Source organism: Danio rerio, chromosome 24 (genome assembly GCF_049306965.1).
Source record: "Danio rerio strain Tuebingen ecotype United States chromosome 24, GRCz12tu, whole genome shotgun sequence".
In the NCBI taxonomy this organism is placed as follows: Eukaryota; Metazoa; Chordata; class Actinopteri; order Cypriniformes; family Danionidae; genus Danio; species Danio rerio.
The window spans coordinates 10,091,603-10,379,960 of record NC_133199.1 but is presented as its reverse complement, the minus strand read 5'-3'; the positions used below and the strand labels follow the sequence as shown (position 1 = coordinate 10,379,960).

The following is a 288,358-nucleotide window of genomic DNA, read 5'->3' as shown; positions in this document are numbered from 1 at the left end:
TAATTTAAGAAAAGAGTTTTTACGGTAAAGACTTTTTTTCCGGTCTCTCTCTATCCTCAACAGTAAAAATCCAGTGTTCTAACACTAAAGTATATGAGTAATGTAAGTACAAATTGTAAAATGAACATCTATCACCTATCATATGCTTAATCAAGAATGTATTAACTAAATCAGCATTCCAAATCTACTTGTGTGCCAGACTATATTTTATTATCATCCAACATAAAGCAGATAAATATCTAACTTTTAATCATGTGATTCTTTCGTTTTATTATTTCAACTCTGAACAGAACATTAATAAAAGTGACCAAAGGCATGTGATATAGGATTAACTGTTATACTTGGATTAGCTAAATTGTCTGATTGTGTGTGTGTGTGTGTGTGTGTGTGTGTGTGTGTGTGTGTATGCGTGCGTGCGTGCGAGAGTGCGAGCGTGCGTGCGTGCGTGTGTGTTTGTGTGTGTGTGTGTGTGTGTGTGTGTAAGAGAGTGTGGGTGGTGGCATGCAGATTAGGTGTTTACTAGTGTACTGCTAAATTGTGGTTGTAAGGGCATCTGCTGTGTAAAATATATGCCAAAGTAGTTGGTGGTTCATTCCCCGGAGACTAGCCAAATGAAAAAAAAGAATATTACTCTTGTTTTTGAAGACTGACTGCAATAAAATGATTTTATGTGAAAAGTCTGATCAGCAAAACATCAATATGAAACACTCCACCACATTGTCATGGTAAGTATTTACTTTTTGATATAGTGGCAAATTCATATCATTTGTATTTTCACTTTTAGTATGATTTGCTCATCTTCATGTGAGGGTTAGAGGACCTGCTTCCTTTTAAAAAGCATACACTTTTCTGGCAATACATAAAATAAGGCTCATTTGAGGTGTGCCTCGCCTTGATGCATTGGAAACGAGAGCAGGCGACTGCAGTAAGAGTAGGGCTCAAAAATTACATCAGAAGTTGGACACTTTCTGAATCTCGCTGTTTTGCCGCCTGGAAAAGTCACTAGTGGTGGAGATCGTGTTCGCGTTTTTTATCGCGGACAAATGACCTCATGAAGAAAATACTATGGTAATTTAAAGTAAACATTACAATGTTTTATTCAGTATTGGGTTATGTTTATAGTTGTGATACCAGAGCAACTACAGAATTTAAATAAGCTATTTGTTATAATATGGATAAAAAACATTAAAGCATTTCTAAAAATTACTGTAGTATTTAATGTGGGAGTGGATGCAATTGAAATATCACTGTTTTACCAGAAAAAAATTACCACAATCACTGAAGATGAAAAGATCATTACTTAAAAGGGTGTATTAAAAATAAAAATCTGTATATTCAACAGTGTTAAATGTTAAAAGAATGACAAAGTAAACAGCTTATACAACAAGAAAGGTTTCAAGACATCTAATTTGGCTAGATTATAATATAAGTAGCTATAGCAAGATACTTTTGAGTGGCAAGTCATGGCAATGTTTGTTTGTTTGTTTGTTTGTTTGTTTGTTTGTTTGTTTGTTTGTTTGTTTTGCTAGGAATGTCCATTTCTATAGTAATTTCATTTCATTCATTTTCTTGTCGGCTTAGTCCTTTTATTAATCCGAGGTCGCCACAGCGGAATGAACCGCCAACTAATCCAGCAAGTTTTTACGCAGCGGATGCTCTTCCAGTCGCAACCCATCTCTGACAAATATCCAAACACACATTCACACACACACACACACACACACACACACACACACACACACACACACACTCATACACTATGGACAATTTAGCCTACCCAATTCCCCTGTACCGCATGATTTTGAGGAAACCCACGCGAGCGCAGGGAGAACACGCAAACTCCACACAGACACGCCAACTGAGCCGAGGCCCAAACCAGCGACCCAGCGACCTTCTTGCTGTGAGGCGACAGTACTACCTACTGCGCCACTGCTTCGCCTGACAATATTATATTATTTAATTTACATAATATTTTACCAGTTTTTTGCAAGATACTAGTATTCAGCCTAAAGTGCAATTTAAAGAGTTAACTATAGATTAATTATGTTAAAAGAAAAATTAGGAAAGCCATTCGACAACATTGGTTTGTTCTGCAGACATAAAGAAATTCTTAAGGGGCTAATTATATTGACATGCTTACTAGGCCTATATAAACTACTTTTATTCCAGCCAGACTAAAATAAACAGCCTAAGGCTTTCTCCTGAATAAAAACTATTAGGCTGTAGGAAATACTGTGAAAATGTTCTTGTCATGATTACCAGCGATCTAAAAAACCAGAGATCGCTTGTAAATATTCATTCTCACAAACTACAAATCTGCCATGTTATGGACTACAACACCCAGTCATGTCACGCACACACAACCAGTTCCAGATCCAGACTGATTACACACAGCTGAAGCTGCTTACACACTGATTATTTGGACTATTTAAACCTCTATGTTTCACACACATTTGCAGAGTATTGTTTAGCTGTTGCTGGCTGTATGTTAGTGGTTCTCTTTGAGTGTCTGTGGGTTTTGACCTTGGACTGTTAATCGTGTTTTCACCCTTTGCTTCCTGCCCTGAACCTTTTACCTGTTTTTGGATTACACTTCTGTATCTATACTACATTGTTAATGCTGGTTTTTGATAAAGCTGCATTTGGAACTGTCCTGGTTTGCATAGCATCCCTACGCAACAGTTCTTGGTCTGTCAACATGACTTTTGACAATGTATGTGTGTGCAAGTATGTTCAAAGTCAGAATTATTAGCCCCCTTGAATTATTCACCCCCTTGTTTATTTTTTCCGCAATTTCTGTTTAACAGATTTTTTTATTTCTGATATTAAGTGTGTGTGTATGTACACTACACCTCTTTCACTTCTTATATGAAAACACAAAGATGAGGCATAATTGCTAAACAGTCTGATTACCTTTGTATGTGTGCATATATGCATGTTTTGGATTGAATTTGATGAAATAACATTGCATAAAAATTACAATACAAAATTCACATAAACATAGTAAAAAGTGAAAATGACAATAAACAGGACTTTAAACTAAGAGAGAAATAAAATACAGCACATGCTCATCCTAATTATTTATTTGTAACATTAAGTTATATTACATAGGCTACATTGGTTTTACAAAGATGTGTTTTGTTTTTGTTTGCGTGTAAATCTAAATAAATAAACATGTAATGCTCTTTATAAATTTTTTTAAATTATCGACGAAAACACAAAAAAGGGTATACAACAAAACCAGATATAAAGCTTAGTTAAAATAGGATAGAGAATAAAGAGTAATTTGTCAATCTCTGTTAGAGTTTATTTCAGTCAGTGTCTGATGTTTGTCAAATCAAGCATTAACTGAATAAAATGATTGTTCAATGAGAATACACTAATGCATTAAATCCCATATACTGTAATACATGAAACGTTTCATACTTAACAAAACCAAATTTAAAATAAGAACTGCATGCCTCAAAGCACATCTTATTTGTTCCCTCTCCCTCTCTCTCACTCATAACTAGAATAACTAATATCCTGTTTCAAATAATGTCTTACACTATCTGTATGACCAAAGATAAAATATTAGCCTATTTTCAACTATTTTTGCTGCTAATGACAAAATCATTTATTCTGCTGGTATGTTTCAGCTTCACTTTGACTCTTTTAAACCCAGACTTTTAAGTCATTTGACCACAATGAGCCAGTTTGCACATCAGATGGCCATTTTAGGCATTGAGAACTTTGTTTAGAAAAATGCTTAAAGAGAGATGCATTGTAAACATTTTTAAATGTGAAATGGCCTCATTTAAAACATAACTACACAGTGAACTGGCCAATTATTATATTATCTGAAATACTTTGTTTTTCTTTGTACTTTTTTCTTTATTTAATAAAGAAAGTATATGTTTTCAGTTAAGAATATGTTTATCTCTTTTCCAAGACATAAAGAGCTAATTTGTTTGGATAAATGTTTGTTGAAATAGCATACCATGAAAATAACGTGCAACAGTTGACACCTGAAACTAATGATGATACATTAAACATTTCTGTGACAACTGATTGGTCTGAGGCAATGAGCTAGCAAACCGGCTGGTATTGCACACACTATAAAAGGCCAGATCAGAAGTGGTACTGCATTGTTTGGAGAAGCTTCTCTTTTTATTTTGTAGCTATTGTGCTGAGGATATTGGATGGTTTTGACTTGGTTTGCAATGCGTGCTACAACAATGTGGATTTTAAGGTAGGCCTATGTTGTTTTGCTTTGGTTCTTAATTGTGCTCTACCATTTATTTTGTATTATAAATTGCTTTTTCTCTTGCAGGTATTCTTTAGCAGTACTTTTAGCCCTTGGTGCATGTGTTCACGATATTGCAAATGGTAAGCCTCCACCCCGAAGTGTTAACTAACTGAATATGTTGTTTTTGTTAATTGCGTTTTTTGTTTTATAGTTTATGCATACAGCCCTGGCAGTGGAGGCCATGTTGGATCTAGTAATCCTAGTCTGTCCATGCAGAAGGTGAAACAAAGTCTCTATGACTTTTATGGTGGAACTGCTGTAGTTGGGCCAGTCAGCAAAGATGAAGTTAAATTAAGCTTTGAGACTGGAAACTACAGAGCTCAGGCTGGCACTTCAGGCACTACCATGACAAATGAGAAACCAGGCTCTGAATCTCCTACAACAAGCCAACAAGGATTTCATGTTGATTCTGTTGGAAGTGGTAGTCTTGTTTATGGTTCTGTGGTAAATGCAGCGAGTATGGGCATGTCTGAATATGATTCAAGTCAGTCAACTTCTGTCCAAGGCTCTGAAGTCATCAGTTCTTCTGTCCTGAGCCCATTGCAGCAAAGCAGTTATTCTGTTTCTAAGCCAGTGCAGGTAGTTTCCTCAATTCCACTTCAAATTAGCAGTGTGTCTGCAGTGAAGCCCAGCAGCCAACAGTTGGTGCAGACCATTTCCCAGTCCAGCAGTGAGCAACCAACAAGTTCTGGAACCGTGGCCCAGTCTAACCCTCTGCAGTTATTCCTGTCTAGTGGCCAACCAGTTTCTCAGACTAGCATCCAGTCTGCCGTGACTTCTGGTAGATGGCCCCTTAAGCCTCTGAAAGGTAAACACCACCATCAAACTGGTTCCAGGCCAGGTCACAAGGCACCAATCAGCTCAAAACCTTCCAAGGCCTCACAACCCAGCTCATCAATACTACAGTATGGTAGTGTGCCAAGTAGCCTAGCTATGGCTAGCTATGAACTTGTTAGCCAGTCAGGCAGCCAGCAATCAGCCCAGCCCAGTGGCCAAACTGTGAATAGACCAAGCATCATACAGACTCCCAGTGTCTTTGACATCTCTGTGGTCCAGCCCAGTGGCCAGCTAATTCAACAGGCTGCTGATACCCCTGTGGCCCAGGTCTCCAGCCAGCAGCTTTTGCAGGGAGGCCAATTAATTTCCCAGTCAAGTAATGTACAACCAGTAGATGGACGTTATGTTTTTGTGGCTCAACCAGGTGGACCAACTCCTCTCAAGCATCACAAAGGTAAACCCCACTTTGGATCCAAGCCTTCCAGAAATGGTCATGTCCAGACATTAAGATTGACTTCTGTAGATGAGTCCAGTAGCGAAAAGCCAGTACAAACCAGCTTTCAGTCTGGGCCCGAATTTGTTCAACAACCAGCACACATGGTCTACCAGTCTGCTAGCAAGCCTGCTGTGCCTCAACTAGTAGAAGCCGTCTACAAGGCAGAGGCCCAGTCTGCTTCCCAACAACCAGCACAAGCTAGCTACCAGTTGGTGGCACAGCTAGGTGTCCAACAGCCAGCACAGGTCAGCTCATCTGTAGGCCATCCAAGCCATCTGCAAGCAGGACAGTCCAGTTATGAGTATGTTGTCAACCAGAATGGGCAAACCTTTTTCAAGCCAGTGCAGTCTCATGAGATTCATCAGATTGGCTCCAAACTGTATTCATGCCATGAGTTACCACAGCACAGTTACAAGCGGAGACATCACTCTCCATCTTCACACAGTCTTCCAAACCTTGCTCTGGATATCAAGCCTGTTCTGCCTAGTGACCTGATTCCTGTGGATCTTGATGTTCACAGCCCCCTCACATCTTTCAGACCAGCTCCTGTTTCTGGACATCCTAGCTTGCAATCTGTAGTGCTTCAAAGTGAGCAGCCAGGTGTGCTAGAGGTCCAACCCAGTGGTTTGTCTGATGCCAAGCCTGGGCCAGTGAATGATGCTTTAGCATCTCAGCCCACTGGTCATCCTTCAGGGCCATTGCAGCAGCCTAACTACCAGCCTCCAGCCAAGCTATGGCAAGATCTGTATTTGCCTGTAGTAAAGCCCAACAAACTGGAGTATTCCAGCTTTGAGGCACAAGTTCTTCCTGGCCAGGTGTCTTCCGTTCCTGTAAAGTTTGTTTCCCAGCCTCAAATGCTCCCTGCTAGTCTGTCTATCACTCAGTCCAGCTCTTCGCCGGCTGTGCCAGTGCAGACCAGCTATCAACCTCAGGTAGTGTCAAGTTATGAGACAGTCTTCCAGCCTGTTTTGAAGACCTCTTCTGTGGTTGTGCCATCAAGTTCTCAAACCTGGAGCACCCCAATAGTTACAAACTACAAGCCTGTGTTGCAGTCAGTGAAACCTGAACTTCCAATTCCAGTACAGGTGAATTATCAGACTGTCACAGATCAAAATGCTCCTGGACCTGCTGGAAGCAATACGCATTCATCACGGAAGTTGCTTAAGCTGTTGCAACAAGTCAAGTCCTAGGTGTTTGTTTGCGGTTTCCTCCTTTATGCTTGCTTTCTGATGTTAATAAATTATTGTTAATGTATTTGACTGTACTTTTTTCAATTTTTTTTTTTTTTTTATAAATACTAACTGCATCTGCAAAAAAATATGCTTTAAGAAATTAAAAGAAAATAGACTTTACAGTAAAGACTTAATTCCTCTTTCTATCCTCAAACAAAAATCTAATTTACTAACACTGAAATACATGAGTAATGAAATAACCAATTGTTACATGAAGTGCAACAAATCAGATGCTTAAATATAACTCAATATATTGTTAATTACTTTTGTAAAAAAAAAAAAAAAAATCTACTTTTATCTAAGACTAAATTCAATGACTATCTATCATAAAGCAAAATATAACTAACATGTAAATGGTTTAGTTTTTATCTAACTCTGAAAAGATCATTATTATAACAAATGTCAAACCTTGTGGTATACGGTTTACTAAATTGACCATTCGCTAATCCCCACCCTCCTTAGTTACTGTTGCTATGCCTGTCAAGCCTCTGTGCCTGGCAAGGCTTTTACAATGTGTATGCACCAGTGTCCGACATTGCCAGGGATATAATAGTCATTTTTAGCGAACAGGTGAGATATCCAAGAAAGCCAGACAAAAAAGGAATGCAGTATGCATTACAGAGGTATATTCATGACATAATAGGCAACCGATTAGAGAATAATTCAATCAAAATTAAAGCCATACCTAGCCGCCTCATACACTAAACATTCAAAAGCTTAGCTCATGGTCAGCAGGAGAGGTGACATTTTAAAATGATCTAATAATAACAAATTAAACCATGATTTCCATAAAACCTGATAGATTAATTGTTTTGTAATGAAATACAGCATCACTAACTGACCAGGAAACACGCATGGACAGTGCTTTTACATAACGTTAGGTAATTCATAGAAAGAACAGCCAGAGGGAAAAACTGATGGATTTGTGCCGAAAATTAGCATCATTGACCTATAACAACCTACAGTAAGTTACCTATTACTGTCAGTATGTTTGTGTGCTCTTTATAAATGAATGAAAAACAGCTGCTGGTAAAGTATATTGTGCTCAGTTTGTGATCATATCTTGGTTTTGTTCTGTTTATTTAAAATTTCAACTATTCGTAGTTTTAAAATAGATGGAAATGTGAAGTTCAGTAAAGTTAGCAACAGATTTGCATCTTTGTATTTTTCCGGATCAATAACTCTTGTAATTATGACCTATTTGCTAATTGTATGACTAAGTTACTATGGCTAAGGCTTAAATGGAGCTGTACTCATAATATCGAGCGGAAAAAAAAAAGACAGTTGTAAAACATAACCTGCTTTGTATTTTTGTAGGAAACACAGTTTAGATCTGTTTAGGGTAAGGTGTTTGAGTTATTGCTTTTGGTCAATCACTGAATGTGTCAGGAATATCAAAACAAAACAAACTTAGCTCCACTCATTTAACCCCCATTTAAGCTTTGATCCACGCTGGCATATCTCCTCTTGGGTTTTTGGTTTTGTAAAGGAAAAAAATTCCACCATCTCGTCCAAACTTTAAGGATACCCGATATCAAATTAGCACAATCCATATACACTCGCTCGAAAGTTTGACAGAGCTAAGCCACGATTCGTGGGTGGCGGTTTTTGGGTGTGGCTTAGCGAAGGATCAATTGTCTGAACTTTGTGTGTGTAAGAGAGTGTGGGTGGTGGCATGCAGATTGAGTGTTTCCTAGCGTAGTGCTGGATTGTGGGTGGAAGGGCATCTGCTATGTACAATATATGCCAAACTAGATGGTGGTTCATTCCCCTGTGGGTAACCCCTGATAAGTCAAGGACCACCCATAGTACAATTAATGTAAATTATTCTTGTTTTTGAAAGCTGACAGCAATAAAATCATTTTTGTGTGAAAAGTCTGATTAGCAAAACATCAATATAAGACAGTCTCACCACAATCTCACAGTAAGTATTGACTCTTTGGATTTAGTGGCTAATTCATATCATTCATTACCAGCCCTGTGATCCCCAAAATGAGTTAATATACTCGGAAATCATGGTGACTAGAGGAAATGAGCAAGACAACAGATTGCAAGAGGCACAATAATGGTCTAAGGATTACATTTCTTAGGTTAAATAAATAGAGTAGTAAAGTTATTGTGAATGCAAATCCCTCTATCCCCGAGGGATCTGCTTTCAATGGTTGAAAACCAGAACGGTCTTGCATGTATTTAGGCCTTTTTACATATAAAACAACTGGAATTATTAAATAATTAAACTTAATTTTTTAACATAAATATGTAATAATATAAATTCTTGTAATACACTCATTGCTATTAACAGTAGTTTGTAGACCTATTTCCTTTTAGTAAAGAAGTATTAGATTTATAGATGTGAAATTAAAATTTTTATGCATCAAACATACGCTCCAAACTTGTTCTTGACTGAGTCATGTTGAATTCTTCTTTCGTCATTTTCATTGTTGCCAAATTGCATTGTAATTTTCCATAACAATGTTTATATCTGTGTTATATTGTTTTCTGTGGCGGTTCATTCCACTGTGGTAACCACTGATAAATTAGGGACTTAGCCAGAGTAAAATTAATGAATGAATCATTTTCTGAAAAGCTGCTTCTGGCCATGACATGTTCACACCTAAAGAGACATGTTTAAGGTTTTATGCAGCATCCTTGATTTAGTCTTTAAAGTAAGGAAAGATCTTCTCTTAAGGTTCAAACTTAGAGGGAAATGTGCTCAATGCATTATAAAGCTTAAAGCATTAGAATTGGCGCTCATTTTCAGCGGGTCACCATGACAAGGAATCAGTACTCTATATCAGCTGCAAAAATCCTGACCAGAGTATCTCTAGCTTTGACCAAACTTGGCTGTCAGAGCGGCAATACTCCCCCTGTCTGTCCTCGACTGATCTTGATAAGTCAGTAAATACACCCTTAGGAAAAAGAAGTATTCTTAAGTAAAGGTCACGTATAAAAGTATACTTTATTTAGTAAGTAATTAGGTCCAAAATACACTGCTGTGACAAAACCTGCACACTTTGAGGCTAAAAAAAGATATAAAAATAAATGTTAATTTTTAGCTTGTACAGTTTAAATAATTGTTCAGTTTTTTCAGGTTGTCATTAAGAAAATAACAAATTAAAACATGACTCTTTGTGTTAGTGTCAGTCTGAACAGCCACGGCACGCCACGCAGATAACATTATGATTTCAACCAGTGTAAGTTGTAACATCATCAGTGGCATAGCAGAATGTAGGACATGCATAATGCAAATGTTAGTGTTCATTTCAGTCGATCTCTGATGTTTGTTAAATCAATCATTAACTGAATAAAATGATTGTTCAATTTGAATTATTGACCAATGAGAATACACTAATGCATTAAACCCCATATAGTACATGTTTCACTTAAATACATAACAAAACCAAATTTAAAATAAAAACTGCATGCTTCAAAAACACATCTTATTTGTTCCCTCTCCCTCTCTCTCACTCATAACTAGGATAACCGGAATAAGCACAGTTTCAAAAAATGTCTTACACTATCTGTATGACTAAAGATAAAATATTAGACTGTTTTTTAACTATTTTTGCTGCAAATGACAAAATCATTTATTTTGCTGGTAAGTTTCTGTTTTACTTTGACTATTTTAATCAAGTCGTTTGATCAGTGAGCCAGGACAGGCTTTTCAAAGCTATTCCCAGCACTAAAAGCCCGTTTGCACATCAGATGGCCAATTTCGGCAATGAGTACTTTGTTCAGAAAAATGCTTGAAAAAAGATGCATTGTGGACATTTTTAAATGTGAAATATTGGATTCTTACATTTGCTTTCATTTGATCCACAAAACAGCATACCTGCATTTAGGTATTTATACGTCAAGCTTAAACTTTTGCTGACATTAAGTTAACCAGAAATATATTTATTTATTATGTGAATTACTTTGTTTTTTTTACTCTTTCCTTTATTTAATCAAGAAACTATACATTTTTATTTAAGAATATGTTTATCTCTTTTCCAAAACATAAAAAGCTTATTAGTTTGAAAAAATGTATTAATGAAATGGCATACCATGAAAATAACGTGCAACAACTGACACCTGAAACTAATGATGATCCATTAGACATTCCTGTGACAATTGATTGGACTGAGGCAATAATCTAGCCAACTGACTGGTAGCTGCACAGACTATAAGAAGGCCAGTTTAAGACTAATACTGCATAGTTTGGTGAAATCTTTCTTTGTATTTTGAAGCTGATGTGCTGAGGGTAGTGGATGGTTGTGTTGACTTGGGTTGCGATGCGTGCTACAACAATGTGGATTTTAAGGTATGTTGTTTTGCCTTGGTTCTTAATTTTGTTTTACTATTTACCTGGTTTGGTTTTGAAAATGGCAGTTTCTCTTTTGCAGTTATTCTTTAGCAGTACTTTTAGCCCTTGGTGCATGTGATGACGATGATGGTATTGCAACTGGTAAGGTTTTTGTTTTTTTCCCAGCATTATTTTAACTTGATTTGTTTGCTTTAATTGCTTGTTTTCCTCTTGTAGTCTATGCCTACAGCCCTGGCAGCGGTGGAGTCAATCCTGTATCTAATGATCCTGGTCAGTCCAAGCAGGAAGTGAAACCAAGTCTCACTAACTTTTATGGCTTGACTGATGTAACTGGACCAGTCAGCAAGGATACAGTTAAATGGGGCTTTGACACATCCTATAGCTCTCAGGCTGGCTCTTCAGGCACTCCCATGATAAGTGAAAAACAAGGCTCTGAATCGCATACAAGCCAACAAGGATTTCATGTTGATTCAGTTGGAACTGGTAGTCTTGTTTATGGTTCTGTGGGAAATGCAGTGAGTACGGACCTTTCTGTATCTGATTCAAGTCAGTCAACTACTGTCCAAGGCTCTGAAGTCATCAGTTCTTCTGTCCTGAGCCCATTGCAACAAAGCAGTTATTCTGTTTCTAAGCCAGTGCAGGTAGTTTCCTCAATTCCTCTTCAAATTAGCAGTACATCTGTGGTGAAGCCCAGCAGCCAACAGTTCGTGCAGACTATTTCCCAGTCCAGCAATGAGCAACCAGCAACTTCTGGAACCATAGCCCAGTCTAACCCTCTGCAGTTATCCTTGCCCAGTGGCCAACCGATTTTTCAGACTAGCTTCCAATCTGCTGTGCCATCTGGTAGATGGCCCCTTAAGCCTCTGAAAGGTAAACCCCACCATCAAACTGGTTCCAGGCCAGTTCACAATGCAGCAATCAGCTCCTCCAAACCTTCCAAAGCCTCACAACCTAGCTTATCAATACTACAGTATGGTAGTGTGCCAAGTAACCTAGCTTTGGCTAGCTATGAGCTTGTGAGCCAGTCAGGTAGCCAGCAATCAGCCCAGTCCAGTGGCCAAACTGTGAATCAACCAGGAATCATACAAACTCCCAGTGTCATTGACATCTCTGTGGTCCAGCCCAGTAGCCAGCTGATTCAACAGGCAGTTGATGCCTCTGTGGCCCAGGTCTCCAGCCAGCAGCTAATAGAAGGCAGTCAATCGGTTTCCCAGTCAAATAATGTGGAAACTGTAGATGGAAGTTATGTTTTCGTGGCACAGCCCAATGGACTGACTCCTCTCAAGCATCACAAAGGTAAACATCACTCTGGGTCAAAGCCTTCCAGTAATAGTCCTCTTCAGACACTAACATTTACTTCTGTAGATCAGTCCAGTAGCCAAATACCAGTACAAACCATCTACCAATCTGGGCCCCAAGCAGTTCTTCAACTGCCAGTACAAGCCAACTACCAATCTTCATCTCCATCCAAATGGCAGACACTTGTACAGGGCAGTTCTCAGTCAGAGGCTCAGCCTACTTCACAGCAGCAAGGACAAACCAGCAACCAGTCTGGGCCCTGGTTTGTTGTTCAACAACCAGCACAAATAGTCTACCAGTCTGCTAGCCAGCCCACTGTGCCACACCTAGTAGAAACCATCTACCAGTCTGCTTCCCAACAACCAGCACAAGCTAGCTACCATTTGGTGGAACAGCCAGCACAGGTCAGCTCATCTGTAGGCCATCTTCAAGCTGGACAGTCCAGCTATGAGTATGTTGTCAACCAGAATGGGCAAACCCTTTTCAATCCAATGCAGTCCCATGGGATTCATCAGATTGGCTCCAAACTGTATTCATGCCATGAGCTACCACAGCACGGTTACAAGCGGAGACATCACTCTCCATCTTCACACCGTCTTCCAAACGCAGCTCAGGTTATCAAGCCTGTTATTTTGCCCAGTGACCCGATTCCTGTGGATGTCAACTTCCCTAGCCCCCTCACATCTACTTTCAGACCAGCAGATCTGCCTAGACATCCTAGCTTGCAGTCTGTAGTGCTTCAAAGTGAACAGCCAGGTGTGCTTGAGGTCCAACCCAGTGGTTTGTCTCTTGCCAAGCCTGGACCAGTGAGTTATACTTTAGTATCTCAGCCCACTGGTCATCCTTCAAGACCATTGCAGCAGCCTAACTACAAGCCTCCAGCCAAGCTTTGGCAAGGTCTGTTTGGGCCCCTAGTCAAGCCCAACCAACTGGAGTATTCCATCTTTGAGGCACAAGTTCTTCCTAACCAGGTGTCTTCTGTTCCTGTACAGTTTGTTTCCCAGCCTCAAATGCTCCCAGCTAGTCTGTCTATCACTCAGTCCAGCTCTTCCTCGGCTGTGCCAGTGCAGTCCAGCAATCAACCTAAAGTAGTGTCAAGTTATGAGACTGTCTTCCAGCCTGTATTGCAGACTTCTTCAGGGGTTGTGCCATCAAGGTCCCAAACCTGGAGCACCCCAATAATTTCAAACTTTAAGCCTGTGCTGCAGTTGGTGCAACCTGAACCTCTAGTTCCATCACAGTTGAATTATCAGACTGTCACAGATCAAAATGCTCCTGGACCTGCTGGAAGCAATACGCATTCATCACGGAAGTTGCTTAAGCTGTTGCAACAAGTCAAGTCCTAGGTGTTTGTTTGAGGTTTTCTGATTTATGCTTGTGTTCTAAATTAATAAATTATTGTTACTGTATTTGTTTTGACTTCAGTTTTTTTTGTTTTTAAATGTAAAACAAAAATGACTGCATCTGCAAAGATTTAAGCTTTGGGATTTTAATAGAAAATTGCTTTTACAGTAAAGGGAATTCTCCTCGGTCTATTCTCAAAAATAATAATAATCCAATGTACTGACCAAAAGTACACAAGTAAAGAAGTCACAAATTGTTTAATGAACTGCTATTACATATCAGATGCTTGATTGTGTCAGTTGTTAATTATGTTCAAAATCTGCTTGTTTTTAAGCTTGTATTTTGTTTACCAAAAAGCAGATAAAAAAATTTACTATTTAATCAAGTGGTTCTTTAGTGTTGTGTGTTTGTGTTTTTTTTTTTTTTTTCCCCCCCCAAAGCATTTTAACTCTGAACAGAACATTTTTAACTGAAGTGTCCAAAGCCTTGTGGTTTAGGATTTACTAAATTGTGTGGGTAGTGGCATGCAGATTAAGTGTTTTCTAACATAGTGTTGAAAGGGTATCTGCTATGTAAAATGTATGCCAAAGTAGTTGGTGGTTCATTCCCCTGTGGTTAATATACTTTAAATAATGAATTAATATATTTTCTTGTTTTTGAAGACTGACTGCAATAAAATAATTTTTGTGTGAAAAGTCTGATCAGCAAAACTTCATTATGAGACATTCCCACCACAATTTCAAAGTAAGTAGTATCGAGTGGAGGGACTGTGAGGTCAGTTTGTATGCTAAAACCTGGAAGTGAGTTAGCAGTTCCGGTTCCCTCATCCCTAAGTCAATGGGTTTTTTCAATGGGATTTTAGCTAATTTGCTTAAATAAGGTTCGTGGCTAACAAACTCAAGATACATTCATGTTTTATTCTACGACAAAAAACACATCAGTTACATCATACTTAATTTTTTTTTTTTTTTTAAATGGTTATGCTTCTTTAAAAAGACGGTTGCAATCAAGTTGCTAAATGGGACTACAAGCGGTGTTGGAGACATTATATGTCATCGAGCTGAACTGGTCTGGAGCACAGCTCGCTTGTGTTGGGCATTTGGATTTGTCTATGATTTAAGTATTTTCATGAATAGTGTTTTATAGTTTAGTATTTTTCTAATCATATCATATTGAAACATATTGAGACAGATTAACTTGTTGATTCTTTATTTTAATTAATATTATGAAGATACTATACCACAGAAGATGCTTACCAGTGCAGTCTGTCTCTTCCTGCTCTCAGCTGTGCAAACGTGAATAAATGTGTGAAAAGAATCTGAAAATTTAACTGTCAAAACTGCAACATTTACACTCCTCTATAAAATGTATAGCATATGTGACCGTATAATCTTTCGGACACGAAAAAGAATATTGAATGTTGTTCTCGATCCATGATGGAACTTGCAGGCATTTGATAGACTTGTTCCTCACGCCTCATTTCTGTTGTCTGTTAAGGTAAGCTGGCTGTGTGCATGCGAGCAATAACATTACACTCATTTGAATATGTCTGATGCTATGTTGGCACATTTATACATACAGTTTTAGGGCCTACTCACACTATGCCATCCGTACCATGCCCTGGCCCGTTTCCCGGATCGTTTGAGAAGTGTGAGTGCGCTGAATCGGGCTCAAGCACAGTTCACTTGGCCGGCCCTGGCCCAGTTGGAAGAGGTGTGCCTGAGCGCGGTTCACTTGAGCTTTGGCACGGTACACTTGTGTGTGAGTGCAAAACGCGCCAAAGCCCGAAACTGAAAGCAAGACGTGACTTTTACGGGACTGTTTCATATGGATTATTCATTCTTACTGTTCAGTGAACGCAAACTGCCGTAGTTTATTAAAGACGAGAATTCCTCACAGCAAGACAGCTGTGCGGCTTCAGCAGACCTCCTCATTCCTGCAGCACGAGAGCTTTATGATTGTTTTTGAGCACCAAAATTGGCGGATCTGTTCGCCGAAATATCTGACTGCATGTCCCTGCATCCCTAAGGACTGTTTGGCGAAATATTTGACTGCATGTCACTGCATAACAAACGACTGAAACGATATAACTAGAGAAATCTCCACTGTGCTGCTGAGTGTGAGAGCGCTTCTCACTGAACAGCGCAGCAGCGATGACGTAAGTGTGCCGAGGCCCGTTTGTGGTGTGAGCGCGGGCCGTCGGGGGAGATGGGAGGGGGGACAAGCGTGCTTTGGCCCGGTTCGAGGTAACTGTACCTAGTGTGAGTACGGCCTTAAAACTTTTACAACAATCGTAAAGCAAAACAGATGTATTTCCCACATAAAAACGATCCAAAAGGCACACAGGTCTATGTGTTTTTGCATATTTATTTGTTTCTAATATACAGCGTGGATTATAATATAAAAAACAAAGAGATTAACTCTTTGTCATGGAGCATATTTCTAAAAATAAGCTTGAAAAGTTGTCTATAGAAGGGTGGTGCTGACATCACAGGCAAGCGCCCCGAAGGCAGTGTAGTGTAGTGTAGTAATTAACAGTGTTTGAACACAGAGCTTATTATTCACAATCTTCGAAAAGCACATAGGAAAATCCTATAGGGATTTTATCGAGGGACCCAGTTTTATGGTAGCAGCCTATTAGCCTACAAAGTGACGTCATAGTTCCTCCACTCTATTGACCTTTTGATTTAGTGGCTAATTCATATCATTTGTGTGATCTCTTTTAGTATGATTTGCTCATCTTCCAGTGAGGGTTAGGGGTGGGGTTTGGGGACCTGCTTCCTTTTAAAAAGCATACACTTTTCTGACAACACAAAATTGTTACTGTATGTTTCCTCATGAGGGGCCTGTTTCAGTAAGGAGGTTCAACCAATTTGGAGTTTAAGCTTGAACTATAAGTTGATTTACTGAAAGATTAAACTCTGAGTTTTCAGTTTCAGAATAGCTGATCTGAGTTAGGTCAGTCAACTTTGAGTAGACCAACTCAGAGTTAAGCGTTCACACAGCAACTATAAAAAGCCATTATCAATGGAGCGCAGATATTATGAGTCACCATGGCAACATCTGAAAAAAAGAGATCAGTATTTCTTTCTCCAGCTGAACTTGATATGCTCATGCAAAGTTATAGCAAATATGAGCATATATTTAAACAAGCAATGGCACTGCATCAGTGAAACAGAGACAGATAGCGTAGGGAAACAGCTGCTTAAGTTAATGCGGGATTTTACACTTAAAGTACTTAAATATTTAGGAGTGGTAAAATAAGTAATGTTATGTGTGAAGTTTATAAATTTTATATAAAAGCAAAACTGGAAGAGCCATAAAAGATGTGCGAATAAAGCAGCGTTTCCATCCAATGAATCAAAGAGAACAACATCGTCACTTATTAAATAACTGTTGCCAAATATCAACAGTAAAAGCAGAATTTACTGCGGTAGAAGAAGCTGCGTCAATCTTTTCTTTATTTAATAAATGTACTTGCGTCTCAGAAGACAATGCTGACACACAATGAACACGTGGGGTTGTTTGAAGCCATGAGACACGAAGATCGGACACTCTTGACACGCTCCAGGTGCTCTGGAGGTAATTAATAATATTGTATAATAATACTGAAACGGTTAAGGTGTTTTAGAATGACCAAAACAACATTTCAGATGTGTTGCAGTGTGCTCAGCCTGCTGGTTAATCCATTCACAGACATTTTCATCATCATATGATCTCTTATAACCAACCTTTTTTTAAGCACATACTGGAAATTGTTCAGTAAAAGTGTTTCCCTCACAGTTTATGCACATCTTTTCTTATCGAATGAATGTTTATCCTACTCAGTTATGCATGCTTTTATTCATAATTTTAAAGGTTATGTGCATCATGACATTTCCATCAATCATTTGTATGCACATCTCCAAAATGAACATTAAAATAGGTGCGTGCACTTAAGTCTAAGGCAAGAAATACCACTTCATACCTTTTAAAAAGGGGAGGAGACCGACAGAAACTCAGAGTTTAGACAAAAAAAACTGCTCCTGACCAGGTTAGGTTCACAGGGTAAGTTAACAGAGTAACTGAGTCTTGAGTAAAAGTTAAATCTCTTTCAGAAACAGGCTTGACTTACCCTGCTTTCTTGAGTTTGACAAACCTGCCAGTTTGAAACGGAAAACCCAGAGTTCTCTCATTTCACGGTTAAAATACTCTAAGTTTTCACTTAAGCTCTTTTCTAAAACAGGCCCGAGATCTAGCTGGACATTCCACAACAGATCCAACTCCACAGCCCAACCCCAGATAAGAACACAGTTTTTGCAGTATGAAATGAAAAATCAGCATTAAAAGCAACCATGTTCTTTAAAAATGTCCTTTGTTAGTTCACCCTAAAGTATGTGTTAGTTGTAACATATCATGGGGTCAGATAACATTATCATTTCAACCAGGGTAAGTTGTAACCATCATCGGTGGCATAGCAGAATGTAGGACATGCATAATGCAAATGTTAGTGTTCATTTCAATAGATGTCTGATGTTTTTTAAATCAATCATTAACTGAATAAAATGATTGTTTAATTTGAAGTAATGACCAATGCGAATACACTAATGCAATAAACCCCATATAGTACATGTTTCACTTAAATACATAACAAAACCAAATTTAAAATAAGAACTGCATGCCTCAAAACACATCTTATTTGTTCCCTCTCCCTCTCTCTCACTCATAACTAGGATAACCAGAATATCCACGGTTCATATCTGTATGACCAAAGATAAAATATTAGCCTATTTTCAACTATTTATGCTGCTGATAACAAAATCATGTATTGTGCTGGTAAGTTTCTGTTTCACTTTGACTCTTTTAATCAAGTCGTTTGACCACAATGATCCAAGGCAGCCTTTTCAAAGCTATTCTCAGCACTGAAAGCCAGTTTGCACAATAGATGGCCATTTTCAGCATTGAGAACTTTGTTCAGAAAAATGCTTGAAAAAAAGATGCATTGTGGACATTTTTAAATGTGAAATGCTTATTGGATTTTTTTTCATTAGATCCACAAAACAGCATAGCTGCATTTAGCAAACACCAATTTAGCAGAATTTACAAAAAGCTGAAGAGGGTCTCATTTTAAATATAGCTACACACATTTAAAGTAAACTGGCCAACTGCAAACTTTTGCTGACATTCAGTTAACCAGAAATATATATATTTATTTACTTATTATGTGACATACTTATGTAAAATAATGTTTTTCTTTTTACTTTTTTCTTTATTTAATCAAGAAAGTATACATTTTCATTTAAGAATATGTTTTTCTCTTTTCCAAAACATAAAAAGCTGATTTGTTTGGATCAATGTATCAATGAAATACCATGAAAATAACGTGCAACAACTGACACCTGAAACTAATGATGATCCATTAGACATTCCTGTGACAGACGATTGGTCGAAGGCAATAATCTAGCCAACTGACTGGTAGCTGCACAAACTATAAGAAGGCCAGTTTAAGACTATTATTGCATGGCTTGGTGAAATTTTTCTTTCGATTTTGTAGGTTTTGTGTTGAGGGTAGTGGATAGTTGTTTTGACTTGGGTTGCTATGCGTGCTACAACAATGTGGATTTTAAGGTTTGTTGTTTTGCTTTGGTTCTTAATTGTGTTCTACCATTTGTTTTTGTTTTCTAAATGACTTTCTTTTTTGCAGTTATTCTTTAGCAGTACTTTTAGCCCATGGTGCATGTGATGACTATGATGGTATTGCAACTGGTAATTTATTATTATTATTTTCCCCTGTCAGCATTATTTTGACTAAACTTGTTTACATTGTTAATTAATTGTTTTCCTCTTGCAGTTTATGCCTACAACCCTGGTAGCAGTGGAGTCAGTCCTATGTCTAATCCCAGTCAGTCCATGCAGGAAGTGAAACAAAGTCTCTCTAACATTTATGGCTTGACTGATGTAACTGGACCAATCAGCAAGGATGCAGTTAAATGGGGCTTTGACACTACTTATCGCTCTCAGGCTGGCTCTTCAGGCACTCCCATGACAAATGAAAAACCAGGCTCTGAATCGCATACAAGCCAAGAAGGATTTCGTGTTGATTCAGTTGGAACTGGTAGTCTTATTTATGGTTCTGTGGGAAATGCAGTGAGTATGGGCATGTCTGGATATGATTCAAGTCCGTCAACTACTGTCCAAGGCGCTGAAGTCATCAGTTCTTCTGTCCTGAGCCCATTGCAGCAGAGCAGCTATTCTGTTTCTAAGCCAGTGCAGGTAGTTTCCTCAATTCCACTTCAAATTGGCAGTACATCTGTGGTGAAGCCCAGCAGCCAACAGTTCGTGCAGACTATTTACCAGTCCAGCAATGAGCAACCAGCAAGTTCTGGAACCATAGCCCAGTCTAACCCTCTGCAGTTATCCCTGCCCAGTGGCCAACAAATATCTCAGACTAGCTTGCAGTTTGCAGTGCCCTCTGGTAGATGGCCCCTTAAGCCTCTGAAAGGTAAACACCACCATCAAACTGGTTCCAGGCCAGTTCACAATGCAGCAATCAGCTCCTCCAAACCTTCCAAAGCCTCACAACCTAGCTTATCAATACTACAGTATGGTAGTGTGCCAAGTGACCTAGCTGTGGCTAGCTATGAACTTGTGAGCCAGTCAGGCAGCCAGCAATCAGCCCAGCCCAGTGGCCAAACTGTGAATCAACCAGGCATCATACAGACTCCCAGTGTCATTGACATCTCTGTGGTCCAGCCCAGTAGCCAGCTGATTCAACAGGCAGTTGATGCCTCTGTGGCCCAGGTCTCCAGCCAGCAGCTATTACAGGGCAGTCAATCGGTTTCCCAGTCAAATAATGTGGAAACTGTAGATGGAAGTTTTGTTTTTGTGGCACAGCCAAATGGACTGACTCCTCTCAAGCATCATAAAGGTAAACATCACTTTGGGTCAAAACCTTCCAGTAATAGTCCTCTTCAGGCACTAACATTTACTTCTGTAGATCAGTCCAGCAGCCAAATACCAGTACAAACCATCTACCAAACTGGGCCCCAAGCAGTTCTTCAACTGCCAGTACAAGCCAACTACCAATCTTCACCTCCATCCAAATGGCAAACACTGGTACAGGGTAGTCACCAGTCAGAGGTTCGGCCTACTTCCCAGCAGCAAGGAAAAACCAACTACCAATCTGGGCCCCGGTTTGTCGTTCAACAACCAGCACAAACAGTCCACCAGTCTGCTAGCCAGCCCACTGTGCCACAACTAGTAGAATCCATCTACCAGTCTGCTTCCCAACAGCCAGCCCAAGCTAGCTACCAGTTGGTGGAACAGCTAGGTGTCCAACAGCCAGCACAGGTCAGCTCATCTGTAGGCCATCTGCAAGCAGGACAGTCCAGCTATGAGTATGTTGTCAACCAGAATGGGCAAACCCTTTTCAAGCCAGTGCAGTCCCATGGGATTCATCAGATTGGCTCCAAACTGTATTCATGCCATGAACTACCACAGCACAGTTACAAGCGGAGACATCACTCTCCATCTACACACAGTCTTCCAAACGCAGCTCAGGTTATCAAGCCTGTTATTTTGCCCAGTGACCCGATTCCTGTGGATGTCAACTTCCCTAGCCCCCTCACATCTACTTTCAGACCTGCACATCTGCCTAGACATCCTAGCTTGCAGTCTGTAGTGCTTCAAAGTGAGCAGCCAGGTGTGCTAGAGATCCAACCCAGTGGTTTGTCTCATGCCAAGCCTGGACCAGTGAGTTATACTTTTGTATCTCAGCCCACTGGTCATCCTTCAAGACCATTGCAGCTGCTTAGCTACCAGCCTCCAGCAAAGCTATGGCAAGGTCTGTTTGGGCCCATAGTCAAGCCTAACCAACTGGGGTATTCCAGTCTTGAGGCACAAGTTCTCCCTAGCCATGTGTCTTCTGTTCCTGTACAGTTCGTTTCCCAGCCTCAAATGCTCCCAGCTAGTCTGTCTATCAGTCAGTCCAGCTCTTCCTCAGCTGTGCCAGTGCAGACCAGCTATCAGCCTCAGGTAGTGTCAAGTTCTGAGACTGTCTTCCAGCCTGTATCACAGACTACTTCAGTGGTTGTGCCATCAAGTTCCCTAACCTGGAGCACTCCAATGGCATCAAACTACGGGTCCGTGTTGCAGTCAGTGCAACCTGAACTTCCAATTCCAGTACAGGTGAATTATCAGACTGTCTCAGATCAAAATGCTCCTGGACCTGCTGGAAGCAATAGGCATTCATCATGGAAGTTGCTTAAGCTGTTGCAACAAGTCAAGTCCTAGGTGTTTGTTTGCGGTTTCCTTATGCTCGAGTTGTGATTGTCAATAAATTATTGTTACTGTATTTGTGAGTGGACTGTAGTGGTTTTTTTTTTTTTTTTTTTTTTTTTTTTTTATTATTATTATTATTATTATTATTATTATTATTATTATTTTATATATATATATATATATTTATTTATTTATTTTGTTGTTGAAGTTGGTGGTTCATTCTCCTGTGGGTAACACCTCATAAATCAAGGACTACTCAAAGGAAAATAATTAACATATTTTGTATTTGAAGACTGAATGCAATAAAAAAAATTTTGTGAAAAGTCTGATCAGTAAAACATCAATATAGGACGGTCTCACCACAATCTCAGGGTAAGTATAAAGTAGAGGAACTATGACGTCAATTTGTAAGCTAAAACCTGGAAGAGAGTTCCAGTTCCCTCGTCCCAAAGTCAATAGGTTTTTTTTTTTAAATGGGATTTTAGGTAAATCGCTTAAATAAGCTTCGTAGCTAACAAACTCAAGATACTTTCACATTTTATTCTACAGCATAAAACACATCAGTTATATTACACTTGATTTTTTATTAATCGGTTATGCTTCTTTAAAAAGACTTTAATCAAGTTGCTAAATGGGACTACAGGCTGTGTCGGAGGCATTATACGTTATCGAGCTGAACTGGTCTGGAGCGCAGCTCGCTTGTGTTGGTAATTTGGATTTGTGATTTAAGTATTTTCATGAATAGTGTTTTATAATTTGTAGTATTTTTCTAATTGGGAATTCATATTGTGTGTAGATAGTGCCTTCACATGTAAAGGTTGTCGAGACAGATTCTCTTTTTATTTACAGATTCTCTCTCTTTTATTCTCTTTCCTGCTCTCAGCAATGCAAACGTGAATAAATGTGTAAAAAAAAAACACATATTAACGTAATTTCACTATGATCAATAGATTTTTCATTGAGTTTTTCTTCATCTGAACATATTTAACTGTCAAAACTGCAATATTTACACTCCTTCATAAAACATATAGCATATGTGACTGTATAGGCTGCTTTTCCCTGCACTTCAGGACAAAAAAAAGAATATTGAATGTTGTTCTTGATCCATGATGGAACTTGCAGGCATTTGATAGACTTGTTCCTCACGCCTCATTTCTGTTGTCTGTTAAGGTAAGCTGGCTGTGTGCATGCGAGCAATAACATTACACTCATTTGAATATGTCTGATGCTATGTTGGCACATTTATACATACAGTTTTAAAACTTTTACAACAACCGTAAAGCAAAACAGATGTATTTCCCACATGAAAACTATCCAAAAGGCACGCAGGTCTATGTGTTTTTGCATATTTATTTGTGTATAATATACAATGTGGATTATAATATAATAAACAAAGAGATTAACTCTTTGTAATGGAGCATATTTCTAAAAATAAGCTTGAAAAGTTGTCTATAGCAGGGTGGTGCTGACGTCACAGACGAGCACCCCGAGGGCAGTGTAGTCCCTTTATAGCCTAATGATAGCATTTAGTTCTCGCGTTTGCAGTTAACCAAAAGTGCTCAAAATTGTATTTCCGTGTGAGGATTATCCGGCTTGACAAAACGTGTAAGTGTAATGAACAGTGTTTGAACACAGAGCTTATTATTCACAATCTTCGAAAAGCCTATAGGAAAATCCTATAGGGAATTTATTGAGGGAACCAGTTTTATGCTAGCAGCCGATGTGCCTAAAAAAATGACGTCATAGTTCCTCCACTCTATTGACCTTTTGATTTAGTGGCTAATTCATATCATTTGTGTGATCTCTTTTAGTATGATTTGCTCATCTTCCAGTGTGGGTTAGGGGTGGGGTTTGAGGTTATATTTTAACAAGCAACACCACTGCATCAGTGAAACAGAGAAAGATAGCGTAGGGAAACAGCTGCTTAAGTTAATGCGGAATTTTACACTTGAAGTATTTAAATATTTAAGCATGGTAAAATAAGTAATGTTATGTGTGAAGTTTATAACATTTTTACACACATTCCTACTTTTATACCTGTTGATCAGTTTTATTAGATTTAAAAGTGCACTTGTGTGTCTGCCTCTATTGTTGATCAAGTGATAGAGGTTGATATGACATTTAGAATGTAAGCAGAACTAAACAATAGTTTTTAGAACGAGTAAAAATCCCATTAATCAACTTACAGTACATGTCAAGGTTCAGTCAATTTTGGCTAATTATTTATTAAAAAAGGACAAGCCATTCTTGTATGTGAATTTGTTCTTTGTGTGACTGAAATGTAGGCAATAGCTATGTGTCCATCCAACAATATGAATTAAATTTATGTGCAAAACTGGAATAGCCTAACGCATAAAAGATGTGCGAATAAAGCAGCGTTTCCATCCAATGAATCAAAAAGAACAACATCGTCACTTCCTGAATAACTGGCACCAAATATCAACAGTAAAAACAGAATTTACTGCGGTAGAAGAAGCTGCATCAATCTTTTCTTTGTTTAATAAATGTACTTGCGTCTCAGAAGACAATGCTGACACTCAATGAACACGTGGGGTTGTTTGAAGCCATGAGATGCGATGATCAGACACTCTTGACACGCTCAAGGGGCCTCATGTATCAACGCTGCGTACGCACAAAAACTTTGCGCATGCTAGATTTCACCCTGAGAATCGCTCACGTTTGGATTTACTAACGATGAACTGAACGTGGGAATTTGCGCAGCTCCCTACCAGCTTTATGGCTGGCGTACGCACATTTTTTTTGCGTGTCTGTTTTATTTCCATTGGCGACTCCTAGAGGCAGTTGTGTTAAATTGCACTCTACAAAGTGTGAGACGGGTTCATCCGCATGTCTAGTATATAAGGTTTCCGTACCATACAGTTGACCATGCAAACATTAAAGCGCAATTTGCAGCGGTCGCCGGTTTTCCCAATGTAATCAGAGCGATCTACTGCACACATATTTCTATAAAGGCACCATCTGAGGATGAACTGGCATACGTGAATCAGAAACATTTACATTCAATAAACGTGCAAATTAAATTTGATGCACAGACTTATTAATGATTCCTACTTGTCTTTCTCATGATAAAGAGTATATAGGCAAAATCTGATATGTAGCGGGGGGAAAAAAAAGAGTAAGTTCTTTAGCCGCTGGATTCGAACTGAGTTTATGCTTGAATGTGTCAAAAAATGTTGCCATGGGTTTAATGAGCTGCGCTACTTAGGCTGTTGAAGGTACTATACAATTTTACACCTATAGATCTCACTATTTCTTTTTAATCCACTCAGTGCATTGTTCAGACCCAACTGTGTTAACCGCATCAGCTAAACTCTCCCAACTATAAAAAAAAACTCTCCCCACTATAAAAAAACTCTCCCCACTATAAAAAAAAAAAAACTATTTTTTTCTTTCTCTTTTTGCTTGATTTTGCCATTGCCTTTTCGTTGGGTTTTGCCAAAGTAGAGTCATTAGCATATTTATACGGGGGCGGAGGCAGGGAGAGGTTTTGTGCTCGTGCATGTTGCGCTCAGTTTCACGTTCATTTAGATGTACAAACAGAATATGCGTGAGATTCAGTGTACGCAGTGTTTCATACATCTGAATTTTTTTCTGCATACACACTTTTACAGCTTAGTGCATACGCAATGTTTTAGTATGATTTCCATGCAAGTCTTCGTACATGAGGCCCCAGGTGCTCTGGAGGTAATTAATAATATTGTACAATAATACTGAAACGGTTAAGGTGTTTTATAAACAACAAAACAACATTTCAGATGTGTTGCAGTGTGCTCAGCCTACTGGTTAATCCATTCACAGACATTTTCATCATCATATGATCTCTTATAATAAACCTTTTTTTTTAAGCACATATTGGAATTTGTTCAGTAAAAGTGTTTCCCTCGCAGTTTATGCACATATTTTCTTATCGAATAAATGTTTATCCTACTCAGTTATGCACATTTTTTATGCATATTTTTAAAAGTTATGAGCATCATGAAGTTTTCATCAATCATTTTTATGCACATCTCCAAAATGAGCATCAAATAGGTGGGTAGAAATTTAAGTCTAAGGCGAGAAATACAGCTTCGTCTTTAAAGAAATAGAAACTGAGAGATTAGAGAATAAAACCTGCTCCTGACCAGGTTAGGTTCACAGGGTAAGTTACCAGAGTAACTGAGTCTGAGTTAAAGTTACCTCTCTTTCAAAAACAGGCTTGACTCACCCTGCTTTCTTGAGTTTGACAAACCTGCCATTTTGAAACTGAAAACCCAGAGATCTCTCATTCCACGGTTAAAATACTCTGAGTTTTCACTTAAGCTCTTTTCTAAAACAGGCCCGAGATCTAGCTGGACATTCCACAACAGATCCAACTCCACAGCCCAACCCCAGATAAGAAAACATTTTTTGCAATATAAATTGTAACTGAAAAATCAGCATGAAATGCAACCATTTTCTTTAAAGATGTTCTTTTTTTTAGTTCACCCCATGGCATGTGTCAGTTGTAACATATCATGGGGTCAGATAACATTATGATTTCAACCAGGGTAAGTTGTAACCATCATCGGTGGCATAGCAGAATGTAGGACATGCATAATGCAAATGTTAGGGTTCATTTCAGTCGATCTCTGATGTTTGTTAAATCAATCATTAACTGAATAAAATGATTGTTAAATTTGAATTAATGACCAATGCGAATACACTAATGCATTAAATCCCATATAGTACATGTTTCACTTAAATACATAACCAAACCAAATTTAAAATAAGTATTGTAAGCCTCAAAACATGTCTTATTTGTTCCCTCTCCCTCTCTCTCACTCATAACTAGAATAACCAGAATAACCACAGTTCCAAATAATGTCTTACACTATTTGTATGACCAAAGATAAAATATTAGCCTATTTTCAACTATTTTTGCTGCTAATGACAAAATCATTTACTGTGCTGGTAAGTTTCTGTTTCACTTTGACTCTTTTAATCAAGTTGTTTGATCACAGTGATCCAGGACAGGCTTTTCAAAGCTATTCTCAGCACTGAAAGCCAGTTCGCACATCAGATGGCAAATTTAGGCATTGAGAACTTTGTTCAGAAAAATGCTTGAAAAAAAGATGCATTGTGGACATTTTTAAATGTGAAATTGGATTCTTTCATTAGATCCACGAAACAGCATAGCTATTTAGCAAACACCAATTCCGCTGAATATTTGTTAGCAAAAGCTAAAGAGGGTCTCATTTTGAATATAGCTACACACATTTGAAGTAAACGGGCCAATTGCAGACTTTTGCTGACATTCAGTTAACCAGAACTTTTTACTCTTTTCTTTATTTAATGAAGAAAGTATGCATTTTCATTTAAGAATGTGTTTATCTCTCTTCCAAGACATAAAAAGCTTTAAATGTATAAATTAAATTACATACCATGTAAATAACGTGCAACAGTTGCCACCTGAAACTAATGATGATCCATTAGACATTCCTGTGACAATTGATTGGACTGAGGCAATAATCTAGCCAACTGACTGGTAGCGCACAAACTATAAGAAGGCCAGTTTAAGACTAATACTGCATGGTTTGGTGAAATTTTTCTTTGTATTTTGCAGCTGATGTGCTGAGGGTAGTGGATGGTTGTTTTGGCTTTGGTTGCTATGCGTGCTACAACAATGTGGATTTTAAGGTATGTTGTTTTGCTTTGGTTCTTAATTACGTTTTACTATTTAACTTGTTTTAAAAATGACTTTCTCTTTTGCAGTTATTCCTTAGCAGTACTTTTAGCCCTTGGTGCATGTGATGACGATGATGGTATTGCAACTGGTAAGGTTTATTTGTTTTTTTTTTTTTCCCAGCATTATTTTAACTTGATTTGTTTGCTTTAATTGCTTGTTTTCCTCTTGTAGTCTATGCCTACAGCCCTGGTAGCAGTGGAGTCAATCCTGTATCTAATGATCCTGGTCAGTCCAAGCAGGAAGTGAAACCAAGTCTCTCTAATTTTTATGGCTTGACTGATGTATCTGGACCAGTCAGCAAGGATACAGTTAAATGGGGCTTTGACACTACCTATAACTCTCAGGCTGGCTCTTCAGGCACTCCCATGATAAGTGAAAAACCAGGCTCCGAATCGCATACAAGCCAACAAGGATTTCAAGTTGATTCGGTTGGAAGTGGTAGTCTTGTTCCTGGCTCTGTGGGAAATGCAGTGAGTATGGGCATGTCTGGATATGATACAAGTCAGTCAACCACTGTCCAAGGCGCTGAAGTCATCAGTTCTTCTGTCCTGAGCCCATTGCAGCAAAGCAGTTCTGTTTCTAAGCCAGTGCAGGTAGTTTCCTCAAATCCACTTCAAATTAGCAGTACATCTGTGGTTAAGCCCAGCAGCCAACAATTAGTGCAGACCATTTTCCAGTCCAGCAATGAGCAACCGGCGAGTTCTGGAACCATGGCCCAGTCTAACACTTTGCAGTTATCCCTGCCCAGTGGCCAACAAATATCTCAGACTAGCTTCCAGTCTGCAGTGCCATCGGGTAAAAGGCCCCGTAAGCCTCTGAAAGGCAAACCCCACCATCAAACTGGTTCCAGGCCAGGTCACAATGTGCCCATCAGCTCGAAACCTTCCAAAGCCTCACAACCTAGCTTATCGATACTACAGTATGGTAGTGTGCCAAGTAGCCAAGCAATGGCTGGCTATGAACTTGTGAGCCAGTCAGGCAGCCAGCAATCAGCCCAGTCCAGTGGCCAAACTGTGAATCAACCAGGAATCATACAAACTCCCAGTGTCATTGACATCTCTGTGGTCCAGCCCAGTAGCCAGCTGATTCAACAGGCAGTTGATGCCTCTGTGGCCCAGGTCTCCAGCCAGCAGCTTTTACAGGGCAGTCAATCTGTTTCCCAGTCAAATAATGTAGATGTGGTTGATGGAAGTTATGTTTTTGTGGCACAGCCCAATGGAGTGACTCCTCTCAAGCATCACAAAGGTAAACCTCACTCTGGGTCAAAGCCTTCCAGTAATAGTCCTCTTCAGGCACTTACATTTACTTCTGTAGATCAGTCCAGTAGCCAAATACCAGTACAAACCATCTACCAATCTGGGCCCCAAGCAGTTCTTCAACTGCCAGTACAAGCCAACTACCAATCTTCACCTCCATCCAAATGGCAGACACTGGTACAGGGTAGTTACCAGTCAGAGGCTCAGCCTACTTCCCAGCAGCAAGGACAAGCCAATTACCAGTTTGGGCCCTGGTCTGTTGTTCAACAACCAGCACGAATGGTCTACCAGTCTGCTAGCCAGCCCACTGTGCCACACCTAGTAGAAGCCATCTACCAGTCTGCTTCCCAACAACCAGCACAAGCTAGCTACCAGTTGGTGGAACGGCTAGGTGTCCAACAGCCAGCACAGGTCGGCTCATCTTTAGGCCATCTGCAACCAGGACCATTTAACTATGAGTATGTTGTCAACCAGAATGGGCAAACCCTTTTCAAGCCAGTGCAGTCCCATAAGATTCATCAGACTGGCTCCAAACTGTATTCATGCCAAGAGCTACCAAAGCACGGTTACAAGCGGAGACATCACTCTCCATCTTCACACAGTATTCCAAACCTTGCTCAGGTTATCAAGCCTGTTATTTTGCCTAGTGACCCGATTCCTGTGGATGTCAACTTCCCTAGCCCCCTCACATCTACTTTCAGACCAGCAGATCTGCCTAGACATCCTAGCTTGCAGTCTGTAGTGCTTCAAAGTGAACAGCCAGGTGTGCTTGAGGTCCAACCCAGTGGTTTGTCTCTTGCCAAGCCTGGACCAGTGAGTTATACTTTAGTATCTCTGCCCACTGGTCATCCTTCAAGGCCATTGCAGCTGCCTAACTCCCAGCCTCCAACCAAGCTATGGCAATATCTGTTTTTGCCCATAGTAAAGCCAAACAAACTGGAGTATTCCATCTTTGAGGCGCAAGTTCTCCCTAGCCATGTGTCTTCTGTTCCTGTACAGTTTGTTTCCCAGCCTCAAATGCTCCCCGCTAGTCTGTCTATCACTCAATCCAGCTCTTCCCCGGCTGTGCCAGTGCAGTCCAGCAATCAACCTCAAGTAGTGTCAAGTTCTGAGACTGTATTCCAGCCTGTATTGCAGACCTCTTCAGCGGTGGTGCCATCAATTTCCCAAACCTGGAGTATCCCAGTAGTGTCAAACTTTGAGTCTGTGTTACAGTCAGTGAAACCTGAACTTCCAATTCCAGTCCAGTTGAATTATCAGACTGTCACAGATCAAAATGCTCCTGGACCTGCTGGAAGCAATAGGCATTCATCATGGAAGTTGCTTAAGCTGTTGCAACAAGTGAAGTCCTAGGTGTTTGTTTGCTGTTTCCTGATGTATGCTTGCTTTGTTGTTAATAAATTATTGTGGACTTATTTGTGTATGGATATTTTTTTTTTTTTTAAATTTATTATAAAGTTTCAAACTTAACTGCTTCTGAGAAAAATTGAACATTCAAAATTTAAGAAAAATCAATTTTACAGAAACTTTATTTCCCTTCTTAGGACAAAAAAAAATCCAATGTACTGACAAAATACATGAGTAATGTAACCATAAATTGTTAAATGCACTGCTATTTATATGCTACATATACGATGCTTGATTTAATGTGTTTATTGATGATTAATTCAGCTTTAAAATCTACTTGTGTAAAACTTTTTTTTTTTTTTTTTTTTTTTTCATGTGGTTCTTAAGTTTTATTTTAAATCTAAACAGAACATGTATTGACAAGTGTCCAAAGACATGTGGTAAAGGATTAACTAAAGAGTGTGTGGAAAAAGTGTGAGTGGTGGCATGCAGATTGGTGATCTCTAACGTAGTGCTGGTTTGTGGCTGGAAGGGTATCTGCTGTGTAAAATATATGCCAAAGTAGTTGGTGGTTCATTCCCTGTGGGTTATCCCTATTAAATTAAGGACTAGCCAAAGGAAAATAAATGAATATTATTCTTGTTTTTGAAGTGCTTTTGAGTGCTATAAAATTAATTTTGAGTGATAAGTCTGATCAGCAAAACATCAACATGAGACTGTCCCACCAAAATCTCATGATAAGTATTAACCTTTTGATTTAGTGGCTAATTCATATCATTTGTGTGATCTCTTTTAGTATGATTTGCTCATCTTCCGGTTAGGGGTGGGGTTTAGGGACCTGCTTCCATTTAAAAAGCATACACTTTTCTAACAGTACATAAAATAGTTATGTTTTCCTCATGAGATCTACAGTAGCTGGATATTCCACAACAGACCAGGCTCCACAGCCCAACCACAGATAAGGACACATTTTTTGCAATATGACGTGTAACCTAAAAATTAGCTCTAAATGCAACCATGTTTTTTTTTTAAATTCTTTTTTTAGTTCACCCCAAAGTATGCGTTAGTTACCAAATCATGGGGTCAGATAACATTATGATTTCAACCAGGGTACATTGTAACATTATCAGTGGCATAGCAGAATGTAGGACATGCATAATGCAATCAGCTGTTAGTGTTCATTTCAGTCGATCTCTGATGTTTGTTAAATCAATCATTAACTGAATAAAATGATTGTTCAGTTTGAATTAATGACCAATGAGAATACACTAATGCATTAAATCCCATATAGTACATGAAATTCTTCACTTAAATACTTAAAAACCAAATTTAAAATAAATCTGCATGCTTCAAAGAACATCTTATTTGGGTCGGTACGGGTCACCTTTATCAGGCTTGCGTTTCCACTACCGAGGGTACCCTTTTGGTGGGCGTGGTGTATGACAAAGTTTCAGTTGCATCATTCCCGCTCAAGGAAATTTCTACAATACAGCCATACGGGTTGCTCACATATCATATGAAAAGCACTTCTCACTTCTCACTTCTGAACATGTATGAACACATACAGACCCTTACAGTCACCGATGTTACCAACTACAGAAAAACTACACAAAGCATTTTGTCCTTAATTAGGTTCAAAACAACACACAAAAAAGCCTACAGTCAGTGAAAACCTCTCCTCTGTGTCTGTAATTTTCAGCAGCACGTGTAGCCTCTGTTAGAGAGTCATTTCATCATTCGAAGTTTTTATTAGTCCAAAAGGTGATGATAAAAATTAAAACAAGGCAGTTTGTTCATGTTTGCTGAAGAAATAATGTGCTCCTTTTTTCCGGCTTCTCCTTTTTTTTTCGGGTAACTCTCGCGTTTGTCAGTATCTGACAGCATCGGGTTTCAAAACCACATCAATAATCAAGCACATGTTATTATCATCAGCTCAAGAAGTTTGTTATTTCAGATATAGACGCGTGGCGAGCGCTCGAAAGAAAGCGAAACCACTTGCGCTTCAGACTGGCTCGTAAAAAACTATGAGGCACAGGGTAGATTCTGATCTACTCCATGGCTTTGTGGCTGTTCATCAAAACAACGACAAGGTTTGTTTGAGCCCGGCTCAACCATGGCTCTTTATTATATATGTAAGTCCGCTGTAATCTCTCGCTGTGTATTTCAAACATGGCGGGTTTTTTGTTTTCATTCTGGCTTGTTGCTTAAGCGAATGACGTATCTCTGTAAACCAATAGCATTCAGCTGCGCGTCTAGCTCTGCCTTTAGGTACCCTTTCTCATGTTTGGTACCCTTTCGAAAGGGTGTTGAAAAAGTGGTAAGGTACGGTTCGGTTTGGTACGCCTTTTGACAGTAGAAACGGCCATAAAAGCATACCAAACTGAACCGGACCATACCACTCAGTGGAAACGGACTATAAGATAACCAGAATATCCAGTTTCAAATAATGTCTTACACTATCTGTATGATCAAAGATAAAATATTAGCCAATTTTCAGCTATTTTTCCTGTTAATGACAAAATCATTTAATGTGCTGGTAAGTTTCAGCTTCACTTTAATGCTTTAAAACAAGTCGTTTGACCACAATGAGCCAGGACAGGCTTTTCAAAGCTCACGCATCAGATGGTAATTGTAGACTTGATGCTAGAAAATTCTTGCAGAAAGGGGCATTATGGACATGTGAAATGCTGATTGAATTATTTCATTAACTTTTTATAAGTCATAAATTAAAAAGCTTTTAAAATGTTTTTAAAAAGCACGATTTTATTGCATTCTCATAGTAAAAAAACATTAATAAGTATAATAATGGCACTTGTATGCACTGTTGTGACTGTTGAAGTAAGAAGCCCTGCATTCACTCTTTCTGGGACCCATGCAGCTTTCAATACACCACTGAACATCATGAAATAGCCTTAATGACAAAAATAAGATGTGAAAGCATTCTACTTAACACTGACTTTTACATAAAACTTTGTGTATCTGTGTTTTTGTTACAATGTTGAATAAAATGTTCAAATGTGCATCAGCTTCAACAACTGGACACTAGAGATGCAACGGTGTAAAAAACATTTTGTAATATGATTATAGTGACCAAAATGATCACAGTTATCAATATTATCATGGTCTTGTTAAACTTTTCTACATAAGACATGTCACATTATTGCATGCCTACATTAAGTTGCAGTGATTTTACTTAAAGGGCTGTGATGCATTTTACATGCAATAAGCAAATATGGCAATTGTAAACTACAGTATTAGACAGGGATAGTTATTTAAAGTAAAACTTTATGGAATGGTATAATATGGAGTATCTTGACTGCAACAATATTTGCAAGAGGAAGAAGCAAGTGTTTCTGCAGTAGAACACACTACAGATTTGAGTATTGGCAATCTCTTCTCTTTGCAGACATACAGTATTAATGTTTTTTGCTTTTCTCCACCCACTGAACGCTCTTCTTTCTAAGTTAACAGAAAATAATGTTCCATGTTTAATGTTTATCTGCCTCGTTATTGTGATTATGTTGCAAACAGGATTAGAGATCCACAAAACAGCATACCTGCATTTAGCAAACACCAATTCAGCAGAATATAAGTTAGCATGAATTGAAGAGGATCTCGTTTTGAATATAACTACACACATTTTAAGTAAATTAGCCTGTTGCAGACTTTTGCTGATATTCAGTTAACCAGAAATATATATATTTATTATGTGAAATACTTTGTTTTTCTTTTACTTTTTTTAAATCAAGAAAGTATATGTTTTCATTTCAGAATATGTTTATCTCTTTCCAAGACATAAAAAGCTTATTAGTTTGTATAAATGTATTAATGAAATTACATACCATGAAAATAACGTGCAACAACTGACACCTGAAACTAATAATGATCCATTAGACATTTCTGTGACAACCGATTGGTCTGAGGCAATTTTCTAGCCAACTAGTTGCACACTATAAAAAGGCCAGATCAAAAGTAGCACTGTATTGTTTGGTGAAGCTTTTCTTTTAGTTTGTAGCTTCTGTGCTGAGGGAATTGGATGGTTGTTTTGACTGGGTTTACTATGTGTGCTTCAACAATGTGGATTTTAAGGTATGTTGCTTTTCTTGTGGTTTTTAATTGTGTGTTTTACCATTTACCTTGTAATTAAAATGAATGTTCATCTCTTGCAGTTACTCTTTAGCAGTACTTTTAGCCCTTGGTGCTTGTGACTACGATGATATTGCAACTGGTAGGTTATTTATTATTATTATTATTATTATTATTATTATTATTATTATTAAGCCAGTTTATTCAAACTAATTTCGAGAGAAGCACGTGATTATGATTGAGCACGGCTGGTTCTGCATTAGCATGCATGATCGACCAATCAGGCCATTCCTGACCCACTATAAAGAGCCAGGGTTTTTTCCACTACAGTCACTTTCGATTTGAAGAATCCCTCCTTCCACCCCTACCTTCTCACCTTTCCCTCCATAGTGCTAGTCACTGGGCCACCGTGCTGCCCTGTCGCCTCACAGCAAGAATGTAACCGGTTCTAGTCCTTTAACAGGCTGGTGGTTGTTTCTGTGTGTAGTTTGCATGTTCTTCCCATGCTTGCGTAGGTTTTCCCCGGGTCCTCCGGTTTCCTCCCACATTCCAAAAACATGCACAAGTAAATTGATAAATCTAAATTTGCAAAACAGGTAATCTCATAATGCAGCATATCTTTTAATAGCATTCAATTTTTAGTCATCAGCTCTTATCAAGGGGGAGTTGTCGAGATCTACCTGAGCTCAAGCCTCCCCTCTCTTCCTCCAAACGGGAGAGAGCCCAGGGCTCAAGAACCTTCGAGCTCAGGGCTCTCTCCCGGGACAGCATGCCAAACTTGCTTATCAATCATCAGCTAAGTGTGAACTCTTGAAATCAGTTTTTGTTAATTGGTTTTTCTTTTTGTAGTTTATGCATACAGCCCTGGCAGCAGTGGAGGCCATCTTGGATCTAATAATCCTAGCCAGTCCATGCAGGAGGTGAAACAAAGTGTCCTTGACTTTTATGGTGGAAATGTTGTAGCTGGGCCAGTCAGCAAAGATAAATGGGGCTTTGAGATGGGAAGCTACAGCTCTCAGGCTGGATCTTCAGGCGCTCCGATGACAAGTGGAAAACCAGGGTCCGGTTCTCATATTGCAAGCAAACAAGGATTTCATGTTGATTCAGTTGGAACTGGTAGTCTTGTTTATGGTTCTGTGGGAAATGCGGTGAATATGGGCATGTCTGGATATGATTCAAGTCAGTCAACTTCTGTCCAAGGCTCTGAAGTCACCAGTTCTTCTGTCCTGAGCCCATTGCAGCAAAGCAGTTATTCGGTTTCTAACCCAGTGCAGGTAGTTTCCTCAATTCCACTTCAAATTAGCAGTACGTCTGTGGTGAAGCCCAGCAGCCAACAGCTGGTGCAAACTATTTCCCAGTCCAGCAATGAGCAACCAGCAACTTCTGGAACCATAGCCCAGTCTAGCCCTCTGCTGTTGTCCCTGCCCAGTGGCCAACAGATATTTCAGACTAGCTTCCAGTCTGCAGTGCCATCTGGTAGATGGCCCCTTAAACCTCTGAAAGGTAAACACCACCATAAAACTGGTTCAAGGCCAGTTCACAATGCACCAATCAGCTCAAAACCTTCTAAAGCCTCACAACCCAGCTTATCAATATTACAATATGGTGGTGTGCCAGATAGCCTTGCTATGGCTAGCTATGAACTTGTGAGCCAGTCAGACAGCCAGCAATCAGCCCAGCCCAGTGGCCAAAATGTGAATCAACCAGGCATCATACAAACTCCCAGTGTCATTGACATCTCTGTGGTCCAGCCCAGTAGCCAGCTGATTCAACAGGCAGTTGATACCTCTGTGGCCCAGGTCTCCAGCCAGCAGCTTTTACAAGGAGGTCAATTGGTTTCCCAGTCAAATAATGTTCAGCCAGTAGATGGAAGTTATGTTTTTGTGGCTCAGCCAGGTGGACCGACTCCTCTCAAGCATCACAAAGGTAAACCCCACTTTGGGTCTAAACTTTCCAGTACTAGTCCTCTCCAGACACTAACATTTACTTCTGTAGATCAGTCCAGTAGCCTAAAACCAGTACAAACCATCAATCAGTCTGGACCTCAATTTGTTCAACAACCAGCACAAATAATCTACCAGTCTGCTAGCCAGCCCACTGTGCCACAATTAGTAGAAGCCATCTATGAATCAGAGACCCAGCCTGCTTCCCAACAACCAGCACCAGCTAGCTACCAGTTGGTGACTCAGTTGGGTGTCCAACAGCCAGCACAGGTCAGCTCATCTGTATCCCAACCAAGCCATCTGCAAGCAGGACAGTCCAACTATGAGTATGTTGTCAACCAAAATGGGCAAACCCTTTTCAAGCCAGTGCAGTCCCATGGGATTCATCAGATTGGCTCCAAACTTTATTCATGCCATGAACTACCACAGCATGGTTACAAGCGGAGGCATCACTCTCCATCTTCACACAGTCTTCCAAACGCAGCTCAGGTTATCAAGCCCGTTTTGCCTAGTGACCCGATTCCTGCTGATTTAAACGTCCCTAGCCCCCTCACATCTACTTTCAGACCAGCACATCTTTCTGGACATCCTAGCTTGCAGTCTGTTGTGCTTCAAAGTGAGCGGCCAGTTGTGCTAGAGATCCAACCCAGTGGTTTGTCTCATGCCAAGCCTGGACCAGTGAGTTATACTTTAGTATCTCAGCCCACTGGTCATCCTTCAAGGCCATTGCAGCAGCCTAGCTACCAGCCTCCAGCCAAGCTATGGCAAAATTTGTTTTTGCCCATAGTAAAGCCAAACAAACTGGAGCTTTCCAGCTTTGAGGCACAAGTTCTCCCTAGCCATGTGTCTTCTGTTCCTGTACAGTTTGTTTCCCAGCCTCAAATGCTCCCAGCTAGTCTGTCTGTCACTCATTCCAGCTTATCCCCTGCTTTGCCAGTGCAGTCCAGCTATCAGCCTCAGGTAGTGTCAAGTTCTGAGACTGTATTCCAGCCTGTATTGCAGACCTCTTCAGCGGTGGTGCCATCAAGTTCCCAAACCTGGAGTACCCCAGTAGTTTCAAACTTTAAGTCGTTGTTACAATCAGTGAAACCTGAACTTCCAATTCCAGTCCTGTTGAATTATCAGACTGTCACAGATCAAAATGCTCCTGGACCTGCTGGAAGCAATAGGCATTCATCATGGAAGTTGCTTAAGCTGTTGCAACAAGTCAAGTCCTAGGTGTTTGTTTGCTGTTTCCTGATTTATGCTTGCTTTCTGATGTCAATAAATTATTGTTAATGTATTTGTGTGTGGACCTAGTTTTTTTTTTTTTTTTTTTTTGTTTTATTCTTATTTATAAAAAAACAAGCTTTGAGTATAAGAAATAGATTTTACAGTAAAGACTTTATTCCCCTTGTCTGTCCATCCTCAGGGGAAAAAAATCTGGATTATTGACACTGAAGTACATGAGTAATGAAACCACAAATTGTAAAATGAACTGCTATTGCACAAGATAATTGAATCAATGTGTTAAATGATAATTAAATCTGCATTAAAAATCTACATTCATTATGATTATATTGTCTGATTCTCCATCATAAAGCAGATGAATATCTAGTATTTAATCATGTGGTTTAGTTTTCTCATTTAACTCTGAACAGAACCTAATTTTAACAAAAGTGTCCAAAGACATATGGTAAAGGATTAATTAAAGTTTGTGTGTAGATTTGGTGTTTCTTAGTGTAGAGCTGGATTGTGGCTGGAAGGGTATCTGCTATGTAAAAATAAATGCCAAAATAGTTGGTGGTTCATTCCCCTGTGGGTAATCAGGATAAATCAGGGACTAGCTAAAGGAAAATGAATTTTATTCTTGTTTTTGAAGACTGATTGCAATAAAATTATTTGTGTGAAACATCTGATCAGCAAAACATCTATATGAGACCGTCCACCCACAATCTCACGGGAAGCATTGACTTTTTAATTTAGTGGCTAATTCATATCATTTGTATGATCTCTTTTAGTATTATTTGCTTATTTTCCAGGGTTAGGCTCCCGCTTCCTTTTAAAAAGCATAAACTTTTCTGAAAATACATAAAATAGTTATGTTCCCTCAAGAGATCAAGTTGGATATTCCCTCAACAGACCCAACTTCACAGCCCAACCCCAGATAAGAAAAAATTTTTTACAATATGAATTGTAACTGAAAAATCAGCATAAAAAGCATCCATGATCTTTAAAAATGTTCATTTTTTTGTTCACTTGATGGTATGTGTTAGTTACCAAATCCTGGGGTCAGATAACATGATTTCAACCAGGTAAAGTTGTAACATCATCAGTGGCATAGCAGAATGTAGGACATGCATAATGCAAATGTAAGGGTTCATTTCAGTCCATGTCTGATGTTTGTTAAATCAATGATTAACTGAATAAAATGATTGTTCAATTTGAATTAATGACCAAGGAGAGTACACTAATGCATTAAATCCCACATAGTACATGAAATTCTTCACTTAAATACCTAAAACCAAATTTAAAATAAGAACTGCATGCCTCAAAGCACATCTTATTTGTTCCCTCTCCCTCTCTTTCTCACTCATAATATCTAGAATTTTCACAGTATCAAAAATGTCTTACACTATCTGTATGACCAAAGATTAAATATTAGCCTATTTTCAACTATTTTTGCTGCTAATAACAAAATCATTTAATGTGCTGGTACGTTTCAGCTTCACTTTGATGCTTTTAAACAAGTCGTTTGACCACAATGAGCCAGGACAGGCTTTTCAAAGCTATTCTCAGCACTGAACGCCAGTTCAAGCATCAGATGGTAATTGTAGACTTGATGCTAGAAAATTCTTGCAGAAAGGGGCATTATGGACATGAGAAATGTTGATTGAATTATTTCATTAACTTTTTATAAGTTATAAATTGAAAAGCTTTTAAAATGTTTTTAAAAAGCACGATTTTATTGCATTCTCATAGTAAAAAAACATTAATAAGTATAATAATGGCACTTGTATGCACTGTTGTGACTGTTGAAGTAAGAAGCCCTGCATTCACTCTTTCTGGGACCCATGCAGCTTTCAATACACCACTGAACATCATGAAATAGCCTTAATGACAAAAATAAGATGTGAAAGCATTCTACTTAACACTGACTTTTCAATAAAACTTTGTGTATCTGTGTTTTTGTTACAATGTTGAATAAAATGTTCAAATGTGCATCAGCTTTAATAACTGGACACTAGAGATGCAACGGTGTAAAAAACATTTTGTAATATGATTATAGTGACCAAAATGATCACAGTTATCAATATTATCATGGTCTTGTTAAACTTTTCTACATAAGACATGTCACATTATTGCATGCCTACATTAATTTGCAGTGATTTTACTTAAAGGGCTTTGATGCGTTTTACATGCAATAAGCAAATATGGCAATTGTAAACTACAGTATAAGACAGGGATAGTTATTTAAAGTAAAACTTTATGGAATGGTATAATATGGAGTATCTTGACTGCAACAATATTTGCAAGAGGAAGAAGCAAGTGTTTCTGCAGTAGAACACACTACAGATTTGAGTATTGGATATCTCTTCTCTTTGCAGACATACAGTATTAATGTATTTTGCTTTTCTCCACCCACTGAACGCTCTTCTTTCTAAGTTAACAGAAAATAATGTTCCATGTTTAATGTTTATCTGCCTCGTTATTGTGATTATTTTGCGAACAGGATTAGAGATCCACAAAACAGCATACCTGCATTTAGCAAACACCAATTCAGCAGAATATAAGTTAGCATGAATTGAAGAGGATCTCGTTTTGAATATAACTACACACATTTTAAGTAAATTGGCCAATTGCAGACTTTTGCTGATATTCAGTTAACCAGAAATATATATATTTATTATGTGAAATACTTTGTTTTTCTTTTACTTTTTTTAAATCAAGAAAGTATACGTTTTCATTTAAGAATATGTTTATCTCTTTTCCAAGACATAAAAAGCTTATTAGTTTGTATAAATGTATTAATGAAATTACATACCATGAAAATAACGTGCAACAACTGACACCTGAAACTAATGATGATCCATTAGACATTTCTGTGACAACCGATTGGTCTGAGGCAATTTTCTAGCCAACTGACTGGTAGTTGCACACTATAAAAAGGCCAGATCAAAAGTAGCACTGTATTGTTTGGTGAAGCTTTTCTTTAAGTTAGTAGCTTCTGTGCTGAGGGAATTGGATGGTTGTTTTGACTTGGTTTACTATGTGTGTTTCAAGAATGTGGATTTTAAGGTATGTTGTTTTTCTTGTGTTTTTAATTGTGTGTTTTACCATTTACCTTGTAATTAAAATGACTGCTCATCTCTTGCAGTTACTCTTTAGCAGTACTTTTAGCCCTTGGTGCATGTGACTACAATGATATTGCAACTGGTAGGTTATTGGTTTATTATTATTATTATTATTATTATTATTATTATTATTATTATTATTATTCAAGTGTTCTTTTACTAAATTAGGTTTTGTTAATTGGTTTTTTTTTTGTAGTTTATGCATACAGCCCTGGCAGCAGTGGAGGCCATTTTGGATCTAATAATCCTAGCCAGTCCATGCAGGAGGTGAAACAAAGTGTCCTTGACTTTTATGGTGGAAATGTTGTAGCTGGACCAGTCAGCAAAGATAAATGGGGATTTGAGACCGGAAGCTACAGCTCTCAGGCTGGCTCTTCAGGCACACCCATGACAAGTGAAAAACCAGGCTCCGATTCTTATACTGGAAGCAAACAAGGATTTCATGTTAATTCAGTTGGAACTGGTAGTCTTGTTTATGGTTCTGTGGGAAATGCAGTGAATATGGGCATGTCTGGATATGATTCAAGTCTGTCAACTACTGTCCAAGGCTCTGAAGTAACCAGTTCTTCTGTCCTGAGCCCATTGCAGCAAAGCAGTTATTCGGTTTCTAACCCAGTGCAGGTAGTTTCCTCAATTCCACTTCACATTAGCAGTACGTCTGTGGTGAAACCCAGCAGCCAACAGTTGGTGCAGACCATTTCCCAGTCCAGCAGTGAGCAACCAACAAGTTCTGGAGCCATAGCCCAGTCTAACCCTCTGCAGTTATCCCTGCCCAGTGGCAAACAGATTTTTCAGACTAGCTTCCAGTCTGCAGTGCCATCTGGTAGATGGCCCCTTAAACCTCTGAAAGGTAAACACCACCATAAAACTGGTTCAAGGCCAGCTCACAATGCACCAATCAGCTCAAAACCTTCTAAAGCCTCACATCCCAGCCTCTCAATATTACAATATGGTGGTGTGCCAGATAGCCTAGCTATGGCTAGCTATGAACTTGTGAGCCAGTCAGGCAGCCAGCAATCAGCCCAGTCCAGTGGCCAAACTGTGAATCAACCAGGCATCATACAAACTCCCAGTGTCATTGACGTCTCTGTGGTCCAGCCCAGTAGCCAGCTAATTCAACAGGCAGTTGATTACTCTGTGGCCCAGGTCTCCAGCCAGCAGCTTTTACAAGAAGGTCGATTGGTTTCCCAGTCAAATAATGTTCAGCCCGTAGATGGAAGTTATGTTTTTGTGGCTCAGCCAGGTGGACCGACTCCTCTCAAGCATCACAAAGGTAAACCCCACTTTGGGTCTAAACTTTCCAGTACTAGTCCTCTCCAGACACTAACATTTACTTCTGTAGATCAGTCCAGTAGCCTAAAACCAGTACAAACCATCTACCAGTCTGGACCTCAATTTGTTCAACAACCAGCACAAATAATCTACCAGTCTGCTAGCCAGCCCACTGTGCCACAATTAGTAGGAGCCATCTATCAGTCAGAGACCCAGCCTGCTTCCCAACAACCAGCACCAGCTAGCTACCAGTTGGTGGCTCAGTTGGGTGTCCAACAGCCAGCACAGGTCAGCTCATCTGTAGGCCAACCAAGCCATCTGCAAGCAGGACAGTCCAACTATGAGTATGTTGTCAACCAAAATGGGCAAACCCTTTTCAAGCCAGTGCAGTCCCATGGGATTCATCAGATTGGCTCCAAACTTTATTCATGCCATGAACTACCACAGCATGGTTACAAGCGGAGGCATCACTCTCCATCTACACACAGTCTTCCAAACGCAGCTCAGGTTATCAAGCCTGTTTTGCCTAGTGACCCGATTCCTGCAGATTTAAACTTCCCTAGCCCCCTCACAACTACTTTCAGACCAGCACATCTTTCTGGACATCCTAGCTTGCAGTCTGTTGTGCTTCAAAGTGAGCGGCCAGGTGTGCTAGAGATCCAACCCAGTGGTTTGTCTCATGCCAAGCCTGGACCAGTGAGTTATACTTTAGTATCTCAGCCCACTGGTCATCCTTCAAGGCCATTGCAGCAGCCTAGCTACCAGCTTCCAGCCAAGCTATGGCAAAATTTGTTTTTGCCCATAGTAAAGCCAAACAAACTGGAGCTTTCCAGCTTTGAGGCCCAAGTTCTCCCTAGCCATGTGTCTTCTGTTCCTGTACAGTTTGTTTCCCAGCCTCAAATGCTCCCAGCTAGTCTGTCTGTCACTCAGTCCAGCTTATCCCCTGCTTTGCCAGTGCAGTCCAGCTATCAGCCTCAGGTAGTGTCAAGTTCTGAGACCGTATTGCAGACCTCTTCAGCGGTTGTGCCATCAAGTTCCCAAACCTGGAGTACCCCAGTAGTTTCAAACTTTAAGTCTGTGTTACAATCAGTGAAACCTGAACTTCCAATTCCAGTCCTGTTGAATTATCAGACTGTCACCGATCAAAATGCTCCTGGACCTGCTGGAAGCAATAGGCATTCATCATGGAAGTTGCTTAAGCTGTTGCAACAAGTCAAGTCCTAGGTGTTTGTTTGCTGTTTCCTGATTTATGCTTGCTTTCTGATGTCAATAAATTATTGTTAATGTATTTGTGTGTGGACCTAGTTTTTTTGTTTTCTTGTTTAAAAAAAAAAAAAAAAAAAAGCTTTGAGAGTAAGAAATAGATTTTACAGTAAAGAGTTTATTCCCCTTGTCTGTCCATCCTCACGGGAAAAAAATCAGGATTATTGACACTGAAGTACATGAGTAATGAAACCACAAATTGTAAAATGAACTGCTGTTACACACACGATAATTGAATCAATGTATTAAATGATAATTAAATCTACATTCATTATGATTATATTGTCTGATTCTCCATCATAAAGCAGATGAATATCTAGCAATTATTCATGTGGTTAAGTTTTCTCATTTAACTCTGAACAGAACCTAATTTTAACAAAAGTGTCCAAAGACATATGGTAAAGGATTAATTACGTTTGTGTGTAGATTTGGTGTTTCTTAGTGTAGAGCTAGATTGTAGCTGGAAGGGTATCTGCTATGTAAAAATAAATGCCAAAATAGTTGGTGGTTCATTCCCCTGTGGGTAATCACGAATAAATCAGGGACTAGCTAAAGGAAAATGAATATTATTCTTGTTTTTGAAGACTGATTGCAATAAAATTAATTGTGTGAAATGTCTGATTAGCAAAACATCTATATGAGACCGTCCACCCACAATCTCACGGGAAGCATTGACTTTTTAATTTAGTGGCTAATTCATATCATTTGTATGATCTCTTTTAGTATTATTTGCTTATTTTTCAGAGTTAGAGTGGGGTTTAGGGACCCGCTTCCTTTTAAAAAGCATAAACTTTTCTGAAAATACATAAAATAGTTATGTTCCCTCAAGAGATCTAGTTGGATATTCCACAACAGACCCAACTTCACAGCCCAACCCCAGATAAGAAAATTTTTTACAATATGAATTGTAACTGAAAAATCTGCATGAAACGCAACCATGATCTTTAAAAATGTTCATTTTTTTGTTCATTCGATGGTATGTGTTAGTTACCAAATCCTGGGATTCAGATAACATGATTTCAACCAGGTAAAGTTGTAACATCATCAGTGGCATAGCAGAATGTAGGACATGCATAATGCAAATGTTAGGGTTCATTTTAGTCCATGTCTGATGTTTGTTAAATCTATCATTAACTGAATAAAATGATTGTTCAACTTGAATTAATGACCAAGGAGAGTACACTAATGCATTAAATCCCACATAGTACATGAAATTCTTCACTTAAATACCTAAAACCAAATTTAAAATAAGAACTGCATGCCTCAAAGCACATCTTATTTGTTCCCTCTCCCTCTCTTTCTCACTCATAATATCTAGAATTTTCACAGTATCAAAAATGTCTTACACTATCTGTATGACCAAAGATTAAATATTAGCCTATTTTCAACTATTTTTGCTGCTAATAACAAAATCATTTAATGTGCTGGTACGTTTCAGCTTCACTTTGATGCTTTTAAACAAGTCGTTTGACCACAATGAGCCAGGACAGGCTTTTCAAAGCTATTCTCAGCACTGAACGCCAGTTCAAGCATCAGATGGTAATTGTAGACTTGATGCTAGAAAATTCTTGCAGAAAGGGGCATTATGGACATGAGAAATGCTGATTGAATTATTTCATTAACTTTTTATAAGTTATAAATTGAAAAGCTTTTAAAATGTTTTTAAAAAGCACGATTTTATTGCATTCTCATAGTAAAAAAACATTAATAAGTATAATAATGGCACTTGTATGCACTGTTGTGACTGTTGAAGTAAGAAGCCCTGCATTCACTCTTTCTGGGACCCATGCAGCTTTCAATACACCACTGAACATCATGAAATAGCCTTAATGACAAAAATAAGATGTGAAAGCATTCTACTTAACACTGACTTTTACATAAAACTTTGTGTATCTGTGTTTTTGTTACAATGTTGAATAAAATGTTCAAATGTGCATCAGCTTTAATAACTGGACACTAGAGATGCAACGGTGTAAAAAACATTTTGTAATATGATTATAGTGACCAAAATGATCACAGTTATCAATATTATCATGGTCTTGTTCAACTTTTCTACATAAGACATGTCACATTATTGCATGCCTACATTAATTTGCAGTGATTTTACTTAAAGGGCTATGATGCATTTTACATGCAATAAGCAAATATGGCAATTGTAAACTACAGTATAAGACAGGGATAGTTATTTAAAGTAAAACTTTATGGAATGGTATAATATAGAGTATGTTGACTGCAACAATATTTGCAAGAGGAAGAAGCAAGTGTTTCTGCAGTAGAACACACTACAGATTTGAGTATTGGACATCTCTTCTCTTTGCAGACATACAGTATTAATGTATTTTGCTTTTCTCCACCCACTGAACGCTCTTCTTTCTTAGTTAACAGAAAATAATGTTCCATGTTTAATGTTTATCTGCCTCTATTGTGATTATGTTGCGAACAGGATTAGAGATCCACAAAACAGCATACCTGCATTTAGCAAACACCAATTCAGCAGAATATAAGTTAGCATGAATTGAAGAGGATCTCGTTTTGAATATAACTACACACATTTTAAGTAAATTGGCCAATTGCAGACTTTTGCTGATATTCAGTTAACCAGAAATGTATATATTTATTATGTGAAATACTTTGTTTTTCTTTTACTTTTTTTAAATCAAGAAAGTATACGTTTTCATTTAAGAATATGTTTATCTCTTTTCCAAGACATAAAAAGCTAATTAGTTTGTATAAATTTATTTATGAAATTACATACCAGGAAAATAACATGCAACAACTGACACCTGAAACTAATAATGATCCATTAGACATTTCTGTGACAACCGATTGGTCTGAGGCAATTTTCTAGCCAACTGACTGGTAGTTGCACACTATAAAAAGGCCAGATCCAAAGTAGCACTGTATTGTTTGGTGAAGCTTTTCTTTTAATTTGTAGCTTCTGTGCTGAGGGAATTGGATGGTTGTTTTGACTTGGTTTACTATGTGTGTTTCAACAATGTGGATTTTAAGGTATGTTGTTTTTCTTGTGGTTTTAATTGTGTGTTTTACCTTTTACCTTGTAATTAAAATGACTGTTTATCTCTTGCAGTTACTCTTTAGCAGTACTTTTAGCCCTTGGTGCATGTGACTACGATGATATTGCAACTGGTAGGTTATTTATTATTATTATTATTATTATTATTATCATTAATATTAAAGCAAGTGTTCTTTAAACCAGTTTTTGTTAATTGGTTTTCTTTTTGTAGTTTATTCGTACAGCCCTGGCAGCAGTGGAGGCCATCTTGGATCTAATAATCCTAGCCAGTCCATGCAGGAGGTGAAACAAAGTGTCCTTGACTTTTATGGTGGAAATGTTGTAGCTGGACCAGTCAGCAAAGATAAATGGGGCTTTGAGATGGGAAGCTACAGCTCTCAGGCTGGCTCTTCAGGCGCTCTCATGACAAGTGGAAAACCAGGGTCGGGTTCTAACAAACAAGGATTTTATGTTGATTCGGTTGGAACTGGTAGTCTTGTTTATGGTTCTGTGGGAAATGCAGTGAATATGGGCATGTCTGGATATGATTCAAGTCCGTCAACTACTGTCCAAGGCTCTGAAGTAACCAGTTCTTCTGTCCTGAGCCCATTGCAGCAAAGCAGTTATTCTGTTTCTAAGCCAGTGCAGGTAGTTTCCTCAATTCCACTTCAAATTAGCAGTACGTCTGTGGTGAAACCCAGCAGCCAGCAGTTAGTGCAGGCTATTTCCCAGTCCAGCAGTGAGCAACCAACAAGTTCTGGAACCATAGCCCAGTCTAATCCTTTGCAGTTATCCCTGCCCAGTGGCCAACAGATTTTTCAGACTAGCTTCCAGTCTGCAGTGCCATCTGGTAGATGGCCTCTTAAACCTCTGAAAGGTAAACCCCACCATCAAACTGGTTCAAGGCCAGTTCACAATGCACCAATTAGCTCCTCGAAACCTTCCAAAGCCTCACAACCCAGCTTATCACTATTACAGTATGGTAGTGAGCCAAGTAGCCTAGCTATGGCTAGCTATGAACTTCTAAGCCAGTCAGGCAGCCAGCAATCAGCCCAGCCCAGTGGCCAAACTGTGAATCAACCAAGCATCATACACACTCCCAGTGTCATTGACATCTCTGTGGTCCAGCCCAGTGGCCAGCTAATTCAACAGGTAGTTGATGCCTCTGTGGCCCAGGTCTCCAGCCAGCAGCTATTACCGGGAGGCCAATTGGTTTCCCAGTCAAATAATGTACAGCCAGTAGATGGAAGTTATGTTTTTGTGGCTCAGCCAGGTGGACCGACTCCTCTCAAGCACCACAAAGGTAAACCCCACTTTGGGTCCAAGCCTTCCAGTACTAGTCCTCTCCAGACACTAACATTTACTTCTGTAGATCAGTCCAGTAGCCAAATACCAGTGCAAACCCACTACCAGTCTGGGCCCCAGTTTGTTCAACAACCAGCACAAATCTACCAGTCTGCTAGCCAGCCCACGGTGCCACAACTAGCAGAAGCAATCTACAAGGCAGAGGCCCAGTCTGCTTCCCAACAACCAGCACAAGCTAGCTACCAGTTGGTGGCACAGTTGGGTGTCCAACAGCCAGCACAGGTCAGCTCATCTGTAGCTCGACCAAGCCATCTGCAAGCAGGACAGTCCAACTATGAGTATGTTGTCAACCAGAATGGGCAAACCCTTTTCAAGCCAGTGCAGTCCCATGGGATTCATCAGATTGGCTCCAAACTTTTTTCATGCCATGAGCTACCACAGCACGGTTACAAGCGGAGACCTCACTCTCCATCTTCACACCGTCTTCCAAACCCAGCTCAGGTTATCAAGCCTGTTTTGCCCAGTGACCCGATTCCTGTGGATCTCAACTTCCCTAGCCCCCTCACATCTACCTTCAGACCAGCACATCTTTCTGGACATCCTAGCTTGCAGTCTGTTGTGCTTCAAAGTGAACAGCCAGGTGTGCTAGAGATCCAACCCAGTGATTTGTCTCATCCCAAGCCTGGACCAGTGAGTTATACTTTAGTATCTCAGCCCACTGGTCATCCTTCAAGACCATTGCAGCAGCCTAGCTACCAGCCTCCAGCCAAGCTATGGCAAGATCTGTTTTGGCCCATAGTGAAGCCAAACAAACTGGAGTATTCCATCTTTGAGGCACAAGTTCTTCCTAACCAGGTGTCTTCTGTTCCTGTACAGTTTGTTTCCCAGCCTCAAATGCTCCCTGCTAGTCTGTCTATCACGCAGTCCAGCTCTTCCTCAGCTGTGCCAGTGCAGACCAGCAATCAGCCGCAGGTAGTTTCAAGTTATGAGACAGTCTTCCTGCCTGTGTCCCAGACCTCTTCAGTGGTGGTGCCATCAAGTTCCCAAACCTCGAGCACCCCAGTAGTTTCAAACTTTAAGTCGTTGTTACAATCAGTGCAACCTGAACTTCCAATTCCAGTCCAGTTGAATTATCAGACTGTCACAGATCAAAATGCTCCTGGACCTGCTGGAAGCAATAGGCATTCATCGTGGAAGTTGCTTAAGCTGTTGCAACAAGTCAAGTCCTAGTTTGTGTTTGCTGTTTCCTGATTTTGTTTATTTTCTGATGTCAATAAATTTTATTGTCTATGGATTTGTGTTAATTGCTTTTATTTATTCTCTCCTTTCCCTTTGTTTCATAGTTGAGCAAAGCGAATTATTATTATTATTATTATTATTATTATTTTTTATTTTTTTTTTTAAAAAGTATCCTCCATTTGATTTATCATTTTGAAACCTTAAGTGAGCTAACTAGTGAGCAACTAGAACTTTAATTGACCAAGTTACTTTGGTGCTTAGATTATTAGGTGGCATGGTTGAACTGTTGTTAGGGCACTGTCACCTTCCAGCAAGGTTGCCGGTATGAGTTCTTGCTAGGCCCAAATCAATATTATTATTATTATTTTTTTTTTTTTTTTTTTTTTTTTTTTAAACATCCAGTCTGTGCTGTAAAAACTGATTTGCATAAAAGAAAATATAACTAAAAATGCCACATGGTGGCTCTGGTTGGCACTGCAGCCTCACAGCAAAAAAAAGTTAATGGTTCGAGTCCCAGCTGGGTCAGTTACTATTACTGTGTGGCATTTACACATTCTCCCTGTGTTTGTGTGGGTTTCCTCTGAGTGCTCCTGTTTACTCCACAGTCCAAAGACATGCACTATAGCTTAATAGAATAAGATATACTAGCCATAGTTTGTGTATTATTGCTTTGCAGTGTTCTGTTGTGGCTGCATCTGCTGATACATATGCGGGATAAGTTTGTAGTTCATTCCACTGTGGCGAACTCTGATAAATAAAGGGATTCAGCTGAAGGAGAATGAATGAATGACATTGTTCATAGTGTGTGTGTATGGATGTTTCCCAGTACCAGAGGTGAGTAGAGTATCCAAAATCTATACTCAAGTAAAAGTACAATTATTTGCAGAAATGTCTACTTAAGTAAAAGTAACAATCTTGAAAGTTACTCGAGTAAGAGTAAAGTATCTGATGAAAAAAAGTTACTACTGTAGATACTTTTCATGTGTGTGTATATATATATATATATATATATATATATATATATATAAAACACCAACTGACCCAGCCGATGCTTGAACCAGCAAACTTCTTATGAGGCGAACGTGCTACCCACTACGCCACTGTGCAGCCCTCAAATGTCACTTTAAGCAATACTGTATCTTGAAAAATATTGTGTAATATGTTCTGTCATCATGGCAAAGACAAAAGAAATCAGTTATAAGATATTAGTTAATGAATCTATTGACCTTATTCTAAAATGCGGAAGTGCATCTGTTTTCGCGATTGTCTTAGAACTTCCGATTCAGTCGTCTATGGGAGAAATGACTAGAAATAATAAACAGCAGAAATCGGTCAAACTACTTGCTCTACAAACAAATGTTTGCATGACTATACAGACCAAGTAGAATAATATAATAAGAAAATATCAAATTGCAACATCAAGCAACGTAACGAGCAGTTTTTAACATCAAAAAATGAATAGAAGTTAATGAGACCGGAAGTCTCAAGCCAAAAAGATTCAAATGGCAGCGCCCACTAGAAATGTGTTAAAATCTTTATGTTAAACAGAAGGAAAATATACAGGAGGGCTAATAATTCTGACCATACACACATAAATGTTATATTTTCAATGGGTAACATTGTGAATGACTTGTATGTGAGGGATATCAGGTATTCCAATAAACAGCAGTTTCCCATAGTTATCATTAATAAGTTTCAAATCGGCATATTGTTGACACTTATCGCTGTTTTTTTGTTTGTTTTGTTTTTGTTTTTTTTCAGGTTGGAGCTGTAACTCAAGTATCTGTTGCGATGTGCAGCGTGCATCATTATCAAACTATCCTTGGGGTGAACTTGAGGCCGCGTGTGACCTGATTTGATAAACTCACTAGACATCTTTAAATGTAACGTTTCTCAAAAACCAACAGTTTTACTCAAGTAAATGTATTGACGTTAATGTAATTCGTTACTACCCACCTCTGTCCAGTACTGGGTTGTAGCTGGAAGAGTATACGCTGTGTAAAATATCTGAATAAGTTAGCAGTTCATTCTGCTGTGGCGACCACTGATGAATAAAGGGACGAAGCTGAAAGAAAATTATAGAATGAATACTAAATAAAATGTAAAATGTTGGTAAATGAGGCAGAATTGGCCAAAGGCACCCAGTTTGTTTTTCCAAATCATAGTCAACCCCCATCCAGGATCACACACATTTGAGAGGTGAGAAAATGTGATTTTCTGAAGGGCTGCTAATTTAGTCTGAAGGAAGAAGCTACGATCAATAAATCATTGCTGAGTAGATTGTAAAGAAAAAAAAAATCCTAAGCTTGGTGACAGTGCATTAGTGAATCGTAGATAAAGAAGGGTTCATTTTTAATAAATGAATCCCCCTTTAACACCTTCTTTGATAAAAGATATAGACATTTTAAGCTTAAATGCAAATCAATCAGTTAAAAATACAGTAAAAGAGAGAGGAGCAGTAAGAAAAACCAAGTGAGATTGTTCAAATATCCCATTTGATCAAATGTGTTATTGTGCATTCATGAGATGGTTAATTTAGTTGCAACACAGGTAGAACACTTTGGCAAACAGCTACTCCCCGACATTTAGCAGCAAGCCACTGAGTACCGCTGACTGCTCTAAATTTACCACTTCACTGAGTTTTACATGTCATGGTCATTAACTGTGTAATAAATACTAATTGCCACTGAGGGCATCGGGCCAGCACTGATGCTGGGGTGCATCCTAATTATAGGGAATAGCTCTGTAAGTGAAATAAGACATTGTCTTTCTCCGCTGGGAGATAATTGTCTGGTTCAGGCCCAATTCCCACATTAAACGAGAATTATGTACCATATTAGTCCTCTTTTCTGAGAAAATTAGTATCCCTTCGGTGCCACGGACATAACAAAGAGGTTTGTTTGTGATTTATGCATTGGTCATGAATATAAAATAGCTCGCTTAATCAAAAAGTAAGCATGCAGTTTAACATGAGGCATAAAATAAAGGGTATTCATTACTTTGTGGCAAGCATTTGCTGAACTTGATTAAGGAATAAATATAGCATGTTCACTTAATAGGAAAATATGAGTTGGAACTGAATAGACCAAATGATGTAGACTATTGAAATTAAGTGGACTATAGGATAACAATTTGTTTACACTTGAAGTATGATTCTGGGTAGAGAATACTAAATGATAGCAAAATTCTTATTCCACAAATGTACTGTATCTTAAATTACAAATATGAGCATCCAGCAAAATCTTCAGCTGGATTTATAGTTTTGAAATGTCTCTATTTAGTTCATTTTTTTAATGATTTAATGCAATTATTAATTGCAGATATTAAGCAATTAAGTAACTTTATTATATATTTTTGTACCTTAAATAAAGTGGTGGAAAAAGTACTGAAAATTATACTCAAGTAAAAGTATCAATACTTAAATATACCTAAAAATGTAGTGCAAGTCGAGTAAAAATATCTGTTTACTCAAAGTATGAGTAAAAATAAGATCTTTTAAAAGTACTTAAGAGTAGTGAGCAGTGAGTATTGCTCTTTAAAAAGCTGATGCATCTACATGCAATGTGTGGATGTGTGTTAACGTAACACTCTGTAGTGCATTTAGTTATTGCTCAGGAGGCACACAATGTCATAAGGCGTTAATATTAGGTTAGATTTAAGGACGTTATTTTGATATCCAATAACCAGTGGTGGAAAGAGTACTGATAAATCATACTCAAATAGTAATACTGCTTGCCTAAAAATGTAGTGCAATTGAAGTAAAAGTATCTGCTAAAAATATAACTCAAAGTAAAAAGTAGACATTTCAAAAGTACTCAAGAGTAATGAGTAGTGAGTATTACGCTGTAAAAGCTGATGCGTTTACATGTCATTTGTGCATGTGTGTGTAAACGTAGCATTCAGGAGTGCATCAAGTTTTTGCCCAGCAGGCAGACAATGTCATAAAACTTTAATATTAGGTTAGATTTAGGTTGTGATGTCAGGTGACCAAAATTCCTAGTCCAGCCAGCGTCTAAGGACAACATTATTTTTATGTCCAATAATGACGTTAAATGTAGTTGATATTTGGTTGATTTTAGGTTGTTAGAAAGTGACCAAAATCCAACGTCAAGCCAACATCTTAAACCAACATCATATTGACATTAAATACTGACAATTATTCATCAGGTATGGCAACTAAACCCAACGTCTAACCCCCACACAAAGTCAAGGTGCCACATCATTAGACGTTGATATTTGGTTGGTTTTAGGTTGGACATTGACGTCGGTCTGACGTTCTGACGTCAGCCCGATCTTCATTTCCAAACAAAATGCAACGTCCCCATGACGTTAGGGTACAACGTCAATCTGACATTATGTTGACGTTTTGTGCCTGCTGGGTGTTTAGGGCCATTTTGGTCATCATACAGTAAACATCTGTCATCTTCTCATCAGTGATATGCATCTAAACAGTCTCTGGGTCAATGCGTGTAAAGATTTTGAACATCTTGGACACATTTAATGCTTCCAAACAGTTTGCTGCGATTATAAATCGCCCATGTCTTGAGGTAGTTCATTATGATGCGATTTACCTTCTATGTGTGATTTGATTGGCCAGGAATCACAGAACTGATTTTTTTAATCCCCATAGACTAGAAAAAATAAAATAGTGACTGCAAGTTGAAGAAATGTAGTAGAGTGAAAGTACCAATACTGCACTAAAACTGTACTCAAGGTAGAGTAAAAGTGCACATTTTTAATACTAATAGTAAATAACAATGCCTGAAAAAGTACTCAATTACAGTAATTTGAGTAATTGTAATTAGTTACTTTAAAACACTGCTAACAACGTCGAATGACATTGGTCTTTGGTTTATTTTAGGTTGTGTTAGCAAGTGACCAAATCAACGTCGAGCCAACATCTTAAACCAACGTCATATTTACGTCAAATACTGACATTTATTCGTCAGGTATGGCAACCAAAATCCAACGTCTGATAGATGTCATAGTGGTAACATCCACAAAATGTCAAGCTGTAACATCATTAGACGTTGATATTTGGTTGATTTTAGCTGGACGTTGTACATTGACATAGGCCTGACATTGGGTTCTGACGTCAACCTGATTTTCATTTCCAAACAAAATGCCATGTCCCCACAACATTGGGGTACAACGTCAATCTGACGTCATGTGATGCCTGCTGGGTGTTTGAGGCTATTTTGGTCATCATACAGTAAACATTTATCATCTTCTCATCAGTGACATGCAGTTAAAACAGTTTTGGACATGGTCTTGGACACTTTTAATGCTTCCAAACAGTTTTCTGACATTATAAATCACCCATGTCTTGAGGTAGTTAATTATGATGCAATTTACCGGAATCACAGGAATGATTTTTCTAATCCTCATAGACAAGAAAAAATAAATTAGTGACTGCAGGTTGAATGAAAGTAGTGGAGTAAAAGTACCAATACTGCCCTAAAAATGTACTCAAGGGAAGGTCAAAGTACACACTTTTATATGTATTAGTAATTTGTTACTTTACACCACTGCTTAAATGTGTAAGCATACACATTATCTTCACTAATTATAAAAAATGTGTATAATTCCTTTACATATATTATAAACATTATTCATTAAAAAGTTAAGTTAAAGAGAGGGGTCTGGATGCAGACTTGTAACACCGCCCGTAACCCTACCCCTCACAGTGATGTCATTAGCTCCAGTGAGTGCATTCTGTCTGACATTGCATCACTGAGATATGTAGTCTCAGCTTACATCACCAAGGCTGCATCCAGATACTATTGAAGTTAAATGCTTGTATAAATGTTAGCACTTTTAGGTAAAACATATTACTTTTAATTAGCTTTTTAAACATTAATATGTTTAAATATTCTAATAAACTGAGAAACAATATTATGCTAAATTATATTATGTAATAAAATGTGTTATTATTAGAAACTTTCCCTTATAAACATCAAACTAAATTTAATTTATATATTAAAAGCATACATATACCTGGTGATGTGTTTTAAAGTCATTATAAATTGAATTACAACTATGTAGCGCTGTCGCCTCACAGCAAGAAGGACACTGATTCAAGCCACAGCTGGGCCTTTTGGTATTTCTGTGTGGAGTGCTCCATTTTCCCCCACAAGTCCAAAGACATGCGATGTAAGTGAATTGGGTAAGCTAAAATGTCTGTGGTGTATGTGTGTATGTACTGGTCCTCCAGGTTGGGGGTTGAGCATTGAGCTAGCGACCCAGTTCATAAAAATTAGATGTTACAAAACACCAACATGGTGCTTCTAAATATCAACTTCGATATAAACGACTTATGGAGTAAGCAAGAAAGTAAATGCTGCCTTGTAGGGTTGTGTATACTGTACTATTTGCATTTGCTTCTGCATAAGGACTGCAGTAAATATCTGGATTCTCCAACAACAGCAACAAAAATGCTAGATTATGAAGTCTGTTGAATTGGCTAAGATCTGAGGTAGAACTTGTTGATTGTATCCCCAGCAGGGCTTTCTTCTCAGGCCTCGGTGGGGGATTGTGAGGGTGATGAGGTTTAGAGGAAGGGCCAGCACTCCCTCTCGCCCCCCTGCCCACGTCAGGCTGCGCCAGCATGCCAAGATCGATCTGGGGGGAGAGGAGATGGGGATGCAGGTTAGAAATTCTGTTGAAACAGAGACTTTAAAAAAGAGAGAGAGTAGGGAAGTGGTTTACAGAGGGCAAGACAAGACAGAGTGAGAGAGACAGGTCTACGCTTGTCCTGTTGTGATCTCTTTCTCACCTTGTGTCCCCTTGCTGACCGTGGCAAAGGTCTGGAGAAACTGAATCACCATCTCACAGTCCATGAAAGACGTGGCAGAATCAAAGCCGGAAGAAGACCTTTAGCCATTGTTCTTTCTGCAGTAGAATCACTTAAAACAAAAGCCCTATAATGACTTTGTGCTGGTCATGTAATGAAATTCATCTGTCGCCCAGCAGAGAGGTCTATTGTAACGTCACATGGACAAACAATATGACTTTTCTCTAGGTCTGTTAGACGTAGACCCTGTTCAGACTACACGACTTTTATTGCTGGTTATGACAGTCGCTGCACTGTAAGAAATTTCTGTATATTAGCAATCTTTCATATTTTAGGATTCACGTTTTTATTAAATGCCATAAATTTGGAGCCTGTGGAGCTCCCAACAGATGGAGGAAGGAGTAGAGTTGAGATGCACATTTATTTCTTCTGTGAGTTGGGCAGCTGTGGTTTTATGATTTCTGGATACAATTGGTTTTAGCACCAAGACATCCCTTTCAGACAGCCTCCTCTTGCATCCACAGTTACTCCTGTAGGGCGTGATTCATCTTTCTTTGTGGTATGCTGACGTTACCACGAATACCGTGGCTCTTGATACATCACAAAGACTTGTTATCTTGGTCGCAGATGTCCTAGTGAGATGCACACCAACAAGTTGTTCTTTTTATAACTTGATGTCATCCATAATGTTTTGTGCATTGCAATATTTTAAGCAGAACTGTGCTATTACCCTGCTAATTAAACCTTCACACACTACTCTTACTGGTAGAATGTTCAATGTAGTTTGGCCACCAGGCTGGTCAAATTTAGCCATAAAACCTCCAAAACTAAATTGACTAGTGTTTTATTGTCATTGTCCAATCTCCGTATAGCTGTTTGATGCAGCCTTTCTACAGCAACCTCCAACTCAAGAAAGGGCAAAGGTTCTACAGATCATATCTAATGAACTCTGCAGGCGCAGGACGTCAACATGATGTCATGATGTTGTACCACAACATCGTGGGGATGTTGGATTTTGTTTGGAAATGAAAATCGGGTTGACAACAGAAGCCAATGTCAGGCCAAAGTCAATGTCCAACGTCCAACCTAATATCAACCGAATATCAACGTCTAATCATGTTACACCATGACGCGTGTACATTACCACTGACATCTATAAGACGTTGAATTTTGGTCACTTTACAACACAACCTAAAATCAACCAAATATCAACGTAATTTGGCGTTGTTATTGGACGTCAAAATAACTTTGTCATTAGACGCTTGCTAAACATTGAATTTGGTCACCTGACCACACACCGGGATGCTTTTCGTTTGCGTTTATCGTCAGCGTTTTACGAGAAGTTTTTCCGCATTTAAAATCAAGCGATTTTCACTGGCATCAAGCAGAAGAGTATGCAAAATCACTCCTTGACGTTAGATGGCACTACACAACTTTCGACATCTGCTTGTAACACAGAAGAAGAGGAAGAGAGAAAGTTCACACGCTTGTTGTTAAAGTTACTGGTGACTCGAACAAGCATAGATGGTTCAAGCAGCAGCTCCAGATATAGCGATGAAGTAATTATTATTGTTCAGCAGAGCAATAAGCAGCTCCACGTTCATGAAATAAAGTGTCAATCTGATTGGAGGACAAGGTTTTAACGTGTCAAATAAAAAAAATCGAGCATGAGAAGTTTTTTTTTTAAATGACGCTTTTGCGCATGATGTTTTGCGTGTTGGTGTGCACAATCACATTGACGCCCTTTATATAGTCACGAGGCGTTAAACGTCAACAGAAAACGTGAGCAAAAAAACGTCTCGGTGTGCACAAGCCTTAAGATTAACATCTTATGATCTTGTGTGCCAGCTGGGAATGACCATCTAGAGCTTTTGATTATTGTAAGATGGCTAAATCCAAAATATCAGACCCTGAGAATTGTTATGGAATTTCATGAGACAAGATGCAATGCTTCAATGCACTTTCTAATCTGAAAAGTGATAAAGAAACCAGTTGTTCAACTGTTCTATTCAAATCACTGTTGACAATCCAAACAGGCTGAAGAAACAGAGCTACACTACAGCAGGGGGTAATGCGAGAAAGTCACCCTTCTCCTTCCACCTCAAGCCCCCCTTATTGACCCTTATGTTACCTTCTAACTAGAACACATTTCACATAAAATGTTCAAGGTTTTAATATGGTGTATCTTTCAGCACTATATTCATGTTTGGTATCATTTTAAATGTCTCAGTGTGATTGGTAAAGTGGTCTTAATTTTTCAGTAATATTTCACTGGTATATGTTGATTTGGTTTTTAACTTTGATAAGATCTTGATAAGATGCTCTCCCTCCTGAGAGATGGTTAAGTCCTCAAATTCACCAGGCCAGGGTTTCTGTGATACCTCTATTGTCTTGAATTTATGGCTGTTTGTTTTGACTTGAGTATATAAGGTAAGATTTGCTATAGGACAATGTGAGATCTTGTAAAAAGACATCCCATTGCAGCATCTCTGAAACTTATGCTGCAATGTATTTCTCTGGTCAGGTATGCATCTCTAACTCTTTGATTTATCTTTGATTAATGAATGTTATATTGTTAGTCTCATCTGTGAATTGGCTTCCTGATGATTTATTATGTAATTGGCAGAATACAATTTTACCCGACAAATAAAATGTTAAGTTTTGATTAATTCTGGAGTTTTGCGAATTCATTGTATCCAGTAGATTATGAGGAGTCTCCGTTACCTTTATAGTATGACATAAATTACATTGATTAATAGGCACATTTGATTATTCGTAGCCATAGCGTGCCGATAACATGTAGACCTTTTAATCATTTGATCACTGGAAGCAGCAAGTTGTATGGACTTGGCTAAAAATCTGTTTATTTATGGATTAGGTGAGCGTTATGCAACCAACCTATTAAATATTAGTTAATCCTGCATCCTCTGACTATTTTCAGAGTGCTGACATATTGTCCGCTAGAAGAAGCACAAACGCGGGGCATAGAACTCTGAGCAACATAGGTCCCTAATAAACGTACAATTTAGAATATCGGACCCCAGAAAATATCAAAACTCTAAATTAAATCATAAATGATGAATGTGATCCGTTCTTACAATTAGAAATACAATCTAAATTTTAGGATCATTTAAATTGGAGAATTCGGAGCTAAAAAACGAATATAAATAAATTCTAATAAATAATAAAATTCTTTTCAGAAGCACTAGAAATGGCTTACATGCATTAAACCTTCGACCATGCTGTTAGTTTCGCCATTGGGCTAATAGATGGACTCCTACATTATCATAGTTCCTAGAACTATTGGAAGAAAAATGCCCATTTTGGACCTGCAGTAACTGAGAACTATTTAAGGTACAGAAACTTTTGGTAGAACTAAATTTGTTCGGAATAGTCTAATTTGCCACAACAGGATTGGCCTGTGACCTACAGTAAGTATGCAGTGTGTCAATGCATGACTGGGCAAATCCATGCAACTCTGGGACCAGTCTGGTGGCTAGTTCCTATAACTAAGTTCTTATTCAGCTTTACAAATTACCTGATGCAGAAAGCTCTGAATCTTACCTATCTAACTGATAAAATATGGAGTGCTATTTTTGTATAAACAGCATATATTTGTATTTATTAGAGCCAGTATGGTAATTGTCTGGTAATTGTACCAGGCATAATGTGTGAACAAAGCTATTGTAACATAATGACTGTGCTGTGAAGCATTAGTAGAAACCAAAGCCTCTCAAAAGACAGGTCAAAATCAGCCGTACAACAACAGATATTAATAAATAATGTGCTGTGATGGCAAAGTGTCGAAAGCAGGTTCAGGAGGCTGAAAGACTCAAACTGGGGTGAGGGGCTGACATAGGTGTGTGTGTGAGTGAGTGAGTGCGTGCTGATCTGAGTGTGTCAGATGAGACACCACCATGACCTCTGCACCAAATGGAACTTAAAGGTCACTTCCTAGGAGAACAGCTCTCACTCTCAACTTGAGGAAGAGACTTTTTTCCTCTGGAGAGATGAGTGCAGTAATGTCGGAGGAGACTGGCTGCAAAATATGTTATTAGGGCATGTACTGAAGATGTGTGATGTACAGCACACCCTGGTTAACTAGATTATGTCACTGATTGATTCATTTTGTTCCAATTTGAGGTTAGTTCAGGTTTGAAATTCCAGTTAATTACAATTCCCGTTACTCAACAATCGCTTGTTTCAAAAAAACTTGTTTCCTTTTGTTTTATTCCTCCTAAATAATCATTTGGGATGCGCTATTAATTGCATTTATTTATTTACATTTTTATGTGGTATTTTATTTTTATCTATCTGTCTATCTGTCTATCTATCTATCTATCTATCTATCTATCTATCTATCTATCTATCTATCTATCTATCTATCTATCTATCTATCTATCTATCTATCTATCTATCTATCTATCTATCTATCTATCTATCTATTTATCTATCTATCTATCTGTTTGTCTGTCTGTCTGTCTGTCTCTCTGTCTGTCTGTCTGTCTGCCTGCCTGTCTGTCTGTCTGTTTGTCTGTCTGTCGGTCGGTCCGTCCGTCCGTCCGTCCGTCCGTCTGCCTGTCTATATATCTGCCTGTCTGTCTATCTTTCTTTCTCTCTGTCTGTCCATAAATCTATCTGTCTGTCTATCTGTATGTCTGTCTGTCTGTCTCTCTGTCTGCCTGCCTGTCTGTCTGTCTGTCCGTTGGTCAATCTGCCTGTCTATATATCAGCCTGTCTGTCTGTCCATCTATCTTTCTATATGTCTGTCTGTCTGTCCGTCTATACATCTATCTGTCTGTCTGTCTATCTATCTATCTTTCTGTCTGTATGTCTGTCTGTCTGTCTGTCCGTCTATACATCTATCTATCTTTCTGTCTGTCTGTCTATCTTTCTGTCTGTCTGTCTGTCTGTCTGTCCGTCCATCCGTCCGTCCGTCTATCTATCTATCTATCTATCTATCTATCTATCTATCTATCTATCTATCTATCTATCTATCTATCTATCTATCTATCTATCTATCTATCTATCTATCTATCTATCTATCTATCTATCTATCTATCTATCTATCTTTCTGTCTGTCTGTCCGTTCGTCCGTCTGTCTGTCTGTCTGTCTATCCATCTATCTATCTGTCTGTCTGCCTGTCTGTCTGTCCGTCTGCCTGTCTATATATCTGCCTGTCTGTCTATCTATCTTTCTGTCTGTCTGTCCATGAATCTATCTGTCTGTCTATCTGTATATCTGTCTGTCTGTCTCTCTGTCTGCCTGCCTGTCTGTCTGTCTGTCCGTCGGTCAATCTGCCTGTCTATATATCTGCCTGTGTGTCTGTCTATCTATATTTTTATATGTCTGTCTGTCTGTCTGTCTATCCGTCTATACATCTATCTGTCTGTCTGTCTATCTATCTATCTTTCTGTCTGTCTGTCTATCTGTCTGTCTGTCCGTCCGTCCGTCTGTCTGTCTGTCTGTATGTCCGTCTGTCTGTCTGCCTGTCTATATATCTGCCTGTCTGCCTGTCTATATATCTGTCTGTCTATCTATCTATCTATCTATCTATCTATCTATCTATCTATCTATCTATCTATCTATCTATCTATCTATCTATCTATCTATCTATCTATCTATCTATCTATCTATCTATCTGTCTGTCTGTCTGTCTGTCTGTCTGTCTGTCTGTCTGTCTGTCTGTCTGTCTGCCTGCCTGCCTGTCTGTCTGTCCATAAATCTATCTGTCTGTCTATCTGTATATCTGTCTGTCTGTCTGTCTCTCTGTCTGCCTGCCTATCTGTCTGTCTGTCCGTCGGTCAATCTGCCTGTCTATATATCTGTCTGTCTGTCTGTCTGTCTTTCTATCTTTCTATATGTCTGTCTTTCTGTCTGTCTGTCTGTCTGCCGTCTGTCTGTCTGTCTGTCTGCCCATCTATATATCTGCCTGTCTGTCTATCTATCTTTCTGTCTGTCTGTCTGTCTGTCTGTCTGTCTGCCTGTCTGTCTATAAATCTATATGTCTGTCTGTATATCTGTCTGCCTGTCTGTCTATCTTTCTGTCTGTCTGCCTGCCCGTCTATCTTTCTATCTATCCATCTATCTATCTATCTATCTATCTATCTATCTATCTATCTATCTATCTATCTATCTATCTATCTATCTATCTATCTATCTATCTATCTATCTATCTATCTATCTATCTATCTATCTATCTATCTATCTATCTATCTCTGTCTGTCTGTCTGTCTGTCTCTCTGCCTGCCTGCCTGCCTGCCTTCCTGTCTGTCTGTCTGTTCGTCGGTCAACCTGCCTGTCTATATATCTGCCTGTCTGTCTATCTATCTTTCTGTCTGTCTGTCCATGAATCTATCTGTCTGTCTATCTGTATATCTGTCTGTCTGTCTGTCTCTCTGTCTGCCTGCCTGTCTGTCCGTCGGTCAATCTGCCTGTCTATATATCTGCCTGTCTGTCTGTCTTTCTATCTTTCTTTATGTCTGTCTTTCTGTCTGTCTGTCTGTCTGCCTGCCTGTCTGTCTATCTTTCTGTCTGCCTGCCCGTCTATCTATCTATCTATCTATCTATCTATCTATCTATCTATCTATCTATCTATCTATCTATCTATCTATCTATCTATCTATCTATCTATCTATCTATCTATCTATCTATCTATCTATCTATCTATCTATCTATCTATCTATCTATCTATTTATCTATCTATCTATCTATCTCTGTCTGTCTGTCTGTCTGTCTCTCTGCCTGCCTGCCTGCCTCATGTCTGTCTGTCTGTTCGTCGGTCAACCTGCCTGTCTGTCTGTCTATCTATCATTCTGTATGTCTGCCTGTCTGTCTGCCTGCCTGTCTGTCTGTCTATAAATCTGTCTGTCTGTCTGTCTGTCTGTCTATAAATCTGTCTGTCTGTCTGTCTGTCATATATATATATATATATATATATATATATATATATATATATATATATATATATATATATATATATATATATATATATATATATATATATATATATATATATATATATATATATATATGTATATATATATATATATTTATGTAAATAATATAGTATATAATGTTTATTCTATTTACAGACGTGCAATTGCTGTTAAAAAACATGGAAATAGAGAACAATTAAGAAAAAATATGAACAATTAAGACCATGCAACTGTTTTGTTCGAATAGAAATTGTGCTTTGACCTGTTACTATAGACAGCATAATCCTTGAGGGATGAGAGATGTGTAAAAACCGTGTAGTTAAAAAGAAAGAAAAAAATGGATAGGACATTATCAGTGAATAATTTAAAACAGCCTGAAGCATTATAAGGCTTGAGCCAATAAGGCAATAAGCAGAGGCGCAGTGGGTCATTTCTCATAAATTATTAGAACATGAACCTATACATGTGGCAGAGATGCAATGACCCCAGCTGTTCAACTATTTAAAGAGCTTTTAACCACTGCAGAAGGCATTACAGATAAATTGCACAATAAAAGTAGATCATATTTTGCTTATGCATTGCTATAGGTCAACATATGCTCAAAATCTGTCACTTTTTAACTGATTTCAGTCTTTATTAATGCATTGTTAGTTATGATCCCATTTTATTTGATCAACATTTATTATTCAAACATGGATTTTTGAAGTTCGGAAGCTAATTTGCATACTTTTTTTGCAAAGTGGATTTCAATAAATGCTGAGTAAGTCCAAACAGAGCTGATATTCCAGCTCATTACCTGTATAAATATGGCAAAGCTAGCTCTGCCAGCCACTATCAGCATAAACATATGAGACACATTGACAGCCTGTCTCAAATGATCCTGTCCTATGGCGGTCTATCTGTTACAAATGTAACAATGTCAGATTATATCCCATCACATGTCTCCTTCTTGACTGATATATTAGAATAAGCAAAAGGTAGATGACAGAGATTCTTTAAAGTCACCTGATTTATATAGACAGGACGTTTGAACGTGACATTCAAATCCGATGCTCACATGCAGATCTTGAATTACGATTTGATTTAATAGAATGTGAAGGTCGACGAAAATGTATTCTAAAATGAAAATTCTTTAAAACATGCGCATGCACACACATATAACTCACAGAAAAGGAGAGAGAGAGAGTGGGAGCGAGCCCTGATTATTATTATACTTATTATTATTGTTTTATGACTAAAATGACTAAAATGTTGATAAAATGTTGATTGGTAAATATTAGATATTGAGTGATTCTCAATGACATTTGAAATTGTGATATTAAATAAACATATTAAGGGATGACCATGAAAGACTGCACATATTTCTAAGTTTACTGTTTAACTTCCATGTGCAAGCGTAATAAAATACAAACTATGCATCTCATTTTACAGACACCTACAGTACAAATGCCTAATTTGCAAGAAACATGTTTTGTGAACACTTGTTGGCTCTAGATTTGCCGGTTTAAAACCGATGAATTAATATTTTTGGCACAAACATGTGTTCACAATGGTAAGGACTGTTACAGGGGTGGTCAAATGTATATTTAAGTTATCTATTTATTTTAAGAATTAATATTATTTAAGATACAAATCAGAGCAAAATATTTCTTAACTATTAAAGGGCAGATCCCCAATACATCTTGATTTGATGTCCTTCAGGGAGGATAAAGTGTTAATTAGGGGGGTCTGACCCCCCCAACCCCCCCTGTAATTTGCACCCTTGTAAGGGGGTGGGGTTGAATATAGTAAACTAGCAGTATTTCAATACATTGCATAGACAGGCATAGCCATTTGAGTTCTGAATGAGCTAAATAGGCGCAACACACTTGTTTACTGTACAAATCACTCTACTTAAGTACATTTTTTTCATGTATTAAATAAATAAAGCTGCCACTTTTCTGATTAAAAATGGCTTAACTTATACAAATAACAGGCTATTTAATATATTTCACAATCATAATATAAGTCACAATAGAAAATGATTTTTAATACAATACAATACAATACATGATTAACTCTTATATACAGTTATACATTCACTGAGTGGTCCTTTCACTGTTGTATGTCAACATAATTATAAAATAATATGAAACAGCTGTAATATAAAGAGATCGCAGAGGGAAAACAGATTGTTCCTCCATGACTTTGGGGTACAAATGAGGCAAGTGTTTTATTGCAAATAACTGCAGATATTATAACAATCTTTTGATAAACACACACCTCATTCTCTTACTCTGCACAGCTGCTGTTAGCTAATTACATGAGTTAAAACGAAGGAAGTCTCCTGCCGTTTTCATATATAATGGGGACTGAGGCAATAGTTACAGTTAATGTGCAAAAGTTTTAGGGGGACTGAATAAATATATAGGGGGTCTAAAAAACCCCTAAAAATGCTCTAGCGACGCCCATGTTGTAGACTAATAAAACTACCTGGTGAAATAGGTAAAACGTAATTTAATTACAGTAGCTGGTTATTTTGTGATTAATTACAGTAGCTAGTTGCTTTGTAACTAATTACACCCATCATTTGATCGATCGCATGTGTAAAAAAAAAAAAAACATTCGTTTTTGTTTTTTTTTGCACTTAAACTACAAATCCCATCATGCTGTAGTGGCACTTCCTGTTTTTATCATGTGACCCAGTGGCCGTGATAATGAACAGCGCATGACTAGCCTGGATGGTTTATTGTGCTAAATAACCGATTTTGGTGTAAATAAAAAATATTAAACTTGTCGGTAGACTGTAAGTTGTTAGACTAAGACGAAATCTGCCTTAAAATCTCACGTCTGGAGCTTGTATCATGGCGGAAGTGGAGGAGCAGGTAGGGAAGTTTGTTGGAGGAAAACATTATCAGCTGTCAAGATGACAAAAGCCCTTGATTTGCAAGTCGTTTTACTATGAACTTGATTCGAAACGATATTCGAGATTCCGTTTGTACATATTGTACATCTATATTTTATTAGGATTGTTTGAAAGACGTGTTATTGTTGAAATAGTCACACTAGCATGCCAGTTTGACTTGTTATTGATATCACTGCCATTATTGTCAAAGTTATTATGCCTAAAAAATACAATTCTATTTTTAATTGCTCTCGTATTTGCTGGCTTTTTTAATGTTTATGTATGTCTTAAATATTGGAAGTAGAAATTCCCAATGCATTTATTTCTGGGGCAAGTTTAGGGAATAGTTAATGTTATGGTAACACTTTACTATAAGGTTTCATTTTCTAGTTTGCATGAACTAACAAACAATAATTTTGTGCCTTGATTTTACCTTCAGTTAATGCTATTTTCAATGTATTATAATATATTTAAGATCAAGTGTTAACATAACATGTGAATTGTGTACTGGCATGATTATGATTATTTATGTTTACCAACATTAGTATTAATAAATGCTATAAAATATTTATTTTACTTTATATATTACTGCTTTTTATGAAATGCAAAAAATGAGACTTGTTTTAAAGTGTAAGCATTATTTTTGTTGTTGTCAACATTAAGACAACTTTTTCTTTTTCTTCTTTTCAGGGAAGAAAACTAAGTGAAGAGTCCACAGACGAGTCTGAGGTAAATCAGTGACTGTATTGTGCTGATCTGATTGCAATAATTACACCAAATTTCACATCAGTTATAGTTCTGAACAGCATTAGATAACAACATTTTAAAGAAAAGTGGCATTTGTTTGGGTGCTTTTCCTAGACAAACATTAGTGAAATACGTAGAAAAGTAAAGTTTACCTGGAGAATCTTGCGGATGCCATTTTGTTTTTAATTTTAATTTATCTGTTTTATAATATTGTCCCTTTATAAACATAACTCACAGTAAGTGCCTAAGTGCTTTAATGTTTTAGAGTACGCTGCCAAAAAAAAAAATGCACAGTAAAGCATTTAAAATTGGAGATGTAGTTCAAATTCAGATGAATCCAGTTTTACTGTATTTATTTTAAGCTTAATAATGTACATGCCTCTTGAGTATGTCAGTATCTAATATGCTGGCTGCACAGCAAAAGGTAAGCATACTAATATTTGACTGTAACAGCAGCTAATTACCTGGAACATAAGCAATTCAATTATCAATCATTGATTAAATTGGCGTTGTTAAAATGCATTAATATCATCATAATTACTCACTATGTGTGACTGATGATGGTGTTTTAATTAAAATAAAGCCAGCCACTTTTGATTTTTGTTTTGTTTGTTTGTTTTTTTTAAATAAAGAAAATGAATATTTAATATATATATATGTTAGGTTAGGTTGTGCATGCTGTGATGTTCTACCATTGGGTATGTGCCGAAGTATGCTAGTAGGCTTTTAATTTGCAAGTAACCTGGGTTGTGCGCCTCTGGTAAACTGTAAGCCATTGCAAAATCGGCGCGTTTAAGGTCTGTTTTCTTTAATAAACAGCTATCTCCACTGGCTGAGTGATATCTAATTTAAAGTGGGTTTCAGATTGTACAAGAAGCACTGCATTAAATGACATTTTCCCCCACCATGTCATTATAATATGAGCATTTATTTTACTCCATTATATTTAATGAAGCTTCTGCGCTAGCCTGCCGATTCTGACAGGCGCGTGCAAGTAGATGGCTTTTGTCTCGTTTTACGCTTGATCAACTAACTGAATGCCGAAGTCTGTTTAGCTGATTGTACTTTAATTACATTACAACATTGATGCTTTTAAAGGAATCGTATAAAATGGAAAAAAATCTCACAATAACAGGTGACCAGAAGTTTATCAGTATGGGACCAACACTAGCTTGGCATATACCCTATATTGCTAATACTCCCAGAAATTTTGTGGATTATTACGGATTGAAATATAGGTGTCAGCTTAACATTCTTAATAAACATTGTTGCCAAGTGCATGCTTTTGAGCTACTTAGTACTAGTTTAGTGAACAAGCATGACACATGACTTTGTATTTAGGTTGTATTGTATTTAGTTGCATTTAATCCACAGCAGTATCTTGAATAACTGCCTAATGGAGAAATTCTATAGGTCAGGGGTGTCCAAACTCGGTCCTAGAGGGCCGGTGTCCTACAAATTTTAGGTCCAACTTGCTTCCACACGCCTGCATGGATGTTTCTGAAAACCTAGTAAGAGCTTGATTATCTAGCCAGGTGTATCTGATTGGGGTTAAAACTAAACTTTGCAGGACAACGGCCTTCAAGGACTGAGTTTGGGCATCCCTGCTATAAATATTCTTCTGCTCATAAGTTTATTTGCAGAATATAAACAATTTGAACAAAAAAGGGATAATAAAAATTACATGAAAGGGATAGTTCACCCAAAAATAAAAAGTAGCTCACTATTTACTCACCCTCAAGTGGTTATAAAGTTGTATGAGTTTCTTTCTTCTGCCAAACACAAACGAAGATATTTTGAAGTAGGGATGCACCGATACCAATTTTTTGAACAGATCCAATCTTTATACCCAAAATTCTAGGTATCGACTGATACAGATCCGATCCTGATACTGAGTCATTTTTTTAAAAGCCTAATACAGTTTCTATAGTTCTGGTGATAAACTCAAATAATATGTGTTCTTTTGTAAAAATTAAAAATAACAGACTTGTTGGCCTACTGTAAATGACAGAAGACACAATCTAACTAAAAACATGATGCTTGCTGTGAACTAGACTACTTTATTTGAGCATTCTTTACGACATTGATATGTTGTGGTCCAGCTTGTTTCCTTTTTTCTTATTTTAATTAGGATTTTTCTTTGAAATCTGTAATAGGCTACCACTATTGACCCTAATCGTTGGTAAAATAACCAGCCTTTTAGCAAAGCCTGATACTTTCCTGCAGGCTTGAAGCAGATTAAACTAAACTGTCTGATGCCACTAAATAACTTTCTAGTGCCTTATAATAGGCAACAAAAACTAAGGTCAAGAATCTTGGTGTGACTCTGGAGTCAGATCTGAGTTTCAATAGTCATCTCAAAGCAGTTAGTAAATCAGCATACTATCATCTCAAAAACATAGCAAGAATCAGATGCTTTGTTTCCAGTAAAGACTTAGAGAAACTTGTTCATGCTTTTATCAGCAGCAGGGTGGATTACTGTAATGGACTCCTCACTGGCCTTTCTAAAAAGACAGTCAGACACTTGCAGCTCATCCAGAATGCTGCAGCCAGAATTCTGACCAGAACCAGAAAATCTGAGCACATCACACCTGTCCTCAGGTCTCTGCACTGGCTCCCAGTTACATAATAGAATAGATTTTAAAGTATTATTACTGGTCTATAAATCACTAAATAGCCTAGGACCTAAATACATTACAGATATGCTCACTGAATACAAACCCAACAGATCACTCAGATCATCAGGATCATATAAACTAGAAGTTCCAAGAGTTCAGTCAAAACCGGGTGAATCAGCTTTCAGCCACTATGCCCCTCGCTGCTGGAATCAGCTTTCAGAAATGATCAGATGTGCTCCAACATTAGGCACATTCAAATCAAAACTGAAAACACATCTGTTTAGCTGTGCCTTTACTGAATGAGCACTGTGCTGCGTCCGACAGATTGAACTATTATGTTTTTCTCTTCTTTTCCATTCTTTTATATCACATTTTACCTGTTTTTATGTTTTTTAATCAGTTTTATTATTTTGTTTTTATTTATTTTATTTACTTTTTTACTTGTTTCTTTTATTCTTGTTTATGTTAAGCGCTTTGAATTGCCACTGTGTATGAAATGTGCTATATAAATAAACTTGCCTTGCCTTGCCAAGCCTTACATTCAAGGTATTTCTTGGCCTATAAATTACACCGAATATAGTGCATGCGGAAGATCGAATTTGAATTGGTACCAGCTGGCCGATACCCAATCCAGCAAAAATATGCGGTATCAAACCCATATCCGATCCAAGTATTGGGATCGGTGCATCACTATTTTGAAGACTGCTGAAAAACTGCAACCGCTGACTTCTATGGTAGATAAACAAATACTATGGAGGTCAATGGTTAAAGGTTTGCAGCTTTCTTCAAAACTATGCGTTTCAGCAAATAAATGCCTTCATCAGGGTAACAGTTTCCTCTGATAAAGACAGTTGTTTGCTGAAATGCATAGGTTTTTTTAAGGATTAGCCATGTGAATAAAGGCTTTTTAATAATTTTTCCGCATTTTTCAAATGTCTTGGACTGATTTTTGCTGTATATTCTGATCAACCCCTTACCCAAAGAGCACTAACACATTATTTTAGCTACCCCCGAGCACTTTTTGTTTGATTTTGGTCATCATCTTTTGTGTTTGACAGAAGAAAGAAACTTCACAAGTGACTTATAAGGATTTTCATTTTTGAGGTGAACTATATCCCTGAAAGGATTTTTCCTAACATTTAGTTTAACAGGCTTAGAAGGCTAAGGGAATTAACAAACTTAGATACTTCATTCTGGTTCCACACAATAGATTTAGGACAACATGAAGGAATTAAGTTAACTAAATAGTTTTTACAAATATAAGTGGACTGAACGTGAAACAATTAAGTTGCCAGATCCCACTCTGAATTGTTATTTCAGCTTATTTACATATATATATTTTAAAATGTGTTCAATAAATTCTTAAAACTTTACCATGCAAGTTACAACACACTCTAAAATTAAGGACATGAATTATAATATAATAAATAGCAAAAATAAAGCAAAACAAGACTTGTTTGAATGCCAAATGTTTGACCAGCAGTCAAATCCACATGATCCATTTATCAGCTTCACCCAAAAATTTAAAAAACTTTCAAACAGATCTGTATTGTAATTGTTTTCATTAGTATACGGATGCAGACAGATAGAACAATGGAATACAATTACAGTGTTGTAGTTATTAAACCATATCTTTTCATGCTAATCAGTTAGTCTATTAAGTTGAGTTTTAAATAAGTTATGAAAATGAGAAAGATTTCCCATGATTGTAGAACTTGCCGGCACCAGTTGCTTTCAAATGTTAGACTGCATTTTTGTAGGGTTATGTATACTTCTATATCAGCAGAACTATATAACTCACCTGCAACATATTCTGTGTAGAATGAGAGCCACTGTAAAAGGGTTTATTGCATTGTGTCCATTTTCTTGAGTGCGGCTTCAAGAAAAGAATTTTGAAAATGGTATGGAGTTTGCCTTTAAGTGATACAGTGAATGAAATGTCAAGTAGACATTCTAGTCCTCAATTCAAAATGAAAACAGAAAGAAGGAAACAGCAGCCTTGCCCTCGTCGTAAATGAAATCTCAGCCCGTGGAGCAATCTCCTCTATCTCCTGTCCACAAACTGTCTTCTGCATGCACCCGGACACCTCGCAGAGCATGATTGTATTTTCCTTTGGAATCACTGTAAGCCACAGTTTTGTTTTGTTCATAATTGTAGAGCTCTATCTCTATCTGCTGGATTATATATTTTCCTAACACTTTCTGATGTGTTGAAGACAGTGGCAAATTTTTACTGTCTGGGAAAACGTTCATCATGTAAAAACCCACTATCTATACTGTAATTCTTTTACTCCTGTGAGAAATTCTCTGGACACCTTTGAAAAGATTTTAATCAAGCGAATTCTAAATTAATTTCAAAGTAAAAGAAAAAGAATACTTAACGTCTTATTTAGATTTAATCTTGGAATAACTAAAAATTATACTAACACTGCAATTTAATTTTTAAATAGTTCTTTAAGTAGTTATGATATAGATTGTCAGACTGTACATGATCCACATTTTACGCTGTACACTGAAAAAATAAATAGTTTTTAGTCCAAATATCTAAAAATCCTTAAATCGAGAAGCCTTTTCTATACGAGCAAAAAATATTGTCTTGTTTTCAGAAATCATATGCCAAAATTAAATAGCTTTTCCTTAAAGCAAAGCAAAAATATTTAGAAAATTGGGTAAGCAAAATAATCTTGCTTGTGCTTTGAAATAAGATTACTCAATTTGCAGATAATTTTGCAAAACAAGACTTTTTTTCTTGTCTAGAAAATGCTTCTTAATTTAAAGGGCACCTATGATGAAAATCATCTTTTAAAATCATAATTTTTTGAGTTTTACATCATCAAGCAGCTTCTTTTCTAAATTTTAATTGATAAAAGACTGAAATTGTGTTTTATTTTGAAGGGAAAAAAAATTACAAAAGCATATTGTTTAATCTAAAATTGTGTCAGGGTCAGGTTTTATCCTGCGTGAAATGTCATGGTGCTAATTTAGGATTAAACCTGTACTTTGAGTTTAAATTCAATCATCAAATAATCAGTATAAAAATATATTTGTATTGTCAGTTGGAGGATTACAAAAAGGGATTCAGCTTTATAGGAGAATGATCTTGAAAAAATTATACGTTCTTTTGTTATTACAATTGCACTATTGTAATGCATTGCAGGTCCAAATGCTTACACATTGCTTAATACACACAGGATGTACAGCAATACATAATTATCTTTACATATAAAAAAAAGGATTAATATAAGACAGATATTATTATTTTCTGCATAAATCTAAAAACCACTGCCTCCATGCCTTCTTCATGTCGGGGGGCTTTTTTCAGTTTATTCATACCAATTTGCATTTGTATTATGTTATTATTATTATTATTAGTAGTAGTAGTAGTTTTTTTTTCATGCATATTTATCTGTGTTTTAATAAAAACAAGTTTAGATTTGTCCATATTAGATTCAGGACGTAGAATAGGACATGTGTTTGGATGTAAATCAATTTTTTTGACCACACTTCATTATTATTGCTCATTTATTTGTTTGCTGGAAAATACATCTGAATATAGAAATAGTTTGGAAATGAAATTAATTAATTCATTTTCTTTCCTGCTTAGTCCCTTTATCTGGGGTCACCACAGCGGAATGAACCTCCAACTTATCCAGCATTCATTTTACGCAGTGCATGCCCTTCCTCCTGCAACCCATCACTGGGGAATACCCATACACTCCATCATAAACACAGATAAACTACAGACAATTTAGCTTAGCCATATCAACTATAGTGCATGTCTTTGAACTGTTCGGGAAACCAAAACACCCGGAGAAAACCTATGCAAACACGAAGAGAACATACAAAAAATAAATATGTTGGTTAATGATGTCTTCAGTGCAGTGGGTACAACACCATTTCCTTATCCATGAAAGTAAAGGAGTAAAGAGAAAAAGTAAAGTAAAGAAAAAAAGTATTGAATCCAAATGGAGGAGGCTCATTCTTTATCCTCAGATGCAGATGCTCTGTTTAACTGTTCTCGCCAGTGAAGTGTTCAGTTTTTCCACTTACAAATTCTGCTAGATAAATAGCAAATGCGCCATGGCATGACGTAGATGACACTTATAAGCAATGGGAAATGGGACTCTGATTGGTAATGCACGTTATGCTCAAAACACACCCATAACTCATTAAGAGAATAAGCACAACCCTGTTAGACCATGCACCCATATTTTTCCATACTTAAAAGACTTTAAACTTTTCCCCTAGATCATTAAAATAGAGCCCTTAAATTTTCTTTGTGCTACCTTTATGGTGTTCAATTGTAGTGTAAACGACACTGAGCACCTTCTATATAAAAGAGTTCTCTGCTTGTGAGAAAAGTTATTTTTTGATGAGCTTCAATTCATAAAATGCCGTTGTCATTCACACATGCTTATGGCTGTGTTTTTGTCTCTGTAACAAAGTGATGTGGCATAGATTTTATGATGACTATTAATTAAGGAAATATGGTAATTTCCATATATTTTTTTTTACATTAATTTTACATTCCTGCAATATTTTTAATGGCAATTCTGGCAAGCACATCTGCCTTTTTTTACTGTAAAATTTATAATTTTTTTAAGTGTAGTTTTCCAGTAAACATGCATTTTGATCCAATACAGAAGACATTGGCAGTCAAAGTTGATTTTACAGTTTTCTTGCCACACAAAAGCTTCGTTTGTTTACAGTTAAAGTCACATGGAATGTTTTGACAACGTTTTTGGTTCTTTTTCTGGACCTTTCCTTAACAAGCACTATCTATGGAGGATGAGAGAGCTCTCGGAGTTGATCTCAAACAACTTAATTTGTGTTCTGCAGATGAACAAAGCTCTTGGGGGTTTTCAACAACTTTTTGCATGAACTAACCCTTTAAACCTTTAAGTCTCGTTATGAAAATATTTATATAAACCATCATAAAGGAAGTGAGATGACTATATTTGGAAATGTGCTCTAAGATAGATCCACATCTTCATAACTTTATGGCATTTTTATAACCTGACAGAATTCATGATGATGAAAACAATAGCCACAGCCTCCAAATGTGATGTCACACAGCGGAAATGAGGAAAGATGCTGGTTGGGCTTTGACATTAGAGGCCTGATGCTTCAGTATAGCATTCCACCAAAGTTTGTAACTAGAAAGACAGAGACAGAATGAGGGATGAGCGAAAGAGGAGAGTGTGGATGGTCACACCACTCCAGAAAAGGGGCAATTAAAGACAGACTTCCCTTCATCCTCTGCTCCCCAGGGCACCAATTAGGAGCGGCAGGGAATGAGGCACAACACTCATCCACCACATCGGCGTGGCGATGGCAAACACTAACAAGAGGAAGAAATTATGGGATATGAAACAGGAGAGATATTATCCACCCCTCCCCACTGTAGAAAGTTTGTCAGTGTTTTTTTTTTCCCCTCCCTCACTCAGACTATTCGTCCCTGTCTGTAATGGCTTTGTAGACCATGACAAATGCGCAGGCATTAGAAATTTCACATCTGGACACAACAGGAAATGGACAATGGAGGTATTGGTGACGAGGAGAGAAAATGTTTGATAAAATAAAACACATATCATCTGACTGTGGTCTTATCTTGTTCATAGTTCTTTTTGGTACCTATTCATTTTTTGAATAACTATATATGTTGCTGAATGTAAAAAAAAAAAATACACCAAACAATACTATTAAACTATTAAACATATAAAACTATTAATTATAATATAATACCATTAAATTCAAGCAAAAATAACTTACAACCTACAAAATTTAAACTAAATTGTACATTTTTTTTATTCTCTTAATTCTTTTTCCATATCATTTCAAACAGATTACAAAACCAGAAAACTTATTTTCAAATGCACTTGGTTAATTTAAAAGAACAGATTTTAAGCTCTATTTGTATATATTTTGTATGTCTGTGAAGCAAGTATTCGCTGAGATTCCAGTGTGATTGTTGACCATAAACTTTTGTAAAAGCACACGTCAATCTGAGCTTCTCCCCCAGACAATTGTCAGTCTATAGCACTGTACCTTGTTCATTTTAAAGAGATTACAAAACTAGAAAACTTTTAATTTCAAATGCACTTGATTAATTTAAAAGTACAGATTTCAAGCTTTATTTGTATGTTTTTTTTGTCTGTGAATCAAGTATTTGCTGAGATTGTCGACCATAAACTGTCGTAAAAAGCACACGTCTGGTTAGAGCTTCTCCCCTGGACAAACGTCAGACAATAGCAATCGATGATTGACTACTGTACTATACTAGTAGGTGGGGCTTTATTTACCATATTGACCTTTACGCTTTTCCCCATTCAAAACTATGTGAGTGACACATATTGTGTATTCGATAATCTTTGGTTTCAATAACTTTTATTACGTTTGGCTAGCTAAAGCGATCTACTCCCGGGAGGGGGTAGAAATCAGGGGCCGTGCGATTTACTTCCATATGGAAGTTGAAATTAGGGGGCACCTATTTACGGCTGTCAAGCTTACCTTTTTGATCTCAGGTGAAAAATCTAATTTGTTGGAGATGTCCAATAGATTAATAGTTACCAAAAAGTCCACAGTGTGGGATGGGGTGGGGTCGGGTGTAAGTGAGTAAAGTGAGAAAATATGATACACCCCGCTGTTTTGGAATATGAAAAAAAAAAATGCTTTTTGTTGTTTTCATCTGTTCTTATTTTATTTGTTTTTATTTTTATTATACTTGTCTCTTTCATTCCTGTTTATGTAAATCACTTTGAATTGCCAATGTGTATGTAATGTGCTATAAAATGGCCTTGGTTTAACTAGATAGTTTTTGTTTAATTAGGTTAATTAGGCAAGTTAGGGTAATTAGGCAAATCATTATGTAATAATGTTTTTTTGTAGACAAATATATGTATATGTATATATATATATATATATATATATATATATATATATATATATATATATATATATATATATATATATATATAYACACACACACACACACACACACACACACACACACACACACACACACACACACACACACATTGCTTAAGGGGCTAATAATATTTACCTTAAAATGATTTTTTTTTTAAACTAATAATAAGGGCTAATAATTTTGACTTCAGCTGTATCTAACAGCTGTAGCTGTCTCATTCATGCTTTATTATCACATGTTTTCCTATTCTTTAAGATTATATAAATACACAATATTAAATCTGAATATGTATGTGAATTAATAAAACACTAAATGGATAATATTTTAAACAAAAGTGCTAATTATAAATGAGCGAATCAATCTTTAATACTCTGTTGCCTCTGAATCTGAAATTTAAAACAAATATATGATTATCGATGTGTTTTTTGTGTGTGTTCAGGAAGAGGACACAGAGGAGGAGCCTAAACTGAAGTACGAGAGACTGACCAATGGTGTGACCGAGATCTTACAGAAGGATGCGGCCAGCTGCATGACAGTGCATGACAAGGTGCTCACAACTGCAAAAGCCTGAATGAAAGTATTACAAATGACACAGTAATAAAAGCAACCGTTTACTTTTAAATCACCACTTTTAAATTTAACATAGTGTATTATTATTATTATTATTATTTCAACACAGACTACAGCATTTTAAACTTGTCTTCTCCACACAAATGCTCACAGGCCACCAGTCATTCGCTTATTTCCTCTTTATTACCTCTGCTTTAGATTTCTGTCTTTTTTTAGGCTGGCTTCTTTTAGTTTTTTTCTTCCCAGGCTTGATATTTTTGTTGGTGGAACATTCTACGTGGGCTGGTTAATCGTGATGGCAGCCGGTTCACTCATGCACGGACGCCGTGGAGGAATAGTCATACCTAGTTATGTCTCCTCACCTGATGTTTTATTAACCGCTATTGATTTTTTATTCTTTCCCCCCTCTTTTCCTGCTTTTCCCCAGGGACCTCCCTCCTCCCCTTTCTCTTCTTCCATCTCTCCAAAAAAAATAGCAAAGCTTGCAAGAAGAAGAGACGTTGAAAAGCTGAATTTCCAATGAGAGTCCCTCCTTTATTCACTCTTTCACTTTGTCTGTCTCTGTCGTTTTTACCTTTAGTTTTTTATTTGTGTTCGTCCGCCACCTAGAACACGCCGGCGACTCCTCCCGCCTAATGTTGCCTCATATTTTAAGTGGCAGGAATCCGAATTTCATTTCAGCAATTCCATTTTGATAAATCCCTTTAAGAGGCACTGAGGCTGGTGAGGCCACCCCTTTTATTTATTTATTTTTGGCTGATTTTATTTGGGGAGATTGCGGGGGGTTTTGCTGGACATGCTCGACTGTGCCTGTAAATATAAGCATTTCATTATAGACTGCAGTGAAGCATGGGGAGACTCGCTGTGCTGCCACGGGGAAAGGTCTGTGCACGTGTAAGCAGGTGTGTGTGTGTGTGTGTTTGGACACTGGGTAACCTCAGTTTCAGAGATGGACTCATTCTGAGTGTGTGTGTGTTTTTATAGAGTGTCTTGGTGCCTTTGTGAAGCTTCAGTGTGCAGCTGGCAGACCCAAATATGCAAGGGGTGTCAAATTAATTTTAGATTACCGGTGGAATAGGGCTGAACGTCACCTTATGTGGCCTGATTTCATTCTATTTGCTTTACCTTATAGTGACGCTATGCTGAAAGCATCCACAGCATGGATATCCCAAGCTAATAAAATCTAACATGAACTTCATGCTGCTCTAATAAACAAAACTCCTGAAACTAACGGGAGCACAAGAAATTTGGAGCTTTCATTCCCCAAGAGCCTTTAGGCAGTCATTTGATTTATGAAACTGTTAATTATGAATTACGATTCAGTGTTTTTGGTTGGAAATATTTAACTGTAATAAGACAAATGCAAGTGAAAAGTAATAATTAAAAAAAATCAAATCTTTTTTTGAAGTCAATCTCAAATTACTCACTTTCCTTCCACTTATTCCCTGCTTGCCACATTGGAATGAGCTGGCATAATTTTTTTTTTTACTGAGCAGATGCCTTTACTACCCACAGTGCTAGGAAACACCCATACTCTCCCATTCACACTCAGTCTTTGGACTGTGAGAGAAACTGGAGCATTCGGAGGAAACCCATTCAGACATGGGTAGAACATACAAACTCCACACAGAAAGACCTCCTGGTCCAGCCAGGACTCGAATCACCCACCTATAATACATTAACTGCAATTATTATTAATTTGTTTAATCAGTCAATTAAGACAATTAGGAAATTAAAATGTATTATAATGTTGAATATTATAATAAATATGTTTAATGATTATATGTTTCTTCTATTAATATTGTTAATGTTAATTAAATGATTTAGGTGATTTAGCCAGCTGAATATGTTTTAGGGTTTCTAATATATACCCCTAATAAATCAGGGGCAATCCTGAAGGATAGTGAGTGAGGGACATACATCTAGCTTTAAAAATATTATTAAGCTCTTATATAATAAACTCTACTGAACTTATTAATCAATTAATCATCTAGATGTGTTAACTTTTACTTTGAAAGGACTTTCAGACTTACCTTCAACTAACTGTCATGTTTTTTTTAGATGTCCTGTTAATTTCTGATTCATAATTATTAAAAAAAATATATATACACTGTTAATAATTGTGCTTTTAAAAAAACAGTAAGTAACTGGTAGCATGGTTGCTGGCAAATTACTGTTAAATTAACAGCATCCAGCTGTTTTTTTTTTATTTAAAGTTAAAGTTTGTTACTGTTTTTGGAATTACAGCATAAAGCTGTTATTTTCTGCATTAACAGTAATTTACTGTCAAAAGTAACAGTTAATTCACGTGAATTTTTTTACTGTAAACTACAAATTTGTTATTATGCAAAATGAACTGCTAAGATAACAGATATATACACAGTTAAAGTCAGAATTATTAGGCCCCGTAAATTTTTTTCCTTAGTTTCTGTTTAACGGAGAGAAAATTATTTTCAACACATTTCTACATTTTAATAACTCATTTCTAATAACTGATTTATTTTATCTTTACCATGATGACGGTAAATAATATTTGACTAGATATTTTTTAAGACACTTCTATACAGCTTAAAGTGACATTTAAAGGCTTAACTAGGTTAATTAGGCTAACTAGGCAGGTTAGGGTAAATAGGCAATATGTTGTTAGCGATGGTTTGTTCTGTAGACTATCGAAAAAATATAGCTTAAAGGGGCTAATAATTTTTACAGTAAAATGTTTTTTTTTTTTAATTAATAGCTACTATTTTTTTTCTATAGTCAAAATAAAACAAACAAGACTTTCTCCAGAAACAAAAATATTATCAGACATACTGTGAAAATTTCCTTGCTCTGTTAAACATCATTCATGCCACTTTAATCCCACAATATTTCAAAATTTGTGACTTAGTGGAATTACTACAACCTGTGTTTAACTGAATAAACAACACATTTATGTAACATTAATTTAAAAAAAAAAGAGTTGAAAACATATCACATTATAAAAGTAAAATGGGCTCATATTTCATAATGTAAATAAATGGAATGTCAAATTTACGCTAAACTATTTCATAACTGTAACATGAGGCAATTTAATCATATCTTAATGTTAAAACGGCTGCCATAACATCATTTATCAATATGTGGACTTTTGGATTCTTGGAAGCTTTGTAAATTAAAAATGTAATACAGCAAATACATTAGGAGCATTGTTATTGTTTACGTCCTAGGCATGTTTATAATGTAAATAATTCTTATTTAGACTCTGCAGGCTGTTAACTAGTAAAGTTTAATTTATTCAATGTATCAAAATGCACCCTTTAATGCACACTATAAAAAGAATACAGTTAAAAACTCCATGACAAATTAATAAATGATTGTAAAATATTTGATATTTAATTTGATATCTGATAATTAATAGTATTGCTGAGTTTTATAATTAATGGGCATGTTTTTATCAGAATTTATATATATTTTTCATACACCCTGCAGATTGTTAACTGGAAAAGTAAATGTTAATTCATCTGATTAATTAATATTTTTAATGACACTATTGTTGAGTTTGTTGGTGGTGATTGGCAGTTCATAATGCCGAACGTTTTCATAAGTAAAACTCTGAAATGTAATTGCATTAGTCTGACAGGCAGAGTGTTGGTGCGGAGGGCAGAGATGTGTGACCTGTGGCGCATATATTATGTTGAAGCGTTTTGATATGTCGGGTAAAAAAATGCTATTTCACACTGGGCCGCTCTGATAAATAGGCTTTCCTGTCCTCCAGCAATTTCACACTTTTTGCCCTCGAAGGGTCCAGCAGAAACCACACACACAAACACACACACTCTCTCATACACGCACAAACACTAAGGCCTCGCAGCCATGCCTGGTAAAACTCATTTTTAATACCTCCTCCACAGCTTTTAGCTCTGTATAAGTGCAGGATGTCCTGCGGTTTTTGACTTGTGTGTCTGCCATGTTTGTGTCTCCTGTTGCTTTCAGTTCCTGGCTCTCGGGACGCACTTTGGGAAGGTTTTCCTTTTGGATATTCAAGGAAATGTTACGCAGAAGTTTGAAATTGTAAGTCTGAAATCATCTAAATATGATTAGTGTGGAATGTTTTGTCAGATTGTAACTTAATAATTCATCTTTCTTCTCATAGAGTTCTGTGAAAATTAATCAGATCAGTTTGGATGAGAGTGGGGATCATGTTGGCATCTGCTCTGAGGATGGAAAGGTGAGATATGTTCGTCAATAGTCATTTACAATCATGCGATCATCACTCTTCAGGAATTTGAAAGTTGCTTTGATTTTGGATAAAGTGCTAGAAATTGTTGAAAATGCTTTTGTAATAAATTATCTAAATATGGAATAATATATCTAAATATACGTAATAATATATCTAAATATGTATTCATTTTTAACTATTTAAACAAAATAAAATATACTTAATTGTTGTGTTTTGCATAAAATGAAAACTCTGTAGACTGCTCATTAATATGTGTCATTTAAAATTAAAATGAATATATATTTAAGATGAAAGATGACACAATTAAAGATGCAAATACATGAAGTTTAAAAGAGAAAATGACAAAAATTCAATATTAGGCTTTGAGCAAGCATCCCATCAAAATTGTTCCATTACTGCAATTAAAAAGTAAGTAAAAGGAATAGAGGCTGAATAGAGGAGGCTCATACTTTATCCTTGTGGGGCAGATGGTCTGTTTCACTGTTTTCTCGCTAGTTTTTCCACTTACAAAGTCCTCCATGTAAATAGCAAATGGTCCATGGTGCAACGCAACTGACTCTTAAAGGCAATGAGAAATGAGACTCTAATTGGTTTCATTGAGCACATTATGCTCAAAACACACCCATAACTCATGAAGAGAATTAGCACAACCCTGTTTGACCATGCGCCGTGGCATAAACCATACACTGCAAAAAATGCTTTTCTTACTTAGATTTTTTGTCTTGTTTCTAGTCCAAATATCTCACAATTCTTAAATCAAGAAGAATTTTCTAGACAAGCAAAACATATTGCCTTGTTTTCAGCAATAATGTGCCAAAATTAAGTAAGTTTTTACCTAAAACAAGCTAAATAATCTGCCAATGGGTTAAGCAAAATAATCTTATGTCAAAAGGAAAAACAAGATTGTTTTGCTTACCTCATTGGCAGATTATTTAGCTTGTTTTAAGAAAAACTCACTTAATTTTGGCATATTATTGCTGAAAACAAGGCAATATGTTTTGCTTGTCTAGAAAATTCTTCTTGATTTAAGAACTGTAAGATATTTGGACTCAAAACTAGACAACAACTCTAAGTAAGAAGAAATCACTTTCGCGAACGCTCACGCTCAATCTGCCCAGTTGGTGGAATGAACTCCCTAACTGCATCAGAACAGCAGTCACTCGCTACTTTCAAGAAACGACTAAAAACTCAACTATTTAGTCTCCACTACACTTCCTAATCTGTAATTGCCTCTCTGAATATCACATAACTGTACAAAAAAAAAAAAAAAAAAAAAACTACTAATACTTCCCTTCTTAGACTTTACAGACCTGAAACTTGCTTATAGCACTTATTCATTGTTGCTCTTGGTTGTGTAAATTGCTTCCTTGTCCTCATTTGTAAGTTGCTTTGGATAAAAGCGTCTGCTAAATGACTAAATGTAAATGTAAATGTAAGTAAGAGAAGCATTTTTTGCAGTGTTTTTTTTTTTCTTTCAAAAAATTGTAATTTAAAAGTGGAATCAGACACGTCCTTAATGCTTTTGTGCCATGTGCTTTAGACTTTGCACCTATACTATTAAATTAGAACTCCTAGAAATAAACCCCTATTTTTCAATTCATTCAGCTAATCTCCTTTTGCTTTTTTGTTGTTGATAAAACTTGCTACTATGGTGCTATGAACTAAAACCCATTGTTGTGTATTGTGAACAGTGCATTGAGTTTGTTTAAAACTGCTTATTTGACATGAGCTGAAGCAACACAATTCTTTATTTTTTGGTGGGCGAAAGCTTAATTGTTTCAGGTTCAATCCACTCAAATTTGTAATCTAATAAGTTATCTTAATTCGTTCATTTTGACCCAACACAAATAGACTATGTGGAACCCAGCATTTCTCACAGTGTATGAGTATAGATTTGTATTATCATATTTATTGGTTTTCTTTATTATGTTAGTGATACTTTTTCAGTTAGTTTGTTGCACTTATATATATATATCGTCACTACTGGTTTATTGGATTTTTTAGACCGGTAAATAAACACCGCCATACTCTGAAGAGTATATACAGGTTTCTTTTGTTTTGGGGTCTTAACACGCCTCAAAGTAGACTCAAGGAGACCCAGCATACATAAAATGACTAGTGCACTATTGGCATTTTCAAGAACCTGTTCATGTGAAGTGATTTCATACTCTTCCAGTGAAGTATGCTTGTAGTTTGCTGCATCCTTCACAACTCCACATTCATAATTGGCCTGCAAAACAGGGATATGCATCTTGACAACCACATTCAGAACATTCTTTGAGTGTGCTTGTGCCATTACCTGAATTTCAGGTTTATTTAGTAAATCGGGTGCTAAATCGACATCTTGGGCAGATAAACAACATGTTCAGCATTGCCCATTTCTTAGTGAATTTCCCCATGAGAGTCCAAGGAGTTGTTTACTTCAGTTTTCATATCTTTTCTGTTTGCGAGATATGATGCAGTGCCTGTCTTCCCACTCAATACCAGCTCCGTCAACTCTGACACCTGCAGAAACAGCGTGTGCGCGTTTGGTCCATTTTAAAATGGGTGGTTAAAAAAAAGAGCTCCTTTTCTCCTCGATTCTTCTGCGATTTCTATCGCTGCTCTCCGTCTATCTGCCTATTGATCATGAGCTGGTTGTTATCAGTCCACAGAGGCTAATCATCAGCACCTTGTGTGGCTTTCTCAGGCTGATCTGTGGCATGATATACCATGCTTATTCCTGCTACTGTGGCAAAGGCGAGATCTTGTCACGTCTACGCCAATTAAAATCGATATGGAGGCCATTGTTCGCTCCTCTGCACTGTTAATCCCAACTTACCAACTGCTTTTCAACCGCTGTAACGCAAAATATGACACATTTCTTAGGAGGAGAAGTCTTTGATGCTTGATTTATTTATTATTACTGGTATGATTTTCGGATTAAGGTCACACTTGGAAGGTTTGATTTGATTTACATGAACTCTGATGCAGCTACTCTGTCTATTTGTGGTTTAATGTGTAAATGGCAACGTTGGAAACTTGCTGCGCAGCAAACAAACCAAAATCACTGTAAAGGTTGCACTTAGTCCACTTGTAAATCAACTTTGGTGCAGTTTGACTGAAATATAAATACCAAACACGCATGAAAGATGTGTAAAAGCACCCAAAAACTGAACATGTTATCACAAAATGGAGCTCATAATTGAACAAATACTCAACCATACTTGTCTCAGTCATTATATCAGCAATTCACCAGAAAAATATTTTTGTAAGACTAAAGGGATTTATTTCTATGTGTTTTGACACATTTTCACATTTTATAAACTCTTCAATAAATATGCAAACTGCTAAAAATAGCATTACATACATTAGCCAAACACGTCCGAGTCTTGTTTTGACAATTTAAGCTATTTTATTGTATTTTTAAAATTTCTATTTATCAGTTTACCCTTTGTGAATACTAGGCAACCCAAAAATAAATGTATAATTAGATTTTTTGCTTCAGAAATGAACTATGTGAACCAAACTGTAAGTGTAAACCAGATCAGAAACAAAAGATATGGACAATTCAATGTATTTTTTTTAAAGTAATTTTTTGCAACAAAATTTCATAATGTTTCAGTAAAAAAATAAAAGTATGCGTAATATTTAGTAGTAAAAGCTGACTTATACTTCTGCATCAAGCAAACGCGTATGCTCCGGCGCAGCCTTTGCGCGGTCACATAGCCCTCGCCGTGGCCATCGCTGACGCACACCTCTCAAAAAATGTAAGCACACATCACAACGTGTGTGATTGGTTTGCAAGCTCTGTGATTGGTCAGCTTGTTAGCCCTGACAAGCTTGGCTGAGCGAGAGCAAGTGTTTACAAATGTCGAGTCTCGTGAAGGAGCTCCTGATGGAGTTTTTTTTGTGTGTTTACCTTATGATTACAGTTGTTGCATGTCCGCAGGTTAACACAACTGAATGAGCGAGTACAGACTACCCACAAAGAATCTCGACACAGAGGAACATAATAACCTATAACAGCTAGCGTTTTGGAAGTGTTACGACAGAGCAACAAAAACAGTACGCGGAAGTATAAATGCACGATTACATGAGCCATGGGTCATGCTGATCACTCAACGCAGAAGTGAATTGATGAATTTAATCATTTTCATATGCAGTATATGAACCATGTTCTGTTGTCAATTCAAAATGCCTAACACTTTTCTATGTAACACTTGAAATTAAAATGGACACCAATAATCCTATTTTAATACGATTAAGACAATACAATGATTAAGAGTCTACCATGTTAACAACAATTTTTGATTACCTTAATCCGACTAGGCATTGGCCGTTATAAGACTCTAACGGTATGATATGGTTTCACGGTATCATGGTAATGTGATCACTACTCTAAAGTCTGTTTTTCAAATATCTGGGTAAAAACAACTTTTTGTTGGATATTTATTCAAAACCTTAATAAAGCTTATTTATTAACCTATTAAAAACGTTATTTATAAAAAGTAAAAGCAAGTTTTTTTTTTCAGATGTTTGCTGAATTGTGGGCTGACATGTAGCTTTTGATGTGGATGGTCCTTTGCTGCTGGAAATACTATTGTTCTAGATGAATCAAATTAAATTAACTTTGACAACACGAAAAAAGCCTTACATATACCGCAGGAACAATATAACAGAAAATGTTTGCAGTTTTACAACCTTCACTTTTCCAAACCACGGTAAACTTTGAAGCCAGTTATCATCCAAGGCCTAAATTCGACTAAAGTCATAATATAACTAAATAGAAATTGAACAAAGACGTGTGGAGTATGCTGATTTTAGTGGTGTTATTAAAGTGCAGTACAGACATGTAAACCTTAATCAAACTATCACCGTTGTGTAGGATTTTTGCCACATTTTGCGACCGGATAGCCCATACACATGGCTGTTTGACACAAATTTTTGCACCTACCGATTCAGTGAAGGACCACAGACACCTGCATTGTAAAATGCAAAGATTTTTTACCATATGGCGTGCGGTATCAAATTCCATTAAAACAACGCTCTTTCAACAGATAATTCTCGCAACCAATATCTTGATTGTCACAGTGGTCATGGATGAAATGTTCCTAAATAAAAGTAAAAGTGCCAAACTGCAAATTGCAAGTTGACAAATTATAAATTAAACACCTAAAATTGCATGAAACTCCAGAGGAAATGTGGAGACGCAATGAGGTTAATCGAATTATGTGCTATAACATGTAAAACAGGATCATGAAAGAAACATTCAAAAAGCAGCTCATTTAAACACCTTAATCATATTATTGTCTTATTCAGATTAAGGCAAATAACTCAATTACTGATGTCCATGTAAACTTAGTCAATGCTAATCCCACTTGCACTGAGCACATTGTTATACAACACATGCCACCGTTTTTAAAAGGAGAAACTCTGAAGCATAATTGACCAGAAAAGGAAGCATGAACAATTCAAAGTCTGTAGTTTTTTTCTCCCACCATCATCTTGAATGCGAGAGGATGCTTTACTTTTCGATAGAGTTCTACTTATTTTGAGACACCGTACTCATTTTTTAGTTTTCTCCTATTTCATACAGACAGGTATAGGTGAAATGTTGTGTTATGGCTTGTTTGTAGCCGTCGGGGACTTCAGCACTGCTAGCGATTAAGTCGGTAGCATAAAGGCGTGCGAGGGCAGAAAGAGTTGACCTTTCCACTAATTGGGAGTCTGGTAGATGGTTAACTAGCCCGCTGGATGGTCTGATGCTTTGCCCAAGTCAACTGTTTCCTCTAGACCACAGTGATTTAGCCTCAGATAGACATCTCTGTCTGCCTTTCTTCATTTGTCTCTCTCTCTCTCTCTTGGCTTTTTTTTCAGGTGCAAGTATTTGGCCTGTACACCAGGGAGGGCTTCCACGAAAACTTTGACTGTCCCATCAAGGTAACTTATTGCTGTTAATGCAAGTCGTTGGTCCCCCGGCAATGATTTTGCTGCCTGATGGGAAATAGCCCTTTGATTTCGATTTCCCGTCACAGCAAGCATTGATAATTCTCGAAAACAATGTAATTCCACCCTGCTACTAGTCTTAATTGATTTCTCTAGGGCATTTCATATCATGCATGAGCCTCCTGTTTGTTGACCATGAGTGATGTCACCTATGGCACGCATTAAGTAGAGCTGGCGCTGTCATATCCTTATATTGATATTTTTGTGTATCGGACTGTGCGATCAATCCGTCAACTTTTCCTGGGCTAAAAAGGACTTTATTGAGCATGTTTTGAGAGTGGATGCAGTCTAACCCCTTTTGAGCCACTTTATGGCTTTAGAAATACTGAGTGCCCATTGATATTAACTCAGATATTGCTGCAAACTGAACTGAAATCTCTTGTTCAATTCCAGGTTGTGGCGCTGCACCCTCAGTTCAGCAAGTCCAACAATAAACAGTTTGTGACTGGAGGAAATAAGGTGAGTCCAGTTTTAGAATCATCTGAGTCAAAACGTGAGTGTGTGGGTGTGTGAGGCACAGTTTAGAATCCTCCACAAATGGAATGCTGCAGCTGTGACGTCAAACCTGGAAGACGAAGGGCTGATTTATACTTCTGTGTCAAACGCACGCGTAAGCTCCGGTGCAGCCTTCGCGCAGTCGCATAGCCCTCAGCGACCCCGACGCGCATCTTTTAAAAAATGCAACTGCTCTGTGATTGCTCGGCTTGGTAATGATGATGAGCGTGGGTGGTGCTGAGAGCTGTGAACCCGATGGAGCGAGTGTTTGCAAGTGTCGAGTCCTGTGAAGTAGCTCTAGATGGAAACTTTTGTTTTGAATTTACCTTATGATTAAAGTTGTTGCACATATGCCGGTTCCCACCTCTGATTGAGCAAGTTTTAGCTACTTGTTGCGTTCAGAAACAGCAAAATACCAGATAAGAATTCGACACAGGAACATAAAAACCTATTGCCAGCTAGCGTTTCGGAAGGGTTATTGTAGAGCAACACAAACTGCACGCAGAAGTATAAATGCATGGCTACGCGCAAGGCACGCCGATCAATCGACTTAGAAGTATAAATCAGCCTTAAGGGGTCGATCACACTGAATCCATTCATTTTTAAAACGTGAGACACACCACACTGCCTTTTTTTTGATAAGAAAAAAAGTGCGGTGTAATTTTTATGTCACTAGGAAACCACTGAATCAGCTGTGTATTGTGTGCGACCGTTGTTGATATTGGTTTAATTGAAACCACTAGTCTCTCCTCCATCTTTAAAGTCTCCGTATTCATCTTGACAACACAAAATACTGCTGTCACCTTAATGGAAACCCCACCTCTGCTTTCATCTGATTGGCCAATTTAAAGACACAAGTAATGTAGCACGCTTTTTCCGCTCAGAGTTGACTTTTTTCAACTGCGAGCACACAGAATGCAATAGCAAAAAATGCGAGCTGCAAGAGGAGGTTAAAATGCAAGGTGCATGGGGCGCACAAGCAGTGCGCAAAACGCTTGTGTCCGTTAGTAAACCATTCAAAAGATGCGCCTCCCAACGCTAAAATTGCGTTCATTGTGATTGGCCCTTTTTACGCTTTTACTAGGGGTGTCAAAATTAATTGTTTCTTCGGTACACCGCAATGCAGACGCGGACAATTCGGTATCGTTCAGTAATAGGTCCTAACCGGATATTACGTACTGACGTGACGTCATTTATCTCAAATGCGATGTCATGGCAGAATACTATTTTTTTAGGCGAGCGCGAGTAATTAAAACATTGAAACTTTGCACAATTCACTGCGTGTGTTTGCTGGACTGTATTTCTCTGACACTGGAGTTACAGCAGAAGCCCCTGTTTCACTCCCATGGACAAAATTAAAGTAAACTCCATTTCAAGCAAGCAGGATAATATTTACGCTTGTTTATTTGCCATAAATGCCCATGTTGTTCTGTTTGATACAGAGTGTTTTCTTTGAATGAACTCTAGTGCAATTCAACTAAACTAAATAAAGCAGGTGTGAAAGCAATGAACATCTTTAATGAACATCTATAATTTACTTTGGTTAAGTTTCTCAATAGTAGTGTAAATGAACACCATTTATACCCTGTCAAAAGTACTTCAGTTCACAGTAAACCATTTTTACTTTATATCTCTTTAAATGCTAATTAGCTGCCGTTCACCTCACCCCTCTCTGAGGCGGAATCATGAATGGCTATAGTAGCCTACTGATCCATTTCAGAGGTGTAGCTATACCTTTGCACAACATACACATCACTTAACCAAGCCTTGAGCTTCTGCTGACTTTTGTTTGTATGACTGATATGGATTATGCATTTAATGTAGCATTACTTGACATTGCAGCCCTTGACTTGACTCATTCATTCGTTCATTCATTCTTTCATTCATTTATTCATTTATTCTTTCATTCATTTTCCTTCAGCTTAGTCCCTTAATTTATCAGGGATTGCCACAAAGGTATGAACCACCAACTTATCCAACATATGTTTTATGCAGCGGATAGCTTTCCAGCTTCAACCCAGTACTGGGAAACACCCATACATTCTCACATTCACACACATGCACTACAACCAATTTAGTTTATCCAATTCACCTATAGTGCATGTCTTTGGACTCTGGGGAAAACTGGAGCCCCCGGAAGAAAACCCAGGTGAACACGAGGAGAACATGCAAACTCCACACCGAAATGCCATCTGACCCAACCGAGACTTGAACCAGTGACCTTCTTGCTGTGAAGCAATCATGCTACCCACTGCGCCACCGTGACGCCCTAGTTAAAATTTTGTTGTATTTTTAGCCATATTACAATCTGCTAAATTACACTGGGAAAAAGAATATTTTTGTAGACATGTCCTGTGGTATGATGGAACTAAGATTATACTGTCTGGCCATAATGACCAGTGTTACATTTGGAGGACAAAGGGAAAAGCTTACAAGCCTCGGAACACCATCCCAACTGTGAAGTATTGGGGCGGCAGCATGATGTTGTGGGGCTGTTTTGCTGCAAGAGGGGCTGGTCCACTTTACAGCATAGATGGCATCATGAAGAAAGAACATTATGTAGAAATACTGAACAACATCTCAAGACATCAGCCAGGAAATTAAAACTTGACCACAAATTGGTCTTCCAAACAGACCATGACCCTAAGCATACTGCCAAATTAGTTAAAATGTGCTTTAAGGACAACAGAGCAAATGTTTTAGAGTGGCCATCATAAAGCCCTGATCTCAGTCCTATAAAAAAATTTGTGGGCAGAGTTGAAAAAGCTTGTGCCAGCAAGACAAATCTGATTCAACAAATCCAACAAATCTGATTCAGTTACACCAATTTTTTCAGAAGGAATGGGCCTAAATTCCTTGAAACTATTGTGAGAAGTCTGTGGGAGGATACCCAAAACATTTGGTTATACAGTATATATACAGTTTAAAAGCTAATTTAAAAAAATACCAAGGAAATGTATGTAAATTTTTGACTGTCTAGAAATTAATAAAAAATTCTCAAAAATAAATAAATAAACAAATAAAATAAAACAATTCTCTCATTATTCTGGCTTTTAGCAAATGTAAATGATTTAGGTAATCCTAACGGACCTTAAACGTTTAGCATGATTTACCATCACACATTCTAAAAAAAAATGGTTATGTTCCTTTTTTAGAGTGTCTGTAAACTTTTTTTGGTTTCAACTATATATATATATATATATATATATATATATATATATATATATATATATATATATATATATATATATTTAATAATATATATATATATATATATATATATATATATATATATATATATATATATATATATATATATATATATATATATATATATATATATATATATATATATATATATAAACCCCAACATTTTAATACATCTTACTACCCCAAAGCTTTGAAAGACTGGATGCAGGCTTCTTGCAAAAATAAAATTTGTTTATTTTAAAACAAACATTAATTGACCACTTTATAGTTGTTCAAATGACTTAAAAATTAGAAGGCAAACTTTAAGTCTGAACATACATTTGGAGGTTTCCACAATTTGATGCTCTTAAGGTTTCAACACTGAAGGTTAAGCTAAATTATTAGAATGCAGTCATTTTTTTGTCATGTTGAGTGCGTTGTATAGCGGTTACTCAAACTGAAGCTGTTTGGCATGAAACGCTCTTACCGTCTTGCCCTTACACCGGGGTCAACATCAGGGAGAGAGAGAGAGTGGTCCATTTTCTCCAAAGTGTTGTTCACTAGAGAGATGTTGTCTCTTCTTGCGCAATAAATAACTGTCATTACATAGAGTGCCATAGTGTTCGCAACATGTAGAACACTCTTTGGCTTATGGGCTAAACAAATACGCTCATTTTTCAAAGGACACAATGCTACCAAGCCAAGATGCCATAGTCTGATACGTCCCACTACATCTATAGAAATAAAAGCAGGGTTTGTGGCTGTCATAAAAGCACTCTGTTTGTATGCGCTGATCAGACAACTTGTGGCTGAAAAAAACAACAACAGCATCATCAAAAAAAAAACTTCAATTGTGCAGTGAATTTGAATAAATGCCACTGGTTCTTTGTAAAGTGGACTGTTAGATTTTGTTGAGAAGTATGAATTTTGAACCACTCAAACAGAGACTTCTCCGTTTCTGTAAATCGTAGATTTTTATTCTCCGTGGCACAGTTGATTCTCGTAAAATAGCTTCGCAGCATTACCGCATTGTGCTTATCAGAAGCAATTAATGGTATCCATTGTGCAGCACAGTGGCCGAGTCCTCTGCATTTTCCTCCCACTTCTGCTTGTTTCCTTCTTTCTCCCTGGCTTAAGGTCCCCATAATGCAGCCCTGCCATGAAAATCAATACGGCTTCCACTGAAGACGCGTCTTGTCAAAGGCAATTCAATTCCGTCTGCTCGGCTCTTGGAGTGTCATCTCCTATTGCTGCGCTGTGATCTGTTAACATAGCCAAAAGTGTAGAACTGAAGCGACATTGAACCGTCTTTCCTTTCAGTCACTTTCTCCGCAGTCAGGTCAGGTCGGCTGCGCGTGATTGTGTGTGGCGTTTTTGACACTTTCGATCCAAGGTTATCCGCCAAGTGCGTTGCTGCTTTCTCCACGTGATTATTATCACACAGGCCTTCAAGAAATAACATTTTTTTTTCACCAATAATGTCAGACAACTGCAGACTTACCAAAGGAAAACATTAAACGCATTGTTCAAGACTATTATCTTGTCAGATTATGAGTTGTCTACAACGTGTGGTTCTATTCTTTCTGAGGTTTCGTTGGGTTGTACTACTGTATGTGCTTAAGTGACTTTATGAATGTCCCATTGTGTAAAGGTTGAACCAGATGTTGGCTTTTTCTAAAATGGATTTTGATACTGCTTGTGTTATGATTTTTATTGAATCTTCTGCCTGGTTATGACCTGAGTAACATGAAAGGGCAATGAATCTGCGTATTACGCTGATCTGATTTAATACTTGTATTGTATTATCGTGAAATACATTGTACAATATTTGAAAAAATAAAGTACCACAATGTCTTCATGTCCAGTAAACTCTATAAACCAGTGGTCCTCAAACTTTTTTAATCAAGTACCACCTCAGAAAAAAAATTGTCTCTCCAAGTACCACCATAATGAGCAGTTTTGAAATACAGCGTAGTAAGCCCAGTAAAGCAGCTACAGCTCTGCACAGTTCAAAAAAGTGGCAGATTAATTCCTGTTATTAAGAATATTTATTATTTGCAGCCCCTTTAAACATAAATAGTCTAAACATTAACACTGTACTGTGCTTATATGTATAAATAAATAAATAAATAAAAATAAAAAGTCAACATTTAAATTAAAATGTGTAAAAGGTAAAAACAAAAGTGCTGTACTTAAATGTAAAATATTAACACATATTAGCCAATTCGTCAACACCTGAAAATGTTCCCTGGACCTCAGAAATATAGGCTATATGTCATATAATGAACATTATCATATGTCATGTTCATATGTAAATCATTTTTGATAAATTTTGAAATATTTGTATATATATTACATGTTTGATTCCTCCGCATACCACTAGAAGGAAGCCCGTGTAACACAGTTTGAGAACCACTGCTATAAACGATGGTGCTTATTAGACGTAGTGGGAGAAATGAATGTTTTAATGAATGTTTAATACACAAGGAATTTACTAATATTTACTAAGTTATTGCTAAAAATGACTACTAAAATTTGTCTTACACTGATGACTTATAGGCCCACACGGAATCTGCGCGCACAGAATTCCGCAGATTTTCCGCAGAATTCCGCAGATTTCTGCAGTTTTTTTAGCCCATTATAAATTCTGTTTATTTACTTGAGTGAATGTGTGAATCGGAATTAATTCAGTTTTTAATCAGTAATTTATTACTTTTTATTTAATATATTAAAGTGTAAGTTATGATACTCCGCTGGATACTCCCAAAATAATTCCGCAGAAATCCGCAGATTTTTACCAAAATTCTCTGCAGAAATAGCAGAAAACTCCGCAGATTCCGTCTGGCCCTACTAATGGGGTATATGCACACACAATTAATTTCAGCCTGCCAGCCAGCCTCAGCGCTTCCGGTGAACTGTCTTTCCATTATAAAATTTCCACATTTAATGTCTGATTTCTTTAAAATGCAGCGATCTTCACTGCCTGTTAGATGTACGATATAAAGTGGGTCTCAGGACGGGCAAGAAGCACTGCATTAAATTCCATTTCACCCAACTTATCTTTAAAATATGACAGTTTATTTTAGTATTTTCAATGGAGTTTTCAGTCTTGACGGTGCTAGCGTTTCATAATAAAAGCGCAAAGAAGTAATAATATTAAATATTCCATATAGCCTAACATAGAATGACCATATTCCGTACACAACGATGTTCCGTACAGATTACCTTTAAACACCAATCTCTGAATAAATACTTACATGTTGTAGACAAGCTATATATCTGTGGAATCTTTATTTCTCACTCTGTCAACTCCAAGCACAACAGAAACCCTCCTACCATATGTTTCTAAGTAAATTCAGTAAGTTTGCTACGTCCACCTAATGTGCTTGAAAATAGACTGTGGGCAAACTAAAGGGGCGAGCGTCGCTTGAGAGGGGAGACATTAAGAGCAACGAAATATGCATTTACATTTAATTTAAGCATCACACAGTATTATTTCAGTAAGTGAATATTATGTTATCAAATTGTTAAATAGATTATCTTTTGTTGAATAAATGCATTGAAATGGGAATATTTAAGCGTTTGTTGTGAGTTATGATGACCGCATGGTGCAACTCACTGCCAGAGAGAGCCTGAGAGACAGGATATTCATAAAAGATTAGTGTTAATTTGCATGAATTTAATGTTTTAATATTTTAAGTTGTCATGCTGTTATAAAATAAACAGGACATAAAAATTAATTGATTGTGAAGTTATATCATTTCAAACGTTCATAAAAGAGTTATTAAATATAACATTAACAGTAACTGTTAAACACAATAATAGTATATTGTGACATTGGTTTTTAATAAGACTTAAAGCCATGTCCATTATTGCAGTTGAATTGAAGTTGTGCGCCCTGTACGGAACACTATTTTAATCGTGTACGGAACACTGTTTATACCTATCATCTTCCATACACATGCACACTTTTCTCATCTTTTTTTAAAACTACTGGTCCACAAGATGTCAGTGACATTTTGGATTGTGCAATAGGCATTCACCCAGAGAATGAACACACAAACATGCTTATCTGGCTTTCAATGATGGAGGAGTGGTTGTTTGAATTGTGAAAACTGTATGGAACATGGTTAGTCTACAATATATACAGAAATCTACAGTAAACACAAAGTGTGTGTTAAAAAATATTAAAAATAAAAACAGTCACATAGGAAAAAATCTGGTTGAAAGGCTTTTTCCAAGCATACTACATATAAATATAAATATATAGGGGCTTCCTGATAATTTAATAGTAGGATTTATAGTTTATAGATTTATTGTTTGAAAAAAAAAAACATTTATTTTTATTCTGTGAACTTCTGATTCAGATTGAAATAATGAAAAGGTGTCCTGTTTTTGGTTTTCTCTCAAAAATAGACATGTCCGCATTCAATCATGAATACACAGGTCAACTTTTACAGCAGATTTAGTTCACGAACAACTGACAGTCGAGATATAAATATGATTATTATAGGACACAACAATTCTTAGAGCGGTTGATTTTTTTCTGTTCAAAATAACAAGGGATGACACTGTGAAAATGCAGGGATCCACACAATCGATTTGAAAAAGGTACTTTTATTGTAACTTTTAAGGTAACTTTTTATTTTAATACAAATTTGTTTTTATCATGTAATATTTTTTGTGTATATCTATTTTGCCATGAAATAGCCAGAAGTTGCTGATGTGGCAATAAATAAGAACACTGCTAAAAATATTTACATTGCTTTCTAATTTTAGGCCAACAGGTAAATCTTTCCACAATTTGGTTCCCTTAACAGAAAAAAAAAACAGATTGAGCAAAAGAGGTCTTACACTTGACAGTCACCATTAGCAGTTGCTCGTGTGACTTTGTGAAAGGTTTGATGCATGATTAGATCAGAAAACAGCATTGGGACATGATTATTTAAACATTTAAAACCCAAATTATGATAATTAAATTTAATACAACTATCAAAACCAAAAGAGTTATGTTTACGTAAAACCTTACAATGATTGTTTATATATCAAATCAATAGGCTTCAATGTGATTAAAGAGGCTTGTGACCATGATGTAATACAAAATGACAAGTGAGAGAATATCATTGTGTGCATGTATAACTTTGCAGTTTGATATGTTAACAATGTTTCAATAAAACGAAAACAGTTTAAACTTGGTTTGACCTACTTAAACACATTTTTAACATGACTATCACTTTTGTAAAACAAATATTACATGTATTATGAACATTATGTTTTGTTTTTTAGTAAATATTTCTGCCTTTTTAGAGGGTACCTCAGCAGTGATAACAATTTATTGTGTTTCTCCCAGAGAATAAACCATAGGGTTCCATATTTAGTGTTAATGTATGTACTTACATGACCAATCAATGCACAACACATTTATTTCATGCATGTATTCATCTTAGTTAATGTTATTCATTTGTTAACAAAAGTCATTTCATTCTCATTAACTCATAAGCAATGTTAACAAGTACAGCTTTGTATTTTAATAAAACATTAGTAAACTTTGATATTAACATTTAACTATGGTTAATAAATGCTGTTCAAGTATTGTTTATTTTATGTCAATGTTAGCAAGTATACATTAACAAATGGAACCTTATTGTGAAGTGTATCCGCATAAACATTACCAAGTAAGTCACACTGACTTCAGTAGTTTGGTACGTATTTGTGCTCTATGTTCTACTGCCCTCTGCTGGTTAACCCCAAGGAATACAATTTTTTTTTTCATACCGGTGAATGTCTTTCATCACTGATATTATTGGAATATTCTTCATAGCTTTTGCTGTATGAGAGGAACTGGCTGAACCGCTGGAAGACTTCAGTTCTGCACGAAGGAGAAGGAAACATCACCAGTGTGAAATGGAGAGGAAATCTTATCGCCTGGGCAAACAATGTGGTACGGACAGATTAAAATATGATAATCATGATGCGTTTCTCACAGGACATGATTTGATCTAAAATGTTGTTGTCTGACAGGGTGTGAAAATCTATGACATAGGCAGTAAACAGCGCATCACTAATGTTTTGCGGGACAACACCAGTCTTAGGCCGGATATGTATCCCTGCAGTCTTTGCTGGAAAGACAACACCACGCTGATCATCGGCTGGGGCTGTTCTGTTAAGGTTTGTGTACTGGTTTTGATGGTTTATGAGGACAAATTGGTATAAATTTGTTTAATGACAGGAGTATGACCTTGGTAGTACAACGTTGTGTTCTGTTAAGGTGTGTGTGTACTGATTTTGATGGTTTATGAGGACAAAATGGTATCAATTTGTGTAATGACAAGGGTATGACCTAGGTAATACAATGTTGAGGTGGTTTATGAGGACATGCCTTGTATCCTTGTAGTTCAAAATACTTAAACATTTAAAATGTGACTCAAATTTTCTAAGGATTGGGTTTAGTGTTAGGGGTCGGGTAAGGCTACAAAGCTACAGTAAGCCATAAGTAGTTTGTATAAAATACATTATGCCTATGGAGAGTCCTTATAAATCCCAAATACCGTTGTATGTGTGTATACAGGTTTAGATAGTCAGTTGAAATCACAATTATTACCCCCCCCCCCCCCTTGAATTATTAGCCGCCCTGTTTATTTTTTTCCCCAAATGTCTGTTTAACATAGAGATTTTTTTCAACGCATTTATAAACATAATAGATTTAATAACCCATTTCTAATAACTGATTTATTTTATCTTTGCCATGATGACAGAAAATTATATTTTACTAGATATTTTTCAAGACACTTCGATACAGCTTAAAGTGACATTTAAAGGCTCAACTAGGTTAACTAGGCAGGTTAGGGTAATTAGGCTAGTTATTGTATAACAATGATTTGTTCTGTAGACTATTGAAAAAATATATTAGGGGCTAATAATTTTGACCTTAAAATGGATTTTTAAAAAATAAAAACTGCTTCTATTTTAGCCGAAATAAAACAAATAAGACTTTGTCCAGAAGAAAAAATATTATCAGAAATACTGTGAAAATTTAATTTGGGAAATATTTAAAAACGAAAAAAAAAAAACGAAAGGGGGGCTAATAATGCTGGCTTCAACTGTACATGTGAGGCCTGAATTGTCCTGAGAGACAGGATATTCATAAACTATAAAAACAACTCAGTATTGAGGGCATTTGACTGGTCCTCGCTAATAAAAAATGGCTTATAAATCGACCACAAAACGTTTTTGTTATTATCTAATGATTTTCACTTGAGGGTTGGATTTAGGGGTAGAGTTAAGCCACAGATAGTATCATTAATCAGATATAAAAACATTGAATGTCTGCGCATTATCCTTACTAAGATAGGAAAACAAACAAGTGTGATTTTATGTTATACATTTTTTATATCCCAGTGGGAACTTAAAATTAAATTCCCACAGACTCATGGGGCGTTTGTTATGTGGGCACAAATGCTATAAATCATACAAAACAAGTTATTTTAAAAAGGTAAAAATGTAGATTGTTTGATTTAGGGTTGGGTTAAGGAAGGGTCACCAATCTCAGCCTTGGAGGACTGGTGCCCCTGCAGGGTTTAGCTCCAACTTGCCTCAACACACTTGCCTGGATGTTTTAAGTATACCTAGTAAGACCTTGATTAGCTTGTTTAGGTGTGTTTGATTAGAGTTGGAGCTAAAGTCTGCAGGACACCGGCTCTCCGGGAACAAGTTTGGTGACCCCTGGATTAAGAAGTAGGTTTGAGTAACCCACATCAGGATAGTAAAATGTGTGTGTGTGTCTGTGCATGTTTAATTGTATCAAACTGCTGTTTGTACTACCTGTGAATCAGTTGTATTTGGGTTGAATATTATTCAGCAGCTAATTTTATTATATATTTGTTTTTTGTTTTTTTAGATCTGTGCTGTTAAAGAGCGTGACCCAACAGAGATGAGGGATCTACCCAGTCGCTATGTTGAGATCGGTATTGCTATGTTCACTACTGAATCTCTTATAAAAGTACACACAATGAGAATATGTAACCTTAATAAAGGGATAGTTCAAGCTAAAATGAAAAATTTTCTCTCTGTATTTACTCTCCCTAATGTGCCTCCAAATATTTATGAGTGTCTTGTTTTCTTTTGAACACAAAAGCAGGTATTTGGAGGAATGTTAGAAACTGGTAACCATTGACTTCCATAGTTAGAAAAACAAATACTATTGAGATCAATGGTTGCAGGTTTCAGCTTTCTTTAAAATGTTTTATTTTGTGTTCAGCAGTAGATAGAAATCCAAACTGGTGTGACAAGTGATGGGGGAATAAATGATTACAAAATTGTCAGTTTTGTGTGAACAGAATATGGAAGTTCTTTAATTATTTACTCTCTTAATTCTTGTTTTTTGTTTTTGTCTGAATGTAGTGTCAGCATTTGAGACAGAGTTCTTCATCAGTGGACTGGCACCTTTGGCAGATCAGCTGGTCACTCTGTACTATGTCAAAGAGAATTCTGATCACATGGTAATATTATCTACTCTCACTCAGACAAACTCTTAGATCGGTGGTTCTCAATCACAGGGCAGAGGGACACTTTATAAGGCATGAGATGTTTGAAATAAGGCAGAAAACAAGCTAAAAATCAAGGTGTAAACTAAAACATTTATTTTCTTTTGTTTCGTACTTTTGATGTCATTTTTATCATGAAGATATGTTTATAATGAATATAAGTGTCAATATATATGGATCAAAGTAATTGTTGTGTCCACATAAATCTAAACTAGCAAAAGTGAGTTTATATTATCGAAAGCTTGGTAAATAAAAGCAAACTTGTCTAGTTTTTCAAACATCTTCTGTGAAAGTAATATTCTGTTGGTTTTGAGCATAATATGTAGACCATTTAGAGGGATGTAAACAAAAACAATGGTCCCAACGTCATTCCTGTTTTACATTTTTAATTTCTATAGCATCTAATAATCCAAATAGAGCCACATATTGATAAATAAAGTTATAATAGCTATTTTCACATTAAGTTGTGATTGAATTGTCTCTTTTTACAGTTATGAAATAGTGTAATAACAAGCTTGAAATGTTCTTGGCCCAATGACATGACCACATTGAAATTGTCTATACTGCTTTGTACTCCTTAAAATAAATCAAAGTGTGAGTGATCATACCAAATTTTCTTAAATTTAAATGTATTAATATGTCAGATGACAGATGGGAAAATACAAGTGTAGATATTAAGATATAAAGATTTTAAAAAACAATTAATTTGTATATTGGTGTTGCACTAATATAACTGGTTGGTATATACACTGCTGTTGCACTGATTGAGATTTTAGTGGTCAGTCTTCTGTAAGTCATATCAGAAATATGTGATTAAAATATATTGTTTGTTCAGGTGTATATATATATATAGTTAAACGGCTCACATTTGTATGCATGAGAAAATCACAAAATTAAACATCCATTGTATTAATGCTACATAAATATGACAAATTGATAAATGTAGTCTAAACTAAAAAATTAATTTGAGATTTTCGTATACAGTACAAATTGCATATTTGTGAATATGTTTTGTAAATATGTTGGTTGAGAACCACTGCTTTGCGTCTGTTTGCGGCCAAAAATGGAAAATGTTTTATATATATTTCCTGGTAATTTTTTTCACCCAAAAAACAAAAGTGACAGCACCAAATACTGGCCTAGCATATGTTATTCAGCTGTTATAGGACCAGATATAGGACCAGTTTTACTAATAAATCTTCTTTTTTAATCATTTTAATACTCGTCTCGCTTAAATTTTGTGTCTGAAAATAAAAAACGCTACAAATAAAAATGACACAAAAAAAGCACACTTGATGTTTCAATGCTTGTCCTCGCAAAACAGACGAGGCTTTTATACTTGACGCGTTCGCCATTGTGAAATTCTTTAAAACGACTGGGGGCGGACAAAAGAAACTCACCGAAAAATCAGACGGATAAACAGAGAAGTAGGACGTTTTCGGGACTACGTCATATCATTAATATCATTCAATATTTTTTAACTAATTATTTTGATAATTTTTATAAATGATTTGAATGATTGAGTTGATTGAATGATGAAGGTTTTTTTAACCATTAAAAAAAGTTAATTAAACTTTGATGCATCACTTGCTTTTGTTCATAACTTGGACAGTTTTACATATTTAAGTTTAATAAAATATTAATGACAACAGAACGTAGGTTGCTCTACAAATATATTTTTATTACGGGAAGAATAAAACCAAAATAAAGTTCACTTATTAAAAATACAGATGTTTTTTATAGATTTAGCCTGCTCCACAATTCACACATTACTGTCTGGCTAGTTTCTGTTCTATTCTTATGCTAAAAAGGCAATAATGGTCCAACATTCCTGACCATTATCAGCAATAAAGCCTAGAAAAACAGGATATTGTAAACTGATAGGTTCAAATATTCCTTTACAGTTATCAAATAAATAATTCTGTGACCTTATGTTAGTTTTATAACTATTATATAGTTTTTAAGTAAAATTGTTAAATATAGATCAGTGTATAACCTATGACTGGTGGAAAAACATATTTCTGTAATTGTGTACCTGGGTTTCCACTTTTGCCATGGCCTCTTTTGCTTTTAACAAACTCATCTCTCAGGTTTTTTCAAACCTCTTAACAAAAAATTCCCTCCTTTCTTACGGCTGTTTCAATTTCTAGCCAAGAATTATTTATAATCTGGTTATGTCTATGATCACAGATCACTCGTACAGTTTCTGACAAAATCTCTTCAAAGTGGTTCATATTCAACTCAAATCAAATACTGCGCCGCGCACACTTTGCTCAAGTCTCAAAAAATAATCTTGTGCTACGCTGGCCGAAATCATGTCGTCCGCACCCAAAACGAACCTCTGCAAACTCCGCGTTGACGTCACATTTGCGGCGCGCGCTTAAGCGAACTAGCGGACGTGTTGAATATAAACCAGGCTTAAGATGTTAGTAAGCCTACATTTGAATTGCTATGAAAGTAAAATTTATTTATAACTATTTGTGTTTGTGACAGGAAGAGGAGTTCAGAACACGGCCTCGTTTAGACATCATCCAGCCATTACCAGAGGGATGTGAAGAGATCTCATCAGACGCCCTCACTGTACGCAACTTCCAGGAGAACCAGTGCAGGGACTATAGGCTCGGTATGAAGACACAATAATAACTGTAATACAGGGATAAATATTCAAGCACTCAAGCAAATAAATTCCTTTATTTATAAGTGTCTATCACAATCCTTAACCTACTCGTTACAGTAAACTAATCTGTTTCATTAATGTCTATGCCTGCCCTAACTCTAAACCTAGCCCTTACAGTAACCCAATGTGTTTTATTAATATCTACACCTATCCCAACCCTACACCTACACCTTAATGTAATGCTAACACAGTGATTGTTGTACATTGTCACAAAGTAAGCTTTATTGATGTGTGCATGTCTAGTAGCCACAGCTGTATACAATCTAGTTTTAACTCAATCTACCTACAGTGTAAATCCCTCAAACATAAACCCTTTTAATGGTGCAGCAATACTATTTGAAATAAAAATAAATAAATAAAAAACTGGCTAGGGCTATTTCTGAAGGGGGTATTTCTGTTTCTTATATAAAAAACAAACTAGAGAAGCACCTAGCACAGTCCTTAGCTTAGCTAACAGTATTGAACATATAGATAATTATTTAAAATCATAACTTACCCTCTGATTGCTCGAGGCCTCCAACAACGTGAGCTGCCCTTTGTCCTGACAAACAAAAACGCCCCATCTCATTGGCTGGCTCTAGCCAATAAACTGTCTTTGCTGCTCTTTTACTGGTATGTACATTTCCACAGAATTAATCTTTTTTAACAAGAATCTCTTCAGAAAAGAGTTGAAATAAACATTAAATAATAAAATAATCGTGGGAAATGATTCTTTTTACACCTCAGTCCTGTTGGCTGCTGGCATTGTTCATTGGTCAGGCATCAGCCAATCAAACAGCTTTACACCTGCCCCGCCCCTCCCCGCGCTGCTCACGCCTCTGCATTTGCAAGTGCACAGATGAGTTCTGCTGCAGAGATCGCGGGAGATGTGTTGCAAAAATCAGAGCGCGGGAGATTTGTAGTTGTACTGACGAATCTGAGAGGTTGTGAGTGCCGACCTGTGGTTGTAGAGCAAAGATGCAATCAAATTTGCCGTGCACACGTGTGTCTGTCATTTTGTATTTGTAAATGACATTTTACAAATACACAACTATTAATCTGCAACTTCCAATTCAAAACACAAGTGTGTGGATTGTTGTGTGTGTGTGCAAATCGAGGGATTCAGCTGTTCACATCAGAGCTGTAAGTGTACATTTCAACCTACACATACAAATATTATTATCACAAGTGCTCACATTTACATTTGCAAGCTCTCGAGTTTCACAACTGATTTACCTTCATAGGGATTTGACCCACCCACCGCCACTTTTGCAATTATATGTCAGCACCCGGGTTGCCTTGTTGTAAAACAGCATATTTCATTCATTCAGTAATAAAGGCTCCCAAAGCATGCGTCTGTGACCGAAATGCAACCTCCGGTGGACAGTAGCAGATTCCGAAATGAGACTCAGATTCACATGAGGGGGGTTTTATATAGCAAATAATATAAAATTTACGAATGTAAACATTAGGTGAGCAGGTTACATTGTAAGCCTGTGTCCTAACAACATGCAACGTGACAAGATTTGCAGTGATAATCAACTTGGCTGTTTGCACCAGACAAAACAAAACAGAAATTTAAATGCAGCTATTCAGAAGCACAGAATAGTGCACTTACTGCACTCACTCACAAAATGGTAAGGTTTAAAATCTAATTAATACATATGAAACCTCTTTAACATTATTAAATGTACATGCTGAAACACTGATATGTGTTTGTTTGCATTATTTCACAGTTCTAAAGTTTAATTTCAAGTTATTATTATTTTTTTAAGATCTGCTGCTGCGTCCAGTAGCATGACAATAAATATTATGTACAATGGCATTCAAACTCACACTGTTAGCTTTTAACACTGACTAAAGCACATGAGGTGTACCTGAGGTAATCATAATTCATCTTGTTGTTCAGCTGCTAAAAATAGAAGCCATTTCTAAAATATAAATTCAAAGTGTGGGTTGGAACAAAAACTCCTTTTAATATGGAAAATATTCTTCTATAGCCGTTGCTTTCAGTTATACATAATTTAAATCAACTTTAAATCAGCCTTTAGGCCTTTAAGCTCGATAGTCACTCGCTTCTGTTGGTCCTCAATCTGGCAACCTGCGCTTGCTTGTGTTTTGATCCAGGAATGCAATGCCTAGTTCAACCACTGGGTGTCAAACTTACATACTGCACCTTTAATGATCATTATTTTAAAGTTCATCTGTTTGTGCTTATAGAACACTCTGAGGGAGAGTCTTTATTCTACATCATCAGTCCTAAAGACATCGTAGTGGCTAAAGAAAGAGACCAGGATGACCACATTGACTGGCTTTTGGAGAAGAAGAAATATGAGGTACATGTCTAAGCAGTATGTATTGTTCAGGTATGTGCCAAAAAGCTAAAATATTGAGGGAAAGTCCATTTATTTCTATAAGTTCTTTCAAAAAGTGAATGTTATGTTAGTTAACTACACACAAAGTGAAATATTTCAAGCTTTTATTTGTTTCAATTTTACTGGTTATGGATTACATAAGTTAGATCACAAAATTTGATTATTTCATGCATGTGACTTAATAAAAGAAAGCATCCTAAACATATGTTGAGCTTCTGAAAATTGTGTTGATGCACTTTATTGTGTCCTTAGTACTTTGTTGGGGCTGCAAGCATCAAGGTGGTGTTGCATGGAGCCTTTGACAATGTTGAGATGTTATTGTAGCCTAATTTGCTATAATATTACTGGCCTTCAGCTCTGCATTTTGGGGTCTCTGTTCTCTCATCTTCCTCTAGACCAGGGGTCACCAAACTCCTGGAGGTCCGGTGTCCTGCAGATTTTAGCTCCAACCCTAATCAAACACCCCTTAACAAGCTAATCAAGGTATTACTAGGTATACTTGAAACACCCAGGCATATGTGTTGAGGCAAGTTGGAGCTAAACCCTGCAGGATACCAGACTTCCAGGTACGAGATTGGTGACCCCTGCTCTTGACAAAAGCCCATAGATTTTCAATGGGGTTAAAGTCAGGCTAATTTGCAGGTTAATCAAGTACAGTTATTCCATGGTTATTAAACCAGGTGCTTGTAGTTTTGGCTTTGTGGACAGGTGCTTAATCCTGCTGGAAAATAAAATCATCATCTCCAAAAAGCTTTTTGGAAGCAGAAAGCATGAAGTACTCTAAAATATGCTGGTAGACATTTGTGTTGACTGTTTTTATGTTGATGGATAGATGATGGCATGGGCATTGCCGACAAAGAGCGTGTATTTGTGTGCATGGAAATGTATTATCCTCCCTCCCTGTTAAATTTCATCTAATCCATGTCCAGAAACACTACCCTTCTCCCGTGTTCACTTCTATTTTTAATGGACAGAGTGATTCGTTTGTGAATAAATCTCGTTATAAATGATTCATTTGGACCATCGATATCTCAATGTGCATATTATCCACCTTTCTGATATAAGTGGTATAACATTTGTAATATTCAATAATTTAGGATGGACAGTATGCACATTGAGGCTTAGTCAGTGTTATGTTATCAGGCACTCTTTTAAGTTACATCTAAAACTGACTGTTATTTCAATTAGCCAACAATAATAGAAGTTTCTGGCACCGCAGCGTCTTGTTGTCATATTTCATTTATATTGTTTGCTGATTTTATTCAACAAAACTAGCATAAGCCTAGAATTTAGATTAAGTTGATGCTCCTTTGCCTTATAGTGGATGCAGTAAGTGACTGTATTATCATCAATAACGTGACTTTAGCACAAAAGTTCGTAACGTACAATAACGTAAAAAAATAATAAAATCTTACCTATGTTATGTTTTTATGCTTTGTTTTCTTTGTTTTCACCCGTGCGGTGCAAAAGTCCAGCATTGGCCTTAGTCTTGACTAGTGCGGTTGAATGGTCAGGGTCACATGGTCAGGGCCCGTATGCGATATCTAGTGTATGTATCTATGGTGAGCTAATATAACATACAAGTTTTCACTTTTTGAAACAAATTGTTGAAATAAACAGACTTTCACTCGATATTCAATGTTTTGGCACATACCTGTACATGGCGAGAAGCACTCAACTAGCTTTTTCCAATGAGGTGAGCTATTTGCACTTAGCCAAAATAGACACTCCAAATCGGCATTTTAAACAGTTAAACTATATAGTATAAGATAACACACATACAGCTGCCTAAAGAATGCTGTTTTCACACTACTTACAGGTAGCTCACGTGATCAGTATACTGTATCAGTTCAGAATGCTCACCATGTTACATAACTGCCCCCTGCTGGCCATGTTTTTCTTGTGTTAAACCATGTTGTGTTGTGACGCAGTTTACTGCGGAAATCACTCGCGTGTTCTCAGTAGCCATATCTGTATATAACATTTAAAAATCTGAGTTGTGCTTTAATGATTTCTGACTTGATTTGGATCTTTTTTACAGGAAGCACTAATGGCAGCAGAGATCAGCTTTAAAAATATTAAAAGGCATGATGTACAGGTAAAATCAAATGGCAAATGTGGATTAATGAAGTGCGGAAGAATTATTACCTCCTACATGATCTGTAATCATAATGTGGGTAATTGCTGAATGTGTTCTGTGTATAGAAAATTGGAATGGCGTACATCAATCATTTGGTGGAGAAAGGAGATTATGACACAGCTGCCAGGTACGGGTCATCAAGAGTGTGATTTATATACTTGTAAACCATTTATGCCTGAAATTTATACTCGTTTTATTCATTTTCTCCATATTTCCCATTGACAGAAAGTGTCAGAAAGTGCTAGGAAAGAATATGGATCTTTGGGAGAATGAAGTGTACAGGTTCAAAACAATTGGCCAGTTGAAAGTGAGTGTGTCGAAATTGTGCTTTATATGTTTATTATTTTTGATGCCCTATAGAACCGTAATTAGAATAGTACACTCTAAAAAATATTGTTTAGACTAAACAAAAAAAAATTAACGGAACAGTTTGCATCAGTATATTCAAGCTACAACAAGATCTAACAAAATGAAGTTCAGAGAGCAAACTTTATTATGTTAGCCAAATGGCCTTTTCCTCTTCAATCAGCAGCACTTTTATGTAGCATAAACTTCATTTTTTAAGTTGAGTACTCAAAAAATTCAGTTGTTTTAGCTTGTTTTTAAAATTAAAAATAAAAATAAATCCAGTGTTATGTACTTAATTTTCATAATTATACATGCAAGTTTTCAAGTTTAGAATCTCAAATAAATTAAATAGCTGAAATTGTTAATTGTTTGTTTTCAAATTTACTGTTCATTTAGTTACTTGTAACAAACACATTCAACAACAGCATTTTTGTTTTCCAGTAATTTTTTATTTGTTTTAAACCAGTCTTTCAATATTTTACAAAACAAAAATGTGTTCTGCCTTTTATAAACAGTATAAAAAATAACAAAAAAACATCAGCATGTGGACTTAAAAATACAAAACAACATACAGTGCAACATAAAGAGCAAAATGTACTCTGAAATAGTTAGAGACTTAAGAAATTATGTTCTTTAAACACATTACTTTTGCACTGTGCTTCAGTCCATTAAGTTTGAGAAACTTCACAGGTATATTTAAGTTCCTTGAGGTGCTTCAGAGTCAGATTATATATTTTGTCCATCAGCAGACCACAGCACCTTGAGATATCCATTCCATTTAGGATTCTTATGCCCTCAACTATGATGGTTTCTGTCTTGTAGTTTAATTCCAAAGTAGACCGATCACCAATAATGAATAATTGCCATTACTTGCCTCCTCATTAAGGTCCTCCTCTCTAAGGTCCTTAATGCATCCTCATTAGGTCCTCCTCAAATTCTTGTGTATTCTTGTAAAGCAAGAAAAAAAAACTTTGAGTCAAAAACACTGCTAACATCAACTTCACCAGGAGTAGCCAACACTCTAGTGGAATGGGGAAAATTGATTTGGAAATTAAATAAATTTATCTCTGAGATATCTCAGATATCTCGCCTTAAAATGTCCTATGTGCCAAACAGTCTGCCTAAAACTTGTCCAGACTTGCTTCTTACTTGTTTAGAGGGGAAGGACCTTTGAAATCCAGAACTCCATTTTTGTAGAAAGATTGAATTATCAACCCCATTTCTTTGGGTTGCTTCTAGTTAGATATTGTTTCAAACTAACTGACAGACATATTTACCATTAAATTAGCCGCATTATTTGTTGACGTAATTAGCAATATTTGCCTGTTGTGAAAACTTATTAGTATTACTCTGACAACTTAAAAGTTTTAATCTAATCAGCAATTAAGTTACAACAATGTATTAAACTATGTAGTGGTAACAGACCTCTCGAGTTATTTTTAGAGTGCATAGTAATTTAGTGTCAATTTAAAAATATATTGAATTAATGATGTGAATAATAATATTAATGTGGAAAATATGAATAATAGTCATACTTTGATGTCATTATTATTATTATTAATAGTATTATTATCGTTGTATTGTTATTTAGTATAGATTTTTACTATTATTATTATAATTGTGTAAATGTAGTGCTATTATACTTTTTAAAAGTGTCTATCAACAACTGCTATTTTGTCAACTAACCACTTGCTCCATTATTCCTCTCAGGCCATCAGTCAGTACTTACCGAGAGGAGACTTGCGCCTTCGACCTGCTATTTATGAGATGATCCTTCATGACTTCCTCAAGACTGACTATGAGGTTTGGTTTTCTTCAAAGCATATTTTCGTCAACACTTGAAAATATTGGTTCGTTAGGTAATGTTAGTTAATTTATTTACTAACATAAACAAACTTTTAGTAATGCATGTTGTATGTGGTATAGTATTTATTCATGTTTGTTAATGTTATTTAAGGTAAATAATGCAAGTTCATGTTAGTTTGTTAACAGTGCATTAACTTAGATTTTAATAAGGCATTAGTTAATATTTTATTAAGTGCTTTACAAGATTATTCATGCTTAGTTAATGTTAATAAATACATTAACTATCATTAATTAATGGTCCAATATTCTCAAGTGTTACCATATTTTCTATTATATGAACATCATGGTAATCGATTACCTAAGGCCTAAAAATATGATTGGATGACATCAATATCAGAGTCAAGACAATTCCCTCTTTCTTAGACGTAAAGAAATTAATTGATCTCTCCCCCAGGGTTTTGCCACACTCATTCGTGAGTGGCCTGGAGAGCTGTATAACAACATGGCTATAGTTCAGGCAGTGAATGAACACCTGAAGAAGGACCCCACCAACAGCATTCTCCTCACCACACTCGCAGAGCTGTGAGTGAATGTTGTTAATTCCACATTATAAAGGCTTGTAACATCATTTTTTAGGTTAAAGCTCATGGTAATACTTGCAGGCTCATCACCAATGGGTACTGGGACAGTGCTCCACTAGATAGAACTACACTACTTGATAAAAGTCTTGTCATCGATTCCAGTTGTAAGAGCGACAAATAATAACTCGACTTCTCAGTATGATCAGAAGTTAACAAAAGACTCAATCATTAAGCATTTGGATGGCATATTTTTTAACTGGAATGTGTCTTTCTTGTTTACCTTTAAAATGTGTCTTATTACCAAATAGGACAGCACCAGTCATGTTAAATTTGTCGTCTCCCTCTGTCTTACCTGCGTAGTCATCCTTACCTTTCTAATATTAATCTTTATAAACTAGCCAAAAGGCACGTAATAGCCTTGGTTGAGAAAGCAGCGCACTACAGCATGCAGGCGTGCAATGATAAAACTAGATTGACTGCATTGATTGATTGACTTTGTTGCTTCCCATCTCTGGATTTATTTGATAATAGGCTTCTGAACTAAATTTTTTATAAAAGTTTGAAGTTTGAGAGTGTTTAAACAAGAGAGAAGAGTGTTAAAATGTTAATGCCTGTCTGAGAAAAGAGTATAAAGTATGTAGTGAGGGGTTTCCATCTATAATAATTGTAAAAAAATATAAAGCTGACTACTTCGCAGATATCGGCTATCGTGGGTTATTTTTAGAATGTAACTCGCGTGATAATCAAGGGGCCACTGTATATTGTTATTGTATTGTTGGTGGAACTGTTTAGTATAGTTTAGTATAGGCAGAATTCAGATGAGTTTTTGAGTTTATTTAATTATTTAATTACTTGTCAATAATATAGAACTTTTTGTATAGAACAATGTGTCTCTCTTTACCTACTAAAATGCGTCTTATTACCAAATAGGACAGCACCAATCACGTTAAATTTGTCGTTTCTCTCTGTCTTATCTGCGTAGTCATCATTGCCTTTCTTATAGGAATCTTCATAAACTAGCCATAAGGCGCGTAATAGCCTTGGTTGAGAAAGCAGCGCACTACAGCATGCAAGCGCGCAATGATGAAAATAGATTGACTGCATCAAACGTACATTCAAATTGACAAGAAATAATATAGATTGCACCATCAAACACATAAAAACGAAAGTAACAAGCCCGATTTAAAAATGTTAGAAGTAGAAAGTACAGATATTTGTGTAAAAATTTAAGAAGTAAAAGTAAAAAGTTGTCAAAAAATAAATAGTGGAGTAAAGAACTGATACCAGTAAAATGTACTTTAGTACAGTAACAAAGTATTTGTGCTTTGTTGCTTCCCATCTCTGGATTTATTTAATAATAGGCTACTGGACTTATTTTTCTATGAGAGTTTGAACGTTCAGAGTGTTTAAACAAGAGAGAAAAGTGTGAAAATGTTAATGCCTGTCTGAGAAAAGAGTATAAAGTATGTAGTGAGGGGTTTCCATCTATAATAATTGTAAAAAAAAATAAAGCTGACTACTTCGCAGATTTCGGCTATCGTGGGTTATTTTTAGAACATAACTCCCGCGATAATCAAGGGGCCACTGTATATTGTTATTGTATTGTTGGTGGAACTGTTTAGTATAGTTTAGTATAGGCAGAATTCAGATGAGTTTCTGAGCTTATTTAATTATTTAATTACTTGTCAATAATATAGAACTTTTTGTATAGAACAATGTGTCTCTCTTTACCTACTAAAATGCGTCTTATTACCAAATAGGACAGCACCAATCATGTTAAATTTGTCGTTTCTCTCTGTCTTATCTGCGTAGTCATCATTGCCTTTCTTATAGGAATCTTCATAAACTAGCCATAAGGCGTGTAATAGCCTTGGTTGAGAAAGCAGCGCACTACAGCATGCAAGCGCGCAATGATGAAAATAGATTGACTGCATCAAACGTACATTCAAATTGACAAGAAATAATATAGATCGCACCATCAAACACATAAAAACGAAAGTAACAAGCACAATTTAAAAATGTAAGGAGTAGAAAGTACAGATATTTGTGTAAACATTTAAGAAGTAAAAGTAAAAAGTTGTCAAAAAATAAATAGTGGAGTAAAGAACTGATACCAGTAAAATGTACTTCAGTACAGTAACAAAGTATTTGTGCTTTGTTGCTTCCCATCTCTGGATTTATTTAATAATAGGCTACTGGACTTATTTTTTTTTTATAAAAGTTTGAAGTTTGAGAGTGTTTAAACAAGAGAGAACAGTGTGAAAATGTTAATGCCTGTCTGAGAAAAGAGTATAAAGTATGTAGTGAGGGGTTTCCATCTATAATAATTGTAAAAAAAAAAATAAAGCTGACTACTTCGCAGATTTCGGCTATCGTGGGTTATTTTTAGAACATAACTCCCGCGATAATCAAGGGGCCACTGTATATTGTTATTGTATTGTTGGTGGAACTGTTTAGTATAGTTTAGTATAGGCAGAATTCAGATGAGTTTTTGAGTTTATTCAATTATTTAATTACTTGTCAATAATATAGAACTTTTTGTATAGAACAATGTGTCTCTCTTTACCTTTAAAATGCGTCTTATTACCAAATAGGACAGCACTAGTCATGTTACATTTGTCATCTCCCTCTGTCTTATCTGCGTACTCATCATTGCTTTTTTTTATAGGAATCTTCATAAACTAGCCATAAGTCGCGTAATAGCCTTGGTTGAGAAAGCAGCGCACTACAGCATGCAGGCGCGCAATGATGAAAATAGATTGACTGCATCAAAAGTGCATTCAAATTGACAAGAAATAATATAGATCGCGCCATCAAACACATAAAAACGAAAGTAACAAGCCCGATTTAAAAATGTAAGGAGTAGAAAATACAGATATTTGTGTAAATATGTAAGAAGTAAAAAGGTGTCAAAAAATAAATAGTGAAGTAAAGTACTGATACCAGTAAAATCTACTTAAGTACAGTAACAAAGTATTTGTACTTTGTTACTTCCCATCTCTGGATTTATTTGATAATAGGCTACTGGACTTATTTTTCTATGAGAGTTTGAACTTTCAGAGTGTTTAAATAAGAAAGAAAAGTATGAAAATGTTAATGCCTGTCTGAGAAAAGGGTATAAAGTATGTAGTGAGGGGTTTCCTTCTATAATAATTGTAAGAAATAAAGCTGATTACTTTGCGGATTTCGGCTATCGTGGGTTATTTTTACAACATAACTCCCACGATAAACAAGGACCACTGTATACTATTATTGTATTGTTGGTGGAACTGTTTAGTATCGGCAGAATTCAGAAGTGTTTTTGAGTTTATTCAATTATTTATTTACTTGTCAATAATATAGAACTTTTTGTATAGAACAATATAGAATAATAATATAGACCCCCCACCCACTTGCTAATATGTATGTGTTTGTTATGTATAGATACACATATGATCAACGTTATGATCGAGCTCTGGAAATCTACCTGAGACTGAGACACAAAGATGTTTACCAGCTCATTCATAAACACAACCTGTTCTCCTCCATCAAGGACAAGATTGTCTTGCTCATGGATTTTGACAAAGAGGTACAACATCTTTTTTTAATTCCTATGACCTCACCGAGGACCTTTATTTTAGAATTTAATACTGAAAACTTGAAAGGAAATGTCAAGTGCATAAGTTCAGGAAGTTATGGATTGTTTGGCCGATGATATATATTATAGATGACATTGGAAGAATGTGATTTATAGTCACAGAGATGTGTCTAAAGGATATGTCCGGCTCTTTGTTCTGTTTTTTTCCTCAGAAAGCTGTTGACATGCTGCTGGATAATGAAGATAAAATATCGGTGAGTTCAGTGCAGTGGCCTTAGTCTTCTGATTAAACGCTCCACTTTTTTTGGAAATAGACTCATTTTACAAGTTACTTATAGATAAACGGATAAGTTTCACAATTTTTAAATACATTCAGCATATGTCCGGGTCTGGCTGGATCACTTTTAGCTTAGCTTAGCTTAGCATAAAGGATCGAATCAGATTAGATTCTGAATCAGATTATTTTCTTTTTTTCTCATTTAGTTTTTATTCATTTTGTGTATGGTATATAAGGTTTTCCACAATGGGTATACAAAACAACCAAACATCGGAATCCAGAAATAGTAGAAATAAAAGAAATTATAATATTCAAAACATTTCCATAAATAAAAAAATACAGAAGTTACGTTATTGATTCAAGGACATTATAGGAGCAATAAATAGGTATTGTTCTTCTCACTTTCTTTCTTTTATGTTTTCTCTCATTCCCAAAAATAATACACGAAATAAACAAAATAAGATTCACATGTTTCTGACTATCTATTCTATATTAAATCTGGTCTTAATGGAAGAATACATTCTACCCATTATCTCCATGTCTCATTAAATTCCTCTGACTGTAAACGACGATTCATTGTTAGCCTCTCCATCATTTAGATTTCATTAATTAAGTCAACCCAGTCACTAATTTAAGATATATCGAGCTGTAACCATTTTTTGGTTATGGCTTTTGTTACATGCTATCAGCAAAATTGTCAGAATTTTTTATTTTATTTTTTTATTAATTATTAATAAATATTTATTATTTTAATAATAATAATTGTTATTCTTTTTTAGGCTAAGTATAACATTGAGTAAGAAAAATTGATGGGAATACGGATTATATTCTGTAAACATTTATGAATTTCTTGCCAGAATGCCTGAATTTGTAAACCTTCCAGTAAATATGTGTATGATTCGCTTTATTTGAGCCACTTAGCGCCCTATCATAAATCCGGCGCAATAAGGTGCACGACGTGTTTGCTTCGACATGTTGATATTTTCAGACCAGCGCCACCTTTATTTTCACAATTTGCGCCACGTTGTTTAAACGGAAAAACCATTTGCGCTACTTTGTGAACTCAGGGGTGTTCCAGTCTAGAAAAGAGGTGTGTTAAGGCACATTGCTGGTGCGTTGCTTTTTTGAGGAACTAAAATAGACTGCACAATTGACCAGCTGAAAGCAGGTCTAAAATCAATCGCAGCGTGCGTTAGTTGTGTGCCTCGCTTACACTTTGCTTAATACACAGAGGATGTACAGCAAGATGCAAATATCTTTACAAATGAAAAAAAAAATTAAAGGATTAAAATATTACAAACAATATTATTTTTAACATAAATATGAAAAACACTGCCTGCATGCCTTTTTCATCTAAGGGGGGGCTTTTTTCAGTTTATTCACAACATCTTGCTTTTTTATAATGTTATTATTATTAGTATTATTATTTATTATATGCATGTTTATATTTGTTTTATTAAAAACAAGATTAGATTTGTCCGCCTGTCAGGTCTTGGACCATATGGGGCATATGGGGTAATGGGATATAACTGGGGTTTTTAAATGTTTTTTTTTTACCACACTTCATTATTATTGTTCATTTATTAATTTGCTGAAAAATTAGAACTGAATTTAGAAATAGTTTTGAAACAAATATTTGCTCTTAACAAACAAAATTAAATATGTAGGCTAATGAATGTCTTCACCGGAATATGTACAACACAGTTTCCTTATCCACGAAGGAAAGAAAGAAAGTGAAAGTAAAGGCCAATTGGAGGAGGCTTATTCTTTATCCTTGTGCTGCAGATGCTTTGTTTAACTGTTTTCTCGCTAGTAAAGCAATTAGTTTTTCCACTTACAAAGTCTGCTATGTAAATATCAAATGTGCCATGGCGCAAGGGTCGCAGGGACTCTTAAAGGGAATGGGGAATAAGACTCTGATTGGTTTATTCTCAAACCTATAACTCATTAAGAGAATAAGCACAACCCTGTTTCAACCCTAAAAAATTAAAAATTGCTATTTTCTAGGTCGATATGGCTAAGAACTATACTTTCATTCTGGCATAATAATCAAGGAACTTTGCTGCCATACCATGGCTGCAGTAGGAGCAATGGTATTGCGCAGTACCTGACGTAGTCCGCATTAACTAGGTAACAGTGCTGTAATATCATTGCACCTGCTGCATTCGGTCTTAGGACATTATTATTGAAATTACTAAATTATTGAAACACTTATTTGAAATGTTTGAGTGAAATGCTAATGGTCTACTCCGATTTAACGATTTATGCTAAGCTAAAAGTGCTCCTACCAGACCCAGAGTTAGACTGAATAATTTTTGTCTTTCTTTCTTGCAGATGGACAAAGTGGTGGAGGAATTAAAAGACAGGCCTGAGCTCTTACATGTGGTATGCTGAATATGAGTTGTTAAAATCATGCAGATGAATCTGAAGGATCCATTATAGATAGAGTGTCTGTTTCTCTTGCAGTATTTGCACAAGCTGTTTAAGCGAGACCACCATAAGGGACAGAAGTATCATGAGAGGCAGATCAGTTTATATGCTGAGTTTGACCGACCAAACCTGCTGCCCTTCCTCAGAGAGAGCATGCACTGCCCATTAGAGAAGGTCTGTATTGAATTTATGCTGAACAGGAAATAATGCATTATGGGGCAAGTCATTCATGTTTACTTATGCTGGGTTCATATTTTTATATGATATATTTATATATTTATATATTTATTATTTATATATATATTTATATATAGTTTCTGCTGAAAGTATCATTTTTTTTCTTTTCTTTTTTGAATATTTCACAAATGATGTTTAAAATAGCTAGGAAATTTTCTTATTTGTTTTATTTTGGCTAGAATAAAAGCAGTTTAATATTTTTTAAGCCATCTTAAGGACAAAATTATTAGCCCCTCTAAGCAATTTTTTTTGATAGTCTACAGAAAAACACATAATTATACAATAACTTCCCTTAGCGACCCCGGATTAATAAAGGGACTAAGCCGACAAGAAAATAAATAAATAAATGAATATATATATATATATATATATATATATATATATATATATATATATATATATATATATATATATATAATTAAAATAAATGTTATAAATAACTTTTATCTGTTAAATTTAAATATTAATATTAACATTACGTTTTAATATTATTAAGGTTTTTTTACATAACGGTACATTGATATGTTTGATGGGTCTATTAATACAGTTTTAATTAGTTTATTATTATTATTGGTATTATTAGTATTATTAATATTATTATTTCAATTTTTCCCTTTTTATTATACATTTACAAAATCTTGAAATATCTTTCAACATTTTAAGAGATGTCTCATGAAAATTTTATCATCAAAACTTTACCATCAAAGCAATAAACTGCATATTATTCACCTGTATTAATATTTTACAATGCTAGTGTTTTTTTTAAGTTTAATGCATTTGTAAAGATGTTATACAAAATTCAGCAAACATTTCATTTCCAACATTTAAGTGTTGCATTTAGGTGAATAGCCAAATACAATAAATCATGATTTTCTTGTAATATAACTATTTTTTAACCCTAATACCATTATACCAAATAACACCAAGAAATTAATGACATTTACATATAAAAACATTTAATTATATCCTTTGATAAGATTAATATCCTTTGATAAGATTAAGAATATATGTTTACAATTTTAAGCAATAATGGACAGCTAAAGACGTGGCAATGATGCTCATTCTTATCTAGATATATTTGTGTGTGTGTATATATATATATATATATATATATATATATATATATATATATATATATATATATATATATATATATATATATAAAATAATACATCTGGAGTAGAATGAGCATCATAGTCATGTCTATTGTTGTCTATTATTCCATTAATATTTATTATATTATTTATTTATTCATTCATTTTCTTTCGGCTTAGTCCCTTTATTAATCAGGGATTACCATAGCAGAATGAACCGCCAACTTATCCAGCAAATGTTTTACTCAACCGATGCCCTTCCAGCTGCAACCCATCCCTGGAAAACACCCATTCACTTTCATTCACACACATACACTATACGGCCAATTTAACTTACCCAATTCACCTATAGCGCATGTCTTTGGACTGTGGGGGAAACCGGAGCATCCGGAGGAAACCTACACAAACACAGGGAGGACATGCAAACTCCACACAGAAATGCCAACTGAAACAGTACTACCCACTGCTCCACCGTGACACCCTATTATTAATAATTTTTTATTATTATTTTCATTTCTTTCAGGCTTTGGAAATCTGTCAGCAGAGGCACTTTGTAGAAGAGACAGTCTTCCTGCTCAGTGAGTTCTGAATTCATCTGTGTGATTTTGCCATACTGTATAAACTGAACATGTTATAGTTATTTACATTGTTCATGTGATTCAGTGCATCAGAAGAGAAGTTATTATGTGTTGAATGTTCGTATGTTTGACTAAAAGCTTTCCTCTGGCTGTAGTGCTTGTGATGAATGAAGTTTACTCCTGTCAGGTCGTATGGGGAACTGCAGACGGGCTCTACAGATGATCATGGAGGAGCTGGCGAATGTGGACAAGGCCATTGAGTTTGCCAAAGAGCAGGATGACCGAGAACTCTGGGAGGATCTCATCTCTTACTCTATTGACAAACCACGTATGAGATATTTATTTTAATTGATTTGTTCTTTAATAATGCTAGTGCTAAATAAAGTGGTCATATGACACATTTTCACGTTTTGCTTTGTCTTTGGAGTGTTACGTGCAATTGACAAGATCTGTCAAGACTCAAAGACTGAAGTCTCACACTCAAAGAGATAATCTTCAAAAAAGAATTCCTAGTCCTAAAATGTCCTAAAATGCCTCATTCAAACATGACCCCCAAAATCCATGTTAATCTGAGGGAAGATTGTCTACAAACAATCTAAATGAATATGCAAAGTAGGCATAACATTTATCTTAAGAGTCCAATTGTTCTTGAGATAAAGACTTTTCAGCAGAACACTATAATCAAGGCGAATAATGTCATATGTTTTGAGAAAAGACATCACAAAATCTATCATTTTAGGCCACAGTAATAAAATGTTTCTGCAAAATCTTGATTATTCTCATGTAAATCCCACAAGTGTAAAACCTCGGTGGACAAAAGGCCAATCTGAACACAAAGCAGACTGTTGCGTGTCTCACAGGGCACCCCCTGAGCATTTGCAAGTACTTTAGGTCATTCATCCAGACCTGACAAGCAGCCGTGTCATCAGGAGGATGCATCTTTACTTTGTCTATGGAGTCTTATGTGCATATATAAGATCTTTAATGACTCAAAGACTTAAGTCTTAAACCTAAAATGATATTCTTTAAAAAAATTATTTTCCTAAACACCTCGTTCAAACATGACCCCACAAATTTACATCTGTTGATGGGAAAACTGTCTACAAACCACTTAATGTATATGCAAAGACAGTAAGCTTAACATTCCTCCAGGATTTTCCTGATTATTCTGGAGATAAAAAAAAAAAATACTTCTTTTATTTAGCAAAACACAAGAATTGAGGCAAATAATGCCATATGTTTTGAGAAAAGCCATCACAAGAAAAGTCATTTTAGGCCACAGATAAAATAAAATGTTTCTGCAAATTCCTGATTGTTCTCATGTAAATCCCACAAGTGTAAAACCCTGGTGGATAAAAGGCCAATCAGAACACAAAGCAGACTGTTGCCTGACTTATAGAGCACACTCTCAGCATTTGCAAGTACTATAGGTCATTCATTCGGACCTGACAAGCAGCCGTATCATCAGGAGGATGCATTTTCATGTTTTACCTTGTCTTTGGAGTCTTCAAGTCAAGGTCAAAATCAGCTTTATAGTCAATGCAACCACATGTACAGGACATACAGACAATCGAAATTGCATTACTCTCAGACTGGAGGTCCCCAACATATGATATCAATACAAAAAGTAGAACTTAAAAAATAAATGACAATAAATACAATTACACATATAATATAATCAAAAATATAAGAATTAAAATTTGTGAACAAATGCATATATAAGATCTGTAAAGTCTCAAAGAATGAGTCGCAAATCTAAAATGATATTCTTTTCAAAAGAATTCCTAAAACATCTCGTTTAAACATGACCACACAAACCGATTTTTGCTGGTGGGAAGACAAAACCATCCAAATTTATTCGCCAAAACAGTAAGCTTAACTTTTCTCCAGGATTTTGCGAGTACAATTATTCTGGAGATAAAAAAAAAAAAAAACTTTTTTGACAGCAGAACACAAGAATTGAAGCAAATAAGGCCATACATTTTGAGAAAAGCCATCACAAAGTCGGTAGTTTTAGACCACACCACCACAGATATTTAAAAAAAATTCCTATTATTCCTATAATGTTGTTTGCTGTTACCACCTTGTTGTGGAGGCATTGTGTGTTTATTGTATGTATAACATACTACTTTGCAAACATAAAACCGTACAAATCTATTACGTTATGCTAAATTCATGACAAATATATCATAATGTAACAACAAAATTGTCACCTGTTAGTATTGCTTTGGAAGCTGATATTGCACATTTTACCAGGAAGGTAACCTCCATAACTTGCTTGAGGTATTTAGCCAATCACAACAGTAGATAGCTGGCCAATCAGAGAACATTGCACCAGTCATAACAGTGAGATTTATAAAAAACAACTCGTTTTAAAAAGCAGAGCAGGGATGTTAATATAGATATTATTATACGGTATGTGCAAAACAATTTGTTTTTGAAATCTTTAAAAAATGTAAGCACATTACACCAAATACACAAAGTAATGTTCATTTTAGCAATGTCATATGACCCCTTCAACAGTTTGATTGATTTGACTGTCACAAGTGTCTAAGTCTGGTTTATGATACATGTTTGAGAGAAAGTGATGTAAATAAAACATTATTTATATTTCTCTTTTTATTTTCTGTACTGTAGCTTTTATCACAGGCCTCTTGAATAACATTGGAACCCATGTGGACCCAATCCTGCTCATTCATCGCATTAAAGAAGGGATGGAGATTCCTAACCTCAGAGACTCACTGGTCAAAATCCTACATGACTACAATCTACAGGTCTGATCAATACTGGTTAAAACAGCATGATTTTTTGGCCGCATTTAATGTCAATGTCAATGGCACTATTATGGCCCATTTCTACTGAGTGGTACGGTATGCTTTGGTTCAGTACCAAATACGAGAAAGGGTAACAAAAGGCAGAGCTAGATGCGCAGCTGAACGCTATTGGTTTACAGAGATACGTCATTCGCTTTCGCAACAAGCCAGAATGAAAACAAAGGATCCGCCATGTTTAAAAAACACAGCCGAGAGATTACAGCGTACAAAACAAACCGTGTCCTCGTCTTGATGAACAGCCACAAAGCCAAAAAGAAGAGTAGATTTACCCTGTGCCCCTTAGTTTTTTACGAGCCAGTCTGAAGCGCGAGCGGTTGGCTTTCTTGCTTACGCTCGCCGCGCGTCTATATCCGAAATAACAAACTTCTTGAACTCATGATAATAACGTGTGCTTGATTATTGACGTGTATTTGAAACCCAATCCTGTCAGAAACTGACAAACGCGAGAGTGAAGCGCAAAACGTGAACAAACTGCCATGTTTAACTATTATCATCACCTTTTGGACTATTATATACTTAGAATGATGGAATTACTCTCTAACAGAGGCTACACTTGCTGCTAAAAATTAAATACACAGATGAGAGGTTTTCATCTGTGAAAAGCTGTGGTAGGCTATATTTTGTGTTGCTTTTGAACCCAATTAAGGACTAAATATCTGCTGTGTGTAGTCCTTCTGTAGTTGGTAGCATATCAGAGATTGTAGGGGCTGAATGTGTTTATTTATGTTGCATTTATTTATTTATTTTATATAATTGCAGGCGTTAGAGTAGGCTATTTCGCACTGTCATTGATCTGCAGTTATAATCAAATCATGTTGATAGAAAAGTTAGTAATGAACATTTATACAGATGTGTATGAAGCATCTGTGTTGTGAGTAGTGCTTCTCATGTGATGTGTGAATGACCCATACAGCTTTACTGTAGACATTTCTGTCATACACCACGGCCACCAAAAGGGTACCCTTGGTAGTGGAAACACAAGTCTGATAAAGGTGACCCGTATCGACCCGAACCGTACCTACTCTACCAACTCAGTGGAAACGAGCCATTAAACACAACCTAAGGTTGACCAATGTGCTGCACAATGCAAATCACTGAGAGAAAGATATAAAGTTATAGCTAAAACAAACAATTCTCACTGATAAAATGCCAAATCAAGAAGGTAAGTTTTCAACCTAGATTTAAAAACAGACAGAGATGATTTAGATCTAATGCAGAGTGGCACAGCATTTTACAATGTAGGACCAGCTATTGTGAAAGCACCATCACCCCTGCATTTCAGCCTCGACTTAGTGATGCTTAATAATAATCCGGTTTGATGACGGAAGAGACCGACCAGGCTGATGATCAGTCAACAGGTCTGACAGATAAGAAAGTGCCAAGCCATTTAGTGATTTAAAAACCAAGGGAAGATTTTTTTAAAGTGGGACGATAGGCAACCAGTGCAAAGAGCGTAAGACTGATGTGATGTGGTCATGTTTTTTGATACCAGTTAAAAGCATTTACCAGATGCATTTAGGTAGATACAATCACAAACTGATGATGGTAAATTCCGTTTTTGAGTTTACTTTTGAGTGCACTTTTGAACTCAGAGGTAGCTGAAAATGCATTTAAACGAATTGCTTTTATAGTGTAGACACTCATGTGGTCAAATCCACAAAAGACCACCTAGTTACTGCCTACTGACCTCATTCATGAATAGAAATTTTCTGTTCTACTATATATATATATATATATATACCTGTATATATATATAACTTCTATATTTTTGCATTCTCAAAAAGCAATTCTGATCCTGTGAAAAATCATTAATCTTGTTTAATTCTATTTAACACCATATTTTAGTCCTTGCTTAAAATTATGTTTTATTCATAAGGAAATAAGATATTTCTTAAATTTACATATAGACTACAAAATGCATATATAGGAAAATTGTATAAGGCTTCATTTGAAACACATTAGGCTGGTGTTCTTAGTGTCCCACCAGTGACAATATACAACCATATCACACTGCTACAAGTGTGATATTGCGTTTATACAACAGTTAAACAGCATAATTGTGTATATAAAAAAGAAAATCAAACACAGAGTCTAAAACCCCTTTTGTAAGAGGAACTACTTTCTTACACCATTCATTCACATCTGCAGCTGATGTCAGAACAGCAGAAACCTGTGCTACTTCACACACGTCACTTTAGAGCTAGTATTTGAATTATTTTTTCTGATCAACTGTAGTTTACTGTAGGGTTTTCTCCTCTATGGGCTTATTTTGCGGTCTCTATCGCCATCTTGTGGTGGAACATTAACCGTCTTTGCTCTGCTCAGTATGACAGGCTGATGGATGTCGCTGCGCTGTATCTCCGAAATTATAAATATTTAAAATAGACTCTGTCCTTATAAATGAACTGAATAGTTGCAGTCTAAACAACTACATTCTTGCCTAAAAACGCCTCAAAAGTACATTATGTTGTCCAACAGCTGCAATATTTGTCTGCTGGCAATTTGTGTGTGTGTGTGTGTGTGTGTGTGTGTGTGTGTGTGTGTGTGTGTGTGTGTGTGTGTGTGTGTGTGTGTGTGTGTGTGTGTGTGTGTGTGTGTGTGTGTGTGTGTGTATATAGTTTCATTACTCAGTTCATTAATTTTTTATCTACATCTTAGTTTATACAAATTATTTATCTTAGTTTATAAAAAAAAAATTCCATTAAGCATTTTTTATGCGATATTCCAAAATACACATAGGTCAATAAAAACATAGCTAGTTTGTTATTATTGTGACTGCATGTCTGCGAATATACTAGCAGTAGTAAGTCTTGTTACTTGCTCTATACCAGTAATTCAAGCAGTAGCAGCGTAGCAGATCTATGCCATCTGGACCAAGCACTACTACTGTACTGTATATATTATGTATACACCCTACACACCATAAGAAATGGTTAATGTAAATGCATGTATCTTATTTAAATAATTTAAACTTTTTATTATTAATATTATTATATTTATCAAATGTATTGTTTTTTTTTTTGTGTGTGTCATTATATCTTATCTGTATTACCATTAATTTTTCAATGGTTTTATTATATTTCATATTTGAAGTGCTTTGGCAATACTGTACTTAATGTCATGCCAATAAAGCAACTTGAACTTGAACTATATACATAGTTGTTACCATAATAAATCTCTCCATGAGCTGTCATAATGAAAAGACTGCATTTATCGAATGAGCAACATTCGACAGATCGTCTTTTCTTTTTTATATATATTCCTTTTAAACCCATTTTTTATATAATTTTAATTGTCTGTTGTTTATATTTCTTATTGTATGATTTTTTTATGATTCTTTTAATCTGCTTGATTATGTAAAGCACTTTGAATTACCATTGTTTATATATAAACTTTGCCTTACATATACACAGCTCTGAACCGGTTCAAGAAAGGAAACAAAAGCAGAAACGAATGACATTTTGCAGGAACAGAAGCAAAAAACGAAAAACAAGGTCAACTTTAATCACTCTGAACAGAAATGTTTATTTGTAATTACAGTTAACCAGTTAATAACGTTATTTTATTTTATATGAATTTGGGAGACAAAAAGCATTAATTTAAATTGTGTGTAAAAATGTGACAACGTGAAATGCCCGCGAAGCAGACGTCATAAGCGAGAGTCGTTTCTGATTCGACAATCTTGTCTTAAAGGTTTCATGTACAAAGGTATGTTTCGGTTTAAGTTATTGCTATTAAAACTTTTATTTATACAAATTGAATTATTGATTGTCGATTGTTTTAGATGGGTCTCCATTAAGAGAATCCTTTTGTTAACCGTTCTCTTATGACAAATCATCTGATAAATCCATCCACAGTATATGGATGAGGGGCAGATCATAAACATGATAAAGTTTTGAATGATATGATATATTATCAAACCACTCAAGCATTTTCCATTCGGAGAATTACAGTAATTAATAGCTTAGTGCTTATAAACAATCCATTAATAACATACATTATTTACAAGGCTACTGAAGAATTAACCGAATATGCAATGTGATCCGCATAATTAGGTTAGGTTAGGTTACTTTATTTATACCCGAAGGTAGATTTGGTTTGCAGTCAAGAATCCTCATCTCATAACAGCGCCACACAAAGAAACTCGCACAGTAACAACAACAAATGAACATTAAGACATAAAACTTAAACTTATAAAGAATAAATAAATAATAATTTCAAGTGTCCACCCCCATATCTCCCGCGTATTAACGGCAGCACCAGCGGACATCAGGGTTTCTGCAGGTGTCATTGAGTTAAATTTAGGACTTTTTAAGACGTTTTTAAGACAGTTATGAACATAATTTTAGACCCATAAAGGGCTAAAGGCTAAGAATTTTTTAGATGGAAAAGATTTTTATTTGCGCTATCATTTTTTTTAAAGAATTTAATACATTTAATAATACAATAATACATTCTTATTAGAAAAAAATTAAATATTCTCTAGTTGTATTCATACACATTTTTTACAAAATAAACTTTCTTTAAAATAAAAGAAAAATGAACAAATGTTTTGAAAGTTTTAAAAACTATAATAAACTACATTTTTGCACAACAACTTTTGTTTGAACTTTTAAACAAATGTTATTGTAAGGAAAATAATTAAACCATAAATAAAATAAAAAAAAAAAAGAATACATATTAGATGAAAAAGTTGAAAGTTATATTGAGATGATTGTTGATGATTGTATGGGTTTTGGCCAGATTTTGTAGCAATACATGAACAAAAGGAATATTAAGTCCTGTTTAAAAAAAAAGTTTTAAGACCTTCAGCACAATATTTCAGTAGGTTTAAGACTTTTTAAGGCATAAAATTTGGATTTTAAGATTTAAGACATTTTAAGAGCCAGCAGAAAACCTGGGACATAAACGAGATCTATGCATAACAGGGTTTTATGTTTTTCTCACTGCTGGTGAGTGAGAGCGCGCGTAAAGCTGGGATCCATATATCCAAAAGCAAATCATATTATAAATATTATAAATATTTATTTAAATGTGTTCTGGTTGATTACATTTACACAAGGAAGACTCATTCACATCATCTTCACTCATCAGCATCTATTCTGTTCCAATTGTCCACACCCAAACGCATTTTAGTTTCATGTGTAAACAGGGTCTTAGTCCGCAATGCTAATATACTCGGATACATTTAATTGATCAAGTTGTATTCATGGAAAGCATCTTTTTTAATGTTTGTCCTGTAGATTTTACTGCGGGAAGGCTGTAAGAAGATCTTGGTGGCCGATTCTCTGTCTCTTCTCCAGCGGATGCACAGGACACAGAAGAAAGGAGTGCGGGTGGATGGTAAACAAACATTTTATCTTCTAGTCTTCGAAGACTAAATCACTCTGTTAAAATCAAGTCAAATCAGCGGCTCTTTTTTCTGTTTGTTTGATGGAGAATGAACAGTAATTCTCTTATGTTAATCTCGTAGAGGAAAACATCTGTGAGTCGTGTCACACTCCTATTCTACCATCAGGTACACTTTAATTTAATTTTTATGTTAGTGTGTGTGTGTGTGTGTGTGTGTGCGGGTGTGTTCATGTAATTGGGTCTGTGGAATAAAGGTCAGTTTTATTCCACATTTTATGTCTGCATCAAATTACTATTAACAAAAATGACTTCATATAAATCAAATTATATTAAATTGACAGTTCTGTTTGAATTTAAGAAATAAATTGAATATCCTTTAAATATTATTTTCATGTTTCATATACTTTTGGTGAAAATAAATAGTTAAAATATGGGTAGAATAATGTTTCATCATTTAGTGTGACAGATGAACATGAAACACTTATTCTGATACGTATTAATACATGTTTCAAGAATAAATGACTGTATATATGTAAATGATCATTCACTATTTGTTAACACACAGGTTTCAATGATAGTGGCATTATACAATGATTTGTTCACATTTTGGGGCTTCTCTGTATTCCAAAAATACCAATACAGTTTGCTATTTTGCCTTTATTAAGATAGGACATTATAAATACTGACAAGAAGTGAAGTGGGAGAGAAAGCAGGGGCAATGGAATCAGGAAAGACCTGTGACTCGGGATATGAACCTGCAATGCCCACAGTCAAGTTTTGCTTTATATTGTTGCACAGACCACTAGGCCATCGGATTTGTAATGTCATCAAACGATTGTTTTAAAATGCATTTCGATAAACTATTGTTACACTAGATTGCATTTAAGTAAATGTTTTTTGATCATCAATCATGATAAAATTTACGAAAAATTTATTTTATTTTTTGTATGAATGCCTGAAACAGTATATGAATACTTACCGGCCACTTTATTAGGTACACCTGTCCAACTGCTTGTTACTGCACATTTCTAATCAGCCAATCGTATGACAGCAACTTAATGCATTTAGGGATGTAGACATGGTCCAGATGATCTGCTGCTGTTCAAACCAAGCATCAGAATGGGGTAGAAAGGTGATTAAATCGACTTTGAACATGGCATGGTTGTTGGAGCCAGACGGGCTGGTCTGAGTATTTCAGAAACTGCTGATCTACCATCTCTAGGTTCACAGAGAATGGTCCGGAAAAGAGAAAATATCCAGTGAGCGGCAGTTCTGTGGGTGCAAATGCCTTGCTGATGTCAGAGGAGATTGGCCAGACTGGTTCCAGCTGATAGAAAGGCAACAGCAACTCAAATAACCACTTATTACAACCGTGGTATGCAGAAGAGCATCTTTGAACATCGAACCTTGTGGCAGATGGGCTACAGCAGCAGAAGACCACACAGGGTGCCACTCCTGTCAGCTAAGAACAGGAAACTGAGGCTACAACTCATACAGCCTCACTAAAATTAAACAATTGAAGATTGAAAAAACGTTGCCTGGTCTGATGAGTCTAGATTTCTGCTGTGGCATTTGGATGGTCAGAATGTGATGTCAACAACATAAAAACATGGATCCATCCTGGCTTGTATCAACAGTTCAGGCTGAAAGTGGTGTTGGTGTAATGGTGTGGGGGATATTTTCTTGGCACACTTTAAACTCATTAGTACCAAACTACCAACTGAGCATTGTGTCAACGCCACAGCCTACCTGAGTGTTGTTGCTGACCATGTCCATCCCTTTATGACCACAGTGTACCCATCTTCCGATGGCTACTTCCACCAGGATAGTATGATAGTGTGAATCATCTCAGACTGTTTTTTTTAAACATAACAATGAGTTCACTGTACTCAAATAGCCTCCACAGTCACCAGAGTTTAATCCAATAGAGCAGCCTTGGGATGTGGGATGCTATCATGTCAATATGGAGCAAAATCTCTGAGAAATATTTCCAGTACCTTGTTGAGTCTATGCCACAAAGAATTAAGGCAGTTCTGAAGGCAAAAGGAGGTCCAACCCAACCTGATACTAGTAAGGTGTACCTAATAAAGTGGGCAGTGAGTGTAATTATACAGTAAATTACAATATAAATAATACATATTGGTAATATTCTTTGAAAAAAAAAAAAAACTTAATGAACGACCACAGTTGCCTGATGGAACACATTTTCATTTCAGTTAGATTTTTCCTATTTACTTGGGTATCAACCTAAATCATCATCAAAGGCCATCAGTGTCCATTACATGCACATCTCAGAATTTTGCTGGAAGTAGTCATTCTGATGATGTTTAGCTCAGCTATACTAAATGTTTTTTTTTTTTTATTCTGTCAAGCTTCTGTTTTGTTTATTTTTTCTTCTACTGTACAGTACAGAAATATCAGATGAAGCCTCAGTCATTGTCTGTCACTGCATTGGAGTTAGTTTGACTCTTGTTTGTTTCAGACACGGCTCAAGCATTCGGTGTGGTGGTGTTTCACTGCAGACACATGTTCCACAAGGAGTGTCTGCCGTCCCCTGGATCTGTAAGTCTTCTTTAGTCCCGTAAGCTTTTAATGGTCAAGTTATTGTCATCATATGCAGAAACAATAACGAAACAATTGTGGGTTTATCAATTTCCAAGACAAGCAGCTCTATGATAATTTAGTTTAAAAGTCCTGACCAGTAGCACTGTCGCCTCACAGCAAGAAGGTGGCTGCTTCGAGTCCTGGCTTGGCCAGTTAGCATTTCTGTGTGGAGTTTGCATGTTCTCCTCTTCGTGTGGTGCTCCGGTTTCTCCCGCAGTCCAAAGACAAGCGATATAGGTGAATTGAATGAACTAAATTGGCCGTAGTGTATGGTTGTAAATGAGTGTGTACTGGGTTGCAGCTGGAAGGTCATCCGCTGTGTAAAACATATGCTGGATAAATTGGTGGTTCATTCTGCTGTGGCAACCCCTAATGAATAAATGGTCTAAGCCGAAAGAAAATGAATGAATATCTATGATGCTAAATCAGTAGTAGCCAATATGGGGGATGTTTGGACAATGAGGGAGGAAGCGGGTAGGGTAGATTGGGGGTAGATGGCTCACTTGGTGATTTCCAAATATCAAATAAATTTGAATCAACTAATAAAATGACCATATTTTATCCATAACCTACAGAAGATAAAAAAATAGTTGCATTAAAAATACATGCAAATAAGGAGCCATCAGCCTTTTGATTTTCTTTTTCCATTGGAATGCGACCCCTGGGGTATTTTCGTGAGATTAACTTGACATTAATACCTATAAAGTACAAACGTGTACCTCACAGTAACTTAAAAGTACTAATGTCTACCAGTATGGTACAAAAGCGTACCTTTTGTAAAGGTACCACCCAAGTGACAGTTTTTTGTACCTTTATTTCTGAGTGTATGATGTCCACAACTGATCGTTTTAAGAAATGCAATAACTGTTGTGCAAGTTTATATAGTGTTGTGAGAAGTGCCCCAAAGTGACTGAGAAGAACTGTAGCGTGGTGCGAAAAGGACCCAAAAACGACAGAAAAATGCTACCATTTGTTGCCTTTGGTTCGGACCAAATGAACGGAACCACAGATCAGCACCCTTTATGGCACCAGTGTAAACTTTCAGACACCTTTACAGAACTCACATACATTAAACATAAATACGGGCCACGATTGAACATGGAGGAAAATCTCCAAGTGGCGGTCACAAATATTAAACCTAGAAAAGGCTTGTGTTGTAAACATTGAGCCCACCAATCTCTGGTTGTTACTAAACTGTTGCACTGTATTTGTGTTGTCATTATGCTCATGTTTATATCAGCCAATTAGTGTGTATGTATTTACCGCTGAGTGCAATGTTTTTCTGTTTATAACTACTTCCGAAAATAGTGGGGGTCATTGACATTGTTACTTTGGGGGTTGTGGGCTGAAATGTTTGGGAACACCAGTACTAAATGTGCAGAAATAACAACCTGATCTCACAAAGACTCGTAACTATTTGACCTATTGTCTGACAAGTGGCTAATTCGTACAGATTCATACGATTTCATCCCTATGAAAATATAGAATTTTTTTTAAAAGGAGGTTCCCAAATCCCACCCCTTAATCCTAATTGGGGGACGCGCAAATAGTACTAAAATGTATGAATGACATTTTACAAGTTGGCCGCTTAATCAAAAAGTTACGAAGTAAGTTATGAGGTGCTGTGAGAGCTGCCTTTCACCATTTATCTTAAAAAAATAAATAAATGCTGTTGATCAGTTTTGTATATTGTGTGCTCTCCAACAGATCCCAGGGATACAGTATTGTAACATCTGCAGTGCGAAGCGCAGAGGACCAGGCAGCGGCATCCTGGAGATGAAGAAATAATCATTCTTGCTCACTAGAACAACAGTTAGTCAATTAACACTCACTCAGAGCCTGTACGAAATGCAATTATAAGATCTTCATATTTATTAATGCAAGCTCGTGATCTTCATGTTTGAATGTTTAACATAAGCGGCGCCAATAAAGCACTTCCATAATCCCCCTCAGGAGTCTGTTGCCGCAATATTACAGATCATTCCCTTATCCTCTACTCATTCCAAACCATTTTGAGTTTTTTGTTGTTGGATATAAATGGAGAAATACTGGAGAAAGTTGAAAAAATAAACAGCCATCGGCTTCCATGGTATTTTTTTCATGACATTCTTCAGAATATATCATTTTGTGTTAAACAGAAGAAAGAACTTCATAAAAGTTTAGAACCACTTGAGTGTCAATGGTGAGTAAAGTTTTTGCTGTACTATTCTTTTAAAGGGTCATACTTTTTTTCTCTTTACTGCTTGTATACCATTTTGAAAGATGTAAACCAAAACAATAGCTGTGTCCCAAATCACATACGTATGCACTATTCTACGCCATTTTGTAGTATAAATAGTGTAAGTAGTGTGTTTAAACTGAAAACTCTAAAAAAAAAAATAATAAGTGCACTTTAATTACCCGGATGATGCACTCATTCAGCTTGTTAAAAAGAAGTGTGGAATGATGGACACTTCACGCACTCAACGACCGCAGGTTTGCTCATGTAGCGGAAGGGGCGGAGCAATCGGGCGCACATGTTGGATAATTATTTATTTTGGATGGTGAAAGCAAAATTCTCCTACAAGAGTGATTGTAGCACCTCCCAATGGTGAATGCGGTTATACTCATGGCAGGTATTATTTGATAGTCTGGTCATTTATTTCACTAATTTGGCAAACGTCATCAGGGAAACGGTTTAAATTTCCACTTAGTAAAAAAAAAAACATTAGTACTCCATTTGGGACAACACTACATACATACTCTGTACATTCATACATAGTGTGCCATTTGAGACGCAGCTACTTATCCTAACATATTTCCTGTTTTACATTTTTAATTTCTATAGCTTCTGAGAATCCAAAAAGAGCCACATATTGATAATGTTATGATGGCTTTTTTAAAATTAAGTTATGATTGAATTGCCTCTTGTTAATAGTTTAATAACAAGCAGGACATGTTCATGGGCCAATGACATGACCACATTGAAATAGTCTATAACGTAGACCTCAAACTCAATTCCTGGAGGACCACAGCTCTACACAGTTTTGCTCAAACCTTATTCAAATCCAACTAATCATGGTGTTCATGCTGTGTATTTAGACTGTAAAAGATATGGATGTAGTATATTTGACGTCATCCATAGCTTGCTGAAGAGCGCAAATGAAGCACACGTAGGCGTGGCCAACTTGCCGTTTTGTTCGCACGTCATCCCACCAGGGGTGACCAAATAAGGGCAAAGAGGCGGAGCGTCAGTGGAGCTACAAACGCCAGGCAATCGAAATCGGATTTTCGATTAATTGCACAGCCCTATCCACAATCACTCAGTACCAAAAACTTAAAATCTCAGTACCAACTGGTATCCAATTCCAGTATCGAGACAAGTTTATAATCTACACTGAAACGTAACACCAGAAAACTAAATCACTCTGCTTTTTTTGTGGGTAAAGATTCTAGAGTAGTGTGGACGCCGGACATAACTAATGCCTAGTTCACACTACAGGATTTTAAAACCCGATTTGCAAGTTAGCAAGCTCGCCAACAGATCATGTGATGCATGGGTCACCAATCCTGGTCCCGGAGGGCCGGTGTCCCTGCAGGGTTTAGCTCCATCTTGCCTCATCACACCTGCTTGGATGTTTCAAGTATACCTAGTAAGTCCTTGATTAGCTTGTTCAGGTGTGTTTGATTAGGGTTGGAACTAAAATCTGCAGGACACCGGACCTCCAGGAACAAGTTTGGTGACCACTGATCTGATGGAATGAAAACCTGCGGGTCCTTGCCAATCAGCAGTCTGTAAGTGTGAACTACTAAACAAAGCATCAAAGAGGCTCGCCGACCCCTCACAGACAAAAGTCCAATATCTCGTACGCTCAATATTCCAGACAACAATATTCGTCTTGATCTCATGTGAGGTTAGATGTAGTGATGAGCTGAAGCCAATGAGAGAGCAAGTCATCAAGAGCTGAATAGACATTGTGTTCAGGAGTTAAACAGAAACGTCAGTCTGAAATGTCAGGAGCTCAACTCAGAACCCCACAGCACCTCAAATCGTTGGTAGCAGTTCGCTTGGTGTTTATAAATGAACAAGAACCACAATTTCAGCTTAAAATCTGCTTAAATGTTAAGCTGAAGTGCAAAAAAAGTCACCTAGATCTTGAAAGTAGGTTTTTCTTAGATGAATATCCCTATATCCAATGACTGCTGCACCTCTACAGGCCACACCAAAGCAGAAACATGATCTGAGATTAGAAAGTTTAAGCTTTAATAATGGTTTGTCAATCATCATGGAATCAAATAAAATGAGGAGAGATGAACAGATGAAAGGGTTAAAGGGACATTGTTAGAGATCATCCATTATTCGCAGTATGTCGACAAGCTAGCACAGAACTACATTCTCACAGAGGGATACGAAGATGGTTTTTTGAACTCCTCAGAGTGGTAGGATTTCATCAAGCAGGCATTCACCTGCAACACGACCAGGAATTGCCTTTGAGAACAATATCTTTTTTACGCATCTCTAAATATAAATATATTTCTCTCCCATTGCTTTCATATCTTTTTTTCCCCCACAGTAAGGCCACTTTAACAGGTAACTTTGAAGACTTTATCGCCTCTGTCGACAGATCTTGCATTAAGAGGAGTAGAGGAAGGAAAAAAAAAACAGGCGAATATTCAAGTTTAAGGTTGAACGTTGAGTTGCTCCTCTTTGGCTGGACTGGTGTTAATTTCTGCAGCCAATCAGAGCCCAGAACCTGGTCGACATGGTAACCACAGATATGTAACTGAGGTAGTCTCCCCTCTCTAGTGCCCAAAACCGAAAACTCCCAGCTTTCTGTCATCACAACGCAAGAATAAAAAAAATCCAATGGTTTGGGAACGATACTGATGTAGCAAAGAAAAAAAACTTTAGCAGTTTTTTTTTTTTTTTTCTAATTCTCACCCAATGTCTTGAACTCCATTCTCAAAGTGGCTTTTCTCATTTTCTCAAGATTGGCTGATGTCCAGTGGCTCTGCCGGCCAACCAACCTCATGAGGAAATCCACCGTAATAAACATTTGGTGCCTTGTTCGTTTGATGCAGTGTCATTCGTCTTGGTGAACGGTGTTGTATATAAAGCAGATTTGGAAATTTCAGTCAGTTCCTGTTGCTGCAGCTTGTTTGAATGCAGTTGATAAGGGAGGGCCTTTATCCGCCGTGTCCGTGTGTGTGTGTGTTTGTGTTTGTATATGAGTGGACGACAATGGCTAAATGTGTGTGTGTAAAAAATATGTTCATGTGTAGATGCTTAACAGGGTGTGTTTGTGTGTGTGTGTATGTATGGGCACAGACGTCTCCAGCTCAGTCAGGACTGCATCAGGCAGCTGCAGGTCATTTTTTTTGCCCCCTGCGAGTCTTACTGTACCGTCGGCGGTAGGCTTGGGGGGGACGGGGGAGATGGCTATTACTTGTCCCCCAGGATGGCGTACTGATTATCTAACTGTAACTGCTGCATGGAGCCTGGACCTTCGCCTTCTCGGACCCGGCTCTTGTGCTTGACCACTTCGAAGGTTTTCTCCATCTCTCTGTCCCTACAGCAAAAAGCAATATTTGCATGATTGGATATGTAGGGATATATACATATATACAGTCAGGTCCATAAATATTGGGACATTGACACAATTCCAACATTTTTGGCTCTATACAACCAATAGAAACATGATGGATTTAAAATAAAACGAACAAGATGTGCTTTAACTGCAGACGGCCAGCTTTAATTTGAGAGTATTTACATCCAAATCATGTGAACGGTGTACGAATTACAACAGTGTACATATGCGCCTCCCACTTGTTAAGGGACCAAAAGTAATTAGACAGAATAATCATAAATCAAGAAGATAATATTGCCGAAACACTGCAAACTGTTGTAATTCCTACACAGTCCATCTGATTTGGATGCCAATATCCTCATATTAAAGCTGACAGTCTGCAGTAGAAGGTGCAGTAGGTGATCTTCCACAATGCTAACAGCTTAGCATAAATCTCTGAATCACACTCCCTCCCCTGCCGTCCAGAGGCACGACTCCTGAAACTTGAGCATGCGCACATTAAAGATGACAGCAGAACCCTCTCTCATGTGTTGAAAGTGACTAGGGCTTGTCCGGCGACGTGCAGGAATGACACTCATAACTAAGCCCAACTGACATGCTATTTCAGAGCGAATATTAGCATGGTAAACAATATAAGGAGAGCGTCACAGGTCGTAATATATAACCATCTTCACTTCGGTAAAGCTGGCTAGGCGAAATAGCGCTATTTACTTGTGATTTGTTGTTAAACTAAATAAATCTACATTATAGATGCTGTAAAAGGACCTTATGAAACTGAAAAGTCACAATCTTTTATCAGAAGATTTTAGTGGCTAAACAACACTTCTGTGCAGATATAACCCATTTGTAACAACATCTAACGTTACATCAGCTTTGCGTGAAGCTAAAATTGTTTTAAAACAGATCATTACCCGTCTAAAAGAAATCCTTCAGCCATGGTGTCATCCTTTCTCCAGTGTGCAAAGATAACTCGAATATTGACAACGTTTACAGGGCCATCAGTAATCAAATGATTTGCTTTAATCTAATTAGTCATTGCGTCAACGCGTTATCCGCATTTTCTCCGGACTTTCATGCAATTTTGGGCGTACTATTTTTGTAATTTGTCGACATTAACTGCAGTTTGGCACTTTCACTTTCATTCACGAATATTTTAAGCACACCCTCCGTTACAAACGAAATATTGGATGCATATTTCAACTAAATATACTTAATTCTTTTATCTTTTTTTTAACATTTTCACACAGACCTGCATTAAAAACTAAATCATGATAAAATGGCACATCCAAAGAAATTCATTTTACAATTTACTGATCTATTTTCTAATCGTCTTTTTGTCTGAGGCTGAGTATCAATTCAAATGTCAGTTAGAGTTTAATTCACAAGTTTCTAGATCTCTTTGATTCATACCTGCCAACACACGCTTCATCTTCATCAACTATCCCCCCTCCCTCCCCCGCTCTTCACTTCGCAGATTTTATGATCCTAATGGTGGCAGGTATGCTTTGATTCTAGACTAAGTGAATATAGATTCAAATTACAAGTATTATTGCTTATTCTAAAAGTGACCTGTGAACACTTTATTTTTGTTTAGTGGATACATTAATGTTTACTTCGGATGCAGGAAATAACCAACATTTTAAATTCAGCATGTTAATACAGGATGCCCGTGGAGTTTTAAAAAGTATTAAAGTTGATAAATCAATTATGAGAAAATGAAGGCCCTTATTAAAAAGTCTTAAGTCGTGCTTTTGTGAGGTCTTAAATTTTGTTCTAGCAATGTCCAAAGTGTTTGACTCCAAAAAAAGCATAAATATATTTATTTTCCTCGATACAAGCGATTGGTTCAGGCAAGATCCTCTGTGATGTCATGTAATTTACGACATAAGTGGGAAGGGCATGTGATGCAGCGAAACCATAGAGCGAAACAGACAGCTAAATGGGAAAATGTAAGTTTGCGTACTCCTGGTTGGAGAAAGATGAGTTCAAACAGTTTCTGAAGTGTCGGCGAAAACAACGGTGTTATTTATTCTTTCAAGCTTTGTTTTTTCTGAGCTTATCTGAGTTCTGTTGTGTGGTTGTGTTCCATTGATTTATTAAACTACAAGTGTTTATTAACTGTTCATTAAAAAATTAGAACTTAAAGTGGTGATGAGGTCTTAAAATATTCTGAGAAGCTCTTAAAAAGGTTTTGAATTACATTTAGGATTCCTGCATATACCCTGTAATAAAGCTATGATAGATTTTCATTTGTACTTTTATAAATGTACATTTTAGTTCATGCGATTAACACAAATTGAGGAAATGGCTTTTCTACTTTTTAATCTGATATGCATTATTAAATATTAAAACATATTTTTATCATTTAAGTCAACAATAACAACATTTTTGGCATCTCACACGCAAATATGTATGCTGTGCAGAGTACAAACTTTGCAGAAAATGAAAGCAAAGCCATTCCTAACATATTCTTTTGGATGAAAAAGGAAGCACATTTCAGATATATACAAGCAATAAAGATTAAACAGCCCATTGACGTCTTACTTGCGAGTCTCCACATGTCTGGCAGTGGACAGGAGAGAAGGAAACTGGGCGTCACTGAAGATCTCTGGAGGCCCTTGAGCTGGGGCTTTCTTAGTAGTGGTTAGCCGGGCCCCAGGGGGACGATATACACCAGGTGCTTTGGGCTCAGGAACTTCAACTTCCTCAACTAATAGGAAATGAGAAAGAAAAGTGTTCAATGTGTTGAAGAGTTCAACTAACACAAACACTTCTAGCTTTTGAAAACACTTTTAAAGACTCACCCGGAGCTGAAGCAGCTGAAGGAGGAGCCCCCCCTGATTTATTCCAGGGTCCAGACATTTTATCACTGGTGACCAAGATGATCTCGCCATCCTCACCCACTTCCTCCTTCTCGTACTCTTCCTCCTCCTTCTCATCACTGTCAGACACAAAGATAAACACAACAATGAGTCTCATTCACTAATAATTGCCATACCCATCTACCATCCAGTATTTTCCATGGATTCTCACATATTTTACCATTCTATGCCGCCATCATCCCGTTAAAGTATTTTCCATTATTTATCCCATACTTTTAATATTTCAATGAAGGGTGGATATAAACATTCAATTCAATTCAGTTCAATTCAGCTTTATTTGTATAGCGCTTTTACAATGTAGATTGTGTCAAAACAGCTTCACATAAATGGTCATAGTAACTGGATCAGTGTAGTTCAGTTTTTAGTGTATAATAGTTCAGTTCAGTTTAGCTCAGTTCAGTGTGGTTTAAAATCATTACTGAGAGTCCAAACACTGAAGAGCAAATTCATAGATGCATAGCTTTACAGATCCTGAACCATGCAAGCCAGTGGCTACTGCGGAGAGGGAAAAAACCTTCACCAATAGGAGAGTGAAGAAAAAAAAAAAAACCTTGAGAGAACCAGACTCAGTTCGACACGACTATTTTCATCAAAGAACTGATACGCATAGTACCGCCCAACCACCAGGGGACACCACTTGCTAATAAATGTGAAACTATGCTTTCATTTTACTTATGCTGCGTCCGAAATCATATACTTACATGCTATATAGTACACTAAAACAGTATTTTTATATGATTTATACTTCTGCGTCAAGCGCAAGCTCCGGCACAGCCTGCGAGTTGACGTATAGCTGTATGGTTGACACAAATCTCTCAAAAAAATGTAACTACACATTGCAACAATGTTTATCGCAAGCTCTTTGATTGGTAGCGCTGACAAGTGTGGGGAGGACCAAGAGCCACGTGAACCTGTTGGAGTGAGAGTTTACAAGTGTGGGATCCCATGAAGGAATTCCAGATGGAAAGTTTTGTTCTTTGTTTACCTCATGGTTAAAGTTGTTGCGCGCCCGCCGTTTAAACTACTTCTACAATAAGATAGCATTCAGAAAAAACAAAACACCAGCAAAGAAACTCGACATAGAGGAACATAAACCCCTCACTGCCAGCTAGCATTTCGGAAGTGTTATTGCAGAGCAACACAAACAGTGCGCAGAAGTATAAATGCACGACAACACGCAAGGTATGCGCCATGGGTTGTGCTGATGACTTCACTGCAGAAGTATAAACCAGGCTTTTATGAGTAAAAATGAGGCAAAAAAAGAAAAGTTGACTCTAAATGACGTGTTTAAGGAAGAATGGACAACCAAATACTTCACCAATATCGGAAAAAAAGCAGTACTAATATGAAGTATTGTGGTTTTGAAAGATAACAACCTCAAGCATCATTTTTGGAAATTAAATTCTCACTATATGTGACACTATTAACTATTAAGTTATTAATGAAAGATTTGGCATGTGGCCCTTCACTTGGTTTGCAGAACTTGACGTTACCCCCCTGGTCTAAAAAGTTTGCCCACCTCTATTACAGAACTTATTTTTTCTAATGATCGAGTAGTAAATTCAAATGCAGTACTCGAGTAGTAGGCTATTTTGAACGCAGCCTTAGACTTGAAAACACTAAATATAAAAACGGAGGAATTCACTTCCTTTACATTACATGTGCCTTAATTTTCAAATTTCAATGTTGACAGGTATGATAACCGTTTATGTTTGTGCTTATAAGCACTTTTAATTTCTCACAAAACACTTTACGGCTAACTCACAAATCATGCGTTCTTGCATGAGCTTGTTCTTAAACTTGTTTTTTGTTAGTGAATATGGAGTCTTCCGAATGAGCGCTAGCTCGCACGAGGTCAGCAATTTACATAATACATCCCCAAACAAGCTTCATATACAAATGCATTTTGCAAAAAGCGACTTAAAAGACAATTATGGCACAGAAAAAAAGGTACTTCAACAATAATTATGAACATACATGATTATTGCGAACATACTTGTGGTACAAGATGTCTTTGAATTTCTACATTTGTATACAATAAATTCTAGGTAGGTCGAAAATGTTTTTTATCAATCATGATTTCCACGTAAAACCTCTGTACACACATTTTGCACAAAGATTTGTGCGTGCGCATGTTACTGCATGAGGGCCATTGTGTTCTTTAACAGGAATGAGCTGTAATGTGGCAAAGCTCAAATCAGTTCAGAGTGACTGAAATACTGATGTATGAGCAAGCTGAAAATCAAGGTCAAAATGTAGCTGCTGAAAACAGGCTTTTCCATCAGTACAATGGATTTACTATGCCATTAGCATTTTATACATCTACAGATGTACGAAAAATCTAAATAAAGTCAGTATTATTACAATATAAGTTGGCATGCTTTGTTTGTTATCGAATTAAACACTTGTACAAGAGTGACACTTGTAAACACTTGCTCCATCGGGCTCACAGCTGTCAGCACCGCCCACACTCGTCGCTGCTACCAAACGGATCAATCACAGAGCTTGTGCTACACATCGTTACGACATGTAGCTAAATTTTTTGAGAGTTGCGACCGCGCGAAAGCGCAGAAGTATAAATCAGCTAGAACACGGATGAACTCATGAGTTGCATGCGTGCAAATAGTGGTTTCCATCCAAAGATGTAAACGTTAGGCCTGCGATATCTATTTTTGTTGTACGATGTATTGCACCAAAATATATTGCAATAAACGATACTATTGTCATTTTAACACTAGTTTATGCTACTCATTATATAATGCCAGGATGACAATACAATATCACGATGCAAGTAAGCTCTTCCAAAGAACACATTATATTTTATTCTTAAGATTATTTCATTTAATTATAGTGATTTTAACAATTTAATAATCAGGCATTGGATCAGAATGTAAAACCGCATATCCTAAACAAATAATTAATAATACATGTTTATTTTAAAAAAGTGCAAGGAAAAAAAGTTACTGAGGCTGCGATATCTGCTACGATATCGGTTTTCAGTTGTCAGACACCCATATGAAAATATACTATAGTAGTTTATAGTAAATACTAGTGTTTTTTTTAACCATACGGATACTGACACCTTCAATAGAGATAGAGAGGCTGCACAAACAGCTATAATATTGCTAGAAATTGGCTTTTATGTATGGGCGATATATATTGCATCACCAAAAATGATTTGAGGTCATGCCCACGTGTTGTGTGACAAGTCGATATATTGATTATTGTGACAAGCCTACTAAATGTGCACACAAAAATTGGAATATCACATAAAAATGATAATAAAGCATTGTTTCCATCAAATAAGTTAAAGAAAACAAAATTGTCTCTTACTTAAAACTGGCACAAAATATTAAATGTGTCGTGATAGAAGCAGTCACTATGGGCCTTTTTTGTTATATAATTAATTTGTTGTCCTTTAGAAGATGAAACGCAATGAAAGCCTGGTGGACTTTAGAGGTGTGAGCGTGCTCTTTGGGAATGCTGCTGACGTTCAAGACAATTCTGGCAGGTAAGAAATACCTAATTATTTTGATGACAGACTTTAGAATGACCAAAACGACATTTCAAATGATGTTCAATGTAGTCGGTACACTAGTTTGTCCAGTAATGCCATCTCATCATGCCCATTTTTATCACATGATCTGTTAAAACTAAATCACACGACTTGTGCTAATTTGTTAAATTTGTTAAATTCATGCAATTTTTTTGCTACAGTTGTGCACATACATTTATCAATAAAACATGCAGGGTTCCATACAATTCCTTCATGTCATCCCAACCCAAATCGATAAAGAAAACTTAATGGTTTAAACAAATTTAAGTGGATTGAAGAAAAATCAGTTGCCTTTTTTCAAACAATTTGAATGTTATTTTAATTTATATGAAATTACTTGAACTTAAGAAAATCTAAACTTAGTTCCTGCATTGTTCAAAGCAAAACCAAATGATCATGGGTTTTTCAATTGTAAAAAAAATAAGTGCATTTTAAATGTTTAAATGAACTTCATGATGTGCTTCACACCTCATTTGCATGGCCTGGAGTCTGAGTCCGGTGTAGTCCACTTCCTTCTGCTCAAATTCCTTCCATTCCTCATCCTCCTGGAAAGAGAGTTTGACAAAAAAAGAACACAGAAACTAATGAAACTACACAAAAACTTATGAAACTAAGTTATTAAACTCTTCATAATATAACAAACCGTGTGCTTGGGTTGCTGGCGCAAAAACAATACATCTGAATAAAACTATTTTTAAATGACTTGTATTTGAATGACTGTTTTTCAATGACTTGTGGTTAATACCAATAATCCATTGATGAAGATAGGGGGAGTAGCAGCATGTGACAAAATGGCACATTCAAATCACAGTCCTTGTTACAAAAAAAGAAGTTTACATATGATGGACACTTCTCCCATAACAGTCTATGAAGGATGAGAGAGCTCTTGGATTTATTCTAAAAATGTCTTTATTTGTGTTCTGAAGATGAAAGATGGTCACAGGGGATTGGATCATTTTTGGGTGAGCCAACCATTTAATTGAACCTTAACTTCTCTATTGTGATCTTACTGATTCTAAATTAGGCCACATACATAGTATATCAGAGTGTTTATAAAGCCCTTCGAAGGAAGATTCTGTTTACTTTAAAGGGGTTCATTCTCATTCTGTTGCAGCCATATTTTAACTCAAAAGCCAATCAACTAGAACATGAGCCATCTTTACACTAAACCACACACAAGCAAGCAAAAATGTACACTAATATTTTTTTCTAATAATAATTATTCTTATAATTTAGTTTGTAAGACACATCTTTTGAAAACGTAAATGTTCAAGTCAGCCCATTCCATCAAGCATGTTTACAAACCCTTTTAAAAGTATTTAAAAGTATGACATGAAGGAATAAGTGAGATGTACTTAAAAAAAACAATCACAGTATGTTCTGTTATTTATGAACATACTAAAGCAGCTAATTAAGCTTTTTTGGGGGGATAATATTAAATACAGAACAAGATGTGCTAAAGCAGGCTGAAAATAAACTTTGCAGGACAGTGGGTCTAAAAGCGCAGAGAGTCCAAGACCTTTGAAATAGTAAATGCGATGACACATTATAATGGTATTTCTGTTTAATTCATACTGGATGCTAAAGGGTGCCCTTGTGCATAAACTCATCAAAAGGACTGCAGCACTATTTTGCCATCCGCTTGTTAAGTGTGCAGTCACAAGAATTGGCATCTGGGTCCAAGCGCCTTATAAAACTGTACGAGGAGACTCAACAAATTGTAATAATGAACATTTACAAAGCGCTGTAATACTTTCGAAAATCTCGACCGCAATATATGTATATACCCTTGCCTAATATCCGATGGCCAGAAAGTGATTAATTTTGTTTAAATTGTAAAATATTGGTGTTTTTGATGCAGAATGTCCAAAGACTGTTGGGTGCACAATGATATTCAATTACATTCAATTTAATGTGAGATATGACTAAAAAGTGGTCATAAACGAGTATCTTCTCAAATCGAATGAGTAGCGGCTCGGACCTGGAAGCAGTATTCCATACGTCACGACTTAACAAGCGGAGAGGCACATTTTGGCAAGCAAATTATGGAATGGCACACACAAGTGTTCTAAAAATTTTTTTAAAAATTTATACAAAGATGTTAAAGATGATTGTTGGACCTGGGGCTAGTACCATAAAGCCCGATTAGCTGACTAGCTAGTCAGGTTTCAGTTTAGTTTGCACCAACTTTGGGTTTTACGTACCATGAAGGTAACTCAGCTCAGTTGCCCCATAATACCATAACAACAAGGAGTGAATAAAGTCGAGCTGCTGTTACCTAAAAACCCAATGTTGGTGCAAACTAAACAAACCAAAAATCCTTTAAGGCAAGTCATCAAAGTTTTCAAAACTGTTTGCCAAGCTTACGATTACATTACATACTTGAAATCACCAATAAAACTAAACATCTGTCTCTTAAGTTTCAATTCTAAACGTTTAAATCAAACAAAATCATCATTATTTCAGGTTGTCGAAGCTAATTCACGGTTGCAAGGAACAAGATCACGACACCAACCTCATTTATGGCATGTTACATATTATCATCCTCTAAGTAATGCTCCATCAGATCGCACTGGTCTTCAAATGTAATTCACAACTTGGGGCAACTCTTTGTTTACTAGTTTGTGGGGCGTTTGAGTAGCTGCTGTCATGTCCCGTTTGACAGGACAGACTGTACCCGCGTTCATTTCATACAAATTACAAAACAATTGGTTCATGTAAAATTACAGATTTCATGCTTTATTTGTATATCTTTATGTCTGTGAAGCAAGTATTCGCCACCATTCAAGAGCGTTTGTTCTCCACATAAACTGGTGTTTAAACACACGTCTGGTTCCAGCTTCTCCCCTGGAGAAATGTCAGTCTATAGCAGCTGATGATTAGTTCCTGTACTGGTAGGCGGGGCTTCATTTGTCAGGAGTTAGGGGCCTGTCAGTTCATCATATTTCAGTCGCAACAGATATAATCTCAGTATTGGTAGTACATTTGTTAAATGAAATGCATTTTTTTTATTTACAATAGAAGTGAATGTATAAGAGCAGATTTTGCCATGCAATTGATAAAGAGAAGGCAAATAAATGTGGGAAGGGTTTTAATAGATTAAATGATTTGGCAGGTTTTGTATGCATCACTATGATCACTCTGACTTATGAACACTAAAAAAAAAGATATAGTGAAATTTCCATTGTATGCTAACTTTAAAGATGGCATTGTGATATTGTAGCAGGTCACAATATTGAGGTAAAGTTGGTTTTATATTTGTATATTCTTACTTTTACCTTTTCTTTATATAATATCTAGGGATGCACGATATATTGGTGGCCATATCGATATCGGCGCATTCCCAATAATATCAGAAAAATAATATTTACGAATTCTATTAAGGTAAATCATATCAGCAGTCAATGACTATCAAAATACAACACTGTTCACGGTCAAATGAATAGTGGTACTGTTGTATTGAAGACATATTTACATGGGATTTAAGACTGAATATTCAAAGTATTTAGTATTTATGTGTGAATTTAAAACCAACTTTACCTTAATTGTCACAACACACACCAACTGTTCTGCAACACAAAAGTACTTTTTCCTTTACAACAATGGTTTTAAGGCATATTATACATCTGTAAGTTGGGGTACAGCACAATTTATTTAAATAGTTTCACCATAGCATTAAATACAAAGTTCAAAGCTGAATAGGGACGTCGGTGTGAAATCGGAATTAACAAGTAGCTTTTCTGTGCTCTCTGTCATAAGAAACTAGCAAACGGTGCCGTTGAAGGACACAGTTACAGCAGCAGTTATAAAAGCCCCGCAGACTGACAGAAGATTAATGCCCCATGAAATAAATGTCAGTATGATGTCATATCACCCAATATACGTCACTACAGGCACGACCGAACGCGAGTTCTCTTTAGGGGACAGTTCACCCATAAATGTCTATTTTCTCATCATTTAAACATTTACGTTGTTCCAGCAAAATCCACTGATAGAGTAAAAGCATTTTATTAGAAAAAAAAGCATGAAGGTGCGTAAATAACGATGACAGAACACGCTTTTATGAACAGAACTGTCTATTTTAGCGACGTAGCAGCTGTCAGAAACAAAAGGATGATAGCTAGACACTAATTTTCTCTTTATTCAACACGTTAACATTTTGTTAGTGTTGTTTTTTGGCCTTTACATAACCGAGTGAACTGTTTATAACTGCTGTACGTTGTATAACGTCCACGAGCCCTTAGTACCAACAAATGCTGCCTACTTAGGGAGCTCGTTAGTTTTCGTAACACAGCCCGTGTGTGTTGTTTGACTGTGCCTTAACATTACCTTCTCCATCTGCGCGTCTTGATTCTCACTCTTCGTCGACTTCTCCTTCTCCTTTTTCATCTTTTTCACCGGCATTGCTGCTGCTGCTGCTGCTCCGGTCACCTGCTCCTTTCCCTTTCCCTTCTCCTTCTTTTTCTTCTTGTCGCGTTTGGCGAAGAAGTCATCCAGACTCTTCTCCACGCCGGCCGGAGCCACATCCGCCATCTTCTCCCCAAATATCCTCAACTATACACTAAAAAAAGCTTAGAAATGATCAGATCAGCGTCTGAAACGACAACAAATGAGCCCTTGGGTGAGTGTCTGCCAGGTAATCCGCGTGTTTCATGTGTGTATCCGCAGGTTAAAGGTGTTCTGAGAGCAGCATGACACACTCAGCAGCTGAAAGTGTGACACACACTCGCCCAATGCACCGGATAGTGTTGCTTTCGAGCTGACCCGGATGGGAAAGCAGCTTTTGGGACTGACAGCTCTACCGCCCAATCGCTGAACGACAAAGTTACTTTTCGACCAATCACATCGAAGGGTGTAAATTTTCTGCACAGTGATTTTACCATATTGTGCAACAATTTTGTTGTTGATTTCGGTGTTTATAATACGACACTTGTTGAGTAACAAATTAAACGTATTTCAGCTGATATTTTTAGAAAAGCATTGCCATTACAAAAGCTAACTCATATTAATTATAAGGTTGTATAAGATATAGTTGATTAAATATTTTGGAAATAATAACTTCCTGTTCTACTGTGTAACTAACTGGAAAAGCTTTTAATGTAATTAAATCATTTTGTAACATAATCCGAATTTTAAATAGCATTTTTTTTTTAAGTTTTAGCATTGTATTGATTTTTTGTTGTCAAAACATCATTGACTTTCACTTTTATTACCCAGTTATTAAAATGTAATTACAATGTAAGTTGCTTTTGTTACAATTGTGAGTTCACGTGTGATTATTATTAATATTATTACTGTGATGAATAATTATAATGAAGTGTGCAAGTCAAATTTAATACAGTTTTGCAAAAATCATATTATGAACAGGAAAAGAAAATGTTCCATTCCAAAGAGTGGAAAGAGATCAGAACCAGTACTCAGCTACGTCCAAACAAAATTCTGATTGATGAAACATATGAAAAATAGCAATATACCTTTGTTTAACCGTTTTAAAACTAAAGTTAGGTTGTATTTAATATTTACATTTCTCTTTGAAAATGTGATTGCAGCTTTATTTTATGTTTGTACAGCCTATTTTGGACAACGTTTGTCACTATCCCAAATTCAGCTAATAATTTAATATTATAGACTCATTTTGTTTATGATCATTGATATTGATTATTACTTTTAAGAACTAAGATATGTTGGAACTATGGGATGATGATCGTTTTCAAGGTATGTTAAAAAAAAAACATTAAATTATATTAAAAAGCTCTACCAGTTCCAGTTACATGGCAGAACAGGAAGTTATTATTTCCAAAATATTTAATCAACTACATTCATGTTTGTTTCCTTCGGAAAAGGGGCCCAACAACCTTATAATGGATATGGGGTAGCTTTTGTAATGGCAATACTTTTCTAAAAATATTAGCTGAAATAAGTTTAATTTGTTACTCAACAAGTGTCCTATTTGAAACAAAAATTATGTTAAAAAAAAAAAAAACGTAAATAAAAAATCGTACTTTTATCTTAGGAACGGTATAGCATGGCAGACAATTTTGAGGGTTATAAACCTTTTTCAATAATTAATAATTTAATTAAACGCATTTCACCTGATATTTTTAGAAAAGCATTGCCAATACAAAAGCTACCCCATATCAACTGTAAGGTTGTCTTGCGTAGGGCCCCTTTTCAGAAGGAAACAAACAAGAATATAGTCGATTAAATATCTTGGAAACAATAACTTCCTGTTCTGCCAGAACTGGTAGAGCTTTTTAATATAATATAATCTTTTTTTAACATAATCCAAAATTTTAAAAAGTCATTTTCTTTTTTCAGTTGTCAAAACATCAATGATTTCCACTTCTTATTACCTTGTAATTTAAAAAAAAATGGGCACAATGTAAGTTGCTTTTGTTACAATTGTTGTGAGTTCACGTGTCTTATTATTGTGATCTATTTGTATAATGAAATGTGCTAGTCAAAATAACACAGTTTTGCAAAAATCACATTATGAACAGGAAATAGTTCCATTCCAAAGAGCAGAAAATAGATCAGAATCAGTACTCGGCTACATCCAAACAAAATTCTGATTGGCAAAACATATGAAAAATAGCAATTTACCTTTTTTAACCGTTTTTGAACTAATGTTAGTTGTATTTAATATGTATACATTTGTTTTTGAAATTATGATTGCAGCTGTATTCTGTTTGTACAACCCATTTTGAACAACGTTTGTCACTATCTCAAATTCAGCTAATAATTTAATATTATAAACTCATTTTGAGTATGTTGATCATTGATATTGATTATTACTTTTAAGAATTAAGAATTGAAACTAGGCATGGGACGATATTTGTTTTCAAGGTATACCACGGTTTGGAAAAGTTTTAAAACTTTCAAAATTTTCTGCCATACTATACTGTGCCTGAGGTGTATGTAAGATTCTTTTATTTATTTATTTATTTTTATTTAAATGTTTTTTTCAGTGGTGGTCTCTTTCTGCTATATCGTTCCTAAAGTATGTGTAAGATTTTTTTTTTATGTTTTTTTTTTATTTCATGACAACAGTATCTCCAGCAGAAAAGATATCCAAAGATGGCGTTTTAAATTGTTTTAAAAAGAATCTGTGTTTTTGAAACAAAAGAAGACAGCAGAAGTCAATAACTCATATTTAGCCAGACATGTTTACTGTTCCAAAATATTTTTAATGTTTCTCAAAATAAAATATATTCTGTTCAAAGGGGGAAATGTTTTTTTTGTTTGTTTGTTTTTTTACCCTAACATTTAAAAAGAACATTTTAGAGCAGTAATCATTATACCATAAAACTGTGATATTTATATCCAAGGTTATCATACCATCAGAATCTTATACCGGTCTATGCCTGCTAGTGCATTTCATAAAAATTTCAAACTGTTTTTGTAAAGAAATCCTACATTGTTATACATTCAAACTACAATTATTTAACAAGAAATACAGATGCTGATTAATGATGAATCTTTTGTTAAATCCCTCATTTGTAAGATTTTGTTTAAAAGTGTCTCCTAAATGACTATATGATGATAAATGTCAATGCAAGTTAATAATTAGTATGTGATTACTCAGTAAAAAAATATTTGTAAATTAGCATTTAGCAATTAGCATTAGCAAATTTCTGTATTTTGTGGTTTATTTTTTCCCTTTTCATTTTTGTTTTGATCTTTCTTGCAACACATTTTTTTAAAGTGACTTTTGTTTAACATTTTAATAGTTTAAAATAATATAATGTCTCGATTAATGTTGTAAATTACAGTACAAAAACCTTGTACTAAGCTACTACAGTTTCTGTTATTTTACAGAATTATTTCTCTAAATTGTATTCTTATACATAATATTATTTCAAACTACTAAACTGTTTTTATACTGCAAAGTTGAATTTTCAACATCAAAAGTCGACAGAGCAGAGATCGGGATCTCATAATGAAATCATAAGCATAAATAAATGAAAAACACTTATGAATCACAAAATATGAAACTGATGGTACTGTCTGTCTTGATGATCGATGACAAAAGTGGTCTGCTGTCATTCAGGTTCAGCTCTTAATTACTAAAGTTATGATAGTTTACCGTTTGATCTGGCAAACAGTAGCAGTATGTTGGTTACACACTTAGCAATTGCAGGTTGTTTTGAACAAGGTGTAAATCAGTCAGTGTTGGTCAAATTGGTCACAGAACATTAAACAATCCCAACTGCATTTGGTATCACTTCATTTTGATGTTCCCTTTAACACATTTTGTTGATTGTAAGTTACATTGCAACTATATGCTATCTTATTCTCAGTAGAGTATTAGTGGACTGTAAGGTATAGTGTAAGTTGAAATGTAGGGCGAGGCAGTGGCGAAGTAGGTAGTGCTGTCGCATCACAGCAAGTAGGTCGCTGGTTTCTGTGTGGAGTTTGCATGTTCTCCCTGCGTTTGCGTGGGTTTCCTCCAGGTGCTCCGGTTTCCCCCACAATCCAAAGACATGCAGTACAGGTAAATTTGGTAGGTTAAATTGTCTGTAGTGTATGAGTGTGTGTGTGAATGTTTCCCAGAGATGGGTTGCGGCTGGAAGGGCATCCGCTGCGTAAAAACTTGCTGGATAAGTTGGTGGTTCATTCCGCTGTGGCGACCCCGGATTAATAAAGGGACTAAGCCAACAAGAAAATGAATGAATGAATGAAGTTGAAATGTACTTGCAAAAATTATAGTCAGGACAATTGGTTGAGCACGCTCAGCAGATATTAAGCAGCATACTCTAATGAGAATTAATTGTTGTAATGTAAATTACAGTCAACAAAATGTGCAATAGGGACTATCAAAACAAAGTGATACCCTCCATTCTGCTTCTGTTCCATAAAACCTGCTCTTTTTGAATGGAGCACAATTAGACACTGGAATGTGGTATAGCATGTTTTATAGCTAAATTGCTCTAACTATGTCAAAACTTGAAAAAAAAAAAGATTATAACATCCAAATGGATCCTAGCATGCAGACAAGTGTTTATAAAAGGGTTTATAAAAGACTACAAACATCTGCCGCCTTTTGAGAATGACTGAATGAACTGAATGTCCTAGTTGTGTGTCACACTGAACAGCTTGTGAATAGAAAAAGCTTCATTCAGCATATAGAGTGAACAGGGCAGATTCCAGAAACTTTTGACCCATTTAAATCAGTAGGAAAACATGGGCATTTAAACTCAACTTCGCTTTTTTTAAACAGATTTTTCTTTAAAGGGGTGGTCTACTACGATATTATATTTAAAACTTTAGTTGATGCGTAATGTAGCTGTGTGAACATAAACAACATCTTTGAATGTAACACGCTCAAAGTTAAATGCAAGGGAGACATTGGCTTTTACAGAATTAGCTTAGCAAAGCCTACAGCGAAAATAATTTGGGGACAACAAAAAAAATACATCCGGGCTAGTGAGATCACATGGGGCTTCATCTCATTCATCTCGCACACATACCCAACGCAGCAATGGTTCATGGCCAGAGGTGCTGTAATGTTAAAGGGTAAATGAAGCACTCGGTCAAGTTTACCTTATTTTGTACATTGGATTCCACTTTAATGAAAATATATTTAATAACTTTGATAAATGTAACCATTTAGAAGAAAACAGCATGTTTTACTATAGATTTAGACCTAGGGCACCGACATCTTGGAATGTCGCTGTGTCTGACGTCACATGGTTGGTTCTGTTCCCTCCACTGAACAGATACTGTACAGTGGAAGTAAAAGAGACTGTAAAGTTTAAAATCTAGGTCTAGGTCTAAAATCTATAGTAAAACATGCCGTTTTCTTCTAAACGGTTACATTAATCGAGTTTGTTTAATATACTTTCATTAAAGTGGAATCTAATGTACAAAATAAGGTAAACCTGACTGAGTGCTACATTTTCCCTTTAAAGCAGTGAAAGCCTAAATGCTGTCCAAATGCTGCTATTTTCACATAGCATGTTTTGTTTCTGTATTTGGGCTTCCATAGGACACGACACAAAGAAAAATAGTTTACAGTTTAATTTTAATTATGTTGCAGAGAATTATATATATATATATATATATATATATATATATATATATATATATATATATATATATATATATATATATATATATRTATATATATATATATATATATATATATATATATATATATATATATATATATATATATATATATGTATATATATATATATATATATATATATATATATATATATATATATATGTATATATATATATATATATATATATATATATATATATATATGTATATATATATATATATATATATATATATATATATATATATATAAAGATAAAGTGCTAGCATTTGACAAAGGAGAACTTCTCTCCTAGTTCAGTGCTGGATTCAGCTAAAAACTCCTCCAACCGACGAAGCTGTGGATTGTGAGCCACAACCTGTAAGTATTTTTATTTGTTAAAATCGATCAACTACAGGCATAGTTTCTAGCGTTAACGGTATGTTATAGGGAGTACGTAAACAAGGATGTAAACAATGCTGTTTGACTGCTATCAGTATAGCTTCAAATTAATATATATTAGTCAAACCCCTGTAAGCAACCACAATATTCAGCAGTGTCTCTCTATGCAGTATCTATCTATGTGACTGATTTCTGTGCATTCTAAATCTCAAATAACAAATTCACAAAAGATATGAGAACATTTCATATTGCACATGCTTGTTCCGAATATATGTGAAAGACACTTGTCAGGTTTTATTTTAGAGAGCAGGCATGTGCTCTTCATATCTTTGCTTACAGCTGCTCTGACTGGACTGTTTACAAAGCATACACTGTTGCCAACTATTTTTAATAAAAAGGCACTAAGCTCTGTCCGAAAAGTCGCTAGATTACACCGTCAATATTCATTTGCATATTACGCACGTCATCACGTTCTATGGTTAATAAAGGGGTATTTATTTTTGCACTACGCTTTATGTATGCATGTAAATTTAACAAAATGTATTGCTGTTTGCATGCAGTGTATCAATATAGATGTGTAGTTAATTTGCAGTAATCTCTCAGATGTAATATTTAGACAAGTTCTGTCACTAAAACATCTGTGATTGTGAACAAGAAAAAAAGAAATGGTCAAATTAAATAGTAAAAATAAAGGAGAAGCAGATCGGTTTGACTGCACAAGGGAAAAACACTCCCTGTGTTAAATCATTTGCTGTCGGTACGCAAAAAAAAGACCTTGCACTTAAAGGGTTGCACATATTAGAATTTTACAGTCAAGACTACATTTGTGAAAATGACCTATTTTTTTAAAAGGATAAATAATGATTTTGAGCTCATGTAACGGAGGCCAGCTACTTACTAGCTGAGTAGCTGAATATAATCAAAGTAAGATATCTGAAAAAAATAACTTGATTTCCAACAAGTGAAGCATGAGAACACAGTGCTTTGCATAAACACAACCAAGTCTAAAAAATACACCCCTTAAAATAATGACATTTTAAAACCCCGAATACAGATTTACAAAAAAAGTAATCAGACTGAAGAAGCCTTTAAAGCCTTTTTATTTGTATTGCTCAGCAGTAAAAAGTACAGTTTTTGTGCTACAAAAAGATTAGACATGATTCATATTATGTGAGAGCGTTTTTTCCTGTCAGCTGAGCAAATACCTCCATCTCCTTACATATATAAAACTCATGCCAGCAAAACAAAGTAATAAAAATAGATGGAAACAATAAAAAAACAAAACAGAAAAGATCATAAAACAACATACATATAAAAAGTCTTGGTAACACTTTTGTTTAGGTCACTATTCATGCTATTAACTACTGGCTTATTGTCGATTATTACCTGTTCATAAGTAGTTATAAAGAATGATTTTGCATTCCTAATCCTACCCAAAACCTAAACACAACTTATATCTTACTAGCTATTAATAATCAGCTAATTAGCAGTTTATTAAGCTCTGAGCGTTCGCTGATAGTTTGTTAATACTGTGAATTGTGACCTAAACTAAAGTGTTACCAAAGTCTGCTAAGCATACAGAACAAAAATAAGATATGTATAAAGGAAAGAGATCACGATATGGTTTTGAAACATTACATTGAACCATCCTCAGCGATGTGTTCAAAGAAAGTACAAAACAAAATAGTTTCTCTGTAAGTCTCTTTATATCTAACAATTACACTCTATTACATCCAGTGATATCATTGACATTCATCTAAAAGTTGTACGATACAGCAGTAAGCAATCGAAGAGAATTTATTTTGGTCTCATTTATTGTTGTCAATGTTCACACAAGAGACAGAGACAGACAGAACCACAAGCACGCTCATTCACGCTTCACTAGGAAAAAAACATATATCTTTTAACAAAATATATATATATTTAGCCAACCTGTGAAGCAATAGTAGTGCCGTTTTCATCAGAGCATGACGTAGCAAATAAACAAACATAGTGGTTTGATATTAATATTAAAAAGAATGCATTTCTAATACAGTTACAGTGTAATGCTTAGCCCTGCTTATGGAGGTTGAACACAAACACATCCAACATATGAACAGTGATAGCATTACCATACAAAGGGCTTTGTATGAGGCATTTCATTGGCGTTTATTCATTCTTTTACACTTGCTTGCAACGGTGTTGACGTGAGCGAATCTTTAGGGTGTTTGTGACAACCAAATCTTCTTGAATGAAATGAAATCCCATTTGATATCTAGCTCAAAGACACACATACACCTCAAATCAGTAAAGATGCATGCAACAAGACATTTACGCACACGGAAACATCTATGGGACAATTGTCATTTTGTATTTTGGCTGGTGACTCATCTAGGGGACAAAGCAGTCATGATTTGTCCTCCATCAAATGCGAACAAAACAAATAAAACTGACTCAAGTTCCTCCAAAAGGGAAGCGAGGGTTGCTGCAGTACCCACTGGACTCATTCCAGAAGCATTCCAGAATCAACGCCCTTTACCCCTCCATCCCCTTACTGAATTCAAGTGCGGCAGGCTTTTTTTTTTGTTTTTTTTTAAGTAATCATATTAAGTGTTTTGGGTAACGTCACACAAGCATCCTTACATGTTTCTCAGCACTCTGCACCACCAAAGCCACTGGAACATAAGAGCAACCACACTGTTTTTATTCAAAAAAGACATAAAAACCCTTATCACAATGAAGCGTCGGTAGAAAATCCACATCAGAAAAATATGCAGGGGCTCCCGCTCATAGTAAATCACATTTGTTCTTTTTTCCTCATATTCTGTCAGCTCCTTGAAACCAGTTTCATACTGTATATAAACTGTAGTCTCTGAATATTCACCACATTTATGTTTATATATATTTATTGGTAGATATATATATATGTATTCTTTAAAAATGCGAGCAAACAAAAGGGACAGAAAAATCGTCAGGGATTTTGTCTCTTTAATATAATGTGTTTAGATATCAGAAGCCTTGTCTCTGTTGATGAAGAGAGTCTCTTGGCAAAACGGGTTCACTAGAACCACACCGCTATCACTGTAGTCACCATTAGGGGGCAGACACGTCTCTTGTTCCTGAAACACAAAACCCAAATGAACGTTAGCACAGTTTACTTGCTTTTAAGCTAGCTAAATGGCTAATCACTCAAGAGCAGCTGGTACTAGAGCTAAGGCGAAAGATACAGGTATTGTTCTCAGGATCTATGCTCTTACAGACACAAACATGTATTTTATGTGGAGTGGTGATTGAGCTCTATTGCCATGGAGACGGTGTGTAAAATGAATGGGAGGAAATGAAGGAAGAAGCGGGTAAAATTGCACCTGAGAGGGAAGACAACTTATTATGAGGCTCTAGAGTCTAAAATTGTGTGTTTGGGCACACATTTAAAGTAACCCTGCTAAAAAGTCCAGCTTCAACCAGCCTAGGCTGATTGGCTTGTTTTAGCTGGTTAAACAGCGTGGTTTTAGAGGGGTTTTGGCCATTTCTAGGCTGGTTTCCAGCCATTTCCAGCCTGTTCTTAGCTGGTCAGACTGGAAATTAACCAGCTAAATCCAGCTAAAACCAGCTTGACCAGCCTGGTTTAAGCTGGACATAGCTGGTTTTTGCTGGGCTCCCGGCCTGGGTAGGCTGGTCAAGCTGGTCTTAGCTGGTCATTTCCCAGCCTGACCAGCTAAGACCAGGCTCGAAATGGCTGGAAACCAGCCTGAAAATGGCCAAAACCCCTCTAAAACCAGCCTGGTTGACCAGCTAAAATCAGCCAACCAGCCTAGGCTGGTTTAATCTGTTTTTTCAGTAGGGAACACTCTACTTTTACAAGTCTCCTAACAGTTGAGTTTTATTTTTGAATCCATTCAGCCATTCTCCGGGTATGGTGGCATAGATATATACACTAGTTATCGCATACGAACCCTAAGTATGCCCTAATACCTCCACCGTATTTTTTCCCAGGACAAAAGTCATTAAACCACACTTAGTCAAGACCAAAGCCAATCTGAAGATGCTGGACTTTAGAGCTATGTACGGGTTTAGTAACAAGCTAACAAATAAGAAAACAAAGCATAAAGGCTTAACATTTAATAGGTACGATTTCGTTTTTTTATGATTTCATATGTTACGAACTTTTGTACAAACAAGTAACGTTATTGATGATAATAGAGTCACAACTGCACTGACCATAAGGCAAAGTAGCACCAACTTGCACTAAATTCTAGGCTTATGCTAGTTTTAGTCTAGTTCTAGGCTAAGTGAAGTAACGGCTAGTTTTTGAAGTTCCTAATAGCATAACAGTGCCTGAGCCTTAATGTGCATATTTTGCACCCTAAATTATTTAATATTAAAATGTTATATACCAATTACAGTAGAACAGAAAGGTGGATAATATGCAAACTGAGACGCAGGGATATCGATAGTTCACACAATTTGTTTATAACGAAGATTTATTCACAAACAAATCACTTCCTTCATTAGAATTAGAAGTGAAAGTGAGAGAGGGGGTGTGTTTCTAAACATGGATTAGATCAAATTTAACAGGGAGGCAGGATAATACATTTCTGTGCACAAACACACACTCTTGTCAGTAATGCCCATATGATCACTTATCCATCGATGTAGAAAAGCGATGTAAAATTATAAATTTCGTAACTTAAAAAAAAATGTTTGCATACTGATCCACCGTGAAAACCCGATCATAGATATACATATATATGTATATATCTATGGCTCTATGGTCCCACATTCACTTCAAAGAATGCTACCCTGTACCAACAGGGCAGCTCTATTGACGCATTCCTTCAAATAGACAACAATAGCATAGACTACATCTAATGTAAATATCTATGGTCTGGTGGCAGCACTTTAAGCTTAGCTTAGGCCCCATTTACACTAGTGCGTTTTAGTTTTAAAACGGCGTTTTAGAATGAAAATGATCCGCGTCCACACTTGCGTTTTACCCAGTGTTTCTGAACAGCTCTCCATCCACACCAAAACGCTGAAAACGCACATCACATGACCACACACACACACACTCTCGGGCAAGCGCTGCAGCCCATCTACCCAGATGAGAGCTGTGCTAGTCGGACTTCTCATCAAGCATCTCCCGCTGGATCTAATCTCACTATATTTATTAAACAGGATATTTCATTCATCTTGTTGTCTTTATCTAACGACATATTCCCTGACTTTGGTCATTGGAATCTATTACTTGTTCTCAGGTAACGTGTTTTGGCTGAGCGCAAAGATAAGGTAATGATTAATGTAACCACGTAGCCTAAATTCTGTATATTGACTGATCGCTTGCCTTTATTTCCTATAATGTATAAACTTATTGTATGTTATACTTTTATAATGGCTATTATCGAAAATTAAAACTGATATTCAAAAGTAAGGGTGTGTTTCGTATTTTAACTGAAATTGAAAGGAGGCAGTTGTTATAGGCTCCGTTTTGTTATTAATATCCACACGAGGAACATGACGCTCCTATATGCAGCACGACGCCTCAACATTTCTGCTGTCTGTTAAGTTGCTAATATTAAAATGAAAATAGGCAGTTCCTTAAATCATGTTTACATTTTATTGTTGAGAAAGTGAAACAACGTAGCCAGGGTGATGCGAATGAAGTTATAATGTTCCCTTTGAAGATTTACCCATGTCCTCGGTAAAGTCTGTTTTCCATATCAAACTGAGAAGAAGAGACTGCAGCCTTGATCAAACTTGCGAAGTCTGAACTTACAAGGAGAGGATGAAGGACTGAACTGTGTGTGTTAGGCTACTTAATATTGAGGAAAAGCCCAAATCAAATTTCTGCAGTCCCGCCTCCGTTTTCAGATGTCTCCGTTTTCCATCATCCACACTGAGACGGAGCAGCAGCGTTTTATAATGAAAACGGCCTCTCCAGCGTTTTCAAAACGCTCCTTTTCGGCGCTCGAGAACTCCGGCGTAGTGTGGACGGTTAGCGTAACCGTAGCAAAACTTATGCGTTTTCAAACTAAAACGCATTAGTGTAAACGGGGCCTTAGCTTAGTTGAGCATAGATCATTGAATGTTATTAGACAATTAGCATATTAAAAAGGTTTTAAATGGTTTAAAATGGCAGCAAAGTGATTGATGCTTTATTATTAATGAGTGTTTAGTCAATAGTTATATCGACGTATAGCAAATTTTCATTTTCCATCAGTAAATTTTTTAAAATAAGAGTTTTAATAACTTTCCTATTGAAAGCTTGACTATTCTGTATTTCCATTGTGTACTAAAACTCTTATTTTGAAGAATTTCAGCGAGATAATGGCGATCTACTTATGCTAAGCTAAAGGTACTCCCACCAGACCCGGTGATCGGCTGAATGGATTACAAAAATCGTAAAACTCAGCTATTTAACTCTAGGAGGCTTATGAAAAAAGCTCATATTCAGAACAAAAATAAATAAATCGCAGTGCTACTTTAAGGACTTTTTTTTAAGATATCAAAATCATTTAATCTATCCATCTATCAAAAGCTAAGGGACTTAATTGAAAAAGGGTGACAACTGAATAAATGATAAAAAAGCAGGGAATGGATTTCACTGTTGCTCCTCTAAGAGAGGTAAAGGGTGATATGAACACCTGTACACCACTGGCATCCAAAGCATGATTCTTCAATTTCATCATCATCATCGTCATCATAATCCTGTCAGAAAATGCCAGCAAGCAGGAAAAAAAGGTGGGTAAAAGAAGGATGGAGAGATTGAGAATGAAGATGTCACTGAATGGATGATGGTAATAATCTGATAAGGGAGACCAACTAAGCACCAATAAGTTAACAAATGAGACATTTTGGTCACTGCACACCAGGTGGCGATATATTACATGAATTGTAAACCATGCTAAGGCACTCTCAGTTAGCAGTGAGTTTTTTTCAAGTGCACATCGTCTTGATTGCAATGATTACTGTTCATTTCATAATGATACCCCAGCAAGGAATAAGCTATGAATATCTACTGTATATTTGTGCCAATCACATGAACAGAGTAGTGTTTCTGTTCATAAAAGCATCAAATTAAATGAAAGATTTAGTACAGGGATTGGCGAAACTATATGCTAAAAAATCTGTATAGACCGTTTTCAATTTTTGCTGGCCTCCTCTGCCTCTTTACAGTATTTTACAGTGCAGTGTTTACAGGGACAGTATAAATGAAATTATTTTTTAATGAAATAATGGAGAAAAGAGGGGGAAATGCTGCAAGCTAGGTTCAAACCCATATTAAACACATGAACACCAAGGCTCAGCATGTCAGGGCATGTGTATTAACCGCTCTACAGTACATAAATTAAACATTCTGGAGTTAAGATTTTAAATATTGAAGTGACAACCTTTGTTTATCTTTGGAACACAAATTAAGATACTTTAGCTTAAATCTTAGAGAATCATCCTCAACACAGATCAGCGTATCTTCTGTGTATCAATTGGAATATTAATCTACGAGAATATTTCAAGCAGTTTCCTTTCCACTGGGTCAGTATATAGCAGGGGTGCCAGCCCTCCATGACCGAATTTGGACACCCCTGGTATAGAGCATGCGTTCATAAGAGTATTGTTTGTGCCATGCTCGGTCACCTGCTGATATAAACCTCGGATGTCTTTTGTTTGTGTTTCAAACTGAGCAAACCTTATACTGATACTGAAGAGAAGAAAGTTATTGTTTTTGCATGTACACAATACATACTAAATACAAAAGTATTCAGACTGAATGAGTGAAGACACATGAACTGTTTTGATGATTTATATTTGGTTTCTGGAATTTGTCAGGACTCTTACTGTCTATGGAGGATCAGGCACCTCATAATTCATCTATTCATTTTCTTTTTGGCTTAGTCCCTTTATTAATCCAGTGTCGTCTCAGCGGAATGAACCGCTAACTTATCCAGCAAATGTTTTACGCAGCGGATGCCCTTCCAGCTGCAACCCATCTCTGGGAAACATCCATACACACTCATTCGCAGTCATACACTATGGACAATTTAGCCTACCCAATTCACCTAAGCGCAGGTCTTTGGACTGTGGGGGCAACCAGAGCACCCGGAGGAAAGCCATGCAAATGCAGGGAGAACATGCAAACTCCACACAGAAACACCAACTGACCCAGCTGATGCTCGAACCAGCGACCTTCTTGCTGTGAGGAGACAGCACTACCTACTTTGCCACTGCGTCGCCTACTTCAGAATTCATCCAAAAGTTAATTTGGGCTCTGAAGATGGGCAAAGGTCTTAAGGAATGATATGAGGGTGAGTACTTATTGACAGAATTATTTTATTTGATTAACTTTGGGGCACTTTGTAAAATTCCAGGCTTATTCTTATAATCAACAGCAAGCTCAGTTCAGATTTCTTTCCAGCTAATCAACAACCGAACAAAACAAAGTACCTGCTCTACATTTTTTTCATTTTCTATAATCTGTTTCACTCAGAATGTACAGCACAGTACGCAAGAAAAGCTACATCTGTCACATAGCAACTTTAAACACACAGAAAGCAGAGGCTGAAATGTCTTCCAGGACTTTGTCAGTACCTCAGCCTCCAGTGATTGTATCTCGCGTGGGAGCTCCACAGCATGACGGGTGAAATAATCCATTGTGATGGCATCGTTCCAGTAGCTCAAGTTGTTCTCCTGAGAAGCAGACTTCTTCTTTTTCCTCATACAGCATACGGTAAGCAGCACGGCTGAAGAGATGAAGAAACAGATTATTATTCCATATCTAACTCTTTTCCATGTAAGCTTTAGGACTTCATCAATCATTTCTGAATTTTGTGTTTTAGAAAGTTCACTAAGGCACAAAAGGGAATATTAAGCTATCCTGCCTCTTTGGAAAAAGTTTGTGTCAGTACTGGCAGAGAAAGTACAAGTTTTGAAAGCTGGAGGAAGTGTGATATTGGTTACTCACAGCATGTAGAGACAGGCACGCTAATGGCAAGAACCAACCACACAATGTCCATTTTGTCCAGGCAGATGGTGTTTTTTTCATGAGGAGGACCTAGTGCAGGACCTGACTGGTTTCCGGATCCCCATGGGCCTTGTGTGGTGGCTGGGACCTGCCTGTTCATGAAGCTCCCACTATCAGTGGAGGGCACCTCCGACATGTCCGAATCATTAGCTGCAGGCCGTAAAGAGTCAGTGCTGTTGAGAACATCTGTGGCATTAGTCGGGGAGATAAGAAATTCAACTGTCATGTTGGTTGTTCCATTGGTGCCAACTTCAACAGTGTTTGAACTCTCAGTGCTAATGTGGTTTGAAGGTGGGGCTAAAGCTGGAGGAGGAGACTGTATGTAAGTTTGTGCCAAAGCTCCTCCCACAGTGTCCAACGGTAGAGTGGGATTCTCTGTTATCGACAAACTACGCAATGTAATGGTGTGTTGCGCAGACACCTTGTTCACGTTCTGGCTTCTGTGGGCTTTGAAGAGTGAAAAGGATGAAGGTGATGATTGATGTTGAATGGGATCAATGGGTTTGCTCATCTTTTCAGTGTCTGCCACATCATGTTCAGTCCCTGAGACAAAAGAATGACCCGAACCAGAATTTGTGGCTCGCTGTCCACTGACCAAACCAGGAGTACTGATTTGATTTGTACGAAGCAAACCAGAGGGCTCGAATTGGTTCACTGGCTTTCTACTGATTGTACTCGGCTTATCTGTATTAGTGCTGAAGTTCTGGTCTTGGGTTCTAGTGCTGAAAACCTTAGAGTTTGTTCTACTGAATATGCTTCCAGGGGTCAGTTCGGGCACTTCTGCTTTATTGAGGGGGATTCCTGGTTGTGCCTGTTCTCTAGGAGCAAAGTGATGGACCCCTACTGTTGTTGTCTGAACTATGGCAGAAGGAACAGTGGTCTTCGGTGTCTGGAAAAAGTCAACAGCAGTGGGTCTTCGGATGGCTTCTAGAGAGGCCAGCGCCTGGTTGTGCAGATTCCCAGTACTGGAACCCTCCTGCCAGCTCAAGAGCCCTGGTGAAAGGGTTCTGCTGCTCGTGGACATGGAGACAAGGTCCCGAGGGGGTTGGCTGGGGTGAAGCTCCTCTGTGGAGAACACCAGCCCAGCTGGCACAAACAGAATCAGTAGAATGCCTGCAAACGGAAAAGCAGACGGTAAGTACTAATAATACACAAGTCATGCATTTATGCTAAACACTGAAGGCATATACAGCATGTACGGAACAAAGTCTCTTACATGACTTTTCTGAGATAAGCAGTATTAGTCAAGTTACTTAATTAGAGATTGAATGCTGATAAGGTTACTAAGCGCATCACTTATCGTCTTATGGTTCTAAATAGTGTATTATGACACGAGTGTATTAGTAAAGAAGCCATAAAACTGCTTTATGACACCTGATGATCAGAGTGAGGTCATTGTTTCATCTGAATGACATTGTAGTTGCCATAGAAACCAAGATTCAGCAGGAGGACGGTGAGTGATGAGAGAGCAACATCACAAATTATATCAAGAAGACATGGAACAATATTCAATACAAATGAAGTGAGTGTGATTGCTGTGTTTTGTAGGTTTTCAAAATGGGACTTTTAACTATAGATAACACACACAGAACCCTTTAATGCTTCTGTATTTATTCAGTTTATATTTTATGACAGTGTTTCATAATGACAAAAGATGAAATTTTACTTAAGGTGCAGTTATAGCTACCAACTGCACGGTATAACCTGTATTTGTAACAAACACTTTTCCACATGTACTGTAGTGCATTAGTTAACAATAAGAGCTGTGCATGCATAGAAGTTTAGTAAATCTGAAGCGTTCTACCAATCAAAAGCCACCAGTGGTGGAGTAAGCTGTGAAGAAAGAAAACAGACAGTATTTCATTCAAGCTCTGATGCTAATTCCTTATTTCCATATCAAACACAAGCATGCCCATGCTAGAAGCCTACATGACTGTGATGACAAAATGACCATGCTGATTTCAAAGTTGACTACTGCAGTATATAAGCATTGACAGTGCTTGCAGTGTCCTTTTTTTGGGGGGGAATCAAAAAAGCATTGCATCTCCTATCCAGTCTTACCAATCTAACACAACATTAATAAAACATCATCCTGTAAATAAAACATGAATCGCTGCTCATTTCACAACAAAGTGGCGCGTTTAGATCAGACACAAGCTTTCAAGCTTGCTCCCTATTGCACACATTCTCAACAGACTCCCAGAGCGTTTAACAAGCTGGGGATCTGAAGGTTCACACAGCAACTGAAATCTTCTGAAAATGAGCCTCCTAATTCAATGTAAACACACTGTAGTCCTATTAGCAAGCTATTTTGGATTAATTTACCAAATAAAAAACATTAGAATTGTCAAAATGGTTTAAAAATATATCTGATCTTTTTATTCACATACTTAGGGTTAATTATCTTGGTATTTTGAGATTCATCCCCTCATTGATATTGTATTTATACGATAATCGAAAATTATGTTAAATCAATTCAAGAGTTTACACAGGGCATGCTGTCCCTCCCATTTGCAGGGCGAGAGGGGAGTTTGAGCTCAGGTAGGTCTCGAGAACTCCCCTGCTTATTTATGGATAATGACAAATTAGGGATTGCTATGAAGAGATAAACTGCTTAATAAAACTGGTCAGCTATTGTGCCAATTTTGGTCAATTCACCTATGTCGCATGTCTTTGGACTGTTGGAGGAAACCTGAGAACCCAGGCGAAACCCATGCGAGCATGGGGAGAACAGGTAAAATCCGCACAAAATGTTGACTGGCCTGGAAAGGACTTGAACCAGGGACGTTCTTGCTGAGGCAACACTGCTAAGCCACTGTGCTGTAAAGTCGCTGTAATTCATTACAAACATGCACTGTTTGAAAAACGTTTTAAACTTGTAAAAACTCACTCTTGGTTACATTTGATGATAATCGATGATCACAGGGAGCTGTACAGATCTTTTATTTCCAATTGCTTTGCGCACATTAATCTGCATTAATACGAAGACATGTTAATGTGCGGCTATCAATCAATTTGGTGGGCAGGGAAACTGCACTCCTATGTCACGTTGCGGTCTGCCTCAAAACGGAAGGAATTTGGATCCTATTTTAACATCAGGAAATTTTTCAAAAGAGACGTATTTTGTTTATATCACTCCAGTATGACTGTGGACACTATCCGACTACCGACAGTTCTCTTCAAACAACATACAAAAGACGACTTTCATCATATAGGTGCTCTTTAAGAGGATTAAACATAAAACAATTAATTTGTCCCCAAAAACCAAAGAATTGTATTGTTTCAACTCATTTTAAATACGTATTTTGAACAACCAGCAAAAGTCATTATTAAGGGTATCTAAGGCTGCTTTATAAAAGACAAATAGGGTAGTGTGGTTTGACGTAAATATCTATTTATATCTATATTTCTAATTGATATTGTTTTTTGATCATGTTATATGTTATTTGATGTTATTCGAAGTCAAGAAATCCAAAATGCTTTAACTGCATATGTAGATCTATGTTTAATAACTGTCTACAGAAACATGCATTTACATAACAGCCAATTAATTGCAATGGATTTACCAACCTAGGCTCATTCTGAAAACGTAGCCCTGCGGACGTTTTTGGAGACCCCGATTTACATGGCCGGAGGTAAGTATGGCTGCAATTCGTTTTTTCAAGCGAACTCTAAGGGGCGGTGTGACGCCGCTCCTCTTCACCCTCGCCGGCTGACGGCTTACCTCCTCCGAGTGGGGGGTTTCCTGACCAGTTTGTCCAGTTAGCTTGTCGTGTTACTTCGACTGAGCGGAGGCCCGGAGGAGGAGCCGGCTGTGTTCGACGACTGGGCTCGAGTCCGTGGAAAAGCGGTTCCAGAAATCAGGTAAGACAAAAAACAATCCAAAAAATAAGCAATCGAGTTCGTAACGGGGTGAGAATGTGGTGAAATCCGAAAACGCAGTCAAAATCAGACGAGAGCTTTTCTTTTTCTGGACGGCTTTTGTAAATTGTCACTTGGGTTTAGGGAAGGAGGAGGAGGGTGGCTGGGATTGGCCAGCCGCCCAGTTAATTTTTCAGTCATTCAGTCAGTCAGTTAGTCGGACAGACAGTCGATTGACAGCGTCCTTCGGCGGCTTTTTACGTGAGAACAGCGTCAGCGAGAACGGCATGAGCTCGCGAGAGGCGTTCGAAATGCGAAAACAAAAACTGCACAAATACGTACCTCCCGGGACATATTTCGCGTTCTCCAGAAACGTCCGCGGGGCTATGTTTCCAGAATGAGCCTGGGTTGGGATTTACACTGTAAATTAGACCATAAATTACATGATTTACAGTGAGTTCTCAAAAGCGCAATAATTAATTACTGTTTTAATAATGAATATTTGATACGGTAATACCAGCTAAAAATGTTTTGTACTACTTAGTACATTGGATTACTTCCAGAGATAATAATGGCATCCAATTCGGTATCTGACAATTTCAGGCAGTTCCAGCAACTTTAGGTGAAAGTGTACTGTATATCAGACAATCTTTAAACAGGCTGTAGGTGTTCTGTCTCGCCTGTGATTGTTTAAATGGAATGATATTCCAACCTACAATGATACAAGAACATGTCCAACGTGGGTAAATCACGATAATCCACCAGTGACGTACAGTATGTGTGTGTTTTAGCTTGTGTTTGAATGAAAGTGAGAACGAAGCAGAGAAAAACATTTGTCATACTACTATTTTTTGCTTTTAAAAACACTGGCCTTTACCAAGGTTATCTCCCATCTATCAATGAATGACTCACTCTCTAGTGACATTTATGCTAGCACACACAAACACACACTCCTCACACTCCTCTGACTCACAGTGTAATAGTGAGGAGGAGGCAGAGGAGGACAGCACATAATACATCACAGCACTGGCTGAAAACACACATTATACTTCGCTAGATGAGCACTGGACCATACACGGTCTGTGGGTGTTACTTTACCTAAAGGCGCATGTGATGTCTATTAGGTTAATTTTCGTTAAATCTAACCGCTATTGTTACAAATTAATAGTTTGTTAATACATTAAACTGTTCTTGTACCTTATTTTAATTTACTGTTGATACTGGTACACTATTTGTACACGTTGATACTTTTTATGCACTTTGATTCATTTTACTATGACCCTTACACCACCACCAACAGCCTGAACTTTTGATACAAGGCAGGTTGGATCCATGCTTTCATGTTGTTGACACCAAATTCTGAAATCGAGACTCATCAGACCAGGCAACGTTTTCCAATTTTTTATTGTCCAGTTTTGGTAAGCCTGTGTAAATTGTAGCCTCAGTTTCCTGTTCTTAACTGACAGGAGTGGCACTTTGGTGTGGTCTTCTGCTGCTGTAGCAAATCTGCTTCAAGGTTCGATATGTTATGCCTTTAGAAATGCTTTTCTGCATACCTCAGTTTTTATTTGAGTTGCTGTTGCCTTTCTATCAGCTCGAACCAGCCTGGACATTCTCCTCTGACCTCTGGCATCAGCAAGGCATTTGCGCTCACTGGTTATTTTCTCTTATTTTGACCATTTTCTGTCAACCCTAGAGATGGTTGTGCATGAAAATCCCAGTAGATCGTCAGTTTCTGAAATACTCAGACCAGTCTATCTGGCACAAACAACCATGTCACATTTAAAGTCACTTAAATCACCTTTCTTCCCCATTCTGATGCTTAGTTTGAACTGCAGCAGATCACCTTGACCATGTCTACATGCCTAAATGCATTGAGTTGCTGGCATGTGATTGACTGATTAGAAATTTGCATTAACGAGCAGTTGGACGGGTGTAGCTACTGTAATAAAGTGGCAGGTGAGTGTATCCTATATGTTTCTGAACACTCCAACAGCCCTGCGCTGCAAAGATGGAGCGCTTTTCAATGTGTTGTGCTGCTTGAATGTAGTGCTAAACACAACAACAATGGCGGCTAAGAGAGAAGAACAGTTTCATAAATATCTGACAAACAGCCTTCTGCTTGCTGTGGAGAAGTACCACCACGACACATCACATTGCTTTTTATTTGCGTTGGACAAACCCAAAATGGAACAGCTTTTAGAAATTAATCAGATGTAGAGCGATGCGGTTGTGCTTTGTCAACTGGTGTTTGAAGCCTGACGATTCTTTCTGCGACTAACAGTACAGGGGTAAATACATATGTACCAGTTCTGCTACTGGACCCTCCAGAGCATTTATGTTGAATTGTGTGTGTGCGTCTGTTCTGGTTTATGTGGTTCACAAGAACACAAAATAATATAGTGACATGGATATGACCAAGGTATTATATTGTAGGTAGCTCACAAGGACATGTTGACTTTGTGGGGACATTCTTTGGTTTCTATGAAGAAAACAGCTCATAAATACTACAGAATGAAGTATTTTGAAAGTGGAAATGCGCAGATTGTTTCCAGTAAGGGTTGTGCTTATGGAGCGGGTTGGGGAAGAGGACAGAATATACAGTCTGTACAGTATAACGATCAATACATCTATGTGAAGTCATAAAAACCTAACAATTTGTGTGTGTGTGTATTTGTGTGTGGGCATGTGTGTTAATGCACATGCGGTGTCAGGGTAAAAGAGATGTAATTAGCTGGAGCACTAAAGCAGTTGTAAAGGTCTACCCAAGTCTAACTGGCACAAAAAGTCCCGACCGCCTTTTTCACATAGAAATAGAAGAGATCTTTGAAATGAAAGCACATTGAAAAAGCACAATGGTGGAGAGACCAGCAAAAGAACACTTTAATGAACATTGGTTATGTAATGGAGTGAATGGTGCTGTGAAGACAAGAGGAGAGCTGTGAAACTCAAGAGACTGACAGGACACCAGCACTGTACAAAACTACGGAGATTACGAATAAAAGGAAGGAGAGAAAATGGAAAAGGCGTATGCAAAAACTGTGTTTTTCTTCAGCAGATAAATTAGTTTGACAGGCTAGGGCTTGGACATGGAATGATTAACCGCACAATAATTGCTTCCTCTGTTTTGAGGCTAAAAAATGACTTTCATTACAAAATTGCATGCGCTGCCATCTGTGCATTTAGAATTCAGAAAGCTTTTTCTCTGACGAGTAAGTGTACACAGGTTTTGGTTTGTTTTTTTGAGAGCTTGTACAAAACTTATGCTATAAAAACACTAAAGATAAGAAGAAAGTGCCACAAAACAGCCTTAAAACAGATAAATAAATAAATATTTATCGAAAAGTAATGTCTATATTTTACAGTATTCAAATACTTGAATTTTTGAAAGATTTAAGCATGTGTAATATTAGCATATATCTACAATATTATATATTCACAACAACAACAACAAATCTCCAACTATATAAGTCTTATAATAGTTCTCACTTATCACTTTAAAATTACAGTAAGCCCATAGTATATGCTATGCTATTTATATAATGTATTGCTACAAACATTTACAAAGTTTAAGGGTTAAGTTAACCCTTTTACACATACAATCACACCAGTGTGATCAGCCTCGCTGGTCCCTGAAGCGTACTATCACACCAGTATGATCAGAGCTTCAGAGCGCACGCATCAACTGTTAAAATCCAAATCTGACAGCAGGCGCTGAGGCACAGAAAGAGCGCTTTGCTAGTCATAAATCACAATTTATCTGTGCCTTCATACTAATAACATTTATTTTAGGTTCCAGACATTCAAATACACATAACTTCAAGCAAAACACACCATTTAGGGTTTGTAAAACAAACATAGATGGTGATACTAGTTATTTTTCAATATAGCTGGACTATGTGCTTTATTCATATAAGATAAACACTGTTTATGTTGCTAGAATATTTTCTCTATTCCTCTCCCAGAGAAACTGTTTCTTACCTTCATGTATTTTAGAAGTAAATTATGAATAAACATGGCTTTAATCCAGCAGCTCAGATGTCTCCTGTGGTTATTGCTAGAAGGGATACAGCTGCGATCGGGAGTTAAGGAGAAGTATTTTTATTCTTTATATATTATTAAAATATTATAGCAATAGTATGTGTATATATATATATATATATATATATATATATATATATATATATATATATATATATATATTCTTCAGCTTTCCCAGAGATGGGCTGGAAGGGCATCCGCTGTGTAAAAACTTGCTGGATAAGTTGGCGGTTCATCCCGCTGTGGCGACCCCAGATTAATAAAGGGACTAAGCCGACAAGAAAGTGAATGAATGAATGAATATTCTTCAGCTGTATCCCATCTAGACTTCACCTTGCTCCAGGACAGGGTAAAGTCTAGATGGGATACAGCTGTGGATACCCAAGTCAACAAATAATATTTTTACATTACCATGAGGATTGGGTTTAGGGTTGAGGTAGGGGTAGAAGCTAATAAAATACAATAAATGCATAATTGAATAAATAATATAAATACTTCTTGTTCACTTCAGATTACAAAAGTATCCGTTCTAACAACAACGGCGGCACCCATTACCCATAAAATAGACAAAATAAATGCTCAAAATATATCACATACTTGAGAATCGGAGTATCAGAAATTTCACAATATAATTTAAAAATTTGTCAATAAATGTTTTCTGGTTTTGTAATCTGTATAAAACGAACGCGAGGTACAGTCCATCCTGTCAATGGACGACCAATATTCAGAGGATGATAAAGTGTAGAACGGTCATAAATGAGGTTGGTGTCGTGATCTCATTCCTTTCACATGCGCATTAGCTTGGGCAGCATGAAAAAAATTGTGATTGATGGATTTGTTTGATTCAAACATTTAGAAACAAAACTAATGAGAGGGATGTTGTTTAATTTTACTGGTGATTCCAAATAGATAATGTAATCATAAGCTTGGCAAACAGTTTTGGAGAATTTGATGGTTCCACATTTAGACAGAATACTGCCCGAGAGGCTTTCAAAGATGGCCGCCAAGTGAAATGACTTGCCTTAAAGGGACTATGGTAAAAAAAAACAAAAAAAAAAAAAAACACTGGCATATTGAAAACTCACGCGTGAAATCAGTATTAGTATAAACTAATTTTAATAACGAGACATTATCTATATAATTGTTAATTTACCATGTAACCACTTTCTTGACGATAACTTCAGTATGATTGAGGAAATAGTGGAGCGATTATGATGTACCCTTCTTAAAATATATATTTAATTTATGAGAAAAGCCAAGCTTTATCCATTAGCTTACAGAAAAAAAAATTATACTAGAAGTGGAATTTATGCAGTAAACATTCCACTTTAAAGATCTTTAGAATGCTTAAGCAGCCTGTGACTTTCCTGAAGTCCTGTACTTAATATCTGACAGGGATAGATGATTCCTGTGATCCTTGAACTGTCTGAAGTTTCTCGCATAAGAGCTGCAGATACTGATATCTCAAACGGCCTCGACAGATTGGCAAGGGTTTATGGTTTATCTTCTCATCCATCATTCAATATTACAGACTAACCTCACCTCAGGAGACACAGAGCCAAGATGGCGTCTGCTATACGAGATGGAAACAGCTCTGACTGAAACAAATGGAGCAGATATTCAATATATGCTGTCACAACTGATCTTAACACAAAAAATCTACACAAAAAATCTGATTGACATACAATTAACTAAGATTATTATATTATGTAAATTCTGTAAATGAAGTTTTGTCAATTGCGCATATTAAAACCCAACACAGTTTTGATATGCGGAAATGATGCAAAGCTTCATTTACTGAACTCACATTAAATAAAAACTTAGTTCATTGTAAGTAAGTCAAATCATATTTTTTTGTCTTTTATGAAGCTTGAAAGTTTTATTTAGACAGCTTGGACATTTTGCAAACTATCTCATAATCTGTTTTTTGAAAGTTTTCAGTTTTGGTGAACTATCCATCACCAACAAGTTTTGCAGGAACAAAAAAATCACAAGTTTTATTTAATAATAATTATGTGTATTTATACTTTTTGTAATTGTAACTCTATTTATATTTGGGACTTTTTATTTATCATTAATAATCATAGCAAGTATTTCATAAGCATAGCAAGTATTTGTCATTTCATTTTGGGGTTGTTACGTCTGACTTATGAAGAAAAAAATCTATAAAATGTGTGTGTGTATATATATATAAATATATGTATGTATGTTTGTATATGTTTGACACTATAATTACAGTTCGACGGCATAACTGTGTATGTAAGAAAGGGACTAAGCCGATAATGAATGAATGAATGAATTTTTTTTAACTGTTATAAAGTCCAACACAAACAATCTGTAAATACAGCCTTTGGACATCTCATCTTCTGCAAAATGTTTTCTGACATATTTTTAGTCAAAACAAGTAGGGGAATCTGCATGTGTGGCAGAAGATTTTAATGAGATCCACTTCATTACTACACACAAGAACTAATCTAAGGAACATCAGAAAACAGGACTCAACAGCAGACATCAGCATTAATGCTTTACTGGTGCACACATGAAGCCAAACAGCGACATGTCCAAAGGAAAATTGAACAAGCCATCCTATAGTGAAAACTACATCCTAAACACTGCTTCACTGTGATGATTTTCAATGATAATTCCCTATAAACATTTTCAAGAAGAAAATGCAGGAGGAAGAAGTAGGAAAAAAAGGCTGTTCTGGATGTTTAGCCTAAGCATTGATTAGAACAGTGCTTTGCTGAGATACTCAATAACTGGCAACTCTGGCAGTTTCCCAGAAGACCAGATGTAAACACTGTTCTTTTGGTAATGAACCTTTATATCCTCGCTTGACCCCTCAGTCTTTCATAAATAGTGTTTAATCTCTGTCACATTAATTGGGTTGGGACGGCAGTTGAAATTAGTGTTCTGCTCTGGGTTATGACTTTAGCCTCAAGACACAAGTCTAATAAAATACTGTGCAAGATGCAGAAACCGTTTGTAATACGTTTACATGTGGTGTTATCAAACGCACTGGGGGAAGTTATGAAACACACTAAAAAGTAATTAAAAATGGGGTCAGTAGCTGCGGATTTCCAAGTATCACATGAGAAAGGAGTGATGGAAATGCCTAATTTTGAATAAAAATCCCTTAATGGTTTTCGTTTTGATTGCAAAAATGAGTTCATGAAAATAATGGGAGGTGGAAACACATTTGCAGAGCAGACCACGATGTAGTGAACATGACACTCCTGTGGCCAACCAGCTGTCTCTATTATACTTTCTTTGTTGGTTACTAAGGGCTCTATTTTAACGATCTAGGCACAAAGTCTAAAGCGTAGGGCACAAAAGTTTTAAGGGCATGTCCGAATTTTAGGGACAGAAAAATACAGTTTGCGCCCAGCTGTCACATGGTGTAACGGGGTTGTGCTTATTCTCTTAATGAGCTATGGGTGTGTTTTAAGCATAACATGCATTAAACTAATCACAGTCTCATCTACCATTCCCTTTACGAATCAGTTGCGTTGCACCATGGTGCATTTGCTGTTTACATGGCAGACTTTGTAAGTGGAAAAACAGAACACTTTACTAGTGAGAAAACTGCAGTGGGGATAAAGAATGAGCCTTCTTCATTCGGTCTCTTTACTTTCTCTTAACTTTACTTTTACTCTTTACTTTACTCCTTTATTTTCTTGTATAAGGAAACAGTGTTGTACACACTCCGCTGAAGACATCCATCAGCCTATATATTTAAATTTGTTTGTTAAGCACAAAGATTTGTTTCAAAACTATTTCTAAATTCAGTTCTAATTTCCAGTAAACACCTATGAATCCACAAAATGGATTTGCTATTTAAACAATGTGGCGCAGATGTGAAAATTAAGGTTGCACTGGTCTGAAAAAAGCAACAAATCGTGCCAAACACGTCTTGCGCCTTATTGTGCCAGGTGATAGGGCCCTAGATTACCAATACTACACTCTAATAAAGTTGGTAGAACACCTAATTTGCATTTGGGATTTTTATTTTTTTTTAGCTTTTTATACATGTTTAAATAAACATGGCTAGTAACATTTAAAAAGTACAGTAGATTTATTTCTTTTTTTGTAATAAAATTTTAGTACAATTCTGCCAGCGAATAAAATAATAATAATTTATACCTTACAATTCTATAGCAGCCTGTTTAAAATGTGAAAAACTACCAAATTGTAGTTATTTACAAAATTGTAAGAAGTTGTGAGATATATAGAAGAAAAATTACAAGAATAATAGTCAGAATTGGCAAAAATAAACTGCAATTCTTATTTTCTCACTCACAGTTTTGCCATTGCCTGATGTCTATATGACTAATGTCTTATTCAGAGGAAGGAAATACTATTTTCTTATATTTCCGAGTTTACATCTCATAAAAAGTCTGAATTGTAAGATGCATACCCGTACTTGCCTTTTTAATTCAGTGACAGAAACAAGCTCTTATGCAATAAAAAATAATGTAATTAAATTAAATGTAAGTTTACAAAAAAAAATTTTAATTGCTGGATTTAAATTCAGAATTGGGGTGAGGCAGTGGCGCAGTAGGTAGTGCTGTCGCCTCACAGCAAGTACACCTGATACTGGTACACCTCATGTGCTTTATTCAGTGTTAAATGCCAACAACAACATGAGTTTGAATGCCATTTTACATGACATTTATTGCCTTAATACTGAAAGCAGCAGCAGATTTTACCTCAGATCCTGACAATAAAATAAACTATTTGGAATTGAACTTTAGAACTGTGACCCAGTGTAAACCAACACATATCAGTGATTCAGTATGTACATTTAATGTTGTTAAAGAGGTTTCATTTGTATTAATTAGATTATAAATCTTACCATTTCATGAGTGAGTGCATATTCTGTGCTTCTGAATGGCTGTATGTAAATTTCTGTTGTGTTTCGTCTGGTGCAAACAGCCACAAATTGCTCATCCCGTAGTGTGTTGTTAGGACACGGGGTTACAATGTAACCTGCTCACCAAATGTTTATGTTTATATTATTTATATTATTTGCTTATTAATAATCTCATTTGGAACTCTGAATCTGCATCTCATTAAAGAGTCTGCTACTCACCACTGGAGGTCGCATTTTGCAAACAAAGAGTCGTTCTGGCACATTACAGACAAAGTAGAATATCTGACTTCACCATTGTTTTTCACATAAATAAGAATGTTCACTTAGCATGTTTCTTAAATTTCTGCTAACATATTATGATATTTTGATGCTTTACAAGAGTCAAAAACTTACATACACCACCTTTAAATATCTGATTATTTGCCAATACACTGTCAATTCTTATTCTGTCCAAATGTTTCCTAATGGTTGGTAGACGAAACTGCCTGTAAACAAACCAAAGGGTTTTTACTGCGGATTCTTTTGCCAAATAAATTACAGTACAAGATTTAATAAACCTTTAAAGAACTATAATAAAGTATTAAACTAAAATGTTTTTGTAGCTTTTGTTATTTCGCTTTACTGACTGATTTTCACTGGATGGCAGGCTTTAAAAACAAAACAAAAAAAGTCCCTCCTTCGTCATTCAACAGTCATACTAAGAGTGTGAGATGCTAAATAAAATCTCTCTTTGACACTCACACAAAGGATTATTTTAAACTATAAATGTGAACCAAACCAAAACAATGAATCCAACCAATGAATAAATTCTACCGGTGTCTCTTTTGGGAGTTGTGGTCTTTAAAGATAGGGCTAGTTACCCCAGAGGATTGCGGGCCGCTATGGGCACTTCCTGTGTTGAGGGCGGTGCAGGGTGGTGCAGATGTGAGCTAACAGATAAAGCGGGAACCATAACACCCTCTGATACTGACTTCCTGTTTGTGATTTGGGTTGCGTTTGGTTCTCTGCAATGCCTTTGAACATTGAGATGTTTATCCAATCAAGATGGAGGTCAAGTGAGATGCACTGGGCACCCAAGAAATCAATTTGTTTACCGAATACAAGTCTGTCATTTACAGATTACTTCGGCTGCACGGGAAGTAAACACTTTAAACAGGAAATTCTGAACACATAAGTAATGTCACTGCTCAAAATAGTTGTGACAATGAAATAATGGTGATACAGAGAAACGGTGCTTTGGGGCTTTTGAAGGAGCAATTCCAATTTAGGCAAAAGCCATTTTATTCAAATAGCCTCACAATTCCATCTGCACTTCAGGGAGAACAGCAATCACGCCATTACCGCATGAGAAAGCCTTTGAGTTAAATTCCGTTTACATTAAACAAATGGTGCCATTCCTACAGATGAGCAGATAGAAACAGAGGACACAAACAAACTGACAGAGAGACAAAGATGACTGCACTTGTTATCAGTACTGTTTAGTATCAACAGTAATTATGACTCATAAACTGCACTCGTTACATAACAACCACACTTTCTGTCCAAAACCAAGTGAACGTCCCCTTCTAATTGACCCTTTGCTAATCCCGCCCTCCTTAGTTGCTGTTGCTACGCCTGTCAAGCTTTCGTGCCTGGCACATCTATTACAATATGTATGCGCCGGTGTCAGACATTGCCAGGGATGATCATACCTGTCAACACTGGGATGTGAAAATAAGGGATATGCCCACCATAAGGGATATCACCACCAACAACCCTCCCAAACAAATGAATCTCATTTATTAGGATTTTACGTTTGATTACATGAACTATCAGAGGTGTCACTTTAAAAATGAACACATCTAACGTTATAATGAAAGCATTCCATTGCTTTCCAAACTTTTTATGCTCATTTAGGACAAAATTTGTAGTGTTTAAAAAAACCCCACCAAAATCGACATCTTTAGATGTTATTATTATTGTGTATATGTCTGTTCAAACACACACACTTAAAACCCAGACTTTCGCTCTGCTTCACATCACGTGTACAGAATCCATTTGGGAAATGCTATCTATTTAACACTATGGGCGACGACAATCGTAATGAAAAGGAAAGGGAATCCTACCATTTTTTATGTTTATTTTAAAGTGTTTTCATGCCTAAACAAAGCAAAAGCACAGAACAGACTTACATTTATAAGCAAAGGGCGGCCTGGATAGATACAATTTCAATTTACTAGAACTACTATGTTAAGCTGTTTTAACCCAATCTACATTGTAAATTTGTTAAATAAATAAACATGAATTGAATTGAATAGTATTTATGCTTTGTGTGTGAATGTGATTATGATGTGATTTCATACAGTGTATTTGGACCAATTTCTAGAGACACCAGAACAGCAGTGGTCTTCAGTGTCCCAATATAGCTCAAGTCAGACAGGGCTCAGCTGCCAAAAACTCCAAACATTCAAATCAAAAAGTGACCTCAATCTCTCAAAGTGCTGAAAAAGAAAAAAGACAAATCCCAGACAAACTCCATTGAGATCATGTTGAAAGAACGGCTACAATCCACCTGAGTCTGAAAAGTACTTTCCACTGAATTTTATCGACTGGTGTCAGAGGTTACGTTAACATTCATGTTGGATTTCTGTGAGCATGGAGTCTAACAGAATTTGCCGTGATGATGAAATCTCTGTTTAAAGTTGTTCTACAGCAGAGGAAGTCTTCTCTGTCTGACCTTATGTTCCTGATGCATTTCACACGTTCATGTTGGATCTCAACCAGACTGATATCAAGGGCGTGTTGCAAATACTAATATTCTGCGAGTGTTCTGAATAAGAAGCAAACATAACAATAATGCTCTTCTAACGTCTACAGCAGACGTCTCAACTATTTTAATTAGCAAGTTTGCTTAGTTAAGCAACTTGTTATTATTAATAATAATTAATAATAATTAGTTAGGCAACTTATTATTAAACAACCCAGGCTCATTTTGAAAACGTAGTCCCGTTGACGTTTTTTGGAGACTGCGAATTCTGTAGCCTAAAGGTACGTATGGCTGCATTTAATTTTTTAAGCGAACGCTACGGGGCAGTATGATGTCATTCCTTTTTGCGCTTACGGACTGACCGCTTACCTCCGTGTGGAGAGCTTTCCCACAGCAACCAGTTTGTCCAGTTAGTTCATCGTGTACGTCTGTGGACATGAGACGCAGAGAGGAGCTTACCACAATGACTGGGTTTGAGTACAGGAAAGAGTGGTTTCAGAAATCAGGTAAGACAAAAACAGAATTCAAAAAATAGAGTGAACAAGTTCATAACAGGGTGAGAATGTGGTAAAATCCGAAAACATGGTAAAAATCAGACCAGGGCTTTTCTTTTTCTGGATGGCTTTTGTAAACCGTCGGTGGGGTTTAGGGAAGTAAGCGGGCGGGCGGGTCAATCGGTAAAACTGGTTGGGTTCAGGGAAAGAGGAGGGTGGGTCAGCTGATTGGCCGGTCGCCCAGTCAATCATTCAGTCAGTTAGACAGACGGTCGTTAGACAGCGGCCTCTGGTGAGTTTATGCAAGAACATTGCAGGCGTGAACAGCACTCGCGAGAGACATTTGAGATGCAAAAAAGCACACACAGTGGCCTCTCATGGATTCGTGAGAAAAAAAACTGCAGAAATACGCAAAAATTATATATCTTGGGACGTATTTCGCGCATATTTTTTGTATAGAAAGTGATTTAGTTAAACATTTAAAAAATAAAAATATGATTAAAATATTTAAAGGGCAACAATGATGAAAATCAACTTTTGTAAGCTGATTGTTCAGAACTGTCTGTACAGTATGTGTAGTGTGTCCACTGTCATATTAGAGTGATATAAACACAGTAAACCTCTTTTTTCAATTTCCTGACGTTAAAATAGATTCAAAATCCCAAGGATTTTCAGGGCCACCGCAATGTGACATAGGAGTGCGGTTTCTCCGCCCACTGAATTGATTGCACTATGTTCACTAAATACAACATTAGCTGCTAAGTTGGAGATCCCCACAAATGCTTCTCATTCTTTTCATTGAGTTTGGAAAAAGAGGAAAACAAAAAGCTTTATTTTTTCACTTGTATACATTTGTTGCTTTATTGTGTAATGAACAAACCTTACATGCTTTGATAATTATCGTTTTTGTTCCTTGTGGTGGCAAAAGCAGGGGTTGCAATGTTACTACGAGCCACTAAGCTGAGCTAGAGGGGAGTGATAACTGGATATATTCCAGGTTACCATAGAGAAAATGAGTTGTGTTTGGTAGAGGGAACAGCATGGTGAACAAAGGCTACCAACCCATTCTGGTTCTGAAATTTTTAATTTTTTATTTATAAAACATTATTGTTGCTGCTCAAATACAGGACCTATTGTCCTGGAGGTTTTTAGATGTGGTGATTGTAGTGGTGGGCAAAGTGAGGCTTCATGAAACACTGAAACAGTTGAAGCAAATGTGTCGAAGCTTCAAAATGTTTCGAAACCCCACCCTACAGTGATACCTACTGGTCATTTTTTATGTATTGCACTGAAACAGCTTCAGCAAAGAACAGTTGAGCAAACTGAGGTATTTAACCCCACTTTGCAGGATTGAACCATTAACTGATTTAGTTGAGCGGTTAGAGTTCCTGACTACCACGCAGTCATAGTGAGTTCAAATCCAGGCTGGTACAGCTATTTTGAAATGCTTTAATAGCAGTTTGAAATGTTTTGTTCTTGTATCGTTTTGTTTCAACATTGGTCTGACATCCGAATAAAGACTTTGTGAATAAATATGTCTTGTTTTGGTCATAAAACAGGGCTGTTGCTAGATCAGACACGGTTGTGGCCAGAAGTTAACAAGAATTATTTATATTATTAATTAAATTTCCCATTGTATTTTATTAATGTCTACCCAAAACCTAAACCCAACTATCACAGTACTGTGAAAAAAATTAATTATTGTTTTACAGTGTTAAAAAAATGACGCTAAATTGATGGCGTATCCGCAGCTGTATCCTATCTAGACTACACCATAAAACAGTAACATTATTAAAATACATAAAATCATGGTTTTGGAGTATTTGTACAAGTTGGGATTTGAACACAAAAGTCATTTGAAACAAGTAACAGCATGCACACGCAAGGTCCACTAGGCCATATGAGACAGGAGCTTATTTCTGACCCTGTCGGTCAAATGCAGATTCTCCAGGTCTTGAAACGCTTCTGAAATGATCAATGCTTTGAATCGCTTTAGTCACGTGACCAGGTGTTTGAAACACTTTAGTCACGTGATCTGGGTGTTTCGGATCATTCTTTGGTGCAGTGTTTTGAAACACTTGTGCTTCAGGATCTCGACACTGTGTTGAAACGTCAGTTTCACATCAGCCATTCCTACATACTTTCAATGGACTACATGGTGATCGTTGATTGGGTTTCAGCAAACTTTATGGTTATTAATGGTTTTTCCAGAAAGTGTGAAACATCGCGAAGTGAACTATATTCTTAGACTTGGAATGACAGTCAGTGACTTCTAATTCCTCATTGCTCTATTGTTTTTCCCAGAGAGAGGATGTGGATATAATTGCATTGCACTCAAACCATTCATTCATTCATTTTCTTGTTGACTTTGTCCCTTTATTAATACGGGGTCGCCACAGCAGAATGAAACGCCAACTTATCCAGCAAGTATTTACGCAGCGGATGCCCTTCCAGCCACAACCCATCTCTGGGAAGCACTCAAACCATCTAAATATTATTCACCTCACCATCTATATCATTTAAACAGACTTATGACTGCTTAGTTGTGTACATTAATTGTTTTTGTTTGTGTGGGCTATATTTACATGTAGAGAAATCAAACAAGAAAGAAAGAAAAAAACAGGCTCATGTAGTTTTGAAATTTCAGTATGTTTGAAATTGAAATTCTGTGAACTCCCTCAGTGTAACACCTTACATACATAGAGGTGTTACAGTTGTATTTACGTAAATTTGGTAAGGTGATTTTTTTTTCCAGATTGGTTGTGTTTATTATTTATATTAATTGGTATCGTGTTGTGGGTTGGTTTTTGGCAACCCAGGCTCATTGTGGAAACGTAGTCCCGCGGACGTTTCTGGAGACCGCGGAATATGTCCCGGCGGGTACGTACGACTGCAGTTTTTGTTTTCGCAAATCCACGAGAGGCCGCTGTTGCGCGCTTTTTCGCACCTCAGACGCCACTCGCGGGTGCGAACTCGCGTGAACCCGCTGGAGGCCGCTGTCCGACTGACCGGATGATTGACTGCGCGACCGGCCAATCGGCCGACTCGCCCTCCTCCTTCCCTGAACCCAACCAATTTTACCGATCGACCCGCCTGCCCGCTCGCTTCCCTAAACCCGAGCAACATTTCACAAAAGCCGTCCAAAAAATAAAAGCCCTGATTTTTTTTATTCCACCGCGTTTTCGGATCACCGCTTTCTCACCCTGTCACGAAACTCGTTCACTTAATTTTTGGGATTCTGTTTTTGTCCTACCTGATTGCTGGAGCTGCTCTTCCCCGGACTCGAAACCGGTCACCGTTGTCGACCACTCTCCGTATCTCGAGCCTGCCGACGTACACGCTGAGCTGAGTGGACAAACGGGTTGCAGCAGGGAAGCCCTCCACAAGGAGATAAGGCAAGCGCGAAAGGGAACAGCGTCACACCGCCCCGCAGCGTTCACTTGAAAAAAATAAACGCGGCCGTACGTACCCCCCGGGACGTATTCCACTGTCTCCAGAAACGTCTGCGGGACTACGTTTTCAGAATGAGCTTGGGTTGGTTTTTGGGGTTAAACTATAAAGTGTTCTGTTCTAATTATTTAGAATCCAGGGCCCTTCCCATAAAATAGGAAGTGGGCGCTACATACATATTTGTAATCTGATTACATAATTTGTATTACATATTAGATCAACACTTTAGTTTAAGGACAGATTCTCACTATTAACTAGTGTATTATTACATAATTAATTATTATTAAGATATTGCCTTTTTATTAGTACACATTTTGCATGACTCTTATTCAACATCTCTAGTCCTACCGAATACCTAAACCCAGCTACTACCGTAATAATTATTAATAAACAGTAAATAAGAGTTTCTCAGGCCAAAATTCATAGTTAATAGTTTGCTGATAACAAGAATTGTACCTTAAATGATCTGTGACCGAATATCAATCTATATCCAGATTTATTTGATTTTTAATTTGAGATCTTTTAAACTCTTCGTTGTGTATTCCATTAAAGGATTCCAAGGAGCTTCTGGGACATTAGTGTCCATTGTTGGCCACCATAACTAACTGGAGCTTAAAAAGCAATAAATGGCTTATGAGTATTAAAAGGCTTGATTAATGCGAGACTCACTCAGCAGCTGGTGGGGCAGGACCTGCAGGCTTCTCTTCATGGTATCATGTGGTCCGGCTCCTCCTCCACAGTGCTCATGGTTCTCTATGGGACAAAGGATAAATGTGAGTTAATCATAATCTGATTATCATGCCATTGGATTGTTGAACTTTTAATGAACTCAAAGAACTTAATACACTTAGTATAATAGTATCTCTAATTAAATAGGGCTATGATTATTACATGCCAGGCAACCACTCAACCCACCAACATTAGTTTGACTATTGCTTTGAGTTTACAACCAGTGTTTACCTATTTGTTTAAAGGAAAAGCGTGTAATTTTTGCCACTAGAGGGTGCATATTCACAACAAACAAAGACATATTTGATGCTCTGACTGAGTGTGGAATTGTGGGATTTGTTATCTTCATTACACTCTACAGGACTGAATGGAGAAGAGCAGCTGAAGTATTTAAAACGGATTATCATTATGATAGTATGAAGCAAAATTGAAAGCTGTCGATATGAAAAGCACAACATTTCTTCACAACAAAACCAAGGGTGTGTGTCACTAGTTAAAACTGTTTATTTCTCTGCATTTGAACATTCTTCGAAACATGTGGGATAAAGAATGTACAATATATAACGCTGTTCTGGTGGTTTTTGGATAGTTCATTGAAAAAAATCATTGTGAATTTAATAGGGAAAGTACACTCAAATATGGTACACATTGACAACCATTGTCATGTAAATAGTCTATATAGCATACAGGATGTAGTTGGAAGCCCTTATCCCAGGCTATGCTTTTATATAAAATCACATCTAAACAAAACAAAAATCATCACAAACAAAAAAAACCCAAATACACACAAATGTGTATACACATATAACTATACACTCACTGGCCACTTTTTTAGGTACACCTGTCCAACTGCTCGTTACCGCAAAATTCTAATCAGCCAATCACATGGCAGCAACTCAATGCATTTAGGCATGTAGACATGGTCAAGACGATCTGCTGCAGTTCAAAATGCACAGTAGAATGGAGAACCAAGGTGATTTATGTGACTTTGAATGTGGCATGGTTGTTGATGCCAGAGAGGCTGGTCTGAGTATTTTAAAAACATTAAAATAATTTGCTGATCTACCTGGTTTTTTAAACACAACCATCTCTAGAGATTTCAGAGAATGGCCGGATTAGAGAAAATATCCAGTGAGCAGCAGTTCTGTGGGTGCAAATGCCTTGTTGATGCAGTAAGTGAGAGGAGAAAGGCCAGACTGGTTCAAACTGATAGAAAGACAAACTGTAACAACCGAGATATGGAGAAGAGCATCTCTGAACGCACAACATGTCGAACCTTGAGGCGGATAGGCTACAGGAACAGAAAACCACACAAGGTGCCACTCCTGTCAGCTAAGAACAGGAAACTGAGGCTACGATTTGCATAGTCTCAATTAGGTTGGGCAATAGAAGATTGGAAAAACGTTGCCTAATCTGATGAGTCTCGATTTTTGCTGTGACATTTGGATGGGAGGGTCAGAATTTGGCATCAACAACATGAAAGGATGGATCCATCCTACCTTGTATCAACGGTTTAAGCTGATGGTGATGGTGTAATGGTGTGAGGGGATATTTTCTTGGCACACTTTGGGCCCATTAGTACCAATTGAGCATCGTGTCAATGCCACATCATTGATGCTGACCATGCCGATTCCTTTATGACCACAGTGTACCCATATTCCGATGGCTACTTCCAGCAGGATAATGCGCCATGACATAAAGCGTGAATCATCTCAGACTGGTTTCTTGAACATGACAATGAGTTCACTCTACTCAAATGGCCTCCACAGTCACCAGATATCAATCCAATAGAGCACATTTGAGATGTGGTGGAACAGGAGATTGGCATCATGGATGTGCAGCCCACAAATCTGCAGCAACTGTGTGATGCTATCATGTCAACACGGACCAAAATCTCTGAGGAATATTTCCAGTATCTTGTTAAATTTATGCCACAAAGGATTAGGGCAGTTCTGAAGGTAAAAGGCGGTCCAACATGGAACTAGTAAGGTGTAAGTCAATAAATTAAGGTGAACAAATGTCAGTTATTTGAGACAAGTCCAATTTTTGTTGTCTTGTCTCACAGTCGAACTGTTATAATTTAAGATTATCATAAGTGAGATTTCACTGCAATTTCTACCACTAAATAGAAAGTTTGGATCCAAAAAATAGGTCACTATACTGTACTAAACAATCAACAATAGCATGATGACATACCCACATATCTAATGCTATGCATAGTCACAAATATACAATATAAATAATTTTGAAACAGAAACAAAAACACTTTTATCAATGTACACATCAAATTTAAGGATTTTAGCCACTGCTAAATCATTGTAGCAAAAAATGAAAAGGATGACAGGAGCGGTTTCATAAATAACACAGCCTAGCTTTAATACATAAATCCTCAAGCTCTGAAATAATAAACGGCATATAAATTTCACGTTTAATATGACCTGTGGTTAAAATTCCAGCGTTATTCCCTTGTGTTCAGGCATTTGACATGAGCCGACACCTTCACAGTCCCGATAAACTGTCACTCTGCTAAATGCAAATGGACACGGACACATTTTCTCTCAAGAGATAAGCGTCTATAAATGTGTGTGTGTTAATGTGTGTGCTTTTGTATGTGTGATTGTCAAGGTGTCAAAATTGTCAGTCTCTCATCTTGTCTCTGGGGTACTATGTCTGAACTGCATCCCACCGCACAAGACGTATTGAGTCGATAAAATATGTGAAATGAGATTTGAGCCCCCTTGGGTGAGAGGAAGTCTGAGTCACATGCTAATCTAAATGTCTCGCCAACACAACCACATTGACCGCACTACTCCGAGCACAGCATTGATTCCTTTGCGTAAGCTTTTCATTAAGAGATGACTGTCTTTCATAAGGAATGGATCATATCGAGCCATTTTTCCAGCTGAACCAAAATGCATCTAAATAACTTAAGATCAATGCTTTTTATGCTGTCAGTACTGATTTTGTACTGCAGGAGTTCGTCTGGGTAAATATAAACGTATATCACAAAGTAGGCAGTTAAATAAAAGCAGCTCTCATTCAACACATCTGCATAAAAGGATCAAACAGACTCGAAGTGCTTTGAAAGATGCCTATAATGCCTCTAAACAAAGCACATCAGAGCTACAGTAAAGGCTACATTCACTGAAAGACCTTTTGTGCAGCACAATTCTCAGTACTGGAAAACTAGCCATTCATTTTGCTAGCAATGCTAGCTCACTCTTTAGAGAAATAAATCATATTTTATCATTTAAGATTACTTATGTTAATTTACTTTAAAATGATTTCTGAAGGTTTTCTGGTTTCCCACACATGTCCAATGACATGCAGCACAGGTAAATTGAATAAGCTAAATTGGCCAGTGTATGTGTGTGACTGAGAGTGCATGGATGTTTTACAGTGCTGGGTTGCGACTAGATGCATTTACTGCATAAAAAGGTATGCTGGATAAGTTGGTGGTTCGTTCCGCTGTGGCGACCCCTGATAAATAAAGGGACTAAGGTGAAGGAAAATGAATGAATAAATGATTACTGAATTTAAAGTTGTTGTTGCAGGCTATTTGCAATAAAAGCAATATATGAAGTGTTTACATGCAAAAACCTCTAAATGCCATCTGAAATTTTCCACTAAAATGAGCATTTTTATCAGGCTCCTGTGTGTATGTTCAATTATATAACTTTTATGGCAAAGAATAAGTCCTTTTCCTGGTCTTTAAAGTGAAATATCTCAACATAAACAAAGGAGTCTGAGAAAAATATTCATTTTTGGTGGAATCCCCCCCGCGGAGCGTGCCCTGCGGACCCGTCCGCTACGCCACTAATAACATGGTGAGAGTGTGGTAAGATCTGAAAACGTTGTAAAAATCAGGCTAATGCAAGGATTTTTCTTTTTCTGGATTGTTTTTTAAACTGTCGGTTGGGTTTAGGGAAGTGGGTGGGGGAGTCAATCTGTGCTTTTAGAAAACTATTGGTTGGGTTTAGGGAAAAAAGGAGGTTGAGTCATTTAATCAGTCAGTCATTCAGTAAGTTAGTCAGTCGATAGCAGCTTCTAGTGGATTTACGTGAAAACAGCAGAGGCTGTTTTTCTGAGAAATTTGAGATTTGAAAAAGCGAACACAGCGGCCTCTGGTGGGTTTGCGAAAACAAAAACTTCAAAAAAAAAACGGAGCTCCTGGGACGCATTTTGCTCTCTCCAGAAAAGTGTACGGTATACGTTTTCAGAATGAGCCTGGGTTAGAAAAAGTATGCAAACATCAGACTTTGTATTGTTTTTCATAAAAAATTGCCCCTTGAAAATGATCAACATTGTTTACTCAGCTGCCTTAACATGTTCAAACAGACTTTCTGGCCTTGATTGCCTTCCACACACCTCCACCGCTTATAATTCCTCATTTCAAACTGTTTCACTCCTCAAATCAATTCATAACATGGGACAAATTAGGATCTTTTATGAAGCTTGATTTTGACAATTGCCTAATGAATATTTATCACATCTCCATTCAGTTCATTATATTTGCAGCCTGTGCAACAGACAAGAGGTTGTACATGTTTTCCATTATCTTGTTCTCATTACTGTTCAACACAGCCAGATGAGAAAATCCAGCCGCTGAGCTTTCTGACTTCTCAATCAATACAGATCATGATGTCCCAATCAATGAACCCACACAGCTTTTTTGTGTGTTGGCTTTAACGTCATCACTGCACCTGGCAGAACATCTCTGATTCACGGCACACATTTTCAGTAAATGAAAGCATGTGTGTGTGTGAGTTTGTGTCAAAAGTAAGCCCATTTTGTGAGTCATGCCCACCTGCGCCAAGAGGGCAAGAGACATACATGCATTATCAGAGACAAGGTCAGTAGATTAAAAAGTGCAAGTGCCAGACAAATCGAAAGGCCACAAAATGAACATGTGGGTCTGGTATAAGGGGGTAAACTAGCCGAGATTTAGATCTGTGTGTTTTTTAGAAAGCATGTGGTGCTGTTTAAATTCTTTCTAACAAACCACTGCATGGCAACTGGCACACACAGAGACCCTGCTTCAGTCACCATGGCAACCATAACAGAAAATCATATTCAAATATTATCATGGGGACAACTGTGAGAACAATACAGAGAGAATCAAACTTGACACAGAGATATTAGCCACGTGTGTTTTGAGCCTTTAGGTAAACAAACTGAAAAAACAGCCCCTCCTTTCCCAAGGCAGTGTTTGGTTTTGCGATAATCATGACAGTTTGCCGACATCCCGGGTCAGTTTTGAGGCAGCACCTCTAAATTGTCTTTCTGGAAGGACAAGGGCTTTGAGATGAGCCAAGGGCGGCTAAGATTGTGTGGTGAAATAAAGCTGTCAATGGATCCCCCTCAGGCCACTGCCGACAGAAACAAGAAGACTTTTGACTTCATGTTTGTCTCTATTTCACATTTAGTCTCCCATTGCTGCTGAAATTGGCATGTTTGCTTCAGGGTAAAGGCCTGTTTACACCTAGCAGGATAGCTATAATATTAACTGTAAAGATATAGCTCTTAAACTCTTAGCCAGAGTTATGACGTGAACCAACTGTCAGTGTTTATGAATAGAAAACCAAAAAGAGCATGCGTAATCTTGACAAACTACAAATCAGTCTAAAGTTACAACCCTCAAGCAGCCACTGCGGCTAGTTGTTTTTCAATTGAAAGCTTATGAAGAATGTATTTGCTATATTTCAAGAGTTCCCACTTAGATATGCTTGGCACTTAGCATGCTGTCCCGGGAGAGAACCCTGAGCTCGGAGATATTTGGTCTAGAAGCATATCAGGAGAACCGAGATCAGGTAGGTCTCGATCGCTCCCCCTTTAGAAGGGGAGAAAAAGGAGGAGATGGGGTGGAAGGGGGGATTCTTCCAAAACGAAGATAGTGCAATAAAGAGAAAGTGATCTATTTATTTTAAGCTAGGATCATTCTGATTGGATTATTACTGATTACGGATGAGTGGCCAGCGGTGCTCAATCATATCACGTGCTCCTCTCAAAATTAGTTTATGAAACTTCACTTGTGTAAGTTGTACAGAAAAAGCTTATTGGATATGGAGTGGATATTATCATGATATCAAGACACACATGCATTCATTGCTGTACATCACGGTTTATTCTGAAAGGTAAGAGTCCACAGAACAACATCCCATAGAGCACATTTGTACGGTGGCCAGGAAGTGCAAAACAACATTACAAAACATGAAACACTTTTAAAAACGTTTGAAAAACATTTTTACTTATCATCAGACACAATCATAGAGGAAAAACGATTTTACCAAGGAAGAAACAAATGTACATTTTAGAAAAAAAAATGAACAAGATGCAAAACACTTTTACCAGTCCTGAAACAAATTTACAATCAAAGATTCCTAACAGAAAGGGAATGTATCACACACCGGAAGTGACGTGGAATGTACCACACACCGGAAGTGATGCAGGGTCATTGTTGTTGTCATTGGTGGTGAGCGCATATAAATGGCGTAAATAAAGTTTATAGTGACCGAACATGAGCAGCTTAACGCGGTTTTGCTTTACGTGGGGTCAGTGTTTGGAGTTTCTAAAGGACGCGGACCAGACAGAAACACCAGACATACTGCATCAATGTGTTCAATATTTTAACGAGGGCCACTCATACACTGTTATCATAGACATGATGTCAAGTCTACATGGTGTATACATACGCTTGAGGACTCTTAAAAGTAAACTGAACGAAGTTGGTGTTACAGTTTAACTGGTGACCCTTTCCAGATTTAAACTATTCACGTTTGCAGATTGGCAGATTCATCACTTTTTCACAGCAACAAAGCACGCCCATACCAAATAAATATTCTTATTACTTGTCAGTGTCATTGTAAACATTATTGATTTTAATATCTGTGTGGCAGAACAGAATACAACCAAAATTAATGTAAAGAAATAATTATAATTGACATGTCATCAACGGGATTCAAACCCAGGTCAAAAGGTTCAGCACAAGTATTCATCGACCTGTCTAACTGAGCTATTCAGGACTAAGCAATGAGGCTGGTTTTGATATGTTTATTAGTCAACATATGTTGTGCTTTGGTTGTGGACTCGTGTTAACTTTATTTCCATGTACTTGCATTTGCATGTTTCTACATACTCTCTTGTTGATATTTTCTCAGAATAGCTCTGATGATGTTTTATTGCAGTTGGTCAAACCATGATTATAGTTGTAGACTCATGTTAAGCTGTGTCTTCAAATTCACACACAAGCTGATATTTTCCAGTGTATGGTATATTCGGCATCACTTCCGGTGTGTGGTACATTTCATTTCCGTAAAGAATCTGTCATTGTAAATTTGTTTCGGGACTAGTATAGATGTTTTGCGTCTTGTTAATTTTTTCCTAAAATGTACATTTGTTTCATTCTTGGTAAAATTGTTTATCCTCTGTAATTGTGTCTTATGATAGGTAAAAATGTTTTTCAAAATGTAAATTTGTCTCGAGCTTTGTAAAAGTGTTACACATTTTGTAATGTTGTTTTGCACTTCCTAGCCACCGTACCTTTAGTCCACCGACACAATAGTGTTGAATTATGAATAGATATTCACTTGTTTATGTCACCGTTTCTGTTGAATACCAGTTAATAATAATAATACCTTACATTTATATAGCGCTTTTCTAGACAAAGCACTTTACACATTATTGGGGGGAACCTTCTCATCCACCACCATTGTGTAGCATCCACCTGGATGACGCGACAGCAGCCATATTGCGCCAAACCGCACACCATACACTAGCTGATGGAGAGGAGACAGAGTGATGGCAAATTTGGCCAGGTTGCCACAATTAAACCCCTACTCTTTTTCAAAGGACATCCTGTTTTTTTTAACAACCATAGAGAGTCAGAACCTCGATTTAATGTCTCATCTGAACAGTATGAAGTCCCCTTTACTATACTGGGGCCATAGGACCCACACAGACCACAGGATGAGCCTCACTAAAACCACTTCCAGCAGCAACCTAGCTTTCCCATGTGGTCTCCCATCCAGGTATTGACCGGGCGCAGCCCTGCTTAGCTTCAGTGGGCGATCATTTGAGAGCTGCAGAGAGCTCTGTTGTTTACATTGTTTACCATGTTACTTACACATGAAAGCGGCATCTTTGTAGTAAAAAGCAAGTCGATGTCATAGCTTACAGTGTTAAAGATAAATTGAGACCACAAACTGAATAAAAAGTCAAAATCTAAACAAAACTTTCAAGCGTTTTGATGTTCTGCATATGCACACTGTATCTGTGAGCCACTAGCCAGTAGTTTACACATCCTAGTTTAACTGATGGAGGATTTAGCCAATGGCTGCATGATTCTTTCGACATATGGTGACGTGTATTCATCTATTGGACACAATGTTGTTTTATTGCACTCTGTGTGTTGTCAATGTTTCAGTGACCTGTCAACCATTACAGTATGTGACGCAACGCACCAGTAGCCCTGCACAGCTTTATGCTAACATTTCAAGCTAACGGCAAAGCAGCTGGTTTGCAAAAAAAAAAAAAACAAACAAACAAAAAAAATTAACTGCAAGTTTTCCTTTGCTGAAGGGGGTTTGAGAGATTGTTTGAAGTGACCAGGAGATTATTTCTGAAAAAAGCTGATAGTAAAGTTCAAAGTTTCCAATGATACCTATTTTTTTGTTTGTAGCTAACTGGTGTCAAGAACTGTAACTATTTATATTTAGGTAGGCGCATTTGAACATTACAAAATCTTGTGTAATGTAGTGTAATAAAATGATTCAAGTGACGCGCTGGCGCAGTAGGTAGTGCTGTAACCTCACAGCAAGAAGGTCGCTGGTTCAAGCCTCGGCTGGGTCAGTTGGCGTTTCTGTGTGGAGTTTGCATGCTCTTCCTGTGTTCGCGTTGGTTTACTCCGGGTGCTTTGCTTTCCACTACAGTCCAAAGACATGTTGTACAGGTGAATTGGGTCTGCTAAATTGGCCGTGTTGTGTTGTATTTATGGATGGTTCCCAGACATGGGTTGCAGCTGGAAGGGAATCCGCTGCACAAAACATATGCTGGATAAGTTGGCGGTTCATTCCTCTGTGGCCAAAAAGAAAATGAACAAATAAAATGATTCAATTAAACTGAACTACTGAACAAAAATAATCAGAGTACCAACAGTACAGCAAAGCCATGTTCAATTAGCAGCAAAATCATCTTATTACATGTAAAACGTTGTATATAAGCATCTGCCAAATGTACGAATGTAAACAGAACAGTTCCAGTTGGTAAATCAGCTCTACAAAGACAACAGAGACATCATTTGCTTCAAATTAGGTCTTCAGAGATGACATGATACAGCATTTTGTTACACATTTCACTTATTATCCAGCATGAAATAATTCATGTCCATGTGGATTTAATTGGATCTTGAAAATTAGACTTTAAAATGAGCAGTTAATATTATGTTTCCTTGCGCACGCTTCAGTTTAAAAAAAAGTAGTTTTAGTGAGTTCTTATATTACAGAAACACTATGGCAATAACATGCATCAACGATGTGCATAATATGGCATTATTAACAATATAAAGACGTTCAAGTTTAATTTCATGTTAAATAAATTAGTATATAAAGTCAAGAGAGCAAACTAAATTATGCGCTTGTTTCTGTGAGGTCAGAGAGACTGGGGTATCTTGTTCACTATATTCAAGGTGATTGACTGGGAATATTGACTGCACTCGCTCACTAATTCGTTTACAAGGACTCATTAATTCAATTAAAGCTGGGCCACTCTCACATTCACCATGTATTACATGACATCATTTCCTCTGGGCTACTTCAGAAGCTAACAAGGTCTTGTAAGTCTAAGATAAGATTGTTTGACTTGTTGCTACTTTAAAAAAGAAAGACAAACAATGAATCGATTTGCATTTCGAACTGCATTTACGTCTGAGCTCCTAAAAAATGCTGTTAGCAAATAAAAATACAGACACATGGATATTAGAATTGTGTTCTAATAAAGACAATTTATATTAAAGAGCCCCTATCATGGGTTTTTGAAAATTACCTTCCATGCAGTGTGCAACACAGCTTTAAGTGAACAAAAACATCCAGTAGAGGTTTAAATCTGAAAGTGCACCTTGTTTAAAAATATAGTTAAAAAAAGAGCCGACTTTAATTTAAATGATTCGTCATTCGTTTGGATCTTTCCTATGTTCGTATCGACATTGACACTATGCAATATCATATAGGAAGTGCCGAATCAGGTACAAACGTAAACATGTCTTTCCCTTTAAACTCTAGCGGAGTGCAAGTGAGTATGGAAATCATGACTGAAGATGAGTTAATATTAATGAGTGAACATTCTGATGATTAATGCAATAACCTACCCTGCAACAGGGGATTTGCTGGCCGTTTGTTAAAGGAAGAATTAGCAAGACTATTGGGTGAAAATATGTAAGGGATGTTGTCAGATATTCTGCCAGTACACAGTTCATATAGACCAATTTCTTCTTCCTCCGGAACTCAAGCTGTAAGTGAGTTTAAAATGGTTGCCTCCTTGTTTTCTCTAGCATGTAAAATATGTATTTAATTGTGTTTTTACTTGTAATCGCTCTGTGCGGCTTGTACTGTATCTGGTTATTTCTTTTTATTTTCATTCATTCTTTCATTCATTTATTTTCTTAGTCCCTTAATTAATCATGGGTCACCACAGCAGAACCACCAACTTATCCAGCATATGTTTTACACATGCGGATGCCCTTCCAGCCGCAACCCATCACTGGGAAACACTCATACACACTCATTTACACACATACACTACACATAACATAGCTTGTTCAATTCACCTATAGCGCATGTTTTTGGAGGAAACCCAAGCATCCGGAGGAAACCCACACAAACACAGGGAGAACATGCAAACTTCACATAGAAATGGAAACTGACCCAGCTGGGGCTCGAAACAGTGAGCTTCTAGCTGTAAGGCGATCGTGCTACCCACTGCACCACAGTGACGCCTTATATTCACATGTCTTGTCTAAATGACATATCATGTCTAAAACTACTTTGAACAAGTGACGTGTGCCGATTTCTTAACCGATTTAAATACATTTGTGATCCATTTGTCGTTGTTATGGGCACCATTAGTTGTTTCTGCACATGCTGTGGTCAAGATTCAAAACAGATTAACTTTTGTCAATTTGTGGATTAAAACTGAAAGTGTGTTATTGTTATTACTTAAGGGCCGTGCACACAGGGATGCTTTTTGCTCGCGTTTTCTATCAATGTGATCTGAACATGTTTTAGCAATTTATTCAAAACAAAACGTAGGCTATATATCACTTGGAAATTGGAACAAATAAACAGAATAAGTCCTCTGTAACATAGTAACATCTCAGCACTCTTAATAGACCTAGGCACATACACTTAGCCTTTAAATTGGCCAACACACCCATAAAATTATGTCTTTCTTAAATTAATAAATAAATTCTAAATTATGACGGGTATTTGGCAATTAGGAAAATTAAGTTAAAGGCTCTGCAGGATTTGTTTCACCACTTCTTTACACAATTTGGCATTAAAGTGACGTTAAAGCTGAATAATAAAAGAATAATGACAACATAAGCCTATATAGGCCTACTCTGTCTACATTATGATTTGATGGTTTAATTAATATTTAGTTATAGTTTGAAAATCCTTTACTCACCAAAATTAGGCTACGTGCTTTGAGGAGGAACATTATTGAATTAACTGTAGATGGCTTTAGTGCAGTCCTACGCTTACTGAGCAGCACTGAACACCTTTTCACTGCTGCTGCTACTGGCCGGGATGCATACTGTTCTAGCTAAATTAGCATGTTATAGGTAGGATTGTTTGTTCATCTTTCACCAGCCAAAAACATTTATTTAATTTTCCATGACAGCAGTTGCAATGTAGCGAGTGACCTCGTCATCTTTCCTGTCAGCTTGCTGTACATTGCTGTTTAGCGATCTACTGTAATATGCAGTGTATAAGCGACCGCCAAAATACCTTGGTGGCTAGAATGAAAGTTCTTTCTGAACTGGCTGCTGGCCTCACCGCAGTTAAAATGAGCTCTTTTTGACTTCTCCGTCATGGATTTTAATTTCGTAACAAATGATTTGATTACTTTCTCTCACTAATCGAAAAGCATCACATGACTGTTCATTTACTGCGCAATCCTGGCCCGACCCCGTCTAAAATTATAGAATTTAAGTCCGAACCCGTTGGGACCCGATAAGATCCCCAAAGATCTTCAGCTCTAGCGTGATTATGATGTAGCGCCTGTTGTTGGTGTCCCTAGGGAAAATCCTCTTGCTGACATGAGAAAACAGCTTATCAAACAGGTCTCAGCTCAGTCGAAGCATCGCTGAAAGCTTCTATCATCAAGGTATAGTTTCTGGAGGAGTTGGTGAACTCACACAGCTGGATACACATCTGAAAGAAACTAGTGGACTCAAAACAGAGGTGCCGAACAAATCTAAGCTGTTTTTAGCCTTCCTAAAGCACATAAAGCATAGCTACTCTCTTAATAAAAACCATGTTACCCATGTAGCAGAGAAACTTACCAGGCAGACAGAAGCTCAGACCATGATGTGAATTTGACATGCAAATGAAGCAAATTTGACGTGTTAATGAGGCAAGTAAACTTGCGAGGTGTGATGCAAGCATTACAAAAATGCACAAAGGATAAATAAAATGGCCCAAAATAAACAGTTCACACAAGCTGCATACTTGAATTCTAATGTTCCTAGCTAAGCATAAATCAAATAGAGCAACAACTGCTTAAAAACATTCGGTTATATCTGGAGCTTTAAAAAAAAAAAAGATTTGAGGCCTTATTTTTAACATCCCAAGAGGGTTATAAACAGGCCTAATGTGGTAAAATTAGTCAGTTGTTTGTAGTTTTGATGTTTTTGATCTTTCTCTGATAGTGATTAGCATGCAGAACTGATAAGGTGTGTTTGATAGGTTCAAGCAGCAGGCAAACATGTGGAATGTCACACAAGCATTGGAATGATAACTGATAACCAGGGACTGACCTCTTAGAACATGTCTAACAGATGTTTGACATTTCATGCTGTCATCGTGTGTCATATGCTAGACCATGAGTAAAGGTCAAGAAAAATGACTGAAATTACCTCTCTAATGGAAGAGAATACATCATCAGTAATGATCTGGCAAATACAGTTTTCGCCATTTTTCATGGTATTTATCTCGCACATATTATGAAATATTGCCCTAAGTTTATTTTTGATGTTTATTTTCCTTTCTTACAATAGGATAGTAGCTGGATAAAAAAACAAGGGGTGGGGGCTATGGTATATAATTTTTAAATATATATAGTTGAAAAAGGCACATAACCATTAAAAAAGTCAGATTTTAATGTGGCTAAACATTTTCTCTTTTAGGTAAGTAAGGATTATCAAATTTGTTTCTATTATGCTTAATAGCAGAATAATGAAAAAGATATTTTTTGAGAAATTGTTATAACTTTTCTTGAAAATCAAGAACATACAATAAGATTATTATAACAAAATATAAGATTATTATCCCTCTGAAAAAGCTCAGATGAGACATGTCCTGTGGTCTGATGGAACTAAGATTGAACTGTTTGGCTGTAATGACCAGTGTTACATTTGGAGGACAAAGGGGAAAACTTACAAGCCTAGTAACACTATCCCAACTGTGAAGAATGGGGGCGGCAGCATCATGTTGTGGGGCTGTTTTGCTGCAGGAGGGACTGGTCCACTTCACAGCATAGATGGCATCATGATAAAAGAACATTATGTAAAAATACTGAAGCAACATCTCAAGACATCAGCCAGGAAATTAAAACTTGGTCACAAACAGGTCTTCCAAACAGACCATGACCCCAAGCATACTGCCAAATTAGTTAAAATGTGCTTTAAAGAAAACAGAGTGAATGTTTTGGAGTGGCCATCACAGAGCCCTGATCTCAGTCCTATAGAAAATTTGTGGGCAGAGTTAAAAAGCTTGTGCGAGCAAGACAGCCAACAAATCTGACTCAGTTACATCAATTCTGTTAGAAGGAATGGGCCAAAATACCTTCAAACTATTGTGAGAAGCTTGTGGAAGGATATCCAAAACATTTGACCAAAGTTATACAGTTTAAAAGAAAAGCTAAATAAAACACAAAGGAAATGTATGTAAACTTTTTACTGTCTACAAATTAATAAGAAATTCGCAAAAAAAACAATTCTCTTATTATTCTGGCTTTTAGCAAATGTAAATCATTTAGGTAACCCTAGCGGAACTAAAATAATAAACGTTTAGTATGATCTACCATCAGACATTTAAAAAAATGGTTATGTTCCTTTTTTAGAGTGTATGTAAACTTCTGGTTTCAACTGTATATATGTAGCCTCATCTATAAAAAAAAAATAAGTTAAATGATAAACATTTTGATTTATTGATATTTAAACTAGTAAATTTGGGCATCGCAATATTACAGTGGAACATTCATTCATTCATTTTCTTTTCGGCTTAGTCCCTTTATTAATATGGGGTCGCCACAGCGAAATGAAACGCCAACCTATCCAGCACGTTTTGCGCAGCAGATGCCCTTCCAGCTGCAACCCATCTCTGGGAAACATCCATACACACTCATTCACACTCTTACATTACAGACAATTTAGCCTACCCAATTCACAGATACCGCATGTGTTTGGACTGTGGGGGAAACCAGAGCACCCAGAGGAAACCCACGCGAACGCAGGGAGAACATGCAAACTATATACAGAAACGGCAACTGACCCAGCTGAGGCTCGAGCCAGTGACCTTCTTGCTGTGAGGTGACTGCGCCACTGCATCGCCGCATATAGAATTATTTTTATAAAAAGAAATAATCTTATCATGACCATATAATAACAAATCTAATCCAATTAACTCCACATCACAAGGATTTGCTATTTCATGCAGATATGAAACTACACATGATCAGCCAGTTATCTTTATCATCATCATCATCATCATCTGTATTCAGTCCCTCAGGTGACCTGATTCAATAAAACCACCATGTTTCAATCCATGTCCTGAGATTAAAAATTAATATATGTGAAAATGAATCACAAGGCCAGACAATAACAGCTCTCGCACGAGCAGCAGAGTGTGGATCCCAGTGTGACGTTCTGCTGAATCACGACTGGTTCTCCAGCGGCCCTGACAGAGCCCATGAATTGCGGCTGCTGCGTCACTCTTTCCTCCGGCCCCCAAGAGACGTGTAATCAATCAGAGCCTCTGCTACATGGGCTCTGCACCAGGCCATTAAAAGTGCATTACCTTCCCAGCATGCCTTTCACGTCTCCCACGAGGTCGACGACAAAACCCGTCGAGTCTTTCTCTGGTTAAATGAGAGTCTCGAACAGCAAAAAAAGCCAAAGGCCTTTTAAAATGGCGACATGAGACACAACACAACAGAGCATTTAGTTTAGTGATTAGCTGCTAAATGGATCGTGAAAGATGTTGTCTTAACAATGTTGCTTTAGGTTTGAAAATGAGTGTGAGAGTAGAATTAATAGAATATTATATTATTTTATGAACCATTTCACACAAAGAGCACATTTTAATTATGACTTATTTTCTTGCAGCGGTCAAAACAACATCCATTTGACATCCACTTATTGATGCCTTTTTGACAGAGATGTCTTAAGTACTAGAGACCCCAACATAAGTAAAAGTACAAGTGCTCTATCGAAAAAGTGACTTCAGTCGAAGTTGAAGTGCTCTTTAAGCACCATGCTTAAGTGGAAGTACTAAAGTATTCAACATTTTTTGTACTTAAGTATTGCAAGTAGTTTATTTCAAAATTTACAAGTACAAGTATTCTGTAATGTATTAAAGAAAGCAGTCAAAAGACATCATATTGTTTTGTTTATTTTAATTGTATCTATTTTGGGGGCACGTGATTAAGCAGAACGAAAAAACAAACATGGCTTACGATAATGTAATAATTTTCTCACGCACTTGAACCACAGATCTGACAGATTATAACAGCTTTAAAACACACCTTTCAAAGTTGTTTGACACAAAAACACTCCGTAATCCACTCAAAACGCTACTGAAACCTATTTTCGGATCGCAAATTACCGGTTGTAAACGCTATAAATGAAAGTTCTACTGCAAGACGCTGGTCACTATGGTGCCCTCCATACAGCAGCCAAGAAAAAGGTCTATAATTGTAACAAGTAGGGCTGTGAATCTACACTGGTCTCACAGTTAGCCCCCAAGAATTGTAAGCACCCTGTTTATTTTTTACCCAATATCTGTTTAACGGAGAGTAGATTTTTTCAACACATTTCTAAACACAATAGTTTTAATAACTCATTTTTAATAACTGATTTATTTTATCTTTGCCGTGATGACAGTAAATAATATTTTACTACATATTTTTCATGACACTTCTATACAGCTTAAAGTGACATTTAAAGGCTTAACTAGGTTAATTAGGTCAACTAGGCAGGTTATGGTAATTAGGCAAGTTATTGTATAATGATGGTTTGTTCTGTAGACTATCGAAAAAATTTGCTTAAAGGGGCTAATAATTTTGACCTTAAAATTAGTTTTAAAACATTTAAATTGTTTTTATTCTAGCCTAAATAAAACAAATAAGACTTTCTCCAGAAGAAAAAATGTTATCAGACATACTGTGAAATTTTTTTTGCTCTGTTAAACATAATTTGGGAAATATTTTTAAAAGCAAAAAAAAAATCAAAGGAGGGCAAATAATTCTTCAACTGTATATATAATTTACTTTTTAAGTAAAAAACATGGCTGAAACAAAATGCAACACTTTTAAAATTTAAACTTAAAAAATAATAGGCATTTGGTATACTGTATGTCTGACCTAAAATTCAATTGTAGCATTTAAATGATTGAATATTTATTTGAATACTAAATACTTAAATACCGTATTCCAAAAACAAATAATATAAAGATTAATTTTTATAATCAAAGTCTGTGATAGCCAGAAGTTGCTGAGACTTTTATTTCAGTATGTTTGGGGCTTTCTTTTTGCACATCACTCTCTTCTAGCAAACTAACAGTAAGAGGGATGTGGTTGAGAATATTATGGACCACCACTCTCAAGCACAATGGTCAGACTTTGATTGAAGATTACCGAAACAAACGTTTTTTTTTTTTTTTTTTTTTGTGGATTAACTTGACCCGATTAATTGTTCACCTAAGTGCACTAGCAAAAAAAACACTGAAATTTTGATTACACATTGACTTTAATAGGTAATAGTTTCAACTCTAAATTCTGACTGAATGAAACACACAAACAGCTGTGATCAAATATAAGCTAAATTCTGTTGCTCAACAAAATAAACTAACCACTTTGCATAGCTCAGGAACACCGAATCATTAATAGCTCTTGGGTAAATAATTTGCATATAAAATTCAAGGCGTTCGAAAATTGGCATTCAAGTCAGCTCAGAAATGTGGAGTTTGGGAAGGGTGTGTGTCACGAAGCATGGCATATAAAAGGTACGTGTGTAGGTGTGTGAATGAGTGTGGGTTCTTTTCTCTTTGAGTGTGTGTAGATGAAACACAAAAGTCATTCTGCAGGATCAGAGAGTCGTGGGTTTGATTCTGTGTGGGTGAAACAGCTCAGACGCTTCACTAACTGGGAAATGGGTCGAAAGAGTCTCCATTCACCTCAAACATATGAAGAAAAGAGCATATTTAGTATAAATGTATTCTTTTTTTTTGTTCATATAAGTGAGAACAGACAATCATAATGATTTTCCCCTCAAAATTACATAAAATGACACATTTATAATTGATTCACCAAATAAATCTGTAACATTCTTGGGTTTGGTATGTCATGTTGATGTCTTTTATTTTGTAGTATAATTTTTTTTCATGTTTCCCGCCATGTGCTCCTCTGTTCATGTGTCTTGTTCTGATTGGTTGATCTTAGCCATGTGTCTAGTTCCCATTGATTCTTCATGTCATGCTGCCTTGTTCCTCAAATCTGTTCTTCGTAGCTCGCTTAATTGATCTTAAATGATTTGGCAGGTCCTGGATCGTTTAATCTTGATAGCTGATCTCTGGCTAATTTGGTTCTTCAAACAAGTTCGCGAATCAGATTGAAATGTCTGAATGAACTGATCTGAGATCGCTGCGTGTGTTGTGAAGGACTAATCTATTGATCCTGGAAATCATGATCAGCAATGCAACGATTGGCTGACGGCACAGCAGCGTAATGACATCATCTGATTAATATTTAATTGTCCATGTGAGCTAAATTACATAAAATTCATAGTAAATGGTTTGTTAAATATGATACGCAATAACTTTACACCTTGTTGTGGGCTGCATGCTTGGGCCTTTCATGTGTCCAGAACAATTTATTTAGTTTTCCAGTTAGAGCGTACTTTCATATTGGGGGTTCAGATTGCATAAATTTTATTATATATATGTAACTTTATTTATTTTATTAATAACTATAACTTACATATATATATATATATATATATATATATATATATAAATATATAATATTTTCCCAAGTGTATATAACTACCTCTGTAAGAAAATATCAGAATTTAGTACATACTTTCTGTATTATCTTTGCTTGAACTGATCCAATCTAATCATGTTTATATGAATTGAACCTGCTCCCGACCAGGTTTGAGCTACCAGAACTATTATGCTATGACAACAACTTTCGTATCAGTTTTGAAGAACGAAACGAAAAATCGTCAATAACCAAATCCAGCTAACCGAGTAATCCACATACGAAAAACAGACCCCAGGTCTATTTTCTTTGTCAATAAGTCTGTCATTAAGCTTTCATGTTCATGTTTGTTTACGTTTTAGTCAAGTCAAGTCAAGTCATGTTTTGTACATCTTATTTTTTAATAAACTATACTAAGGGTTAAAAGCTTGTCTTCAATTGACAATTCATTACAGGACTGTAGCCAGCCTCGTGAAAGGGTGATTCTTTTTATCTAAATATGGACATTTTTTGCATTTCCCCCCCACATTTTTAAGTTTAAATACTGCATTTTGTTGACATTTTATGAAATATTTCAGCCTGATTTCACAAGAAAACGTAAGTATTTTACGTTTTGTCAGTTTAGTGGCCAATTTAGAGGTGAGTTCAGTCGTCCTAAACCCAACTGTCATTGGGGTATGAGCAAGTCGTACTAAATTGTATGAATTAGATTGTACAAATTCATTAGTCACTTAATCCAAAAATTACGAATTATGGGAACATCCCGTAGAAATAGGCATATAGAAATATTTAATAATGCAATATGTTGTGATAATCAATATGAATAATATTGATAACAATTACTTAAACTTTTAGAGTGCTTTTTAAATATATTCTGAAAAATTTAAATAATTAGACCCATCCAGTTTTGTCTGGAGTGCATCCCAGACCACCCTCTGACATTGTCAGAGCTATCGCATTTATATGCGATCAGAATAAAATGAATGAAATGAGCAGGTATAAACAGCCTCATAGATACAGACGTGACAGAATTAGCGGCTTTTGCTGTGAAGTGACAGCTAACGGCACGATAATATGCTAATATGCAGCTAATATGCACGATAAATAATTAATACCGGCCAATATACAGGACGTCCCAACTAATTCGGCCAGTTCGTTTAGAACCTAATAGTAGTGACAGATTCTCATCTGTTAGGAAGTAACTTTAGACTTATTCTGTTTGGCAATCTTTTTAAACACTGCTGCCTGCTTTCTCTTTTGTCTCTCTTTCTCGTTTCATACCATAGCGTTACTTAGTATAGATAAGTATGTCACGTAAAAGACTACTGCTTGGGTTATGTCACATGACTCGTGTCAAACCATTGTGGCTTTGAGGCTTTATGGGATTCCAATAACCAGCCATAGTTATTTAAAATGACACTATATATATATATATATATATATATATATATATATATATATATATATATATATATATATATATATATATTTTTTTTTTTTTTTTTTTATTACATAAAATCATTAAAAGGATAAATTTTAGACTTTTTGGCCATGGGGGTGGGTCGTTTGAACCACTCGGACCCTCCCATGCATTACAATATCATCGAGGATTTTTTACCACATGATGTTATGTCAGGGGGTGATACGGTGACTCAGTGGTTAGCACTGTCAACTCAAAGCAAGAAGGTCACTGGTATGAGTCAAAGCTGAGGCAGTTGGCATTTCTGTGGAGTTTGCATGTTCTTCTCATGTTTCCTCTGGGGCTCCAGTTTCCCCCACAGTCCAAAGAGATGCAGTTTAGGTGAACTGAATAAGATAAATTGTGCAAAATGTGTGTGCATAAGCTTGTTTGGGTGTTTCCCAATACTGGGATGCGGCTGAAAGGACATCCGCTGTGTTAAACATATGCCGGAATATAGTTGGTGGTTTATTCTGCTGTGGCAACCTTTGAAATAGAGACTAAGCCAAAGGAAAATGAATGAATGTTTGGTCATTTAATTATTCAACTGGCCAATAACTGTTGTCAGTAGGAGTTTTATTTTGAAAGCACTACATGTTATATGCACATAAGCAATAATTTTCTCTTTATAGTTTTTGTATTTTGTTTTGTATTTTAATTGTAAGATAACTGCTAAAGTACTTTACACTTTTTATTTAGCACATCTACTTTTTAAAGAGCATTTGGGTTAAAAAAAAAAAAAAAACTAATTTGCAGTTTGTAATGTAGCTGTTATTCAATGTAAACAGTCTGCAAATAAATAAACTAAGATAGAAGTTGCGTCCAAAATTGCATACATATACTATATAGTATGCTTAAAACAATATGGGAGCTTAATAGTATGTCAGAATTCATAGAATTTAAAAATCAGTATGTGAGAAGTATCCAAATGACTTACTACTTCCAGGCAAGTTTCTGAGTAGGCAATTTTGGATACAGCCAGTGTCTCTTTAAAGAAAGAGTTCAGAATCACCTTAACAAGTCATAATAATTTTTAATCTTTTGCATCTGACTGACCTGCATCTAAACGATTGAAGTAACTGATTTCCATGTGCCCGTGAAATACAAACATTGATATTTCTGACACAAAATAGATAAGAAAAGTCAAAACAGATTTAGCCAGCTAATCAGCCAGAGCAGAGTTGGCTTGTGGAATGGGAGGGTTTTACAGTTCTTAAGACCTGAAATGATTCAAATGAACAATATCAAAACTATTGCTATGATTCTAATATTAAATGAACATTCTGAGAAAATGACAATGTTTTGTGATGTTGTGCTCTTTAAACAAGATTTTGAGAATCTAAAAAATTATATTATAAGCGACAGTTCACCCAAAATGTATTATTTCGTTTGTTAGTAAAAATATTATAATAGGAATTACAGGATTAATCACTTAAATTTGAAGTATAGCTGAAATGTTTATTTTACAATTTCAAATAATTGTAATTATTTTATGAATTAATGAATGAATAATTTCAGTAAATATAAATAAAATGTTTACTTTAATAAATATATATTCAACTTTAGAAAAAAATATATTTAAATTACTCTTTGTCCTTTTAACATGAAATAAATGCCCTATCAATATTCCTCTCCTTAATGGCAATTATTATAAATTCAATTATGAACAATACAAAAGATATTAGTATTGTTTCCAAAACTTGTATTTTGAACCCCATTTTTAAAAGTTTGCACTTCCAAACTCCCAGTTCAGTTAGCATTTGTCTGAAATTAGCATGTTGCTAAGCTAACAACTGCCACAAGTATCCCTGCACAACCTGTAGCTGAATGAAAAAAACACATACAATTTACTAAACTATGTAACCACATCATGGAAATGAAATCAAATAAAGCTGTAGTAGGCTGATATGAGCATAGACAAACTCTGTGGATGTATGGCACGACAAACCATAAACAGATTCAGTGTGAGGCAGACAGCGTGAGAGGAAACACACTGACAGACTGTCACCTACACTGTGGTGCCTTTTACAAGACGAGCTGCTGTGTGGCTGTAACTGACAGGGCAACTGTGAGACACCGTGTCTGGATATTAAGACGGCTATTCGGTGAAAGACATCTGCGTTTGGCTCCTTTTATTTTCTTAGATGTGCCTCCCTCCGTAATGAGAGGCATAAAACTTCCAAACCTATGCTGGTTAGCGTGTGGTTGGACTGTCTTGCTGGGCAAGTTGTATTATGTAACAGTAGAAATACTAGATCTAGTGTAACTGTGGATTGAAACAATCGTCAGTTTTTATTTTGAGAGTAAAACAGTAACAGAGCAAGTGTTACGACTGGGGGGAGTGACACTCACAACAGAAGGTAAGATCCAATATGCAGGTTTACTCAACGTCAGGCAAGCAGTGGTCATCAGGTGCAAACGGGTATATTAAGGCAGTCCAGAATCATAAACGTTAAACAGGCAAAAGGTCGAAAGGCAGGCGGCTACACAGGATAACAAGGATACAAGACTAGGATCGAGACACGGAGAAACAAGACAGGGAAACGCGTTGTAATGTCAAAAAGATTACAACGTTGTAATGTGATTGCAATCAGAATAGATGAATGAACAGGCGTGCGTGTTTGGGAGCAGTGCATGTATGAAAATGTAGTCCTGGGAAATGCGAAAATGTAGTTTTGAGTTCATGTGAGAACCAGCGATCTCTGGAAAGCGATTGCTGGTTGTGTGACAGCAAGAAACTTTTCACAGTATGTCTGATAATATTTTTTCTTCTGGAGAAAGTCTTATTTGTTTTATTTCGGCTCAAATAAAAGCAGTTATAAATTTTTTTAAAACCGTTTTAAGGACAAAATTATTAGCCTCTTTAAGCTATTTTTTCCTGATAGTCCACAGAACAAACCATCCTTATACATTAACTTGCCTAAATACCCTATAACCTAGTAAAGTCTTAAAATGTCACTTTAAGCTGTATAGAAGTGTCTATTATGTTTAGAAATGTGTTGAAAAAAATCTTCTCTTTGTTAAACAGAAATTGGGAAAAAAAATAAACAGGGGTGCTAATAATTCAGGGGGGAGGGGGAGGGGGGGCTAATAATTCTGACTTCAACTGTATGTCTGCAATACAAATATGCCGTTTTTTGTTTTGTTTGTTTGTTTTTCTGGATTTACCATTTTAAAATATGTTTGCGAGTAAAACATAGTTTATTATATAATTTTTTATAAAAATGATTAAGAACAAATAACTAGGGTGAGTCATATAATACCAGCACAGTCTCATGACAGTTTTTTCAAACTTAAAATAAAATAAAAGTGTCCTTCCAAATTCAAAAATAAATATGTATAAGCCTTTAATATAAAATATCCTTTAACATAAAATAACAAAAATAACCAAAAAAACAAAAAACTATTACTTTAATCAAAACAAATGACACATGTCAGTCAGATTAACAAACATTTTTACTTTTGGGGAAGAAAAATCTTCTAAATAATGGTTTAATCTATTATTAAAAAAATGTTTAAAAATATGTTATAAAAAATGTGTTTCTATGTTAAGTCTGTCTCTTGGTAATTATGATATTTAATTAAAATAGGGTTGTCACATATTTACAAACTTATTACTGTTGTCTTTAAATGACCATCATGGTCATTCTTACAATTATAGTACATGCTTTTGACTTAATGATGGACAAAATAAAATTGTTCAAAACATTGTATTTTTTAATAGCAGGTAATAATCACAGCAAAACGTAATAAAGGGTAAGTGAATTATAACAGCGTGAACTTTTCTGAAACCGTAGTAGTGATGTGTGTCATTTGTTTAAAACTTTAAGGTTACGTTTCACTTTACTTCAGGACGCATTAATATCGCTCTGTATCTCTATTGGGACTTTCATATATATTCCTAGCAAATCTAATAAATGCTGGAGACATACTCGTTACATAAACGCACTAAATCGCACTTCAGCAGCATTTATTTGAGAGCGCACAAGAAGATCTGCACTTGAGCTACTTATATTTGAAGGGGCGTGCAAAAAGTTATGAGATCTCGACTTCTGATACTGTGCTCACAACATCTGTCATTGAAATAACGCCACAAGTAGTTGGTAGATCTGTTTTTTTAAAAAGGCCTGCTACCACAGCTGGAAAAAATCCTACAGGAAACACTGGAATTAATAGAAAATTAACATAGAAACATGAAGAAGATCAGTTGTCAGATGCTGATCATTACCATCTGTACATTCCTCAAATGGTCTGGTGATCAGGAGCAATGCGGGAGTATACCTAAAATAAATGAGGGGAAATGACATGCTTTCTCTCGCTTCAACCTTGAGCAGTCAAGCACACAGGAATAGATTGATTGTCTGGCTTATTATTCATGGCTAAAGGTCCAGTAGCATTAACCTCAGATTGGTAAAGATTTTATGGGTAAAAATTCTATTTAAGTTAGTTAGTTAGCTAGTTGGTTAGTTATGGTTTTAGACGGATTGGGGTGAATCTGTGAGTGAGTGTATCTGCATAAAAGCATAGAGAAAGCATAAGATACAAATGAAATAAACATTGTTTTACAGTTTTCTAAGGAGTCAAAGAGTATTCAGGTACAGTAATTGAGTAATCAAATGTTTTAACACTGCATAAAATCAGTTTTAAAGTTACTAACGGTACAACTTATTTTGCCCAGATGCAAACTCCTCATATAGTCACAGGCCTCAAAAACAAATAGCTTTCACTCTCTTATTTTTAATCTCTGCAGTGACTCCACAAATGTCATTCATTCCAAACTCTGGCTTATGATCTGCTATAAGCCAGACTTGCAATGTGACTAGATACACAGACACATTGAGATATCAATGCTGAAACAATATATTGTGCAGCATTAAAGGGAAGTATTTAAATGAAACATGCAATGCAATTTACACATAATCTAAACATCTTGTTCACCAAATAGGTACTTTTCAATTATCTTCAGGAATTAAAAGACAACTTGGAACAAATATCTAGGGTGAGTCATGTAATACCAGTGCAATCTTAGTTTCCTTAGATAGTGTGACCTGTTCTTCTTGTGTCTACAGTAAAAAAAAACAGACAATCTTGTGGATCATATCATATAAATATGGCTTACTCTAAAGAAAATGGGTAACACTTTACAATAAGGTTCATTAGGTAATGTATTTACTAACATGGAGTAATCATGAACAACACATGTACAGCATTTATTAGTCATAATTGAACATTTACTAATGCATTATTACCATCCAAGTCCATGCTTGTTAACATTAGTTAATGCACCATGAGTTAACAAACTAATAATGAACTACTGTATTTTTATTAACTAACGTTAACTAACATGAACAAATACAGTAGTAGATGTATTGTTCATTATTTGTTCATGTTAGTAAATGCATTAATTAACATTAACTAATGAACCTTATTGTAAAGTGTGACCAGAAAATGTAATGGCAAAGGTAGATCACTTGCAGCTTATAAGCATCGGCTTTGCTTATTTGCTACGCTAGTAATTTGGGCTCTTATTGCATTGGTTTATTTGTAAATGAGACGTCTGTGTTCTTTAATGTGCACATTGTCTTTAAATCATCAGCAGAAATGTACACACACATTGGAGCTGTTTTGGAATATCAATAACTTGCCATGTTTAAGTCTAGCCTTTGATGGAGATTTACTGACATACTTCTTCACCTCATAATATCAGTCGAGTGTTTTAAATAACTTTCTTTTGTGATCTTAAGCGGTTTCACATCACAGAATAGAGGAAGAAATCATACCATTATATTGTAAACTCCGGTCACTTTATTAGGTATACCTGTCCAACTGCTCATTGACGCACATTTCTAATCAGCCAATCACATGGCAGCAACTCAATACATTTAGGCATGTAGACATGGTCAAGATGACCTGCTGCAGTCCAAACCAAGTTCAAACTTTAAGCGACTTACTTTAAGGTCGAGTATTTTAGAAACTGCGGATCTACTGGCATTTTCACGCACAACCATCTCCAGGGTTTACAGAGAATGATCCTAAAAAAAAAGAAAATATCCAGTAGGCGGCAGTTCTGTGGAAGCAAATGCCTTGTTGATGCCAGAGGTCAGAGGAGAATGGCTAGACTGGTTCAAGCTGATAGAAAGGCAGCCACCAAGGATGGCCTCTGCGACCACCCCCATGGTGTTCACTTTTGACCGCAACACCACCCTACAACCCCACCCACCACCTCCACTTCAGTTCTCAATTTCGTCCGCGACACACACAATTCGCACAGCCTCACCAAAAACGGACAATAGAAGATTGGAAAAACGTTGCCTGGTCTGATGAGTCTCGATTTCTGCTGCGACTTTCGGATGGTAGGGTTAGAATTTGGCATCAACAACATGAAAGCATGGATCCTTCCTGCCTTGTTACAGTTCAGGATAGTGGTGGTTTTGTAATTGTGTTTGGGATATTTTCTTGGCAAACGTTGGGTCCATTAGTACCAATTGAGCATCGTGTCAATGCCACAGTCTACCTGAGTATTGTTGCTGACCATGTTCATCCCTTTATAACCACAGAGTACCCATCTTATGATGGCAACTTACAGCTGGATAACATGCCATGTCATAAAGCGCAAATCATCTCAGACTGGTTTCTTGAACATGACAATGAGTTCACTGTACTCAAATGGCCTCCACACTCACCAGAACTCAATCCAATAGAGCACCTTTGGGATGTGGTGAAACAAGAGATTCGCATCATGAATGTGCAGCCGACAAATCGGCAGCAACTGTGTGAAACGATCATGTCAATATAGACCAAAATCTCTGAGGAATATTTCCAGTATCTTGTGAATCTATACTATAAAAGATCAAGACAGTTCTGAAGGCAAAAGGGGGTCCAACCCGATACTAGTAAGGTGCACCTAATAAAGTGGCTGGTGAGTGTATATACTACATGATGATACCACACAGAGTCTAAAAATCTGTTTTGTAACCTAGCCTATAATTAAATTAATAAATAGTATATTATTTATTAATGTATTATTATTATTATTATTATTATTAAATATTTTTAAATTCATTCTGATTCTGATAAATTATCACTTCTGGTTATGGTGATCATTTTGTACATTTCAAAGGAATGGATAGTTTGTTGGTATTATATGCTGTCTGTTTATGCACTCTAAAACCACAAAGTTAATTTTGCATAATACGTCGCCTTTAAACTTTAAAATAAGTATATAAAATTACCCTGCTAAAAACATACAGTCTGGAAATTCCCTTTGGATCATATGAGAGACTTCTTGTGAAATCTACAGTGTGGCTAACAGCGGTGTTATTCATGATCCACTTTAATCACAAAAGGGATTTCTTATGGAAGACAGTCTCTAAAGAGCCCATGGGCATATTAAAAATAAACAAGTACAATAAGATAAGATAAAGGACACTTCAGAAACATGAACCAGCGACCCGAGAGAGAGAGAGAGAGAGAGAGAGAGAGAGGTGGATCGTTTACAATCCAGAGCATTTTTTTCAGCCCTCTGTGTCCAGACTGGCAGATATTCATTCAAATACCCAAGATATACTCAAATACTAAAGATATACTAATTATGCATGCTACTTAAAGAAAAGACACATCAAAAAAGGAGAGAGCTTTAATATTTGAGTTTTAAAAATTAATGCGTTTTGGTTAGTCATTTAAATTAATTCAGCCATTCACGGGGCCCTGCAAACAGGCTCTAAAACAGGTTTAAAAGATTATCTCTGTGTAACCAATAAAACACAACTTTTTGATAATGGTGGTTTCATGTAAATACCTATTAAGTCTTATAACGTGTGAGAACTTTAGGTCAAGTTAAGTTATCTTCATTTGTGAAGCACATTATATAACACAGACTGTGTCAAAGCAAGATACAGAAAAAAGTCTGACTTTAAGTCTTATCAGTGTGAAACAAGTTCAGTACATCAGTTCAGTTTGAGTCAGTTCATCAATCATTCAGTTCAGTTTAATAAGAATATCAAATGTTAAAAGATGTGATACACTTTAAAAAAATGCTGGGTTCCTGACAACTGATTTGTGTTGTGACAACATGAAAGAATTAAGTTAAAGTCTGTAAATATTAATGGACAACTTTCACAAGTAAGGCCAGTAAAGTATGGGGTGTCTAAAGGGTCAGTTTTAGACACTTTGCTACACATATACACACATGCTACCCCAGTGAGACATTATAGGAAGACACAGGATCAGCTTTCACTGCTATGCAGATGATTCTTAATTATTTATTTCAACCTTTATATTATTTATATATTTCAAGCCTTGATGAAACGTTTGAACTGTTTATGCTAACTGATTGTATTAAAGATTTAAAAGACTGGATGACCAACAATTTTCTTTTCTTAAATTCAGACAAAACAGAATTATTACTTATTGGACCTAAATCCTGTACATAGCAGATCTCACAACTCGACCTGCAATTAGAGGGATACAATTTTATTATTAGCTAAGTATTAGTATCTACTGTAAAATATCTGGGTGTTATATTAGAAAGCAACTTAATTCTTGAAAATCCTATCTCTCATGTCACAAAAACCGCCTTCTTTCATCTGAGAAATATCGCTTAGCCATGAAGTATGCTATCCATCTCAGATGCAGAAAAGCCAGTTCATGCTTTTATGACTTCTAGGCTGGATTACTGTAGTGCTCTGTTCGCTGGTTGCCTCATCATCTGCTATTTTTGAACTTAAGTTAGTGCAAAATGCAACTGCCAGAGTTCTTACCTATTTAACCTACCTTACCTTTTTTTTATTCTCCTTAGCTGGCGGCCTGTTTAGTACTATATTGATTATAAAATATTGCTTCTTATCTATAAAGCTTTAAATAATCTTGCTCCTGTTTATCTAACCAAACTTCTGTCTTGCTACAATCCAAGCCTCTCTTTAAGATCTCAAAACACAGGGCTTCTGGTAGTACCCTGAATTGCAAAATCTACTAAAGGAGGTCTAGCCTTATCATTTATGCCCCTTAAACTCTAGAATAACCTTAGTGATAATGTCTGAGACCCAGACACACTCTCTCAGTTCAAAACTAGCTTACAGATCTATCTTTTTAGTAAAGCATACACTCAATGCATCACATAACGAAATGATGCATGAACTGGAAGAATATGCAAAGTCCACACAGAAATGCCAACTGACCCAACTGGGAATTGAACCAGCGACCTTCTTGCTGTGAGACAACAGTGCTAACCACTGAGCCACCACGTCGTCCCTCTGCAGCCCTAGTTTGGTTCAATTAAAACAAACTGGTGTTTTTGATGTTAGTGCGATTCATTTCCATAAGCATGAACGTTGCCATCCGAACCTTGTACTACACCAAAAAAGTGGACTGCAAAAGTTATGTCTTGGTCTGCTTCCAAGCATAGAATCTGCTGTGGTTCAACTTAAATTTGAATGCAACACAGACAAAACAAAACAAACAACATCTAAACCAACCAAAAACAGGATGTGACATCATAAGGACTGAATCATTAAGGATACATTAGGCCAGTTATCTCAAACACATCCATTTTCAGCAAATCTTATCCTATATTTAGGTTCGGAGATGAATGAAAGTGAAAATGAAAGTGAATAAGGACCAAATAAATCCTTTTTTTTCATTCATTTATTTTCATCCTTTACTCATCAGGGGTCGCCACAGCGGAATGAACCACCAATTTATGCAGCATAAGTTTGGTCCACATCAACAAAACAACAACAAGAGAACTGAACAACAAGCTTAGCACAAGATTTGACAATATTTTGAAGTCTGCAATCAGAAGTAAATATGGACTGAAACATTTTTCGTCCAATTATCCAAGGCTGACTCATCATTTTTATGCTGTTTGTTGTTTGTGTACTTATATATAGTCTTTTTGGCCTCAATAATATATCTTCATGACCAACTTTACACCAATAACATCTTCTTCTGGGCAGAAGAAAAATGTGTAAAACATCAAGAAATCCATAAAGCTGTGTAGATTCTGTGTGTGGCAGACTTGTTTAGTGCTACAGAGATTGATCTGTGGTCAGTGTTTTGGGCAAAGAGACCTCAACAGATCAATTCCTATTTGGAGGGGTTTTATGGCTACATTTAAACAAAAAGCAGACACATACAAGCCAAAATGCTACAATTCAAGACCCAAAAGACAATTTCTATGAGAAAAAAAAATATTTTGATCAAAATTTCAACAAAGCACCCGCTATGCAGTTTTTTAAGCATTAAATTCCATGCAGTGGGCAATAAAGCTGCTTGTGAATTTAAAAGGTATGCAAAATGTGGGGCTGGGTGATTTGGACTAAAATCAAAATCTAATTTAATTGAACATTTTAACCCCAGTGCTATTTTGGGATTTCCACCTGAATTTTGCCTACCCAAATTAAAAATCTTCCCAAATCCACATGCAGAGGTGTAAATGTAAATATTTGGTATAATTTTAAAGAAAACCTTTAAGATTTTCATAAAACACTATTGAAATTGTTTAAAATAACTGTATATGTTGTCTGTGTTATAATAAACACCTAAAAAAAAGAGGCGCTTTTTCTATTTTTTTTTTATAAACTCAAATTTGAAAGAGTACCTTTTAGGTTCCGTGTGGTTTAGCTTGCTGTAATTAATTTTGGTGGTACCTGCACATGTTTGTAATCATAGGAAAAAAGAAAAATGTATCTATCATAATCTATGTAAAAGTTATTGTATTCCAACCGATGAGAGGTGCTATACAAGCCAAAGAGATCGATCCTTGTTTTCATATTTCACTATTCTTTTGCTTGATGAAACATAATTCACTGTGTTTGGACCACATCAGACATATAAAGGGATTACTTATGCACATCACCTCAAAAACAGAGGGGAATGGCCCTGAAGAGCACAGCATAAGGAAAGAGATGACAGCTGTCTGTGCTATCTGGGGCTGCTTAGTGATCATAAATGTATTGTTTTCCGCAATTCATTCAATTACAGTTTGACATGTGAATATAATTCAGTGAAAAGAATGTTATTACCGTATGAGCACCGGCAAGAGCTTTCATTTGAGCTATAACTTGTACATGTGTCATATATGAACCATATGAAAAATATGAAAATGAACCAATGTTCAAAACCCAGCTCGGGTATCCAAAATATTGTGTATTTAAGTGTAAATAATTTTTGTACAGTTGAATAAAAACCAAGAGGATGCATATGTGCAAAAAACCACTCTGGTGCAATGCTAGCCCTTTAAATCTTGAAGCGAAAGTCAATGACGTCACGGACCCGGTAACCGGGCCCACGAAGTTTGAGAGGTTAACTCGATTACGATTAATGAACGATTATTTTATTTATTTATTTTTTGTCTTTAAAGTTTACTGACAAGTTTTGTACAGTAAATATGCACACTTCATTGCTTGATTTTAAAATAATTAAAGGAAACACACTATCTACTATCTATGATTATTTATTGAACATCAATGTGAAATTAAACAACTGAAATTAAAGCACACATTGCCTAAAACCAACAGTCACTTTTATCTCATAAGAAAGTCTCTTCTAAACAAAATAACTCTTGCATATCCTGTAAATAATACTTTAAATAGTGCATTTCTTGCATCTTCTGTAAACAAATATTTTAATGTAAATAATAACTTTAATGTAATGGAAAATATGATTTCTTAAGGCATCTCTGGCAGAGCTTCCAATCATCCTCAATGTCAGATGTGGCTGCAAAGTGGCCACAGAAATATAAATCAGCTTCACAGTTAAGAAGAGCGAGGTTACGTGACTCCACACTCGATAGGAAAAAAAAAAAAACCTGACAAAATTTGATCGATTATAGGTTCTTAATGTTGATTGAGAATATTTTTTGATTAATCGCCCACCCCTAGACAAATATACCACAGAGCTATTGTCTTCCTATAGAAAGAACCAATTCTAAAATGCCTGAGAGGAGTTGACAGTGATTCCAGGCACACTTCTTGCACAAACCTACATAGGTTTGTAACAAATTTGCATAATGGAAGTCTATGAGCTTTCATACTGTCTGTCTGCAAACATCTGCCTTTACTCTCAAACACTGTAGTTGCATCTAAGAATTTGAATGTTGTCACAAATACACAGTTTCATGCACTATGCAAACAAATCCACTTTGTTTGCAACTCCACAGTGAGAATCACAGTGAGAAATCTCACTTACAGACATCTCGTCTTCAACGTTCGGCAAACTACATACAATCACACCCCTGAAAAACATCCTACTCAAAGCATGCTTGTCAAACATTGCCTCAAAATGATATGGTAAAACTGACACTGATGTTATTGTTCCTATCCCTTTGTTTTTTTGTTTTTGTGCTGAACAAGCTGTCAGAGTTTCTGATATCCATTAATGAAATATACTATAGACCAGGGGTATCCAAATTCAGTCCTAGAGGGCCAGTGTCCTAAAGAGTTTAGCTCCAACCCTAATTAAACATACCTGAACCAGCTAATCAAGCTCTAACTAGACATACTAGAACCATCCTTTAACAGCAGGTCTGTTAAAGAAAGTTGGAGCTAAACTATGCAGGACACCGGTCCTCCAGGACCGAGTTTGGAAACCCCTGCTATAGACCACTCAAAATGGACTGTGTCATTATGACCAATCTGAGCTAGACTGGCCTCTTAAAAGGAAGGGCAATAGAGAACACATTCTTTAACTAAACTATATGGATGTTTTGAGAAAAATACAGTGATGCTGCAAAGAATGTATATTATGGGTGGATATAAATGTTTTGTAAGGGTCCTTCAAAACAAAAAAAGGTCATATTAAATAATATGGCAATATTAAAAAGTGCTTCAACACATTCTACTATTCTTAAACACCCAATTTGGACTTAAAACTACCCATTAATACTTAAAGCTTTTGTTACACATTAAGATCCTAATTAACCGAACAGGACAAACTAGGGTTAGAGGACGATGCCATAAAAGTGCTGATGCATCCTATTTCCATAATGGCCGATGAAATTTAACAAAACCAGTGCAGATTAGGTCGTAATCAAGCAGAGGAAATTATCAAGTTGAGGTAAGATACTTATAACACAGGTGCAATTTAGTACACAATGTGTTTACAAAAAAGACAAGCTTTACAATAGAAAATGATCCATTTTTTGAGTGAGATTCTAAATGATATACCTAAGCTAAAAGTGCTCCTGCCAGACTTAGAGGCCGGCTGAATAGACTGCCGAATTTCCATTTCCAATGGATTACATACAGTGGGGATCGAAAGTTTGGGCACCCCAGGTAAAAATTTGTATTAATGTGCATAAAGAAGCCAAGAAAAGATGGAAAAATCTCCAGAAGGCATCAAATTACAGATTAGACATTCCTTTAATATGTCAAAAAAGTTAGATTTTATTTCCATCATTTACACTTTCAAAATAACAGAAAACAAAAAAATGGCATCTGCAAAAGTTTGGGAACCCTGCAGAGTTAAAATCTTGTACTGCCCCCTTTGGCAAGTATCACAGCTTGTAAACGCTTTTTGTAGGCAGTCAAGAGTCTTTCAATTCTTGTTTGAGGTATCTTTGCCCATTCTTTCTTACAAAAGTCTTCCAGTTCTTTGAGATTTCTGGGCTGTCTGTCATGCACTGCTCTTTAAAGGTCTATCCATAAATTTTCAATAATGTTGAGGTCAGGAGATTGTGAAGGCCATGGCAAAACCTTCAGTTTACATCTCTTGATGTAATCCATTGTGGATTTTGAGGTGTGTTTAGGATCATTATCCATTTGTAGGAGCCATCCTCTCTTTAACTTTAGCTTTAGGCATCAATTTACCATCCAAAATTTGCTGAAATTTTATTGAATTCATTTCTCTTTCTACTCGTGAAATGTTCCCTGTGCCACTGGCTGCAATAAAAGCCCAAAGCATGACTGAACCACCTCCATGCTTAACAGTTGGACAGAGGTTTTTTTCATTAAATTCTGTGCCCTTTCTTCTCCAAACGTACCTTTGCTCATTCCGGCCTAAAAGTTCTATTTTAACCTCATCGGTCCACAGAACTTGTTTCCAAAATGTATCAGGCTTGTCTATATGTTCATTTGCAAAGTTCAAACGCTGTTTTTTTTGTGATGAGGACGTAAAAGAGGTTTTCTTCTGATGACTCCATGAAGACCATATTTGTACAAGTATCTTATTATAGTGGAATAGTGTACCACAGTTCCAGTGTCTGCCAGATCTTTCTGGAGGGATTGTGCAGTCAAACGTGGGGTTTGACTTGTTTTTCTCACAATCCTGCGAGCTGTTCTGTCTGATATTTTTCTTGGTCTTCCAGATCTTGCTTTAACTTCAACTGTTCCTGATGACTGCCATTTCTTAATTACATTCCGTACAGATGATATTGGCATCTGAATACACTTTGCTATCTTCTTATAGCCTTTTCCCTTCTTTGTGAGCATCAACTATTTTCAGTTTCAGTTTTCTAGACAACTGCTTAGAAGAACCCATGATGCTGATTGTTGGGGCAAGGTCAGATGAGTTGGATGAGTTTGGGCATTTAAAACCTTTAAGATTGACATCACTTGGTCTTTGCTGACGATGATTGAGAACAATCCATGACACTGTCAGGTCTCAGATTTCCAAAGGGGGCAGTGCATGCTATAAACTCTGCAGGGTGCCCAAACTTTTGCAGACGCCATTTTTTTGTTTTCTGTTATTTTGAAAGTGTAAATGATGGAAATAAAATCTAACTTTTTGACATATTAAAGGAATGTCTAATCTGTAATTTGATGCCTTTTGAAGATTTTTCCATCTTTCCTTGGCTTCTTTACGCACATTACTACAAATTTTTACCTGGGGTGCCCAAACTTTCGATCCCCACTGTACATTCAAAACAAGCGGAGTGTTCCTTTATCCACACTGTTTTTGCAGATTAAGTTTTTCCTTTGTTTAAAAATAAATCTCATCCACACATGCACAGCTTAACACGAGGACTACTGAGGAGGTAATATAAACATTTAAAATTTTTGCAATTGAATAACTTTGTGGAAATAAAACACACATCTGTAATTCCCTGATGTTTACTAAATATGTGTATGGTTCCTTCTAAAATTGTTGTTCTATAAAAATGACAAAACACAAAATAGTTCTGATTATTTCTACCAAGAACTACTAAAGCGGTCAAAATGACTGCATGCAATTCAGTGTCTGCTACTTTTCACTGTGATTTTTAAATATGCTAACAAAAATATAACTTTCTGTTGATAAAAACATTAAACAGCATATTCGGTGCTGCGAAAAAGCCTTCTCACAGAAAAACCATGTAGAAAAAGCTGTAATTTTGAAAATGCCAGTGATTATGTGGACAGGGCCTAAAAATTGACTTGCAATGACTTGCAAACTGATTACTGGAAGCGTTAGTAAATCATTCAAACACTTTAGTCCCATACATTTATGTCAGAAAGAGAAATTTGTGCATATCCATAGAGCTAGTTGCCAAAAAACTATGTCCATGCCTTTTCATAGCAATTTTTTTCCACTTTGTAAACAAACAAAAAAACAGTAATTATGGCATTTGCATATAGTTCTGGTCATTAATGGCATGTTTAACCAATTTACCGCATTGATTATTGGGTATTGTAACTAAACCCCTATTATAACATTAATTGAGGCCTTTGACCAGGTTGAGGTGTTTGTTCGATCAGTGCATGCTCAATAGTGCTTTCTAGGCTCATTGTCTGATTTGCATTTGACCTCGCATTTGACATTGGTGGTGGATCTGACTCTCTCCAATACATTAAATTCTTAGTATATTTGCAATTCAGCTTTAATTGATTAATGAATTAATTAATAAAAAAACTATAAAATAAAAAATAAATAATAAAAAAACTACATGTTTTTGCGTGTATATATATATATATATATATATATATATATATATATATATATATATATATATATAAACACATACACACAGACAGACATACACAAAAAAAAAAAAATAAAATAAAAAATATATATATGTATGTATATATGTATACACACACACACACACACACACACACACACACCAATTTTGGCTTTTTAAAAGGAATTTTTCAGTTGCTGACAGAAGCACAACTATAGCCTTATGCCTGAGGTGTATTTTGTTGATATCTGCTCAAGTATAAATCGCCTCAAGAAATAAAAACGTATTTCAAAGTGTCTTGGGAGTTTATGTGCGCTCTCAAAGCCTCCCAAAACATAGTTTCTTATAAAATTCTCACATCCAACTTTATGTTTTTGTAGGATTTGCCTACCACACTTTCTTAAATCACTGTTTCCATCTATCAAAAACACTTCCCAAACACTTTCATCATCCTTTTGACAACAGAGATTTTAATTAATTAATTTTTTTATAAAAGATTGCAGACATTTCAGTCAATCCCCAACTTTGTTTTAAAGTACGATAAACAACAACAAAGTAATGAATGACACAAAACCAATAGTGCGCAAAATTCAGAATTACAAATAACATAAAATGTCCATCTACTACCATCATGTGATATATTTTGAATTATTATGAAACAAAAATATTTAAAAAACATTTCAAAACTAAGTCTACAGAGTTTGTTAAAGTATTCTTGAGGACACAGACAATCCCTTAGAACCCTAATATTCATTGCAGGCATCCTGTCCCAACCAAGACGACTGTCACTCACTTTTCCCTGTCAGTTACAATTCCTAAGGGAACTGCTGTAATTGCTAGACAGCATTCAGAGTCAGTCTATCTACAAGCAATTTTTGAAATATCTTCCATAGCTCTTAGCTTTTATGGCTGTCAAATTATGATCAAATGAATTGCAGATTAAATAATTAAACTAATATCAATGCTAGAATAAGTCTGTACAATAAGATGCCAGTAAGAATTATCAAATAAATTGCATTAACAAACCATAAACAGTATTTTACATTAATTATTAATTAATTAATTTTTAATAATTGTGACGTTAGTTAATGCTAATATTAGTTTATTGTTATATTATGTTAAATGACACATATTAAATGACGTGCATAAATTACATTGAAACGATAAATAGTAATAAATAAACAAGCAAAACAAACAACCTCCAAAACTGTACACTACCTGACAAAAGTCTTGTCTTGTCATCTTAGTTTTAGAAACAACAAATAATACTTTGACTTAGTTGATCATTTGGTATCAGAAGTGGCTTATATGAAAGCCAAAGGCCTCTTGGTGTTACGATCACCAGCGATCTAACAGTTAGCTGGTAATTATTCACATGAACCACATATTCGCCATTTTATGGACTACAGATCCAGTCATGCAACACACACACACACCTGCTCCAAGTGTCCACTGATTAGACACTCACAGCTGAAGCTGCTCACGGACTGATTCATAGACTATTTAAGCAGCACAGACACACAAATGCGTTTTCTCTTGTCTTGCTTTGCCGTGTTTTTGATCCTCGCCTTGTTTATTTGTTTAATCCTGCCTGATGCCTGCCTTTGACCATCTCCCTCCCTATTGACTATGATTCTGGATTATTTAATTAGGACAGTAAGGTCTGACTTTACTTAAACAAAAGTCTTAACACTTAACAGAAATAACCGCAATTATAGAATATAAAGTCATGGTGCAGCGGAAAAAGAATTAATATTGTGTATGACTCCCATGAGCTTGAACATCCATACATCTCTGCAAAGACCTAATAAAGTCATCTGGAATGGCAAAGAAAGCTTTCTTGCAGGACTACCAGAGTTCATCAAGATTCTTTGGATTCATCTTCAATGCCTTCTTTTTCACCTTACCCAAAACATGCTTAATAATGCTCATGTTTGGTAACTGGGCTAGCCAATCCTGAAGCACCTTCAGCTTCTTTGCTTTCAGGAACTTTGATATGGAGGTTGAAGTCTGAGAAGGAGCGCTATGCTGCTGAAGAGTTCGCCCTCTCCTGTGGTTTGTAATGTAATGGGAAGCACGAAAGTCTTGATAACTCAAGCTTCTGATGTTGCCATCCACTATGCAGATCTCTTAAATGCCCCATACTGAATCTAACCCAAAACAGTGATTTTTTTCTTCACTAAACTGGACTGACTTCTGTGAGAATCTTGGGTCCATGTGGGTTTCAATAGGTCTTCTGCAGTATTTGTGATGATTTGCATGCAGTTCAACAGATGATTCATGGGAAAAATCTACCTTCTGCCTATTTTTTTAAATGATCAACTAGAGGTCATGTTATTATTTGTTGCTTTTACCACTGGGGTCAACAGCAAGTCTTTTGTCCAGTACAGGTATACAGTCTAATAAAGAAAGGGAGCTGCCTCTTTTGTATTACATACACCAATGCGACAAACTTTCATAAAGTGATAATATAAAATAAATTAATCAGCTATAGTGTGTGTTTGATTTATTGCTCATTTTATATTCCTAATTTTGATAAACATAGTTTGGCGAATCCGCAGGGTTGACTGTTAAAGATATTTAGGTATGATTAAACAAATTGCACAAAACGAATGTGTCAAATTACTACCATAGTTTTAATTGGGATCCACACTGAAGATCTGAGACTACACAGAAGACCCAGAGGTCTTTCTGTCACAAACAAAAACACATACTGTGCCCATGCCATTTCTTGTGCTGTACTGATATATTTGACAATTACACAGTCTAATTGAGCTGAGCAAATGCAGAACTAAATCCAAATTGGAAATCAGAATCACTGTCCCTAGAAGTGTGAGGCACAATTTAGTAAGGAGGCGATATTTCGTCCAATAACAGTTCAGCGTCTGGCCTGAGCTCTGTCGCAATTGGCTGTCGGGCCGAAGCAGATGTACCAACAGCCCCAGATACACACAGCAGCTCGGTTCCATGGCATTCTGGGTAAATGGAGATAAACAGTGAGGTGATGTCTGGTGTGGTGGCCTGACACAGCGCTGTGAAGCTAACAGCAGGGGAGCTGTCAACATATTAGTCCTCCCGCGTCCCAGCAAGCAGCACAGCGACACAGAGAAACATCCCTCTGAGCGCACTTCTACCTGCCAGACAGTCAAATACAAACACTGGCAGGTCTGCTTAGACTGCATTTCTTTGTTTATTGCTATCACCATTGCTAATTGTTTATTCGTGTGTGTTTTTTTTTTTTTTTTAAAGGGTCACGAAACACCCAAACACATTTTTTGAGCTGTTGACAGTCGTATATGTGTCCCACACTGCTAAAAACACTATTAGGACACATATATCTCACTAAAAAGTGAAAATTGGTAGTGTTTGCGTTATTTCGAGAAAATTCGTACTTCCGGTTGGAAACTAATTTTTGAAGCTGCGTCACGGCCATGAGATCATAGCGTGTATTCCAGCGTGTAGACTGGGCGACTGTACCTGGATTTACTGTATTACGTCTCTGAGTGTGCTGCATTAATGCATGAGTTAGACTTGGTTCAAACCAATCAGCGCCCTCTATTGCGCAACTTTATTAATATTCATTAATGTGACAGTGTAGACGGCGTCACGGCAGAGACGAAATATTGTATTGGCAAAACAAGCGTGCAGTGTTGCTTTCCTAATTTGCTGAAGTGAAGTTTTGTTTTCATTTTCTCTCTGTGAGAGCGCAGCTAGAATCACGCGTGGATTACAGTGTATGTGACGCGACGTGCGACAACAATAACTTGCGTGTCTAAAGGAACATTGTTTACCCGAGATCTTTTCTCTTCTGCAAATGGAGATCCGGATTCGTTTCTCTACTCCTCTTAATAAAGACGCGGTTCTAGTTGCTGGTGATTGTCCTGTCTCTACAGATTTGGTAAGTGAGCGACCAGTGCTTTGTTTATTCAGTTGGTTCGTATCTAACTAACTATTGCACCGAGTGTAAACATGTTAGCACCACAACCAAACTATTACCGTTGTGACTCGTGTAGGATTTTCACCGCATTTTGTGACCGGAATAACACACGCGGCTTACCTGCCGTGTGCATCTAAGTTACAGAGAAATGTAGAGTTTTTTTTTTCTCTCATTCGCCGTGCGGTATCAAACATTGCATGAAAAATACACACTTAGAGCAGTTCCTCGAATCAAATATCGCGTTTGTCACGATGGGCACGAATGAATTCCCTGAATGAAATAGCCAAACTGCAGTTAAAGTCCACCATTTAATAATTTGGCAAATAATTCGATTACAGATGTCCATGTAAACACAGTCACTTTCTCCCCCGTGTGTGTGTGTGTGTGTGTGTGTGTGTTTTGACTCTGAATCTCAGCGCGTGGTCAAATAGACACTCCCACACCATCCCTCTTTTGCACCTCTGACACTCCCCCCAAAACAGAGCTGGACACGCCCACTTTTCTGGCTTTTTCCAAAGTAGAGGTGTGAATATTTAGCAAAAACTAAACATTAAAAGCTTTACAAACAAAATAACCTTTAGCAACCACACATGACACTCCATAACACAGATGTCAACTCTGTACAGTTTAGTTCCAACCCTAATTAAACACACCTGATCAAACTAATTAAGTCCTTCAGGCTTGTTTGAACCCTTCAGGTAAGTGTGTTGAAGCAGGGATGGAACTAAACTGTGCAGAGCTGCGGCCCTCCAGCAACTGAGTTTGACACACTTTTGGTCTATAACAACCATTGAACCTACATGGAGGACTCAAGAAGAAACCTATAAACCACATCTCTAAAAGCAAGTTACCAACACCGTATACCCTTTATCTAAAACCCAAAGAGAACACCTAACTGAGCAAGTTTGTCTTTACAAGATGTCTAATAGAAGTCTTTCAGATGAGACATTAAACCAAGGTCTTGACCCTTTGAGGTCAATAAAAATCCCATGGCACTTCTCGTAAAAACATAGGTGTGCTAGCCAAATTCCCTCCCTCAGCTCATACCCATCATGAATTTTCAATCATCCCCATCCACTGAATTGGCCGTATCACTGTCTCTCCTCTCCACCTGCAGCTGGTGTTTGGTGAGCGCGCTGGCGCCATTATGCATTGCATTATCCAGGTGGAGCTGCACAATGCTGTTACTAAGGATAGACACCCTCACGTAATTGTAAAGCCCATACAAAATAAATGATGTCAGATTGACGTTGTACCCCAACGTCGTGGGATGTTGCACTTTACTTGGAAATGAAAATCCAGTTGACCTCAGAACCCAACGTCAGGCCAACTTCAGTGTCCAACATCGTACAGACATTGCTTTTTAGTTACTTTCCAACGCAACCTCATTCATTCTTTCATTTTCTTTTCAGCTTAGTCTCTTTATACTGTAAATCTGGGGTCGCCACAGCGGAATGAACCGCAAACTTATCCAGCATATGTTTTACACAGCGGATGGCCTTCCAGCTACAATCCATGCCCTGGGAAACCAGCGCAACCTAAAATCAACAAAATATTAGCATCTATTGATGTTACAGCTTGATGTTGTGTGGACATTTCCACTATGACATCTATCAGACATTGGATTTTAGTAGCCATATCTGATGAACAAATGTCAGTATTTGACGTCAATATGACATTGGTTTAAGATGTTGGCTCGACGTTGGATTTTGGTCTAACAAAACCTAAAATCAACCAAATATCAACATCATTTCACATTGTTAATAAAATCAAAATAACATTGTCCTCAGACACTGGTGACCTAAATCTAAAATAATATGGACATCTAATGATGTTGTATGTCTGCTGGGACAATACATAAACATAGAATTTGTGGCTAAAACAAGGCTAAAATTGGTCTGTCAGTGAAAATCTAATAAACATCTAAAGTTGCAGTCAAACTGCACTTTTCGCCCCATAGACTGCCATGCATGCAAATGTGGCAGACCAGAAATGCTGAAATCTTGAGTGGAAATGTTGAACTCTGACCTGCGAATTCGCATCACGTGATTGTGAAAGACCAGTAGATCAAAACATGACCTCTCTGTACAGAAATGTTAAATATATGGCAATATCTTGCTTATTTAATGTCTAATTGTCTTGTTTAATCCTGCCCCTTTTCAAAATGTCGTACGACAGAATTTCTCTAGTGTGACCGTGGCTTAAGAATATTTTGCATGCCATTTAATCTGTGAACTTGATGACTAGTCTAGTTTTGATATAATCCTAGACCTAGTCCAAATTTATCAATTTAGAAATGACAGGGAACACATAGTCAACACGAAGCAAACACAAAGCAACCATCAAGTGACCACACAGACCGGTATTCACAACACAGGCTCATTTTAAAAATGTAACCTGTATACATTTCTGAAGAGCGTGAATATTGTAGCCAGAGCCACCTATGGGCCAATCTGTGCATTTTAAACACTATCGGTTGGGTTTAGGGAAGAGGGTGGACTGGGCGATTGATTGGTCAGTCAGTCAGTCAGTCAGTCGACAGCGGCCTCTTGTGGATTTACGTTTACCAATAAAAGGCACAAAGGCGCAAAAGAGAAATTTGAGATCTGAAAAAGCACACACAGCAGCCTCTGGTGGATTCGTAAAAACAAAAACTTAAAAAATATACTTCCTGCAAGGTATTACATGCTGTCCAGACATGTATACAGGGGTACATATCAATAATGAGCCTGGTTTGAGTATTTACATGACAACAAGGAAACAATGGTGTTTAAGACTCACGATAATGCTCTTGTTATTCGACAATAGCCTAGGTAAACCCAGGCTATTACAGCCCAGATTAATGTTTAGAGTCTAATTGTTTAGTTCTGTGACAAGTACAGTAGCTATATAGCAATAAGCGAGAAAATGTACATACATAATATACACATATCAATCATTCATTTTCTTATTGGCTTAGTCACTTTATTAATCTGAGGTCGCCACAGCGGAATGAACCGCCAACCTATCCAGCAAGTTTTTACACACCGGATGCCCTTCCAGCCACAACCCATCTCTGGGAAACATCCACACACACACACACACACACACACATTCACACAACAGACAATTTAGCCGACCCAATTCACCTGTACCACATGTCTTTGGACTGTGGGGGAAACCCGGAGGAAAACCCACGCGAAGGCAGGGAGAACATGCAAACTCCACACAGAAACACCAACTGAGCCGAGTTTCGAACCAGTGACCCAGCAACCATCTTGCTGTGAGGCGACAGCACTACCTACTGCGCCACTGCCTCACCCATACACATATCACATTCAGTTCAAATAAATGTTCTATTGCATTAGAGACTAGACATTCACAAGACTGCAATGGAATCCTGTGAAGATCCTGAAGTAAACATTAAGCTGAACAGCATTAAGCTGAACGTTAACGTTTACTAGACGAATGTCTCATCATAAATATGTTGAGGGAAAGCATGTGTCTGGTTCTGCTGTCCCCTGTCAAAAGGTTAATTGATCCTGCAAAACGCAATAAACCCTTAATGACCTGTTTCGGTTTACAGGCCCACCCCATAACAGACATTTAAAGGGTTACAATCCCATGGGTGAATCTGATTATACCAGTTTTTACCCCCTCTTATGAATGATTTATATTTTATGATAATGAACTATAAATAGAAGAAAAAAAATCTGAAAGCATTTGATGTTGCTTTCAGGGCATATAAATATATGCAGCAGATCGCCAATGATATCTTGTCCCTTGCGGCCTGAAATATGTTAATCCAGAAGGCAATTTCGGACTATCAAAGAAACTAAAAGAAGAAAAATGATATGAATGATTAGGAATGATTCATTTAAATACTATATTTCTATGTCTTTAAACGATAGAATTCAGTGTTGGATTACAAATCAATCAGACATAATATTCTTCACTTACAATAAATTGCTATTTTTTTAAGTGTTTTAATAATGATGACCTAATATAATTTGTTTAGATCGAATGTCTACTTATTCAATTTATCACGAAACATAAAATGTTAGTTGAACTAACTAAACTAACTAAAAATGGCTTATTGAGAATATCAAATCATTAATTCACAAAACGAGCTGATTATTAAGTGCTACAGTAAGTATATATTAATCAGCAACAGCAAACAAAAGACAGCATCTAATAATAAATATTGTGTCTCAATGTGTCTGAATTATCAAAATTGAGAAAAAGACATCAGAGATTCTACTCTGTATTGTTCACATTCTTGTCAGTTTCTTTTTTTTTTTCTATATGGGAACACATTATCCCAAAATAGATCCACATGTGAGCTATTTTCAACGTCATTTTTTATGTAATTTTAATTTATTCAATTCATTTTCTCAGAATGTTTTAAAAGAACAGAAATATACATTCAATAATATCAGCTATAATAAAACTGTACATACCCACTGCACATGGACATTTGTAATAACTGTATGTACACACCCACGGTACAAATACATTTGTAATTATGTACACACCCACTGTACAAATACATTTGTAATTATGTTTATCGATCTGCACACTTCTGATTATTAATAGCCACCTGTACATATATTTATTTATTGTAAATCTCTGTTCATAGCTAATACAACCTGTAAATAATGTTCATAGTACATCCATCTGTAAAAATCACTATAGTTTTTCTATAACTGCACTTAATAACATATACCTGTATCCTGCACTTGCTGCTATTGCACTGCTAGTTAGACCTAAACTCTGTGAATTAAACTGCTTAACCCAAAAGAAATGATGATAATCAAAATGATAAGAGTTGGCTCTCTATAGAACAAACAACATTGATTTTATTTTATTTAGTATTTTTGCATTTATGAGGAAAGAGTGTCATTATGGATGTGTCACCTCTCCGTTATGGATGTGACAGATGTGAAATTGTATATAATAATAGTTTGAAAATATTGACAGAGACATTTTTGAGTAATTCTAAAGTACTTTAAAATACTTGCTTACACAAAAAAACGTAAAAGTGGTTTCCATTTGAGTGTCGTGTAAATGTTCAATACAAAGTATGTCAAGTAGGAATCAATACATTGTAAATCATAAATGCAGGTAACTAATACAAATCAAAGAAAAACCTATGCCTCTTTTTACAAGATGTAAAGTGTGTATGTGAAGTTTCAGCTTAATCTACGACACAAATAATGTTTTATAACTCTTTGAAACTGTCCTTTTTAGGCTTTGATCATAATTGTGCTATTTTGGTAACTGTTGTTTTAAATTAAAAGGAGATTGTGCTCTTATTTAAAAGAGGGAGGAGTTATAAATGTGTCAGCATAGTGGCACATTCAAATACAAGACTAAAGTCTTATGCTAATGAGGGTGTGATGTGAAGTGGATGCTGATAACAGAGGTACGGATCCAAACGCAGGTTTATTGAGAGTGGTCAGGCAAGCAATGGTCAACACAGGGGCAAACAGATGTACACAGGATATCCAGAGTCATAGTTATAAACAGCCGCTATGTAAGACTAGTCAAAAAAGGCAGGCAGCAGACAACGTAAAACAAACAAAAAAAGGTTCATACACATAAGGCAAGGCAAGGAAAACGCATCATAATGCTCCACAGTTCAGTATAACAAGACTCAGCAACATGTGTGAGAAACATAGGGGACTAAATAGTCCAATTGATCAATGATCATCAGTATACTCAATGGAGACTTGGAGCAGGTGTGTGTGTGTGTTGCATGACTAGATCTTGTAGTCCATATAAAAGCAGATTTCTAGTCCTAAGTGATACGTGTAGGGATGTAACGGTATCAGAATTTCGCGGTACGGTAATACCTCGGTATGAATGTCACGGTACGGTATTTATTGAATCATTTACAGGAAAAAACAAAACTTATGAAAATACTCCAAAAAAGTGCCAAAAGTGTCAATGACATACAAATTAGCCATCTATCTGTAAGCTTTGAAACAGGAACTTCAATTTTAATAAAAAAAAATTATTAAACCATGTAAAAAAATAAAGTTTCAATTTAGTATTGTTGAAAATTCATCACATTTAACATTTAATCACACTCAGCCCATCTACCCAGATGAGAGCTCTGCTAGTCGGACTTCTAATCAAGCATCTCCCGCTGGATCTAATCTCACTATATTTATTAAACGGGATATTTCATTCATCTTGTTGTCTTTATCTAACGACATATTCCCTGACTTTGGTCATTGGAATCTATTACTTGTTCTCAGGTAACGTGTTTTGGCTGAGCGCAAAGATAAGTTAATGATTAATGTAACCACGTACATTCTGTATATTGACTGATCGCTTGCCTTTATTTCCTATAATATAAAAACTTATTGTATGTTATACTTTTAAAATGGCCATTATCGATTCTTAAAACTGATATTCAGCAGAAGAAAGGGTGTGTTTCGTATTTTCACTGAAATTGAAAGGAGGCAGTTGTTATCGGCTCCGTTTTGTTATAAATATCCACACAGTGAAGATGACGCTCATATATGCAGCACGACGCCTCAACATTTCTGCTGTCTAAGTTGCTAATATTAAAATGAAAATAGGCAGTTCCTTAAATCATGTTTACATTTTATTGTTGAGAAAGTGAAACAACGAAGCCAGGGTGATGTGAATGAAGTTATAAAGTACACTGTTCCCTTTGAAGATTTACCCGTGTCCTCGGTATAATCTGCTTTTCCATATCAAACTGAGAAGAAGAGACTGCAGCCTTGATCAAACTTGCGAAGTCTGAACTTACACGGAGATAATGCAGGACTGAACTGTGCGTGTAAAGCAGGTCGCACACCAGAAGCGACGCTCGGCGGCGCGCCGCGCAGCGCCACGTATTTTAGAATTCTAATCATAGGTTTCTATCAGGATACACACACCGGCGCCGCAAGTCGGCGGCTGTCGGCGGCGCCCGGCGACGGCTCAGGACGCAGTTCAGGCCACAGAGCGCCATCTGATTAGTTTCATGTTAAATATCATTCGAATGTGCGCGTCTGGTGTGCGATACTTTAATCTGTCATGTACGCGCCGTGTCGCGGCGCCGAGCGGCGCTTCTGGTGTGCGACCTGCTTTAGAGTTTTCCAGCTCTTTTCATCCCCGCTTCTAGCAGCACACTCCATTTCCGCATTACTGGATCTGTAGCAACAACAGACCGCAAGGGATGATGGACAAGCATGGGCTGATGGCAATTGTAGTTTTCGTTACCTCCCGTTCGCTTCATTCGCCTGAGCAAATTTTCTCAGAAGACCTATAGTTTTACCGAGTCATGCGACTTCGGTAATATCGAAAAAAATTAATATTGCGGTATGACGGTATTTACAATACCGTTACATCCCTAGATACGTGTGTTATTAGTGATCTGTAGATCACTGGTGATTGTGACAGAGGGAGAGATGTGTGAGGGCTTTCCCCCTCTGATGACATGTAAAAATGAAGAATGTCAATCAAAGTGTTTCTGCAGTCTATTTTTATCAAGTGTAATTATAATAATCAAAATTATTAAATCTTTACCAGTAGAAGCTGGTTATATACACAGACGGTTGCAGCACAACTGTATCTAAAGGTATTTTTGCATAATAGCTCTACTTTAAGCAAGCTAGTGTGTGTTCGCATAGGGCACAAAGTTTTGAAAATAACACATTAGTGGACCAGAGATAGTAATAAATAAACTTTTCCCAGAAAATCTCTTGAACTAAATAAATTCAAGCACTTATAAATTCAACTTTTTATTTATTTTATTTTTTTATCAGATTTACAAACTTTCAAGGACTTGCGGGAATCATATTTATTTCATCAAAGCTTTAATGTTTCAATTACATGTACAGAACTGAAGAAAAAGATTTCACCCAAACTGTGAAGAGGCCCCCAGTCGTGAGACAACAGATGGCAAGAAAGTATGTGAAAAATGTGGAAAGAAAACCTCTGCTGATTCAAACTGACTATTTTCCCTTATTTAAAAAATAACACAGAAACAAAGAATCCCAGGGAATGTTTAAGCCAAAATGTGCAAGAGATAACAATTATGTCATCATTTAGGTTTTGTTTTCCTCTGCGGAACATACAGACAATATATGGAATATTTTAAAGGTTGTTCTTGCACGTGAAACTAAAATGAACAGAGATTAAAATGTCTATCATTACAAAGGGTGTAAAATATCATAAAACTGACGTTCATTTTAATTATTTTAATGAATTAATTGACTTTAATTAAGACTTTAATTCCCATTTGTGATAATTATTGCAGACAGCTTTTTTGAACTGAATCATTTGACTCATTAAAAGCATCTGACTCAGAACAATTGTTTACTGATCAGACATGCTAATTACAATATTGCATTAGTTTCATTTTAGATTTCAAGAGTTCACACTTAGTTGATGATTGATTATAAAGCTTGTTTGGCATGCTGAGAGAGCTCTGAGATCATAAGATCCTCGAGCCCGGGGGTTCCTCCTGTTTGCAAGGCAAGAGGGGAGTTTGAGCTCAGGTAGATCTCAAGAACTCCCCTGCTGTAGTAGTTAATGTACAGAAAGTGATTGCTCTTAAGAGATTACTATTTACTAGGAGCATGTCTATGGTGCCGATTTGGATTAGTCAATTAACTTAAGTTGCATGTTTTTGGATGGTGGGAGGAAACCGGGGAACCCGGGGGAAACCCACACGAGCCCTGGAAGAATGTGTAAACTCCTCACAGAAACGTTGGCTGGCTTGGTAAGAACTAGATCCAGTGACGTTCTTGCTGTAAGGCATCAGTGCTAACCACTGGACCACCGTGCCTCCCATCTAGTAAAAGAGGAGGAGTAGGGGTGGAAGGGCGGATTCTTTAAAACGAAGATGGCTGTCATATAGTGGCTTAGGAATCGTTTGATTGGTGAATCATAAATTGAATAATGTGGGACCAGCCGAAAGCAATCATAAACACGTTATCCTTTCGAAATTAGTTTATAAATAAACTTCACAAGTAATTGCTCGAGAATAGAATAATTACACAAATAAATATAGGAAGTATTAACTTTCAATGCTAATTTACTATTTGACAGTTGCAACACAGGCTCATTGTGAAAACGTACCCCGTATACATTTCTGGAGAGCGCAAATTATATGTAGAGCAACAAATTATCGAAGAACAAATGATTGGTTTCATAATTAATTATTAAAGTATAACATTCATTTTAAAAAGGACACGCATTAATGAGACGTGGTCGTGGAACCCTAACCCTTAATTTGTTATTCGAATTATGCTCAGAGCTCCATAGTTTAAAATACACTAACAGTCAGTTAAACTATAATATAAGATAACTCACACAACTGTCTAAATAAATAGGCTATAAAATACACAGTTGGTCACTTAGACCTATTAAAATATTATTTAAAAAACTGTACTGAAAGAAAAAAAATCACAAGAAAGAATGCCGCTTTGAAACAGAAACTTAATTTATCAACGTGGTTTCATTTTAGGCAGTTATTTAAGATTTTTTAGTTACAAAAAATAGAGTTAGCCTACTACAGAAATTCTATGTTGGCGCGGATATGAGCTGTATTGGTTTACCGGCGTGAGCGGAATGTTACAGAGAGCTTGCTTTGCGCGGTTTGTAGTAATGCTTAGCAGAGTGTCACACTTCTCTGCTTCTACTCACATGCCTCTATATCAGTTCAGTATGTTCACTATGCTTCATAACTGCCCCCTGCTGGTCAAATATTTCTTGTGTTAGACCCTGATGTGTTGTGTCGTGCATTACCACAGTAACGTGCAACACCACTTTAGATCACTTGGGCATTCTCAGTAGCCATATCTGTATGTCTATTTGTCTTTAAAACAAACGCTACCGGGCAGTATGATGCCGCCAACAGCTTCTATTTTTTAGCGCTACTAGCTCTCCACTTAATTCTGTGTGGACGACTTTTCCGCTTTTACTAGTGTCCCCAGTAGCTCACCATGTACGTTGGCAGAGAGGAGTTGACCACAATGATGTGGTTCGAGTCTAACAAAAAATGATTCCAGAAAGCAGGTAAAACATAAGCAAAAGGCAAATGAAAAAATAAACAAGTAAATAACAGGGTGAGAATGTGGTAAAATCTGAAAACATAGTCAAAATCAGGTGTGGGCTTTTCTTTTTCTGGATTGCTTTTGAAAACACTGTCAGTTGTGTTTAGCGAAGAAGATGACTGGGTCAATCTGTGCTTTTGAAAACACTATCGGTTGGGTTTAAGGGAGGGGGGGTGGGAATATCGGTTTGTCAGTCAGTCATCCAGTCAACAGCGGCCTCTGGTGAATTTACGTGAGAACAGCAAGCGCGAATGGCACTCGCGAGAGAAATTTGAGATCTGAAATAGCATACACAGTAGCCTCTGTCGGATTCACGAAAACAAATACTGCAAAAAAAAAAAAAAAACATAGTTCCTGGGATATATTTTATGATCTCCAAAAAATGTATATAGGGGTACATATCAATAATGAGCCTGGATTGAACTATTCCTAATTTACTACTGCATTCAAAGCAAATTATAACAGGGACACTGCAGAAACTGTTTAAATTTCCAACAAGTACTTAGCTTTCCTGAATCATCAGAGCAACAGCATTGCTCAAGAACATACCCAGTAGGTACAAACAAGTGTATCACAGGAAAGGCCGCACTCATTACAGCTTGCTAATTTTACCTCTTGACGCACACTCTTGACATGCTGACAATGGCAGGAACGGAGGCTGCAGAAGGAAGGATGTGTTGTGGTGTATTTCGTGCATTGTGAGGGGCTTCCTAACACTCCACGTTAAGGAGCTGAAGGACGCAGCTGCAGATTTAAGAGTGTTTGTGTTAAAAAAAGAAGGAGGCACTGAGGAATAACCACCAAAGATCGATTAAAACAAACAGGAGATAAGAAGCTGAAGGAGGTGTGTTATGTGTTGAAGAGAAAATGGCTGAAAGTTCAGGAAACCAATAGGCTGTTTGCACTAGATATACAGTTAACCTTGGGTCATTCAAGACCCAAATAAATGGAATCATGGCTTATCTTCATGTTTCACACTGTTGTAAATTATCCAGTGTTAAATATTTATAGTTGGCGGTATAGTCCTCAACCCATGGTAAATGTCTTTCTATCTTTGTGGTGTCACTTTTATTGATTGGATAAATGCATAACGCATCCTGTTTATATTCTGTAGTGAATTCAGTTATCGTTTACGGCCGTTTGGAGATTTGTCGTCATACAGTAGGCATCCTTCATCTCTCATCAATACTGTAGCAATGCTTTCATCTACCTGCTTTTATGTGCATTTTTGTTTACACACAAGGTGCACATTAATTTTGAAAATGCGCATAAAAAAACTTAGGAGTAGGATACATGTTTTATCTGATAAGAAAAAAACGCACATTAACTATGATGGAAACACGTTTTAGAGGTGTCTATTTCTCTCTCTCTCTCTCTCGCACACACAAACACACACACAGTGTCCCATTTGACCCGCTGGCATGACTTTTCTTCTCCTCTGGCTGTTTTACAGCGTTACTTTTATTTTATACAGAAACGAGCGCGTGTCTGCAGAGTTTTTTCCACCGTGTCTATCATGCATCAGCTGTGATCCCCGCTGCCGCCTGCCGCTTATCAGTATCACTCATCTGTGAAGAGCGCAGTGCGCAAGAGCCAATCGCAACCACTTTTGTTGAGGGTGTGACCAATCAAAGAGGTGTAGGGGAACTAGACAAGGATCAGAAAGAGAGCGGGATATTTATATTTGTTTATATTATTTGCTAAATGCTCCTGTTGTTTAAAGGTACAGTTTATATTTCTGACTGTTTGTATTAAATGACAAAATTGTATTACAAATAGTATTTAAATATATTCATACATTTTAACACAAGAACTGCTGCTGTGAAGATAATATAAAACTGTGTATGAAATGCACCGTCAATGCACCGTGATGCACTGAAATATCCAATTGAACCGAATTGATGGCATGATAATCGTAACCGAACCGAGACTATGTAGCTTCACAGCTCTAACACGTTTACTAAAAAAATTCCAGCAACAAAAATATCATGTGAATTTGTGCACAAAGCCAATTTATACAATGAAATTACAATTGTAGGTCCCACTTTATATTAAGTGTTCTGAACTACCATGTACTTACTTAATGTGTTTATAATGTATTGTAGAACACTTATGGTGATATTAAAGGTTCAAGAAACCCTTGAGCACTTTTTTGAGATTTTAACAGATTTGTGTGTGTTGATCAAGACAATGTTAGCAGCTGTCAGCTTTAATCGTGAGGGAAAACTGGATAATTTTGAGCTTTTGTCAGCTAATTTTAACTTCCAGGTTTAAAATAATTTTTGGGGCAGGATCAAAATCTGTGACGTAGCGCAAAACTGCAAGTGCAAAAATGATTCGTCGGTTTCTCAGTATCATTCATAGAGGAGTTTTCTTTTCCTATGAGAAGAGCCTGCTTCTTAATTATTCATGTATTTAGCAAGACTGACATAAACACTTTAGTGCTTTAGTGTTCCGCGCACAGATGATCTGATGCGCACGAGTGTTTAAAAGCTCCTGTGATGTTTCTTCACTCGGAACAACTGTGCCTGGAAACGAAACTAGTGCAATGCTTGTGCACTCACTGTCCTTCAAGGGCTTGAGATTCTTCGTAAGCAGCAGCAGTTGTTGTCTCTTTCGCTTTAACCATTCTTTGAACAGATTATAAATTCGCCTAACAATAACCGTGTGCGCAGCATCATCCTTTCATTACATCATTTCATCACATTCACAGAATGTTTTTTACCCGCTTTCTTTTGCTTGCTGTTATTTTTGTATACACTTTAATAATCATCCTTTACAATAATATTGCTTTAATATGTTGTTGTATGCATAGTTACCTGGTGATCTGGGATCTTGAGCCAGAACAGACCAATGTGCATAGTTTTAGATGCGTGAGAATATATATATATATATATATATATATATATATATATATATATATATATATATATATATATATATTTTTTTTTTTTTTTTTTTTTTTTTTTTTTTTTTAATTGTAAGCTGTTTTGTATGTATGTATACAGCATTATTTTGTTTGTTTTGACATTATTTAAAATGTGTGGCAAGGAAATAATTAGTTTGGTGTGGCCAGAGGAAAAAAAGGTAAATCCTTTTTGTGTTGAGCCCTGAAAAGTCCTGTGAAAGAAAACTAAATGCAATGCAACACTTTTTTATGAACGCATTACCCATTTGCTCATGCTCATTGAGTAAGCTCATAAATAAAAAACAGTTAAATGAACGAGGAGGAAAGTGGAAAAAACACAACATCTAAATGAAGTACTTTTAGCATGCCGCAACCCATGCCAAAGTCAAATTTATGCGTATAAAATATATTTTCCCAACAACAAAATTGTGGCTTGTGAAAATGACGAGTGGCTAGTAACGGTGAAAAACTACTAGCCACAGTGGCTGGTGATCAAAAAAGTTAATGTCAAGCCCTGGCTGCCAGGATGTTATTAGTACACTCAAAAAAATCAACTAGGCATGTATTGGATTTACAAAATAAAAATTTGTCAGATTGAAAAGAATAAATCAAGTTTACGTATGTTAAATGATTAATTCATGTTATTTGAAACTGAATCAAGAAATAATCAAATGAATTTGATCAGAACATGTTGATTCAATGAGACTGAGACGCTTCAAATCGACAACTCTCACTCTGGAGAGTCACTTCGCGCATATCAGTAGGTGGCGGTAGTGCGTTTGGATGTCACCATACGAAAACAACAAGAAGAAGTGTGTTTTCGGCACAGTTTGGGAATTGGTTTTCCCAAGAGCTTGAATGTTATACATGTTATGTTGTTGGCTATATGTTTCCTATACATTTTATACATTTACATTTTGAATAGGAGTACCAAAGTGAAGAAAGCTGTTTAAACTCAATTGGTAAAAAGAAAATGATGTTAACGTCCTACAGGTATTGCTTGGGGATCAGTTTTCTTAAGAGCCAAGGTTTTTTTTGTTGGCTAAATGTTTCTTATAGTACATTCTATATTACATATTACAATTTTATGTAATATAAAATATTATGTAACATTTTGTATCAGAATATTAAAGAAGAAATTTGTTCAAATGTGATTATTTACATGTTATAATTCAAGTTCTGATAGCAAATCCTGTTTAATTCGAGCAGCTTTGTTTATATGATGAACTTGTGTTGCTCTCTAATAGCAGGATTTCTATTGGAATGACTGGACATCATCAGCGAAAAGTACAAAGCAACAGTAAAGATGAGCACACATTTCACTAACTTGGAAAAACAACAAACCAGTGTGAAGCGCAGTGTAAAAGACCCTCAAGTGCATTTTGTTATCATCAATTGCCACATTCTATCTTGCTGTAACCCAAAGTTATTTCAGTACTGTAAAACATAGCAATATGTGTGCATGTCACTGTCCTTGATGCCAGTCATGACCTTTCCCTGTGCAAACACTGGTAGATACATTATGGCCATGACATTTCAGTGTAGAGCAGGCTGCACGGGCAACTTTATTAGATAACAGAACTGTACAGTACAGCCACGGCAGCTGCTGAATCAGGTCCTCGGAGGATGGGGTAAATTTTACCCCTGTGAGACATAATAAAAGGGCACATGTGATTCATATCAGTGCTTATTACTATGTGTGTGCGCATGTATGTGTGTAGAATTGAGAGAGAGAGAGAGAGAGATACCCCTGCTTGTGCAATTGAGGAGTGTATGAATATTTCTTATTAGTAGGATTATTAAAGCTTGGATCTGTGGGGAGTTTTAGCTCTACAACTGGTCTAAGTGTTATTAAGTCAGCTATAACAGAACATTTAGAAAGAGAGTTTAAACATTTTTGAGAGCGAGACAAAATATACAGTACCCTACCGATCAAAAGTTAAATATAAAGATGCTCAGTAAGTAATTCAGTCAAAAGAACAACAGCCATGTTTTCATATACACTGTTAGACATTACTGTAATTTGCTGTATTTACTGTATTTCACCCAGTATAATAATGCAAATAGTTTTTACAGTAAATAACTGGATTCACCGTTGCATTATGGGAGTTTTCAGTGAAATCAACTTTTACAGCAATTTACTGTATTTTTAAAACTTTGCGTATAATGCTGTGTTTTCCACAAAGGCTTCGACCCATCTTACAGCGATTGGACTATTCTGCATCACAGCATTTGCTCAATTTTATCTGAGATCCTTGGAGCAATTCTGGAGGATACTTTATCCAACATAGGCTCATTGTGAAAACGTAGCCCTACAGTATATACGTTTCTGGAGATCGTGAATTATGTAGCCAGAGGAACGTTAGGCTGTATTTCATCTTTTGAACGAACGCTACGGGCTGGTATGACGCCGTTCCTTTTCTCTTTCTTACCAGCTGACCGCTTACCTACATGTGGATGGCTTTTCTGCTGTTACTAGTTAACGGTAGCTTGACACTTAACGTTGGCGGACTTAAGATGTGGAGCAGAGTTGAACATGATAATGGGATGCAAGAACGCTTCCAGATAGCAGCTAAAACAAAAACAGAAGCCAAAAAAATTAAATAAACAAGTGGATAACAGGGTAAGAATGTGGTAAAATCTGAAAATGTGATAAAAAAAGTAGGCTTCTTTTTCTGGATTTCATTTTAAAACACTGCCGTTGGGTTTTGGGAAGGGCGCAGGCAGGTTAAATGTATGCTTTTTTTTAAATACTATTGATTGGGTTTGGGGAAGGGGGATGGTGGGGAGATTGGTTGGTTGGTCAGTCAGTCAGTTAGTCAGTCGACAGCGGCTTCTGGTGGATTAACAGGAGATCAGCAGGCACAAATGGCACTCGCAAGAGAAATTGGAGATCTGAAAAAGCATACACAGCACACCGGCCTCCGGTGGATTTGCAAAAGCAAAAACTCCAAAAAAACATAGCTCCTGGGACGTATTTTGCTTTCTCCAGAAATGTATATAGGGGTACAAAATCAGAAATAGCCTGGGTTGAATACATCCCAGGAGGTATGTTTTTTTGGCAGTATTTGTTCTTGCGAATTCGCCAGAGGCTGCTGTGAACGCTTTTTGAGATCTCAAATTTCTCTCATGAGTGCCTTTCGCACCAGCTGTTGGCCAATGTTGACTGACTGACTGATCGACTGACTAAACCTCCTTTCCTAAACCCAACCAACAGTTTTAAATAGCAATCTAGAAAACAAAGCCTTCACCTGAAATTTACCTCATTTTCAGATTTTATCACATTCTCACCCTGTTATTTATTTATTTATTTTATTTTTTGGCTTCTGTTTTTGTCTTACGGCTTTCTCAAACTGATCTTTGTTGGACTCAAACCCTGTTGTCATGTTGTTGATGTACATGTCAAGCTACCGGACAAGCTGGTAACATCAGAAAAGCCGTCCACATGCAGGAAAACACAAAAAGGATCGGTGTCATTACTCCATATCATTAATTTTAAAAGACTAAATGCAGCCATACATACTTCTGGCTACATAATTCAAGATATCCAGAAATGTATATAGGGCTACGTTTTCAGAATGAGCCTATGTTGCTTGTTTCAGAAGAACAACCTTCTTTATTGTTTGTAGCAAGTCTTGCAGACTAACCCACATTAACCCAAACATAACCCTCAAACTGCCACCCTCAACAAAATATAAATCGCAAACACAGCATCTGTACTTCCCAAAAATCCCAAAGTAAACCCTTAATGATCATTTAATTCTTTGCTTAATTATACGGAGAAACATGACATGAGGCCCCAAACCCACATTCTGACATCATCACGTCTGTGTCCTAAAACTAAAGCAACACTTTAAAGACTTTGTGGGCTCTGATTTGTGTCTTTAGTCTCGATTGCTGTTATTAAACAGCTTTAGCATGGATTAATGTCAGAGCCACAACATCAATCTGACACCTTCGCCAGATGCTTATCGCACAAATAATGAAGCAATCAACACAACCACTCAGCCCGTTAATTATCCGATGCTAGCTTGGTCACTTGGGACGCTATTTAACAAAAAAAAAAAGTATGGCGGGGGAGGGTTGTGTTTATGTGTTTTCGTGTGTATGCATACAGGCTTCAACAAAGACAGACGTTTAATCACACAAAAGACGGAAGACTCTGGCAGACCCTCATCAGTCACAGCTGAATTAATGAATAAGGCAAACAGTGACAGAGCATGGAGTGGCACGCTATGCTAACATAGCTTTAGCTCAAGCATTATCATATTGTAAAACTAATGTTTATTAATGGGATTGAATTTGCCAAAGATATTAGTAACCTCCAGAAACCACAGGGATTTTAACAGCACGTTATTTTGGAATTAAAAGGTTCTATCTGCGTTCTGAAGGAATTTGAGATATTGAGCTTCAAAGTGTTTGCATTCCATAGCAAAAGCTTACAAAAAGACATCTCATAATGCAAATAAGTTGTTACTTAATAAGAATGTGTCAATAACTCAATCTTAACAAAAATGTCAAACAGAACCTAATAAATGATCAGTTATGTAGCATCAGGCTAAATACACTTAATGGCCTCATGGGACAGTTAAGTTGCTTAATCGTGGGGTGACCAAATACAAGACAGACACTGTTCAAAATATGACACCAAGATAAGTACAAATACTTAGGACTAATCAAAATTAAACTGAAATCATGATTTGGCAAAAGCCGTGATTCTCATACACAGAAACTGTTTGGAGTAAATCTCTTTCCAGAGGGCGCTTTCACACGGAAACTCTAAATATGCAAGGAAGAAAACCTGGAAAAGCCTATCCACTTGCTAAAGCACAGGTATTGTTGTGATTGGCAGTGGACTTGTCTCTGCTGGCGATCACTTCCTGTAGTTTGTGCTGATTGCCAGCGGGGTTTCCTATATGGGAGACTACAGGAGACAACTCCCAGAAACCCCTGCACTCTTCAACGCTGGTAACATTGATTAAAGGACGATAAATGCACCTCTCGTTCATTCATTTAGGGCAGAGTCTTCTGTAACATTGGAGTCACTGAGACTAGACTTGCGGATCCAAATGCAGGTTTAATGGAAAGTTCAGTAAAGCAATGGTCAAAACAGGGGCAAACAGATGTAAACAGGTAATCCAGAGTTGTAGTCAATAACGCAGGCAGATGATCAGGCGGCAGACAAGGAAAAACAAACTTACAAGGCGAGGGTAAAAACACAGGAAAACAAACCAGGGAAATGCTTTGTAATGTTCGTGGAATAAAACAAGACTCATCCCTGAATGAATGAACGTGATGTGCATTTATAGTCCTTGTAATCAGTGTAAATGTGCAGCGGCTATGTCTGTGTGCAAATGTCCTGAATATTGTCAGCTATTACCAGCGTTGATGAGTGCAGGGGTTTCTGGGAGTTGGAGTTCGCTCAGTGGTTGGCTCCTATATAGGAAACCCCGTTGGCAATCGGAACCAAATACAGGAAGTGATCGCCAGCGGAGACAACTCTACTGGCAATCACAACAGGTATCAAATCCTGTTTCTGGAGGGCCGCAGCTTTGCACAGCTTAGTTCCAACCCAATTTAAACAAACCTGTGGGCTTCATACAAGCCTGAAGGACTCAATTAGTGTGAGTAAGTGTGTTTAATTAAGGTTAAAGCTAAACTGTGCAGAGCTGCGGCCTTCCAGGAACTGGTTTTGACACCTGTATGTTGGTTGTTTTTGCTTTGCTTTGAGCAAATTCGTTCTTCTGGTTTGAAAAGAAATGTTGAAGCTACGTCACGACGATGAGATCATTGTGTAAATTCCAGCGTGGATATTGGATGTCTGTACCAACCAGTACTTGGTAAAGTAAAGACTTGGTTCTAATCAATCTGCGCTCCTATTGTGAATGAGATGCTACTTCATTAATATGCATAATACTGCTTCGAAGACTCTTTTTTTATTTTTTACCTATTACAGTGCTCAGAGAGAGGCCACGATGTGTTGGCAACCATAATTCAAACAAGTGGTGGAAGAAGAAGAGGACTGGGCTCTATGCACAGCTAGAGATTTAAAGACGACGATAATCTTCCGGTGAAAGGTTTATGTGACTATTTTCGATTTCACGAGGTTGTTTTTACAGCATCGATGTTGTGATGTAATTACAATACATTCAGTTAAATAGACTTAAGCATTAATGATTTAGCTGTTCAAGCGTAAAACATGAAAGACCGTTGTAACCGCTAGCACCGTCAGTAGCAACAGGCTACAGAAATTCCATTGAAAATACTGAGATAAAATAAACTGGCATGTTTTAAAGACATGGCGTCTTTGGAATTTGGAATTTCTGGTCTGAGACCCACTTCAAATCGTATATGAAACAGACATTGAAGATCACTGATTTTTCAAGAAATAAGATTCTAAACATGACAATTTTGTAATGGAAAGACTGGGTCCTTGGGCTGCCTGGCTGAAAATTGAAAGTCTGTGTGCATATAGCTCATTGTTAAAAGACATAGGTTGTCGGTAAACTTAGTAACTAAATCATTTTGACTAAGGTATGTCTTTAAAAACTAAAAGAGTACTGCTGACAATACTAACTTTGCCTCTGAAAAAACATAAACAAAGAACACTGATCACACACTTACCAAATCTGTAGAGACAGGACAATCAACACGAACTAGAGCGTTGTCTTTTTTTAAAAAGAAGACGAGCGGCAAATCCAGATTTCACCATTTCCATATGCAAAAAGCTCTCGGGTAAAAAATGTTCCTTACAAATGTATTTTTGTATATTTGTGTTAGCAGACCACTGCAATCCACACATGAGTCCAGCTACACTCTCATAGTGGGGAATTTAATACAAAACCTTGCAGCACATTTAGAAACACAACACTGACGGCCCATGTCTGCAAACAATTCTTATTCATCCACTCTTTTTAATTATGGTTGGCAACACAACGTAGCATCTCTCTGCTATCTAAACATTGTAACAGGTGGAAACAGTCTTCGCATATTAATCATGCATATTAATGACGTTGCACCTCATTCACAATAGAGCGTGTTGATTGATACGAAACAAGTCTTTCTCTTTAATTAATGATGAAAACTCAAAAGACATCATGTTGTACCAGTTGGTACAGACATCCAGTATCCACGCTGGAATTTACACAAGGATCTAATTGCTGTGACGTAGCTTCAAAATTTCCTTTCAAACCGAAAGAAAAAATTTGCTCGAAATAACGCAAAAACAATCAGTTTTATTTTTTTTGTGAAATAAATGTGTCCGAATAGTGTTTTTAGCAATACGTGACACATATATGACTCTCAACATTTCAAAAAAAGTGTTTTGGTGTTTCATGACCCTTTAAGTCTGACGTTATGTGGTGCATTCAAAATGGGACATATCGCCCTCTGAAAGGCACTTTTGCCATATTGAATTGTCGTTCCAAACCGAAGGGCTCAAAACTAGCTACTTCAAAGGGTGTTTCAGAATGAACAATTTTGAAGGGTAAAACCAAGCGGCAACCTCCCGCTCTTTCTCGGGAAGCCAATACAGTAGTAATTAAAACTGCAATTCATCGACTCGCTTTTGGGGGCTGGCTCCAGGAAGTCTAGGTGATTTCTAACTGCAATGGGTTAATGGCCATTTTTACAGCTGATAAAAACATGTTTACAGCCTGGTACAAAGGATGGCTTTGGTACAGCTATGATAACTGTGAGGGGGTAAAAATTTTTTTTAGAACTCATCCGTCTTGTTTTTATTAAGTTATATTAAGTCTGCATAATTAAGGGTGTGGCCACTTGAGTGACAGCTAGGTCTCGCTGCTCGCTGTCTCGTCACCTCAGCCGATTCCGGCTAATTAGCCACTGAACTGGTCATATACATCGTATTTTTGTTTAGTTTAATGTTTCTTTACACAGTCGATTTTCTTTTGGGATTATATCCTACAATTATCTAGATGATATGGCATGCTGTGTGCACTTAATTGTGCTCAAAAACCGTTCAAGTTGCCTCCATTTCCCAGGGGAGTGACATTATATACTTATATACCATATCTATAAATGTGTATGCTTTATTTCATTTATAGATTTTAGATAATTTATCATTTTCTTTAGACCTGTAACGCACTCCAGAATCTGACAGATTGATTAGCTGTAGGCTCTAGAACACTCATCTGAAGCACTGTCATACAGTGTTATGCCTGGATTTCATCAATAGCCTTGCATGTACTAACACAGACTATATTTCAAGTGTTTGGAAGTAATTTGCGTTTTCCCCCAGTTGAAAAAATGTCTTAAGAACAATGCTTAGTGGCTCAATGTATTACAACTGTATTTTTAAAAGTCTAAACCCTTTATTGATATAGTGTACAACCAAGCACATGTGGTCAGAACACAAACGAGTCACAGGTAATGAAGTATTAAGCGTTCTCCCAAAGAAAAGCCTGTCTAAGCCAGGTCCGAGCAAAAGCCAGGTCCGAGTCTGTAGCTCCGCTCACTCTCCGCCTCTTTGCCCTTGTTTGGTATCTCGCCGTGGGTGCGATGACGTGCGAACAAAATGGTGATGGCTGGCCACGCCTACTTGTAGGTTCTTTTGCAGTGTTCAGAAACCTACTGTTGACTTCACGGATGCTACAACCATATCTTTTACAGTCTATGGGTAAAACTGATGGACGTAACAGGTATCCATGATCCTTTGTACAAGGAAGTTATTTGTGTCAGAATGACAACTGGACACTGGGAGTTTGACTTAAAACTTGCTTTTTCACTTGCATCTTTAAGTGCAATGAATATTTTTCTACTATTAAGTAAAAGACTTTTTTACATATTTTATTAGTTTGAAGGTTGTTCACTGTAGAACGTCTGTCTACAACCTGAATATTTAGAATACTCTCTCCACCTAAGGCAAATTTACTCTTATGACTTTCGCTGGGACATTACTGTGGTGAATTATGGCCTATTACATGGAGGGAGAATATGTTGTCTGATATGACAGATTGCAGGAGAGTGGGGTGCGCAGAGCAAAATCAGCCAGAGAAAAACTCTGCCAGACAGAATGAATGTCAATGGCTTTGCACAGCTATGTTTATGGCTGGTCTAGTTAAATGTCAAAAGCTTTACCCTAGAGAGCCTGTCCTCACTCTGGTACTGGTACTGAATTTGTAGGCACCTCACTTCTGCTCTCTTTGTCTGTGTTTTATAACCGATGTTTCACATCCCATCCAATTTCGCAAGACTTTATATCTACCCTGTATTATTCCTTAAGTCTTAAGTGCTTCAGTTTCACTCACATTCTCAACAGACACTCTTTTCGTTCATTCATTCATTTTCTTTTCGGCTTTGTCCCTTTATTAATCTGGTGTCGCCACCACGGAATGAACAGCCAACTTATCCAGCATATGTTTTATGCAGAGGATGCCCTTCCAGCTAAAACTCATCACTGGGAAACATTAATACACACTTATTCACTCACATACACTATAGACACTCTTTTCATGTCCAATCATATTCATCTATTATCATTATTTTTTTTTCTCAGATTTTTCTGCCCTTTAGGGGTATTTGAGAATGAGAAATACATTAAGGAGATGATGTATGAGGATACATTTTTGAGCATTGTTGCAAAGACATGTTACTAGGCTACCTTTGAAAATGGCCAACAAAACTGTATCTGGATCTGGTTGTCCTAATTAGTTGCCCCATGTCTCACCTGGTTGCCCGGCACCATTCTCCAAAGCTGTCCAGCAACATTGCTCTAAAATTTTCTCAGTGTATCATCACCTTAAGAATACATTTATACTACAACCACATGCTAATAAGAGAAACGTTGTCCTTTTGTCTTTCTGAAGATTTCAGACTATAGAATGATTACCATTTACACAGATTTGAGGAAACAAGTAAAAACACTGGATTATGTGAGTCCAGGGCAATAGTTGATCTCAAGGTGATGATATTTGAGGCACATTTAAGAGCAATGTTGCTAGGCAACTTTGGACAATGTTGCTATCGATGGAAAACAATGTTAGGGTTTCCAATTAGGGACACTGGATCCAAATACAGTTTTGTTCCCCATTCCCAACAGGAATGTTGCCCATCAACTAGGCCTGGGGGGTATAAACACACACACACACATAGACACACAGCACCACGCTCTCTCTCATTCACACACATACACACACACATAGACAGCACCAAACAAGTGACACATAGCATCATGCTTTCTCCCATTCACACACGCACACACACACACACACACACACATAAACATAAACAGCATCCACATGGATGCGCGCATGCTGACTCGGGAATGCAGCGGGAATGCAGACCTCTAGTTCGTATTTACCACGTCTCTCTTCTCGTTCGGTCGAAACCCAAAATACTGCCAAACTGCAGAGGTTGTGTTTTTCGACACCAGGTCATTTGGTGCCATCTTACCTCACCTCTCTCTCTCTCTCCTCCATACTGTCCCATGATGACAATCACGCATACGCATTTTAGGCATTGAATAAATAATATTTAATATTTAATACTTGTCTCCTATTTAAGTGCATTGTTTTTATGACAGTATAACGGTATTGAAACTGATACCGTTGCTATTTTTAGATCCCGCGGTATACCATATTATCATATTACCGCTCACTTGTGACTTGTGGAGCTGCACATCAATGGGTTTGCTCTTCAGTGTTTGGACTTTCAGCAGTGAAATATAAACCACACTGAACTGAACTAAACTGAACTTCAACTCTAAAAACTGGACTGACAGTTTTAATTCACTAGAACTTCTACGTGAAATTGCTTTGACACAATCTACATTGTAAAAGCGCTATAGAATTAAAGATGAATTGAATAAAAACGTTGATGTGTTGATGTGTTTGTTTTGTATTTGTTTGCATGTTGCTGAATAAATAACAAAACAGGAGTGCGTCGGGAGATAGATCTGAAACACTGGATACTCCCAGGAAAAAAAGAAGTGTGAGCAGGTATGGGTGTGTGTGTGTGTGTGTGTGTGAATGAGAGTGTATGAGTATTACAGCACTAGGGATTCATAATTTAGTGTACTCTTAGTGCTGGATTGTGGCTGAAAAAACATGCATGAGTAATTGGTGGTTCATTCCACTGTGATGACCCCTGATAAATCAGGAACTAAGCTGAGAGAAAGTGAGTGAGTGTTTTGTGATTCCTTCAGTTTTTATATTAGATTTATTATGATTATTATTTGTTAAGATAATTTTGCTTTGCTTGTGCTATGATAATTAGACATACACTCTTGCATTCAGCAAGTGAGAGTTGTTACAATTTGAGCTTGGAAAAGCTGATGGGAACAGACAGTAACGATTACTTTAAGTAGTTGCCCTCTGTCTCACCTGTTTGCCCATTGATGGCAACATTGTCAAGAGTTACCAGTCAACACAAAACTCTAAACGTTGCCCCTTGTCATCACCTTCAGTCTTTAAAACAGTCTGCCACTGTTTGGTTGTTCAAAACAACAACATTTCTCAAACACATCTATAAATTGATTACCATGTTTACACAATTGAGTCTATGCTGTTTACACCGAGATTATTATGGCATCGTTTTCCAGAACTTGAACCCTGGAACACTCATGTCATGATAATGAAGAACTAAAACTTGTTTTTCATTTTTTTTTTTTGTTGTTGTTGTTGAAAACGGTGTTGTGTTAACATCCCCAAACATATTTGAAGACTTAAAATTGATAAATAAATCAATCCTGATGATGAAAAGGACAATTTATCTAGTTTACATTTAATTAAGTTTAAGTTGTTCCAAACTAACAGCAGAAATATCTCTGAGAGGACTTAGTCAGAGAGAGAAAGAGAGAGAGAGAGAGACCTCAGTCGCTAAATTGCAACCTCTAAAAATGTCAAACTGTCAAAATAAAATTCAGCAATAAATGACTCAATTCCACCGAAAATAAACATAGATTCAGCCATTTGCAGCTCTTATTGATAGTTCCTTATCTGCACTGTGTTGGCACTGACAAGGCAAATTCTGCAAAGGCTTTAAGCTGTTTTATGACTCTTCCTAAACCAAAAGGAAATGCTAAGTCATCTCTTTTCTTTAGAGAGAATCTCCATTCAGTAGAGCTGAGGCGTTAGCATAGGCTGAGCTCCAAAACACATGAGATCTTGAAATGTATGAACTGAAGGGAATGTAACAAGAGAAATGTAGCTTAAACTCATGTTTATAATTCATAGCATGGAGAACCTGAGGAACTTTGAACATGGAGCCCAAGGCTTTGGGAAATTAAGAGTTCTGGCCCATATCTGACATTTTTTTAGCACTGGCATACAGCATGTGGGCTAAACATGGCTTGGGTTTGGCAGAGGTGGCACCGTCTTTAAGGCGGCACATAAGACTCAGGTCAGATATCAAATGTAGTATTTGGCCCAGATGTTAAAAAATTCTATGTGGGCCACATAAGTTTGGCCTAACTTGACCCACTTTTAAAACACATTTAAATTATTTTTGAGTAAAGAAAAAATTCTACCAATCGGGTGTCTTTGAGAAAAAGCGTGGCCTTAAAGCGAAATGCTTCATAGGTTTATCAAATGCATTGCAGTCATGACTCACCAATATATCTGGCCCAGCTCAGGCCCAGTTATCGGTTGTAACTTGGCTCCGACTTGGCCCAGATATGGTCCATGTTTGACCCTAGCATAGAAGCCAGACTTGATCCAATCATGTACCGTAATTCACTGCGGAATGTGGGCCAAGCAAAAGCTGATTGTGTGGGCCAGATCTGGGCCAGAGAAATTTTGCTATATAGGTAGTTGCACATATGTGTAAGTGAGAATTGTGTGCAGGTCATAAATCACTGTGAATCAGTGTCTTCCCAGTCACAGCTTTACACAGAGTTTCCAATGCATTTTTAAAATAGTCTCACTGAAAATACCTCCTTTAGCCTACATTTTTGTGAAACCGCAAAAACATATCAAAAAAAAAAAATCTAATTTGACTGCAGCTTCTTGATAAAATGAAGACAACAGGCAGTTTGATACCAATTTCTGCTGTTCCTTTTTACACTAATGATATTTACAGGGATACATTATCGACAAATAAATAATTATTTTTGTGCAGTTCTTTTCACAGCACTAAATAAATACAGCAAAAAACTTAATGCTGTCTACATATGATTTGTAATTGAATAGGTTTTCCTCACCTGTCTATCTCAATATGGACAACATTTGGTATGGTCAGTTTGCTCTGTAGCTCACTTTGTACACACAAAAGAGATAAAAAATAATGTCAAATCAAGGTAAAACTATGTGGTCATAGTGCACTTTTCTTTTATGTTTGCTTTCAAAAACGAGTTTTGTGAAGGGCTTATGTTAGTCGTTTGCTAGGTGATGTGTAAATGTAAATGATCCGAAATGTGTAACAAAACTTACTTTAAGTCAATGTTTTACAACACTGTTCATGGAGGCACACAGACAGTATATATTTTGGAAGTCTCCCTTATCTGACCCATTTATTTCTTTTTGGAGTCTATGTTCTGATTTATAGATTCAGGTGTGTTTGGTTGGGAAGAGTTTTAAAATCTCTAAAAGTAAAATTCACTTAGTGTACCTTTAACATGCATTCAAATCTGTATATTGCAACAGTTATGTTTGGATTTTATCAAGACAGTACAGTACATCTTTGCCACATTCTTCTCCACTTTCTGAAGAAGCCCATGTCACCTGGCACACACTCAAAAAAATTACACTAAACAGTACTGAAAGAGGTTATTTGGCTCTTGATCATAAGGGAACTATTTTAAGTCCTGCATAGAATATATGTTATTAATGTTGTTAATATAATAATATTATTATTATCAGTATTATTTATTATATGCATATTTATTTTGTTTTAATAAAAATAAGTTTAGATTTGTCCACCTGTCTGGTTGTAGAGATGTATGCATCACTATGTGGGCGTGAGTTTGAATTTAACTGAATATTTTTTGACCACACTTTGTTATTATTGTTCATTTATTTATTTGCTGGAAATTAGAACTGAATTTAGAAATAGTTTTGAAACGAATATTTGCGCTCAACAAACAAAATTAAATATGTAGGCTAATGGATGTCTTCAACACCGTTTCCTTACTCCAAAAAAAGTAAAGTAAAAGTAAAGAGAATGAAGAGGCCAAATGGAGGAGGCTTGTACATTATCTTCGTGCTGCAGATGGTCTTTTTAACTCTTTTTTCGCAAGTGAAGCGTCCAGTTTTTCCACTTACAAAGTCCTTCATGTATATATGGAGCGACGCAGTGACTCTTAAAGTGAATGTGAGATGAGACTCTAATTGGTTTAATGCGGGTTTCGCTCAACATATTAAGAGAATAAGCACAACACTGTTAGACCTTGCACCTGGCGCAGAGCATATTTTTCCATCCTTAAAATAGCAAATGCGGACATGCTCTTAACGCTTTTGCGCCATGGGCTTTAGACTTTGCGCCTATATTGTCAAAATAGAGCCCTATGTCTTTAAAGATGGTTCTATGTAAAACTTTAACCACCCCATAGAAAAAATAATAAACAAATACTGGTGCTAGATGTCACTTATGCCGCATTCACATGGGGGTCAGCTTCAACGCTTCCTATTCACTTTGAATGGGTGAAGTCAGGCGTTGCCGAACTGCATTGTGGATCCGTCGGTGCCACTTCAGAGGCTTTGCTTGCTGCAGAAGTTGGGACTAGCTTAACTTTTCAAGCGCTGACAGAAGCGTCAGCCAATCAGATCGCTGTATGCGACCTAATGATGACTAATTTCATTGGCTGATGCAGCTATGACGATTGCGTTAGCCTCAACTTCAGACACGCCCACTGTTAAGCGTTGACGCTGAAGCCCCGTGTGAATGGGGCATTAGGCCCAATCCCAATTCTACCCCTTACCCTTACCCCTACCCCTCGTTTTGCGCGTGCACGCCAAGGGGTAGAGGTGTCCCAATTCTCTTTAGCTTGAAGTCGTAGGGCGAAGGGGAAGGGGTGAATAGCCCTTCGAACAAAGATTTTTCAGGACCACACTCGAAACCAAGGGGTAAAAAAAATTTCCAGAATACAACAGCCACAACGGCAGCATTGCTGAACCGGAAGTAAGGAGATCCACGAATTACTATTTTTTTGTCATTATTCTGAATTTTTATGGCAAACAAACACATGTTTTAATTTATTCATAACTGCGTTCGTGTTTTCTGTCATGCTTTAAAAAAATGCAAAAAATCCCCCCGCTAAATTTTGCGATCTATAATCCCTAATCATAACTCCTGTACAGCAGTCCCATAACATTCTGACACTCGATGACAACTGAATACTCTGTCAGTAATGTCTAGTGGCTGAGAATGAGCTTTTTACAGTGTCTGCTATAATGTTAATGTTGTTTTTGTGTGTTTACAAAGATGAATATGGCCACTGTGTAAATGCACAGTACTGTTACAATCTTATTGCCACATTAGATTGTTATGATAACATAATATATGCCTTCAGTGATTTCCTGAAGATAAATACCAAAAAATAGCACAACTGGAGTAACTAGCGATCGTCTGATCTCACATAAAGCAAGAGATGCCGATGACATGATGGCGATGACGTGTGCAGGTGCTGAAGTTCTGTCCCAATTCTTAGGGGTATATTTTGAAGCCCTTCCCCTTAACCGTCGGTTGTAAGGGCCAAGGGGAAGGGATAGGGATACAAAAATAGAATTGGGATTGGGCCTTAAATTGTCTACTACAAAGAAATGCTGAAGAAACGTTTAGTTTTTTGCATATGTATTCAAGTCAGCACAAAACCAAACAAATGTAATAGATGTCTGATGCCAAATACAATTCCGACTGTAATCTGTAGCCTTTAAAAGTAGCGCATAACATGCATACTGTATAAGGGTGCTTTCACACCTACACTTTTGTTTCAGAACGTATCTCGTTTGCCCAGTTAGCGCGGTTCGTTTGGCATATGTGAACAGGGCAATCGCGATCTGTTCCGCGCCAAAGTAATCGCTCCGAGATCGATTGAGTGAGGTGGTCTCGGCTCGATAGAAACGAACCCTGGAGCAGTTCGATTACAGTGAGAAAGCTATCCGATCCGAGCGCGGTTATATCACAGTGTTTTATGGATATGTAATAGGCTTACGGCTATATTAAAAGAGAATTATGAGTATATAATTCGCGTCTCCCTCTCGGTCCTCAAATAGGCATCGTCGCGCACCCTTCTCACCCCTTACCACTTAATCTCTTCCTCAGACACATCGCGCGCGCGCACCCTGTCAATCACCATCAAACCACCACCTCTCCTGACAGCTGAGCAGGACGCTGCAAAATAAACCCTGACACTCTGACCAATGTGAGGAGAGTTTACTCGCACGTGACTTGTTTATGCTCTTTTGGTCCGATTAGAAACTTTGCAGTGTGAAAGCGAACCGCACCAATAGCAAAGAGCAACAATGTAACATTTGTAATCTCTGTTTCGGAACAACTGAATCGATTCACAGGTGTGAAAGCACCCTAAAAAGTACAGAGGTAAAAGATTTTTACATGTAATTTACAACATCATTCATTCATCCATTTTCTTTTCAACTTAGTCACTTTAGTAATCTGGGGTTGCCAGAGTAGAATAAACCGCCAACTTATCCAGGACATGTAACAGCAAATGCTCTTCCAGCTGCAACTCATCACTGGAAAACATCCATACACACTCATTTACAGCTATACACTACGGACAGTTTAGTTTACCCAATACATCTGTCTTTGGACTTGTGGGGGAAACCAAAACACCAGGAGGAAACCCACGCTAACAAGGGGAGAACATGCAAACTGACCCAGCTGAGGCTCCAACCAGCGACCTTCTTGCTGTGAGGCGATCATGCTACTCACTGCACCACTGTGGAGCCCGTAATTTATGACAGAGTTACAAAAATTTTAGTATAATTTTTTTGTATAAATTGTGGTCTACTTCCGTAGAAAATTATTCCTAATAGATGGAGAGTAAGTGGACTTGTTTGGCTGTTGGAACACATTCAACATGACTGTTTACGACAGACTGCTTCACAATGAATCACATCCCTCAACAATGACATTTGTACTGAACTGAACTGAATCATCACTGAACAATCTTGGGTAAAAACAGCTTTGGTACAACTGCATTTGCCTTATGAACTAAACTTGTTTCACAACCTATTTTCAGCTACTCGCTGCGTATCATGTAAAGCTGCTTTTACACAATTTACATTGTATAAAGTGCTCTAGAGAGGAAAATGGCTTGTCATATTAAAGCAATAACACCAAATGTATTTATAACTACCTGTGGAAACAGTTTTAATTCAGCTCAATATGTTTTGTACCCTGACCTGTTTGCAACTATGTTTAACATTGTACACTTGTGATCACATCTGAAAAAACAGGATTTAAGAAAAATCATACGTGTGAACTGACTGAACACAGCAGTGATCCAAACCACTAAAATTACAGCACTCTTAAAAGCTCATCATAAGAGTTTCAATGTATCCATGGAGACGCAATTAGTACAGACAGATCTGCTCACACATGAAGGTACACAGTTTCTCATTCCCGCTGTGGAAGTGTTATTTATTATAGTCAGCAGCTCTGCATATGGAAATTCATTTTCTTACCTGACGGTCCTCGATCTATCTTATTCAATATTAATGTCATCTCACATTACCAGTCAGGTTTACCATACCAAAGAAAGAGAAGGCTACACTCCTAATCAGGCGCCAGCATATTCACAAACAGAACAAAATAAAATTTAGGAGTCCAAATAAACACAAATAAGCAAAAGATGTCAAAACACAACAGATTTTGAAGAAAACCAAGGTTCAGGCCAACATGATATCAAAATACATATAAGGGGGATAAGCAAAATCTTTGATATCCACATTCTTTAATTAATGATTATGTATTCAAGACCAGAAAAAAAGCTCAAATAAGTAAAATGGATCAATTTAATAGATTTGGTAAAATAGATGATGATAGATTTCCTTTAATGTTATCATGAATGGTAGATGCAAATGATTTTTCCAGTTTATAGCAAATACTCTGGGCAAGCAGCTTCATGAATAGGTAAAATATATTAGGACTGAATGTGATCAATCCTATCGGGAGATGACTGAGTCATTGTTTTCTACTGCAGATGTCAATGACATGTTAGATAATTTAAAAAAAAAGAGCATTCTCTGAATAAATCAATAGCTTACATCTCAGCAGTGTTGTGCAAGTTACTGAAAAATAGTAACTAGTTACAGTTGCTAGTTACTTCATTCAACTCAATTACGTAATCGATTAATTACACCAAAAAGTATTGCATTACTGTTAAAAGTCATAGGTTTCTTTTCCAAATATTTTTAATTCTCCCATTAATGCCCTAATAACGTCACTTCAGTGCCGCATGGAGAATAGACTGTTGATCAGCTACACAGTTTTCACATTCATTTGCATTCTCACAACTAAAACCTAAGACAAACTTAAAAAGTCATTTTTAAACACTCATATATTTAAGTCAGACCAGCAATTAAAGCATCAGGTGATAAACCAGCTGAATAATATATTTTCAGCATCATAAAAGACAAACTAGGCTACGGTCAAAACACAGGAAAACAAGACAAGGAAAGCGCTTTGTTGTGTCACTAATGCTGTGTTCACACCAGCGGATAAATCGCGCTATTCGCGCGTAAATTGCCGCGTGAACATTTGAGTTTACTCGCTTCATTCGCGCGTCAACCCCCGCTTCATTCGCCCGTCAAATCGGCTTCAATCGCGTGTCAAATTCACTTCAGAACAGACGCGGATTCGCGTGATGGGCAGGGCTTCTGTCTGCCCGGTGACTCTAGCTTCATAGCTAAATGGCTAACATGGATTTTATTAAGAAAATAACAGTGTTAATGTGCTTTATGGAGACTGAACAGCGTCGATACGTTTAGGGTCCTGTATGAGTCCACTGCATCCTTTCAGAGGTGCATCCAGGTCTGTGAGCTCATAAACTCCTCCAGAAACTGAACCTGGATGACGGAGACTTTCAGCGGTGCCTCTGACTGAGCCAAGCCCAGTTTGATGACTTGTCGGTGTCGCCTGGAGGATTTGCCCCAGGACACCATCAACAGGTTCTACATCACAATCATGGCCCCACAAGAGCAAGCTTTTGATTGGTTAACGCGGCGCGAATGTCCGCTGAAGTTCAGATTTTAGAACTCGAGAGATTCGTGCAAAACGCTTGTTAAGCGCGTCAAACGCGCAAACGCTCGATTCGCCTTGCGTGCATCACGCTATTCGCACCGCGCCATTTGCGCAATTCTCGCCATTCACTCCTTGCCATTCGCGCGTATCGCGCCGCAGGATGTCTATTCGCGCGCTTGCATTGACTTAACATGTAAATCACTCGCGCTTGACGCGCGTGCAGCGTCTGGTGTGAACACAGCATGACAGATAACAAGACTCGGCAACGGGAGTGAGTGTGTGTGCTGCTTAAGTAGTGTGTGTAATCAGTCCTTAACTATCCTCCGGTGGTGCGTGTGTAATCAGTCAGAATGAGGAAGCATGTGTGTGTGAGCGGAGTGCATGTATGAAAATGTAGTCCATGAATGGCGGATTTGTAGTCAATAAGTGATTGTGTGTGAGATCCAGCAAACTATAAAGTTACTATCGATGGTGATTGTGACAACAATAAAGTTGTCCCCAAAAAAGCCTCAAGAATTGGGTTGTTTCAGCTCATTTTAAATATATAGTTTGAACAAACAGAAAACCTCATTTTTTTATGTGTAGATATATAGAGTAGATGTACAGTAGATGAAAAACAGAACATAAAGATAGACGTAATGTAATCATTCCCATCGAGAGATTTATTGATCTATTGACAGATATCATTGTTTGCTATTGTAAATGTCAATGACATGACATTTGATTACTTAAAATATGGAAAAAAGTGAATTATTATTAACAATAATAATAATAATAATAATACAAATAATAAATGTCTTATTCTCAATAAAATAAAATGGACTAAAATACGTGACAAAATTACAGTATATGCTGAGTTATGCATTTTTTCCAATCACTCAGCCATAGTAGGAACAAGTGCATACCTGTCAACCCTCCCGTTTTTCCGGGAATTCTCCTGTGTTTTAAAGTTCTATCCCGCTATCATCCCGTCAAGGTATTTTCCCGTATTTTCAGTCTTTCTCTGAAGGGTGGCAAGAAACTAAAGAGCTGAGCCGAACTATACGCAACCCATACTGCCGAACCACCAGGGGCCGCCCCTTGCAATATGCAATATGCGAGTTTGTTCTGTGCTTTTGCTTTGTTTAGGCATGAAAACACTTTTAAATAAATAAAAAACGCCGCAATTCCCCTTCCTTTTCATTACAGGTGCCGTCAGCCCTCCTATGCAATCCTCAAAACAGTCATGTAGCAGTGCATGACTGTCAGCTAGCCCGATCCATAGTGATAAATAGACGCTGTTTCCCAAACGAATTTTGTACATGCGATATGAAGCGGAGCGAAAGTCTGGGTTTTGGGTGCGTGTTTGAACAGACATATACACATAATTAATACATAATAATATCTATAGATTTTGATCTAATAAAAGCAGTCGAATGCTTTCATTACAACGTAAGATGTGTGCATTTTTAAAGTGACATCTGCTATTTTTTGTAATCAAACAAAAAAAATGTAAATAAACAGGAGATTCTTTGGTTGCTCTTTAATCAGAATGTGTTAGTTTTACAGTAAAGAAACGGCTGATGAGATTTGAAAGCATAATTCTGTTTCATTATAATAGCTATTAATTTTAATAATAAGCTGAACAGTTTGCTAATGCACTTGCTGCTAATGTATATATTTATTTTTCTTTTGTAAAAAATAATAATAATAAAACAATATTATTAAGGGGTGGGGGGGATCCCTTATTATGGTGGTCATATCCCAATGTTGACAAGTATGCAAGTGGTATAGTGAGCAAGCACCACTAGTAGTCAGGGTAGAAGAATAAGGCTGTATGAGCACACAAAACAGAATTAGAATTTCATAAACCTTCACTATTTCAGATCTAAGACATAAACAACAGCAACATACTCTTTTGACATAACCCCAAAACAAGCCGCCGGCAGAGGTTATGTGAATTGATTAGATCTCTTTGAACAAGTTGAAAGAAAAAAAACACAAGCATACCGGCATAAAACATAAAGCTTTTATCTCAGGCAAGCTCTCATTTACAGCAGGAGTCAGATATGGAATAAATCATACTCTGCGGTGTGATTGCACTACAACAGATTTGAGACGCAAATCTAAAGGTGTCAAAGCTAAATCTCAAGACAAAACTATCTATGCTGCTGAGACAAAAACACAGACCTGTTCTTGACTGTTTCTGCAATGAGCCTGTGTCTCTTATAGGAAGTTATATACTGAAATAAACTAAACAAGTATACTTCTTTATAAATGTATCATTAAGGGACATTAAAAGAGTAGTTCACCCAAAAAGCAGAGGCCCGGAGGAGGAGGAGCCATCCGCGGCAACGTCCGGGTTCGAGTCCGGGGAAGAGCAGTTCCAGAAATCAGGTAAGATAAAAAACAGAATCCGAAAATTAAAAGCAAACGAGTTTGTGACAGGCAGAGAATGCGGTGAAATCTGAAAACTCGGTCAAAATCGGACGAGGGCTTTTGCTTTTCTTTTCTGGACGGCTTTTGCTCAACACTTATTTAAAGTGATGTGCGTGCTTTTGTACATTTTTCATGTCTTAGGTATTGCCTTATAACAGAGGTGTCCACACTCGGTCCTGGAGGGCCGGTGTCCCAGAGAGTTTAGCTCCAACTCTAATCAAACACACCTGAACCAGCTAATCAAGCTCTCACTAGGTATACTAGAAACTTCCAGGCAGGTGTGTTAAAGCTAAAGTTGAAGCTAAAGTTGGAGCTAAAGTCAGCAGGACACTGGCCCTCCAGGACCAACTTTGGACACCCCTGCCTCAGAAGATATTAAAATCAAAAGTTGCAAACTGTTGGCGTTAATAACTATTAAAATTCAGCTGCATTTTTTTGCCAACTTTACCATTTAACTATAAAATGGTATTTATCACTGTTGATTTTAATTATTTAACTAGTATATAATAAAGAGAAATAAAAAAATAAATAAATAAAGTTTTGCCTTTTGTAATTTATCACCTTTTGTAAATGATCATCCTTTTACAATTAAATTTTAAAATGTTTTTATCATTTATTTACTCTGAACATTTATATACAATAAAGGTAAATACTAAGTATGTTTTGTTATTTTACCTGTAAAGAAACTGACCTAAGAAATTAAGCGTAGGTAGTTACAGTAAATACAGTGATAATCACAACAAGAATAGCTGATAATGGCAAAAGTCTACTCACAAGATTAAAATGTCCATAACCATGTCTAACATTAATTGCCATGTAACACTAGGGTCAGAAGTATATTAAACAGCTTTACTAAGTGTCCCATGCACATTGCGTGCAAAAATCTGATTGGCTGGCTTTGAGGCTGAAAGAACGCCATAGATGTGCATGAATTGAATATCATGCATGTATTATAATGGATTTTCATCAACCGAATAGATGTTAAAGGCCACAATATTTTTCAAGGAGAATTAAAGAAAGAAATGGTGTTGAAAATGATCAGGATATTAGTAAAGGATGTTTACTAACAGTATTCCTGCATTCCATGCTATTCATCATTTTCCTTTGCCAATTTGCTTTAATTAGGGGTGTAACTTCCATTAAACTGTAAGCAATTAGTAAATTGCTTTATAAAAATGGGTACAATGAAGCAGCATTATTCTCCTCGCAGTTCATCCATCGAATAATAAAAGGCAACTCATTAAATTGAACAAATGACTTTTAGCAGACCATGAATAACACCAAAAAACTAGCCTTTCCACAGCAGTATTACCAAGATGTTAATTACAGTACTGTATGTTGAAACAGAACAAAAAAATAGAGCTCTCGCCATGCACAGATATCCTTGTGATTTGCTAAAATAACTGTAATACTATTTTCATGCTGGATAAAACACTCATTTGTTTACAATAAATACGGATCACAAATATATGGATTTTTTTTTTTTGTAGGTTTACTGTTTTATCAGATAAAAATACACTTTTATTTCAATACTCATTTGAATGAGTGCTCTGTAAAAAGTGGATGTGGATTTAATAGGTGAAAAATTGCAGGTGAGCTGACTTCTATGTTCATATTACAGCAAAACAATGCGTTACAATTACATTTGAACTAATAAGTTAACTATAGTCAGGGTGCGAATTGCAGGGGGGGTTTGACCCTACTATTTAACGCTTGATCACCCCTGATGGATGACAAAACAAGATGTATGGAGGGTCAGTCCTTCAATAGTGATAAACTATTGAGAACTAACTGATCTGTATCTTAAATATTAATAATAAAAAAGTATAATATAAATCCGGGGTCGCCACAGTGGAATGAACCGCCAACATATCCAGCACGTTTTTACACAGCGGATACCCTTCCAGTGGCAACCCATCTCTGGGAAACATCCACGCACACTTGTTCACACACACACACACTTATACACTACGGACAATTTAGCCTACTCAATTCACCTGTAACGCAAGTGTTTAAACTGTGGGGGAAACATGCAAACTCCACACAGAAATGCCAACTGAGCAGAGGTTCGAACTAGCGACCTTCTTGCTGTGAGGTGACAGCACTACCTACTGCGCCACTACGTCGCCATACATTCATACTATTATGAATAATTAGTCTATGCGAGAAAAAAATCCTTCAGCAGTCTGAAACTGGCAAATCTAGAGCACCGCTAGATATTGTAAGTCTTTACAAAACCCTTGGGCTCTATTTTGACGGTCAATGCACAAAGCGCAAAGTGCAGGGCGTAAACGCTTTCAGGGTGTGTCAGAATCCACTTTTGCTATTTTAAGAACTCAAATCTGCTTTGAGCCATGGCGCATGGTCTAAAAGGGTTGTGTTTATTTTCTTGATGAGTTATAGGTGGGTTTTGAGAATGAACCAATTAGAGTCTCATCTCCCATTCCCTTTAAGAGTCAGTTGCGTCGTGCCATGGCACATTTGCTATTTACATGACGTAAAGTAAGTGTAAGTGGAAAAACTGAACATTTCACAAGCAAGAAAACAGTTAAACAGAACATTGGCTGCGACATTGCCACTTTTGCGTTATTACCTTTTTCTCGCCTATAGGCTACATAACAATAAAACAATAATCAGGACAAACTAAGACATTTTGCAAACGTTTAACCATGGCAGAACCCCAAAAATTAGAAAAAATGTCATACAATAATAATATTAACAATCATAATAGTAATTTAAATGATGAAAATGTATAACCTATCCCAATCCTGACATAGCTGCGTTTAAACAGCGCAAACATTACTCCTTATAGTTATGACATATTAGACGGTTCTGTGTGAATAACTGAAGACGCTCCTTTAATGCATTCGCATGTTAAATTATTTTAAATTAGACGCCCCATCCATAACCAACCTTAAATCAGACCTGAACTCTCTGTTTAACATTTCCAAGTAAACTTTTTTGTGACATTCTCATAAAATCTCTCTGGTTTTGAAAATCTTTGTTCGTAATTGTTCTTAGCCCTGTCAATGTTTATCTATTTTGTATTATTATTATAATATTTCCTCTCCTGTTTCTCTTACGTTTATATTCTTTAGCTGTCAATATAATACTTCGCGTCTATGGAAGAAAGAGTCAATAAAGATAGACAATGTGTAACATCATATTCATCAAAAGACGGTTTATGTGCAAGTAACTGCACCGGTCCGAGCAGGTAACGAGCCGGCATGGGAGACAAGCTCCGATAAGATTGCAGAACAACGTCTGTCCCTGGATCCGAGGGGTGAGCTTTACGCGAACACCAGCTGGCTTCCGTTACATAAGGGCAAATATAGATGACTAAAACCTCATTTACTCATTTTACTCATACTTTTTATTATTTATAATGTCCAAGGCATTGATATTAAAATTAAATGCTACTTTTGTGCCTTTATTAGCCTTTTTCTCGCCTGTTTACTGGGTTAAAAATCTTACATTATTCCATCTCCACCTGCTGGTGAAAGCTAGAGCAGCTGGCGATCTTCAATCTGCAATCTATTGCTTCTCCCGCAGTTCCCGGATGTAATGTTGAATTTTATCAGTCGAATTTGATCCACTGAATTTATGGAAGCGAATATTAGAACTGAAATAAAATGAACTGAAAATGACCTTTTGAATATTATACGTTGTATTTTTAAAGGGTATTGAATATTTTGTAAGTGAAATCTGAAAATTGAATATGAATTATTGAATTTTAAAGTATGAAAACGTGTTTGAAATATTTTTCGTTGAAATATTCACAGCTTAAATAAACAGATATGTTAAATTTCAGGACCTAAAAATACAAACCCTGGAATTCAAGTCATTAAAATGCAAGAACTTGTTAATACGGTGTATTATTTTTTTCAGTTTGTGATATTCAACAAGCTTTTTAATTCAAGACTTTTGGCATTGATTTTGTTCCATATGAGCCACTGTGGCTGAATCGTCTGAATCATATCACCACAGTGCTAATTACACCCTTTAAAGTGATTAATCACAAGTCCTTCTTCTCATTTGTAACCACTCTTACTGTACTGAGAGGAATGATTCTTTGTGCCAAAATGGCAGCGGGAAATATGATTAGTTAACATCATTAGTAGAGCATAGGTGCAGTCCTAACAGTAGGAACAAATACAGGCACACAATATCACAAAAGAAGCTTACAGCTGAAAATGACATAATCGACGCAGAATGGAAATGGCTCTATTATACTCATTTCCTCACTCACCAGGGGAGGTACTGTACACTCAGATATCATTTTTGGGTTTTAAAGATTTCAGTTCACATTTAATAAGCAAAAAAAAAAAAAAAAGGTTTTATATAATCCCATTTTTTGGAAGTAAACAAAACTGCTGTTCAAGAATAAAACCAAATGACTGTATAATCAGAACGGCACCATCCTAAATTAACTAAACATCACACGAAAATATCATTCCATATACATGTGTATACTTCATATACATACATAATAAAAAAAAAACCTATCATTGCAACATTGTGCATGTAATACTAGTAATAACTGTTATTGTATCTCTCTTTGTCTTTCTTTTGCTTTTCCTATATTATATTTATTTTAAAATTGTTACATTTCTCTTGTTGCAAAAAAGTAATATTTGTATTGCCTGTTCTACACTTAAATCAGCTTTGTATTTCTATTTGTTGTAATGGCCTGTTGTTGCAATAAAAAAATAATAATTGTCTCGCTAAATTCTTTCATAACAAAGTAACAGTAAGAGACGGTATTAATATGATGGTCAAATGGCAAATAGTCAGACTTTCATCGAAAATTCCCAAAACAAAACCTTTTTTTTTTTTTTTCGAATGGATTAACTTGCATGGATTAATTATTCACGTTAACAATAACAATGTGAGCTGCACAAATACAAATGATGAATTTATATTTAAAGCTGTCTTTAATATTCAAGAAAACAACGATTTTTTAACGATACTGTAGATGTAAAATAATGGCTAATATTAGTAGGCTATTGTTATTGTTAATTCTCAAACATATGGTAAAACAACAATAATAATATAAGGCCTATGTGTAGATCTACTGTTGCTTAAAATGCTACATTGTACAGACTTTCAATATGTCCTGTTTGTTAATTCACAATCAAATGATGACATCAAAAATACAACTATTCATAATTATAAAGTTGAATTAATATGATTAAGACATATGCTTGTCATTTGTCATTGACAACATTATAAGACCATTTTTTCACTGGTAAAATGAGACATTTGTCATTATCAGATTCCTTCTTGTATTACATTCAACATTATATTGGCTAGGGTAGTTATACTGACAGAGTAAACATTTATTTTTATGCACGACACTAAATGATGTGCGCGCTGGCTTCACTTTCACTTTCCAACCATGGCTCCCGTCACTGTGAGAAAAAAAAAACATACATGCAAATCAAACCTCTCGCATGGCCCTCAAACAATCGCTCTTTGCAACAAACTGAATGTTATTTACCACTTTATTACCTGTTATTCACAGCCTATACAGGTTTTGTACACTAAAGTAGGTGTCATTGGCGTGCACGCGCACATTCTTGGTAGTAAATAAACAGTTCGCGGTCAGCTCATGTGTGATTTCGCAGCCACGAATAGCCTACGTCTACGTGTGTTTAAAAAAAAACACCAAGATCGGCATTTTAATATATTGTTTTTATTATTAATTATGTGTGTATATGTCTGTTCAAACACACACCCAAAACCCAGACTTTCGCTCCGCTTCAAAAAGCGTGTACAGAATCTGTTTGGGAAACAGCATCTGTTTATCATTATGGAACGTGTCTGACAGTCATGCACCGCCTTGTGACTGTTTTGAGGATGACATAGGAAGTGCGACGACACCTGTAATGAAAAGGAAGGGAAATCCCGCCATTTATGAATTTATTTCATAGTGTTTTCATGCCTAAATAAATGAAAGCACAGAACAGACTCACATTTAAGAGAAAAGGGTGGCCCCTGGTGGTTCGGCGGTATAGGTTGTGTACAGAGCTTGACATTAACAAATGTGGGTAGATTTCAGTGGTGGCGGGTAAGATAGACACTCCCACTAGCCATTTTTGGCTGGTTGAAAATATCCCTGATAATAATTCTTAAAATTAGGGTTCGACAATAAGGATGGTCCAATATGCATGCAAAGGCGATCTTAGAATTGAGAAGCAACACGACTGACAAAAAACTCAGTTTAAAACTGTTTAAAAATCGTGTGCGCTCTAGTTTCCTTGCGTGAAGCAACTGTGTCTAGAAACACAACTGGTGTGATCGGTTCTCTTTCTAATAGACTAGACAAAAAGCGATGAACATGCACCCACAGTCTTGCTGCTTTCAAGAGTTCCAGATTTGTCTTTTTGTAAGCAGCACTGGTTGCTTTCGCTTTAACCATTCGTTGAACAGATTTTTTTATGGGTCGGCTCTTTAATGTTTGTTTCCATCCTTCAGACAAAGAGAGTACAGCAAAATACTTTTATGTGATGATAGCAGGATTTAACTGCAAATACAGGAGAATTCCAGGGAGAATTCCTGGAAAAACGGGAAAGTTGACAGGTATGTGGATATGGAATCTTAGTTATCTAACGATTTGTTTGAGAAATTTTTTTTTTAGCTTGATCTTTAAAGGAAACTATTTTACATATTGTCAGAAAATTTGCTACTTCATACAACTTAATTTGTATGAAAATGTATGTTTTTTAAAGAAGGCATGTCTCCAAATCCCAGCCCTAACCCTACTCCTTATTCAAAATGTAGGCATCAGATTGTACAAATATATAAGAACAAGCAATAATATAAAATGTTAGAAATTGTCATCAATTTTGAATTTAAAACACTAAAGTATACACATTACTCGCATTTAATATATAAAATTATACATAAAATATTTAATTTACACTCATTTTCTTTTGAACATTTCGTGAGATTCAGGCCTGAATAACAAATACATTCTGAACATCCCTGACGCACTTGACTAGACATCTTCACAATTATCTTCACAAAAATAACCAAAATCTGCAAAACAACCTATTCCTTGCTGTTATTGCCATGGAAACACAATGTCTACTACATCACAAGCATATCATAAAGCTCATTTGCACCTTCAAAAACAGGACATCGCTTCTGCTCATTTTAGCAGCAGTTTTTAAGGCGGCTTGTTAACAGAGGGGGGGCTGACCTGTTTAGAATTAACTCCACGTATAATCCTGGAGCTTGGGTGGAAGTTGCTGGGTTTGGTCACCATTAAAGGTCTAATCAGAGTTAGACACCTGCTAGCATCACATGACTGCTCTGGGTGGGCTACTACTAAGCATCAGGGGGTAAAAGGCTTCCCCCTTCCCAAATCTCCATCACCCCTCCATGCAGTCGCAGTAAATCCTATTAGCCTTGTTCATCTGTGGCCCACATAACTAAAACTCCAAAGCATTCTGAGTGTGTGTTTCTCTCTGATCGTCTGATTATTCTCTTTAAGATTCATAAATCACATCTTTTTTCGGCTCGCTATTAAGAGGCACTTTGCATTTGCCTTTAATTGATCTCATGAAGTTTAATGATTAATTTAAGTCTGAGCATTTCGGCACTTTGAAGGAGACGCTGAAGGGGCATTTGCAGTGTGATTTATTAGAAGAAAATCTGCAAAGAAAGTTTCGTAAGTGATCTGAACTCTCCTTCAGAGCATAAAATCTCCTTTTGAGGGGGTTTTAAAATCTTAAATTAGGTAAGAGAGCAGGAAACTAAACAGAGCCAATCCTGGGGATCAAGACTTGAGAAAACCTTCCGTGTAGATTTTGTCAAAGAGCCTACGCTGAACAAATCTCAAGATTAGAATATCATAGCCAGGTCATTAAAAATGCATTTCCCTAAATGCCAAAGAGCATGTTCCAGACACTGTTTCTTGTGGCTATATTTATTCATTCATTCAATATTTAAGATAGGAAATTATTTGTTTGCAGCTTTAATATGGTGCCACTGAAAACAGCATTTTTGGCCAACACACTTACAAATGTGTTACAAAAATCAACAAAAACAAATGTCATATAACATTAGAGCTCATTTCAGGATTCATGTCTCTTTGTCAATCCAATTTTATTATTATTAATATTAATTATTTATTCATTCATGTATTCATTTTACATTGGCTTAAGGCTGATTTATACTTCTGCATTGAGTGATCGGCATTACCTACCTCGCCTGCCTTGCGCGTAGTCATGCATTTACAGTGCATGCGGAAAGTATTCATAGCACTTCACTTTTTTTCACATGTTTTTTTTTTTATGTCAGTCTTATTCCAAAATAGATTAAATTCATTTATTTCCTCAACATTCTACACACAATACCCCATAATGACAATGTGAAAAATATTTTTGTAAATTGTTGGAAATTTATTAAAAATTTAAAAACCTGAAAAATTACAAGTACATAAGTATTCACAGCCTTTGCCGTGAAGCTCTAAATTGAGCTTAGGTACATTCTAGCTGCATCCCAAATGGCACACTATACACTATGCACTCATGCACTTACACACTTATCAGGATGGTACATGTATGTAGTGTCATCCCAAATGGCACACTTATGTTTTATTACTAAGCGGAACTTCAAACCGTTTCCCCGATGACGTTTGACGATTGCCAAATCAGTGAAATAAACAACCGAATTATTAAATAATACCTGCCGTGAGTATAACCGCATTCACCATCGGGAGGCGCTATAATCACTCTCGTAGGAGAATTTTGCTTTCACCATCCAAAATAAATAAAGTTATCCAACATGTGCGCCCGATAGCTCCGCCCCTTCCACTATGTAGGCAAACCTGCGGTCGTTGAGTGCGTGAAGTGTCCATCATTACACATTTCATTTTAGCGGCTGAATGAGTGCATCATGAACGTACTACTTAAACTATTTATACTACAAAATGGTGTAGAATAGTGCATAAGTATGCGATTTGGGACGCAGCTTCTGTTTCCAATGATCATTCTTGAGATGTTTCAGCAGCTTAATTGGAGTTCACCTGTGACAAAATTCAGCTGATCAGACATGATTAGACCAAGCATAAAGACAAAGGAATTGTCTGTAGACCTCCAAGACAGTATTGCCTTGAGGCACAAGGATGGGGAAGGTTACAGAAAAATTTCTGCTGCTCTGAAAGTTCCAATGAGCACAGTGGCCTCCATTATCCGTAAGTGGAAGATGTTTGAAACCACCAGAACTCTTCCTAGAGCTGGCCAGCCATCTAAACTGAGTGATATGGGGAGAAGGGCCTTTTCAGGGAGGCGATCAATAATCCAATGGTCACACTGTTTGAACTCCAGCATTCTTCTGTGGAGAGAGGAGAAGCTTGCAGAAGGACAACCATCTGTACAGCAATCCACCAATCAGGCCTGTATGGTAGAGTGACCAGACGGAAGCCTCTTCCCACCTGGAATTTTCCAAAAGGCACATGACGGACTCTCAGACCATAAGAAACAAAATTCTCTGCTCTGATGAAACTAAAATTTAACTCTATGGAGTAAATGCCAGGCATTATGTTAGGAGAAAACCAGACACCGCTCATCACCAGGCTAATACCATTCCTACAGTGAAGCATGATGGTGGCAGCATCGTGCTGTGGAGATGTTTTTCAGCAGCAGGAACTGGAAGACTAGTCAGGATAGAATGGAAAGGTGAGGAATAGGAAAGATGAATGCAGCAACGTACAGAGACATCCTGAATGAAAACCGGTTTCAGACTGCTCTTGACCTCAGACTGGGGTGATGGATCTTCCAGCAGGACAATAACCCAAAGCGCACCACCAAAATATCAATGGATTGGCTTCACAACAACTCGATGATTGTCCTTCAGTGGCCCAGCCAGAGCCCAGACCTATATCCTATTGAACATCTCTGGAGAGATGTGAAAATGGCTGTACACCATCACTTCCCATCCAACCTGATAGAGCTTGAGAGGAACTGCAAAGAGGAATGGGCAAAAATTCTCAAAGACAGGTGTGCCAAGCTTGTGGCATCATATTCAAAAAGACTTGAGGCTGTAACTGTTGCCAAAGGTGCATCAAGAAAGCTTCGAGCAAAGGCTGTGAATACTTATGCACATGTTATTTTTTAGCTTTTTTATTTTGAATAGATTTTTTACCAATTTCATTAAATATTTATATTGTATAAACATTGTCATTATGGGGTATTGTGTGTAGAATTTTGAGGAAACAAATCAATTGAATCTATTTTGGAATAAGGCTGTAACAAAAATATGGGTAATCGCTATGAATACTTTCCTGATACACTATTATGATTATGATATTGGAAAGTATTACATCGCTTTGTAAATGTTTATTAGAACCATTTTTTGAGTCGTGGAGGCGGAAGCCCATTAGCGTGACATTACAAGTGGATTTGCACTGTCATATTAAAAGTAGACAACATAAAACTGAAAAAAAGCTTGCCTTACATGATAAGTCTCGATTTTTCTGCTGTGACATTCGAATAGTATAGGTGATCATTTTGGATAGATAATACTGTAAAAGCATTGATCCATCCTGCCTTGCATAGTATCAACAAGTCAGCTTGTGGTTGTGCTGTGATGGTGTGGGGGATTTTTCTTGGCTAACTTGAGCTCCTTAGGACCAATATTAGGATTAGTGCTCAAATCATTTTTTTCAGATCTGATTTTTTGCCTTGCTGTTCACATTGTTGTTTTAAATGTGGCCAACATCAGCTTTCCAGTGTAAAGTGATCATGATCATATACTGCCCTGCATGCACAAAAGACTAGCCTGCAACTACAATCTGCATCACGGATGAGCAGCTGACATATCTGCAGCAACTTCCTAATGCTACCATGGACAAACATTTCTGAGAAATCATTTTAAAGCATCTTGATACATCTATGATGAATTAAGTCAGTTCTTATGGTAAAAATTGGTCAAATTCTGTACTACGGGGTGTGCAACAATATTTTCAGAGACTGGAAACTTTATATGCGTTGATTATTTACAAGACAACTGCATTTTTTAGGGACTGAAAATGTATAAATCTGAAAACAGGTTACAAAGTGGAAGATTTAGAAATACCACTGATGCTACGTCCATGTAAACACCCCAAAACAAGAGCCTTTGATAATAATGATGTCATAAACATGTATGGTGTGTGTTTAGAGAGGAGCAAAAACTGAACAAATACAAAACGATGGCATAGGGTAGTATGTAGTAGCATTGTTATTTAAAGTGTGGAATTACTTGACATTACAACCAAAAGCAGAGACATACACACCAGGGATGCGTTTTCTAAACATAACTCGAGGCTGAACTATCATAGCACCATGCATCGTTTGGGAAAAGAATGACGTAGTGACGAGGGTTTCCCAAAACAGTAGCTGCTTTGTCACAGATCGATCTTTTAAGCCAGGGGTCTCAAACTCAATTTACCTGGGGGCCACAGGAGGCAAAGTCTGGGTGAGGCTGGGCCGCATAAGGGATTTCACAAAAATAAAAGTCCTCAAATGTCATTATTAACAGTTTTAATTATTTCTTCTGAACATGAAGTGTCCTGAACATTAATAGAACATTGAGTGAAGATTATGAACAGTTCTTCTGAACATGGCATCTTTTGCCTACTCCTTGCTGCCAGAGACTTGACAGCGCTTCTTCTCACAAATCTGAACCACATTTGGCTTTAGAGCGGAAGCAGTTGAGACCCTAAGTATGGCTTGAAGATGATCATCATTAAGTCTAGACCTGTACTTTGACTTAATAAAGTTCAAGGTGGAAAATAACTTCTCACACAAATATGTGCTCCCAAAAAGGCCAAGTCCTAGGGAAAAAAGTGGGGGAACTCACTCAAAACTTCCATTCCCTCACCTAAAAAAAAGGCGTATATATGTATAAATAAAACACCCCCACCCCACTCCAGTCACATCAGTCTGTACCAGTCTGTATCTACCTATAATATGCAGGCTGTAGCTAGGTAGCTAAGTGGCAGGCAGGGGCGGGAACAACTTACCTTGGTTCTGGCCGGCGCGAGTTCCTAACACTTCCCGCCCGTCACAGCGTCTAACAAAGGGGCGGGGTGCGTGGTGAAGTCACCGGCATCCCCGCCCCTTTGTTTACACGGCGGGCGGGGAAGGCCAGTGACCGCTGTGTACGGATAGAATCAGCGGAGCTGGGAGCGCTCTCTCTCCCCGCTCCGCTAATTCTGTCAGTGTACAGCGGTCGGCGCGGGCCACAAAATATTGCACTGAGGGTCGCAAATGGCCCACGGGCCGCGAGTTTGAGACCCCTGTTTTAAACCATGTTAGCTATAACGTAAAATGTCAATAATGACCCTTTAAAAAGAGTGAAGTAACAACTTCTTTCTATTCAAACTATCTTGTGAATCCATATTCATATTGCCATATTTATCACAGAAAAACTGAGCTGCCATATGTAACACAGAGAACATTTCGAAAACATTATTATGTTAACATGAAACCTTTTTTAAATGCAACTGAAAAACCTTTCTACTTTTGGTTATATTGATGTTTCGCAAACGTTCTCTTCACAGGTGCCAAATCCAGTTCCTGGAGAGCCACAGCTCTGCACAGTTTAGCTTTAACCCTAAATAAACACACCTGATCAAACTAAGTGAGTCCTTCAGGCTTGTTTGAAACCTATTTCACTTAAATAAATGTTTGGAAAGAATTTAGCTTTTTATTATTGATTGGGATAATTCTGTAAGGTAGTGCATCAATTATAATAAACAATCCATAAATAAATTCAATAAAGATACTATTTAAATAAACACTATCTTAAGTTTATCTGAGGAGTCGAAATGTATTCAGGTATACAGTAAATGAATAATCAAATGTAAAATAATACTGCATAGTCTTCGTTTTAGAAACAATTCAATAAAATTAACTATTATTAATTTTTCAAACTGACAAATGGAACAATTTCTTTGGTCTGAATGCCTTTATAACCCTCATACAGTCACAGGCCTCAGAAACACTTACAAAATGATCAATTATAATCCTGATGCGATTACTGCGAATGATCACATTGCGATATCGATGCTGAAGCAATATATTGTCCAGCCCTAGTGGCCAGTGTCACTTTAAAGGGATAGCTCACCCACAAATGGAAATTCTGTCATCATTTACTCACTCTCCACTTGTTCCAAACCTCTTTGAGTTTCTGTTGAACACAACAGAAGATACACTGAAGACTGTTAGAAAGAAGTAGCTATTGACTTCCATATCACTTATACTGCGGATGTCAATGCTTTTCCTCAATATATTGTCTTGTGTCCAACAGCAGAAATACATTCAGATTTAAGTTTAGAACCACTTGAGTGTGAGTAAATGACGAACTGGTGAACTATCAACTTAATTGAAAATGTTTCCAGTTATTTTGCTTACTTATTGAGCATACTTATGGAGTATTTCATTATAAAATGACCATTTGGTTTAATATTTTGTTACCTAAAGAATTTGTGTGCCCAAATACCTTTGCAGGCCCTTTATAAGCATCACTGCAGTGGGTACATTTTGTTCTGCTGAATAGGACCCCGCATGCTCATTTCTACATTATTAAATCCTTGTTTGAAGGGACTGCTCAGTCTTGAATAAGCAGAGCCAAATAAAGCAAGGACCTTTGATCAGAAGCAAGCCAAGCAACTCTCCCTGACAGCCTGAAGCCATCAATTGATAAAACCTTTACTAAAAAGCCAAACAGAAGCTGCACGGCTGAACAAAAAAGGAGGCAATCCTGTATATTCTATTGAATCTGCTTCTTTTACATCTCTGACGACACAAAAAAAAAAAGTCTGATTGTGTTCACAGAATCAGGAAACGGAGTCAAAAGCACAGCGTTGGCAGTCATGGAATTCCAGGAATTCCCCTACACACACTTCACGCTCCGTCAGTCCTCTCCTCCTCCCCTTTCCTTCTTATCTTCCTCATCCATCCCTAGCTCGCTCTCTAATCGCCGTAATGGCTGTATCCGCGGCTGTCCTGTTCCCCCGCTGCCCTTCCTGCCAACGGGGACACGGGAAGGCCTGTTGACGCTATCAGCTTTGCTCTTTGGGTAATTTAAGACACCTGCTATGTCAGTGCATCAAGAAATCCAAGTCGGCAGAGCTACTTTGCGCATACTAAACAGTGTGTTCAATATTTTAGAGTATCAAACTCACCTGGGATGCCAGAGTCACAAAGCAGTCCCCGACACTATCACAAATTAGGTTAAATGGTTGATTAACACAGACATATTAGTTCTGACGGCAGTTATGCCCATATTTGGTTTCAAATCAAATATTTATGACCTTCTTTCCTCTGTAGAGCACAAAGTAAGATGTTTAGCAGAACGTCCAAGCTGCTCTATTTTTATACATTTAAAGCGGATAGGGATGATAGTATTCGGGAACCCTATATAAATCTTATTAATTTAGGTAATTTTACTTAAACGCTATGCATAAAGCCTCCTGAAATTGCAGATATTTTGTCTAACACCTCCCCTTGTGTTCCATGCAAGTGTAACGGAGGTCAGCTAGTGTGTGCTGTGCAGGTAAACCTCACTCCTCTGACCTCTAAAGGTGCTCTAGCAACAGACGCTAAGGGGCATGGTCTTTAGCCTCCTTGGTAGAGCAACCGACTCCCATGCGGAAGGTTGTAGGATCGATACCAGCTCAGAGCGAGTTGGGTGGCGTAGGACCGGCAGGGTTACATTGGTGCCGTGACCCGGATGGGAGTGAGGTTTAGGGGGGTGAGTGTAACGGAGGCCAGCTAGTGTGTGCTGTGCAGGTAAACCTCACTCCTCTGACCTCTAAAGGTGCTCTAGCAACAGACGCTAGAGGCCATGGTCTTTAGCCTCCTTGGTAGAGCAACCGACTCCTATGCGGAAGGTAGTAGGTTCGATACCAGCTCGGAGCAAATTGGGTGGCGTAGGACTGGCGGGGTTACACAAGTAAATCAGAGCTACAAGTTTCAAATGAAAATGATAAGCTGAGAATAAAGAATGCCGTCCATATTGAGAGTACATTTGTATGCAACCGTGCTGCCAATAATGTTAATGAAAATTGACTGAAGTGAACATTTTCGTGAAGGCTTAAAACACTTACTGTATGTGCCATACCTGTCAACATTGGGATGTGAAAATAATGGATATGCCCACCAAAATAAAGGATTACAACCCCCTATCCCATTAATTTTTTTTAAATCCCCAAATTACTAAAAATGCTAATTTAGAGCTGTTTCATTATAAATGAACAGTTAAATGGCCTGTAATATGTTTGATTATTGCACTTTTTCAAAGTAATTTTTATTATTATTTACAAAATAAAAATTAAATAGCATACATTAGCAGCAAATAAATTAGCAAACAGTTCAACTTATTAAAATTAATAGCTAATATAATGAAATAGAATCAATCTCATTAGCTGTTTCTATACTGTATAACTTACACATTCTGATTAAAGAACAACGAATGAATGATTTATTTAGATTTTTTTTTTCGTTTGATTACATTAAACAACAGCGGTGTCACTTTAAAAACGCACACAACTAACATTATAACAAAAGCATTCGATTGCTTACCTAACTTTGTATGCTCATTTAGGACGAAATTAGTTGTGTTTGAAAAACAACCCACAAAGATCGACATCTTTAGATATTATTACTATTAATTGTGTGTATATGTCTGTTCAAACACGCACCCAAAACCCAGACTTTTGCTCCGCTTCAAATCGCGTGTACAAAATCAATGTAGGGAACAGTGTCTGTTTATCACTATGAAGCGTGTCAGCTGACAGTCACGCACTGCTACATGACTGTTTTGAGGATTGCATTTGAAGGGGAGACGACACCTGTAATCAAAAGGAAAGGGAATCACAACGTTTTTATATTTATTTCAAAATGTTTTCAAGCCTAAACAAAGCGAAAGCACAGAACAGACTCGTGTTTAAGAGCAGGGGGCGGCCCCTGGTGGTTCGGAAGTATGGGTTGCATATAGCAAGGGTCGGCTCTTTAATGTTTATTTGCCACCCTTCAAAGAAAGGCTGAAAATACAGGAGATATACAGGAAAATACCTTTACGGGATGAAAGCGGGATAGAACTGTACAATACAGTAGAATCCCAGGAAAAACGGGAGGGTTGACAGGTATGGTGTGTGCACTATGGAAAAGTTCATTCATTCATTCAGTCGGCTTAGTCCCTTTATTAATCCGGGGTCGACACAGCGGAATGAACCTCCAACTTATCCAGCAAGGTTTTGCGCAGTGGATGGCCTTCCAGCCACAACCCATCTCTGGGAAACATCCACACACACATACACGTACACATATATTACGGACAATTTAGCCTACCCAATTCACCTGTACCGCATGTCTTTGGATTGTGGGGGAAACCGGAGCACCCGGAGGAAACCCAAGCGAATGCAGGTGGAACATGCAAACTCCTCACAGACACGCCAAGTGAGCCGAGGCTCGAACCAATGACCCAGTGACCTTCTTTTTGCAAATCAACTTTGGCAAATCAAATTTAAGGTTAAATGTTACTTGAAGGTAGATTTGCCGGCAGCTAGCTCTCTGCAACTTTCACACTGTCACCCACCCCACATGGTCCTCAGGTCACAACCTGGATGCACATGGGAAAGCTAGGTTGCTGCCGGAAGTGGTGTTAGTGAGACCAGCAGGGGGCGCTCAACCTGTGGTCTGTGTGGGTACTAACGCCCCAGTATATTGATGGGGACTCAACACTGCTGAGTGAGTGCTTAGATGTTAAGATTAGATGTTAAGCTGAACTCCTGAATCTCTGCTGTCGTTAAAAATCCCAGGATATTTTTTGAAAAAAGTAAGGGTTTAACCCTGGCATCCTGGCAAAATCTGCCCATTGGCCACTGTCCATCATGACCTCCTAACAATTCCTATGTCATAATTGGCTTCATCACTCTGTCTCCTCTCCACCAATCAGCTGGTGTGTGGTGTGCGCTCTGGTGCAATATGACTGTCATCAGGTCATCAAGCTAGATCCTGCACACTGGTGGTGGATGAGGAGATTCCCCTCAAAAAAATATGTAAAGTGCTTTGAGTGTCTAGAAAAGCGCAATATAAATGTTAAGAATAATTATTTGAAATGATTGATTAGATAATCTTTTGTGCTTAATTTTTTTCTGTTATTTTACAAGCATGCCAGCTTGGTCTCATGCAAAGTTATTTATTTTATTTATTGTCATAAACATGTCTAACTTGTATACATATATTACATATTATATTACTAAAAATGCAACTAAAAATCCAAAACAATTTTAACTAACTATAAAACTAACTATAAAAAAATTACTGAAGTAATGTCTGCAAAAAGTTTTGCACTGAGAAGTAAATAACATATTAAAATATATAGAACTGCATAATATTTTAATGAAAATTTAACATTGTAGGTACTATCCTTTTAAAAATCAATCCGAATCAAATGCTCCTTTCTACAGAGAACTTTTCTGTCTCACTCTGTTCAGCTGCACTAACCAAAAGTGAACTTATTTCCTACGGGAAGGAGAGCAGCCTGATAGAATCATCAGTGTCTTACAGGAAATGTCTTATCAGACAGTGAGGTACATCTCAACTACCCTTTTATAACCTCATTTACCGAAGCGCACAACTATTAGAAACTCATTTCTGAAGCCTCTAATGTATTATTCGTAGAAGTGCATGTCACTCTTCAGGGAAAGAACATTGGTTGTTGTGCTTCCTTTGCGCCTGTGTGTTGGGTTTCTCCTGTCTACTGGATTGTGGAAGTACTAAGTTCATACACAACACGCACTACTGTAGGGCTGCACAATGTATTGTTTTAGCATCAAAGTTGCAATGTGTGAAAGGACTCTTTATGAATTTTTAATGCTGTTTAAACACAAAACCAGATATTATGAAGAAAGCTGGAAACCTGTAACCCTTGACTTCTCTAATATATATATATATATATATATATATATATATATATATATATATATATATATATATATATATATATATATATATATATATATATATAACGAAAACATGCATGCATTGTCTGATCTGCCTCAAAATCCACACATTTGATAACAGTCCTGACCTGAACGCGTTTAAATGCCAATATCCAGTTACAGTTATAGCGCCACCTGCTGGTGACAGGAAATGACATGTTTTAAACAGTAATAAACTCAAACTCAAATTGTAATAGATTGAATCCATCGTAGGGCATCGCCGTGGCGTTTCGCAACAGGGAAAAAGTACTTATAACTCGGCCACACAATCTCCAATAAGATTCCTCTCCTGAAGACAACTACATGAAAATAATGAGTTAAATTCATAGCGCCACCTGCTGACTGAAGAAAGTATGGCATAAATCTGTGATTTTCTCAGATTTTTTATTCCTTCATTCATTTCTTTTTTTTTCGGCTTAGTCCTTTTATTAATTAGGGGTCGCTACAGCGGAATGAACTGCCAACTTATCCAGCATACATTTTATGCAGCAGATGCCCTTCCAGCTGCAACCAAATGACTGGGAAACACCCATACACTTCCATTCACACACATACACTATGGACAATTTAGCTTACCCAATTCACCTATACCACATGTCTTTGGACTTGTGAGGGAAATCTTCTTGCAGTGAGGCGAGAGTGCGTCACTGCACCACCGTGCTTTTTATTTATATAAGCTTAAATTATTATTGTCCAATCTTCTCTGTCATCCTAAACCCACCGGGTGACGGTGAGCCTGTTCCCTTTTATCGCTGCTTACAGCTTTAATTATTATTATTATTATTATTATTATTATTATTATTATTATTATTATTATTATTATTATTATTATTATTATCATTATTATTATTATTATTATTAAAACCACTTAACTCAATTTTTTTAAACTACAGGCAAGTTTTCAACTGCTCAGCAATCATTTTTGTTTTGTTTTTTAATTAAAACTCAATATTTCTGCCCAAAAACAGTCTTAAGAAGCTTAGGGATTAACTATTTCAGGCAAGTTAAAACCATATAGGCACAATAAATGATAGCATTTGAAGCTTTAACAAATATTATTTGTATTAAATAGTTTATTTCATAAAGCCTAAACAATCATTTTACATTGATTTATTCAGTATTAAACTGTTTCATTTGCATCTTTGCTGTATTGCATTTATGGATGCTTAATAATTAGTTATTACATTTTATCCTAATTATCTACCCTACAAAAATATTCCCATTAGATCTAAAATTAGGAATTTATTTCATATAGAGCTATTGAAGGTGAAACTGTGTTCGTATCTCAACATATATATTTTTGTAAATAAACGAAAATATCGCAAGGTCGGTTTTTCTTCCAATATTGTGCAGGCACTAACACTTACAGTACTAAACTAGAGTATTTAAACAGGACACACATTCCATACCAAGCTGTACCATTCACTGCTGGGTCATATGGGATTGCAAATGAGACTGGGAAGGATTAAAAGAGGAAGAGAGAAAAGAGAATGGAAACATTGTTGCTTCTTTCTGGACACTCTCTGATAAGATTGTAAGGCTTCCTGTTTGACCTTGGATTTTTCCCATGATGTTGATTGTTTTTGATTGGAATCGTGTGTTTTTCTTGTCTGTAACCCTGTAAGATTGCAGGAAGTCTGGCTGCAGGTTGCTATGACGATATTCACTCCATTGACACATGAGCGATGTTCGGTGTTGGCAGAGGTGACACCGCAGGACAGTTGATACGCTGTTGTTCTGGTCTGGTTACTGTCACTGTGGGATGACCCCGATTCAAAGGGATAATGAAGGATCATCTGTAATCACCACCCCCAAAAAAACTAGATTAAAAAGAGATATTTGTGGGGTAAAAGATATTTAAATAAATGTGTGTGTTTATGGAGTTTATTTTTTTTATATATATTATTTTATTAATTTTCTAATGCATGCTGATTTATTTACACAAAAATATTACAAATTTGAAATATTAAAACAAAATATAAAAAAAAAACTAAATGACAGTTTTTTTCTCTGAATATTTTTAATATGTTATTTATTATACAGATGTGGCCTTTAGAAATGCGTCTCAGGGAACAACATGCCATGACTAACCGTGGTTAGCTGCAGCACTTAAGCAATTCTCTGACTCAGGAAAAACATTACGAGTAGGGGACCGCCCAGCTTCATTCTCAGTAGTGGCCAGTTCTGAAGGTGGAGGACTCGACTCCAGTGGGTGGCTGTTTCTCGGGGGAAAGTGGAGGTGCTATCTCCATGTTTTGTTCAGATTTGCTAAAATCTAATACAATGCTGTGCCTGGGATGATTGTGTTTATAGTTTTCTGATATAAACCCAACCCACACTGAACTGAGATCGAACAGGCGACCTTCCGCATGGGTGACGGTTGCTCTAACAAGGAGGCTAAAGACCATGGTCAGAGGAGTGAGGTTTACCTGCACAGGACTTCACTAGCTGGCCTCAGTTACACTCACGCCCTAAACCTCACTCCCATCTGGGTCACGGCACCAATGTAACCCAACCGGCCTACACCCCCCCAACCTGCTCCGAGCTGGAATCGAACCAGCGACCTTCCACATGTAAGTCGGTTGCTCTAACAAGGAGGCAAAGACCATGGTCTCTAGCATCTGTTGCTAGAGCACCTTTAGAGGTCAGAGGAGTGAGGTTTACCTGCACAGGACTTCACTAGCTGGCCTTCGTTACACTGACCCCCCTAAACCTCACTCCCATCCGGGTCACGGCACCAATGCAACTAGTCTTTTGCATCTCTTCTGCGTTGTGTAAATAAAAATTCACTTTGACATATCTTTTGGCGATTTATTGTCTGTGAAAACAGTCAGAACAAAAAAATGAACGCTGATCTATTCAACCAGCCCTCGTGGACTGGCTTCTTCTTCATACACACCACAATGAATTTTCTTTTTACATTAACAGAGGGGACGCTCTACATGTAAAACAATAACAAATGTTAACTCCTTCCTTCCCAATAGTATTTCAATGTGTGCAGGTGGAGAAATACATTATAACCCTGTTAGGCTGCTACATTGGCCTACATACAAAACGTTTCACAGAGCTCAGGTAAATGTTCTCTGATTAGGCTAGTTATCAATAAACTGTTAAAGCTAAAATGAATGGTAAAATACAGGTTGTAATTTAATTTCATATAGTTGAAATATATAAATGAAATATAATTTAATAGCCTACATAGCCTAAATAAATATAACATATTTTAAAATAAATGGGCTGTTTTCTGAAAAATGGCCATGTCCATGTTTATTCCATAAAATTAGCAAAAGATCAAAAGAAAATGGGCACACTCTTTAGAGCTAAAGTGCCAGTGTGCCGATTTTGGTTTGATCATTTGCTATTGTGTTTATTTTTGATCGAGCACCTGTCTTTAAGATTCCTAGATGTTTGCACATTTCTGTTTCTTGGTTATTCCATCAAATTAAACACAAATGAGATAAATAAGTATATTCCGTGTATTTAAAAAATCAGTCAATCGTGCACTGAAAAAATGGCTATAGCCTGCCTCAAAACTTAAATAGGCTATTGATAATGGATACAAATGAAAAAAAAACAAAAAACTTTGTTGTATGCTCTCCCTGTGTTGGTGTGGGTTTGTGCTCTGATTTCCGGCAGAGTCCAAAGACAGGCCATAGATGAATTGGATGAACTAAATTGGCCGTAGTGCATGAGTGTGAATGTGTGTTTCCCAGTAATGGGTTGCGGCAGGAAGGGTATCCGCTGCGTAAAACATATGTTAGATTAGTTGGCGGTTCATTCCGTTGTGGTGACCTCTAATAAAATAAGGGACTTAGCCAAAGTAAAATGAATCTATACAGCTAAAAATATATATATATTTTAACTAGTTGCCAAAGACATGCTTCTTATTCTCCTTCAGCTTAACTTGGTGTGCTAAAATTACAGTAAAAATGAAAACCCCACATTATTATTTATTTTATTATTTATAATACAATTCAGGAGTTACATATTGCTTGATATTAATAGCAGGTTTGACATGCTGTCCCGAGAGAGAACCCTGAGCTCAGAGATAATGCCTGGTCAATGAGCATGTAGGGGGTATGAGATCAGGTAGTTCTCGAGAGCTCTTCTCGGTAAAGCGGGAGATGGGGTGGAAGGGGGATTCTTCCAAAATAAGGGAATAATGCAAGACAGGCACAGGCTATTTATAGTGAGTTTTGAATAATCTGATTGGCTTTCTAATGATTACAGATGAGAAACCAGTTGCATCATATCATGCTTCTCTTGAAATTAGTTTGTGAAACCTTACAAATATAAACATTCTAACTATTAACAAAACCTTTAATAACATTTAACTCATACACTGTAAAGTCAACTTTATCAAAATAAATGAGTGTAGTTAACTCAAAATCTACTTAAAAGCTAATTCTACTCATTTGAAAAGAGTTTTAACTCAGTATTGAAGGTAATGAGTTAATTAAATACCTCATTACTTCAACTTAAATCGAGTAAGTTCACAGTACTCGTATACTGTAGATGTTATTTTTTTTTTCTCAGATGGTTTGTTGCAATCAGTTTCCTCAAATGGTTTGAGTTGCCTTGACTCGTTGGGTTTTACAGTACTCAGTTGGTTTGAGTTCTCTTCATTTATACTTTTATTTTACTTTGCTCAGATTGCTTCGTTTACTCAAATGGATTAAGTTCACATTACTCATTATGATTAGTTTTTGAACTTAAATGGTTTGTTGCAGTTGTTTTTCTAAAATGGTTTGACTCATCATAACTTTTTGGTTTTACATTGTACTAAATAGGCAAAAAAAATCAAGTAAATTTGTCACACTTTATTTTGATGGTGCATTTGTTGAATTTAAGTTACACTGCATCTACATGCCAACTAATTCTCATTAGATTATAAGTAGACTGTTAGGTTGGGGTTAGTGTAAGTTGACGTGCTTGCAAAGTTTCTTATTGTCAATAAAATGTCTGTTGAAGGAGCAGTATCAACAGATATTAAGCAGACAGTCTATAGACAATACTAATACCATTAAAATGGACCATTAAAATAAAGTGTCCCCAGTAAATGTTTTGGTACTCCAGAAACATTTCTTATCTTATTATATGTGTATATAGTATTTTTTTACATTCAGATTTGATCAATATAATGCTTTCTTGCTAAATAAAACATTTAATTTCTTAGAAAATAAAATCCAAAAATTATGATAGTAAAAAAAATCTTTCTTAAATAATAATAATAATAATAATAATAATAATAACAATGATATCCATACGCCGAACTAATCCAGCACAAAAAAGTAGCCGACCTAAAGTGTCACTTAAATGCAGTATTTGAAGCTCATATTTTAATAAAAATTTAGGCAATTAACTGCAAAAAGGTTAATTTTTTTTTAGGTAAAAAAGCCACCCCTTTTAATAGGCTGGCTATGGGCCTGTATATACAGTTGAAGTCAGAATTATTAGCCCCCTTGTTTTTTTACCTTTCAATTTCTGTTTAACAGAGAGAAGACTTTATAATACATTTCTAAAGATAATAGTTTTAATAACTCATTTCTAATAACTGATTTATTTTATCTTTGCCATGATAACAGCACATATTATTTTACTAGATATTTTTTTAAGACACTAGTATTCAGCTTAAAGTGACATTTAAAGACTAGGTTAATTAGATTAACTAGGTTAGGGTAATTAGGCAAGTTATTGTATAATAATGGTTTGTTCTGTAGACTATCGGAAAAACATATTGCTTAAAGGGCAAACAATTTTGTCCTAAAAATGGTTTTTAAAACATGTAAAACTGCTTTTATTCTAGCCAAAATAAAACAATATGACTTTCTCGAAAAGAAAAAATATTATCAGACACTGTAAAAATGTCCTTGCTCTGTTAAACATCATTTGGGAAATACTTAAAAAAGAAGAAAAAAAATCTGTTTAATCTGATTTCAACTGTACTGTATATAGAGTTTTTTTAAGCAAAGAAATAAATAAACAAAGGTAAAGACAAAATAAAAAATTAAATAAAAAACAACAGCAAATCAGAACCAACAAAATCCCATGTAAACTATACCAAAAAAAAGGCATGCTGTCTTTTTTCACAGACACAGTAATTACTAAAGAATGCAATGTTTACAGAAGAACTAGCTCAGATAAGGATGCTGCCCTCCAGCAAGTTAACCAGTGGCGTTAAAAGGGTGATGGCCTTTTGCCCTAAAAGAATCACAGGTCCTCCTCCGCTTTTCAGCAGACACTCACTGCTCAACAGCCTCATCCCAGGTGACCCTTTCTGAACAAGTTGTCAGCTACACATGTCAGTGTCTCGCCACTTGACCCAAGACCCGACTCCCTCCCTCTGAATCCCCATTGGCCAAACCAGCAGGGGAATTGTCCTCTAGAACAAAGCATATAGTTGGGGGTGTTCGGTTAAGGACTTTGACTAACATTCCATTCACAATGCTCTCTGGCGACCAACTTTTAATGACCCTGCACTTCTAAACATTTACTGTTCACCACACACACAAAAAAGAACGTTCAGTGCTCACAAATAGAGCATCTTTATGGAAAGGAGCCTTTGCAACGGTCTCGAGCTTTAAGAGAGTTGCCTCATTATTTAGAACTGAATATTAATGAATGAGCCGCAGGGTAAAGGAAACATTCAATCTGTTTTCTAGCCTTCAGATTGTGTTGCTGTAGAACATGGTCAATGGCGAGGTCAGAGGTTGGATTCCCAGGGAAAACACATACAGTTGGTTTACCGAAAAAGTTTTAGAATCGAGGCTGAATTCAAATCATTTCTGAGAAAAGCATCTAATAAATAAAATATAATGAATATACTGTTGAATTTTCAAAATATGTTTTTTTTTTTTTTGGTTACCAGCAGTCAGAAAGAAGAGGATACTGCAATGATGTTGATGCTCTCAAATGAAAATTACCAATACCAATACTGCCCTATTGGTGTCAATATCAAATAATAATTGAGAAAAATGTTTTTATAAACAAAGTAAACAAACAGAAAAAATATGTTTATAAAAATTAAGAAACTATGATACTTATTAAAATATCATTAAATGCATCTTGCTGGTGAAGTAACCCCTAGCTATTATAAGTAAAGCAGAAAATGATTTCAAATTAAAATATTTTTTTTAAATGAAACATATCTATTAATTTCATTCTTAACTGTATCTTCATATGTCATCAATACAATATCTTAATATGTCATCAAATGATTCTTGTTAGAGCCGGAGAAGTTTTCTGGCATCAACAATGGATACACAATGACATTTTAGTGAGCGTTTTCTGTGAATCAATATAAAATGTAGGCTGTATGAAAGTATTTAATATATTTCAAATATTTATTTTATTTTCATTGTTTTAGGTTGTTCAGCTTTAAATGTTTACCTGACATATCAATAGCCTAAATTGCTGCTTGGTAATAGATCATTTATTATTTATTTATTTTTATTAATATTATTATAACCTTCATTTTACCAGAAAAGACACATTGAGATTAAAAATCTTTTTTGCAAGAGCGTCCTGGCCAAGAATAGGCAGTACACATGTCACATGGGTCTAACAAACAACAAACAAAAAACAATTGACAGTTAATATGAATCACACATTGCCAAACACTATTCAAAACATCTACAATCCTACAAGCCGTTTCATGCAGCTATTAATGTTTGTAAACAATACAACAACTTTGCCATTACGGTGCTATTTATATCAATACAAACAAGCAAAAAGGGTATAGCTAATCGGTAGATGTTATATAACTGATTACACTTAATTCTAGTCTAGTTTTAATAACATCGCAATTAAAAGCATACTACCATCTTAGCATTTTCCCGCAAATCACAGTTAATGTGCAGCTGTAACCATGCGAGTTATCCAGTCAGATATTTAGAGCAAGATTTAATGTGGCTTACCTTGTTAAAAAATATGAAGAAAATTATCAAAAACGTCTGTAGCATAACATGATGTTTATCCGCGTTAAATCCTCAGAATTCTGACAACAAAACGCAACGATGTTTTCAGGGGTGCTTGTGCCGTTAATCGTCACCAACTCTGCTTCAGCTGCAGCACACAATTACTACAGGCTGAAACCCCGCGTGTGTTTGTGACGAGAGAGAGAGAGAGAGAGAGAGAGAGAGAGAGAGAGAGAGAGAGAGAGAGAGAGAGAGAGAGAGAGAGAGAGAGAGAGAGAGAGAGAGAGAGAGAGAGAGAGAAATATTTATTTAATTTCAATTAAAATGTAAAACTTTTTTTATTATTTTAAATAGACTACTTTTTTTGTCTTTTAGATGTTCCTTCTTGGAACATGCTAATATAGCATAAATTAATTTGCAATTCAATATTTAGTTAACATCAACAATAACAAAAAGAAGAACAATAATAATAGCCTAAGTCAGAGATGCAGTAGGGCCCATGGGCCAACGTGGACCCATTGTAACCTTTGATTTGACCCACTGTCTCATCTGAGAAGAGAGTAAGAATGCTGGAGTCAAATGCCTTTCAGGGAGATAGTCATTTTTCTTTTGACATAACCTTTTTTGTTTGTGTGCTTTATTGATGAGCTACAAAAAAGCTTGTTTCAATTAAATGAATCTAATTTTTAAAAATGTAAATAATGTCACTAGACGAATAGAAGACTATGCAGAAGAAATTGGAGAGAAAATCAAGGAAAAAAAATTTAATGTAACTACATTCTATTATATACAAGATTTTTTTTTTTTTTGCTATAGGTTTGTTATAAAATGTTTTTAAAAAAATGCTGTATTAGTTAATATAAAGCAATGTTATTTTTAAATATTAAATAAATTAGGAAATTACCCGAGGCAGATATATATTTTCTTACGGCTCATTAGCCTCGGTTGAGTTTGGCTTTTGGCCCTTCATAAGAAAAGGTTTGGGCACCCCTGGCCTAAGTATTAAATTACATTAAACATAGTTCAAATAAGATTGTTATGTTAAAAAAGTTGTCCAAAAGTAATCCTAAATTGTGATGTTCTGTAAAGTAGCCTAGACTATTTGTAAATAACCAGAAGCACTTCTATTAATTTAAGTTGTTAATAGGTAAGATTAAATTAGCAAGCACAATCTCAGATGAGATCACTGGCTTTTTAGATTTTAAAAGTTTTATATAGGTGTGAATAGTTTGCAAAAACCAATGGTTTTGTCTCATGGAATGTATTATGTTATAATGTTGTTTATTTTATGTAACTTTACAACTCTCAAAATGCCAAAAACTGTTTGTGATTCACCACAGGCCACATGATTCATGATGCGATTTATATTTCTCAATCTTTCTTATTATTCCACTGAAGAAACAAATAAATTAATAGATTTAACCACCCCTTTAAAACCTGAAGGCCCAACCAGTGCTGACTGACTGTTCGCATGCCAACATATTTGAGTTCTGTAAAATGAAAAAAGAATAAAATGTACTACTTATACAACCTACCTACATATTTTAATGAAATAATGTGTAAAACTTGTCTTGCAATCTCTCCATTGTTCCATCATTTAATACCGTGGTCAATATAGGCAATAAGAACTATATTGTCTTCAACCCCTAAATGTTTCAATGGAGAACATTTGCAATGTTGTACAAAACTGATAATTTATGTAGAATAATTGAAACGCATAAATCACTCCATCTCAGATTTCTGTGGTCAGTACATGACAGGCACACAGTCTTCCTCCAAATACCAAGGAATTGCTCATGGGACTGTTATGGAACCATGAATCGATTCCCATGATTCCCGCACCTTATCCATGACTCTGTAGAAATCACATCAGTTAACACAGCAAGAAGAACACCACACAGCATCTCTCACTGGAGTATGCCGACGGAGCAAACCCATAAAAACATTTAACAGCTGAACCACACCAATAATCATTTCTAACAGACTTATGTCATCTTATGAGCTTCAACACCGCGCTACCAATGCGTAATTAACATTGTCATAACGAACACAAAGACAATCCGTGAGGCGACATGCAGTAAACAACACGGAGAACAAGGTGTTTTGATTTACCTAAAGGGGAATAGTCCGAATCCTCTTGTTTCCAGCAGAACCGGCTCATTAAAGCCGCCGCGTCACCGGTCCATCGCGCACATGCCTCCCGCACGGTATCAGACTGTCACATGAGCGGAGCGGAGCCGAGCGGTCAGTTAAACCCTCCCCTGCCTCCATCCAGCGAACATCTGAATCCAGTCCAACACCGCCCCACCTCCCCAAATTCACAGGATAGCCTGTTTAGATCATAGATGAAGGCACCAGGCAGGCAGCAGGTGGATGAGTGAAATCAGACGGTTAATGACTGTGCGTGTCGGTCAGACCGGCTCTTTAAGACTGATTCGTAGACTGTATACGGACACAGAATAATAATGAGTACATATTGCTGCAACAGCAAGCGAGCGTTTAGAGAACTAGGCTGAGAGGGTTATTCTGTCTCCAGTGGTTTAACTTGAATTACCCTGCTTTATTTAAGCTACTGGAGGATGACAGGTTACCCCTGTGAACCACACCAACATGCTTAAGGAAAAAAAGTGTAGAATTAGAAGAAAAAAAGTTAACAGTTTAAATATATATATATATATATATATATATATATATATATATATATATATATATATATATATATATATATATATATATATTAGCAATATATATATTAATATATATTAAATATATATTTTTTTATTTTATTATTTTATTATTTTATTTTTAACTATTTATTTTATTTTAACTGTTAACTTTTTTTCTATATACACACACACACACACACACACACACACACACACACACACACACAGTTGATTTCTGTTTAACAGAGAGCAGATTTTTTTCAACACATTTCTAAAATAATTTTTATGTTTTTTATTTATAATAACTCATTTCTAATAACTAATTTATTTTATCTTTGCCATAATGACAGTAAATAATATTTCACTGGCTATTTTAGACACTTCTATACAGCTTAAAGTGACATTCTAAAACGTAACTAGGTTAATTAGGCTAACTAGGCAGGTTAGGGTAGTATAACGATGGTTTGTTCTGTAGACTATCGATAAAAATAAAGCTCAAAGGGGCTATAAATTTTAACCTTAAATGGTTTTTAAAAAATCAAAAACTGCTTTTATTATAGTCAAAATAAAACAAATTAGACTTTCAAAAAATATATATATTATCAGACATACTGTGAAAATGTCCTTGCTCTGTTAAACATCATTTGGAAAACATTTTAAAAAGAAAAAAAAAATTCAATAGGGGCGCTAATATCAAATGTGAGGTACTGTGGATGCAAGAGGAAGCTGTCTGAAAGGGATGTCTGGGTGCTAATCGATATTGTATCCAAAAAACAAAACCACAGCTGTCCAACTCACTAGGAATTAAACATGCACCTCAACTCTCCTTTTCCCACCAAAACTGTTCATTGGAAGCTCCAAAGGGTTAAAATACATGGCCAGGCTGCTAGCCAAGCCTTTGGTCACTCATGCCAATACCAAACGTTGTTTTCAATGGTGTCATTTTATAGTGATAAGTTCACCTTTACTTACTTTGCCAAATCTGAGAGAGTTACAGTGTGGAGAAGCCCCAAAGAAGCATACCACCCAGACGCTGAAGCATGGGGATGGATAAGTGATGGTTTGGGCTGCAATATTATGGCATTCCCTAGGCCTAATATTGCCAAGGACTGCCGAACCATTCTGTAGGACCATGTGCACCCAAATTCCACCAGCATCACATAGTACCTGGGTCACTTTTCTGCAAAAAGAATGGCTCAAAATCTCTCTGGTTACTGTGCAGGTCTTGTATCTTTTATTGCCAAGATGAAATGATGCTGCATTTGCGGCAAAAGGAGGCCCTAGTAATGAACTATTGTGGTCTCAAACCAGGCGCTTTCAGATTCATTGTCCAACTCCTGTAAGTATGTACTGTATGCAGTGGTGAAAAGAGTACTGCAAAATCACACTCAAGTAAAAGTACCACTTGCCTAAAAATGTAGTTCAAGTAGAGTAAAAGTATACGTTGTAAATCGTACTCAAAATATGTGTATATATAAGTAGATCTTTAAATGGACTCAAGAGAACAAGTATTAGACAGTGAAAAGTCGATGCGTTTACATGCAGATTATGCAGGAATGTGTAAACGTAACATTCTATAGTGCATTTAGTGATCTTCCTATATTTGTTCCTTCCTTCCTTTCTTCATTAATTTTTTTGTTTGTTCCTTCATCCATTCCTCTTTTCGTTTGCTCATTCGTTTGTTTGTTTATAGTTTTGTTTCTTTCTTCATTAGGTCATTTGTTTATTCATTAATGTATTCATTAATTAGTTTGTTTGTTCCTTCCTTGCTTCTCTACTTCCTTAATTTGTTCAGTCCTTCCTTGAATCCTTCATTCATTTGGTCCTTCCTTTGTTCCTCCCTTCATTTGTTCGCTCATTCATTCGTTCGTTCATTCGTTGGTTCGTTCTGTCCTTCATTCATTTTTGTTCGTTCCTTCATGCATTCCTCTCTTCATTTGTTTGTTAGTTCATATTTTTTCTTTCTTTTTCTTTCTTCATTAGGTCATTTGTTTATTTATTTATTTAATCATTAATTCCTTTGTTCGTTCCTTTCGTCCTTCCTTAATTTGTACAGTCCGGTCCTTACTTTCTTCAGCCCTTCCTTCCACCCTTCATTCATTCCATTTAGTGATTGTTTAAGGCTGTTTGGTGAATTTAGTCATCATACAGTCGACATCCTTTCTTTTCTCATCAGTGACATGCAGTCTAAAAACAGTCTCTGGGTCATTGCGTGTAAAGATGTTGGACATCTAGGAGATTTTTAATGCTGTTTGCTGCATTTAAAAAAGCACCCATGACTTGAGGTATTTCAGTATGCTGCGATTTATTTCTATGTGCGATTTGATTGGACTAAGGATGCTCAAAATAATCGATTAACCGTTAACCGAAAAGGTGCGTTTGTGACCGATTAATGCTATCAGTTAAACCGTTGAAATTATTACTTTATATATTTTTAGTTTGACTGCATAAGGGGCCGATTGAATGCGCCTTTGCGTTAAGAGGGGCATCTTTTGCACGCGGCTCATCCCAGAGCAGCAGTTTGTGTTGTCAAGACAACTACAGAGAACTTTTAAAGAGCTTAGTTTCCGCTACATTAATTCTTCCATGGCGGAAACCAAAATGCATTCAGCCACGGCTACATTCACATTCAAAACATTCAGTTATTGTTGTTGTTGTTTTTAATAGTGGATTATAATAACACCAAAACGTATTAAAAGGTAGATTATAACAGCGCAAACTTTTCTGTAACCGTATAACGTTAGTGCTGTGCGCTATTGTTTAAAACCATCAGGACATAATCTTTAAAATAATGATTTCTATTAAAAATGTAAAAAGGTTTTGTGATTGTAATAATAACAGCGGGGCATTAAATAAATGCATATTTTTCGTGGAGCGGGCAATTTGAGGAAGTCAGCTATTTTTATTTGACGGAAGAAAAAAAACATATGATTGAAAAAAAAACAGCCTATGCCGGTTATTAAAAAGAATCAGTCAGTGTTTTCGTTTTGTAATATAAATTAATTATTTAAGTGAAAATAATTTAGGGCAGTCTTATTTATTTTATTCATTTTATTTAGTTTATTCTGTTCTGTGCTAAACACTGCAGGTGCGTGAAAATGCTCTGTTGTTATGTTCTGTTATTAATATGCTATAAAAATGAATCAGTATTTTAAAATGCAATATTTAATTTGTCGGACACAAAATAGTCACGTCAATTTGTTTAATATAAAATTAATAGTAATCTGACCAGTTAACCGTTAATAACCGATTAATGAGCGGCGGTTGTCGGTTAGCAAAATTAACCGAAATGAGCATCCCTAGATTGGACAGGAGTGATTTTTGTACTTTAGCCAATTACCATAAACAAGAACGAAGTGACTGCAGGTTAAAGGAAAATAGTGAAGTAAAAGTACAGATATAGCACTAAAAATGTACTCAAGGGAGAAGTACACATTTTTAAAACTACTCCGTTAATTAGCTACAATTTCTGAGAGATCTCTCAGCAACTCAGTAAATTCAAGTGCGGTACAATCTGTGCAAAGTGCATTTGTGAAAATTACACTACTAAATTTACTACTATATAGTGATCTGTTGGTGATATTATAACAAAGTGAAAGCAATTGGGAACAACATCAACTCCTGAAGTGGTAGACCATGTAAAAGTCAGCAAATGCTGAGACACAGTGTTCAGAAGTGGCCAACTTTCTGCAGAGTCAATATCTACAGACCTCCAACCATTGTAGCCATCAGATTAGCTCAAGGACAGTGCATTTTTGTTCTTTTTAAAATATTTCCCAAATTATGTTTAACAGAGCAAGGCGTTCTTTCATATTTGTTTTTTTACCCAGTAAACTTACCAATTACCAATCAGAGTATTAACACTGCTTTAACAACAATAGCAATAGACAACTGTCCTGATTTTAGCCGGTAACAAAGGGGACACTCTGTTCCACTTTTGTAATTGCAGTGGCATAGTCCCTATTTATACCTTATGGAAATTTTCAATGACCTGCATCGGTCACAGTGCTTACAACATGGCCTCTTATTACCACAGTAACACGGCATCGCTATCAGATAGAGGTCGCAGCAGGGTGGCTTATTCTCATTAGCTTGTACTGGTCCCAATATCGCTCTTGTAGACAAGCAAGGAACAAAGGGGTTTTATCTACACCAGCAGTCACAGGGAAGCAGCTTGAGTAGAAACGTTCATTTATAGCACATTTAATTAATCATTCAATTCTGAGGAAAAGAAGCAAGTGCTAAAATACGATGACCTAAAAGGTGATATGTCCTCTTAAGTGAAAAAAAAAGCCTTCAGAAAAGCCCCTTCCCCCATAACCATTGCTTCTGTGACAAATGGGGGATCCAACATGGTAATCCTCTGGCTTTAAGACTGGGGTTTAACCCCCTGGTCTCAGTAGTCGGCTGGTGGCAGGCTTAGCCATGACCAGGCTAAATCATTTACATGCCCATGTAGGCCACCAGACTTCTCCAGTAAATCCAGTTACTGCATGAAGTGAATGTGTGTGACAGGCATCAAGGGATTCCATGCACACTTAAATAAATATCTGTCATTTAAAAAGAGAGAGAGAAGGGTGGTGGACGGTTGGGGGGGAGTGAATTATAGAAGGTGGTGGGTTTAAATATTTAATATGAGCTTAACTGAGAAAAACAAAATGAAAAATGGTACTGCAAATAATTGTGTAAGCATTAAAAATATAGTATCATTCATATTGTTACTACAGAAAGATAATAGATTGATCAAATTATCTGGACAAGTCATGACAATCTTAAATGTTTGTATAACATAAGTCAAACAGCAGCATCAGAATTACATAAAGTACATAAAAAAAAACTTGGTGCACTTGTTGCCATTAGTAACTGAACGGTTGCTGTGGACACAGAAGATTCTTATGTTTTTTTTGTAAGGAGGCACTGCACCAGGGGTCAAACAGGGACTGTAAGCAACACCTTCAGGAAATGTAATTACTTGTTACGCTCTCGGGGGATTCGCTGAACGTATAGTGCTAAACTGAATTATGAATGAACCGCATTTATAGAGGATTAAATTATGGAGCCAGATCAGTGTCAAAAATAATACAATTGGGGAAAAAAAAAACTCATTTATGCACAGCACAATTCCTATTTACAAAACACAATTCGTAAATTTAAAACACAAATTGTGAATTCACAAGTAAAAAACATAATTCAACAAATGAATTGGAGATGTACATTTAGGAATTGTATTTTAAATTTACGAACTTTGTTTTGGATGTACATATTAGATTTGCGTTTTTATGAATTGTGTTTTGTGTATTTATGTATTGTGTTTGAATTTGCAAATTGTGTTTGGAGCATTTGTAAATGGTTTTTGAATTTACGAATTGGATTTACATATTAAGTAATTGTTTTGAATTTACGAATTGGATTTGCATATTTTAAATTGTGTTTTGAATTTACAAATCGTGTTTTGTGTACTTATGAAATCTGTTTTGAATTTACGAATTGTGTTTTGTGTACTTATAAAATCGGTTTTGAATTTACGAATTGTGTTTTGTGTACTTATAAAATCGGTTTTGAATTTACGAATTGTGTTTTGTGTATTTATAAATTGTGTTTGAATTTACGAATTGTGTTTTGTGTATTTATAAATTGTGTTTGAATTTAAGAATTGAGTTTTGTGTATTTATAAATTGTGTTTGAATTTACGAATTGTGTTTTGCGTATTTATAAATTCTGTTTAAATTTACGAATTGTGTTTTGCGTATTTATAAATTCTGTTTAAATTTACGAATTGTGTTTTGCGTATTTATAAATTCTGTTTAAATTTACGAATTGTGTTTTGTGTATTTATAAATTGTGTTTGAATTTACGAATTGGATTTGCTTTATGAACTTTTTTGAATTTAAGAATTGTGTTTTGTGCATTTATGAATTGTGTTTTAAAAATACGAATTGTGTTTTGAATTTACTCATTGAATTTACATATTAATGAATTATTTTGAACTTACGAATTGGATTTGCATATTTATGAAATGTGTTTTGAATTTACAAATCGTGTTTTATGTATTTATGAAATCTGTTATGAATTTACAAATTTTGTTTTGTGTATTTATGAATTGTGTTCTGAATTTACGAATTGTGTTTTGAGTTTGCGAATTGGATTTACGTATTAATAAATTGTTTTGAATTTATGAATTGTGTTTTGAATTTACGAATCGTGTTTTGTATATTTTGGAAATCTGTTTTTAAATTACGAATTGAATTTGTGTATTTACAA

The 288,358-nt window shown here is 36.7% G+C and overlaps 10 protein-coding genes across 27 annotated transcripts; 8 read left to right on the top strand and 2 right to left on the bottom strand.

Moving 5' to 3' along the window:
• The first annotated feature begins 4,127 nt into the window (after positions 1 to 4,127).
• Positions 4,128 to 6,815, top strand: zgc:173856. The gene is made up of 3 exons (NM_001109709.4): positions 4,128 to 4,231; positions 4,313 to 4,368; positions 4,440 to 6,815. Exons 1-3 carry the CDS (start codon positions 4,203 to 4,205, stop codon positions 6,749 to 6,751), a joined length of 2,397 nt encoding a protein of 798 aa, NP_001103179.4. The 5' UTR covers positions 4,128 to 4,202; the 3' UTR covers positions 6,752 to 6,815.
• Positions 6,816 to 10,955: 4,140 nt separating this feature from the next.
• Positions 10,956 to 13,807, top strand: zgc:171474. Its single transcript, NM_001423727.1, has 3 exons — positions 10,956 to 11,096; positions 11,179 to 11,240; positions 11,316 to 13,807. Exons 1-3 carry the CDS (start codon positions 11,068 to 11,070, stop codon positions 13,742 to 13,744), a joined length of 2,520 nt encoding a protein of 839 aa, NP_001410656.1. The 5' UTR covers positions 10,956 to 11,067; the 3' UTR covers positions 13,745 to 13,807.
• A 5,428-nt stretch (positions 13,808 to 19,235) lies between these two features.
• On the top strand, positions 19,236 to 22,074 carry zgc:171750. 4 transcript variants are annotated; one of them, XM_068217021.2, is made up of 4 exons: positions 19,242 to 19,349; positions 19,426 to 19,475; positions 19,573 to 20,649; positions 20,719 to 22,072. In XM_068217021.2, the coding sequence occupies exons 1-4, from the start codon at positions 19,321 to 19,323 to the stop codon at positions 22,011 to 22,013; spliced, it is 2,451 nt and encodes an 816-aa protein (XP_068073122.1). In that variant the 5' UTR covers positions 19,242 to 19,320; the 3' UTR covers positions 22,014 to 22,072. The 4 variants fall into 4 exon arrangements, with proteins under 4 accessions (NP_001315621.2, XP_068073122.1, XP_068073121.1 ...); XM_068217020.2 differs by having other exon boundaries at positions 19,426 to 19,487; NM_001328692.2 differs by having other exon boundaries at positions 19,236 to 19,349; positions 19,426 to 19,487; positions 19,573 to 22,074.
• A 5,495-nt stretch (positions 22,075 to 27,569) lies between these two features.
• Positions 27,570 to 30,395, top strand: si:ch211-146l10.7. The gene is made up of 3 exons (XM_005162596.3): positions 27,570 to 27,677; positions 27,753 to 27,814; positions 27,898 to 30,395. The coding sequence occupies exons 1-3, from the start codon at positions 27,625 to 27,627 to the stop codon at positions 30,333 to 30,335; spliced, it is 2,553 nt and encodes an 850-aa protein (XP_005162653.1). The 5' UTR covers positions 27,570 to 27,624; the 3' UTR covers positions 30,336 to 30,395.
• Positions 30,396 to 34,309: 3,914 nt separating this feature from the next.
• On the top strand, positions 34,310 to 37,640 carry zgc:152652. 2 transcript variants are annotated; one of them, XM_073940554.1, is made up of 4 exons: positions 34,310 to 34,418; positions 34,499 to 34,557; positions 35,265 to 36,341; positions 36,411 to 37,638. In XM_073940554.1, the coding sequence occupies exons 1-4, from the start codon at positions 34,366 to 34,368 to the stop codon at positions 37,574 to 37,576; spliced, it is 2,355 nt and encodes a 784-aa protein (XP_073796655.1). In that variant the 5' UTR covers positions 34,310 to 34,365; the 3' UTR covers positions 37,577 to 37,638. The 2 variants fall into 2 exon arrangements, with proteins under 2 accessions (XP_073796655.1, NP_001417833.1); NM_001430904.1 differs by having other exon boundaries at positions 34,326 to 34,418; positions 35,265 to 37,640.
• Positions 37,641 to 40,527: 2,887 nt separating this feature from the next.
• LOC100537597 (uncharacterized) lies at positions 40,528 to 43,250 on the top strand. 2 transcript variants are annotated; one of them, XM_073941586.1, is made up of 4 exons: positions 40,528 to 40,636; positions 40,716 to 40,774; positions 40,889 to 41,965; positions 42,035 to 43,250. In XM_073941586.1, the coding sequence occupies exons 1-4, from the start codon at positions 40,584 to 40,586 to the stop codon at positions 43,186 to 43,188; spliced, it is 2,343 nt and encodes a 780-aa protein (XP_073797687.1). In that variant the 5' UTR covers positions 40,528 to 40,583; the 3' UTR covers positions 43,189 to 43,250. The 2 variants fall into 2 exon arrangements, with proteins under 2 accessions (XP_073797687.1, XP_021325962.2); XM_021470287.3 differs by having other exon boundaries at positions 40,889 to 43,250.
• Positions 43,251 to 46,124: 2,874 nt separating this feature from the next.
• zgc:171977 lies at positions 46,125 to 48,839 on the top strand. Of its 2 annotated transcripts, XM_068217001.2 has the most exons (4): positions 46,128 to 46,236; positions 46,316 to 46,374; positions 46,473 to 47,543; positions 47,613 to 48,837. In XM_068217001.2, the coding sequence occupies exons 1-4, from the start codon at positions 46,184 to 46,186 to the stop codon at positions 48,773 to 48,775; spliced, it is 2,346 nt and encodes a 781-aa protein (XP_068073102.1). In that variant the 5' UTR covers positions 46,128 to 46,183; the 3' UTR covers positions 48,776 to 48,837. The 2 variants fall into 2 exon arrangements, with proteins under 2 accessions (NP_001096117.2, XP_068073102.1); NM_001102647.2 differs by having other exon boundaries at positions 46,125 to 46,236; positions 46,473 to 48,839.
• Positions 48,840 to 65,190: 16,351 nt separating this feature from the next.
• On the top strand, positions 65,191 to 129,840 carry vps41 (VPS41 subunit of HOPS complex). Of its 2 annotated transcripts, NM_001423787.1 has the most exons (29): positions 65,207 to 65,380; positions 66,091 to 66,129; positions 76,133 to 76,240; positions 80,236 to 80,313; positions 80,396 to 80,470; positions 86,342 to 86,404; positions 86,864 to 86,929; positions 95,976 to 96,095; positions 96,176 to 96,322; positions 98,052 to 98,118; positions 98,555 to 98,652; positions 101,191 to 101,320; positions 103,574 to 103,689; positions 105,770 to 105,826; positions 105,934 to 105,995; positions 106,094 to 106,175; positions 107,927 to 108,019; positions 108,477 to 108,604; positions 112,027 to 112,171; positions 112,393 to 112,434; positions 114,792 to 114,842; positions 114,924 to 115,061; positions 116,742 to 116,796; positions 116,984 to 117,124; positions 119,434 to 119,570; positions 124,874 to 124,973; positions 125,104 to 125,148; positions 127,465 to 127,544; positions 129,294 to 129,840. In NM_001423787.1, exons 1-29 carry the CDS (start codon positions 65,360 to 65,362, stop codon positions 129,372 to 129,374), a joined length of 2,565 nt encoding a protein of 854 aa, NP_001410716.1. In that variant the 5' UTR covers positions 65,207 to 65,359; the 3' UTR covers positions 129,375 to 129,840. The 2 variants fall into 2 exon arrangements, 1 of the variants encoding a protein (NP_001410716.1); XR_012399157.1 differs by lacking the exons at positions 112,027 to 112,171; positions 112,393 to 112,434; positions 114,792 to 114,842; ... (6 more) ...; positions 127,465 to 127,544; positions 129,294 to 129,840 and adding an exon at positions 109,965 to 110,506 and having other exon boundaries at positions 65,191 to 65,380; positions 108,477 to 109,134.
• A 1,967-nt stretch (positions 129,841 to 131,807) lies between these two features.
• cdv3 (carnitine deficiency-associated gene expressed in ventricle 3) lies at positions 131,808 to 144,338 on the bottom strand. Of its 4 annotated transcripts, none has more exons than XM_005162562.5 (5): positions 143,921 to 144,338; positions 140,060 to 140,136; positions 135,958 to 136,094; positions 135,698 to 135,863; positions 131,808 to 133,138 (listed from the first exon to the last, which is right to left on the bottom strand). In XM_005162562.5, the coding sequence occupies exons 1-5, from the start codon at positions 144,122 to 144,124 to the stop codon at positions 133,009 to 133,011; spliced, it is 714 nt and encodes a 237-aa protein (XP_005162619.1). In that variant the 5' UTR covers positions 144,125 to 144,338; the 3' UTR covers positions 131,808 to 133,008. The 4 variants fall into 4 exon arrangements, with proteins under 4 accessions (XP_005162619.1, XP_009295563.1, XP_068073133.1 ...); XM_009297288.5 differs by having other exon boundaries at positions 140,060 to 140,133; XM_068217032.2 differs by having other exon boundaries at positions 131,808 to 133,135; positions 140,060 to 140,133.
• Positions 144,339 to 151,122: 6,784 nt separating this feature from the next.
• Positions 151,123 to 281,655, bottom strand: tmem108 (transmembrane protein 108). Of its 8 annotated transcripts, none has more exons than XM_073941584.1 (6): positions 281,520 to 281,655; positions 179,169 to 179,345; positions 158,975 to 160,147; positions 158,602 to 158,753; positions 156,660 to 156,723; positions 151,123 to 153,137 (listed from the first exon to the last, which is right to left on the bottom strand). In XM_073941584.1, exons 2-6 carry the CDS (start codon positions 179,206 to 179,208, stop codon positions 153,112 to 153,114), a joined length of 1,455 nt encoding a protein of 484 aa, XP_073797685.1. In that variant the 5' UTR covers positions 179,209 to 179,345; positions 281,520 to 281,655; the 3' UTR covers positions 151,123 to 153,111. The 8 variants fall into 8 exon arrangements, with proteins under 8 accessions (XP_073797685.1, XP_009295582.1, XP_073797686.1 ...); XM_009297307.4 differs by having other exon boundaries at positions 179,169 to 179,252; positions 281,544 to 281,655; XM_073941585.1 differs by lacking the exon at positions 281,520 to 281,655 and adding an exon at positions 279,362 to 279,597 and having other exon boundaries at positions 179,169 to 179,288.
• Positions 281,656 to 288,358: the final 6,703 nt, after the last annotated feature.

Bases quoted from the DNA above. Each gene is read 5' to 3' on its own strand.
- zgc:173856 (NM_001109709.4), top strand. From the start codon at position 4,203: ATGCGTGCTACAACAATGTGGATTTTAAG. The intron at 4,232-4,312 runs GTAGGCCTATGT...TTTCTCTTGCAG, and splicing joins ACAACAATGTGGATTTTAAG to GTATTCTTTAGCAGTACTTT. The intron at 4,369-4,439 runs GTAAGCCTCCAC...TTTGTTTTATAG, and splicing joins TGTTCACGATATTGCAAATG to TTTATGCATACAGCCCTGGC.
- zgc:171474 (NM_001423727.1), top strand. From the start codon at position 11,068: ATGCGTGCTACAACAATGTGGATTTTAAG. The intron at 11,097-11,178 runs GTATGTTGTTTT...TCTCTTTTGCAG, and splicing joins ACAACAATGTGGATTTTAAG to TTATTCTTTAGCAGTACTTT. The intron at 11,241-11,315 runs GTAAGGTTTTTG...TTCCTCTTGTAG, and splicing joins CGATGATGGTATTGCAACTG to TCTATGCCTACAGCCCTGGC.
- zgc:171750 (NM_001328692.2), top strand. From the start codon at position 19,321: ATGCGTGCTACAACAATGTGGATTTTAAG. The intron at 19,350-19,425 runs GTTTGTTGTTTT...TCTTTTTTGCAG, and splicing joins ACAACAATGTGGATTTTAAG to TTATTCTTTAGCAGTACTTT. The intron at 19,488-19,572 runs GTAATTTATTAT...TTCCTCTTGCAG, and splicing joins CTATGATGGTATTGCAACTG to TTTATGCCTACAACCCTGGT.
- si:ch211-146l10.7 (XM_005162596.3), top strand. From the start codon at position 27,625: ATGGTTGTTTTGGCTTTGGTTGCTATGCGTGCTACAACAATGTGGATT. The intron at 27,678-27,752 runs GTATGTTGTTTT...TCTCTTTTGCAG, and splicing joins ACAACAATGTGGATTTTAAG to TTATTCCTTAGCAGTACTTT. The intron at 27,815-27,897 runs GTAAGGTTTATT...TTCCTCTTGTAG, and splicing joins CGATGATGGTATTGCAACTG to TCTATGCCTACAGCCCTGGT.
- zgc:152652 (NM_001430904.1), top strand. From the start codon at position 34,366: ATGGTTGTTTTGACTGGGTTTACTATGTGTGCTTCAACAATGTGGATT. The intron at 34,419-34,498 runs GTATGTTGCTTT...CATCTCTTGCAG, and splicing joins TCAACAATGTGGATTTTAAG to TTACTCTTTAGCAGTACTTT. The intron at 34,558-35,264 runs GTAGGTTATTTA...TTCTTTTTGTAG, and splicing joins CTACGATGATATTGCAACTG to TTTATGCATACAGCCCTGGC.
- LOC100537597 (XM_021470287.3), top strand. From the start codon at position 40,584: ATGGTTGTTTTGACTTGGTTTACTATGTGTGTTTCAAGAATGTGGATT. The intron at 40,637-40,715 runs GTATGTTGTTTT...CATCTCTTGCAG, and splicing joins TCAAGAATGTGGATTTTAAG to TTACTCTTTAGCAGTACTTT. The intron at 40,775-40,888 runs GTAGGTTATTGG...TTTTTTTTGTAG, and splicing joins CTACAATGATATTGCAACTG to TTTATGCATACAGCCCTGGC.
- zgc:171977 (NM_001102647.2), top strand. From the start codon at position 46,184: ATGGTTGTTTTGACTTGGTTTACTATGTGTGTTTCAACAATGTGGATT. The intron at 46,237-46,315 runs GTATGTTGTTTT...TATCTCTTGCAG, and splicing joins TCAACAATGTGGATTTTAAG to TTACTCTTTAGCAGTACTTT. The intron at 46,375-46,472 runs GTAGGTTATTTA...TTCTTTTTGTAG, and splicing joins CTACGATGATATTGCAACTG to TTTATTCGTACAGCCCTGGC.
- vps41 (NM_001423787.1), top strand. From the start codon at position 65,360: ATGGCGGAAGTGGAGGAGCAG. The intron at 98,119-98,554 runs GTATTGCTATGT...GTCTGAATGTAG, and splicing joins CAGTCGCTATGTTGAGATCG to TGTCAGCATTTGAGACAGAG. The intron at 106,176-107,926 runs GTGAGTGTGTCG...TATTCCTCTCAG, and splicing joins AAACAATTGGCCAGTTGAAA to GCCATCAGTCAGTACTTACC.
- cdv3 (XM_005162562.5), bottom strand. From the start codon at position 144,124: ATGGCGGATGTGGCTCCGGCCGGCGTGGAGAAGAGTCTGGATGACTTC. The intron at 135,864-135,957 runs GTGAGTCTTTAA...ATTTCCTATTAG, and splicing joins TTCAGCTGCTTCAGCTCCGG to TTGAGGAAGTTGAAGTTCCT. The intron at 133,139-135,697 runs GTAAGACGTCAA...TGCTTTTTGCTG, and splicing joins AGACATGTGGAGACTCGCAA to TAGGGACAGAGAGATGGAGA.
- tmem108 (XM_005162593.5), bottom strand. From the start codon at position 281,592: ATGAGCCGGTTCTGCTGGAAACAAGAGGATTCGGACTATTCCCCTTTA. The intron at 158,754-158,974 runs GTGAGTAACCAA...TCATCTCTTCAG, and splicing joins CGTGCCTGTCTCTACATGCT to CCGTGCTGCTTACCGTATGC. The intron at 153,138-158,601 runs GTACTGACAAAG...TTTGTGTTTCAG, and splicing joins TACAATCACTGGAGGCTGAG to GAACAAGAGACGTGTCTGCC.